Below are 206,195 nucleotides of genomic sequence, written 5' to 3' on the forward strand. Positions count from 1 at the left end.
ACCCCGTGCAGAAAAATACCGTGTCTGAAACTCCGGAAGGCTGGTCGGACAGCACTCCCTTGTAGAGAGCACTCTAAGGGCAAAGAGGACTCTAGCAGAGCCCTGGTCCGCAGGAGCCAGGTGGTGGGGAGGGCAGAGCAGTTCTGTAGCAACTGGGTATAACTGGGGTCAGGACCCAGGTCCTCACTACAGGATGAGGGAGATTTGGAAGGGAGGAAGAAGAAGAACTTCTGGAGTTTTCTATTAGTAGTATTATTATTACAAAATAACAACTCCTTAGCTCTGTCTGCTCTAGTGACTCCCAAGTGGCAGGAGCCCCCACTTAGCACTCTGGGTCCTGAAACAGCAGTCCCCAGTAAAAAGCACCAAGGCCCCTTGGAGACATGGTGACTCTGGGGCTGGGACAGGGAGTGTCAAGAGGAGCCTAGACACTAAAGGATTCGAAGATGATGGCGTTATGTCCAAGGTTCTGGCACAGAAGGGGCTTGAAGGGGCTCCAGCAACCTGACGATGGAAAGTTTGCACACAAAATAAATAGTGGAAGTAACATATTTAGCCCATTGGATGAAACATGAATCCATGAGTCAGTACTGGTACTTTTAAAAAAGAAGTTGTATATAAAATCAATGCACAGAAATCAGTGGCATTCCTATACACCAACAACAAGACAGAAGAAAGAGAAATTAAGGAGTTGATCCCATTTACAATTGCACCCAAAACCATAAGATACCTAGGAATAAATCTAACCAAAGAGGCAAAGAATCTGTACTCAGAAAACTATAAAATACTCATGAAAGAAATTGAGGAAGACACAAAGAAATGGAAAAACATTCCATGCTCATGGATTGGAAGAACAAATATTGTGAAGATTCAATGCTACCTAGAGCAATCTACACATTCAATGCAATCCCTATCAAAATACCATCCACTTTTTTCAAAGAAATGGAACAAATAACCCTAAAATTTGTATGGAACCAGAAAAGACCCCGAATAGCCAGAGGAATGTTGAAAAAGAAAAGCAAAGCTGGCGGCATCACAATTCCAGACTTCAAGCTCTATTACAAAGCTGTCATCATCAAGACAGTATGGTACTGGCACAAAAACAGACACATAGATCAATGGAACAGAATAGAGAGCCCAGAAATGGACCCTCAACTCTATGGTCAACTAATCTTTGACAAAGCAGGAAAGAATGTCCAATGGAAAAAAGACAGTCTCTTCAAAACAAATGGTGTTGGGAAAATTGGGCAGCCACATGCAGAAGAATGAAACTGGACCATTTCCTTACACCACACACAAAAATAGACTCCAAATGGTTGAAAGACCTAAATGTGAGACAGGAGTCCATCAAAATCCTAAAGGAGAACACAGGCAGCAACCTCTTTGACCTCAGCCGCAGCAACTTCTTCCTAGAAACATCGCCAAAGGCAAGGGAAGCAAGGGCAAACATGAACTATTGGGACTTCATCAAGATAAAAAGCTTTTGCACAGCAAAAGAAACACTCAACAAAACCAAAAGACAACCGACAGAATGGGAGAAGATATTTGCAAATGACATATCCGATAAAGGGCTAGTATCCAAAATCTATAAAGAACTTATCAAACTCAACACCCAAAGAACAAATGATCCAATCAAGAAATGGGCAGAAGACATGAACAGACATTTTTCCAAAGAAGACATCCAAATGGCCAACAGACACATGAAAAAGTGCTCAACATCACTCGGCATCAGGGAAATCCAAATCAAAACCTCAATGAGATACCACCTCACACCAGTCAGAATGGCTAAAATTAACAAGTCAGGAAATGACAGATGTTGTCAGGGATGCGGAGAAAGGGGAACCCTCCTAAACTGTTGGTGGGAATGCAGGCTGGTGCAACCACTCTGGAGAACAGTATGGAGGTTCCTCAAAAAGTTGAAAATAGAGCTACCATACGATTCAGCAATTGCACTACTGGGTATTTACCCCAAAGATACAAATGTAGGAATCCGAAGGGGTATGTGTACCCCAATGTTTATAGCAGCAATGTCCACAATAGCTAAACTGTGGAAAGAGCCAAGATGTCCATCGACGGATGACCAGATAAAGAAGATGTGGTATATATATACAATGGAATATTATGCAGCCATCAAAAGGAATGAAATCTTGCCATTTGCAACGACGTGGATGGAACTGGAGGGTGTTATGCTGAGCGAAATAAGTCAATCAGAGAAAGACATGTATCATATGACCTCACTGATATGAGGAATTCTTAATCTCAGGAAACAAACTGAGGGTTGCTCGAGTGGGGGGTGGGGTGGGAGGGATGGGGTGGCTGGGTGATAGACATTGGGGAGGGTATGTGCTATGGTGAACGCTGTGAATTGTGCAAGACTGTTGAATCTCAGATCTGTACCTCTGAAACAAAGAATACATTATATGTTTAAAAAAAAGGAAGAAGAAGAAGGTAGCAGGAGGGGAAGAATGAAGGGGGGGGAATTGGAGGGGGAGACAAACCATGAGAGACAATGGACTCTGAAAAACAAACTGAGGGTTCTAGAGGGAAGGGGGGTGGGAGGATGGGTTAGCCTGGTGATGGGTATTAAAGAGGGCATGTTCTGCATGGAGCACTGGGTGTTATGCACAAACAATGAATCATGGAACACTGCATCTAAAACTAATGATGTAATGTATGGGGATTAACATAACAATAAAAAATTAAAAAAAAAAGAAATTGTAAAAGAGAACATTTTTCTTCAAAGAAGAACACCAACTAATAAACGTACAAGGAATGACAAAACAAAAATCATCATTCTGCAAACATCCTGGTAATAATGGGTTTCAGGAAAGAATCCTCTCAATCAACGTGAAAACCATAGATGAACGATTTTTAAGGAACAAGAGGTGCAGGAATCTGGGGATGTCAATTTAGTGAAGTAATTGAACCTCACATCACCAAGAATGGGGTGGGTTGACCTCATGTGCTTCCTGGGTCATGCCTCTGAGAAGGGCTCAGGACCATCTCTGTAGCGCTCCCATCCAAAAACTCTAACCTGAATCCAAACAAGAGGAAACAATCGGACAAATCCAAATTGAGGGATTTCCTGCAAGCCAACTGGCCTGGATGCTTTGAAAATGTTCATATCAGCAAAAGCAGAAGCAAGTACAAGAGGCTGAGAACTGTTGTAGATTGAAGGAGACGTGACAGCTCACTGCCCCTTGCAACCCCGGATTAATTCTTTTTTTTTTTTTTTTAAAGATTTTATTTATTTATTTGAGAGAGAGAGAATGAGAGACAGAGAGCACGAGAGGGAAGAGGGCAGAGGGGGAAGCAGACCCCCCACTGAGCAGGGAGCCCAATGCGGGACTCGATCCCGGGACTCCAGGATCATGACCTGAGCCGAAGGCAGTCGCTTAACCAACTGAGCCACCCAGGCGCCCCCGGATTAATTCTTAATAAAAACAACCTATGGGGTGCCTGGGTGGCTCAGCCGGTTGAATGGCCGACTCTTGGTTTTGGCTCGGGTCATGATCTTGGGGTCCTGGGATGGAGCCCCATGCCGGGCTCCCTGCTCAGCGGGGAGTCTGCTTCTCCCCCGTCCCCTCCCAAATATATGGATATTCATTGTATTGTTCTTGAAATGTGTCTATAGTTTGAATTTTGCCCAAGTAAAAATGTTTTTAAAAACCAAACATGCTGCTCCTCTCTCTGAGCCTCAGTTTCCCCTCTATGACATGGGAGGGGTCCAATCGCCGGAGCCCTGACATGCTGAGTGGATGGTCAGATCCTTATCACCGGGGGACAGAAAGTAACAGAAAGTCTCTGCCCCAGAGATAGGGATCTCTTGGGCAAAGCAGTGGGGGTTCCTCCAAGAATTTTTATGGGCTGACATTTCTCGTCCAGTGATTATTTGTGAACCTGGATTTGAACAGGGACTGGCCGAGCTGATCACAAAGGCTCAGCCCAGAATCACCCACAAGAGGGAGAAGACCCCAGGCATGTTTGTCTTCTCCCAGACACTGCAGTTTCTCATGAAAAAAAACATAAAAAAGTCCTCTGGTCTCTTGTCTTGCCCAAATATGGCGAGAACATCTGGGGAAAAGAGTTAAAATAACAATCTGCTAAGGCCCCAAAACATTCTGGGAAAAAAGTCTTGGATTTATAAACAAGTCTCCACTTCAAAGATGCTGACTTTTGTTTGGCCAATTCTGAAGAAGGGAAAGTGTAGGAGAAGGAAGTCACTGTGGCACATTGACCTGGGAGACACCCAGGCTGGTGGGCGCGGAGGGAAACAGGAGACAGGGGGCCCCCGACACCGATCCCCTCCTGCTGCAGCCCAGCACCCCGGGTGTGCAGTCCAAAAACATTTTTGCCCAAAAATATATATTTTTTTAAAATTTTTCCCTTTTTGATCAAGCAAATTCCAGGGCACCAAGCTTCAGTCTGACTTCAGACCTGTTATATAACTCAGTGCATCAGACCGTCCCTGTGAACCCTGGCCCAGATGACAAGCTTGTCAAGAGGCCACCAAGCAGGAAGTTCTGTGATGTGAAAGGTTATGCAAACCCCAGTCCTGCACAGGCCTCCTTTGAATTTGAAACGTGAGGAATTTATGGGTTGGAAATTCTTGACCCAGAAATGTTTCTTCCAGTACCAGAGAGGCCTGAGATGGTTTCCACTCCTCTTTTCTTCGGGGGTCAGAGACGTTCACCCCAGCAGGTTCTGGCTTTTAGTGTTTGCTACATCCCAGAGGTCCTGAAAGCCAAGCTTTCCAAAGCGCTCAGACTCAGTCACTTTGACCCTAAACGAAATGAAACGCAAGCAAAGCACCCCAGGCCCCGGGCTTTGGGGGCTCACGGTCCACCCCCAGCTCCAGGTTGCTCCCAGCAGCCCCCACCTCTCCCCCTGGCTCCAGACACCTGTCCTGCAGAGCGTCCCCACCTTGGTGGTCCCGAAGGATCCTGCCCCTTTCCAAAGCCTTAGTCTCTTTTTCAGTAAATCTGGGATATCAAGGTGCCCCCTTGCCAAGCAGAGGCGTAAAGTACAGTCGAGGGGTGAACGTGCTCTGTGACCGGGGAGCTGGGCAGGGTTGGAGGTCAGAGACATCTCTCCCACCGCCTCGGGGCCGCCACCACCCCAGCGTGATCGGGCTTGTGCTGCCCTCAGCGGGCTGTCCCAGGCCCCCCTTTCCGGCCCCCCTCGTGCCGAATCCAACCTGATTCAACAGCTATGTCCTGAGTGCTTACTGTGTGCCGGGCACAGCCGTCCCCCAAGTGACCCAAGTCTGTCTCTTCCTTCCCAGTCCTACTACGCTGCCTGCGTCGTGTTAGTTTGCTAGGGCTGCAGACGCAAATGCCACAGTCTGGGGGCCCAAGCCCCAGAGACTTAGCTTCTCAGAGCTCTGGAGGCCGGAAGTCTGAGATCAAAGCGTGGGCAGGGCTGGTTCCCCCCGGAGCCCCGGTCCTGGGCGTGCAGACGGCTGTCCTCTCTTCCTGTCCTCACGTGGTCTTCCCTCTGTGTGGGTCTGTGTCCTGACCTCCTCTTCTTGTAAGGCCCCCAGCCAGACTGGGTTAGGGCTCATCCTAATGACCATATTTTACCTTAATTACCTCTTCTAAGCCCCCGTCTCCAAATACAGTCCTGTTCTGAGGTCCTGGGGTTGAGGACTTCAGCCTATGATTTGGGGGGAGGGGGACACAGTTGACTGGACAGATGGATGTGTCCAGTGACCCCCAGGTAGGAAATAGGGAAGCGGATTTTAAACTTAGGTAATGGGACCCCATGGGACCCCATGCGGCCCTGTCTCCCCTTGGGTCTGCTCTCTCACCTGTCACCTCTCCGGGGCCTCTCCACCCAGAAGTCACAGAGACATTTCTTTTTTTTTTTTTTTTAAGATTTTTTTTTTAAATTTATTTATTTGAGAGAGAGAGAATGAGAGACAGAGAGCATGAGAGGGAGGAGGGTCAGAGGGAGAAGCAGACTCCCCGCCGAGCAGGGAGCCCGATGTGGGACTTGATCCCGGGACTCCAGGATCATGACCCGAGCCGAAGGCAGTCGCTTAACCAACTGAGCCACCCAGGCACCCCCACAGAGACATTTCTAAAGTATAAATCTGGCTGTCACCTCCCTTGTGCAAAACCCCTCGGGGGCCCTGACTGTCCTTAGGACGCAGTCACGCTTCTGGCCCCAGCATCTGAGGCCCTGCATGGCCACTCATCTCCAGCCAACCTGTCCGCCTCCCCTCTTGCCCCTCATGCTTGGCACCAGCCCCATTGGACACTGGTGTGTCCCCAAGCTCCCCAAGCTCTCTCTTGCCCTTTGTGTTTCCGAAAACGCGGGCTTTCTGTTCTCCCTGACTTTGGTATCCACGACCAATGCTTTCTCAAGGCCCCTCCCCTGGACTGCTGCCCTGAAGCCCTTTCTGCACACTCTGGGCCCACTGCCTGGGGGGCCCGGGCGGTGTTCCTGCATGGAGGTCCCCTAGCCTGCAAGGCCCAGCCCCAATCCGTCCTCCTCCGGAAGTCTTCCTTCCATGGCTCTCCTGAGCATGACCTGTGGGACTTTGATGTCATCATGCCATTGGTATGTCTTGCTCCCCCAAGCCCCAGAAGAAGAGACCCTCCCCGGGGCCGTGATAGAGTCTTCTTCATCACAGTGACTCCTGTGCCCTGCCCAGGGCACATGCCCATCAGTGTTGAATGAACGAGCGAAAGAATTTTTAAATGAACATAAGTAGAAGAGAGGAGAGTCTTTCGAGGTGCCAAGCACGTCTTGGTTCATAGCGGACGCTCTCCAGGCAGGAGCTAGAGCATGGCACAGAGCCGGCTGCCATGAGCGTAGGCTGGAAGAGTGTTCACACTGTAGATACATGTTGCAGGATGGGCCACCAGGACTTGCTGATGATGGGACGTGGGGAGTAGATAAGGGGAAATCGAGGGTGGCCTACGGTCTGGCCTGGGGAACTGGAAGGATGGAGTTGCCCTTAACCGAGATGGGGAAGGCCGTGGGAAGAATGGGTCTGGAAGGGAGAGGAATCAAGATGTCAGTTTTAGAGCTTTTCATTCCCTTTTTCCCAGTGGGGGCCCTGGAGGCTAGGGGGAGTCCCCCAGACAGTAGGTGCCCTGGTCAAACTGCAGTGTTCTTACTGCTCCCGATGGCGTCCACTTTGGCATCCGTGAGGCTGGTTCAGGGCTTCGGGCTGCTGGAGAAGCACAAGCAGAAGCTTCTCCCCCCCACCCCCCACACCCCCCCGCAATACCTGAGGGTGGCATGAGGTGGGGGGACTGATCTACAACCTGAATTTACCGAATGTCCGCAAGTTCCTTAGGGCACAGGGGACTGAGGGCAGTAGGACCCGCTGAGTCCTGGGGAAGCTCTTAGAGCCCCAGAGTCAAGGCCAAGGGCTGTCCCTGAAGCAGAGGAGGGTCAGCCGGACGCTCAGGCCCCCACCCCCTTGCCCTGGGGGAAGGCGAGGCTCCTCTGGTTGAGCAGTGGCAAACTGGTTTGTCCATCTCTGGAATGAAGCCTGGCTTAGACATTAATCTCTCTTTATCTATGGGATTCGAGCCTGGCAGGCCTGGGGAGCCGTTCTTGCCCGGCCACAAAGATCTTGGTTGGCTCAGAATTGCTCTCCCTCTGCCACGTGGGTCAGTCCCCACTGGCTGCTCACCCTGAGCCGACCTGGGTGGGTCAGAGCTAGGAGGATGAGCCCAGGCCCTGGAGGGACGAGGGGGAGCACTTTATAGCTCCTAAGCATCTTCCCCTCCCTCACTCGTCTTCATCCCTGCAGCAGCTTGGGTAGGCCTTTGGTGTCCCCACCCCCACTTTACAGAGGAGAAAAGCAGACCCCCAGACCCAGGGGGGATGGCTGGGCACTGGGAGCCTGGACTCCAGGCCTCGGTCTGGTTTAACTGCCGCTCAACCCCTCCCCGACCCCATCCATCCCAGCCACTGCCCGGCCAGCAGGAAGGGGCTCCTGTGTGCATCCAGATCCACCGAGGCCTGGAGGGAAGAGCTGGGGACAGCCACGCAGCACAGTGCCAGGAGGCAGGCTCAGAAGGCCCTGTTCTTGCCCCCGTTTGTGCTCCTGCATCCCCGTGGAGATTCCATGTGGGGACCCTGGCCCCTTTCTGGGGCGTCTCTCAGCTCAGATACAGAACAGTTCCATCTTGGTGTTTTCTGACCCTGTCCTTTGCGTGCTGGAGCCTGCATTTGAACATTGAACACCTGCCTGCAGCCCCACATCTAAAATGACTTTTCCATGTCCCATCCCCACCCTAACTCAAGCCCCATGAGGGCACCTGAAAGGCCCGACAAACGAGTTCTCGTGGATCTATGAATGCCTCGGGCCTCCCTGCTCAGTTCCCTGGGGAGGCCCGGAGACATCCAGGTTAAACCCAAGGGACTTATCGTCAGCCCCTCAGGCTGCAACTTTGGGCAAGCAAAGTACTTGCTGCACAGCGTCCTCCTCTGGAAGTGGTCATAATCTCTCCCTCATGGGTCTGCTCTGACGATGAAGCAAAGGACTCAGTTGGGAGGATTCAGTGGGACAGTATATGTTGAATAAAGGGACCACAAGAGGAGCACAAGCAGAAGCTTGTCTAGCAAGGTCTTAGGAAATAGGGAGGAAATAGGGAAGCGTAGGAAAGTAGGAAATAGGGAAGCGGATTTTTGTCACTTTGACCCTAAACGAAATGAAACGCAAGCAAAGCACCCCAGGCCCCGGGCTTTGGGGGCTCACGGTCCACCCCCAGCTCCAGGTTGCTCCCAGCAGCCCCCACCTCTCCCCCTGGCTCCAGACACCAGAGTCAAGGCCAAGGGCTGTCAAGGTCTTCCTCCAGACAAATAACTCCACCTTGGGATTTAGGACATCGGGGTGGATGGGGGGGTCTTCCAGGGAGGGGCTGGTCTGCAACTGCTCCTCAAATCCATCCATGTCATTGAGCCTCCCCTTTCTCCAGAGCCATGTGCCCAACACTATAGTTGCTGGGCACGTGGCGATTCATAGTCCATCCACATTAAATAAAATAGCAAAGTCAGCTCCTCAAGTGCACTTGGCACATTGCGAGTGTCCGGTAACCAAGGACGTGGCTGGCGGCTGCCATACAGGACCTGGCAGGTCTAGAACATTTCCATCCCTGCAGAAGCTTCTGGTAGCGCTATTCTGGAGGCCGGGATGGCCGTGGGGCATCACACCAGGATTCCATTTATTGGTTAGAACGGGGACAGGCATAAGAGGTGGGACACAGGAGAACCTGGGACAATGGCTGCTTGCGGGATAAAGCGCCTCACTAAGTCCTTCCTTCAGATGATTATGCATTCAGCAAGTGCTTATCAAGGGCCTGCAACCGTGGGCTGGGAATGCAGTATCTCGACAATTGTGGGAGGAAACAGACCCTGCGCTCAGGATGCTTTATACTAGGAAAAGGAGACATTCATCAAATAATCACACAAAACACATTAAAAAAAAAAAAAAACCCACAACAGGCTAGGGAGAGGCTAGAATTGGGGCTGGAACTCCTTACAGGCTGGCAGGAGAGGTGCCCCGAGGGAGTGGCACCTCAGCTGGGCTCTAGGGGGTGAGGTCTGGCCAGGCAGAGGCTCCTGAGTCCGTGCAGGAGAGGATTGCACATAAGCATGAGAAATTTAAGACTGCACACTGGCAGGGGATGGGGTGGCCCCTCCTGCCACCTGTGGCCCCCCAGGCCTCAAGGGGCAAGAAGAGAGTCTGCTGGAAGGCAGGAGGCCCAGCTCCTGCCCGTGGCCTCCAAAAGAGTCAAACACACCTAGTAAAGGAGGGAGCTCTGAGCTCTGAGCTCACTCTCCTCCTGCCTTCCAGTCTCCAGCCAGGACCCCTACTGGCCGAACCCAAGGGAAGCCTGGGGGCAGGGAGCTAGTTGGTGCAGCCCACGGGGGTCAGAGGGCCCAGGGGAGGGTGGAAAGATGAAAAGGGCTCAGGAGGGGCACATGGAAGGAGCCTGGTCTTTGTCCCTTCCAGGCTAGATGGCTGGAGGCACCACGGGAAGTGACAAGCTAAGGGTCTCCTCCTCAGCTTTTGAGTTGAGCTGGCAAACCTTAGATTCTAACGTTTGACTCTAGCAAATGTGGATGCTTAGAAAAAATGATTTTTGTTATGGAAAATTTAAAACACACACAGAAGTAGAGCGAATAAACAATGAGTCATGGAACACGACATCAAAAACTAATGATGTAATGTATGGTGATTAACATAACATAATAAAATTAAATTAAATAAATAAAAAAAAAGAAGTAGAGCTAATAGGTTAGGTATTTAGTACTCAGCCTCACCAATGACAAGCACTTTGCTAATTTTGTTTCATCCGTCCTCCTGATTTAAAAATTTTTTTCATCGTGGAGAATTGAGCAATGGCACAATGAATCTCTAGTACCCATCCCCCAGAGTTGACAATTATGGACTCCTAATCAATCTTATTTGGTCTGTGTCACGTCCATTTGCCCATCCCTTGAGATTATTATGAAACAAATCCTAATTTACAGCTATTGAAGTTACAGAATACTGGATTATTCTAGGACCCTTGCCTTGAGCAGGAAAACGTCTTCAAACAAAAGTATTTTTTTTTTTTTACTGTTTTTTTTTTAAGACTTTATTTATTTGACAGAAAGAGACACAGCGAGAGAGGGAACACAAGCAGGGGAGCAGGAGAGGGAGAAGCAGGCTTCCCGCTGAGCAGGGAGCCCGATGCGGGGCTCGATCCCAGGACCCTGGGATCATGATCTGAGCCGAAGGCAGATGCTCAACGACTGAGCCACCCAGGCGCCCCCAAACAAATGTATTTTTTTTTAAGATTTTTTTATTTATTTATTCATGAGAGAGAGAGAGAGAGAGGCAGAGGGAGAAGCAGGCTCCCAAGGAGCAGGGAGCCCGATGCGGGACTCGATCCCAGGACCCTGAGATCATGACCTGAGCCGAAGGCAGACGCTTAACCATCTGAGCCACCCAGGCGCCCAACAAATGTATTTTTATTGATACATAATGGAATGAGGGATAAGACAGCATAAGCACATTCTAGTATGGTCACCTTCCTAGGACATTGTGGTAACTTTCTATCTTACGTATCGTGATGGGCATGGTTCTTCATAGAGTCAGTCTGCTTTAATCAAGCACAGTCAGTTTTCTTATTTTGATCTTCAAATTGTCAGAACTTTGGCCAGTGGGAGTTCCTTAAGCAAGCTCTTGTGTCCTCGTGACATGACCCCAATAATCCTTAACAGTCTTTCTTGCCCTGTGGCTCACTGTAGCGTTCCAGGTGCGGTGGGTGGCTCCTGGCCCACACATGGGGTTGTGGGGACATGACCATCATTAAGGGTTTGCTACTGTAGTTATCTGAAACCATGAGTTGGTGTCAACATTTCTAATGTAGTTCTAACATTCTTATATTATTCGATTCTGTAATTGTTCTTACGTTCTTGCCTGAAAATCTTGACACCTAACCCATTGAACATATATACTTAGTTGTTTTTTTGTTTGCAGTAAAGTAGTCCCAAAATAATTCTGCCAGTATAAAAACCAAAGGAAGGCAGGAAGGCAGGAAAGAAGGAAGGAAGGAAGAAGGAAAAAGTACCAAATCAAGTGCAAGATTTTCTAAGCAATTCCTTTTATGGGTAGCCTGCATCCCTTTGTAATGGTGAATTTTATGCATCAAGTTGGCTGGACCACACACAGTGGCCAGATATTTGGCTAAACATTATTCTAAAGATTTTTTTTTTCTTTAATTTAATTGACAGGGAGAGAGAGAGAGAGACAGCGTGAGAGGGAACACAAGCAGGGGGAGTGGGAGAGGAAGAAGCAGGCTTCCGGCTGAGCCGAGAGCCCGATGCTGGGCTCGATCCCAGAACCCTGGGATCATGACCTAAGCTGAAGGCAGTCGCTTAACCAACTGAGCCACCCAGGCGCCCCTGGTTAAACATTATTCTAGATGTTTCTGTGAAAGTGTTTTTTGGACGAGATTATCATTTAAATCAGTGGACTCCAAGTATAGCAGTTGTGGGTGGGGCTCACCCAATTAGTTGAAAGCTGAAATAGAACAAAAGACTGACCTCCCCTGAGCAAGAGGGAGTTCTGTCTCCAGCTGGCCCTTAGACTTGAACGGCAGTCTCTCCAGGTCTCCAGCCTGATGGAGATGCAAATTTGGGGCTTACCAAGCCTCTGCCATCACACGAACCAATTTATTAAAATTTCTCTCTCTCCTCCCCACCCCTCTGCTGTGGCCAGGTTTGTTTACAGGACCCTAATACACCTTCTAAGGATGTTCTATCCAGTGTCTTTGCTCCAGAGCAGAGGTTTTCAACAGGGGTCGATTATGCCCCCGGGGAAGACACATGGATTATGCCCCTGGGGAAGACACGCTGTTGGTTGTCACCACTGGAGTGATGAGGAGGGATGCTGTTGGCATCTAGTGGGTGAAGCCCAGAAATGTTTCTAAACATCCTACAATGCACAGGGCAACCGCACACACAAATGCATGGTCAAGGTCTGAGCTTGGAATAGCAAGGTGAACCTCAGCTGAAAGCACGGAACAGGATCACAAAAGTGGAAATAGAGTAGAATTGTGATTATAACTCTAGGAAAAACCAGTCCCAACAATGTACCATCGGAGAAAAGATAAAGTAGGTTAAGCTGGATAGGAGCATCCCAAAGATGTCTCCGTCCTAATCCACAGAACTCACCCATTTAAAGTGCACCATTTGGGGCACCAGGCTGGCTAAGTCGGTGGAGCATCTGACTCTTGATCTCAGGGTTGTGAGTTCGAGCCCCATGTTGGGTGTAGCGATTACTTAAAAATAAAATCTTTTTAAAAAATAAATAAACGAAATATAACGTGCACAGTTCGGTGGTCCTTATTTGCATGGTTGTACACCCCTCACCACTAGCAGATATTTTCATCGCACCAAAAAGAAGTCCCACACCCATTCGCAGGCACTCCCTCCCTGTTCCCGCTCTCCCTGGCAACCACTAGGCTAGTTCCCGTCTCTAGGGATTGGCCTATTCTGGGAGTTTCATATAATTGGCATCACACTTATGAGGCTTTTTGTGGCTGTCTTCTTCCACCGAGCACAGTGTTTTCAAGATTCATCCATGTCTTTCTCTTTTTTAAGATTTATTTATTTATTTGAGAGAGAGAGAGAGCACAGGAGTGGGGGGGAGGAACAGAGAGAGAGAGAATCTCTAGCAGACTCTGCACTGAGCACAGAGCCCGACGTGGGCCTTGATCTCACGACCCTGAGATCATGACCTGAACCGACACCAAGAGTTGGACGCTTAACTGACTGAGCCACCTGGGCGCCCCAGGTCATAGCATGTATCCTGCTCTGTTCCTTTTCACAGCCATATTCCACTGTATTTACAGCCCGAATTGTCCTTATCCATTTATCCACTGATGGGCATTTGGGTTGTTCTTGGGGCCATTATGAATCATTCTGCTGTGAACTTTCGTGCACACGTTCTTGTATGGACAGGTGCGCGTTTCTCTCGGGAAGACGCCTGGGGTAAAATTGGTACGACATGCGATCACTCTCTAGGCAGCCCTTTGAGGAGCTGCCGGACTGTTCTCCACAGCGGCTGCACCATTTTGCAATCTCACCAGCGGTGCCCGAGGGGTCCGCTCCCCCCACATCTCACCAATACTTGTTACCTGATGTCTGTCTTTTTTGTTATGGACACCCTAGTAGGTGTGAAACCGTATCTCACGCTGCAGAGGTTTTCAAAATGCAGTGATTGCATTGTTTGGTTTGGAATATTTCGATGGCTTCCTGTTGATCTCAGGAAAAAGTCCAGAATCCTCCCCTGACCCTCCAAGCCCGGCGTGCATGGGCCCTGCCCCCAGGGAGGTGGCTCCCGGGTGCCCCTCCCGCACCACCCTGGCTTCGGCGCCGCTCTCCTCTGCATCAGGCTGTTGCTGTCCTCTCTGCCCATGACAGCTCACCTGCTCCCGCCTGTCCCCTCCCTCTTTCCGTGGCCCACTCCTTCTAGGCTTTGACAACCTGAGTTGAAATGTCCCTCCTTCCCACAGAGGACCGGTTCCTGATCTTCATCCCATAGGTTCTCAGCATCTCAGGCTGCTGCTTTGCCGCCTTCAGAAAACTGCATTGTTCCTCTGCCTGTCTCCCCCCGCACCGCCCCCCCGCTAACCCCACCCCTGCCTGCCACGAAAACCATTTGTATGGGGCTCCCTATGTCCCCAGAGCCTGAGACGGTGCCTTAAATGAAGAAAGTACAGAGCTCTTAGCGCAGGGCCAGAGCTGATGTGAGTGCGAGCAGGAGATGCCTCCTAGGGTAAGATCCTCCCTGCTCGCCCGCTCAGACCCTGTAGCCGGGCCTCAGTTGGCCTGTTACCCGCTAACCCCAGCGGGCTGAGTGGGCGGCCAGGAAAGAGTCAGGGTCTCACGCATTCAGCGCTTGCTATGTGCTAGCCAGGTGCTGTCCAAAGAATTTTCTACCTCCTATCTGGTCCTGACCATATCCTTCGTGGCGGTTCTTATTATGCCCATTTTAAAGGGGGGTGTGTTCGATTTCCTGGGGCTGCTATAAAAAAAAAAAATCACCTCAAAAGGAGTGGCTTAAAACAACCAACATTTATTGTCTCGTGGTTCTGGGGCTGACGTCCGAGGTCATGGTGTGGGCAGGGCCGTGCTCCCTCTGGAGGCTCCAGGACGAATCTGTTCCTCACGGCTTTCAGGTTCGGATGGCTGCGGGCCCTGCTTGGCTGGTGGCCACATGGCTCCAGTCGCAGCTCTGTGGGTCGCATGGCCTCCTTCCCTGTCTCTGACCTCCCTCTGCTTCTCTCCTGTAAGGAGACATGTGGTTGCGTTTAGGGCTCACACCGATAACCCAGTATAAAGTCCTTCTTGAAATACCCTTAATTACTCACCTATGGCCTGGAAGGTACTATGCCCAGGTTCTGGGGTCAGAGGTGGCCATACCTTTTGGGAGGCCACCGTTCAGGGCACCACGGACCACAGTGTTGGGGTGGCAGAGCAGGGCCAGGAGCACCGCATGTGGCTCCCGAGCTCAGGTCTCTCTGTGGCCTGCTTACTCCCCGGGGGCAAGGGACCAAGCCCGCCCGTGGGACAGGGTGTCGTGGCCCGTCTGCCGAGACTGAAGCAGCGCGGGGGCAAGTGCAGCTGAGCTCAGAGGCCTGGAAACACTGCCTCTCAGAGCTGCAGGTGCCTGGATGGAGGACCCCAGAGGGCATCACTGCGGGCCCCCTGTGTGCCACGCTCTGCTGCGCTTTCCAGGACTGACCTGCTGAGGGTTATTCGAGGCATATTTGTTTCTTGTCTGTGGCCCTGTCTCAAAGGTAACCTCCGCAATGGCAGTCTTGGTGTCCCAGGAGCCTGGCCCACAGGTGTTTGGAGAGGCATGGAGAGAGTGGCTGACCCCCAGATCCTCTGGGGAAGTGGGTCCCACCATCCGGTCTTCATAGGTGGGGACTCTTCCCTGGGGAACGCTGAGGGGACAGGAGCCTGGCTTCTAATCCGGGAGGGGTGGAAATGGTAGCTCAGGCCCCTTCTGCTGGTCCCAGGCAGGCAGGCCGGGGGGAGGGGAGAGGGAGAACGCTGGTGCTCTCCCCAGCAGACAGAATGGAGCGGGGAAGCCCGGGGCCTGGTGCTCAACCAGAGTCCATCCCCAGCCCTCGTGCTCTGGGTGCCCCAGCCAGCTCGGGCTGCCACCACAGAGTACCACAGACTCGGGCGGCTAAAACAACAGACGTTCATTGTCTCACGGTTCTGGAGACCAGACATGCTGTCCACCACGGAGGACTGGGCTGACTCCACTCCTGGTGGGGGCTCTCTTCCTGGCATGCAGATGCCGGCTTTCTCTCCGTGTCCTTGAACTTGATCAGCCTTTCCTTCATGCCCACACGGAGAGAGCCCGCTCTCTGGAATCTCTTCTTACAAGGACACGAATCCTATGGGATCCTGGCCCGCCCTTATGCCCTCCTCTAACTGAATTACCTCCTTCTAGGACCCATCCCCCAATACAGCCACACTGGGGGGGCTAGGGATTTGGGATTTAGGGGCACACTCTTTCAGCAGACAAGCATGCCGTCCCTCCGAGATGCTGGGCACAGGGCTGGGTGGCTCAGGGGAGGACGCCGCAGCTCAGAGCTGGGGCCACGCAGCTGGTAGGTGGGTGAGCCGGGACTTGCATCCAAGGCTTCTGGAAGCCAACGCCCCTGTGCGTAGCCACTGCCCCCACTGCCCAGACTCATTCACTCATTCATTCATTGTCCATTCATTCCTTCCTTCTCTCAGCCCACACAGGAAACTCCCGCTTCCTTAAATCAGGGACACATGATGAAGAGTCCTCGCCCAGGAAAAGACAGGAACAACCCCCCTGTCCCCCCGGGGATCATTACTCTGCCAACCCCTGCCCTCCTCCAGGAGCTGTCAGCTAAGGGGACAGGTGTGTTCCCATGTGTGGTTGGGGTTACGAGAGAGGGGCATGAGGAGAGGGGTTCTAGGAGCCAAGGAGAGACTGCGCAAGCCTGCCAAGCCCTGGGGTGGGGCCAGCCTCTCCTTCCTCTCCCACCCCCCTGAGCAGGTGATGGCAGACCCTCTACTTAATTCACAGCAGTGCTCCTAACTAACCCTTCTGAGCATCTCCTCTGTGCTGGGCCTTCTCCCGAGTGTTAGGCAGGCACTGTCTCATTAATCTTCCTGAGAATGGAGGTCGGGGTGGGGGCTAGCTCTGATAACACCATCCCATTTTACAAATGAAGAAATTGAAGCACAGAGAAGTTCAGTAACTTACCTGAGGTCACACAGCTAGCCGGAGTTGGAGCTGGGGCTTGAACCCAGGCAGTATCCCTCCAGTTTGTGTCATGCATCACCTACATGGTGCCTGTGACCAGAGGCCAGCAGGGACCCTGGGGAGTGGGGGTCTGAGTGTTGTAGAGCATTCAGACCCAGCTTTCCAAAGCCGTCTTGCCCGACAGACATACTGCGTCTGCCAGGCTGGCCAATCCTGTACGGTCAAATCACAGAGTGACGCAGATCTTTACACAGATAACTCTCTAATTTATTAATTCTGAGGAGGTAATTTCCAAGCATCTGAGTCCTTTATTATTGCTCACAAATTAAAGAGGAGTGTCACAAACGATCCCCCACCCCAGTCGAATGCTCCTCTCAAGAAGGAGACGGCAGGCAGAGACGCATGGTAGCAAGGAGGGCGTCCTGGCGGAGGGACCAGCTAATGCAAAGGCCAGGGGTCGGGAGCTGGAATGCCACCTCCCCTTTAGAGGTGGGGAAACTGAGGCAGGGGTCAGCCTGCAGGCTAGAAGGGCACATCCTCTGGGGTTACAGACATGAGATGGGATGGGGGTGGGAGCCAGGGAGCCCATTCCTGAGCATCTGCAGCCACTAAGCAAGGCCTAAGCAAGGGAGGGGTGGGGGGCCAGGACTTCCACCACTGATGACCCAGCAAAGCTGCGTGGGGCTCCCAGTCCCAGATTTACTCACCTGAACCCTACTGCCAGAGGGGCCATTCTGGGGTGATGGGCAACCCAGGCCCAGCCCTGCCCGAGGGTTCACCATCCCCTCTCCTGGGAGACAGGAGCAGTGACTGACAGCGTGGACAGGGTCCCAAGGGTCTGTGCGAGCCTGGGGGAAAAGCCGGGCCCAGCCTGAGGCCCAGGAAGGCTTCCTGGAGGCGGTGGTACCTCAACTGGGTCTTTAAGGGGGAAGAGAGGCAATGAGGGGCACAGAGTGTGGTTTTGGTGCGGCAGGGACGCAGGCGGTGGGCGGGAGCCCCCAGAGCAGGACTTCCCTTGGGGAAAGCCACGCTCCTCCCCACTCCGCGGCCCAGTGGGCAGCGCTCTGGTGTCGGGCGCCCCCTGGCGGCGGCCCCCCGCTCGCGGTTGGGTCGGGGAGGCTTGCAGGTGGTTGCAGGCCCGGGCTTTGGTCTTCCGAGAGGGAGCTGCCGCTCGGCGGGGTCTAGCCTGGCCATCAGAAGGCCTTCTCTGGCTGCGGGCTGGAGGATAGGCTGGCCTGAGAGTGAAAGCAGGGAGCCCAGAGAAGGAAGCCATGCGGTGGCCCCCCCGGGGTGTGTGTCCCCTTCCCTCTGTCCCCCTGCCTTGGGCCTCTTCTCTCCCCTCGGCTGCCCCATCAACTCCCACAGGTCCCCCTGCCCAGGGGCCCCCCTCCACGTGCAGGGGGAAGGACCGTGTGTGGACATGTGTGTCCCAGCATCCCACCTCATTCCTCAGTGCTCATCAGAAGCAAATCCTCCACCATTCCTAAAGTCCAGGAGAAGTGCCTTTGAGCTTCCTGGAAACCAGAGCACAAAGGGAAATCGTCTGCTTATTTGATTCGTTCAGTGCCCAAGAACAGAGAGGAATCAAAGGTGAAAGGTTCCTCTAACAGTCCGAGATTTCGGGAGACCCCCAGATTTGGTGGAACCACAAGAGCACAGAACTCTGGGCAAATTCTGAGTCGCAGGATGGACCTGGTTTCTGGAACCTTCAAATCTCGTGTTTCCTAACTGATGTTGGTAATTAGCAGCTCCAGAGAGCGACAGGCTGAGAAGAGAAGCAAGCCCAGCTCCCCTTCAGAGGCGGGGCACTGAGGCAGCGGAGAGAGGGAGGGACGTGGCTAATGCCATGCGCGTCAATTCTGCAAATATTTACAATCAGCTGCACTGATTGAGGTACTGAGCTACAGGTGTGATAAAGCCCGGTCCCCTGCGTCCCTCAGCAAGAGGGGGGGAAGGGGCCTGTGGGCAGAGAGCTCCAGGCCAGGCACAGACTCAACAACCCAGTACAGAAATAATGTTACAAAGGAGTCCTAGCACAATTTCTGTGGCCCTCCTCACCCCTCACCCAGTCAGATGGTCCCCCATGACCCTCTGTAGAAAGGGACAGTGATCCTACCTCCGACGGTCTGGTGTCTGTCGTAAATTGACTGAGCTCTTACTCTTCTCAGGTTCAGCCCAAAGCCTGCTGCTTCATGTTCCTCTTAACCACCCCCTGGAAACTCCTGGATGCAGCCAGACTGAGAGGGGCTTTGTTGGGCCACCTGACAAGGGTCTGCCGGTGCAAATCTGTGTCGCCCCTGCTCAGAACCCAGCCCCAGCTCCCTTATCCCCGGGCCACAGACTCAGCGGCCTGGGGGGCCGAGAAGCTGATGCCTGAGTGCAGAGAAACCAGGGAAGTTGGGCCCAGGCAAACCGGAGAGCCAGTGCCGGGGCCAGAGGAGCCTGGGGCCCTCACTCTGCCATCTGCCTCTTGCCCACATGGAAAGCTGCATGCAGCCAGTCACATTTTTCTTTCTTTTTTTTAATTTGTAAAAAGATTTTATTGATTGGTTGATTGATTTAGAGAGTGCATGTGTAAGCAAGGGGAGGGACAGAGGGAGAGGGAGAGAGAATCTCAAGCAGACTCCACATTGAGCATGGAGCCGGACATGGGGCTTAATCTCACGACCCTGAGACCATGACCTAAGCCGGAACCAAGAGCTGGACGCTCAACTGACTGAGTCACCCAGGTACCCCAGCCTGTCACATTTTTCAATACAGATTTTTTAAAAAATTAAAATCCCCCCATTTTTAGGATGGGCAACTAATTTACAGATTTTCGAGGTATAACTGACGTATAATGAACCATACTTGTTTAATATGTACGATTTGGTGAGTTTTGACATATATATGAAGTTTGATATGTATGTCTATAGATCCTTGAATCCATCACTGTAATCAGGGTAATGATTTCCATCACCCCCAAAAGTTTCCTGGTGCCTCTTATGTAAGAGATTTGGTTGCATTTTTTAGAATTTCATATAAATGGAATTATATGATATGTTCTCTTTTTTTTGCCTCGCTTCTTTCACTCGGTATAATTATTTTGAGCTTCATCCACGCGGTTACATGTATTAATAGTTCATTCCTTTTTATTGCTGAGTGGTAATCCATTGTAAGGATGTACAACTTGTTCATCTGTTCACTTGTAGGGGACACTGGGGTGTGTTTCCACTTTTTCCCTCTTAGCTATTACCAGTGAAGCTACTGTGAATATTCCAGTACAAGTCTCTGGATGACTGTGTGCTGTCATTTCTCTTGGGGAGATCCTAGGAGGGGAATGGCTGGGTCACGTGGGAGGCGTATGCTTAACTTCTTTTTTTTTTTTTTAAGATTTTATTTATTTGACCCAGAGAGTGAGAGCACAGCAGAGGGAGAGGGAGAAGAAGACTTCCCGCTGAGCAGGGAGCCCGATGCGGGGCTCGATCCCAGGACCCTGGGATTATGACCTGAGCCGAAGGCAGACGATTCACCGACTGAGCCACCCGGGCGCCCCTTGAAAGGTTTATTTAAGAAAGAAAGTGGGTTTGGGGGAACACCTGGCCAGCTCAGTCAGTGGAGCATGCAACTCTTGATCTCAGGGTTGTGAGTTCAAGCCTCGTGTTGGGTGTAGAGATTACCTAAAAATGAAATCTTGAAAAAAGAAAAGATGTTGGGTTGTTTGTCTACTTAGTGTCTGGTTATAAGGGTTCTTCTTGCGTTCTTGATTACACATTTCCCATATATGCCCCCACGGGGGTGTAAATTGTTCCTGGAGGAGGGGAAAATGCATCCTCATTTTATGTGGAGGGCGTGGATGTACATACCGGACAGAAACAGACACCTGTGGGATTGAACATTCCTGGGGGCGATTAGGAGAGAAATGTCGAGAAAAGGGCTCCTTGGGATATGAAAAAAGCCTGGGAAACATGGTTTCAGATGTAGGTCCTTTGTTGGATATACGCTTCGCAAAGAGCAAAATGTTAAATTTGGATCAAGTCCAATGTATCAATCATGCCTTTTATAGCTTGTATTTCCGTATACAGCTTCCCCGGGCCACCGAGATTTTTCTCTTATGTGTTCTTGTAGAAGTTTCCTATTTTAATGATTCCTTTTAGGTCTACGGATCCATTTCATAGATGAAAAAATTAGTTTTTGTATGTACTGTGAGGTCAGAGTGAACACTGGTTTTTTTGTTTTTTGGGGTTTTGTTTTGTTTTTGTTTTGCATCTGGACATCTAATGATCCAACGCTGTCTGCTGAAACCCTGCCAGCCACTCGCCCGGCCTCTGGCCTCGTCATCAAAGCAGCCCCTCCCTTTAAGAGCAGCACCAGAGAGAAGGGAGGTGAGGTCTGGCTAGCCGCAGGCAGTAGGAGTCAGGAGAGGGCGAGGGGAGAGGGGTGAGGTGTCCTGGGGGCCATGCTGGGCTATTAGTGCCCTCTAATGACCACTGGGGCAGCAGTACTCCCACGGCTGGCCCTGTCCTTTTGGGGGCCATGTCCCTCTGTCATTGACTCCCTCTGGCAAGCAGGGGCTCCCAGGCTCCTGTGGGGTCGGCACAGGCCTCGCCCGCACCCTGGTTCACTCACTCATTCACTGACTCGGTGGCTGTGGACCAGGTGGGGGGGATATGATGGTGAGCAAACAGACACGTTCATGCTCAGGGGTCCCAGGCTGGTCGGGGAGTGAGAGAGCAGTCAAGAAATCACGCCCACGAGTGGGTCATCACGGACCGAGCTGCATGCTCTGAAGGACAGGAGTGGGTGCAGGGCAAACACGGGGTTCCAAGAGATCAGAGACAGGAGTGGGACCTGATTTCTGGGCCCTCCTTGGGGGAAAGACAGCTGAACTGGAAGAGAAGACACAGAGAAAATCCCAGAAGAAAGCACGGACATGAAGGTACAGCAGCTGGGAGAACATGGTCCTCTGAGAAGCAGAAAGGAGGCCAGCCGGCATTGGGGCAGGGGTGGGTGAGGGGACACGAGGTGAGGCGCCACCAGCTTCAGGCTGAGCGAGGGAAACCAGGAGGTGCTAAGTGGGGAAGTGACGAGTTCACACTGGACGTTGGAAGGATCACCTTGATCCTAGCTCAGAGCAGCTGGTGAAGAATGCTTGAGGGACCAGAAGAGAAATGTGAATGCGACTGGGGTTTAGAAAGGGTTCATTTTATTATGGGGGTGATGGTATTGTGGTGATGGAGAAAAACATCCATTTAAAAACTGGGATGCACATATTGAAGTATTTAGAAGTGAACACTCACCACGTCTGAAATTGACTTCAAAATATTCAGGAGAAAAGATAAATGAAGTAAATAAGGTAAGATATTAACAATTGTTCAAAGCTAGGTGATGGGTACCTGGAGTGTTTATGATACTGTTCACTCTGGTTGGGGATTTATTTGAAATATTTCATATTAAACTGAAAAAAAAAAGAATAACAAAGTAGGAAAGGTACAGTAATAGGTAGATGAATAGACAGGCAGACAGACAGATAGGAAAGATCACCCTGGTTGTCCAGCAGAGGCTGGGTTGGAGGGGCCAGGGGTCTAGGGCTGAGGAGACCCCATGGAGAGGCTGTCTATTGTAGGTGAATTCTAAAATGACCACCGGTGCCCTTGAGTGTGAGCGAGACCTATAGCTATGAGGGGATATCACTACCATACCCCGTTAAGTTAGATGGCAAAAGGGAATTTGGCAGGTGTAAATCAGGTCCCTAATCAGTTGAGTTAATCCAAAGGGAGATTATCCAGGGTGGGCCTGACCTAATCAGGTGAGCTTTTCAAAGAGGGAGTCTTAGAGACCGGGAGAGTCCGAGAGATGCACTCCTGTGGCCTTGAAGACACAGCTTCCATGAGTTGTATGGCTGCAGGGAAAGGACTTCTGCCCTCTCCTGCCCTCAGATGAGACCTCGGCTCCTGCCAGCACAGGGTTTCAGCCCGCCAGACTGAGCATGAACCCATTTGTGCTGGACCTGCACTTCTGGCCTACGGCCACCGTGAGATGTCGAGCCACCAAGTGTGTGGTGGCTTGTCACACGGCCACAGAAAACAGACACGTGGTAGCAGAGTTGACGCAGAAGAGCCAACAGTGTGGGTCAGCGCGGTGACAGTGGGGCTGCTGGGAAGCAGAGGGACCTGAACGTGCTCAGAAGAGAAATCACCCGATGGGTTAGAGACGAGAACGAGGGAGAGGGACGGCGGCAAAGCCCCCGGGGTTCCGGTTTGAGCGGCGGACGTGCAGAGCCCGCGGGAGGAGGTGGGGCAGGTGGTGGTGTCTTGGGCGTCGGGTGAACCCCGCTCTCCTCTGTGTGGTCTCCCCTCTTGCCATCAGAGTAGTCAGCTGGGCCCAGGGCGAGGTGACGCACACATGGGCAGTTGCCCGGATGCCATGGGGGCTGTGCGTGGGAGTCAGGAGGAGCACCCAGGACGGAGCCTGGAGGACCTGACTCTGAACGCCTGCAAGGGCTGGTCTGGGAAGGCAAGGGGGGTGTTCCAAAAGCTGGGGAGGAGAAAGGCTTAGGGTGAGGTGAGGGGCAGGGGGGTTCAGGCTGCACATCATACGGGCCCCCGAGGCCCTCCCACCGCGACGTCCTCACTGCCTTTGGCCTTGTTCTCCCTCCCACTGGCGGCGACACCCCCAGCCCAGGACCCCTAGCCCTTCCTCTGACCCCATGCCGCAGCCTCGCTGACTCCAATTCTCTACAGTCATCCTTATACACTCAAATCTGAGATCACGTCCCTTCTTGGAGGCCTTGGGGCTCGCTGGGCTCTCGGGACAGCTCTGGGAGGGCAGGGACCCACCCACCCACCAGGCTCCGTGTGCCTGTCGCTGACAAAGCTGCAGATACCACCATGGTCTGTGACATTTTTGTGGTCTGCAGTCATAATGAAGGGAGTGCTCGATTTGAGCCAGAAGTTAGCGAAAATAAAGATGTGATGTTTTGCCCACCCGAGTTCACAGCCCTCCCGAATGCTCTCTCCAGACCCCAGGATGAAGAGCTGGGCTCCATCCCACCGTGAGGCACGAATGAGCACACTTTGTGAGCAGAACAGCCTTGCCCAGAAGGAAGAAAACATTAGTAAACTGAGGCAGCAGACTCAGCAGGGCCATGACATGGAGCAGGGCGGATGGGGCCACAGCCAGCCCCCCGCAGGGCGAGCTGGGTCAGGGTCTGAGGGTCAGGGGGCACTCTGGACATCAGGCACGGCATGTGTGACCTCAGGGAGGTCCCACCTCTCTGGGCCTCGGTCCCCCATCCATGCAATGAGCCCTACCACATGCTCACGGCCGACAGCCGGCACCTCATTCCCATCTCTGGCAAAGAGGACCCTGACGGCCAGAGTGACACCAAAATTCATCCCTGGGTTAAGTAAGGGCTCATTCATAGTGTACTTCTGTTCTGGTCACGTCCCATAGATGATCAAGGGACAAAACTCCCTCTGAGTTGGCTTCAGCAGGAAGAGCAGTGTGTTGGTCCCTGGACCTGAAAGCCTGGGCATCACATTCCAAATCTCAGCCCGCTCTCCTCTGTGTGGTCTCCCCTCTTGCCATCAGAGTGGCTGCCAGCCCCTGCCCTCATAACACCCCCCCTCCCCCCTGCAAAGACAACCAAAGTCCCAGACTGCTCCAGCTGGACCAGCCCTGGACCAGTCCCCCTGCCGGAGAGCGGCTTTGCTCTGACAGGCCAGCGCTGGCTCAGAGTGCTCACCCCAGGTGGCCTGAAATGGGGACCAAGTGGGTCCCAGAGGAAAAATCCAGACCCACGGTTAGAAGATGGAATGCGTACTGTGCCTGCAAAGGTAGTGGGACCTCATTCCCCCCACCCCCTCCGAGACAGGTCTACCTGGAACCTGTGAAGGTAAGTGACCTTATTTGGAAAACATCTTTGCAGATATAACCAAGTTAAGGCTTTTGAGATGAGAGCATCCTGGGTTTAAGGTGGACCCAAGGCCACTGTCAAGTGTCCTTTTAGGAGAGAGGGAGTGGGGCATGTGAGCCACGGAGACAGAGAGGGGAGAGGCCATGTGACAACAGAGGCAGAGACTGGGATGTGGCCACAAGCCAAAGAGGAGCTTCAGACGCCGGGAGCAGGAGAGGCAGGAAGGGCCCCCTTTAGAGCCTCTGGGGGGATCCCAGCCCTGCCAACACCTCGATTTCTTATTTCTGGCTTCTAGAACCGTAGGGAATAAATTTCTGCTGTAAGCCACCCAGCCTATGGTCTTTCGCTACAGTGGGCACAATGAACTAACACACCCACCCTGGTTTCACTTATGAAACCCCATAAGCAGCGTCTAGGACCCCAAAGCTTGAGGTCCACCAGTGCTCCCAACACCTCCGTCAGGAAAGGACAGAAGTGGGTGAGAACAGCTGCTGGGTTCTACACATCCAGCAATGAGCCTCCGTCAAGTAGGGATTAATAAATACATCCATATGACCTAAGTGAGACCACAAAACACAAATACAATCACTGCATTCTTCTCCAGGCTCATGGGCTCAAATCCCAAGCTATGCTGCACCCGGGCCGTGTGACTAAACCACTTGGCGTCTCCGAGCCTCAGTTTACTGTCCTATAAAACGGGGATGCTGTCAGTACAAGCCTCCAGTTAAAGTGTGGACAAAACGGGCTGGATACAATGAGTTCAGCCCAATGCCGGGTGTTTACAAGGTGCTGTGTCCATTCTCCACTGCTCCCCACCCCCGCAGCAGACAGCTCTTTCATCCACTGAGCATTGCCTTTTTTTTTTTTTTTTTTTAAAGATTTTATTTATTTGAGAGAGAGAGCACAAGTACGGGGAGGAGCAGAGGGAGAAGGAGAAGTAGACTCGCCCCTGAGCTGGGAGCCCCATGCAGGGCTCGATCCCGGGACCCCAGGATCACGACCTGAGCCGAAGGCAGACGCTTAATGGACTCAGCCCCCCAGGAGCCCCTGAGCATCACCTTCCATGTGCAGGCCCCATGCTGGGCCTCAAGGGACAGAGCCATTTCCAGGCCTTTGGTGGCCTGAGGCACTCTTGCTTTTGGAGGCTCTGCCCACATCATCTCAAACATGAATGTACCTTTATCAAACGTATTTTTTTTCCAAGAAAAAAAAGTCTGAAAGGATTTTTATAATTTTGCTCTTGAATTTACTTGGTTGCCTGATTCTGCCTTTGGACTATGGACGAGTCACCTAACCTCTCTGTGCCCCAGTGGGCTCACCTGCGGAAGAGGGATGATGATGTCTCCGAATCACAGAATTCAATGTCAGCATTTGCAAAGTCAGAAAACAGTGCCCAGGGCGCCTGGGTGGCTCAGTTGGTTGGGCGACTGCCTTCGGCTCAGGTCATGATCCTGGAGTCCCGGGATCGAGTCCCGCATCGGGCTCCCTGCTCGGCAGGGAGTCTGCTTCTCCCTCTGACCCTCCTCCCTCTCATGCTCTCTGTCTCTCATTCTCTCTCTCTCAAATAAATAAATAAATAAAATCTAAAAAAAAAAAAGAAAAAGAAAACAGTGCCCAGCCCGTGGTAGGTCCTGCATCCGTGTTTGCTAAATAAGATAAAATATATCACTATCTTTCATTTCTGATTTCCCATCAACCACCTGGCATTCTCAGAGTCCTTGTGACCTGAGAAAAATCTAACCTACAAAGAGTTCTCAAATGTAGTGAAACTTTTATAAATATCACATCAAACATAAAGATGAGGGGCAGCCTGGGTGGCTCCGTCAGTTGAGCAACTGACTCTTGATTTCGGCTCAGGTCATGATCTCGAGGTCGTGAGATCAAGTCCCAGGTTGGGCTTTACTCTCAATGCGGAGTCTGATTGTCTCTCCACTCTCTCTCTCTCTAATAAATACATAAATAAAATCTTTAAAAAAATAAAGATGATACGATGTTATATCTTGTAGGTATTTAATGAAGCATCTCTTAATTTTAACTTTGCCATTTTACTGTTGTGTTTCGCAGTAATACACAATGTTGGTTGTTAGTATAATTTCTATTGGCCCAAGAGGGCAAAGGCTGTGTGTTCACGCACAGGAGCTCTGGGAGTAGGAAACTGGGGGAACCGGGAAAAGGAGGGTGGGCTCTCTAGCTCTCTGCCCTGGCTCACCCCACCTGTCCTTCCATAATGTTGGGGTTGGAAAGGCCCAAGGGGACATCTAGTTGAGCCTCCACAACTAGATGGGAAACCCAGGGCTCTGGAGCAGAAGGGACTAGGCAAGGTTCAAACTGTGTCGGTCCCAGGTCTCCCTCCTGATGATGACATTTCTTTCCCTATTTCGTCTCTGCCCACACTTAGCACAGCCCACCCCCTTGTCCCCTGGTAGCCCACAATTGTGCAATTGTATCCCAGAGCCTTGCAGAAGCAGGTCTTTTCCCTTCGAAGTTCATCAGCCTGCGTTCCTTCTCCAGTGGGCCTTCCTTCTTAAAACTAGAAAAGGGATGACTTGATGCCAGAGGGTGTGTGCCTGGCTGTCTCCTCATTCCTGAACCATCACAAGGGTTCAAATCCTGGCTCCGGGTCTCACGTGCTGGGTGATCGTGAGCATTACTCAGCCTCTCTAGGTTACACTTGTCTAACTTAACCCACAAAGACAAACTAGCTGCCTTCCAGGGCTCAGGACTGTACTTGTCCACATTCAGGAAGCTTCCGGCACAAAGAAGTTCCTCGAGAAATGTGAGCATGTTCCCCCACCCCCAGTCCCATCAGGCACGTCCTCTTTCAAACTCTGAGTCCTTTCTTCTCGCTACCGTGCCGGTGCCTAAAATAACTTTAAGGTTATCCCCTCCAGGGGAATTTGAGCAGGGATCTATTTTAAAAAAGTGGAGTGCTAACGGTGGAATATCTGACAACAGCGAGGATGAGAAAATATTTTGTGTGTGTTGGGTGGATGGTGGAAAGAGGGCTGGAGGAGGGGAGGAAGGAGACGGTGAACCTTTTAGGTGGTGCCCCGACCTTGGTAGCAGGTGAGAAAAGCCGAGAAAAAACCCAGTGTTGCAGGAGATGTTGCAATCTCGATCTGGGAGAGGTTGGGTTTAATTTTCCAGAGCAACAAAAGGCTGGGGACCAGGGATTGCAGCAAAGGAGAACCACGAGTCCTAAGGAGGGAGAAGTCAGGCCGGGAAACTCACATGACTGTGAGAAGTATTTCAACAGATTCTCTGCAGTGATCGAAGAGCCTGTGAACCTGCCCTTTGCCGTGCTTCTGCTTATCGAACCAAGGTGGGGCTGTGCCCACCTGACTCAGCCCCAGAGAACTGTCCTGTCTTCTCAAGGAGAAAAGATGAACAATTGGGAGTCCAGCTCTAGATTCATGGAACATTAAGGGCAGGAGGGAATATCTCAGCCATCACCCCAGGCCCATACACCATGACACAGACCGTCAGCTGGAGGAAAGACAGAAGCTTGGAGAAGAGAAGGTTGGTGGCCAGAGGCTCTCTCTATCGCTGCCAGGACTAACAAAATAAGTGCCCCCAAACCACATAAATGTATTATCTTATAGTTCCATAGAAGGACAACTGGGCTCTCACTTTGGGCTAAAATCGGCTCAGGTCATGATCCCGGGGTCCTGGGATCAAGCCCCGCGTCGGGCTCCCTGCTCAGCAGGAAGCCTGCTTCTCCTTCTCCCACTCCCCCTGCTTGTGTTCCCTCTCTCGCTCTCTCTCTATGTGTCAAATAAATAAATAAAATCTTTAAAAAAAAAACAGTTCTTAAAAAAAAAAAAAAGATTGAGCCTCCATGGATAATCCAGGAGGATCTCTCCTCCTCAAAGTCCATGTCCTTAATCCCATCTGCAAAGTCCATTTTGCTATGTAACATATATTTACAGCTTCCAGGGATTAGGGTTGGACATCATTGGGGGACATTATTCTGCCTACACACTTCCCCCTTCCTCAGTAGTCTCTCTAAAAGTGCAGTTCATTTATTTGCAGAAAAGAACTTTTTCATAGTCATAGGAAATATAGCTAAACCAAATTTTTTTTCAGGGATTTTAAATCTTTTATTCTTAATTCTATTTTATAATCTGAATGTTTATATACAGAAAAGTACACAACTCACAAAGTTACAGCTTGATTTTTGTACACTGACCATGTAGTTTGCACCCAAATCAAGAAACAGAATACGCCCTATGGCCCAGGCTCATGCCTCCTTCGAGTGCAAAATATGATTCAACACTTGTTGACATTAAAGAGTTCCCTAGGTTGGGCGCCTGGGTGGCTCAGTTGGTTTAAGCGTCCAACTCCTGATTTTGACTCGGGTCACAACCTCAGGGTCCTGGGATGGAGCCCCGAATCTCTGTGCTCAGCGGGGAGTCTGTTCCAGGATTCTCTCTCTCCCTCTGCCCCTCCCCCTGCACCCTCTCTCTTTCTCTCTCTCTAAAATAAATAAATAAATCTTTTAAAAAAAGTTCCCTATGAGGACAATACCAGGAGTATTACTGAAATAAAAAGCAGAGAGCCAAAGCGATGTTCATTATTTCCTTCAACAAACATTTTCTGTCACCTGTCCTGAGCTGGATCCAGGAAGAATAGCAAGAGTTGATTTCATGCTGGTCCCATGGCACAGAGTCTACCGAGGCGGCCGCATGCGGGGGTGGGTGGAGTTTACGAAGCAGATGAGAACACAAATGCATTGGCCAAGCCTAACCAGAAAGGCTTCCCCAGCAACAGCGGGCCTCCAAGGCGAGCATGGTGGAGAAGAGAGGATTTCAGGCACGGGGAACAGCATGAACAAAGGGGAGGCGGTGGGGGCAGGCAGGGGTTTTCGAGGGGTTTGGGGAGACAGAGAGGCATATGGCCATTGGACTTGCCAGTCTGTGAGCCCTCAGCAAGTCTCATTCCCGTTTCTGCAGCCCTAATCCCAGCTGTCCAGACTCAGAGGTGGAGGCCACAGCCCTCGGGCCAGTGACCTCATTGTACAGCTGGAGACACAGGCCCAGGGAAGAAGAGAGACATGCCCATGGCTTACTTCCTTACTTCCCTCACTCCACACTTCTTTACAGAGGACCCCCATTCCCACCCCCAACGCGGGGCACTGAGGGCACAGAGGGGCCAGACGCGGGCCCTGCCCAGAGGTGCTTGGGCCCAGGGGCACAAAACTAAAGCAGGGTCCTGAACACCCATTTCCTCCTCCAGGCTGTTCCCCAGCGCCACGGTCGCAGGCCTCCTTACTGCCTTGCCCAAGAGGCTTTCCTGCTTCCTATCAGGCCTCTCATCCATTCTGCCTCTGCTCATCCCACGCTCATTTCCAGGGTGTCCACCGTGTGCCCCGCGGCGTGCTAGGCGCCGGGAACACAGCCGTGAGCTGTGCAGGAATCGGAGGATACACAGCCTGCGCAGCCGTTCAGTGTGATGTGGGAGGAGGTGAGTGCTGTGCTGTGCGGAAAATAAGGCAGGGGAGGAGAGCAAGGGCGGGGGGTTTCTGGTAAGATGGTCGGAACAGGCCATTTGAGGAGGGGACACCGGGACCCGAGGGAAACCAGGGGACACGTTTTACAAGGATGGGGAGAAGAGCACAGTTGACCCTTGAACCAGATGGGGCTCAAGGGACGCCATCCCCACGCAGCTGAAAAGCCCCGTGTAACTTCTGACGCCCCCCCAAACTTAACTACTCATAGCCTGCTGTTGACTAGGAGCCTTTCCAATAACACAGTCGATAAACACACATTGGGTGTTGTGGTTGTGTATGTACCGTACATGTTTGTGTATGTATCGTACATGTTTGTGTATGTATCATATACTGTATTCTCACAATAACGTAAGCTAGGGGCGCCTGGGGAGCTCAGTCGAAGGTCATGATCCCAGGGTCCTGGGGCTCTGAGCCAAGCCAGGAGTCTGCTTGTCCCTCTCCCTCTGCCCCTCCCCCTGCTCATGCTCTCTCTCTCTCTCCCTCGCTAATAGATAAAATCTTAAAAAAAAGAAAATCATAAGGAAAACACATTTATAGTACTATACTGTATTTCTTGGGGAAAAAAATCTGCCTGTAAGACCCTCGCAGTTCACACCAGGGATATTGGGGGGTGTGGGGTGGGGCCTGGAGGCAGGACCTGCCCCGATGGGTCAGAGTTGAGACACCCCCACCCCCGCCACTGACTCTCCATTTCCACCTGCCCCAGAAGTGCTAACAGGCCTGGGTCCCGGGAAGGCCTCTGGCTGCTTCTTCCCCGGGTCTTCACCATCAGCAGAGGCCAGCACACCATGGGTTCCTGGCTGGACCTTGGCCTTCATCAGGATCACATGCCCAGCTGACCCCATATGTTCCTACTCCTCGATCCTCTCCTACCTAGTCAACACTCAGGGACACACCCCCATTGCACAGCTGAAGAAACTGAGGCTCAGAGCCCTTCTCAACACCCTGCCTGGCACTGGGCGAAGGACTCACCCTGGGTTCTGCGGAGGATGTTCCCGGCGGAAACCGGCCTTGGCAACTGGACTGGGAGGAGAGTGGCAACGTGGGGAGCAGGTGACAAAGTATTCTCGCGCGGGACGCAACAGGAGCAGGTGGTAGGAGGGCAGAGGGGGCGACAAATAGGCCCGGAAGGGGCGATGGGAGGGGCTCAGAATGCCAAACCGCTGCACGGTGTTTGGGGGCGGGGGCCGGTCTCGCGGACGGCCGCGGGGGTAGGGCCTGGAGGAGGTGGGCGCAGGGGCCAAGCGGCCAGGGAGGGTCAGAGGCACCGCGCGGAAGGTCGAGACCGGCTCGCGACAGCCGTTTGAGGAAGAGCGTGGCTGGCGTCCGAGGGGGGCGGGGCCAGAGCCGCCAGGTTTGGTGGGGGTGGGGAAGAGACCTTGCCCGCCGGGCTCCTGGCCGTGGCGGCCGAGGCGGGGCCTCGTCGGTCGGGGGCGGGGCCCGGCGGCTCGGGGCGGGCGGGAGGCGGAGCGCGCAGCTTCAGGGGCGGGGCCCGAGCAGCCGGGGGCGGGCCGGGGCGGTCCTGGGGTGAGTCGGGACGCGGTCGCGCGGCGGTGGGGGGCGGGGCCCGAGAGGCCGGGGCGGGGCCTGGAGGGCCGGGGCGGGGCCTGGAGGGCCGGGGCGGGGCGGGCGGTGGCCCGGAGGCGCGCGGGCGGCCGCGGCGGCGCGGAGCTGCGCTCCTTTCCCTGGGCTTGGCAGGCGGGTGGCGGCGGCGGCGGCGACGGCGGCGGCGACGCGTACAAAGGCGGATTGTGGCTTCACTGGTGCTCGCGGCGGGGGGCGCCGGGGCGGGGGCGGCGGGGCGCGCCGGGGGCCCCGGCGGGCGCGGCGCGGGCGATGAGCCGGGGCCCGGCATGGCCTCTGCGCGGCCGCCGGGCCGGGCCTGCGCCTCGGCGCCCGCGCCCGCGGGGCTCCGTGCCGGGCCGCCCGCCCGCCCCGCCGCCGCCGCCGCCTCCCCTGAGCCTGCGGGCGGCGCGGAGGCCGAGGAGCGGTCGCTGCAGCGCATGCTGCGCGCCATAGCCGAGGAGCGCGGCCGCCTCAGCCTGCGCCGTGAGGTCTGCGGCCTCGGTGAGTGGGGCGGGCCGGGGCCGCCAGCGCCGCGGGAGTGCGCGCCTCCGGGGTCTGCGCGGGTCTCCGTCACTGCGTGTGTCTCTGTCCCTGGACGCGTCTCTGTCTCTGTGTCCCGTCTCTGTGCCTGTCTCGGGCTCTGCGTGCGTCTCGGTCTCTCTGTGTTTCCGTCTCTGCGTGCGTCTCCGTCTCTGTGTGTTTCCGTCTCTGAGCGTGTCTCTGTGCGTGGGTCTGTCTCTCTATGTCTCTGTCTCTGCGTGTCGTGGCCTCCTCCATGCGCCCCCAGCTCACCACGTATAGGTTTTTCCTGCGTCCCTGTGTCTTGGTCTCTGATTTTGGCCCGAAGAGCGGCTCCGCACACTCATGTTCCTGGGTCTCTTCCTCTTTCCCGGGTCATTCCGTGTCTCCCTCTGTCTGTCCTTTCGAGTATGTCTGTTCACCCTTCTTCCTCTCCGGGGTTGTGGCAGGTCCCTGCCTTCTCTGGGAAGCCCTCCCCGGGGCTTCTGTGCCGCTGCAGGGAGTGTGGGCGTGGGATCTGGGGAGACCCGGAGCCCATCGCGGGGGTGGGGGCCAGGCCCCCTTGGGCTCTGGGCAGATTTCCCTGCAAGCGTGCCCTGGCCACGGTCCCCAGCTTCCCGAAGCCTTTGTCTTTCCGCACCTGTCCGCACTGCCTTGCCTCCTCCCCGTCAGCTCTAACTGGGGACCTGTTGGGCCTTGGCCCCCTGAACCCACCCACTTAGCACAGAGAGCAAGGCCTGCTGCCTCTGTGGGTGTGATCCTGCTCAGCCGGGGCCCTAAGTCCTACATGTGCTGTGGGGTGGGGTGGGGTAGGGTGGGGGTGCATGGTATTGTTTGGAAGAGCCCGGGACTGTTAGGTGTGGGTGGGGTCTCCCTTCTTGGCTGGGTGTGAGGTAATCGCTCCCGATGGATCCTGCCTAGACTGAAGCCGAGGAACCCCCTCCCCTGTAGTGTGAGTTTTTCATTTTCTCCATGGAAAGACCCCTCCCTTCTTCCTGCAGGAATGATTTCATACCACATTGTCAGCTCCCCCATCCCCAATCTGAGCTGGGGATTTCTGGGGGTGGGGTGTGGGGGTGACAGCGTTGTGAAGGAGGGAATGTCAGCTTTGGAGATTCTACCTGTCCCCTTGTGGTTCACCATCGGGGAGTCCCAAAGAGCCAACACATCCCCTCTAAGGTCACAGCAGCCCTAGGGTTCCAGGCCTCTCAGCAGGCCACGCCCTGGAGGCTAGTGAGGAGAGGAAATAACTTTGAATCCTCCTTTTTGTAGGAGGCAGGCTTACCTTAGCATAAGACCTGTCCCCTCAGGGAGCCGGACCCAGCCCAGCCTGTCCCAGGAATGACCTTTCCTCATGGGCAGGCATGGGAGTTGGGGGGGTGGGTTGTGCCTACCAAGTAGGATGGACCAGGAAGTGGGGTTCTCAGGTGTCTTTTCTGAAAAAAGGTGTCATGACTTAGTTTTGCACAGACGTTGAAGGATCCTCATTAGTTCATTCAGCAAAAGTTCACTGGGCACCTACTGTGTGCCAGGCCGTGTGCCAGCCTGGCAGGTGCACCTCCCACCTGGCACAGGATGTCTGAAATAGGAGGGGTCTGAGGGACCATCTGCTGCAGGCCCCTCAGCCCTGCTTGCTCAGAAGCTCCAGGCAGCCCCTCCCTACTTCCCCGTGAGCACGCTCCCACTGTCCTCAGACCTCTGAGCACCCTCTCTCCCCTGTTAGGCCCTGTCCCAAGAAGCCTGCAGGGCCACTCCTTAAGGACAGTAATAATTAATTCTAGCACCTGGCGTTTACAGAGAGCTTACTATGTGCAAGGACATTATGTCCACTCTGTCACTTTGATTCTGACTTCGCCAGAAAGGAATAGCATCTCCGTGTCACAGAGAAGGGGGAGACGTGCCTAGAGATGGTCAGTGAGGAAGTGGCACGACTGGCATTGACCCTTGGCCAGCCTGACCCCAGAGCCTGCCCCGCCCCTCCTCTGCCCCCCAAACGTCCCCAGCTAGGCCTCCCGGTGCCTGCTGCGCTGCGTCTGGGAAGAAGTGCCCCGTAGTTACCGGGTCTCGTGTCCTGGCACCCAGGCCTCCCTCCCACACAGGGTCTCCTGTCTTACCCCCGTCTTCCTGTCCCCCCGTCGCTTATCCCCCTGAACTCAGTCCCTGCAGTGCTCTGATGCACTGTGTTTTAGGCCTGCTGTTTTCCTGGACACAGGACACAGGACACCCTCCTCACCTGCCCCACACACGCCTACAGGTGTCCCTTCAAGCCTCAGCTGCAATGCTGCCACTTCCTAGAAACCCTTCCTCCACTTCCTGTCCCGCTGCCTGGGCTCTGTGTACCGGGCGCAGGTCTGCGGGTTGATAGGGCCGATTATGGCATTGGGACACAGGCCTTTATGACTGACCCCCCCAGGCGGCAAGTGAGCCCCTCAAGGGCATGGCCCAGGCCGTGTCTCCTCAGTGCCCAGCACAGGGCATGTGCAGAGCAGGTGCCCAGGAAACATTTAGCAGACAAATGAGAGAATTTCTGGACTAGTAAATTAAGGGTGAGGGTGTCTGCAGAGAGTGGAATTTCAGCCTCTTAGCAGGGCGCATTTTGTCCATCTTTCATTTATCAGGTGAGAAATATGTTCAGAGAGGGCCAAGCTTAATAGTGACCTAATGCCAAAGTACAGTTAGGACCCAGTGGTTGGCCTGCGCCCCCAGACGGGAACCCAGAACTTTTACATGGCCGGTAGATCACTCCCCCTTTCTTCCCCACTTTACAGCTGTGACAACCTGTTAGATTTAGGAATTTAAACCTCCCAGATTGTCGTTGTTGTGTAATTAAAGCTGAGATCATGCAGAAGCATGCCGTGTTCCCTGAGGTTGTTTTGAAAGTGTCAGGGAGCCTCTGGTGGCGACGCTTGACCCCAGACACACTGTTGTCACTTCGGAGTCACAGTGACTGTCTCAGATGGGGAGAGTGACTGGCCCCCCCACAAGGGATTGTCGCTCGGCCATCATGATGAAAGGCACCTCGTAGATGCAGACCCGACTGTTGCATCTTTCCTTCAGCAGCGCTTGTGCTGGAAGCATCTTTTGAGGGCCAAGTCGGGGCATCGGGCCTGACCCTGCCTTGTGGGAGGTCACAGCTAAGTAGGGGAGAGAAGCCAGGGGCACGGGTGACAGCCAAAGTAGAGATCCTGCTGGAAGCAGCTGCTCCGAGCAGGATTTGGGGGTTTTATCCACAGGCAACTGCTTGTGATTCCAGGGAACAGATGAACCAAGCTGGCTGGCTGAGCGAGCTTCTTTGGGGCTCCGGGTTCTCTGAGCTGAGAGGCGTCAGGAGGTTCAATGCCCAGATGTTGTGTGGTGGAGACATCTGGACCAAAAGTGGGTAGAGATAGCCTGACCCTTCCTCCTGGGGCTTGGGCTCTCTCCTGGGCCCGGGGTGTCAGCTCCAGCACGCTGGGGCAGGAAGGCTCCTTTTCAACAGCGGTGGCACGCCACTGATGTTCCCCGAGGCCACGTGGACTTGACCTGGCCCCGGGACCTGGTGTCCATCACGGACAGGCAGGGGCCCCTCATGCTGCTCGTCTTTGGGCCCTGCCTAGGCTGTGCACTTGGTAGAGCTGCTCCTGCCTGGTCTCTGGCCCCCTTTTGGGTGGCCGAGGGCATTCTCTCTCTGGTGGCAGGGCTGTGGGGCCAAAGAGTGTTTCATGTTCCCTGTTTTCTTTTATTCTTGAAATAGTCCTATAAGGTGGATATTGTTACACTCTTCTCTTTGTCCTGATGAGCAAAGAAAAGGCAGGTTTAGAGGTGAAGTAACATGTCCCCAGTCACCTGGCTGGGAAGTGGCAGAATCTGCCTAAGCCTAAGCTCTTAGCAGAGGTGGACCCCGCCCACACCTGTCCTCGGGGTTCCGGCAGCCTGGGCAACACAGGTGTGCACAGCTCCCAGGCAGGTGGATTGAGGAAGGGCCCAAGTTGAAGTATGAGAGGTTCCCTCAGGGGGCACGGAGGAGGGAGCCCCCATAGCTGATGGGGGGTGTCGTGCGGGGTGTGGCCTTTGAGAGGGGCCGTGGCAGGGCAGGACCTGCCTGGGTGGAGGAGGAGAGGGCAGCCCCGCCGGAAGGGAAGCTGTGTGGGAGTTGGGGCTGCAGCAGTGGCTGGGCCCTTGGTCTGGCCTCGGGGAGTGTGGAGGCTGCAGTGGGGTGGCCTGCCCCGGACCCGGCATACCCACTGTGTGCCAGGCGCCCGGCAGCTACAGCATGGCCTGTAGAAGGAGGTTCTGGTAGTAGCCCGTTTTGCAGATGAGGAAGGCAAAGCTTCAGAAAGCAAGCTGACTCACCCAAGGTCATGTAGCCGGAAGGTGGCAGGACTGGGGTCTGTGGAGCTCCAGCTGAGACCTGTCAGGTGCCCAGAGCCATCTTGCAGGAAGTTCATGGAATGAGCCAGAAGGTGTGAAGGGGGACACTGCCTTACAGTGAGCCTCTGCTCCTAGCTAAACACCCGCAGACGCCAGGCGCCCAGGGCCGGTCTGTGAATTGGGAAACGAACCGTGCAGCCTTGGCCCAGCCCGTCACCGTTTTGCTAGGTGCAGTGCGGCTGGGCATCCATGGTGGGTGGGGGATTTTGGTGGGAGATGAGGCTGGAGGGGAAGACCGGGGGCCTGAGCCTCTGCGCAGTGGGGATGACAGAGTCTGGAGGGCTGTGGGAATTGTATGAGGAGTGCCAGCTTCATGGGGCAGCATGAGGAGAGAACGAGCCATGGCAGGTAGGGACCCAGCCCAAGCCGCGACACAGAGTCAGACCCGATCCTCGCGGTTGCGCTTGTCATTAGGAAGGACGCAAAGCGCCTGGCCTGGTGCCCACACATGGAGTTGGGGCTGCACGCATGCTCTGGGGTGCGGCCCGCTGTGCACTCCCTGGGGAGGGTCTCCCGAGGCTCCCTGGGGCCCCCAGCCCTCCAACCCAACTAAGGGAGGCCGAGCTGGTCCTGGGCCCGTGCTGTGGGAGGAAGTGTGACCGTTTGCAGTGGTGGGGTGCCTCTTTCGGTTCCTGGACCTATTTTTAAGGCCTGTGGGTTCCGGCCTCTGGACGTTTCTGGGGCTGGAGCAGCCTGCAAGGCTGTGCTGTGGTTCTCTCCCGAGGCAGGGACTCTGCGTCCTTTGAGGGAAACCCGAGGACTTTGGACCTCACACTCTAAAGAGCCCTGGGGTCCCAGCTGCAGGGACGTCTCCGCCAGGCCAGAGTGTTCTGAGTGTGTGGCACCCCCGGGCCCGCACGCGAGGGCCATTCTGCCCCCACTGTGTCCCCTCCTCGCAGTGTCTGCCGGCCTTACGTAAGCTTGCCTCCTTCACTGAGCCGGGCAGGCCCCGGATACCGGCTGAGCCGGGAGGCCGTGGAGGAGAAGCCCCACGCGGGATCCTCGGGAAAAAACAGCCTCGGAATCCCCAAACAAATGTTTCCCCAATTAAAAAAATGTTCCATGCCACATTATAGAAACTGGAAAATTTAAGAGAATGGGAAAAGAATTACAGTTCCAATCACCCAGAGACAACCATTAACTTTGCAAAGTCTTGCTTTCCAATCTTTTTAAAGCCGTTTTAAAGAATTCTTGATGTTCTCTACATAAAGTTTCTTAGTCATGCTTTTTGACTTAAAATTTTACTAAAACATCTTCCATGTTGTTCAAACTCTAAACGTCATTTAAATGACTACGAGACAGTTGAGTGGATGTGCCATCATTTACTGAATGGGTCTTTTTTTTTTTTTTTTAAAGATTTTATTTATTTATTTGAGAGAGAGAGAGAGAATGAGAGACAGAGAGCATGAGAAGGAGGAAGGTCAGAGGGAGAAGCAGACTCCCTGCCGAGCAGGGAGCCTGATGCGGGACTCGATCCCAGGACTCCAGGATCATGACCTGAGCCGAAGGCAGTCGCTTAACCAACTGAGCCACCCAGGCGCCCCTGAATGGGTCTTATCTTGTGGGAAACTTAGCTTGGATCTAGTTCTTGGGCCGGGCTCCCGGTTTGGGCTCAGGCAGCAGAATGTCTTCTGGGTCACAGCCCACGCTGGAGGGGAGCCGGGATGGACAGGAAGGATCCGGAAGTCCACCAGCCTAACCCTGTGGCTTCACAGACAGCGGGGTGAGGCTCAGAGAGGACCCCGTCACAGGTGGGTCCCAAGGGCCAGAATGAATGCCTGATTTGACCCTCCCCGCCAGAGCCCCTGCATGGGGGCAGCTGGAGGCCCATCAGTGGCAGGGCCGGGGCGTATAGAGGCGGGAGAAGCTCAAGCACAGCCCTCCCGGGGCCCTGTTGGCCACAGACGGGGGCTGGGATGTTGCTGTTGGACCTGCAAATAAGGGGTTGGAGCTTTCAGAGTTGATCCCCCAGGGGTGAGGGCCGAGGTCAGGGGACGCCCAGCTTGGCGAGGAGCCTTTGCACTTGAGGGATGTCTGTTGGCAAAAGTAGAAAGAGGGGACTTCATTTTTAATTTTTGGTCTTGTAGGTGGAGTTGCGGTTACTTGTTTATCTTTTTTTTTTTTAAAGATTTATTTGAGAGAGAGAGAGAATGAGTGGTGTGGGGAGGAGCAGAGGGAGAGGGAAAAGCAGACACTCCACGGAACAGGGAGCCCGACATGGGGCTCAATCCCAGAACCCCGAGATCATGACCTGAGCCGAAGGCAGACGCTTAGTCGACTGAGCCACCCAGGTGCCCCCGGTTACTGTTTATCTTTAAGGCAAAACTCCTTTGCTTCTGGAGGTGCTTTGAATTTTGAAAAAGGCTTTTTATACTTGGGCAGGTTCTTAGGACAGAGGAAGTGAGGAAAGCAGAACATTCTGATGAAGAGCAGGCGTTACCTCGCTAAGTAGGGAGGACCCCCACCCCGGGTTTGCACTCCTCAGCACTCAGCCTGTCTGCTGGAGAGCCTCAGCCTCTTGGGTCTCTGCTTGGCGGTCCCTCTCCAGCTGTTTCCTGACCCCTTGAAAGAATGGGCACCCCCTGCCTTTCTCTTGACCACTGCTCTGCCGATTTCTGCCGCCAGTCCCTTGAGGCTGCACAGCCTGCTCTGTGTGTGGCTTCCCCCCCGCCGCCCCAGGCTCCCCTCCAGGGCCGCCGATGCCCTGTGGGCTCAGGGTGGACTGCTTCATGAGAGCAGCCCAGGGAGGGGGCCCAGGGGCAGTGCAGGGGGATGGGTCGGTGGACAGGTATCTGTGCCGTGACAAGGTGATCGTTTCTTGGGGGGTGTCCCTTGAGTGGGGCATTCCTCAGAGGGTCCTCCCTGGCAGAGACAGAGTGGGGAAGTGGGCAGAGAACATTCCAAATTTAATTTTCCCCCAATGCTGTGCTGCTTTAGGGAAATCCCTGCCGCTCTCTGGGTCTGTGTTCTTCTGGCGGGCAGGGTGCGGGTAGGATGACTGTCCCGCCTCCACCTAGGGCAGAGGCCAGCCTCTAGACCTAGAACATCAATCAGAGTGTCACGAGGCTGCCTGGGACGGGTGACAGGGCCCGGGGCCGAATCCAGGGGGCCTGTGGGGGTGAGCGTGTGAACGCCCTTCCCTTGGCTCTGGGTTTCCTCTTACGGGGGAAGGCAGGTTGACCTGGAGCGCCGTTCTCAGCCCGTGGGGTGGCGCATGTGTCCACCTGTGACAAGCAGGGCCGGTGACACCACGCCTCAGGGAGGTCACTGCCACCTGGGTGCTTTGGCTCAGGCGGACAGAAGTGAAACAGGAAGAGGCAGAAACAGGAAGAACCCCATATCCCACCCTCCACAAGGGGGAAGCGAGAACCCTGTCGTCCCAGCACCCTGAGCCTCCACAGCCTCCGAGCCTCAGCCCCGTTGGCAGGGCCTCCTTGGGCGATTCTGGATTCCTCCTGACCCAGGGCGGAGGGGAGCGGCCCCCCATGGCGGGGCTCTGAGCTCTGGCTGCGCTCGCTGCCGCAGGGTGCAGGGAAGTGGTGCTCTCCGGCCCAGCAGCCAGGTTCCTTGGGAGACCCGCAGCCTGTCTTACAGGCCCTGTGTTAAATGTGTCAGCAAAGCAGTGAGTCAGGAGTTTGAATAAGGCCACAGCCCACAGAAGGTGGGACATTGACTGGGGAGCTGCTCTTTTGGCCCCGAACTGCTCTGCAGGATCAAACCTGGATCGGTTTGCGGGGAGCGAGGTGGGGCGTTGAGTGACAGGGCTGTGAGGGCTTTGCAGGCCTTGGTGTTTGGGAGAGTCCAGAGGATTGCCTTTGGAAACTGGGCCGTGGACCACTCTGGCGGATGCCCCACCTCAAGAGAGCGACCTTGAGGTCAGGGTCGGGGTTTATTTCCCTCTGTGCCCCGGGGGCCTCCCACAGAGCGGCTCCCGGAGCAGGTGCAGATCGACCCTGGCCTGGATCCCAGCCCCACCTGCCGTCGTGGTCCTTCTGGGTAACCTGAGTCAGGGCTCGGTCTCCTCCCCTGGGAGGTGGGCTATTGGGGTGACCCCCGCTGTGACCTGAGGGTTGTAAATGTACTTCAAGGATTTCGCCACACTGCGCGCTTGACTGCGGGTGGGGGTGCAGGGAGGAGGAAAGCCCTTGGCGGTGGAGGCTTTGGATGAGTTTCAGAGCTGCCAGGCTGTCCTCTGAGCCAGCTGCAGAGCGGAGCTTTGTCATCCTCACACATTGATTTGTTCAACCCTTGCCGACCCGCTCTTGTGCGCCCTGGGTGCCAGGTCCCGCTGCCAGCAAGGTGTCCTGTCTTGGCAGGGAGGGATGCTCAGGTGTTTGGAACCAGCGTGGAGGCTGTGGCTGGGAAGGCAGCCCCGGGCAGGAGACTTGCAGGGTGACATCGGACTGGTGACTCAAGCCATGAGCCTCCAGTTCCTCATCAGCTGAATGAAAACGCAACTTTACCCCAAAGGGTGTTCCGGAAGGTGGAAAGAGGGGAGGTAGCATGAGGTGGGAGGGGTCAGGTGGCATGGGGGTCAGGGAAGGCGTGGCGTGGGGGTGGGGGTGGGGGAGGTGACAGCTGAGGTGACACAGGGGCGAGTCGGGCATGGGCATGGTGGAGACCTGTCAGTGGGGGGATGGCAGGCTGAGGATGCACAGGCGTTTGGTCCAGAAAGAAGGGTGGGGGACCATACTGCAGACTCTGGGGGGCTATCTGGACGACCTGGCTCATCTGGTGAAGGAGCCCAAACTTCAAGAAGACAGGGAACCGGGCAGGGGTGTTGGGCAACTCCTGACCCGGCCACCTTGCATCCCTGAGACCCCATGCTTCCCTTAGGCCGGAGCAGAGCCGTGGGCTTGCTCACGTGGGGACCCGTCTGACCAGTACTTCTCATCTAAGTGCCTCATTCCTGCAGCGGGGGCGCCCCCAGCAGCGTCTTTGTCTCTTGTGCCCCAAGGGAGGGTCTTGAGCCAGCTGAGCACTGAGAGGCACGAGTTGGTGAAAGGCCTATTGAGGGGACCACAGAGGCCTATTCATTGTGCCCTGGCTGCAGGGGTGCGGGGGAGTGTCCAGGGGCCGAGGGCTGCCTGGGACTCTCCCCAGAGAGGCCAGTTGACCGCCCCCCCACCTTTGGGAGGGGGCCAGGCGGAGCAGAGGCTGCTGCCGAGCCAGGCGTGCTCTCGGGAGGCACCTCCCCACAGCAGCGACCCCATCTCCACCCCTCCCCGCCAGAGCCTTCGGGGGCCCCCAGGCTTCTGAGGATGAACACAAAACCCCCAGCCCAGCGAGGAGGCCCTGTGATGTGGGGTCCTGTCCATCTGTGGCTCCCCCTGGGACCTTTCCCTGGCCCAGCCACAGCAGGGCCTTGAATGCTCTTCCCCTGCCTTCGCCCACTTCACCCGTCGGTTCGAACCCCAGATGGGGAGCCTCCCTAGTGCTTCTGACTCGCATAGACTCGGGACGTGGCAGCGCGCACAGGCTCGTGTGAGGCGTTGACACATCGTGCGTCCCCTGAAGCTCCAGGGGGCAGGGCCACACCCAGCCCCGAGCACCCGGCCCTCGGTCAGTGTTTGCTCCAAACCAGACCAGGTGTGGAGGGGGGGCGGGGGGTGCAAGTACCAGTGACCTTGGACAGCCCGCGTCCTCACTGGTAAATAAAGCTTGCTTCTCAGAGTGTTGACTCGGGAACGTGAGTATTTAGCACAGTGCCTGGCACAACTTTTAGTGTTATTTAAATTCACGAGGTATTTATAAATATGCCATAGAGTGTTTGGACAATGGGAAGAGTAATTCCAGCGCTCTGGACCCTAACCTCCACGGCATTTGCTTTCCTTCCTTCCGTCTCGGGCGTAGTTTTTACAGCAGTTTCTTTCACGGAGGCATTTCTGTACAGTTTTGTGGCCTGCTTTTTTCTGCTCTTTAAACTTTCTATCCTATGCATTTTTTCCAAGTAGCTGCACTGTTATTAAAAATATTTTTGTGGAGGGGCGCCTGGGTGGTTCAGTCGTTAAGCGTCTGCCTTCGGCTCAGGTCATGGTCCCAGGGTCCTGGGATCGAGCCCCGCATCGGGCTCCCTCCTCCGCAGGAAGCTGCTTCTCCCTCCCCCACTCCCCCTGCTTGTGTTCCCTCTCTCGCTGTGTCTCTCTCTGTCAAATAAAGCAATAAAGTCTTTAAAAAATATATATTTTTGTGGAAAAAAGATACATTTTTGTTACTTTCTGAATAGGTAAACGGGCTGCAGGGCATCAAATTCAAAGGGTATGAGAAGATTCATGGTGACAAAGTCTCCTTTCCCTGTGGCCTCTTGCGGGAGGCTGACACCATGCGGTGGTGGCGTGAAAATTGCTTGTTAACCTGGGCGCCCGCTCAGGGCCCAGCTCCCCGCAGGAGGCTTCGCGTTCCCCCCGCACCTTCAAACTCCCAGCACCCGGAGAGGTAGATTCCCTTCTAACTACCGTTCTGCAAGTGGGAAACAGGCCTCGAGGGGTTTGGGGCTTGCCTGGCACATGTTGGAACTGCCAGAGCCTGGATGGAACCCAGCGCCCACGCTCCTCCGCGTCCGCACTCCCCCGCCCGTGCTCAGTCCCGCCAGCTGTTGGCTTTAGTAGTGAGATCCTCTGGCGCCATTCTGCTCCTCCTTTGTCCCGATTCCTTTATCCTAGAGATCTTTCCTTCCTGGCACAGGTAGAGCTGTTCCGGTTCTTGCTTGACAACGACAGAGCAGCCCATTCTGCAAGTGATTTCTGATTCCTCTGCTTACTTCCCCATGCACGGGACCATTGCGGTATTTTGCAAACACTGCTGTCATAATTACACAATTTGGAAAAAACCCTCGGGGGTGGACTTGCCGGGTGGAAGGCGTGAGCATGTGTGGGTCCTGTTGCCTGCCATCTCCGTGGAGATTTTTATCAGCCAGACGCGACGTCCTGATTCTCTACATTCCCTTCCGTCCGGGAGTGTGGCCAGGTGTTCTAATTTTTACAAATCTGAGAGGTGAAAAGGAGAATTTGGTGGTTTTCAAAGAATATCCCTCTCATTGTGTGAAGTTGAGCCTATTTTCATGTTCAGAAAGCTGTTTGTATCTCCGTTTGCTTTCCGTTCTGTCTTATTTTATATGCATTACAGGAAGCTTACTATTTATTAGGGAAATTAGACCTCAGTTAAGACTTCCAGTAGTTTTTCTGGTGCGTTGTTTTTTTTCCTTTGTTTATGACGTGTGTGGGGCTTTTTCCCCATAGACATTTTTTATTTTTATGTAGTTTGATGAATCTTTTCCTTGAAAGCTTTGGTGTTCTACTTAGAAAGGCTTTTTCGTCTCTTGAGAGAATGAAAAAATTCTACCACAGTTTTTTTTTCCCTGTGATTTTACTTTTAACATTAAACATTTTGATCTTTTGGAATTTATTTTGGCATGAGCAAGGACCCAGCCTTATTCTTTTCTCCTCGCTAGCCAGTTGTCCCGAGGCCAGTGGCTGGAGGCTCGTCTTCATCCTGCTGATTTGAAGTGCCACCTCGATGCAAACGAAATCACAGTGTGTCTTCTGTTTCGGTACTTTCTGTACTCGTCCATGAATCTGTGTGTTTATGCGCAGTACCATCCTGGCTTCATCATTCACTGAGTTCATGTCACTTACTTGTTCCGTTGGCCAAAATTTATTGCTTTCTCTGGGCCAGACACTATTCTAGGACTTGAGTATACAGCACTGAACAAAATGATCAAAGTGGAAACGTAGTCATACCTTCATGGAGCTTACATTCTCAAGGGGGCATCTCTGTTAAAACGCAGATCAGTTCTAGTAGGACAGGCAAACCATGGCCCCAGGCCAATTCTGGCCGGCTGCCTGTTTTTGTAAAAAACTTGGGTTGGAACCCAGCCATGCTCATTTCTTTACGCATTGCTCGGGGTGATTTTGTAGTTGAGACAGGACCATATGGTCTGCAGAACCTAAAATATTTTCTGTCTGGACCTTTACAGAAGAAGTGTGTTGGCTCCTGTCCTAAGAAAAGGCTGAAAGCAAACAAAGCAAACAGGTAAAACAGAGATGATGTTATGTAGTGATGGGTGCAGGAAGTGGGATGGAATGCTTGGGGTGGGGTTTGCAATTTTAAATGGGGTGGTTTGGGAAGGCCTTGAGGAGAAGGTGGATACTTCTAAAGGGCTGGAGGCAGGTAAGGGGGGTTTTGAGCAGGGAAGTGACAAGAACTGACTGAAGCGTGAGGACCAGTTAGGAAGCTGTACCAGTAAGGCAGGTGGGAGATAGGTGTCTTGGCTCTGGGTGGAAGAGTGGTTTGTGGGACGTGGTTGGATTCCAGGTTTGTCTGAAGATAGAATCAATGAAACGATACAGAGATAACGTCACAGTTCTGCATGGGGGAAGAAAGCAATGGTAGAAATTAACCAATATGTACACTACCAAATCCGTCCAGGAAAATGACGGAAAAGTTTCTGTTGGAGTCAGCTTCTGGTTGGCGCTATGGGGTCAAGGGGCATTTCTCAGTTTTTTTTTTTGTTGTTGTTGTTGTTTCACGTTGGGTGAGTCTCGCTATTTCGTTTGCTAGGATTCTTTGGGTTACAGGTCCCTGCTCCCTCCGGTTCTGTTCTTCTTGCTGGCTGAGGCGAGAGGCATCCCACAGTTTTAGGGGTTTTAGGTCCGTAACAGCAAGGGGTGACAGGAGGGTTTAGCTTTCTGCTGTGGTTTTTTTTTTTTTTTTTAAGATTTTATTTATTTATTTGAGAGAGAGAGAATGAGAGACAGAGAGCATGAGAAGGAGGAGGGTCAGAGGGAGAAGCAGACTCCCTGCCGAGCAGGGAGCCCGATGCGGGACTCGATCCTGGGACTCCAGGATCATGACCTGAGCCACCCAGGCGCCCCTCTGCTGTGGTTTTTTAATACTGATAGGAGCCCTGGCCCCACATCATTCTTTCTGAATTGCCCTGGCTGTTCTCGCTTATTCCGAAACATTCTCTTGCCATTTTCTATTGGCTCATGTTAAATTATCAAATTAGTGGAGTTGCTCCTTCTGTGATTTGAATATTCCTAGCTAAGAAGTCGGCAAACCTTCAGTCATTCAAGTCTCTCTTCTTTTTTTTCTTTTTCTTTTTAAAGATTTTATTTATTTATTTATTTGACAGAGAGAGACACAGCGAGAGAGGGAACACAAGCAGGGGGAGCGGGAGAGGGAGAAGCAGGCTTCCTGCGGAGCAGGGAGCCCGATGTGGGGCTCGATCCCAGGACCCTGGGATCGTGACCTGAGCCGAAGGCAGACACCCAACGACTGAGCCACCCAGGCACCCCTCTTTTTTTTTTCTTTTTAAAAAATTCTGAACAGAATATTTCTTCCCATTATACCTTCTAACTGGAATATTGGTTTATCTCAAAGCTGTTGGTTTCTGGATGTACTGGTGACTTTGAACGTATGACTTGTGTTGTTTTCAGTTGAGTTTTGCATTTTGCAAGTCAGGTATAATGTCATCTGTAAGTAATGTTAATTTTACCTTATCTTCACAATTTCTGTTATTCTTAATATCTTCATTATCTAGCCGCAGTGTATCTAGTGCCCTTAGAACAATGTTAATCATAGTGAATTGTGATAATATTTAATATATATATATTTTTAAGATTTTTATTTATTTATTTGAGAGAGAGAATGAGAGAGAGAGAGCATGAGAGGGGGGAGGGTCAGAGGGAGAAGCAGACTCCCCGCTGAGCAGGGAGCCTGATGCGGGACTCGATCCCGGGACTCCAGGATCATGACCTGAGCCGAAGGCAGTCGCTTAACCAACTGAGCCACCCAGGTGCCCCTTGTGATAATATTTAACTTGTTTCTTTTTCTACTTGAGCTATAGATCATGTTTAAGGAAATACCCTTTATTCTTACTTTATGGAGAATTTTTTTTTTTTAATCAAGAAAAGGTATTGAATCTTACTGAATGTTCTCTCAGCATCGTGGAGATGATCATGTGTTATTTCTCTTTTGATCTGTAAATATATTGTGAGTATATGAATAGATTTCCTAATATTGGACCATTTTTGTATTCCTGAATTAAATCCTGCTTGGAAATGGGATATATTTTACTGGATTGCTGGGTTCTTTTTCATATTGTATTTAAGATTTTTATGTTTCTATCCATGAGTGAGATTAGAACTCACTCATACTTTCTTGTATGTGTGTGTGTATGCATGCTCTATTTTTGGAATCAACATTATGCCTCCTTGTTAAAAAGAATGTGCAAATTTCTTAGGCTCTAAAAATGTGTGAGTAGCATTGGAGCTGTTTCTTGAAGATCTGGTAGAATTGCCCTCTCAAAAACATCTTTTGGCCTACTACTCCAAAGTACCTTTTTTAGAAGTGGTTCTTGGACAGTTTTCTCTACTGTAATACAATGGTCTTCATTTTTAATAGCTATAAACTGGTTTGTTTATTTGTTTGTTTGTTTGTTTAAAGTAGGCTCCCATAATGGAGCCTACCATGGGGCTTGAACTCACAATGCTGAGATCGAGACCTGAGCTGAGATCAAGAGTAAGACGCCTAACCGACTGAGCCACCCCAGCACCCCCGTAAACTGTTTTAATTAAGGCATTATGTACCTTGCTTAATTGTGTGGTTTAATGGTCTTGAAGAAGACTGGGTTGGTTTCAAGGAATGCCTTCCAAAATCTAATTCATAATTTTTCAAAGGTCTGGTTAATGGAAAATAATTTGCTCGAGGCAGGGGAGGCAGCTGGATCCTCGTGGCCCCTTTGGAGCTGACAGATACCAGTTTTTCTGATAGAGTCCATCCTCATTATGTGTGGATTCTGTGTTTGCAAATTCATCTGCTTGCTAAAATTTACTTGTAGCCCCCAAATCAGTACTTACAGCACTTTTGAGGTTAATTACAGACATGCACAAAGTGGTGAAAAATTTGAGGAGCTCAGTGGGTGCACATTCCCCCCGAGGTCAAACAAGGTGACGCTTGGCCTCATATCAGCTCATGTGGTACACAAGTGTCCGTTTGGGGACTATTTAGTGCTTGTATTTTGCATTTTTGTGCACCGTGTTGGTGATTTTGCTGTTTAAAGTGGCCCCAGGCATAAGGCTGGAATCTGTCCCAGGCACGAGAGGGCTGCGACCAGCCCTTGTGGAGAAGATAACCAGTCTTAGACTCGTTCAGGCACAAGTTATAGTGCAAACCAACTCTATATGAAATCAGGTGTCACGAAACAAACACACATAAAACAAGATTATGTGCTGATTGGTTGGTGGAAGTGTGTCCAGAGGCTTTGCAGGAACCTCCCCCTGTATTCCCTTAGGAGCATGGGTGTGGTAGAGCTCATCCTATGTCTTTGGCTACTTTGCAGAACATAACTACCACGAATAATGAGAAAGGAGACCATTAGAATGCTGCTGTAGGACCCCAGGCCAGCAGGGAAGGTGGGCCCTCAGGCGTGGAGGTCCGTGGCGGGGCCCAGGTGAGCTGCTCAGCATCAGGGGCTGCCTCTGTCCCACAAGTCTGTCCACTGGATTCAAGGGTCCTGAAAACCTCCTGCCACGGCAGCCGGATGGCAAGGAGACGGTCAGAGGGAGTTGGGGAGGTTAGGGACCTCTCTGCCAGGGTGCCAACTGCCTGGGCTGTGACCTAGGGCATCTCTTGCTGGGCAGGCCTGGGGAAAGGCCACGTCGTGGACAGAGACACGCAGAGCAGCAGTGCAGGATGTCCCCACGAACCCACATGTGGATGGGACTCTACCGTTTACAAAGGACGTTCCTGTCGGCCTCTCACCCGGTCCTCACCATCGATTCTGGGAGGGTGGCAGGTTAGACCCATCTTATGGATGCAGTCACTGAGATTCAGAGAGGTTGCGTGGAGTGGCTGCCCGGCTCGTGCGGAGTTGAGTCAGGACCCGAACCCAGGTGTGTCTGACTGCAGATCCAGACGCTGCTCTGTGCCTCCAGGAGCCTGAATTCTCCCCCGGTCTCGCCCTCGCCCCTCACTTTGGACGTGGAGCATCTCTTTCATCAGCCTGATGACATGCATCGGACGTTGTGTGTTCACGGAAGAGGAGGTATCACTGGCCTATTACCAATACTGAGAGAGAAGGAGGAAAGGGAGGCTATTCCCGGTCAGGCTCAGCAGCCCCTATCATTGGCGTGTTTGCTGCTGGTTCCCACGTGGCCCAGGCAGCTGGGTCCGCGTGTCTGCGCGTGTCCGTGGCTGAAGCTCTGCTCTTCCCTGAGCATCGGATTGCACACAGCCCGTGGATCCGCCTGTGCTCTTCATAGGCATCCTTGAGGAGGGACGAAGACTTGGCTTAGCAGATGGATCGTAACTCACTAGATTGAATGTCAGCACAGAATGTTATTTTCCTTTTTCCCCTTCGTTATTATCGTTGGGGTTACATTACTGGCTCTCATGTAAAACCATAGGAAAGAGGTTTGTGCACACGCCTTTTATTTTTGTGTTTGTTTTTATTTCTCTTGCATAAAGTAGATTCATAGAAGTAGGAGAATGTCCGTTTACTTTTCACAAAGGCAAGAGTGGTTTGTTCTCCAGCAATATATGAGCATCCCAGGGCAGCATGCCCTTGCCAGCTTTGGCTCTTAACAACTTTTTATCATTATTAGAGCGTGATTCACGTAAGACAAAGTGGTCCATGTGGCCACTTGGATGAGTTTTGCTGGCTGTATGGACCTGTGAAACCACCAGCACGAGAAACAATGCGTGGGGACAACCACTGATCTGCTTTTTTTTTTTTTTTTAAGGTTTTATTTATTTATTTGAGAGAGCGAGAGAGCACAAGCAGGGGGAGTGGCAGAGGGCGAAGGAGAAGCAGGCTCCTCGCTGAGCAGGGAGCCAGACGCAGGGCTCGATCCGAGGACCCCGGGATCATGACCTGAGCCGAAGGCAGATGCTTAACCGACTGAGCCCCCCAGGCACCCCTGATCTGCTTTTTGTCACTGTGGGCAGAAGCCCTGTATGTAGCCTTCTGTGTCGGCCTTCAGCCGGCTCTGAGATCCACCCGTGGTGTCATGTGGTATCATGTGGCTCAGTAGTTTGGTTTTACTGCCAGTAACCCTCCACCGAGGGGCTGTGTCACGTGTCCACTCTCCTGGTTTCCAGTTTGGGGCTATTATGAATAAACCTTCTAGGAATATCTGTGTACCAGCGTTTACAGAGACACTTGCTTCGTTTCTCCCAGGTACGTCCCTAGGAGTGGCTGAATCACCGGCAAATAGATGTTTATAAGAAGCTGCCCATTTTCCGAAGTGGGATTTTTGTAAATACCAAATTTGCCCTTTCCCAAATGACAGCTTGTTGTTTGTAATGAATTTTTGATTACTTGAGAGATTCGTGCTTTCCCACATTTTTGTTAACCAGTTACATTTCCTTTTTGGTATGTTACCCATTTGTCTGTTAGGGTCGGTAGGCATTTCCTTTCATCACTTGCTGTGATCTGAGTTCTTTGTATATTACGGACACCTCTTACTTAACCTCGCCTTGCTCTCCCCCGATTTTCATGCTACCTTTCATTTCAGGGATGCTTCTCTTGGACAAGAGGGCAGTTTTAGATGTTGAGGAGGGCAGCTCTTGACCTTTGTGATTTCCCGGGTGTCGAGATGGTCTTGCGGGCCTGTTCCACCACGGTGATGCCCACGGCCCCTTCTGGCGCTTGTCCTGGCGGCTCTTTGCCTTGAATGCCTCTTCCGTCTTGCGATGGGCCTTCTTCACCTCACGTTAGAGGGAGGTGTGTTGGAATTTGACTGTCTTCCTGCTGGGCTGGTCATGCCGGAACTGAAATAGTAACGTTCATGAATTCTGTCTGTGCGGCATTCCACAGCGGGCGGCGAGTCTCTAAGCCCCTTGTTGTGTTCGGAGCTCCCTGGCGCTGGGTCTCCTAACTCGCAGGTGCTGGGCGCCCCGTGGCAGCAGGTGCTCTGGGAGGCTGGATGAGGGTCGGCCCAGGCTGGACACCCGCTCCTCTTCTCTCCCATTGAACCTTCTCAGCTCACGCGGTAGGCCCACCCGCCGCCCCATGCAGCTCCCCACGGTCTGACTGTGGAGTCATCGCTTCAGGCCCCGGAGAGCCCGGCGAGGGGGGCTTGCACGCAGAGGGCTTCTTTGGGAGATATTTCTTAAGTCAGGCCCTGTGACTGACAGAAGGTGGCCCAGGCTTCAGGTGGATGGCCCTGGTTGGGCCACCTCCCGACTGTGGGCCCCTGGGCAAGTTGCCCCCTCCCTGAGCCTGTTCAGTTGGGCTAAGCTGTTTATTTAGCCAGCATTTATGGAGTGCCTGCTGCATGCCCGGCACTTTGCTGGGCTCTGAGGTCTGGTGGTCCCAACTCCTGGGATGCTTTCCTGCTGCAGGGGACAGACAGCAAACTTGAAAACACCAGGGGTGATGAGGTTGTGACAGCAGTAAAACCAGATGATGTGACAGGGAGAACCCAGGGGGCACGTCTAGTATGGGGTCAGGAGAGGTTCCGTGAAGAGGTGACATTGCAGCTTAAGTGGGATGCAGTGAGGAGCTGCCTGGGCTGGGGTCCCAGGGCAGAGGAGTGGAGGCTGAGGAGCAGCAGGGACAAAGCGCCCGAGGGGGTGAGGGCTCAGGTCAGCGTGCCCTGGAGGCCGGTGACGGGGACGGAGTGGGGACGGGGCTGTCATGCAGCGTCGGTGGGAACTCTGGGTTTTATTCAGAATTCCATGGGAAGGCTCTAAGGCAGGCAGGGAAAGATGCTTAAATAAAGATCCCATGGCTGTGGTGTGGAGGGTGGGCTGTCGGGGCTGAGGTGGTGCTCGCTCGGGCCAGGGCTGGCAGTGAGGGTGGGGAGAAGGACTTGGCCTCCGGTTGCTGGGAGTTTGGTGGGGAGCGTTTGTGTGGTGGAACTGGCGTGGGCCTGGCACCAGCCTCCTGCGAGATCTGGTTTGGGTGTGGCCCAGATAGGGAGGGCGGCCTTGGAATAAATGCTGGCCGGCAGTGTGGTTCCGGCCCCTGGGGCCTGCAGACTGTCCTCTTGACCCGGGGTGGGTGAGCTGTGGAGAAGGTGTTCTCGGCGCTGTCAGACAGGGAAACGGACCCTTCGAGCGGCCCCCGCTGGGCGCGTAGGCTGATAGAGAGCACGCACGTGCATGTTTTGTGCCACATCCAGAACTTCCTCTTGAAACCAGACCCCTCATCCCCCAGCCTGGGAAGCCGTCCCACCCACGGCGCTCCCCGGGTCCACGGCGCTCCCGGGGTCCACGGCGCTCCCAGGGCGGGACAGCTGCTCGCCAGGCAGTGGCGGGGAGCATCCGGTTCCTTCATCTCGCCAGGTTGCTGAGCGTAGCGCGGAGCATCTTTCCGGAGCCGGAGTGTGGGGTCGGACAGGTCCGAGGGCCTCAGCAGTCTCTAACTCTGTGAACTTGAGAGCGTCCTTGAACCTCTTGAGGGCCGGTCTCTTCTGTGCTGGGGGCAGTGGTGACAGCTGAAGGTGATAACCTGCGTGGCGTCTGTGGCCCGGGGCCCACAGGAGGCTAGCGTGTCTCGAATCGCAGCTGATGCTCTGCTCATCATCACTGACGCTGACTGGGTGCCCGGCTACCGCGGGGCTACTACCAGGTGACTTCTGTTAGCACAACGAAAGGGATCACCTGCGGAAGACAGCACCCGGCCCTGAGGACAGACACTGGTGGCGACCCTCTGCGTCTCTGTGGCGGGTGGGGAGGTTTGAGCCGTGAGCCCTGCTCATCAAAGCAGAGATGCTTCTGGGGAGCTTCCCGGGACCCGCAGGGAGGGTGCCTTTGCTCACCTTTGCAGGGGATCTGTGGTGGTGTGACGTCCTGTTGTCAGAGCGTGGCAGGAACCTCTAAGCAGTGATGCAGGATGATGCAGATAGGGGGCTTGGTTCCGCCGGGGGCCGACAGGCAGGCCCACTGACCCGGACCTCTGATCGGAAGACCCCTTCTGTTTTCCTCCCCCGGGAGCCACACAGGGTGGGGCGGGGGTGTGGGCCACAGGCTGCGGGTGGTGGCCAGACAGGGGGCACGGGCTGGTTTGGAGTCTGGGTTCTTTGGTCGCTGTGTGGCTGAAATGAACAAAGCCTGGGCTTTCTGCAAGCGACCCCGTCTTCCAAAGCCTGATGGCTGAGCCCCCAGGAGGCGAGTCAGGGGACCTGGCGGGGCCGCTGAACTGCCTGTGATGGCGGGGAGGGGGCCCAGCACCGGCAGCCTCTCAGGTTCCCCATCTCTAAGGCTGGGGATTAGGTCCTTCTGCCACCAAAGTACGAGGACTAGGTCACAGTGGTAAAGTATTTTCTGGAGAAGAGAGGAAGAAACCAGCAACAATTTCATATTTTGATTATAAGAAATAGCTCCGTTGCATATCTCGAAACTGCGTCGGATCTGCCCAGATAGGGAGGAAGCCCACGTGGGTTGAGCCTGCTCTGTGCCAGGCCCGGGCTCTGTCTGTGCCGGTTCCCTGCCAGGTGTCGGGTGGTCGACATTCACTGAGGAACCTGGGGACCAGAGAGGCCAGACGGCCTGCCTGCCGTCCCTCAGCAAGCGGCGGAGCGGGAGCAGAAACCCGGGTCTTTCCCACCAGAGCCCGTGGGCTTTTTCTCCTCCTGCGGGAAGGATTACGACAGAGATTTACGGATCCTAAAGAAACAGTATCTGTAATAAAAAGAAGAGCCCTCCCCGCCCCCGCCAGCCGCCAAGGAAGATCAAGGGAGAACAGATCTGGCCGATGACAGGCTCCACTACACGCAGGGGTGAGGGAGGGGGTGGGTGCCTTCCCTGCTGTCTGCCGGCGGCCTAGGCTGGCTGGCATGGGCCGCGGTTCCTTTAAGTCCGGTTCTCCGTGGGAATTGCCGCAGCCTGGGGCGGGGGTGGGGGATGCTGGCCGAGGGTGGTGCCCGCCTCTGGAGCTCCCTGCAGAGCCATCTGCTCCCAGCCCAGCCAGCCAGTGACGCTGCCTCTCGCCTCCTGTTAGGGCTTTCCTGCCCCACCAAGCTGCTGATTCATCCACGCTGGAGTTGCCGGGCTGTGGGGCTGGGGCCCGGGGCTCTCGCTCAGGCTCTCTGGGCGGAGGCACTGGGCCTGCTGGGAGGTGTCCTTGAGCCCCTGTCCCCTGGCCAGGAGGGCATGGGGGGGGCGGTGAGGGAGCAGGGGGCTCTGGACATCACGGAGCCCCAGCAGACCTCTGACCAGAAATGTAGGTTGGGGTGGGGAGGAGGGGGAGACGGCCTGGCCAAGGTCACATGCAAGGACCAGGTTGACCCATCCTTTCTCACTCTTCTCCGGCCTCCCTCGGCAGGGTGTTTCAAGGATGACCGCATCGTCTTCTGGACTTGGATGTTCTCTACCTACTTCATGGAGAAATGGGCGCCGCGGCAGGACGACATGCTTTTCTATGTGCGCCGGAAGCTGGCGTACCCGGGCAGCGAGGGCAGCGTGGACGGGAGGAAGGTGAGCAGCCCCCTCCGGCCCCAGCCAAGCGTCCTTGTGGGGTCTGCCCTCAGCCGCCCAGGTGGGCTTCCCTGCAGACCTCAAGCAGGTCATCGGGGCAAACAGTGTTCACTGAGCACCTCCTGGGTGCCAGGAGCCGTGTGGAGACGGTCACAGGTGCCAGCTGGTGGGGGGGGCGTATACGTTACTACTGATCTTCACCAGGGCCCTGACAGGCAGTGATGACATCACTGTTGTCCCTTTGAGGAGACAGGTTCAGAGGCGAGGTGGTTTGGCCAGCATGCTATTAAGTAAATCAACGGAAGAGCAAAGCCTCGAGCCCAGAGTCCAGGGTCCTCCCTGGCCAGGGGCACGGAGATGATGAGGAGGCCCGGCAGTTCCGAGCCCCCACCATGCAGCAGGCACGGTGCTGAGCTCTTTCCTTCTCGAACCTGTTGTGTCCTCCCCGCAACTCAGCAGGGCAGGTGGGGAGACCAGGGTCTCAGGGATACAGTGACTGAGCTGAGGTGTTTCGTCCACTGAGTTTAGGTGTGTGGAGGAGTTAATAAAACAGCCTTTGCCTGTTCCCTTCTGTTTTTCAGAAACGCTACTAGTTTGTAAAATGTGTAAGCAACCTGTATGCCAAACAGGGGAATGCACTGTTTGCCTTTAATCACAAAAATGGGAGGGCTATGGAGGCAGGTATGGAACTCACAGCCACCTTGGCTCCAAGTCCAGTGCCCTCTGACCCCTGGGCCACGGCTTGTGAGCTTGCCTGTGTGTCAAGTGCATGGAGCCCTTTCCCTGCTGTGTGCCTGGAGCTGGTCACATACAGCCTAGGTGTCCTGCACATGGACAGGCCTGGTGCCTGCTCAAAGGAGACACAGGGACTTGCATGTTGGCAGCCAGAGAGCTGGTCTGCCGTGGGCTCAGGGTGAGTCTGGGGCTGTCACAGGACAGGGCTCGGTGTTGGACAGGTTGAGTCCTAGGCGCCTGTGGGCCATCCAGACGGTGATGTCCTCCAGTGGCGGATCTCCTGTGGGTTGAAACTCAGCAGAGAGGCCGGGGACAGAGGCAGAGGTCTAGGACCATTGGCTCCAAGATGGTACCTGGGGCCATGGGAATTTGTGGGAAGAGGAGGGAGACTTGGAGGTGTGACAGTCACAGAGGCCTAGGACAGAGGTCTGAGTTAGCCTGACCCTGGAGGGACCAGCAGGAGACTGAGCGGCTGGCCAGATGGAGTGCCAGGAGGAGAGGGCATGACCAGCGGGGACGCGGGACCTGAGGAGCCAAGTCCAGCAGGATGAGAAGGGGGATGGGCCGTTGGACCTGTGACCAGAGGCTGGGAAGGCGTGGGCAGAGCAGCCTCAGTGGTGGGCAGGGACCCAGGCTGTACTCAGTGTGGGCAGGGGGTGCCCTCTGGGAGGGATGAAGAGAGGGCCCCAGTGGGTAGAACTGGGGGTGGGGGGAGCAGGTATTGGTGGAGAGATCCATGAGCTGAGCACCTCGGGAGGCTGGCCCAGAGCTCCTCAGTCCCTGCTCACCATGCCCGCCCTGTCTAGGGGTGCAGCTGAGACACCAGCTTTTCCAGCTTTGTCTCCCCCGACTTGCCCTGTGACTCCGCGGCTCAGCCTGTCCTGGGAAGGGGGCTGGGCAGATGCTCAGTGAGGTTAAGGTCCTCTCATTGCGCACACCTGGGAGGCAAGATGTGTGGGATGGTGTGACCACATGAGTCTCCTGGCAGAGGGCGGTGAGCACCTAGGGAGCCTCACTGCCAGGGACGCCCACTGTGGGCATGCTGTCCTCTCTCAGCTTGGCCCTGGGGCATGGGCTTCTACCGCCAGGGCTCACCTGCAGAACTGGAATGGGGAGCTTTCTGCCCAAGGGCAAGCAGTGAGGGGGCAGCTGGGTGTGGCCTCTGCCCTGCAGCCTGCACCACTGGCCTGTGGCATCTGCTGCAGACTTTGGGTTTTGTTTGTTGGGGTTTTTTGGGGTTGTTTTGTTTGTTTGTTTGTTTGTTTGTTTGCAAAATCTTGATCTTCTCCCAAAGGCAGCCTGCTGAGACCAGAGGCTCTAATAAGGATCTGAGATAGCTGGACCTTGAATTTTGGTGCCAGGAGAGGCCCCAGCTCTGGTTAGGGATGATTTTCTTAGCTCAGCCCACCTGGAATTCTCCAGGAGGCAGGAGAAGGGAGAGGCCAGGTGAAGAGGTAGGAAGAAAAGTTCCCTGGATCCAGAACTGAGGAGTTTGGAGCAGGAGTCCTGGGACCATGTGCAAACTTCCTGGAAGGTTTGGGGGTGTTGAGGTCAGCCCGGGGAGCCTGAGTACACAGGGGCATGTGGCTGTCCAGCTGTTGACTTGCTAGAATGTTCCATCGAACACTGCAGTGAGCTGTAGGCAGATGCCCCTCCCCCCAGCACTGGGAGCCCAGGAATGACTCAGACCTGGCCCTGTCCTCAGGGAGCAGACAGCATCGTGAGTGATCACAGAGCGGTCAGTGCTGCAGTAGTGAGAGAACGGGGGACAGCCGGGAGCCCACACAGACAAAGCTGTGACATCGGGCCTCAGTGTTGTAGGACAGAGAGAGGGGTCCACGGCGGCCTAAGGACATTCCCACTGGAGGGACCAGCCTAGGAGGTGTTGGGGGGGGGGCACCAGGCACACACGTGACCCGACACCTACAAAAGGGGACCGTGTGGTGTCTGTAGTGTTTGGAGGGCAGGGGGTGGGCAGCGATGTGGGGAGACCCTGCAGGCCTGAAGGGTGCAGGGTGAGCAGGGAGGGACAAATGGGGAGACTGGACAGCCGTTCCCCAGCAGCCTCTCTGCCCCCACCACTCAAAAGAACAGAAAGCAAGGAGCGCCCCGGGCAGGCGCCTGCGCACCGCGGGCTCTCTGCGGCAAGCCGGGGCCGCCTCCCGCCCCCTCCCCAGCCTGCAGCTGAGCTGGTACCCAGTTGCCATAGCAACCTGCGGGCTTCCTGTGTTAGGCCGGTGGTGGTGGTGGGCGGATGGGTGGACGGCCACCTCCGGGCAGGTTGAACAGAAGCAGTGTGCGTGGGACAGGAGGCTGGGATCCCCATGCCCTGCTGCCACCGAGGGACCACCCCGGAGGCTCCCTTCTTAATTAGCTTGGGGCCACATAGCTGGAGACCGAGAAGCCAGGCTGGAGTCCACGTCTGTGTTAGCAGCTGCCCACGCGGTAGTCGGGCAGAAGGCGCCAGGACTCACCTGCGCCCTGCCCCCCCCAGCTGGCCGAGGCTGAGCCCGAGGTGGAGGTAGAGGTATACCGGCGTGACTCCAAGAAGCTGCCGGGCCTTGGAGACCCTGACATCGACTGGGAGGAGAGTGTCTGCCTGAACCTCATCCTGCAGAAGGTACAGGGGCGTGGTGGGGCCGGGGCTGCTGCGGGCGGCCGGGCGACCCCTGCACGCACGCTGTGCTGCGCGCTCTCTTCCAGCTGGACTACATGGTGACTTGTGCTGTGTGCACACGCGCTGATGGGGGGGACATCCACATCCATAAGAAGAAATCCCAGGTAAGCCCCCAGGCCCCCGACTGCTAGCTCAGCCCAGAAATGGCAGCCCTGTGGCTGCTCAGCGTTTGGGTGCGGGAGACGAGTCCTCCCCTCCCTCCTTCTCCCCCTCCTCCTCCACTCCTCCTCCTCCTCCTCCCCTCCCTCCTCCTCCTCCTCCTCCCCTCCCTCCTCCTCCTCCTCCTCCCGTCCCTCCTCCTCCTCCTCCTCCCCTCCCTCCTCCTCCTCCTCCCCTCCCTCCTCCTCCTCCTCCTCCCCTCCCTCCTCCTCCTCCTCCTCCTCCCCTCCCTCCTCCTCCTCCTCCTCCTCCTCCCCTCCTCCTCCTCCTCCTCCTCCCCTCCCTCCTCCTCCTCCTCCTCCTCCTCCCCTCCCTCCTCCTCCTCCTCCTCCCCTCCCTCCTCCTCCTCCTCCTCCTCCCCTCCCTCCTCCTCCTTCTCCCCTCCCTCCTCCTCCACCCCTCCCTCCTCCTCCTCCTCCTCTTCCACCCCTCCCTCCTCCTCCTCCTCCTCCTCCTCCTCCACCCCTCCCTCCTCCTCCTCCTCCTCCTCCTCCTCCTCCCCTCCCTCCTCCTCCTCCTCCTCCTCCTCCCCCCCTCCCTCCTCCTCCTCCTCCTCCTCCTCCCCCCCTCCCTCCTCCTCCTTGCTTCCCTGCCTGGAGGGGCAGGTCTGACTGGAAACCCGTCTAGCGCCTCGCAGAGTGGTTCCCTCTGGCTTTGGCCTGGCTCTGAGCCGTGTGACCACAGTGACCTGTCCCTTGAGTGGCTGTGGGCCTGGGTGCAGGGCAGGGCCTCGCCTCACTCAGTCCTTCAAATGCCCTTCCTTTCAGCAAGTGTTTGCGTCCCCCAGTAAACACCCCATGGACAGCAAGGGGGAAGAATCCAAGATCAGCTACCCCAACATCTTCTTCATGATCGACAGCTTCGAGGAGGTGAGCTGCTCGTGCCCAGCATGTCTCCCCAGGCCCCTCGTCAGGGCCGCGAGGGCAGTGGGGAGTGGGGCGATCCTGACTCCTGTCCCTGTGGCCCCCGCTCTTCCTGGCGCTGGACTGGGGCCAGTGGGGTTCACCTAGCTCCGAGCCTGTTTTCTCAGCTGTAAAATGAGCGTCATGATCACGTGGCCTACTTACCCGTCGGGGTCGAAGATCACACCAGCTCGTGAATGGGAGAATGCGTCATAAACTCCTACATAAAAGGGCTGCCCGGGCAGGAGGAGACATTAGGATGGCCATAAACCTCCAAACAAGTGCCTCCACGCCACGGGATGCTAGGGTGTCAGAGGGGGCGGGGCTGTGGGAGTTTCTGGGCCAAGCTTCTGTTTTCAGGCTGGGAAAACTGGGACTCATGGCAGAAAGTGACTCACGCGGGCCACACCAGGCACCCTGCCCCCGACCCTGCCCAGCTCCTGCCCAGCTGCTCCCCGCTGCCGCCGAGGTCCCCATAGCGGTGCTGGTACTCACCTAGAGGTGGTCAGGACCCCAGGGGAGACTCACGAAGACGGGCGCCTGTGTTTCAGGGTCTCTTCTCGATTGGTTGGTGCCTTGGAGAACTTTCGGCTCAGGGCACTAAGTGCCGTCTCCAGGCTGGCATGGCCCGTTCGTGGCAGAGCCAAGATTTGAACCTGAGTCCGTGTGACCTTGAAGTGGGGTCGGTGCACAGCCCCTGGAGCAGGGGTGTGGGCGGGAGGGCGGCAGGGGGTGGAGCCGGGGAGCCAGGCTGTGGGCTGCGTGGTGCGTAGCTGTCCTCCTTATGCCCCCTCTCAGGTGTTCAGCGACATGACGGTGGGGGAGGGAGAGATGGTCTGCGTGGAGCTGGTGGCCAGTGACAAAACCAACCTGTTCCAAGGGGTCATCTTTCAGGGCTCCATCCGCTATGAGGCACTCAAGAAGGTGTATGACAACCGAGTAAGTGGGAGGACAGGCCCTCCCCGGCCCCCCCCGGCCTTGCCCAGCTCCTCAGAGCAGCTGCGGCCCCCGGGCCCCTCTTAGGTGGCTCAGGGACTGCGTTCTGTTGTGTCCCTCCTCGCTCACCTGGACACACTGGATCGGAGCGACAGGTGGCCCCACCCCGCGTGCAAACACTCCCGAAATGGACCCTGGTGGTGGGGTGGGGGAGGAACCCAGGTGGACAGATGGCTCTCCTGCAGCTGGGCCTCCCCCACCGAGGCTGGCCTCTCCCAGGGGAGGGGTGGGGGGTGGTCTCGGACTCCCCGGGGCAGCTTGTGTTCCCAGGCTGGCGCTCGGCCTGCTGCGAGGCATGGATCATGGGGCGGTGGGAGGAGCGTCCGCCCGAGCCCCGAGTATTCCAGCAGTACCCTGCCTGCTGGGGGGGCCCTGGCCAGCGGGGTCCATCGCCCTGAGAGGAAAGCGGGCTGCCCTCAGGGGCCACTCTGTGAGGGGCAGCCATCCTCGCGACCCCGTGTTCCCAGGAAGAGGCCATCCCTACGGGGGCTGACTCAGGCCATCTCCCACCTGTCCGCAGGTGAGTGTGGCTGCCCGTATGGCACAGAAGATGTCGTTCGGCTTCTACAAGTACAACAACATGGAGTTTGTGCGCATGAAGGGGCCCCAGGGCAAGGGTCATGCGGAGATGGCAGTCAGCCGCGTGTCTATTGGTGACACGTCCCCCGGCGGGACCGAAGAGGATTCCAGCCCGGCTTCACCCATGCATGAGCGGGTAAGGGCTGCACAGCTCAGGGAGGGGCCTCTCGTCCCTCGGATCCGCTTCCCACCGCCTCCCTGATCCTTAAAGTCCCCCGGTGAGGTAGGTGTCATTATCCCCACCCTCTGGGGAGCAGGCTGAGGTTCAGAGAGGGCCGGGACTTGCCCAAGGTCACACAGCAGGTTAGGGCGTGGGCCAGGGCTTTTCCTGCTTCCCTGAGCTGCCGCTGCAGCTGGGCCCAGCTGAAGGGAAACCCAGGCTGGTCCCGGCACCTGCCTCAGAGGGCCTGCTGGCCGAGCCTGGGCACGCGACCTGGGGAGTGCCCTGGGGATGCTGACGAACCAGCCTCCCCTCCCGCCCTGTGAGGCTCGGGGAGAGAACACGGGGTCCCGGACCACCCAGCTCTTCCCTCTGCCCGGCCCCCTTGTTTACGAGGTGGTGTGCATCTTCGAGTATTGGGAGTCCCCACAGCAGCCCGGTGGGTAGACATGGGCGTTCCCGTCTGCAGACCGGGAAACTCAGGCTTGATGGATTGACTGGCGCCGCCCCAGGTCTCACGGCTCTCGTGTGACAGCACCGAGCCTCTGAGCCCTGCTCTTTCTAGGCCACCATCCTTCCCCAGGGGTGGGAAGCCGAGGTCAGTGGCAGCTTCATTCCCAGGACCCCCATTGGGGCCCAGGGCTCGGGCGGGAGAAAGTCTCGAGCCCGCAGGCTGCTCAGAGCAGTGGGGCTCGGAAGGGGACAAGAAGGTGTGGGTGCTGGGGGCAGGGAAGCGGCTTTGGCCAGCCCATCTGCAGGAACGGGCTTGGGGGTGAGACTGGGCTGGAGTCCAGGTGTTGCTGCTCAGGTGACCTGGGACAGATTTCGGCCTGTTTTCTCGTCCAGAAATGGGGAGCACTGGTGTTGGGAGGCTCAGCCAGCGGCTGGTGCGGGCGTGATCCGCTGGGGAAGAGGACTGAAGGACATAAAGCACGCTGTAGTGCTGACGTGCCCCAGACAAGGCAGCGTGTGTTTGCTAGACTTTTCATTCTGTAAGACTGTTAACCATGCATATCTTCAGGTGGTCAGTGTGTTTCTTCCTCCTCTTTATGTCCTTTCTCGTTTTGTTCCTTCTGCAATGAATGTGATTGAAAAGCAAAATAGAAACAGTCCGTGCGGCTTTTTTTTTTTTTTTTTTTTTTGCAAAGACATGGGTGAGCGTTCCAAGCAGGGGCCTCTCTCGTCTTTCAAGTAGCGGTTGTTGATACATTTCCGAGCTGATTTCTGAGAAACGGAGTCTAATTCTTCTCCCTGGTCCTAAACTGCCCACCGAGGCCCTGCAGAATGTATCTGTGGAAGTCCTCGTGAAGATGTGGCCTGGGCTCTGGGCTGGACCGGCCCGGGTGCTGCTTCCGGCCACGCGTTTGCTGACCGACTGCTGATATGTTACCAGACCTGCCTGAGCCTGGCTCTTCCCATCCACCAAATGGGAGTGATAATCTCTCCCTCCCAGGGTGGTAGTTGGGGGTGAAGGCCATGGTTCCTGGCTCAGGGGAGCAGGGAGACCCGGGGTCAAGGGAAGGGACCTGCCAGGGTCACACAGCTGCCAGTGGCTGGGCCTGACCTCCTGGGGGCTGCCTGGGCCCCTGCCACCTCTGTGCTTACTGTCGCGTGTCCCCCTTTTCTGGAGGGGTCATTTGTAACCAGCTCGTGACAAATGCAGACTCTGTGTGTATTGTGGTCTCTGGTGTTTTGTTTTTTTTCTCTATCTTTGGAAAACTTCCCTGGCTTATGGGAGGACCGTCTGGAGCCCAGCGGCCGCCAGGACTTTGATTGATGTCGGAAGCCGTGACGAGGAGGCTGACGGGGCTCCTGAAGTTTCAGTCCCAGCTCACCTTGTTCCTCAGATTCTTGTTTGCATGGGGAGGAGGGAGGAGATGGGCCAAGTTCCCTCTGCCTGGAACGCCCTTCCCCCCCTTCTTCACCTGGCGAACTCCTACTCGTCCTTCAAGACCCACCTCGAGCGGCGTCTCCTCCAGGAAGCCTTTCCTGATTTCCCAGGCTGTGGACTCCTGTTGCTCTGTGCTCCCCTGTATCCTGCTCTTCCTTTTCTCTGTCTCAGCAACCAGCCTTTAGTCTGTGGTTGTCACTTTCCGAGTCTGTCGCCCCTCAGCAGACTGTGAGCTCCTTGAGGGCAGGGAGCGGTGTTGTGTGCCTGTCTGTCCCCAGTGCTGCTCCCGCCTGACCCTGCGTGGCTGTGCGTGTTTGTGCAGAACGTTGTTGAGTGTGGTTACAAGACGAGGGGATGGAGGCCTGGGCCGCTTCGCCATTGCCCTTCACCAGAGGGTGCTGGGGCTGAGAAGGATGGGAGGGCATCTTAGCCAAGGGGAAGAAATTGGGGTGAGGAGCATGGCCTTAGGAGGCAGAAGACCTGGGCCGAATCCTGGTTTTGCCCCCATCCTGCTGGGTGACCTTGGGCAGGTCAAGGTCGCTGTCCCACCTTATTTCCTCATTGGTCCAACGGGCTTCATACCAGTTCCCATCCCGTGGATTGGTTGGGACGCGTCCATGGATGCGTGTACCGTGGCAGGGGCTTGAGTGGCGTCAGCAGTCTTACTTCGGCCGGCCAGGGTTCGGGGCCCGCAGAGGGCACCCGGCTCCCCCTTGGGCGGAGCTGAGGCCCTTCTGCCCTCCCTGAGCTGGAGCCGGCTCCGAGCACCCGCTCAGCCCCAGGGAGGCCGGCCCTCCGGCGGGTGGCATCAGGGCCCAGGCGGTATAGACAGGCTGCTCTGGTGACTATGGCTCTTTGTCCCCAGGTGACCTCCTTCAGCACGCCCCCCACCCCGGAGCGGAACAACCGGCCCGCATTCTTCTCCCCATCCCTCAAGAGGAAGGTGCCCCGGAACCGGATCGCTGAGATGAAGAAGTCTCACTCGGCCAATGACAGCGAGGAGTTCTTCCGCGAGGACAACGGCGGGGGTGAGCATGCTGCTTATGACCCCGGGCCCTCTGGGTTCATCCTCGCATTCACGTCCGGGGGGCCAGCAGGTGTCAGGGTCCCCTCAGGGCTGGGGATGGAGCTGTGGATGGACAGACAGAAATCCCCGCCTCGAGGAGCTTCTGATCCGGGTCAGAACAGGAGGCAGGACAGGAGGCTTGCAGACCTTTCCCGAGTTGATGGTCTGACTGCTCCACACAGAGGGTTCGAGAAACCCTTGCCTAGTGTGAGGTGAGCTCTCCAGTTCATTCCCGCCTTTCGTGCCTTCAGGTTTGGCTGGTCCTCAGTGCCCTCCCTCCAGAACCTGCGCAGGGGCGTCCCTCAGGCTCTCCGCGGGGCTCACCCACTCTCTGTCTGGCGGCCTCCTGGGCGTCTCTGCCTGGAGCCGGCGGGGGGCCCAGGCTAACCCCCGCTTGCCCTGCAGTCCCTCCTGGCAGACCCGCAGCTTCTCACTGCCCTGTGGCCAGCGAGCTGGGGTGGGGGGCAGGGCAGGGGCACCCTCATCTAAGCAGCAGGAAGCCCTTGGAAGGTTTAAGCAAGCTAGTGACAAAGTCAGATTCGCATACTGAAATACCGCTCAGCGGTCCCTGTGGAGAAGGACTATAGGAGGGCAGGCTGGCTGTCAGAGACAAGGTGTGAGCACCCTGCGTGTGTGCTGGGGGGCTGAAGGGATGGCCGACAGCATGGGGGGGTGGTGCTGGCGGGAGCTGGGACTGTGGCCTTGAACAGAAGAGACACCAGCCCTTATTCTGAGCGCCAGGGCCCAGAGACGGACGGGCCTGGCCTTGACCTGCTCTTGTGTGTGCTTGGGCAAGTGCCTTCCCCCCCTCAGCTCCTTTCCAGATCAGTAGAAAAGGGCTGATAACCACCCAGCCTGCCTCTCTGGGTGACCCAGAAGAATGGGTCCTGGTGATGGGTCCTCCCAGCCTCGCCCTGGGCCCTGCAGGCTGGTGGTGCTCAGTTCCAGTGACAGACGGGGCCACGGGGAAGCGGAGAAGTAACACGATGTGGCGACAAGCCAGACCCCACGGAAGAGCCTCTCTAGGGCAGCTGGAGGGGTCAGGGACAGCTGGAGGGGAGGGGAGGGGAGGGCTGGCTAGGCAGGGGGGAGTTGGGGGTGGTCACAGGCCAGGGCCTGGCAGCTCTGGGGCAGGTATGGGGCGTGGAGGGGCTGGTGGCAAAGGGCCCAGGCTGAGGCAGAGGTGGTTCCTGGGGTGGGAGGTGCTCTCCTAGTCCTCCCTGACGCGGCCTTCTCCCCTCTAGCGGATCTGCACAATGCCACCAACCTGCGGTCTCGGTCCCTGTCTGGCACGGGGCGGTCTCTGGTCGGGTCCTGGCTGAAGCTGAACAGAGCGGATGGAAATTTCCTTCTCTATGCACACTTGACCTACGTCACTTTGCCGTTGCATCGGATTTTAACAGGTAACGCAGGCTGACGTAGAAAACAGCATCACGTTTCATGGGGGTGTCGGTAACCCTGTCCCTCGTTTCAAGTCCGGAGCCCGTCAGTGGGTGTCTGTGTTGGGTTCTTGGCCTCTCTGGGAAAGCCACGGCCCCTCCTGTCCCCCCTTGAGTGGCTGCAGGGCCCCGGGGGGGTGGGTTACTGGTTGGGGGAGCGGTGGGGTGGAGCTCTCGGGGCCCCTCCTGACCAGGGCCCGCGCGGCGGTGCTGGGCGACGGCTCCCGAGTTGGGCCAGCCCACGTCGGAGCCCCACTTCCACTTGGCTCGTTGGGTTGTGCAGCCGGCCCACGACCATCCCCCATCTGTAAATCGGAATCACAGTGGTGGTGCACTTTGGTGGGGGCGCGGGAGGAGATGCACGCAAGCACTTAGCCCGGACTGCCCGCGTAAACGGCGCCGTCGGGGGCCGGAGCGCCCGGGGCCTTCACTTCCTTGTCTCGCCCGCCCCCCTCCCGCCGCCCTAGACATCCTGGAAGTGCGGCAGAAGCCCATCCTGATGACCTAGCCGTGTGCAGAGCCTGCGCAGAGCCCCCCAGCCCTGCCCAGCCCTGGGGGTGCTGCCAAGTGCCTAGCTGTCCACCACCACCGGGGTCTTCTGTGACAACCCAGCGCCGTCGCCGGAGCCAGGCGGGGCCGCTCGACTCCTGGGGCCAGGGCCGACTCCACGAACACCAGCCCAAACTGAAGTGCCTCTTCCTCCTCCCCTGCTGGCTCTGCTCCTGCCCCTGCGCCCGCCGCCCCCCCCGCCCATCTCTGGCACGCCCTCTGCACCCCCAGAGGACCAGAGATGCCAAGAGGCTGTAAGAGAGAGCAGAGGAGCAGCCAGGGTCCAGAGTGTGTCCAGACCCGCCAACCCGACGTCCACACTCAGACCGCAGGTGGAGAGACCACCCGGCTGGGGGCACGCAGAGCGTCAGCGTGTCGACGCCTTCCTAAGGAGAACTGGCTCAAGGTTTCGTGCTGCTGTGCCCATGAACTTCAGTGTCCGAGTTAGTCCCGACTTGTCCGCCCTCCCTTGTTTACCGCTTGGTTACAAATGGGTTGCCTCGGGGAGAGGGGGCACACAGCTGAGGGGTTTGCCCTGGGCTGGGAATGCCTCACCCACGCCCGGTTCCAGAAAGGCCTCGAGCTGAGCAGACAGGCCCCGATCCTGCCAGAATGGCCTTTGCTTCCAGCCAAAGAGCACCACCAACACACACACCTCCACCCTGGAGATAACCCGCTCTGCGCCTCGGCTGGCGTGACCCACAGAAAATTTGGGCTCCGAGGGCGGGTGGGACGGCTTGGTAGTCAGACAGGAGAAGAGGGCTGGGGGGGTGGGGTTGGCTTCCTCCCAGGAAGGTTCTAGGTATAACCTCCATCCTCGGGGGGGCCAGGGAGGGGATAGGGTGTTTCCTGGAGCTTGCTTGCTTTGACTGAGTGCGCTGGTCCCATTTCTCAGACCAGCTCACTGAGGCAAAGAGGATTTGGGTTTGTGTGAGCGGCCATGCGGCTCCGGGCTCACCCGCGGCCTTGTTCGGGCTGGAGGGATTCCCACCTGTGATGGATGACACGTTGTGCTCTTCTCAAAACCACGAGCCTTCTCGAGTGGAAGCGGTTCCCTGCCCCATTGGGAATAAACCGTCAGCTGGGTCTCTGTTGCTATGTTGTTTTGTTTGAAGTCCCCAGGAATATTTGAGGGTTTGCTGTCGTGCACGGAGACCCTCTCTGCAAGGAGAGAAGGGGTTGGAGGGGTTTGTTCTCCCATCTGTTTTATTCTGTGCGCTCCAAGGGTTTGCGCTGGGCTCCGGGAACAGGGGCTACTTTGGGGCTTTCTCTAGATTTTGTATGCTGTTATTAAAGCAAGCTATTGCATTTCATTCTGCCTCAGTTGGCCCACCTGTAAAATGGGGCTGATACCACCTACCTCATGAAGTGTCCAGGGTTCCGGTGCACGACTGGGTCAGGCAGCCTTTCTGCAGAGCTCGGGTTGGTGGGGGGCTCTTGGGAGGCTTTCCCCGCCATCACCTGTGTGGTGGGGCTGGGCTGGAACGTTCTCGCCTTCTCTGGCAGTGCCCAGCTCACGCTTGGCTGAATCCCAGCTGTCTGCACAATTTCACGTTCCAGAGCAGTGTTTCAGGACAGCACAGAGTCAGGCCTCGCCGCCAAGCCCTGGAGCGGAGCCTCTGCTCCCTGAGCGCGGCCCCATGTTCCAAGAGTGTTCTCCAGGGGAGCCAGACGCCGCCTCCAAGTTTGTGTCCAGGGTGGCTAAAACACAGCTTTTTCTTCAGGAATGCTTTCTCCCTGGTCATCCGGGGTCTGAAGACTCTGGAACTCAGGTCCTGGGAGAAGTACGGTCCCGATGTATCTTCCACGGAAGGAGGAGGTAGTCGAGCAGATGCAGGAGGACGGCGGCCCTCCCTCTGTTCTCAGAGGTTGAGGAGCACGAGAGGGTGCCCCCGCCGGAACCAAGCCCCGGGGCTCAGCCACGGCTGCTGGCGGGGCCGCGGGCACGTCCGACGCCGCCTCGGTGACGCGACAAACTGCGGGCACAGGGCGCCCGAGGGCCGGCTGCCGTGATGTGCGCGAGTGCTTTGCCGTGCGCCACAGCGCTGTTCCAGGTCGTCCATGACGCCTCGTCGTACCACGTGCGAACAGCGTGCACCACGGCTTGGCTGTTCCCGGTGCCACCGAGGCCGCACTCGGCCCCCGCAGGCTCGGCCAGCGGCCCACCCACGCGTCCGCGACACTGCTGCCCTGGGACAGACGGACGTGTGTGGTGGCCTCCACCCTGCGCCGTCTTTCCCTCTTCCAGAGGTTACTTCTGAGACTGAATTTTTAAGCACGCTTTTTTGAGAGGCACTTGGTCACTAGGCAGTAAGCTGTCACCCTGAGGTTCATTATTTTCAAAGTGACAAAGGACATCGGTAACAGAGTAATAGAATAACAAGGGACAGGGCCAAGCCCAGCGCCCCAGTGTCCCGGCGTGTCCGGCTGTCACTTCTCGTAAGGCCGTCTTTAACTTTTCTGGAAACACGCCTGTCTCTCGTGTACTGCAGGGAAGACCGAAGCGCGCGCACATTTCTTCAGTGGGAACTGGAATCAAAGTACGGTTTTTCTGTGAAGACCCCGCGGTGTCCCTTTTTAGGACATGAATAAGAAAGCTCTCTTTTTCTGAGAAATGTCACGGTCCTAGCGTCTGATGGGCGGCATGTCGCCTCTAGTCCACCTTCCAGCGCCTGCAGGCTGAGGGGGGCATTCGGTCTCGCACGCTGAGGTCTTCCAGGAACTTCCAGTTGCTTGGAGAGACAGCCGAGGCTCAGTAGCTCAGGAGAATATTCTCAAGTGACAGGGAAGTAGTCCACAGAGAACAAAATCTTCCCCAGCCCAGTGAGCTTGGAGATGGCTGGGCGTTCTGACGAGTCCCGTTCCCGCTCACATTTGGACTTTTCAGGGACCGTGCCCAGATGATCCGGTCAGGTTTCTGCTCCCCACGGAGCAGTGCTAGTTAACGACACAGAGGCACCTGCCCGGTGGGATTGCTCTTTTAAAGAGTCTGGCTAGAAGCAAACCAGGAGCTGGTGTTGCTGTTTTAATCACCGTCTAGTCAGTAGACTTGCAAAGTGTGGTAAAAACTCTTTTTTTCCCATTAAAAGACATTCCCGAAGGCAGGCCCTGTGCAGCTGTTAAATCCTAGTGACTGGACTCGAAGGACGCTTCTGACGCCGTCCCAACAGGGAGGCCCGAAATCGCTGGCCACGACCCTCTAAAGATGTCAGGCGTTAGGGAGCTGCCGACGGTTTCATGAGCCTCGAGCGGTCCCACCGCGGCACACGACTGAGCTGGAACATGGTTTTCTATCCGGCCTCAAACACCGAGCGTCCGTGGGTGTGACGCTGATTCTCCCTGTTCGGGCTTCTTCTCGTCTTTGTCTCAGAAAGCAGATTTCTCTTAAAACACATCAGCACCCTGACCGGACACGGGTTCCGGGAGAGCAGCAGGCCCATGCCGGCCTCCTGCGGGAGGCGTTGCCCTCCAGGCTCCCGTGGCCACGGTGCCCCCCGGCCCTCGGGGGGGCTGAGCCCTGGGAGGCGGGTGGGGGGCGCACGCGGGGCTGCTCTCCTCTCCTCTGTTCCTTTCCACCGGCTGTCATGGCGCGGACACAGTCCTTGGTGGGACAAGGAATCCTCCGGCCCTTTCTCTGAGCCTCTGTCTCGAGTGGTCTGGAGAACTCCTTGGACGCCCACCCGCAGAAGCCAAGTCACCCGGACCCCGAGTGGCCCGGCCGGCGGTGGATCCCCCGCAGCGGAGAGAGTTTGTGTTTACAGTTTTCTACCATCCCCAAGACAAGCAGGCACCTTGATCTTGGCGGCGCCGGGGCCTTGAGCGCCGGACACCAGAGGTCACAGTGGCGCTCCAGCCGCCCCCCCCCCCCAGCATCTTGCAAGCCCGGGCGGGTTAGGTGTACATAGTGAGCACGTAGGTGTACATTTGCTCGCGGTTCCCGAGCAAACTCTCCACGTGAGAATCAAAACCTGCAAAGAAAACCTGTTGCGATTTTTCACGACTTTGAGGCTTAACTAAAACGATTTCTACAAAATATATTTTGGCAAAAACACCATGGTGGCATAATCGAACACGTTAGGGTCTGTCTCATGGTCAGTGGCATTTCCATAAACATGAGCCGCTTCTGGGTTCACTGTCTTCCACGTACAGAAATCATTTCTGAGCAGCATTTGGTTGGCTGTGAGCTGTGCTTTTTGCATTTCTGTTGAAAGTTGATTTGCATGTTGGATATTAAATTTATTTTTCCTCAGTGCTTTCCTCTGATGAATCTGTACTTAATTGTTTTTTTTCTTTAATGGGTATTTCAGATCAAATACAGATGTTACAGCAATGCATAAACTTAAGTGATTGAACCTTAATTTGCCCCCAAAGATTTCTTCTTCGACCGTTTTTGGAGCTTTCACATGAGTTCCTTTCTAGAAATGCTGGAGATGGACAGAAAGCACCCCGGGCCCTGGCTCGGGCCATGCTGAGTCAGCCATGGGGTCGGGGCGCCCGCAGCCAGGTTTTGGTCCGAGGCAACATTTGCAAAATCCAATCACAAGAGACGCGTTTCGGGTTTAGCTCCCAGTCCCCATAAAGTAGTATGAGCCCTCCCGTCACACTGTCAGATGTCCCAAGCTTTTTCTGGAGAACCTCTAAAAAAGGCCTTGTGGCAATGGGAAAATGCCCAGGATCAGAGTCAGGAGTCCCGAGGTCAAGTGCAAACAGAGCAGGCTCCTGACAGGCTGCCTGGTCTGCGGGAAGATGGTTTCTGGGCCCTGGTTGTCTGTTGCCTTGAGACTCTAGTTAATCCAGTTGATGTCTAGCGCGCTTGCACGTTTCTCGAGCTGACTCCACCTCCCAGGGGCTGATGGAGGCTCGGCGGTGGGCTCACTCGTCCCGAGAGCAAACGAACTCTAAAGTTGTATCTCAGGTGATGGGCACGCGTCAGGCCTCCACCACGGCAGGAAGTTACAGGAAGTGAACACATAGAAGGGAGGGTCTGAGAGGAACACACAGGCAAAGCTAGAAATAGTGCGAACTGTCACATCGAGGACATCTCTCTCCATCCGTTGCATTGGAAACAGCCGAACCAGAATTTCCTGAAGCAACATCACCAAGGGCAGATTGCGTGAGTGGTTATCAAGCAGGCCGTCTGGTAGGTAAAATGAAGACAATGTCTTTGTTGCCATCCAGGTCAAACCCCCTTCCCGTTGAAGGAGGAGTCCCCTTTAAAACAGTCGCCTGAAAAATACCTAACAGCTAATGTGGAGAAAGCTGTGCAAGAACCCCCTCCTATGAGCTGCCTACTCCTGAAGGCTAATGCTGCTATTTCGGTCCTTCTGTTCCGTCCTAGATGAACTTTTAGGAACTACGGTCATGCCCTAGCTTTAGAAAATCATGTTGACTGGAAGAGAAAACCTTTGGGAGTTTCCTGTCGGGAGGAGGGGGAAATGTAAACTAAATTAATCCATACGCTATCCTAGTTCATTGTGTATTTACCTGTTGAATGGATAAGCCTGCTGTGCTTTGGGCTTGATTGTTAAGAGGGCAGGAAGAACAGCTGGAAAACTTACGTGAGAAGGGGAAATGTTTGTTTTGGGGGATGATAAAAAAAAACAAGAGGTCCTTTCTTTTGCTCGCGGCTTCATCGCGTCATCGCGTCCCTCCTGACTTGGCCTTTACATAAGCCAACAGGTTTAACAAGGTATTGCTTTCCCTATGTGTGGACTAAGGGTCTTTCATCTTGGAATCTGACTTTAATAAAACAATTAGATTGCTCAGTTTGAGAGAACCATGGTTTTTAGTGACTTTTCATGATTATGTTTTGAATAAACAATTTTGTTCTCAAGATTTTAGACCATTCCGGAAGCCGGTCAAGTTTAGTCCTTTAACGGGCACGTACACACACCGTCGAGCGGGGCGCTGGTGACAGCCCGCGTGGGTCTGCGGCTCCCCGGGCACGTGGGACCCGGGCCTGGGTTTTCGCGGCCGTACCCCCCTTCCTGGGGGCAGGTTGAGGTGAGACCCCTGTGTACAGAGGCTGACACGGTCCCCGGCAACACTGAGTCCCTGCCGTTCCCCTCCTGGAATGTGCCCCCAGGGCATCACCACAAAGCACCGAGGCGGCCTGTGGGGGGTGGGGCGGTTCTCAGACTTGAGCGTGTGTCAGAACCCTCTGTTGAAACCCACACGGCCAGTGATGACCGTGTTCTGGAATCAGTGGTGATGGTTGCCCAGTTCTGGGACTATACTAACAACAACTGAAGCTTTCACTTTAAGAGTGTGTGGATTTCTCAATAAAAACAAAACCAAAACCACGCTATTCCCACCCCCCGCCCCAGTCTGCATTTCTAACAAGTTCCAAGGTGTGGCCAGTGGTTGCCAGCTCCATGCTTGGAGAACCCATCCGTCAGCGGCCCATCGCCGAGTACTTACGACAGGGCTGGTGCGTTTTCGGGACAAACACCCTCTTGTGTCACTGAGTTCCCACTGGATGTTACTGGTTCCGGAATACTACTTCGATGAGTAAGTCCGTCTTCACAGTACCTTGCGGGGACACACCTCTGAAGTTACTCAGCACTTGACTCCAAAATCGTATCATAATCCTATTACAGTTTAATCTGTTCATGCTGTAATAGTGATTTTCTGGATCACTGAAAATTTAAAGCTCTAGAATAACAATGTATTTTTTCTTGATCATCTTGATCTTTAGTTTTAAAACGTCCTTAGGAGGGTTCAGATTTTTGACTGAGACAGACCTGGACACAGATCCCAAACCCACGTTATGTATTTGTAAGAAACACACTAACCTGGCCCAGGGCCGTGCTTTGGAAAACGCACCATGGAGCCCCTTTGGGAGGTTTGCCCCGAGGGCCAAATGAGCACCAGATGCAGAGCGCCTGGCGCAGTGCTCCCCATGGTGGCCCGTGACACATCTACCATTCCAATTCAGATTTGTAAGGACGTAAATCCCACAGGACAGACTCTCGAATGGCTCGGAGGAGGCCACACGCATACGCGAGGGGCGGAGAGGAAGCAGATCCTCCGCTGCCTGGGGGTTTCTGCACGGTCCTTCCCCCGGCCCACATGACTTGTATCGACGCCAGGAACATCACCGAGGAACATAAAAGTGTCAAACACTGATTTTGTTTACTTTCCATTTATTCACATTTCATGGATTACACTTCCTCAAAAACTAATACAAACTGAGATTACATTGTCTGACAATTCAAGTATTTGTCTTAGAAAACCATTTCCTATGCAAAATAGAAAGCAAACAACTTATCTGATTGCTAAGAAGTCTTAACAACTGTTACGATCGATCGCATCTGCATCAAGCAGAGTCCGGAGTCCTAACCATGACTGCCTCTGGCCAAGAAGTCCTGGTGCTCAGAGCGGGACTGGACGGCTCCTCGCGGTCCCCTGCTGGCACCGTGGGACACGCCAGTTTCAACCAGATTCTCTTCCAGAATGAGAACCAATACCCAGGGGTTTGGGAGTGAGCCATTGGGTCTGCAAAGCCCTCAAAATACACCGTGCTTGCATTCTGACTTCAGAAATCAAAGAAGAACTGACAGTTGCTCAAAAGACGTGTTTAACTTTTAAAATGAAACCAAAAAGGCTTTCTCAGTGATAACTTGTTCTGCACTTGGACAGTAAGATGGGTTTTTTTTTTCTTCTCCCCTAGAACAGGTAGATTCTTTTTGGCATGCAGCATATCAAAAATATGATTTAGAACTGAAATTATAAAACTATAATCCTTTTCAAGAAAATCAATGCGTAAATGGTCAGACTTGTTCTTCCCTGGAAAACACAATCTAAACTGCTTTAAAAATTGGACACACATTTCCAGCCTGTAATTCTAAAAACAAAGACAGCACAACGCTCATTTTTTTGCTTACTGGGGAACTCTCAAAAGAAGGACACACACCAGTTTAAAAAAGGCCACTGGGACACTCAGTATTTGTCAAGATGCAACACAACTGATTAAACGGATTAAAGGTTAAAAACAACTCCCTTCAGGCCACACAGATGATATACGTCATAGATCCTCCAACTAAATACAAAAACTTCAGTCTACGTTAAACATTTAAAAGCCTAATTTCTAATATTTTTGTTAAAAATAAATCTAACTAAACCTATGGGGCGGAATTTAGCTACTAATACAGCAGGGGAGAGAAGGCCGGCCCTCTGGGGGCCAAAGGGGCCTCTTCCCCCAAGTAACATACAAATATTTAGGTTTTACAGGAAAATCCACACACACTCAGGCTCTTTTGTATGAATACGTAATTAAAGTAGAGACCAGCAAGTTCCTAAAGGGGAAGCGACATGAAGGAAATACCGCGTTGGGAGTTCCGGCACACGCATCACACCTGTCCCTGTAATTGTCACTTTAACAGTGAGTCTTAGCAGCAACAATTTGCTGGGAATGTCAGGAAAAGAGAAAGCCACATACACCCACTAATGCAAAAAGATTATGAACTCTTTTCCCGGGGGGGGCGGGGGTGAAAGGTGACCCAATCCTGATGCTGTTCGGCCATGTGTGGCAAACGTCCCACTGGCCACGCAGAGGCTACTACCAGTGTGGCGCCCCCTGAAAGTGCCCGAGTGGCCTCGCGGCTCCTGGGGACCACGGGTGGGCCACCCGGGACAGAAGTCTGTGCCCTGCACTTCCTCGTCCTCCTAGCAGCTGGATAAACCTCACTCAAGGCCGGCTGGGCCACGGCCACTGTGATAGGATCGACCACCACATACTAGAAATCACCTGTAACAAACACTCCAGAGTATTCTTGATTCTAAAACGAAAATGCAAAAGTAACTGCCACTCCCTCCCCAGCTTTCCCACCGTGAGAGCCTGACCTCAGCCCACAAGTGTACGCACACCTCTGTGCATTTCCTCAGAGTCACACACTCGGCCAGATTCTCTCACGAAGCGCAAGAATCTCACGGTACATCGTTGGCCAACTTCCGCACCTCAGGCATTGGAGTTAACCTGTTGGATCATAAAATGGTTTCCCTGCCCCCTTTATAAATCTCTAAAAATTATAGCTTGTTTTAAAAAAAGTAACTGCACTATCTACAATTATTTTCTACGTCAGAAGACATTACATACTGAAGATCAGAACATACAAGTGTGAGCCCTCAGGCACGGACCCTGAGCCTTGAAACAAGATCATATGGTACCAGCATTAAATGATTAATGAGGAATGAAAGTGGCGATTTAAACATTAAAATCTGTATCTAATTCATGTGCCCAGAATCTTCCAAGAACACTAGGATCCGTTACCTGACTGCTGTGAAGAAGTGACACAGCTCTGCTCCTGCATAACCATGGCTCCCTTCCAAATGGACATACTGAGTAGCTTACTTGTAAAAAAGTGGAAACTTCAGGTATCAAATGTAGAATATACTTCTGTCTAAAGTTAAAGGCAACATTTACACACACAATTTCAATTCCATTACCTTATTGCATGTTTCCTGGCTAATCACATGGCTCATGTGTAGTAAGAGCTCCTAGGACTTTAAGCAGTAAGTAGCTCTTAGATCCATAGGGTTCATCATGGCACAAATAGCTAAGAAGTATTCTTTCTTTTGTACTATGCTCTAACTTTGACTTAACTTTCATTTCTACAGGCGTTTGTTGTCCGTGGTCTATAAACTCTAAGCTACCAAATTTGTGCTTTTAGACCGCATTCCAGGCAATCCCCCTCTATTCTCTTTGTCTGCAGAGGAACAGAGAAGTAACAGCACCTCAAGAGTGAAACTACAAAACCAAAGAACAAACTACTTGTTTCCTTTTAAAATGAAAAAGCAGTTCCTCAATCAGGTAAAGAAGCCCACAGGGTTAAAAGGCCAATGTCTGCAAATAAAAAGCTAAAGCCTCTCATGCTGGGCGGGAACATTTGGTACTGGAGGTTCAGCTTTAGAATAACAATATGAGAAAGCACAGGAAAAATACCTCCATCACGGCGTGGTAGCATGATTCATTTGGAAAGAGTGCTGTTCTCCCAAATCAGTCAAGCCCACCAGAGAACGCTACAGGCGAGCTTCCTCCTGGACGCGGGGGCTGCCGGGAAGCCTCCCCAGCAGTGGCAGCAGACCCCAAAACCCGTGGATCGGAACAGCCTTTGGGAAGTCTAATCGATACCCTGATTTCAGCCTATTAAGAAACCACTTGTGGTCAGTTTAATAAATGAACATTAAAAATCTTCCAAAAAAATTTCATTCAAATATATTTTACACATCAGACAGTTCTTAAGAAGGGAGAATACAGGTTCTTGACACTTAACGTTTAAAGGTTTTATTGGCCATATTAATCTTCCTCACAAAGTTTTAAGTTATCTCTAAATTCTTAGAATGTCGAAGTAAGAAGAGAAGAAAAACTGACTAAGTCTAAGGGGTGGTGGGGAGCAGCAACTTGGCAGCAATCCCTTAGTCCAAGTGTGTTCAGGCATCCTTTTTCTCCAGTAAAATTTTGTGCAACTCATCCGCGTCCTCGCCTGTTTTTACCCGGATTAACATGGTGACTGGGATGGTGGCATTCTTCTCATCAACAGGTGGATTTGGAACACAGACGATCAGGACGTTGTTCTTCCCCGTTCGGCTACACGGCATGTTGGGTGGAATCAGGACATTCAGCAGTATGTTGCCTGCATTTCAACAAAGGAAAAAGGACATCAAAACCACACAGACCACACCGGAGGTCCATGAGACTGCAGCTTTCATGTGCTAAATGTGAAATACAAGCTCTCCTGTAGCGAATGGATCTAAAACTGGGAGCTTCGGGAAGGTCGGGGAAAAGGGCCCGGGTCCCCTCATGCAGACGCCAGCATGGTGTCCCTCAGAGAGGGCCGCGAGGCCCTGTCACAGCGGCCAGGCCTTCTGAGAGGTGTCCGTGCTCACACCAGACGAAGAGTGCGTCAGCACGACCTGGAGCCTTCACCAGGTCATTCCAACAAGGCAGGGCGGTTAGCAAAGACACCTCTCTGTGGCTCACCGGGTAAGAGCGCTAGGACGGTGATGGCGTCACCCACGAGTCAAGCCCACAGGGAAGAAAAAGCCGAAGGTTCTGCAACCCAGCCCGGCAGGGCCTAGCGGTACCCACCACTTCCTCATAGACCAGCCCTGGCCCCCCGCCCGGGCTCCTCCAGGCACCGGCCGCCTCCTTCCGGTGGGTTGTTCTAAGGGTGGGGCTGGGGCAAAGGGCAGCCGGCAAGGTGTTTATGGTTATTTCCTACATAAAGCAGATTCCTTTAAATGGTTAATCGCCCTTCTGTGTTTATTAAGCCATCCAATTTACCTATAGCTTCTTAGTCACATTTCTAACACAAAGTGAAACGAAAACCATCTTGGTTACTTCTTTGAACACATCTACGTTTTCTTGCACTCTGTTATGCTGGTACTCAACTCAGCCTATAAATAATCAGGAAATACAGGATGCATTTGATCTGATTGACTGCTGTTCTGTCCCCCCAAAACACATGGCTCTACTTGAAAATCTCAATGACTGGAACCAGCAAGGTGAAGGGCTTTTATGCACTATGTGGTCAGCATGATCTTGTGCCACCTGAAAAACAAGATACCCACCTAAATTGGTGTCTGCCCGCACTAACAGCTGCGTCTTCTGATTGGCTGTAGGTTTTAAATGCAAAGTACCCACACCTTTCTCTTTAAATTCATTGTCTTTCTTGTAAAACAGTTTACACCTATAGAGAAAAAGAAGCAAGGCCATCAGATACTCAAGAGACAAGTTTTCTTTTTTTTTTTAAAGATTTTCTTTATTTATTTGACAGAGAGAGACACAGCGAGAGGGAACACAAGCAGGGGGAGTGGGAGAGGGAGAAGCAGGCTTCCCGCGGAGCAGGGAGCCCGATGCGGGGCTCGATCCCAGGACCCTGGGATCATGACCTGAGCCAAAGGCAGACGCTTAACGACTGAGCCACCCAGGCGCCCCAAGAGACAAGTTTTCTAACAACCGCTGTTCACACTTGTGTGGAAAGACAAGGATGAACCTTTGGTTCAAACTAGGTCTGGGTACAAACCCAAATAAGAAAATCTGGTTAGATATTCTAGGACCCTTCCCTATTTTTCCCAATTATTAAAATAGTGGGTCATGTGCAACTTGAAAAAAACCACTTTCTGAAGCTACCTATTCTCAGTTCAGTCAAAACCACAGTAAACACTCCACACCTCTGATGTGCTCCTTTGGCCCTGAGTTCAAGAGGCCGATCTGGTCCTTTCGGGACAGGAACAAATACAGGACCCTCTGGCCCCCATCTCTCTTGCCCTTCTTCCTATTTATTTTTTAATTTTCTTCAGGACTCCTTCAATTTTTGATCTACCAAAATGCTGAAATTTTGGAAATCACTTTTTTTTTTTTAATCCATTTGAGAGAGATCAAGCGAGCACAAGCAGGGTAAGAGTGAGAGTGAGCAGGAGACTCCCCACCGAGTCGGGAGCCCGCCGTGGGGCTCGATCCCAGGACCCCGGGATCATGACCTGAGCTGAAGGCAGACGCTCAACCAACTGAGCCACCCAGGCGCCCCGGAAAACACTCTTAAGCAAGACCTAACTGACAATAATGTAGTCAAGCGTCTTCCCAGCCTGCTCTGTCATAATCTCCTTAGGTCATGAAGACACAAATCAAAACCACTTCCTGCTCCTTCAATTTATTCCGATTAGGAAAAAATCCTTCATAGGTCATCTGCATAATTAAATTTAAAAACAAGCAAAAGGCATTGTTGGATTCTTTTTTTAAAAAAAATATTTTGTTTATTTATTTGAAAGAGCAAGAGAGGGGACACGAAGGGGGAGTGGGAGAGGGAGAAGCACGCTTCTCGCAGAGCAGGAAGCCCGATGCGGGGCTCGATCCCAGGACCCTGGGATCATGACCTGAGCCGAAGGCAGAAGCTTAACGACTGAGCCACCCAGGTGCCCGCATTGTTGGGTTCTTAAAAGTGCTCAGAAATAACAACACTTGGGAATTCCACAGGATATGATGATTGTTACAAACACTGACTCCGTGTGAAATTTCTGTATTTAAAAAAACACACCTAGGGAAAGTTCTAAAATGGTACAACTGACTTTTCTGTAAACATGTTTGTTAAAAAGTACTAATTTCATTTCATTGGGATGAGATAATTCAAAATTTCTCCTTGGCTTTCTTCTGAAAGCAACAGCTCTCATATAAAAACAAAAGTGAACCAAAAAACAAAACTGTTCTCATCACTGGGGAGGAAATAAAGGGCTGGTTACTATGCAGAACGTTTTGGCTGAGAAAACCCACAAGGGCCAACCAGGTCTCCAGGAGGGGATGACACCTCCCGATTAAGAGCAGAAGTAAAAACAAAAGGTGAAATCAGTGAGGAGGTGACTTTCTTTGTGCAGGGGGGTGGAGCAGGGGGAGAGGAGAGAGATGGGGGTGGGACGGTCAAAGAAAAGCCTGTCTCTAAAGCACTTCAGAAGAAAGAAAATACTAGAAAAGAGTAGGAAATGCCCAGCAGGAAATTTCTAGAACCTGTTTTCAAATGAACAGGTCAAGAATTCTCCCTTGTTCCCATCCGAAGAGCAGGCCCAGCCTGACCCCAGGAGGGGATGCTCAGCAAATCCTGTGGGGCTGAGGTCGCCCCAGAGGCCACCTTCCACATCTCTGAAGACATGCTCACCACATGGGTTCCCGGGACTCTTACTTACTTTTTGGAGTAAAAAGCATCTTCTTCTTTTACTTCAGTAACTACTACTTTGGGCGGCTCGTCATTCTCTTCTTCATCTCCGCCTTTTATAAAAACAACACTAACTCAGTAAAATTCAAATCAAGAGCTTAAAAATGTCACAAAAGAAGTTATCCATCCCCTAACACCTCAACCTAAAAATTCCCTGTAAGCTGACGCAGAAATCGAAAGCACACATCTAACTGGGGGAGATTCACTGGATTTTAATCATTTTGTGAAAAATTAGGATAATTTTTAATGGGAACATGCTTCTCTCTTCTAAATGTTAATTTGTAGAAAGCCCTAGAATGAAAAATTGTCGATGCTTATGATTCGGTGCACCAATTTTAACAGAAAAATAAACACCCACACAGACTCAAGATCACCCACTGGAAAAGGAAAATCTCAGACAGGCTTCTAAACACCTTCATCCCCAGATCTCCTGTGACACTGTGTGTGTCATGCTGAGGAATAATCAGTCTCCGCGATGGCCAAAGAAGAGGAGGACAATAAAGCTGGTTACAGGGCAGGCTGTCAGAGAAACCACCCCGAAGCGTGAGCAAGCTGCTTCTGCGAGGCCCCGTGTCTGGAGGCTCAGGCACCAGGCGCCCTCCCAGCCCCAGCCCCAGCCCCAGGGGAGATCTAGGACACGATGGTGCAAACAGTGATCCTCTGGAGAAAGATGGTCTCAGGACACACACTAAATTAAACAGCAACTCTCAGAAAAACAATTCTGGTGCCCCAACAAGTCAAAGTGACCAGATTTAAATTCCCAAGAAGGCAGCCGTGAGCAAGGCTCTCCAGGGCGGGCCCAGGCAGCAAGACTCAAACAAGCTCACGGGCTCTCTCTCGCAGGGAGAGGTGCAGCGGCCACCAGACAAGCAGGGGGGGCTCTGCCGCTGGGCATCTGGCATCGTGCGGGGACCGAGCCTCACTCATGTCCCTCCCACAGGCAGCCTCGCCGTTCCTGGGACCGCTCTAGGAGCAGGACCACTCTCCATCGGTCGCATTTAGGGCAGAGAAATAAAAAGGGAGATCTTTAGCCTATGCTTTGCTCTGGAGGGCCCTTGCCTGAGGATGGACTCGAAGGAACGGAAGTTACCCTCCCAGGAGAAAACAGCCGGTTTCTTTCGTTCTCAAGTACTGAGAAGTGAACACCTCCTTCGAGACGTACTTTTTAACTGCTCACAAATAAGTGTCTTCACACAATGTGTTCACAACCACAATGGGATGAGGAGAGACTAGGCCATTAACCCCTCTTTTCAAAGAGCTAAGAACAGGTAGTGAAGGGCCTGTGACTCAGGCCCAGTTTGGGGCACTGACGCCACCCAAGGTGGATGCTTCTGGAAAGGTGGCTGCCGTCTAGACACATTGAGGGAAACCCCCGCCAATTTGTTCCTGGGGCTATGCAAAGTCTACCTTCTTTATTCACAGTAGAGTACTATTTTGCCATGAGACTTCACCTATCATTAAATCTCCCAAATACAAGACATGCCACGGACATTGATGAGCAATTCTTTCAGTAAGACACAATTCTCAAGCACTGTTAATTTACTGAATTTTTTTATGTGCGTTTAATACTTTTCAAAGTCACTGTGCCTGATATGGTTATATTCTTTTTATTTTTATATTCTCAATCCTTACAGTAGCCCTGCAAAATAGGTCTTACTCCACTTTACAAAGAGGGAAACAACAGACTCAAAAGCAGCCGATCAACTGTGTCCGAGATCATACCCGGGAAACGACGTGAGTCACAGCGTGAACCCAGATCCACCTGATTCACAAATCTACGTTCGTGCCGCTAAACCCGAAACTCAGATCCAAGACAGACTTAGGAGGATAAACTTTATTATTACCTTTGTATTCACTACTGCCGCCTTCAGCCTGTACCTCCAACATTTTCATGGAAAATGGTGAAGACACCGGTTTATTCTGGGTAAGCTCTTTGCCAAATAAACTGGAGTTTCCAGAAGAAAACGAAAATGCAGTCAGGGGGCCGGAGTTTAAAGAGCCCAAGACAGAACTGTCGATCTTCTTGCCGAAGTTAAACGAGGCCCCCGCGGCTCCTCCGGGCGGGTCCGGCGGCTTCTCAGCAGTGTCCTCCACCTTGTTGCCCGCAAACGCCAATGTCGAGTCTCGCTGCAGTTCTGCTGCCCCGAACGGGGAAGGCGACTGGGTCGCAAGCGGCATTTTCTTGGCTTCACTCTCAGAGCGCCTGCTGCCGCTGCCCCCGAGCTGCTGTTCGATACCAGTGAGGTGTTTCTCGTAGTCCTTAAAGATGGGCGTCAGGTCGCACAGGGGGTTCGTGTTCACGTGCTTCGCGATCCAATCCCGGACGGAACAGTTTAAGGCAGCCAGCTGCTTGTGATAGACGTCCCGGGGGCAGGCCGCGCTAGAGGTCAGGCCGGAGGAGGAGGGCTGCTGACTGTCACCATTCGTTTTGGGAGTTAAGATCTTTTTATCGACCAAGGAGGTAGGACCATTTGCGGCAATAGATCCTACAGGGAATTAAAAGTTTGAAGAGTTTACTGAGAAGCTGATTTGATAATATCACCTGGATTTTTATGCTGTCTTCATACTTTCTGCTTTTATTGTATCCTGTATTTTTGTGACAGTTCAAGAAGTATGTGCACATCTAATATTTAGGAACCGGTGATCACAAAAATCAAACTTTATACAAGAACACGGTCTATGATGTGCTTGCATTAAAAATAATCTTTTCTTTGAAAAGGAGGCCCGCTTCCCCCAGAACTGTCCCAATAGTTAGTATAAAACTTAATCCCCAAGGTTGTAGGGATGAACATATATTAATGCAGTTAAAATCTTAACAGAAAGTGCTGGCTTAATCACACTACACATTCTGCCTCATTAAAACAAAACAGTGTACATTCAGAACAGCTAAGTACAATCCAACCAGCCAGGATCACTTCCCGAAAACCGAAGACTGGAGCCCATGAATCCATTCTCTGCTGCTAATCCCAACAGTTCTTGACCAATTCTCTCAAAACAGGATCAGGCAGTCACCACACCCCGGGTGACATAAATCTAGAGTGGAGGACCGTAAGTTCCTAGTAGGTGTGGGCCACACGGAAAGTCCCTTGTACACAGAGAACGAATGAGCACATGGGAAGGCAGGTCTTTACGGAGGGTCCACTAAGAGCTTCCTCTTCTCCTTTGACCCCATAGGTCAGTTCTCAGGGTCATTCTCATTTCACAGTTGAAGATTTGGAGGCTCAGAGGCTAATAAGGAACTTTACCAGGGTTGCAGAGCCAGTGACTGGCGGAGCTGAGAACCTGGGTCTATTTTGCCTCAAAAGCCTGTGCTCTACTCACTTACTCTGCAAAGAGCCAACATCTCCCTAACTTCCATCCCTTTCAGTATTACCCTGTTTCTGCTCATGGAGTCCCAGGACCCAGGATCAAGTACAAGGAAAACATCTTTGCAATGTTATTTTTCAGATCATCTGTACACAGATGTGAGCGGGGGGAGGAGAACCTACTCACCAAAGGCTGCCTTGCTCTCCGCTGCTGTCCTGGCGCTGGAGAAGGGAGGGGCGCTGCTTATGTCGCTTCCGTTAGACAGTCCTTCCAAAGGCTTCCCTCCAGCACCATTACCAAATCCAGAAAACCCTCCTCCTCCAGAAGGTACAACCAAACCTTTAAAACCTTTAAAGGCCCCTCCACTATCCGACTGAAACATAAAGAAAGAGCACACATTAGAGGACTCGGTTTCATAACCAGGTAAGCAAGTGCGTGCCAATACCACGTTGGCTGAGTAGCATCAGAAGCTTACGGGACCAGCACTGGAGGAAAAGGAGAAGCAGGTGCAGAGACGGGACATGAGACCGACTTTATTCACAGCGACAGCTCTGCAGTCCGAAGCTGCCTTCCTGATACAGCCATGAAGAAAGCCATTTACAGTGCAACTTGTTTTTAAAAATATATTTAAGATAAAGAAGGCAAAAAAGACTAATGCACTAAACTTGTGTACACAGCCTCAGAATTATAACTAAAAACACACACTCTAAAACGGCTAAATCCCAAAGGAGGCCTCTTTCTTGTACTACTCAATCAAAGACCATTAGCCTAAGGAAGCTGTAGAAACATCAAGTCAGGCTGACTGATGAAAGTATCTTACCCATTTTCCTATGACTTCCTAAAGCACTTCTGTAGCTTTTGGCTTCTAGAAACGTGAGCAGCTGACTCTCAAATCTTAGACCTTCCCTTGGTTGAGAAATCCAGAGGCAACATTTTTATTCTCAATTTCCTCGCTATTTCCATCAGCAAGGCCTTTCTAGTAGACCTTTCCCACCGTCGCTGGCTTCCTCATATCTCCAACCTGCGATGCTCTGGAAATATCCAGCACTCCTTATGAGCTTCTAAACCTGCTCTCTGCTCCTGGAAACTTTTGGAGAAACGTTCCTCAGTTTACGTTGCTCTGCTAAAGATACCTCTTTTTTTTTCCATTCAAAACCCGTGGTTACACCACAATGGGCGTGATCTGCTTCCTGGATCCAAGGGAGGCTCTAGGAAATATTCTCAGAAACACATCATGGAATACATGTTTCCCAACATCTGAGGGAGTGCACAAACCTTACGTTTTCACACAAATGAATTATAATCATGATCTCACAAAAATATTACTTAAACTAGAAACTTTGTTTTCTGAATGGGTTGGTTAGCCTAATATTGCAGTTTTCAAAAAACACAAACATTTCAATCACATCCACAGGAATTTCAGATGGTTACTGACCATGGATACAATTATGGCAACAAAATTCGGCAAAAAAAGGCAAACTCTTAACTTGTATGAATTTTAATGCGTGTAATAAAAATAGCTTAGGCCCTGACACCCTCATTTGATTTCTGATGATTCAATATCCCAAATACACCAAAGCGACAGCCACCATCTATGACAATACTCCACGGACATAGTGGAAAGCTCCAAGTGGCTCCTCAGAGCCTGGTATTCTGCATGAGATTTAAAAGCCACAGGACATTTATAGTGATTTTAGAAACTGTTAACAGCAAATTGGCTCTAGAATCATCATGAAAATTCAACAACCAGTTTAAAAAAGAAAAAAAGGAATACGAGTCACTCAGAAAAAGGGCAGAAGTGAATGAGGAGCTGCCCATTTGGGCCCCACGGAACTGACACGTCCCTGGGCCCACCAGTCTCCCTCACTCATTTTTTTCCGTGGCACTTAGAGAAAAACAAAACTACACACTCGGTGTGTCTTTTCCATCATTAGGATGTATGTTTCACAAAGCATGGATACTTTACTTACTCCTATCTGTTTTTACCCACCAATATTATCTCCAGCGCTTAGCAGGTCTGTTGAGTAAATGGACAAACCCACGACAGGTGACCCTTGAACAACATGGGGTCAGCAGTACCAACCTCCCCCCACCCCCGCCCCCCCGGAATATAAACGGACGCAGGCAATTCAAACCCATGTGGTTCAACAGTCACCTGCATACGGGAAAAGCCACATTTCAGCATTTAAGCAGACAACGTAACATTTATTATACAAGTTCTAAAAGTTATAGCTGAAATGATATGTGGATTTCAACTATCTATATTCATTTCCTTTAACAGCCAGAGGGCTCCCCCACCCCCCTTCCCTTGTGCCAAGTCTGGATTGTGGTCTACACGGTTACACGGTTTCATTCTTCTGAGGCGGGGCCATCCCTCTTCCAGCCGGTCTTCCTTCCTTCGGCTTCTCAGTCTACATCATGAGCTGCCACTCTCAGCTAGACCCCGGTTTCAACCTCCTGCATGCCTCTCAGAGCTGCACCCGGCTGTCACCCCTCCTCCTGTACCAGGTAACCACCCATATATGTAGTGGTCTCCTACAGAACCTCACTTGAATGTACCCCAAGCCCTTAAAATACACTCCCCCAAGTAAACCAATTACTTCCTCCCTAATTAAGTTGTCCTTCCCCCGCTGTTATCTTCTCCATGAGAGCCATCAAACTTCACTAGGCTCAATACCTACATCCAACTCGTCACCAGTCTTTACGAATGAAATTAGACCAGAGGAGACTTGGAATAACAAAACTGAACAGAGCCACCACAAAAGGTGCAGCTGAGTAGGGTCCTTCCAGCTGCCACCCAGGATGTACAAACCAGACTCTCCAGCCTGACAAGAGACGCCCAGGCCACCAAGTCAGCATGCAGGTGTCTGGAATGTATTTGAGGGCTGAGGATCGTACTGGGGCAGCATTGTTAAATGTGGAGTGATGGTTGAATGGAACCACATGATTTCAATTCAAGAGTTACAACCCATCTTTTAATCCTTGTGAACACAGGAAGGAAACATTATAACATACTGTATTAGGAAGAAAATCTGCATGTGAAATGCTTGTTACAGCTAAAGGACCTCCCCCCCCCCCCCCCCCAACACACACTCCTCAATGCCAGGGAGCATTTCCCTTCCTTACTCCACCGGCTACCCACTCCTCTTCTTCTTGCCGCTCGGCTGAAATTTGTCCAGATCTACACTTTATTTCTACAACTGGGTAAGGTGCACATCTCATACTTATTGTTTTCTAACTCCCATGGTCCACCTCAAGGATTTTCACAAGTAGAGTAAACATTTTAAAAAGCATTTATCGATCTGACTGCTCCCAGGGGTAGAAATGCTCTGCAATTAGAAATCAAATTAGTGTTTAATACCAAAAGTGGTAAGAAAACACTCACTTCAAATCCAACATTTCTACGCTTTGCTTTCTTTATGGCTCTATTCTTCAAGACTTCCTCACTGGCCACTGAGAATGTTCCCACCTGCAGGTGTACAAATTAAACAGCAGTAAGATGAGGCCCCAAAGGAGAAGAAATGCTAAACAAAAAAGCCTGACCAAACTTATCTTAGTATCTGCTGGTTTTAAAGTACTGTTAATACTAGTAACAAATTATGGAGACGGCACATAACAGTAAAGTTTACGTCTATTATCTATCTTACGAATCCCAAAGCTACTTAGGTGAATCAGAAATCTTCCAGATCTACAAAAACGCAGGCTCTGAATCACAGTCCAGAGGAGTACACACAGGAAAGTTCTGACAAGACTAAGACCGTCAAAAGTTTGGTACAGGGGTGCCTGGGTGGCTCAGTCGTTTGAGCCTCCGACTCTTGATTTCGGCTCAGGGTCGTGAGATCAAGCCCTGCGTTGGGCTCTGTGCTCAGCATGGAGTCTGCTTGATATTGTTTCTCTCCCTCTGCACCCCCCCCCCACTCTAAAAGTAAATAAATAAAATGTTAAAAAAAAGAAGTTTTGTAGAAAACTATTCAGGACCAGTTCTTCAAATTTCAAATACATTCAAAGATATGAATAAAACTTAGGATAAAAAACCCAGTTTTAAGAAGCAAAATCTATTCTTCAAAAGCCAAAAGTTACCTTAAAGATCATTAACAGTTGGTAACAGAGCCAGTTCTAAAACCCAGATGCCCAAATCTAGGATCCTCCTACTACAGTTTTCAAAAAGAGTTTATTTTTATCACATACGCATATGATTTTTGAGAAACCTTGCCCATTTGCCCATCATCCCAGAGACCACTGGCACAGCTGGGCCTCTAAGTGACCCTGTTGAAAAACTACTGCTCTTCCCAGTAGCTAAAAGTACTATGCCCACAATCAGGAATTTGGTGAAGATCTCTGGCTTTATTTCAACCCTGCTTTTACCCTGTAGGGCTGGCATAAAATACTTTCTGTAAGAAGCTGTCTCTGTAGTTATTTCAGATAATGTTAAACTTAAAAGATCTCTACACTTAAGAGAAGGGATCATCTGGATACCTGTCTCGAATTCAATGTAAGGTCCTTTCAGACTCATTAAAATTTAACTAAATGGAAGTCCTTTCATTCCTGAAATATGTTAATGTCAAAGCAAATCATTATACAGTCATCATAAATCATACTAGGCACAGAATGTAACACTGTGCATCAGACCAGGAAAAAACTTAGTTACCGAAGAGTTGGTTAAAAAGCACCAAGTCAGTTAGAAATGTTAAAAACCCTGTCAAAATATTAATATACTTGTGATTTTGGTTTCCCTAAACATATTAATACATATATTTGTAAAGGAAAAAAAGTTCATACTACAAGAGATTCAGAAAGAAGGAAGATGGTTTAAGAATAAGCTTGGAAACACACTTTTGCAGATTTCTTCCTTTTTTTTTTTTAAACTTAGCACCATTCTATTAACTCGAAAGGCTAACTTGGTTACGGATTTCCTTAGTGAACCGGCCAGGGAGCGTCAAACTGCTGATGAGGCACTAAAAACACAGCTGTGTTCTACTCTTTGTAAGAGAAAAATTAAAATATTTCCTCAGGGAAGACCCATTTTTATTTTGTTAGGAAAGAAACTAGGCCAATCTAAATTCTAATTCCAATGAACTTACATTTTTAGTTTTAAAAGTTACTATTTTCTGTTCAGGCTGTTCTTTAAAAGACCTTTTAATTTTTTTTTTTCTTTAAAGATTTTATTCATTTATTTGAGAGAGAGAGACTGAGAGAGAGAGCACATGAGAGGGGGGAGGGTTGGGAGGGTCAGAGGGAGAAGCAGACTCCCTGCCGAGCAGGGAGCCCGATGCGGGACTCGATCCAGGGACTCCAGGATCATGACCTGAGCCGAAGGCAGTCGCTTAACCAACTGAGCCACCCAGGCGCCCAAAAGACCTTTTAATTTTACTACAAAATCTTCCTGAGGAACCCCAAAATGAATTTAAATTTAAATTTATTTTTTTTAAAGATTTTATTTATTTATTTGACAGAGAGAGACACAGCGAGAGAGGGAACACAAGCAGGGGGAGCGGGAGGAGGAGAAGCAGGCTTCCCGCGGAGCAGGGAGCCCGATGTGGGGCTCGATCCCAGGACCCTGGGATCATGACCTGAGCCAAAGGCAGACGCTTAACCACTGAGCCACCCAGGAGCCCTGAATTTAAATTTAGAAGCAGCAGGAAATCATTCTTGAGGAAAGATCTTACCTCTTCTGCTTCGTCTTCTTGATCCCAATTCCTATCTGTCAATTCCTTCTCAGCAATTCTTTTGGCCATATTTTCAAACCTAAGTTAAAAGTAAAAAGAAGTGAAAAGTGGTTTCCTAGACAAAGATATAAGAACTTACAGAGAATTTTTTTTAAAGATTATTTATCTGAGAGAGAGAGAGCGTGCACACAAGCAGGAGGGGCAGAGGAAGAGGAAGAGAGAATCACAAGCAAGCATGAAGCCCAATGAGGGGCTTGATCCCATGACCCTGAGATCATGACCTGAGATGAAACCAAGAGTCCGATGGATTAACTTACCACCCAGGCGCCCCAAGAATTTACAAAGAATTTTTAAAGAATTTTTACAAAGAATGCAAAGAATTTTTCCGAAGAATTTTAAAAATTCACCCTAGCATGAAATGAGGTAAAAAACACAAACATTCCTGATACCAGTGGGAACTGCCTTCCTGAGAACTTCATAGCAGTGTTCTCAGGCTCTCAGTGTTACATATGCAATAAAGGGTTAGGAAGGAGGCAGTGCAGGTGTTCTAAGAACATTGGCACTCTCTCTGAACAGCGCTAAACCCGCTCCATCTGAAAAAAACTAAAATAAACCATTGACTTTTTAAAATCTGAAATCTTAAGTACTGTGTATGTAATCAACAAGTGCTTAATTTATTCTATGCAAATTATAATTACAGTCTTGCTACAGGCAAAACATTTTAAATACTTAAAATTCTCTTAAAGATGATCCAGTAAAGAAGTTCATCTTTAGATAAGAACGTTAATAAGGCCCTGGAAATACTTTCCCAGCACGAGTACTCTTCTTTAGGCTACAGTTGATAGAAATAAATTTCCCAAGACTGAACACTTAATTACCCCAAGTTGTATACTGCTAAGCTAGAGTATCATTTAAAAGTTCAAAATGTAATTAATATAGATGTGTTAACACTCAAAATTTATATAGGACCTTCAAGAATAAGCCATCACTCAGGGCGCCTGGGTGGCTCAGCTGGTTGAGCGACTGCCTTCGGCTCAGGTCATGATCCTGGAGTCCCTGGATCGAGTCCCGCATCGGGCTCCCTGCTCGGCAGGGAGTCTGCTTCTCCCTCTGACCCTCCCCCCTCTCATGTGCTCTCTGTCTCTCTCATTCTCTCTGTCTCAAATAAATAAATAAAATCTTTAAAAAAAAAAAAAGAATAAGCCATCACGCAATTCCTCTAAAGCCACCGTGTCGGAGGGAGGAGGAGACGGGGACTGACTGTGGATACAAGCACCTAGCCAGAGAGGGTGCTGGTACCCATCCCTTACAATTTGCAATGTTTTCTGATCCTAATATATATTCTTTGCTATAAACAACAAAATTAGCACAACAACCAATAGAGACTCCACTGTAAGTGCCGTGCTGGCTGTTCTCTAACTCACCAGTTAAATGGACCAAAAACCCTCCATTTCCTCCGCTGCCCATCTTGCCCTAGGCAAGTGCCCAGTTCCTTCAGGGTTCCTGAAACCTGTCTAGAACCTGATGAGAACCTGATGGTCTCTGCCCACTCTCACTTGTCTCAACACCAAAGACCACTATAGTTGGTTCCTTGAATTTTGTGGTCATTAAGATACACTTTCACACATTACCCATTTCCCTTTAGTACCTATAAAATAAAATTCAAATGTTGACATTCCAAAGTCCTTCAAAATCTGACCCCTGTAGAGTAACTACATAGGTGATTTTCAGCTTGTAATAATACCCTAATAACACCTGAACTTTTACTTAGAAGTACGTACGGGCTTTTTTCCCGGAGTGTAAAATAAATGGTTTTAAAGTCCAAAATGCTAATACATAAAATAGAACACTCAGCCATTACCTGCAAATCCCCCTTTTTAAGGTCTCCGCCTCAAATACCTGGTCAAGTTTTGCCATTAATCTTGGTCATTCAAACAAAAGCAAACAAGGTACTTTCTGATATATTTCCTTAGTAACCTTGAACTGTTCAGAGGTCCCACCGGGGAAATCTTTCCCTGGTCAGTAACTAACACCTCCACCAGGGGGCAGAAGAGCCGAGAAGTTGAAAGAGTCATTTTTGCTAGGAACTATTAGTAAATTATTAAGGCAAAAAAGGGTGGAGCTGAACGTGCAAACAGTGCAGGGAAAATGTAACATCTAACTCAGGCCCACAAGTAAAGAGATAAGCAGCAGAGTAAAGCAACCAAAACTAATGTAGCTGCTTCCCCAGTCTACTGTATTTATCCAACTGGTGACCTAACCACAGGGCAGGGCTGTCCCTTTTGTTTACTGCCCCCTCCAAGTGCCCCAAACCTGCCCTGTCACAGCAGGTAGTCCAGCAGTCGCTGAGCGGTGATCTGGGGCGCTACTTGTTTTAGAAAATACTACAGAACTCTCAGTTTTGCCATTTTCTTGCTAGACCTCTGGCAAGTTATTTAATTGCCGTGACTCACTTTCTTCATCTGTAGAAGAGGAAAGTGTTGTGAAAATTAAGGAAGATAAAGAAAAAACTTAGTTCAGAACAGTGCCTGGAACATAAGAAGGGCTTAATAAATATTATTAAAGAAACAAGTTTTGCTAGAAGCAAAGGCTACGAAATACTATTTTTCCTCAAAATTGTAAAAAGTATAGGGTGGGAGATGAGAATTCAATTATGAGCCAGGCCTTAAAATATATTCAGCAAATCCATATTTTATTTCAAAGCATGATGCTCCAGACAATTTTCTTTTGTGTGTGTGTGTGCATGTGTGTGTGTGTGCGCGCGCGCGCGCGCAAGAAGAGGAGAAAAAAAAATCTCGGTAAATTACTCCGAACAAGGCCCAGCACCTAAAGAGTCTTAAATCCTGTCTACTATTAAGAATTTAGGGGTGGGACACCTGGGTGGCTCAGTTGGTTGGGCGTTCGGCTCAGGTCCTGATCCCAGGGGCCTGGGATCTAGTCCCGCATCAGGCTCCTTGCTCAGCAGGGAGCCTGCTTCTCCCTTTCTCTCTGCCTGCAGTTCTCCCTGCTTGTGCTCTCTCTCTCTGACAAATAAATAAATAAAATCTTTAAAAGAAAAAAAAATAATTTAGGGGTGCCTGGCTAGCTGAGTGGGTGGAGCATGCGGCCCTCCATCTCGGGCTTGTGAGTTCGAGCCCCTACGGTGGGTGTCCAGACTACTTAAAAATACTTAAAAAAAAGAAAAAAGAAAAAAATGTGGGGCTTGTGGTTAAAAGGGCACCCGATTTTAAAACGATTCCTAGGTATGAAATACTGACAGGAAACTGAGTTTTCACGATTGGAGAAATTGTGCCTGCTAAGAGTTATGTGGTCTCTGCCACCAGGTGCTGCCTCGTCCTCAGGGTTGAACCCCAGTCAACATCAGTTTACCCTAAGATGAAAATAGATGTGACCATACTTGACAGAAAACAAGAGGAGAACAAGGGGGCGGACCCCGGGGACTGGAACGCCAGGGGAAAACGAAGTCTCAAAATTTCTTCTTCGCGGAACAGAGGAAAGGGGTGATCAACAGCCCCGGGTTGCAATACGAGCAGTGTAGGGAGCAGTGGAGACCGCCAAGGAGAAAGAAGTACCGAGAGGAAGCGCTAGGAAGCAAACCGAGGCGCCAAGCCGGAATGGCCCCTGCCCAATCCTGCCTCCGCCTCCGCGGGGGCCGCGGGGGGCCCGCAGCCGGGCGCGCCTTACCCAAATTGGGCGCCGCAGCCACGACAGGTCGGCCCAGCGCCCGGCTTCACAAACAGCACCCGACCACGCGCCGCTGCGGTCATCCCGCCCCACCCTCCCCACTGACCCCCAACAGCCCGCGGCCCGGGCTCCTCACCTCCCTCCTCCAGCCCAGGGTCCTCCTTCCAGGTCCGAGTCCCGCACCCGGACTCCGGCTTCCTCCTCCCCAGGCCCGGGCCGCTCATCCCGGCTCCTCCAGCCCAGGGTACCCCCCCTTCCAGGTCCGAGTCCCGCACCCTGACCCCGGCTCCTCCAGCCCAGGGTCCCCCCTTCCAGGTTCGAGTCCCGCACCCGGACTCCGGCTTCCTCCTCCCCAGGCCCGGGCCGCTCATCCCGGCTCCTCCAGCCCAGGGTCCCCCCTTCCAGGTTCGAGTCCCGCACCCGGACTCCGGCTTCCTCCTCCCCAGGCCCGGGCCGCTCATCCCGGCTCCTCCAGCCCAGGGTCCCCCCTTCCAGGTTCGAGTCCCGCACCCGGACTCCGGCTTCCTCCTCCCCAGGCCCGGGCCGCTCATCCCGGCTCCTCCAGCCCAGGGTACCCCCCTTCCAGGTTCGAGTCCCGCACCCGGACTCCGGCTTCCTCCTCCCCAGGCCCGGGCCGCTCATCCCGGCTCCTCCAGCCCAGGGTCCCCCCTTCCAGGTTCGAGTCCCGCACCCGGACTCCGGCTTCCTCCTCCCCAGGCCCGGGCCGCTCATCCCGGCTCCTCCAGCCCAGGGTACCCCCCTTCCAGGTTCGAGTCCCGCACCCGTCTCCGGCTTCCTCCTCCCCAGGCCCGGGCCGCTCATCCCGGCTCCTCCAGCCCAGGGTACCCCCCTTCCAGGTTCGAGTCCCGCACCCGTCTCCGGCTTCCTCCTCCCCAGGCCCGGGCCGCCATCCCGGCTCCTCCAGCCCAGAGTCCCCCCTTCCAGGTTCGAGTCCCGCACCCGGACTCCGGCTTCCTCCTCCCCAGGCCCGGGCCGCCATCCCGGCTCCTCCAGCCCAGGGTACCCCCCCCATCCAGGCTCGAGTCGCGCACCCTGACCCCGGCTCCTCCAGCCCAGGCTCCCCCTTTCAGGCCCAGGTACCGTACCCTGCCCGACCCCGGGTTCCTCCTCCCCAAGCCTGGGCCCCGCAGCCGGGCTCCCCCTTCCAGGCCCAATCGCGTGCCGGGACCCGGCGCCCCTCCCCGGGATCGGCCCCTTCTCCTGCCACGCTGCCCGCCCGCCTCTCACCTCCCGGGCGCCCGCCGCGGCACTCGGGGGGCTGTGGGTGCGGCGGAAGCCGGGGGAGCGACCGCGAGCAGGTGCGATGTTGCAGCCGCGGGCCTCGGGTGTGAAGCGGCCGCTGCTCGCTGGGCTGAGCGCGCCTGGTCGCTTCCGCTGCGCCGAGATTCTCGAGGAACTTGGTGGTCAGCAGGCCTTGGGTCTCCAACACCATGTCCTCCAGGGGCCTCGCCTCTCTGCGTTCGGCAGTGACGGAGAGCAGCGGGCTCAACCAGAGACCGCCGGAGGAACAGCGCCGAAAGCGCTCCAAGCCGCCATTTTATAACTCCAATCTACGCTCCCCCCCCCCCACCAACTCTGTAAAAAGGGAGGAAAGAAACGCCCGCGTCCAGCTACTGCGCAAGCGCGCCGGAGCCTTGGCGAGCAGTACCTCCCTCCGCGGGCGGTGGAGCGTCACGTAGCGCAGGCGCATGGCTGCCTGGAAACCGTCGCCGGGAAGAGCGCGCCCGTCACGCGCATGCGCGCGCATGCGTGCACTCGCGCGCGCGCGGGCCTCCGCAGGGAAGCCGGCGCCCGCGGCGGGAGTTTGCGCGCGGTGGTCACGTGTCGGCGGCCGGGCGCGTGCGAGGAGACGGTGCGGCGCGGGTCGCTGGTGCTGGGCGAAGCGGGTGTGCGAAGCGTTAGTGACGGCACGCTCGGCCAGTGAGCGTGGCCGGGGCTACGTGCGAGGCACTGGGAAGAGACCGGCGGTGGTCGGGAAACGTGAGTGACATGGGATGCTCGGCGTCGCCAACCTGTCCCCAAGAGCTGCCCCCTCCCCCCGCGCGACCCTGCCCCGATGGCCCACGACGTGCCCGGCCGCCGAGGGCAGGGCGGCCTGGGACTGCGGAGCGCCGAGGACGGGCCTCAGTCGTGCAGGTGGACAGACGGACCCACCGGACGTCCCGCTTGTAGTTGCTTTGCGCAGTGGGCGCGGTAGAGGCGGAGGAGCGTGTTCAGAACGGCGCCTCTAGTTGGGATCCACGAAGAGGAGGTCCGCAGACGCGCCGTCCAGCGCGGAACTGATGCGTGTGTTCTCGTGCCTTCGTTGGAGAACCGCAGCGTAGCGCCGCGGGTGCGAGGGGTTAGGGCTTCGTGCCGGGCAGTGAGCGGCCCCGCCGCACGGCGCGATGCGGCGGTGGGCCCCTGCCCGGGCCCAGCGGTGCGCGAGACCGTCAGCCGCGGGGCTGAGGGAATCGGGCCCAGGAGGAGCTGCTGAGGAAGCTTGCTTCGGGAGAGGAACGTTGTTAGAGCAATGGGGTGGGGGGAGGGGGTCGTGGACATCGAGGATCTGAAAATCTCAGCAAGGTTTGTGCATCCATGCGTGTGGAAAACCAGTGTGCATGTAATCTCACGTGTGTAGGAGCCGTCCCGAAAAGCCCATCCTTGGACCACTGTGCTGAGGACCCAGCTGCACGTGTAAGGGTTAAAAACAGGTGGCGCCCGCGTCGGACATTTAAAATAAAGCCGGGTGTATTGCCTGCTGTGATGGGGACGTCCCCCAAGACAAGAATCCAGAACGTAGGTGTGGCCAGGTGTTTGTTTGCTTTGTTTCCCTGAGGATAGACAGGAAAAGGAGTATCCAGCCAGGGAACTGGCTGAGTAGTTGTCTGTCTTTCGCATTGTCCTTGTGAAGGGGATGGAATAATGCGAACTCTGTGTATGTAGCCAGGAACCATGTGTTATTGCATGGTCTTTAATGGCATGCTCTTTTTTTTTTTTCCTTCTTTAAAGATTTTATTTATTTATTTGAGAGAGAGAGAGAGAAACAGCATGAGAGGGGATAGGATCAGAGGGAGAAGCAGGCTCCCGCCGAGCTGGGAGCCCGATGCGGGACTGGATCCCAGGACTCCGGGATCATGACCTGAGCCGAAGGCAGTCACTCAACCAACTGAGCCACCCAGGCGCCCTAATGGCATGCTCTTTAGTGGTTTTGTTTTTATCAGTAAAAAGAGAACTTAGAGGACAAGCCCTTCTGGATGATGTGTGACTTGTCACAGCCATCCATCTGGTTAGTGCCAGAGCCTGGGTCTCGCTTCCAGCCCAGGGTCCCTTCCCACAACCAGTGGATGCCTACTGTTGGGGACTCCGCAGCTGTTTGGTGCCGAGCCCCAGGTGGCCACTCTTCCATCTGCCCCAGGTCAGCTTTCCATACTTCACAGTGACTGTTGTGAACTCTCATCACTTAAACCTTTCCAGCCACCTTCCTTCCTGTTCTCCCTCCCAACCCCCAGTCTCACCTCTGGCTTCACCATCCATAGTACGTTATAGGCACCCAACTCATTACCAGAAGAACGAACCCTTCTTTTTCTTCACTGAGAGAGAGAAATATTATCCCAGACTTTTCCTGAGCTCCCTTCTGACCAATAGCTTGTGAATCCCCATATTTGGTTCTCTCTGTGTGAAGCTCATTCATTCCAAAATGTTTCTAGTGCCTTCTTATAAATTGAGCGGTAATTTTTCTTTTTAACACCAAAGTATAAATTCCAGATTACTTGCTATATAATATTTAGGTTGTTAACCATGTAAGGGGCACGGATAGGTAAGTCATGGTAGCCTTTCACGTATATGCAGTTGACCCTTGAACAACACAGGCTTGAACTGTGTGAGTCCACTTATATGTGGATTTTTTCAATACATGCAGTATAGTATTGTAAATGTATTTTCCTGATGATTTTGTTAACCTTTTCTCTAGCTCACTTTATTGTAAAAGTACAGTGTATAGTGCATATAACATACAAGATATGTTCATTGTTTATTTTTTCAGTAAGACTTCTAATTAACAGTAGGCTATTAGTAGTTAAGTTTTCGGGGAGTCAAAAGTTATACTTGGAATTTTGGCTGGTGGGGTGGGCAGTGCCGGTGACCCTAACTCCCATGTTGTTCAAGGGTCAACTGTATTTATCATTGAAATGTGGCTAGTTAAAATCACAACTTCTGTTCTTGCAATAATACAACATTTATCTTGTGAGGCTAAGCGAAGTAGTACATTTACTTCTTATTTACATATTATAGCATGAGGTGATTGATGCCTTTCTAATACAAATAAAAGATTTATGTGTATAATAGCTCTGTAGCTGACTTGCACGTTATATGGTGGAATTCAGTGCTAACTGAAATGATAGTTTTAAACTGTCTATAACTCAGGAGAATAGAGGCAGTTTGCATACTGAGCTCTCTTCCTCCACTGAATGTGGCTGTGTATTTAGTGAAGCTCTTTGTAAAATTTACGAAATAGTTCTCCAAAGGTGTGAGACAGTATTTCTGAAATTGACCTTTCAAAAATCCCTTTCACTTTGCTTAACCTCCGAGGATTTTTATGGTTGCCCAAGCTGGATCATTTTCTTCCTTATGTTCAGCAAATCAATACCCAGAGACGCTGGTTTACCTACTTTACCTAATTCAGGATGAGTTCACGGCGATGTCATCTTGCCCTTTTCCCGCTAGAGTTCCACCCGCTGACTGGAACCACCATTGGGTCAGCTTTGCCACTGTGATCAAGTCATGAATGTCTTGGATAATTCAAGCCTAGTTGAACCTGGTGAAGAAAATTGCAAGATAAGATCTGTCGAATTCCAGCTGCATCCGGGCCTTTGGTTCAGGTAGGCTTGAACTTTGAGATTGGCATCATTCTCTATTAGGATTCCCAGAAAGCACGGAACCATGGGAAGCCTACAGGAGCACTTGCTCCTAATGTTAAGGAATTAGAACAGGAGAGATTGTACCGTCAGCCCTGCAGTGGGACTGCAGGCATGGAATCGGACTGCCAGAGTTCCCAACTCGTAGAAGCCGCCACCTCCTTTGTATCTGGAGTGACCTCTTTAAGTCTAGAAATACACTTGGCGCTTTTCTCTTTATTGTGGGTCATCTGTTGAGGAGAATCTGTGCCCTGTCCTAGAGTATCTTTTATCTAAAGAAAAAAGATTGGCACAAAAGGGTAGATACCAGGCAGTGCTGAAAAGAATGTCACACGCTGCTTTTGTCATCCTGTTCTCCAGTTCTCCATGTGGGTCCCTTGCAGTATTGATATAATGACATCCACAGTCATGAGAAGGTAGGTACTACAGGCAGCAGAATGAAGAATTTCGGGTCATTATCACCAGACCACAGAGCATGGAATTCTTAAATTGTTGTGCCCCAAAACTCAAGAGGTCTTGGGAAGATACACATTTCCCCAGACTAGTCTGAGATCCGGAAATCCAGGCCACGATGTGTCTACAACAGGCACCCCCCCAAGAGTCTCGTTTCCTCCCATGCTGCTTCCCACCTGAGCTTGAACCTAGGGGAAAGTCCTCCTCCTTTAGTTGTTGGGAAGGCAGAGGTTATCCAAACTGAGAGAGGAAAAGGGGATGAATGAAATAATATAATAGGGCGATGAAGCACATAAGCTCTGGAATTAATTGGAGTTTGATTCTTGAACATGCCACTTGCCAGCTGGATGGCCTTGGACAAGCTATTGAACTCTTTGAGCTCAGTTTCCTCATCTGTAAATTGAAGGTAAAAATAGCACCTTCATAAGGTGGTAGGATTAAATGAGAGCACGAGTGTACAGCACACAGAAAGGGCTTAATAAATGGGTCATTGTTATTAAGACGATAGCCCCTGTTTTTAAATTCCCTGGAGCTTTTGCCCCTCCCCACCACAAACACTATGAAAGGTTTTACATTATTTTTTCTAATGGGATTCTTGTTTTAAAAGATTTTAGTTATGAAATGATAATTCAGTTTGCCTTTACTAATCACAAGCATAACTAACGTTCAGAGGTTTTGGCTTCCACACCGTAACTAATATAATTGCACCAAGTTCTTATAGTTCCAGCTAAAAGTGAAGAACTGTGATGTTTTAGCTGGAGTAGTTTTATTGTTAGATTTATGATTTCCATAGGCTTTTCAAACACTGCCCAAGTGTCAGGGACTCCCTATTCCCCTTTACAGATTCCAGATTAGACCTTTGTCAATATCAACACATTTGGCTTCATAACAAAAAAATTAATTATTAAACTGAGATTTAGCTGGATTCTCTCAACACTGAGCAGTGCCTGACCTATTTTGTCCTAGAGATTCCACTGCATTGGGCACTCCCAACATTTCACATCTTATGTTTTTGTATTTTTCATGTCTCAGACATCAGTGCAAAAGGATTAAAACAAACTGCTGAATTTTCTAGAGTTCTTATTTGTTTTCTCTTGAGGCTTTACAGTCACTGAGAAAACAGTAGCAGTATAAAGTATGTTTAAAAACCTGCTCAAAATACTGTGAATTATATGAAGTAGCATATTGTATTGTTTTTCTGGGAATGAAATTAGCTGACAATTAAATAATGAAAGAAAACATCGGGAGATGTCGCGGCCCAATGGTGGCAGAGGCAAAAATTGTTGTGAGTTCCGAAGCAAGAGATCCCCGTGGGCAGAAGCCATCAAGGGCACGTTCACAGCATTGAGGCTGAGTGGCCACAGTGGATTTTGTGTGAGTGGAAAGGGGGCAGGGCTGGCGATGGAACGGTGAAGTAATTAAGGTGTATGGGTCTTCGAGACGAAGCTGGTGAGACTGCACAAGAGCAGATCCACCATATCTTTGAAGAGATCCAACTTGTTCTTCCATTCCCCTCCACGTCTAAAGGATTTACTGTGTGCAGGTGCTTTTCCAGATGCTGGGAGGATAGTGTCTGGCCTGCCTTTGTGGACTCTTAGGAATAATGTAATGCAAACACGGTATTTGTGAGATTTGTCCTAAACCAGCCCATAGTCTTCCTGCAGCTGGTGACACTGCTCCTCCACGTCCACCTGCTTGCTGCTTTACCCTTGGATCCCTTATCTGCTTTTGTGTCTGGCCCTCTCTTACTCTAGCCTCCTTTCTGCCTGTCTACCCCTTACCTGCCGCTCCTGCCACATACTTTTTCTCCAGGTCTGTGGCTTTAGGGGACTCTTTTGGTCAGGAAGAAGAGAGGGACAGGTGCACATGCGTTTAGCAATGTACAAATGCCCATACGCGGTGTAACTGCCATGTGATCTTAGGTTGTGTTACTTGGAGTATAATCTTTGAAACAGCGGAGGTGGTCTCTTCCTACTCTGAGTAGGCTTGGGGAGAGGCAGCATAGAGGGTAGAGGTTAAGAACGCAGGGCTCTGGAGACAGGCTGCCTACAGTTTAATAGCAGCTTTCATTTCATAGTTCTGGCCTTGAGCAGGTACTTAATTTCCATGTCTGTTTCCTCATTTCCAGAATGGGGAATAATTATGGTAATCTGTCTAATGGGGTGGTTGAGCTTACCTTGAAGTTACATGATTGTAGTGCTGAGAGTAGAGCCTGGCGCATGAGCACTCAATAAAAGTTCTTACAAGTGTCAGTTCTGGGAAGCCTTCTCCAAAGAATCGCAGGGACACAATGCAGCAGACTTAGAGGATGTGACTGAAAGGGCAAGGGTACAGACCCTGCAATCTCAGTGAAGGTTGAAGGGCTCAAGGAGGCTCAGACAGAAAAGAGAAGAGAAAACTCAAGAGGATAGACAGATTTTTTCACAGATTCGAGGCAAGCCTCATCATGTGTTTATTCTGTGCCAGTCTGTATGACTCCACAGTGAGGGACTTTGAAATGGTCCTGGAGGAAGTGAAGGAGGCAGTGGGATAGAGTTGAGAGGGTAGAGTTCCATGATCACACCAGAGTCTGAATCCAGTTCTAGTCTCACCATGTGCGACCTGCAGCTGTACTCACACCCTTTGAAGCTCAGTTTATTTATCTGTAAAATGGAAATATTTTGATTGAAAGAGGTGACAGGGATGGTTCATGGTGGGGCATGACATGGAGAACAAAGGCAAAAGAAAAAGAATTAAACTTCCTTACAACTTACAGCCCACTGACAAGTCCTTGAGACAGGCAGAGTGACCTTCCTCTAGGAACTTAGCTGCCTCAATGTTAATACTTCGCTAAGGGCAAAAGGCAACTTTACCTTAACCCAACCTCCCAACCTCCAGGATCCTGTAAGTCTACTTTAACATAAAATTTCCTTTGGAATCTTCCTTTATCTTTATCCCCCCGAAGATACATGTTAGCAATCATCCCCCAAGCATGTGACCCACCGATAAACATCTGAAGGGTCTCATGACTAAGGTTTTACTAGACAGTAGTAAATGACCTTTTCCTAACAACAGTTAGCCCCTCAAGGTCCTGGAAACCTTGCTTCCAAATTCCTTAGAGACTTACACTATCCCTAACCCCCTCCCAACTTGGAAGCAGATGATTAGCCACTCCTCAGGACCCCAGTGCAGCTCCCCCTGCCCACGGGTCCTGTCCTTGTGTGCTTTAATAAAACCACCTTTTTGCACCAAAGACATCTCAAGAATTTTTTCTTTACTGTTTGCTCCCGAACGCCAGCATTTTCACATCAGGGCAGAAGGCTACCACCAGTGTCCCAAGATCTGGCCCTCAACTTGGCAGGTGTAAACTTGTGTTAGTAACTTGCCCATGGATGGTTTTGGTGACAGACTAACATGAATATATCTCTTTCAGTGCTGTAGTAGGTTGAATGGTGGCCCTCAAAAGATGTGCCTGGGTCCTCTTTTCCAAATAGAGTAACAGTTACAAGTTCCTGGGATTAAAACTTACTATCTTTGGGTGGCCATTGTTCAACCTACTACGATGGACCCAGGAGACAGAACATGTCCCCCTACTAGGTATTTGTTTCTTTCTCATTTGTGTTTATATTTCTAATACATCCTGTGGATTAATATTCAAAAATGCAAAAGGAGATAGAGAATAATGTGCTATTTTTTGATCTCAGAAGGGGTTGTGTGGATATTTTTCCTTTCTGATAATTCATTTAGCTGTACCCTTATCATTTGTAAATTTTCTCTGTATATCTAACTTTGATTTAAAAATTTTACTACTGTTATAAAATGTACATTATCACTAAATGAACCTTGATTTTAAAAATCAAATTAGCTGGGTGCCTGGGTGGCTCAGTTGGTTAAGCGACTGCCTTTGGCTCAGGTCATGATCCCGGAGTCCTGGGTTGGAGTTCCCGCATCAGGCTCCCGACTCAGCGGGAGCCTGCTTCTCCCTCTGACCCTATTCCCTCTCATGCTGTTTCTCTCTCTCTCTCTCTCTCTCTCAAATAAATAAAATCTTAAAAAAAAAAACCAAATTAGCATATTATTTTTTACAAATAAGGATAGACTTGTAAAAAATTTTTTTACCTGCTGAAAACCATACATCTTTCCATCCCTGAATTTTCTCTTATTTCCTCACCTGAATGTGTCCCCCACTTCTTTTCTTACTCCAAATTCTGCTTTATCTGTCAAAGCCCATCTCACCTTCTCCTGCCTTTCCTGAGTGTCCCAGTTGTTGTTTTTTTTTTAAAGATTTATTTATTTATTTGAGAGAGAGAGAAAGAGCCTGGGGGGGGGGGAGGAGGTAGAGATTAGAGGGAGAGAGAGAATCTCAAGGGGACTCCCCACTGAGCACAGAGCCCAATGCAGGGCTTGGGGATTGATTCCACAACCCCGAGATCATGACCTGAGCGGAAATCAAGGGTCATATGCCCAACCAATTGAGCCACTCAGCCTCCTGCCCCTCGAGTGCCCCAGCTTTTGGTCCGCCCCTGCTCAGAATCCCACAGCACTATCAACACCATACTCCATGGCATCTTTATCTGTGGTGTGTTGGAATTTAAAGTGAGAGTGTGTATGGGGGGTGGGGAGGTAAGAACATATGAATGTAGAGTGTTCCATGTACATTTAAGATCCTAGACCAGTGGTTTCCAACTTGTGGTCTTGTGCTCTCCAGAGGTCTTAAAGATGTGATAATGGGTTTAATCCATTTAAGACAATCAGGGGCATTGCTGAGGTTGTAAAATGAGTGAGACAGGGTCCCTGTTGGCAGGGATTCAGAATCTAGAGGGGGATGCAGTCACATAACCACAGAATTGCAATACTCTATACTAAGTGCTATGACGGAGACATACTCCGGGCATCTGTGTGTGCAGAAGCACACACTTCAGCACTCCTTACACTCCAGAAAGTCTGTCTCTAGCCACACATGCACACCCCACAACAAGTCTTCATAGGTTAACGTAAATGTCGAATTTCCCTCTTGCTTGAGATGTTATTAACTCAGTATGGTAGTTCTCAATGTGGCCTGCTGCTCAGATCTGACGGACTCACTGTCTTTGATTTTTATAAATGAAGAATTTATAAGTTAGTAAGCATAGGTTGGCAAATGAAATCTTTCAAAACCTGGGAGTCCACTTGGGGGAAAGTGAACAAATGGCATAAAAGGAATCGGTCCTCTAGCAGGCGATGTCCTAAACTCACTTGTGTTCTTCCTGTGCTACTTGTTTGTTCTGGACTGATGTGTCTCCCCCCCCCCCCCCCCGACCATTCATGTATTGAAATAGTAACCCCCATAACTCAAAATGCGGCCACATTTGGACATAGCATCTTTAAAGAGGTAATTAAATTAAAATGAGGTCATGAGGGTGGGCCCTAATCCAATATGAACGCCATCTTTACAAGAAGAGATTTGGTCACAGATGCATATACAGAGGGATGACCATGTGAGGACACAGGGAGAAGGCAGCCATCTGCAAGCTACAGAGCGAGGCCTCAGAGGAAACCAACCTTGCTGACACCTTGATTTCAAATTTCTCGCCTCTAGAGTGAGAAAATAAATTTCTGTTAAGATACCCAGTCTGTAGTATTTTATTCTGACAGTCCTAGTAAATGAATATGTTGATTGATACCTTCTTATATTGAAAGGTAGGTTCTTTGGTCTTGGCACTCGGGGACCTTCACATCTTGTCCCCAGTGCATCTGTTCAGTCTCCTCTCCCAATGCTCCCTGCCATGCCTTCTGCACCCTCTGGCCTCTCTGTTCAACAGCTACATCTGCCTTTTAAAATCTCAGTCCTTGCTGGAGGTTCTTCCTGGATTACCGTTTCTTCTCCTGATTAGACCTCTTTGAAAACCTTGCTCAGATGTGTGCTTTGTGGAGCCTTTCGGAACTCCCAGGCTGAATTAGAAGCACTGATCACGTTGTATTCTCATGAGATGCCCCTTCTTGCTAGATGATGTGCTCCTGAAGCCTAGGGCTCTGATTCATCTGCCTCTCTCTAGAGACAAACATGGTATAGGAGTCTGCCATAACAAAATGGGTGGGGTAGCTTAAACAGCAGACATTTATTTTCTCACTGTTTTAGAGGTGGAAAGTCCCAAATCAAGCTCTAGCAGGGTCCGTTCCTGGCCAGTAGACGGCTGCCTTCTCACTGAGTCTTCATGGTCTTTCCTCTGTGGGTGGTGTGTGCTGATGGAGAGTAATAAAAAAAAATAAAATTAAAAAAAAAAACATCAAATAAGATATCAAAGGTAGAAGCACTTTTGGAATGGTGGATTAAGAACCTCCAAAAATCAACTAACCTTCCATAAAAAAAACACACCAAAGTACATGAAACAAAAAGTGACAGAATTGGAGAGAGAAATAGACAATTCGACAATAATAGTTACAGACTTCAGTATCCCACTGTCAATAATGAACAGAACACCTTGGCAGAAGATCCCCAAGGAAACAGATGACTTAAACAACACTCTAAGCCAGCTTAGCTGGCATCTTTAGACCACTTCACCCAACAACAACAGAATACACATTCTTCTCATAGCGCATGGCACATTGTGCACGACAGACCATAGGTTAGGTCATAAAGCCTCCTAAAGTTAAAACAATTGAAATCATACAAAGTATGTTCTCAAACCACAGTGGAATGAGATGAAAGATCAATAAAGGAAGGAAATTATGGGGAATTTAAAAATATGGAATTTAAACAGCATACTCATAAATAATGAATAGTCAAAGAAAGTCACCAGAGAAACTAGGAAATACATAGAGATGAAAGAAAATGAAACCAATATACCAGAACTTAAGAAAAGCAGCAAATGCCACGAATAGAACAAAGTTTATATTAGAAAGAAGATCTTAAATCAATGAACAAAACTTCTACTCTAAGAAATAAAAAAAAGTGGGAATAAATGAAATAGAGAAAAGAAATATAATAAGGTCAGGAAAACCAAAAATGGATTTTTTTAAAGGTTTTATTTATTTGTCAGAGACAGACTGAACACAAGCACGGGGAACAGCAGAGGAGAGGGAGAAGCAGAATCCCCGCTGAGCAGGAAGCCCAATGTGGGACTCGATCCCAGGACCCAGGGATCATGACCTGAGCCGAAGGCAGATGCTTAACCGACTGAGCCACCCAGGCGTCCCCAAAAATTGATTTTTTGAAAAGATAAAATTAACAAAATTTCAGCTACACTGACCAAGAAGAAAAGAGAGAACACTCAAACTGTTAAATCAGAAATGAAAGAGGAAACATCACAACGGACTTAAAGCAATAAAAAGGACTCTAAGGAATATTATGAATAAGTATATGCTAAGAAATTCTATAACCGAGATGAAATGGACAAATGTTTAGGTATATAAATGTTTATAATTATTCTCTTGTTTTAAACCTTTTATTAATATATAATGTCCTTCTTTGTCTTTTGTATGCTTTTTTGATTTAAAGTCTCTTCTCTCTGATATTAGCAGAGCTATCCTTGCTTTCTTCTGGTTACTATTTGCATGGAATATCTTTTCCCACCCTCTCATTTTCAGTTCATTTGTGTGTTTGGATCTAAAGTGTGTCTCATAGACAGCATATAGTTGGATCATGCATTTTTATTCATTGTGCCAAACTCAGTCTTCTGATATTTATTTATTTAATTTACAGTTAATTACTGATAAGAACTTTGGTCATTTTACTATTTCTTTTCTGTACATCTTATAGCTTTTTTATCCCTCATTTCCATTACTACTTTCTTTTGTGTTTAGTTGATTTTTTTGTAGTGAAATGTTTAAATTCCTTTCTCATTTCCTTTTGTGTATATTCTAGGGCTATTTTTTTTTTTGTGGTTACTATGGAGATTACATTTCACATCCTAAAGTTATAACACTCTAATTTGAATTTATACCAGCTTAACTTCAATAACATACAAAAGCTCTGCTTTTTTTTAAGATTATTTATTTATTTGAAAGAAAGAGTGCGAGTGAGAGAACAGAAGCGGCGGGGGAGCAGCAGAGGGAGAGGGAGAAGCAGACTCCCCGCTGAGCAGGGAGCCTGATGCGGGGCTTGATCCCAGGACCCTGGGATCATGACCTGAGCCGAAAGCAGCTGCATAACCGACTGCGCCACCCAGGGCCCCAAAAGCTCTCCTTCTTTACAGCTCTGTCCTCTCCCCTTTTCGTTGTTGATGTCCCTCAAATTATATCTTTATGCATTGTATGCCCAAACATAAATTAATAATTCTTGTAAATGCATTAATCTCTTAAATTATGTAGAAAAAAATTTGGAGTTATAAACCAAAGTTACAATAATCTTTAGCTTTTATTTATTTATTTTAAAGATTTTATTTATTTATTTGACAGGGAGACACAGCGAGAGAGGGAACACAGGGGGAGTGGGAGAGGGAGAAGCAGGCTTTCCCATGGAGCAGGGATCCCAATGTGGGCCTCGATCCCAGGACCCTGGGATCATGACCTGAGCCAAAGGTAGACGCTTAACGACTGAGCCACCCAGGTGCCCCCAATAATAATTAGCTTTTAGACTGATAATTCTTTTAATGTATGTCTCTTAAATCATGGAGAAAACAAAAAAATGCATTTATAAACCACTGCTACAGTACTAGCTTTTAAACAATTGCCCATTATTTACATTTATTGAGATACTTATTTCTCCGTACAGCTTTGAGTTACTGTCTGGTGTCCTTTTACTTCACCTCTCAGGACTCTCTTGAGCATTTCTTGCAGGGCAGGTCTAGTGGTAATGAACTCCATCAAATTTTATTTATCTGGGAATGTCTTACTTTCTCACTTTTGAAGGATATAGGATTCTTGGTTGACAGGGTTATTTTTATTTTCATTTAGCATTTTGAATATATTGGCCCCCTGTCTTATGGCCTCCAAAATTTCTGATAAGAAATCTGCTGATAATCTTATTGAGGATCCCGTGTATATAATTATTTGCTTCTCTCTTACTACTTTTAAGATTTGCTCTTTGTCTTTCACAAGTTTAATTATATTGTGTTGGTATGGGTGTCTTTGAATTCATCTTACTTGGACTTCATTGAGCTTCTTGAATGTTTATATTCATGTCTTTCATCAGGTTTAGGAAGTTTTCAGCCATTATTTCTTAAATATTCTCTCTGTCCCTTTCTCCTATTGTGGGACTCCCACAATATGTATGTTGGGGACCTTGATGGTGTCCTACAGGTCTGTTAGGCTCTGCTCATTTTTTTTTCAATCTCTTTTTCTTTCTATTCCTGAGATTTGATCATTTCCTCTGTCCTAGCTTCAAGTTCAGGGATGCTTTCTTCTGCTTGCTCAAATCTCTTTGAATCTTTGTAGTGAATTTTCCATTTCATAGATTTTTTTTTAAGATTTTATTTTTAAGTGATCTCTACACCAAACATGGGGCTGAAACTCACAACTCCAAGATCAAGAGTTGAATGCTCCGCTGACTGAGGCAGCCAGGTGCCCCATGAATTTTCCACTTCAGTTATCATACTTTTCAGTTCCAGAATTTCTTTTTTGTTTCTTTTTAGGGTTACTGTTCCTTTATTCATATTTCCATTTTGTTCCTACATCATTTTCTTGACTTTCTTTACATCTTCCTTCAGTTCTTTGAACAGCTTAAAGACTGTTGTTTTAAAGTCTTTGTCTAGTAGATCTACTATCTGGTCTTTTTCAGGGATAGTTTCTGTTTTGTTTTTTCCCTTTGAATGGGCCATACTTTCCTGCTTCTTTGCATGCCTTGTAGTTTTTGTGTTTTTGAAAACTGGACGTTTGAATCTAATAATGTGGTAATGCTGGAAATCAAATTTTCCCTCTTTCCCAGTGTTTGCGGTGTTTTTTGTTATTATTTTTTTATTTGTAGGTTGTCTCAGTGCTGAAGATCAACCTGAGGTGTAAACTTAAGGTCTTCTTGGGTCTTTTCCAAGCCTTTCGCTGGGCATGCATGGATCACTTGCTAGTTTTTCCCTTATATGCAAGTGTTTTTGAATGTCCTGGTCTTTAATGTCTGCCTCCCAATAGGGGAGAAAAGAATACAATAAAGGTGGGGGAGGAGAAAGGGGCACTGGCCCTTTAGATCCCCAGATGTCACTTCAGCCTGAGGGGGAGGGGCTTGCAACAATGGGGGGAGGGGCAACAGCAGTGGTTGCTTACTTCTGTCTGCACCTCTGATCAGAAGCAGCAGTCAGTGACCAGAGCTCTGATCACCAGTATTTGGATTTGGAAAATAGGGTCCTTTTTGCCCTCCCTAGCTCTCACCAGCTGTGTGCAAGCTGCTGCAGGAACCAACTATCTCAAGCCTCATTTATTAAATCTTTTTCTTTTTGTAATACCAGCTTGCTATGTATTGTGTTTCATATATGCACGAGTCTGTTTCAGCTCTCTCTATTCTGATTCACAATGTTATCTCATACCAGTAACTTAGTTATAACGACTCCATAGTAAGTCTTGATAACTAGCAAAGTAAGTCTCCCTGCATTATTCAAAGCATTCTTGGTTATACTTGGCCCTTTGCACTTACACATACATTTTGGAATCAGTTTACAAGTTCTTCAAAAAGCCCTATTGAGATTTTTGTGTGAGATTGCATTTAATATTAACATTTAATATTAGTTTGAGGAGAATTCCCATCTCTAAAATACAGGTTTCCTCATCCATTTGATGCTCAAAAAGTTTTATGATTTTACACATCTTTTGTTTGATTTGCTCCTAGATACCTTAAATACTTTGTAACTATTATAAAATGGTACCTCTTTAGAAATTAGTTTCCAGCTATTTGTTGTGGGCATATAGACAATTAACTTTTGGATAATAATCTTATATCCTGCAATCTTATTGAACTCTCTTCTAGCAATGGCTTGTGCTTGATCCTCTTTGATTTTCAGTTTGGGAGCCTCTGCAGATAATGACTGTTTTGTTTCTTCATTTCCAGCATACTGTGTGTGTGTGTGTGTGTGTGTGTGTGTGTGAGTGAATGTCAGTGTTTTGTCTTTAACAGCAATGGTCAAGATGGGGTGGAGTAGAACAGTGGAGGGGAAGTGTAAAAATATTATTACTCAGTCCTAAGTTATAGTTTCTGAGTTCTTCTTTGACTCATGAAGTATTTTGAAATTAATTTTCAAAAATTGTAACTCTATAGACATTTTTTTGCTTAGTTTTTGTTACTGATTTCTATTTTTATGATAATGAGTTCAGGAATTTGTGTTTATTATATTGATTTTTTTGGATTTGTTGAGTCTTCCATTATAGCTTAGTATATGATCAGTATTCATAAATGTTCAAGATGTCCTTGGAAAGATGGTGTATTCTCCCACTTTGTGGATTTGTCAATCTCTCCTTATAATTCTGTCAGTTGGGGGTTTATATGTTTTGAGATTATGTTGTTAGGTTCAAAACAGGTTCAGAAATTTTGTACCTTTGTGAGAAAATGTTCCTTTTATCATTGCCTCTTACCTCTAATGATACTTTCTGTCTTTTAGTTTTTTCTGATACTAAAATAACTGCACCAGCTTTCTTTTGGATAATACTTGCCTAGTAAACCATTTTCCCTTCCCTCTAGTCTCAATCTGAAAGATTCTTCAGCTTTGATATGTTTCTTATAAATATCATATAGGTGCATTTTTCTTTTTCTTTTTTCTTTTTTAAGATTTTATTTATTTGAGAGAAAGAGAGAGAGAAGGAGAGACAGTGAGAGAGTACAAGCAGGGAGGAGAGGGAGAAGCGGACTCCCCATTGAGCAAGGAGCCTGATGTAGGGCTTGATCCCAGGACCCTGGGATCATGACCTGAGCTGAAAGCAGACGCTTAACAGACTGAGCCACCCAGGTGCCCCCAGATGCATTTTTCTTGTTTCTGCCTCGTCTGTGATCTTGTCTTCCAGTGGTAACTTTACTCCGTGTGCAGTTATAGTGACTGTAGATAAGTGTTCATTTCTGCCAGCTACTTTTGTACTTTCTGCTTTTTGTGTTTTTTATTTATTTGATTTTAAAAATCTCCTTTTTTAAAAAAAGACTTTATTTATTTGAGAGAGCGAGAGACAACACAATCGGTGGGGAGGGGCAGAGGCAAGAGGGAGAAGCAGACTCCCTGCCAAGCAGAGAATCCAACATGGGACTGGATCCCAGGAGCCCGGAATCATGACCTGAGTTGAAAGCAGATGCTTAACCGACTGAGCCACCCAGGCACCCAAAAAACTCTTCTTATCTTTGGTTGGATTGATTGAGTTTTCATCCCTTCCTCCACTTCCCACCGCACATTAAAGGTGTGCGGTTTTGTTCTCTTTCCATACTTAACATTCATTTTGACTTATCTGAAATTAACTACTATCTGTCCTTTAGTCTTGAATAATACCAAAACCTTAAAATGCTTTAATCCAAACACCCCTCTTATCTTTATTCCATTGTTGTCCTTTATTTTACTTCCATCTTATTTTTGTAGTCTTTAAATCACTTCCTAGTGCTCTTGTTTTGTTTTGTTTTTAGAGAGAGAGCGCGAGCACAAGCAGGGGGAGGGGCAGAAGGAGAAGGAGAGAGTCTTAAGCAGGCTCCACGCTCAGCAGAGCCTGACATGGGGCTCGACCTCATGACCCCGAGACCATGACCTGAGCCGAAATCAAGAGTCTGATGCCCAAGCAACCAAGCCACCCAGGCGCCCCTGTGTGCTATTGTTTTTAAATAGTGCTGATTTAGATTTGCCACATAGTTACCAATTACTTTGCCCAACAGTTTTTCTTACATTTCTCTCTTCCAAATGTTTTCTTTCTGAAATAAATCCTGTAGTATTTCTTTCAGTGAAAATCTTTATAGCGGTATTTTTTTAGTCTCTTAAAAAAAGAACATAAAACCGTCTTCTCTTCATCGTTATATTGACATTTAGCTGGAAAGGGAATTCTAGATGGACCTTTATTTTCTCTCAGCAGAAAAATCCAGTTGTAAACTTTATCATAGAGACTATGCCGTGCCACAGCCAGTTAGTTAGTAAAGGATCTGAGCTCGAATCCAGGCCCATGTGGCACCAGAGCCTAGTTCTTAGCCAAATCCTTTGTATTTGGAGTCACCAAATGCCAAATCATTTGAACAATAAAACTCTATCTACATCATGACAACACACAGGCAAATTTTAAAATATCTGATCCAGCTCAGCAACTGCTTTTAGGCACTTCCCATATGCTAGGCAATGTGGGGGTGTGAAAGGATGTGGTTCTTCAGTGGAGAGAAGTCCATCCCATTAGGGAAGCAGGAGGTGTTCAGTAGCATTTATTCTGTTGTGCTCTAGCATCCTGGCCAGTGTTCGGGGCCTCCTGATACTTGGAAGTAGAAAACACATAAGGCTGTCTCTCTTTTCTTATCCCTGTTGGAAACTCTTGATAGTGAGTGAAGCAAAGATGTCAGTATTCATGGTAGAGAAGAGGTTGTACAAGCCAAGACTGCCTTCATGTTGATAAAAAATGCCTTATTCGACTTGTAATCATAAACACTACTATAGTAAAAGACGTACACTTTCTTTCCTTTTTGTCTCCTTGCTTGCATGATCAGCATCAGTTAAAATGAAGTAGCTCCCTAGATAGTCAAGGAGAAAAGAGAGAGAGAAAACCAACACACCACAGCCTAGACAACTCCATCCAGCACCTCTGGGCTGAGATCAAGGTTTGGTGCCCCCCCACCAACCCCGCCAATTACCTTAGCCCCCATCCCGACCCCAGCTTTGCTGGAGTGAGGGTTCACCCCCAACCTTAAAAAGGTAGAGAGGGCTACCTCTCCCTTTCCATCATCACAAACAGTGCTGACTAACACAGCAGTGTGTCCTTGCTGACTGATACCTGATCCAAGCCTCAGCTTTTCAAACTGCAGCTCATCAAACTGAGATACACCCTTGCTGGATCTGCTCTCTGGTGCCTCTCTCTAATCATCTTCTCTTTAAAGGGAAAAAAAATGTCTGCCTCCAGAATTACCATTGAGGGGTTTTGCTTGTTCTAGAAGCTGACTTGACGCTCCCTTCTCAGGCATGCTCCGTGTGGCCTGATGGACACAGCGCACATACCGGTTGGCCAATGCGGAGCCGCTGAGCGTCTGTCTGCTGGGTGTTCTGGCAGTAACACTGGAGAACCTGGGCCTGCAGATCAGCCCAGACAGGATGAAACTCACACTGGTTCAACCTTGCTTCCGCTTCCCCAGCAGCTTTCCGATATTGTTCAGTAGTGACTTTGTGGAATTCCGAGCTGCTCTCTGTAGAATGCATCCTGCTTCTTTATCGCTCCAGCTTTCTCTTCCAGCTGCTTAGCGGGTGCTTTGCCTTGGCTCATGCCTCTTCCCTTGATCCCCTCTCTGTCGAGGAATAGTTCTGGTTAACTGCTCATTGGCACAGCGCTCCCTCGGTCCAGCTCTTTGCCTTGCCTTCAGTCGTTTCTGAATTTCAGGGTCTTTCCTGACTTGCTCCAATGGCAGCCCTTCAGCTACTCTTCTTTTCACTTCTTTTCACTTCTTTGTCAGAAACTGAGGCACCAGAAGCACCAGAATACTGCTGAGACTTTGAACCGGATGGGGAGCTGTCCCTCATACAATCAATCACATTTTCCAAAAACCGGATGCCCTTCACCACGGTGATGTTCTCATTCTCATCTGCCTCAAAGGTGACCCGCGGGTGCTGGCAGTCCCACCCATGGCTCCTGCTTCTGTCCCCGCAGAGACCTAGCTTGCACCCATGAGCACTTCAGGCCCCCTGTGCACACACACGCACACGCGCCTGGAAGCGCCCGGACTCTTCCCTTGTACAGCGGGAGTGAGGCCACGACCCCCCATGAGCCATCGGTGTCCTTGTATATTGATTGCCCTTAGTATTACATATGCGGACTGGGTGGGGAGCATCCAGAACACAAGCCAGAGACAAGGGTGTGCACATATCTTCATAGTTTATTTTGAAAGTGAGTGATTCCAGAGACGGGGAGAGTGCAGCAGGAAAGGAGGAGAGCCAGTACAAGTGTGCACTCTCAAGTTGATCACTGGGTCTCTGTGTTACTCAGTTGTTCTCCAGAGAAGCAAGCAGAATGAAGAGATTGATTTTAAATAATTGGCTTATGATTATGGAAGCTAGGAAGTCCAAAATCTGTGTGGGCTGTCAGGCTCGAGACTCAGGAGAGCTGATGGTACAGATGAAGTCCAAAGACAGTCTGCTGGAGAATTCCTTCTTGCTCCAGGAGGTCAGTCTTTGTTCTGTGCGGACCTTCAACTGATTGGATGAGGCCCACCCACATTATGGGCGACATTCTTCTTTACTTAAAGTTCACTGTTTTAATGTTAATCTCATCCAAAATACTCTCCAAGTTGACACGTAAAACTAACCATCACAGGCTCGACCCCCTGGTACCTCCCAGCAGCGTGTAGAGTGGACCTCAGATAGTACAACTCTGGACAGAGGGAGCACTCGCTTGCTGGTGCTCCACATCCTTTGGCCCAGACTTGTCCTATGGGATGTGAACTCTCATTTCCTGGTTGAGGATGCATGAATGCCGGGCAGGTTCTCAGTTTCTCCACCTTCTGCTAGAGACTTTTAGACTTACTGTTTTTCCCACTCATAGGAAAAAGCATTTACCTTTTCGTCACCCCCCAGGAATCATCACTGTCTTCTCTATGTCTTAATGCCCATTCTCTGTCCATGGCTGTCACCGTGTCCTGCAGGCCTTTTGACCACACTGTCCTGCGATCCCTGTTGAATTCCCCACCTGCCACAAAGCCTCTGCGGGCAAGGACCTGCCCTGTTGTTCCTGTTTCCTCGGTTCCTTGGTTCTTATTAATAGCTTAATAAGTGTGGCCGGAACAGATGGAACAGGTTTTTCTTTTTGACTCTACCAGTGTTTTATCACCACTGGGGTCGTTCTCACTGGGCATTTAATACTCTGTGGTTGTGCCTTGGCCCAGCCTTGTAACCCCTGTGGCCCCATTTTCTCACACATGACATGAGAGAAATGTTATTACTCAAAGGCTTGTCGCTGGATGGAATGAAGCATCAGGTGCAAAAGCACTTGTTACCTGTAAAGCAAAGCACAGGCTCAGGCTGCCAAGGGCGCCACATGGTCCCCCAAATCTGTTCTCCGCATCATCTGCAGGAATCAACATGCCATGGGGTTTGTTGACACTTCCCATCTCCTTTGTTGCTGGTGGCCACATGCTGGGACGTGTGCAGACACTAGTACAACTTCTAGATTGTTCCTGACCTAGAAGATGAGCCCTGGCCCTGGAATGGGGCTCCTTGCCCTTCTTGAAAGCTGCAGTGCGAGTGTGCTCACCACCTACCTTTTACCCTAGGAGGAAGACCACGCGCTTGGGGTCAGCACTGCAATGAGCCGGAAAGGGGCTGGGTCATAATCCTGGACCTTGGGACTGTTAGGTGCCCACGAAATAAGTAAGCCACCGTATTTTAGAGTCTGTTTCAGCAGCCGGGACTTTGTGCTGTTATTATAAGTACAGTGTCAGCAGGAGCCTCAGCTATCCAATGCCTCCCTACCTATGACACTAAACTCATGTTGGAGAAGAATCCTGTGGCCTTTTTTCTTAATGAGGACATTAAGTTGGAGGGCCAGGAGAAATTGAGGTCTGTATTATACCAGGTAGGTGGACTGGCTTTGTTTTAACCACATTCATGTGAATAATTCCAGACAAAAGCACTGATTTCATATCAAACCATGTGCTTTGTGAAGCCTTGGGCAGAGGAGATGGAGCCGATATAATGAAATTTTTGCTTTCCTTACTGGGGCCTTGGCCAGATCTTTCTGGGACACAGCATTTATTAACCAGAGTCTACCTATAAGATGGAGCTGAAGAAATTTTCCCTGAGAGGAAAAAGCCCAGTGCTCTTAGTTGGACCGAGCTAAGCTCAATTCCAGTGTTATTATTGCTTAGCAGTGAAGTTATTTCATCTTCCTGAGTCCCTGATTATTATTATTATTATTTTATTGTTTTCTATCTGTTAAATGAAGACACTGCTGTCTACCTCCCAAGTATTCCCAGGTCACCTGTCATTGAGATCAAAGGGTCTAGCATATGCCTGGGCATTTCGTACACTTCACAGATACTAATTTCTGTCTTTCATCTTCCTTGCTCAGAAAAAAATTGGGGAAGCCTTTATTGAAAAATTTTTCTTGGGCGTCTGGGTGGCTCAGTTCGTTAAGCAACTGCCTTCGGCTCAGGTCATGATCCTGGAGTCCTGGGATCGAGTCCTGCATCAGGCTCCCTGCTCAGCAGGGAGTCTCCTGTTCCCTCTGACCCTCCCCCCTCTCATGTTCTCTCTATCTCATTCTCTCTCTCTCAAATAAAATCTTTAAAAAGAAAAATTTTTTTTCTTAAATTGCCTTATAATCCCACTTTCTCAGAGAGTACTTGAGGCTCTCTTCCAAAGGGATGTAATTTCTAAATAAAGGTTACAAAATGCTTTTGCAGTCCTTTTAGGACACGTTATTTCTGATCCTGAGATGTGTGTGTCAGGAGGATGGGGGTAGATTTAATTCATTATGAAAGAGGTGCTAAAAGATGCACCGTCTGGGAGAACTGGGCACTGGAAGGGAGATCTGGGCCCCTGGGGCAGTTCCAGAGTCAGAGGTCTCTCCCATGGAATCTCTTTCCCACCTCTTCTCGTCGTCGCCTGCATGCCCAGCTCCCATCCGACAGTAACGGAGAGTACGGTTCCTTCCTGTCTGCTTTGCACAGAGCAGGCACGTTGCAGGCTGACAGCAGCAAACTCTGAGAACCACCTGTTGTGCACAGGGACTGCTGCCTTCGCTCATTTAGCACCTGACTTGGGTGTTCTCCAGTCCTTGCCAACCCCCCCCCCCCAACAAGTCTCGTATAAGCATTGCTTGAACCCCGGGGAACTAATTCCTTCAAATCTGGCCTGGTACCTGGCATCTGATCAATCAGCATTCGATGTATTTGACCCCAGTCTCGTGACCTGGGTCAATTCATTTTATGTCCCCAGACTTCCTTCCATTGCCTTCTCTGCCACGGGAGGGACTTTGAATGAGACACTCTCTCCAAGGTGCCTTTCAGCTCTAAAGTTTTCATACTCAATATGTGATGTCACTTTCCAGTAGCTTCTACTCTCCAGCTACTCATTCCATCCCCCCATCCCAGCCCAAAGACAACTAGCAGCATGGCCTAGGGTTTGGGGATACAGATCTAGTCTTTTTTGTTTGTTTTTAAAGATTTTATTTATTTATTTGATAGAGAGAGCACAAGTAGACAGAGCAACAGGCAGAGGGAGAGGGAGAAGCAGGCTCTCCACTGAGCAAGGAGCCCGATGTGGGGCTCGATCCCAGGACCCTAGGATCATTACCTGAGCTGAAGGCAGACGCTTAACCCACTGAGCCGCCCAGGTGCCCCGATATAGATCTAGTCTTACCAGAAACTGAGATTACTCCCATTTCTTTCCTTTCTTTTACATCCAAGACTATAATCATGATTCTTAGCATTTGACTCCTCCTTGATGTACTGGAGGTCCCCAAGACTACTCTCAGGGTCAAAATTTGCTTGAAGGAGTCATAGAACTCAAAAAAGCGCCTATCCTCATGGTCACAGTTTGTTACCATGAAAGGATACAGATTAAAATTGGCAAAGGTGGAGTGCCTGGGTGGCTCGGTTGGGCGGCCAACTCTTGATTTCCGCCCAGGTCATGACCTTGGGGTCCAGGGATCCAGCCCCATGTTGGGCTCTGCACTCAGTAGGGAGTCAGCTTAAGGATTCTCTTCTCTTTCTCTCCCTCTCCCACTGCCCCTCACCCACTCTCTAAAATAAATAAATCTTAAAAAAAACAAAATTAGTAAAGGTAATAGGTGTAGCAGACGGTCCAGAGAGACCAGGCGGGGAGCTTCCAATTGTCCTCTCCCAGTGGAGTCCTGTGGACAGCGCCTCATTCCCCCAGCAAGGATGGTGGAGGGAAGTGGGTGGATTTGATAGACATTTAATCTGATTTGAGGAGGTAGAATTGGTAGAATGTGAGGGTTGCAGAACAGGAAAGTTAAGGATGACCCCCAGTTTTCTGCTTATGTTAAAGGGAACATCGGAGGTGGCTTGAGTCTGGGGAGGGGATGGAGACAGTGAGTTCAGTTTTGAATATACTTGTGTGAGGTCCCTGTGGTACATCCATGTGGGTCTGCAGTTCAAAGAGGAGGTTGGAACTAGGAGTCATAGGTGTCCAAGGAGTAAATGAAGCCCTGGAGGGGATGAATTGCCTAGGGGTGGAATTCAGGGAGAGAAGGCACATTCTTGAGAAGCTCTGATGGCACTAAGAATCCTTGGTAAGCCAGCCAGGGAGGCTGAGAACCGCCAACCTGGGATGCAGGCAGAAAGCTAGGAGAAGGTGTCTAGTGTTCTAAGGAAGGGCACGGTTAGGGATCTTGAATGTGCAGAAGGATTACCTTAGATGAAAATTATACAGCATCAGTTGGATCTAGCAAAATAATTGGTCCCGGGTGACACTAAAAAAACAAAACAAAACAAAAAACATTTTGGAAAAGGTAAGGTTGACTGTAGCGCTTTGCAATGGATTGAGAGATGAGGAGTAGAGAAGCTGCCGAAAGCTAGAGCTAGTGTAGACAACTTTACAGAGGTTTGGCCGAGAACAGATGGGTAGAGATTAGGAAACAGCTGGAGGGCAGCACCATGCAGGAGTGGGGTTTTGTTTTGTTTTTCTTTGTTCTTAAAAGCAGAGGAGCCCTGAGCATCAGGGAAGAATCTAAGGAGAGGCTGAAGATAAAGAAGGGAGAGTGTGAATAGAATGCAGTTCTTGAGAAGGTGGGGGCTGGACCCCAGGGCACCAGGGGATGCTTACCCCAGGAGAGCAGGAGGGAGGGAGAAGGATGCTCGCAGGTGCAGGAAGAATAAGTAGTACCACTCCCTTCCTCAGTGCCATGGGAGGGAGCCACGGGAGCCACTTTCTGTTAGTTCAACACCCCAAACTCTTGCTGATGATTGACTTGTGCCAGACGCTGTACTATGAGCTGTGATGCAAGTGGGAGTGGATCTCAGGCTCTCGTGGAGTCAGAGAGGAGTCGGGAGACAAACCACCACGACCAGAGCTAACCTTTGTGGAGCACGGACTCGGGGCCAGGCAGTCGTAGCATTTCGTCCCCGCAGGAACCCCAGGGAGTGGGCAGCTGTGTCCTTCTATTTTAACTGATGGGGGGATGGAGGTGCAGAGACATTGAATTACTGTCCGAGGCTAAAAGAAACGGTGGGTCTGGAATGCAAGTCCAGGAAAATCACTCTGCAGGCGATGCTCCCCATGTCAACATCACGCGTGAGCTCCAGCTCATAAACCACGTCTCGGGAAAATGACTGGCCAAGTCACCACTTTTCTGGGGCAATCCTGGTTTAGTGTCATCCTCATTTTTTCAACGAGGGCGGTTCACTCGCTTTCCTCCTGGCATCCCTTCCGCTGGCATGCTCCTGCTTACCCTTTATAATCCAGCCTGTTAACCCTCTGCCTCCGCTGCAAAGCTGGTCTCTCTGTTTTAATCCTTCTTGGTTTTTAGTTATAGTTATTTTCTGCATCCCAAACTGGGCCACAAAGGATTTGTTTTAATTTAGGAATCTGTGTGGGATATCTTAACAAAAGGCTCATAGAGAAGATGGTATGAGATTTTAATCCTCAGCCTGAACTTCTCCCCTAAACTCCAGTGTGTGCACAGCATCGGTATTTGGATGCCGAACAGGTGTCTCAGACTTCCAAGCTCAAAGCCCCAGAGCCTGATATCCACCGTTGACTTGACCCCCTTTGTCTGCTGCCCGCTGCAGCCCTCCACTCTCAGCTAATGGTATCTCTGTAGTGCCCTAGGTATCTCCATAATGGTAACACTACTCAGCTGATTACTGCCTCATATTTTATGGAGAACACAGATACAATTAAATGAAGACCACTTCATCCCCCCCCCCCCCCCCAAAGCTGCAAGTCTCTCAGCATCCTTTGCCATGGTTGACCACTCTGTCCTTGAAATACTTAATCCTGGGGGCACCTGGCTGGCTCAGTTTGGAAAAGCATGTGACTCTTGATCTCACATAAGTTTGAGCCCCACGTTGGGTGTAAAGATTACTTAAATAGATGAAACTTAAAAAAAAAAGGAATACTCACGTCCATAGTCTACTGTGATACCCAGGGAATTTGTCTTGATTGCCATCTGCCTCCGAGTCTGCCCCTTCTCAACTTCGACCAGATCTCCCAGTGTTGGCGTTCTCCAAGGCTCTCTAGTCTGCTCTTTCCTCTTTTCCTGTCTACACTGTCCAGGGCTTCTCATGTATTCTTGAAACTCCAACTTTGACTTGAAATGCATCTTCTGTCCTGACCTTTCTCATGAACTCCAGACTCTTATGTCCAATGAACGCATCTCAAATGAAATTCCACCCAAGCTCTCTCTCAAAAAAAGTTAAAATTTAAAAAAATTAAGTAACACACGGTATAATATTATACCTCTGAACAAATTTAGTTCAAGATGCTTTTGAAACTAGTTTATCTTTTCTTGAATCACTTGTGGGTTGTAAAATATAGTTTGTCTCATAAGGTCTCAATGTTACATTGTTTAAAAAGAAAACATTTTATCATGACAAAGATTCTTTTAATCAGCCTCCTGAAACTTCTCCTAAGCCCACCTGTTTGTGCACTTTTTTGTAAAGCCTGGTTTTAAGTAAGTACCCTGCTAAGTCGGTTTAACCGGAGTCCCCCACCCTCCACATCTGATCACCCTCGATATCTGCTCAGGTTCCTCATCCTCTACCACCCCCCAGGTGAGGTCTGGTCACCCTCACCTGTCTTTAGCAAAGAACTCTGTCAGGTTGGTTTAGCTCAACACCTCCCCCCCCCGACAACCACTGTCTCTGCCACCCCTGATATTCCCTCTCTGTAATTTTCCATCCACTGACCCCCACCTGCTCCCTGGCTAGAAACCCCCACCTGCCCATGCCGTATTCCAAGCTGAGCCCAGGCTCTCTCCAGCATGGCAAAATCTCATAGCAGTGGACCCCACTCATGAATACAGTGTGCCTTACTATCTTTAACAATTGTTACTGAATATTTGTTTCTTTAACAATCTTTGCAAGTTGAATGTATGGCAGTCTTCAATATAGAAAGAAATGTATTTGACTCTCATAAGCCATTTTTCTTTCCTTTGTGACCAGAGCAGGCATTTAGATTTTATTGCAGAATGTTTTCCCCATTCACACCACCACCAAATTTCCCTCCTTTTTTCTTTATTTTCCATTGCTTTCCCACCTAAGCCAATCAAAGCTCACACTTGCTGCCAGGAAAATCCAATCACCTCTCCCTCCTTTAAAGCCAGACCCTGTCAGCTGAGTGTTGGTCCACAGGTCAGCTACAGGCTGCAGGAGGGCAAAAAGCACCAGGAATGGAAGGTGGGAAAGTCATCCATCATGGGCTTCTTGAATCTCACATGAAGAGCCCTGAGGAGTCTGTTCCTGAGCATCCCTCTCCCTGCCCCACACCACAGCCCCTGCTCCTTCCACTGAAGACTGAAGACAGCCAAGCTCCCGACTTTGCTGTCTTCTAGATAAAGGAAAGAATAGCCTCACACACCTCCTCTACAGGGTTCTGGGAAATTATTAACCAGCCCTCATTTTAAGTTCAGCTTGGACTTGGGGCACCTGGGTGGCTCAGTCGGTTAAGCATCTGACTCTTGGTTTCGGCTTGGGTCATGATCTCAGGGTCATGGGATCAAGCTCTGAGTTGGGCTCTGTGCTCAGCAGGGAGTCTGCTTGTCCCTCTGCCCCTTCCCCCACTCGTGCTCTCTCTCACTCAAATAAAAAATAAATAAATGAAATTAGCTCGGACTCAGGTTGGCTGTTGTGGGATTCTCCCCTCCCTCTTGACCTGCCTAAAATCCCTCCTGCTGGGAGGAATCAGGACAGAATCGGTCACATGGTCTTGAGGAGGAGGAGGATGATAACTAGGTCACATTACACAACCCTCCCCATCTCTCCATGTTTGCTCCTTCAATCCCCCCAACAGCCTAAAAGAGTAAGGAGACTGAGGCCCGAGAGCCTGAGCAGTTTGCCCCATCACAAAGCTGCTGAGCGTCTGAGGCCGAGTCTGAGCCTCCGCTGGCTTCCAGAGCCCTCACTCTGACCCACACAATCTCGCTTTCTGGGGCTTGGCCCCAGCGTAGCCCTGAATCTTTGTTTCATGGAGGCCAGAACCAAAGTCCTTGCATACCGCTCTCCCCCTCTGGGGAAGAGAAGAATCACTTTAGGCCATCCGAGCATTGGCACATTTGCATCTTCTTCAAGGAGTTCTCCTTGTCATGGTCCAGTGATTTTTACATGATATGTCCACAATACCTACCCACCACACCCTTTGATCAGTAACACAATGTATATAAATCAGCAAATACAACGTATTAGAATATAACATAAATGGACACATGTATGTAAATTGATGAAGGCAATGACTAAGGGACCCTAAGTGGACACTCACTGGTTCCTGAGGATTGATTCTCTAGTTTCTACACTCCCTCGTGGAAATTTTGAGAGCGAGCGAGTCAACACAAAGCCATTGTATTTCAGGTACTTTCACACTGGCTCAGTGCTTCCAAGAACTTTCTTGGAACTTCTTACACCTCTTGTCACTCTGTTGAATTGTAGTTATCTACCTGCTGATTTCATTTCCCCCTCCCCCATACTCTAAGTGTCCGGAGGGTGGACTTGAGCTCTGATTCATCTGTCTATCCTCCTTCCACCCACTAGAGCCCACCCTTCCCCAGACGGTGTCCAGTGCCATACCTTACCCATTATCGGGCTCAGGACATATTTGATGGATGAATGAATGAACTGTCCCCTCACTAAGACACTCCCTGATGGAAGAGACATGTATACACACACACAGGCTTGTCTCCATGGCCTAAATGAAGATCACTCAGGATTTCTGTATTGAACCTTCATTATATCAAGAAGGGCTAGAACAAGAAGGCAAAGCAGTTACTCTCAGTAAAGTCCCAATGAGACTAGTGAAGTGGTATGAATATTTGAAAGAAGACACCGAATTCCAACAAGGATGGTCTAGCTCCCAACACCTTCACCACGATCACTCTCACTGAGTCACCACAGGGTTCCGGAGCCTTAGTGACCCCGAGATTGTAGAGGGCCCCGCCTCCCTCCCTCCCCCATCTCTGATTACTGGTAGGTTGCTGTTCCAAGGCCTCAGCTCTGAATGACATGAGGCTCATGATCATGATCTACAAGTTCCCACTCGGGGCTGATGAGTGTCATTTCTGCAGGAAGGAAATACATCTCAATGAAAGTAGTAACGATTTCTTAAGTAGCTTTATTGAAATCAGGTCTCGATCCTGGATATGTGGGGGAGGGCTAGGGTCTCTACCCTCATGTTTATAGTCTCCTTGGGAAATTTAAAAAGTGACAGTAGGAGGCAGCCAGCAGTGTGAATTTAGCATGATGGAAAGCAACGGCTTGAGCTGTGTGCTGCATAGAATGCAATAAACCTGTAAGCGACAGGTTTCAGAATTCTGAGAACAGAGAGGTGCCTCTGGGCTGCGCCTGCTTGGAACGCTTCCCCCAGAAGAGGATGGTCCCGTATGGCCCTGGGACCAGAGAGTGGCGGCATGCCCAAGCCGTTGGTCAGCAGGTGGACCTCCCTTAAGCTCGACAACCAGACGGCACAATTATGGTGGGACTCAATGAATGGGATGATTTCTGCTTTCCCTCCCCCAAGTTGATTTCTTTCTACTTCTTACCATTACTTGATGAGTCTGTGTATGAATTAATAGCTGTTCCTTCGTTCTTAGTAGCACTGCTTGCTGCTGAGAATTATGACAGAGCTAAAAACGAATGATTGCCAAGATGCACTAATTGTGTCTCCAGGGAAGTGCCCAAGATACTCAGATTTTCCTCTCTCTTCCTTCTTGTTGCTTTCCCCTAGTGAGTAAGTTTGCGCTAATCACTTTTGAAGGAAGCACGTTACGCTGTAATTCCAGCACATTGGGGTTTGTCAGCGTAAGAGCTAAGAGTCAGATTGGATCTGTTGGCCGAGTGGTCGGCAGCTGTTGAAATGAGCTATGCCAAGACCCGGCTGGTTTTGTCTCACGTGCCAGGAAGGGAGATGCTGACTGTGCATCAGCACAGGGGTAAAATAAGTCAGGTGGCAGGATTGGTATGCGATTTCCAACTCTTGATCCAGGGCTTTGGCTCTTTCAGCCCAAAAGGAAGAGGAGAGGGTGAGGTGGTAGAAACAGCCCATATACCAACAAACGCTCAGAGGGCATCCTCTGTAGGACGTGGTTGGCTCACTTGCATAGCAGGACCTCACTGCATCAGAATCTTTGGGCTTCATACCTTATGAGTGTCCACATCTAGCATTTGGGGTTGATAGTTAAGGATTAAAGACCTCGGGTGGAACTGAAGTGGGTCAGATTTCTCATATTTTCATTCGGATTTTCACTAAATAGAATTAGACTGATTTGTTGCGGTTTGTGGCCAACACAGTTGGCTCCCTCTCCTTCCCTCAGCCCTCATCTCTACACGTTGAGAGCTGCTTACCACAAGCACCGGGGACCCTTGTCCTGAGGATTTTTTTCTGACTCCGGGACCATATGGGTCTGGGACATGGGGCAAACCAAGCCAGAAGTGTAGGAGAGTTAATGCTCCAGAAGCAGCCCTCGCCTGATGTTGGATGGCGAAGAGGTAGGAAAGCATAGCTGGGTTGGGCTCCAGGTACCCAATGGGTACCTGGCTAGATAACACTCTGTACTGGTCCTTCCCTTCCCTGCCTCACATCCCAGCCCATCCCATCGGAGTTCCCAGGGATCAATCACCTTCTATTACAGGTCAAATTATGCCCCACCCCTCAAAGATATGTTGAAGTCCTGAATCTCGATCCTTGATTTGGATATAGGGTCTTCGCAGATGTAATCAAGTCAAGATGAGGTCATACTGAATTAGGGTGTCCTCTTAAGAAGAAGGGAAGAGACGCAGAGAGACACACAGGGAGAAGGTCCTGGGAAGGTGAAAGGAGAGATTGGAGTGATTTATCTAGAAGCCAAGAATCAGCAAAGATCGCCAGAAACCACTAGAAGTGAAGAGGAAGACATGGAGCAGATTCTCACCCAGAGCCTTCGGAGAGAGCACAGCCCTGCTGACAACTTGATTTCAGACTTTAACCTCCAGAACCTAGGGAGAATACATTTCTTCATTTCTTTTGTTAAAAGCCACAGCCCTGGGAAGCTAATACAGCTCCCAAATAAACTATGGGCACTTGGATCCCTATTTCAGGGTCTGCTTCTCAGGGTCACTAAGCTAAGATAAGGAATACAGGAAAGGATGGATTATTGAGCACTGACTCTTAAATATCTTAATGAACAAGGCATGCCCTTGAATAGAAAGAGGCTCTTCTCATTAACAGACAAAAAGAAACTGAATCCTATTTCCATGAGTGGAACAAATGTGAGAAAAATCACATATAGTGTTTGTGGGAGAAAGGTGTGTGGTATAAATAAGAGAAAGGTGGGAACCAATGTGATGAATGGTTTCCTTTCTGTCCAGAGGGGCCAAATACACATCAGTGATTCTCTGCTGTTTGCATTTCTTTGCAACCATGCAGTTGGGTGGTCAGTGGAAACCGCGGCACCCAGATTCTCCTCTCTCATGTTTCTTGCAGGATAATCCAGGGTGGCTGTAACTGCAGAGCATATCGCTGACATTGAAATTTCGAGAGCGACACTAAGATGCAGTAGATCGTGAAAGTCTCATGTTAGATCTCACTCTGCAGAATTTATAAGGACAGTTTCGGGGACTACTTGCATGGCTCTTGGCCCCTCAACCCATGAAAGCGTGAAGAAGGAGATCCAAGAAGGAAGAGGGAGGAAGGGGGAGGATGGCTGGGACTTTCTTGGGAGAGAGCTGCCACCATCCTACGACCCCATGCGGAGAGCACCATGTGCACCCTGCCGTGAGAGAGACACTGTCCTGGAGCTACTTTGAGATCCAAAGAGAGAAGACCACCCCCAGTGCTGGCGAGGATGTGGAGCGACACCATCTCTCATTCATTGCTGGTGGGAACGCAGAACGCTGCAGCCTCTGGAGGAGACAGCCGGGTGGTTTCTGACAAAGCTAAGGGTACTTTTCCCATGAGATCCAGTGATCAGTACTTACACAAAGGTGTTGAGAACTCTGTCTACACAAAAATCTGCTCACGGATGTTTACAGCAGCTTTATTCATGGTCACCAACACTGGGAAGCAGCCAAGACGTTCTTCAGGGAATGGATAAATAAACTGTGCATCCAGACAATGGAATGCAGGGTTCCCCCGCTCTCTGAAAGGAGGGCATTCTGATGAAAACTTGTGGAAGCCAAAATGGGCTAAAGCAATGAGCTGATTATCACTAATTCAGATGGAAAAAAATTTGAGCATTCCCAGATCCCAAAAATAACCTTTCTTAGGCATTCCTGATAACTTAGGACACATCTGGCCAACAAATGCACAAAATAACTCAAGATACAGCACCGATGCTCACAGTTCAAAGCTCTGGCAGCTTGAGGTTGAGATGCTGAGTGTGGTCCTGGGGCAGGAGCTTGGGGGCCCCATTCCTGCTGCTCAGGGCATGCACTGTCTCAATAAACAAACACCAAACCCTATTTTCCCTTCTTCTTCTCCTTCTTCTTCCTCTCCTTGTCCTCCCCTCCCCCTCCTCTTCCTCCTCCTCCTTGTTCTTCTCCTCCTCCTCCTCTTCCTCCTCCTCCTCCTCCTCCTTCTTCTTGGTAAAAGTGACAGTCGTCTTCAACTTTCTTTCAGTTAGCAAAAACAGGTACTAATATAGGCCTTTCATAAAAGCAACGTGGTGTAACGCAAACTTCCAAAAAGTGGAGGACGCCTGTATTATTCAGTGCTAAAAGACATGAGCTATGAAGCCATGTGAAGACACAGAGGCACCAGAATTCTAATTCTGTGGCATTCTGGAAAAGGCACACTGTGGGGACCCTAAAGAGATCCGTGGTTGCCAAAGGTTGGAGGAGTGGGGGTGAATAGGCAGAGCACAGTGGATTTTTTGGGCAGTGAGACCACTCTGTATAATCCTGTAAGGGTGGATACGTGTCATTATACTCTTGTCCAAACCCATAGAATGTACAAGACCAAGACCGAACCCTCATGTCACCTGTGGACTTTGGGTGATAATGACGTGTCAGTGTAGGTTCATTAATTGTAAGTAATGTGCCATTCGGGGACAGGATGGTGATAATGGGGGAGGCTGTGAGTGGGAAAGCTCTGTACTTTCTGTTCAACTTTACTGTGAGCCTAAAACTACTTTAAAAAAAAAAAAAAGTCTATTTAGAAGGTGTTGTCTGTGTGGCAGGCATGGAGCGAGGCTGTGCAGACAGGCCAAGGAGCGCAGGGAGCATGGTCCACAGATAGCCTCCGAGTGTCGGTATCTCAGAGACCCACCTTGCCAAGGTCACGCCCTTTCCAGGGCAGCCCACATTCGGTGACCCAGTGAGCTGGGCACAAAGGCCTGATAACAGTAGATAGTGGAGGCCCCAGTGCTCCTCACTCGAGTCTAACTGGCCTCGGTTATTGGGCCTACATGGTACTATGTCTTCTGTCCAGTCCTATTCCTGCCCCTCCTTGCTTTCACAGGGTGGATCCTTTTTTTTTTTTTAAGATTTATTTATGTCTCCTAGATAGAAAGAGAACACATGTGGGAGGGGCAGAAGGAGAGGGAGAGAGAATCTGAAGCAGACTCTGTGCTGAGCGCGGAGCCTGATGTGGGGCTCAGTCCCAGGACCCTGAGATCATGACCTGAGCTGAAGGCAGATGCTTAACCGATTGAGCCACGCAGGTGCCCCTCACAATGTGGATCCTTAAGAAACATCTGGCACCCCAAATCCCGTCTCAGCATCTGCTTCTAGAGAACCCACGCTGGATGCCATTCTTCATGATCCATCCTGGATTCGACCTCTCCCATCAAGCAGGCCCAGCCCACTATATTCACAATCTACTTCATGATGCAGCTAGCTACTTATGCCAAGAGTTTATTTGATAGGGCGCCTGGGTGGCTCAGATGGTTAAGTGTCTGCCTTCGGCTCAGGTCATGATCCTGGAGTCCCTGGATCGAGTCCCGCATCGGGCTCCCTGCTCAGCGGGGAGCCTGCTTCTCCCTCTCCCTCTGCCTCTCTCCCTGCTCATGCTCTCTCTCTCTCTCTCTATCTCTGTGTCTCAAATGAATAAAAAAAAAAAAAAATCTTTAAAAAAAGAAAAAAGAGTTTATTTGATAAAGGATCCCCACTGCCCTATTTAGGCTTCTTGCCGTTTTATTAAGGAGCAATATTTCTCTTACATTTTTCAGGAGAATTATTTACCTTTTTTATTTTAAAAGTGTTTGAAATTCTTAAAATATATGGAAGAATACCAACGATAACAAAAGAGATGCTGTTGGTTCACGACCCTTTCGGGAGCTTCCCGGGTGGAATCTGAAGATGGCCCCCTGTACCCAGAGGGCCGGGGGAGACAGAAGAAAGACCCAGGCCACACCAGGTTGGCAGGTGACAGTTTTCATGAGCAAAGGGATCTTATATCTGAGGCTGGACTTGAGCGGAAGCAAGATGAGTCGATCCCCGCCGGCCAGATCTTAAAAGTTTATATAGAAAGAGACCTTAACTGGGTTGAGTCATGCATACTGTGCAGGTGTTCTCAACACCATATCACTTCCTCAAGGTTGTGTCATTGGAGCAGCCTCTGAGAGGGGGAAGGTCAAGCAGAACCCCCATTCCAAGGACAGGGGAAGGTATGTGATCACCTGGGTTCGGCTCACGGGTCAACTGGCAGTCACATCTTCTCAATGACCTTTCCCAATAGACACCCACATAATCAGCACTCAGTGTAGATCTTTTGTCCTGTTTCCAGTCTCTCTGCTGAATTTTTAAGGACATAAACCATTAGTGATATAACTAATGTTCTCCCCCAACCCCTTCCTTCTTCTGCCCACAATATACTTCCATGCATGTTTTGGTCGCTCTCCTGCACATGAAGGTGTCATAAACATGACATGCCATTGATTCTGTGTTTTAAGTTGTGCAAAAATGGTATTATACTGATTCCATTGTTCTGGAACTTGCTTTTGTCACTCAGCTTGCTCAGAGGACTGGCCATGTGGATCCGTGCAGATGTGGTTCATTTGTTTAAATCGCTATCTAGAATCCCATCACATGGTGGACGACCCCTCAGAGACTTGGGTCTTTTTTCACGCAAATGTGAAAATAGTGCTGCAGTGAATGTCCTTTTCGTGTCTCCTTGGGAGCATGGGCACGTTTCTCTCTGGTGGAATCGCAAGGTTGAAGGGCACACAGCCCTCCAGCGATGTTAGCGATGCCCCAGCGCATTGAACCAGTCTCGCGCCTACACCAAAGGGTAGCCCACATTCTCTGGTGTTTTCAGACTTTGTTGTTACTCTGGTGTCACACCTTTGCAGATCCCTTGATTATTAGTGGGGTTGAGCATCCCTTATATTTATGGCCATTTAAGTTTCCTCTTCTGGGGACTGCTTTTTCATATTCTTTGCTCATTTTCTACTGAGTTGCTGGGTTTCTTTCTTTTTTTCTGTCTTTCTTTCTGTCTTTCTTTCTTTCTTTCTTTCTTTCTTTCTTTCTTTCTTTCTTTCTTTCTTTCTTTCTTTCTTACTTTTCTTTCTTTCTTTCATCTCTTGCATTTTAATGCAACTTTTCATGTATGTTTCGTCTCCCTGCCTGGATGTTGAGTTTAAGAGAGCAAGACTAAGCCTTCAGCATCAATCATGCCATAGGTGCTCAGTGGCTACTTAAGGATTGGGTTGGACTTTTTAGATTGAGACACAAAAGACTGAAGGTTACCAGCCAGGCTGGTATTTTCAACCTGTCCAATAATTGGTTGGGTTTCCTGTATTGTGGAGCTGTTGACTTCCATAGTGCTTGGCTGCAGGATGGAACCAGCCAGACCACAAGCCAAACAGCTGTATTCAGGAAGGCCTCAGACAGGTCACCTGTGCCCGTCAAGTTATTAAACAGGGAGCGGTCTGGACCAGTTCATTTCCACAGTGGCAGTCTGAGGGCAGGGTCCGTCTTCCTCACTCAGTGAGCTGCAGGGCTTCTGGCTCCAGGATGAGTTGTGGAACTTCCAGAGTATCTCTTTGGAAGTATCTCGGTGGGACCAGCACCAAGGGGGTACCTAGCACCAAGTACCCAGGAAGTACCTGTATCCACCCAGGGACTGAAGTCAGTATGCTGGACACAGTATGGCTTGAGCGTATATACCATCGAGCAGAATCTTTGGCATAGGATACCGGAGCTGGAGGAACTCTCTGAAGCTGGCGAGCATAACCATCTCATTAGGTAGATGCTACCTTTGGCCCAGAAGGACTAAATACTTGGTCAAAACCCACAGTGCAGGTTAATGAGAGGATTGTGTGCATGCACGCATGTGTGTGTGTCTATGTGATCAAACCATACCACAAAATATGTTGAGAGAATTTTTGAACAGTATCCGATATAAAATTTTTTTTTTCAAGAATTTGATACAATGATGAAATGTCATCAACAGCCATGCAATGTCCAGCAACAATCCATTAATGTTCTGCTCTGTGCCTGGTACTGCTCCGGGTGCTGTGGGTGCAGTGGGGGCCAAGCTGGAGAGGATGCCGGCCTTTGTAGGGTGTCCATTCCAGTTGGGGGAGAGCCCCAGTCAACTGGTAAATAAATAAATAAACGAACAAGCTTATGTCAGACAGTGATAGGTGCTGTAAAGATAACAAGACGTGATCAGTGTTCAGGTTTTTCGTTCCCTGAACAAATATTTATTGAGCTCCAGCTGTATCCCAGACACTGCACTGGGCCCTGGGAAATGGTGGGAACAAGACAGAAGAGGTTCCTGAACCCAGAGATTTGATTGTGGTTGGGAGAAATGCTGTGATACGTGAAGAGACATAAAACTCCAGATGACTAGCTGCTATGAAGGAAGGAAGCAGATGATAAGATGGAGCAACAGAGGGGGAGGCTTGGGAGAGGGGCAACTTGAGAGTGCTTCCAGAAGCAAGTGCAAAGGCCCTGAGGTGGGAAAGGGCATGGTCAGTGAAAAGCAAGGAAGCGAGGAGGCCAATGTGGCTGTGATCTGGTGAGCCAGGAAGGGAGGTGAGAGGGGAGCTGGAAGCTGGGGAGGAGCCGTATCACCTCCCGCCAGTGTGATGGAGGAGGGAAAAGCAACGGGCACATCGGTCCTTGGGCTGGCTCCTCTCCTTTTTCCCTTTTGCTGGCTGGTGGCACATGAGAACATTTAGTCTCTTTGCTGGTTGGGTGTGTGATCCCTGGAGCCCCCTGCCTTACCATAAAAGGATTTTCAAAGGCAGTTTCTGAGTGTTCGATGGTCTTCCAGATCGACCACGGTTTGAGTCCTGAGCGATGGTTCTGGCATATACTCAGCCCATCTATGAAACGCACGCTATTTATTCCACGGCGCTGAGTGGGTCCCAGGGGGCTATTTTCCTCCATTGTGTAAATCCGTGCTTAGAGAAGTTTAGCACACAGATTATGCACTCAGCCAGCTGAAATGATTCTCTGTTGCTATTACAGTCAACGGTGAAAATCACACACACCACTTTGTAAAGTAAATGATTTTTTTCACCTGATAGATCATAATAGCTCTCCAGAGTTGTTAAGGTCTAAACAGTCCATTGAGAGCTTGTAGAGGTAGGGGGAGGGGCTAGGGGTGGAAGGGGTGGGTCGGGGAGAGAAGGAGTCTCATCATGCCATTCCTTCCAGAAATGTGGAACGACAAATATGGGCGCCCACTTTTCCTGGAACTCCAGTCTGCACGTAATGGGCTCATAAATATCACTGAGTATTTTTCTGTATTTCCAACACAAGCTTCTGTGTGGCTGACACCCAACCCCTACCCTTTTTTGGTCAGCCCTTTGTAATGTGTGTAAGGAGCAGAGGGAGGACCATATAAGTGTTTATGGTATCATAAGCACACAACCATGCGCCACTCTGCTCTGAGATCTAAGTCAAGACCCACATCTTGAGGAAATACACCCACTCCCCCGATGCTCCCCTTTAGAGAGTCCTGATGATGGTGACAGCCATTACCCACTGAGCACTCTCTGTGGGCCACACACCACCCTGTTCTAACTCCTTTATCTGTGTCAAACAGTCTAACACAAAGATGTGCCAAGCCAGTTGATGTCATTCCTGTTATTTAGATCAGGAAACCAAAGTAGGACAGGCTAAGTGACCCACCCCAATCCCACGAGTAGTCACATGGTAGGTGCTGGAGACTCACTGAATGAATGCATGAACAAATGGGTGGGACAGAGTTAGAAGTCTTGAGTGTTGGCATGAAGCCATTCCATGCCATCCTCCTCTTGCCCCCCTCACCTGCAGCAGCATGGGGACAGGTGGGTGCTTCCAGGCATGAGACTCAGCCACTTGCTTACAGCAGACCAGAGAGTCCACAAGGGACTGACTTCCTCAAGGAGTGACTTACAGGCCACCCATATCGGAACATTGGGAGGAGCCCAGGAATCTGCATTTTGACAAATTCTGTAGGTGATTCTTAAGCAGAAGATGGAGTGTGTGTCTATTAAGATGAGAGAAAATAAAAGTGGAGATACTGTTCTGGTGAAGACATTTTTGGATAGTTTTCCAATAATGTTCCCCCTCCTTTATATTGTGATAAAATATACATAATGCAAATTTTAACATTGTAACCATTTTTTCCCTAAGAAAATGTATGCAGCTTATTTTTTACCAATAACAGAATTACATGGTGATATCATATGGATGCACTCTTGATATGAATATGATTTTGAGATTCTTAAGATCTCTATTAACAGGGTTCTTCCATTTTTTATGTCCTTTTTTTGTTACTTAAAATTTTTATTGAAGTAGAATGAACATACAGTGTGATATTCATTTCAGGTGTACAATATAGTGATTCAACAATTCTACGCAATACTCAGTGCTCATCACAATAAGTGTACTCTTTTTTTTTTTTTAATTTTATTTATTTGACATAGAGACAGAGAGAGAGGGAACACAAGCAGGGGGAGTAGGAGAGGGATAAGCAGGCTTCCCGCAGAGCAGGGAGCCCGATGCGGGGCTCGATCCCAGGACTTCTGGGATCATGACCTGAGCTGAAGGCAGACGCTTAACCGCCTGAGCCACCCAGGCGCCCCACAATAAGTGTACTCTTAATCCCCTTTATCTATATCACGCATCCCCCCGCCTCACCTCCGCTATGTTTTAGGCATTTTTAAGTGTACAATTCAGTGGCATTGACATTCCCGTTGCTGTATAACCGTCACCACCATCCATCTCCAGAAACTTTTTCATCTTCCCAAACAGAAACCCTGTCCCCGGGACACAACTTCCCATCTCCCCTCTCCCAGCCCTGTCTGGTCTCCTCTCTGTCTCTCTGAATTTGCCAGATAGGGACCTCATGTAAGTGTAGTCATACCAAATCTGTCCTTTTGTATCTGGCTTATTTCACTTAGCATATGTCTTCAGAGTTCCTCCACGTTGTAGCATGTCAGGATTTTATTTCTTTTTCGGGCTGAATAATATTTCATTGTAGACCTAGACCATATGTTGTGTATGCATTCATTTGCTGGTGGACAGCTGGGATCTTTCCACCTTTTGATTATTGTGAACAATGCTGCTGTGAACCTGGGTTATAAATATCTGTTTGAATCCCCCCCTTCAGTTCTTTTGGGGATATACCAAGGACTGGAATGGCTGGATCAAATGACAACTTTATTACATTTGTTTTGGCATGTAGACATTTATAAAGATCACTGTTCTCAACAAATCGGAACCAATACCTCCTTTTAATAATATTTTTTAAAGGAGGTTAGAAAACACATAACACAAAAATTACCATCTTTCAATGACATTTCAATAAAAATAATAAAATAAAAAATTACCATCTTAACCATTTTAAGTGCATAGCCCAATAGTGTTAAATATATTCACGTTGTGAAACAGATCTCCAGAACTTTTCATCAGGTAGAACTGAAACTCTATATACATTCAACAACAACTCCCCTTTTCCTCCCCCCCAGCCCCTGGGAACCACCACCCTACTTTCTGTTTCTATGAATTTGACTACTTTAGATACCTTATGTAAGTGGGATCAGTCAATTAAAAAATATTTTGTCATGCCTCTATAGTATGCTGAAATGAAATTCACAGATACCACTTTCTCATAACACAATTCGGAAGGGGAAAAAAGTGTAATGCCCTAACTATAATATGAGGGAGAAATGAAAGTGATTGATAATAAAATGCATATTCCAGCCTATAAATACTTCGGTTTGACTCCACCAAAAGATTTAATGGAGCAGCAGAAGCTCACGCCCACACAGTGTTTGGAGAACTGTCAGGAATGGGACAGCTATGGATGTGAACCGTTCCAGGCAGGTGACAGCGATGGGTGCCACAGGCTGGCTGTAGGCAGTGGCAGGATCTTTCGAAATGGTCAACATGTGGTAAAGTTCCAGCAAGGACACAGAAACAGTCTTCCCTCCAATGCTTAGTGGCTTGTAACTAAGATGTAAAAACCTCCATGTGCATATGTGAACGTTTAGTCTCAGATAATTATAAACACTTTCCCCCACCTGCATTAATGCCTGCCAGGACATTTGAAAAAATGTATGAGACGTGGGACCATTCTTTTTTGTGTGAGATTGTCCTTTTGCATTGAAGGACGTCTAACAAACCTGGTCCCAGCCATAAAAGGCCTGAGGTAACCCCATCAAAGTGGTAACAAGAACACATGTCATGTTTCCAAAATGCCCTTCAAGGGGCAGTATACAGGAAGAAACACAAAACAAATGTGCACCTTCATAAATCATAGCAACAAGAAAACCCAATATCCTTTTAACCACCACACAGGTCAAAAAACAGAACCTTGCCAACGCTCCCAGAAAACCGTGTGCCCATCCCAGTCCCCTCCCTTCCCCTCTGGGGGCTAGGGGTAGGTTAGCCTGCCTTTTTTTTTTTTTTTTTTAAGATTTTATTTATTTATTTATTTGACAGAGAGAGACACAGCGAGAGAGGGAACACAAGCAGGGGGAGTGGGAGAGGGCGAAGCAGGCTTCCCGCCGAGCAGGGAGCCCGACGTGGGGCTCGATCCCAGGACCCTGGGATCATGACCTGAGCCGAAGGCAGACGCTTAACCGACTGAGCCACCCAGGCGCCCCTAGCCTGACTTTTATCATAATCGCTTTCTCATATTTCTTGATCATTTCATCATACGAGGGTGCATCCCTGAACACCACAGTTTGTTTGCTTTTGCCTAGCTAATTTTTAAATATGTTTTCCAGTTCTTTAAATTGACAAGCTTCCCCTACCTGCTTTTCTTTTTTTTTTTTTTTAAGGTTTTTCTTTTTCCTTTACAATTTATCTGCTAAGCACTGAGGCTGTTTGACCTGTGGAGTGTCCTGATGCCTAGATTGTGTGAAATGCCTCCTTGTGGTGCTGTCCGGCGTGTTCCTCTGTCTGCTGTTTGCTGCACAGCCACACCAGACACCTGGTGTCCCTCCTCTGGGCAGGACTCTTGGTGCTGTTGTCTTTTGTCTGCTTGCTTGTTTGCTTGCTTCCTTCCTCCTCTCCCTCCCTTCCTTCCTTCCTTCCTCCTCTCCCTCCCTCCATCCTCCCTCCTTTCCTTCTTTCTTGCTTGCTTTTCCATGCATCTCTTTTCTCCCCCACCAAGAATCTTGGTTCTCAACAACACAGGGATGACACAGAACATCTGACTCCAATCCCCATCTGTCAAGGTCTAACCCACTCGTCAAGGTCAGTGACCTCCATGTTGCCACATCTAATGGTCAGTTGCCAGGTCCTCATCAACTTGACCCAACAGCAGCATTTGACTCAAAGCAACCACTCTCTCTGTGAAACTTATTCATCTCTTGGCTTCTAGGACACCCCACTCTCCTGCTCTCCTTCTCTTCCCTGGTGTCCTCCTTTATGGATTCCTCTCCATCTCTGCAACCTCTGGATGCCAGCTCATTCCTCGGCATCCATGCTCATTCCCTGTGTGATCTCATCGTGACTTCATTTGCCAGCCCATCACAGCCTGGACTTCTCCCCAAGCACCTGACTCCTGTGTCTCCTCCACATCCCCCATGGACATCATGTAGCCATCTCAGACTCAGTCTGTCCAAAGGGTATTTTTCTCTGTCTTCCCATCTCAGTAAATGGATGGCCCCAACCTTCTAGATACTTAGGACAAAAGCCAAATATGTGGGAGTCACCCTTGACTCATCTCTTCCTCTCACCCACACACAAGCCATCAGGAAATCCTTTCTCTTCTGACACAGATCCAAAATCAGAGCTGTCCTCATTGGCCCTTTTATCTGCCTCCTTCTTCACGCTCTCATTGTCTCCTGCCTGGATTTCGAAGACAGCCTGCCACCTGGTCTTTCTGCTCCACCTGCCCTCCCTAGTCTGCTCCCCCACAGCAGCCCAATGATCCTGCTACATCCCAAGACCCTCCTTTGCCCAAACTCCCCCACCCCATGGCTCCCATCTCATCTGTGGGGAAAGCCAGCATCCTCACAATGGTGAGGAAGGCCCTGGGTGATCTAACCCTGGGGCCTGCTCTCTGCCCCACTGCTCCCCCACCCCCACTCCAGCCCTTTGCCTCGACTCGCTTCCCCTGACGCCATGTACTCCTTCACTGTCTTCAGGGTCCTTTTTCAAATGTTACTGTGTCAGAACAGCCTTCCCTTCCCTCCCTAATAGGATAACAGCCCCTAGCCCTGGCCTCACTTTATTTTTCTAAAGCAGCATCCTCATTTCTCACTCTGGTTTATTTAGTGGTTGTTATTGGACTGTAGGCTCTACCATGGTGGGCCGTTGTATCTGTCTGGTTTTGATACTGGATCTCCAGTGTCTAGAACAACCCTTGGCCTGTGGTCATGTCACTATGTGCTGATGAATGAGTACATGAATGGGTGAAGAGCCAATGACTATCCTGTTCAGGGGAGTGATGCTCAACTCAGCTGACTGAGCACTTTGGCTCTTACACCTAACCCTCTCTCTCTCTCTCTCTCATTGTGGCAAAATATACATGACATAAAACCCCCCTTTTTAATCATTTCAAGTGTATAGTTCAGAGATGTTAAGTATATTCACAGTGTTGTGCAACCATCGGTCTCCAGAACTTTTCCATCTTCCCAAACTGAAACTCTGTCCCCATGACATGGGAAGTCCCCATCCCCCTCCGCCAGCCCCTAACAACCACCAGTCTACTCTCTTTCTCCATGAATTCTTCTCCTCTATGTACCATATAAATGGAATCACGCAGTATTTTTGTGTGTGGGTGTCTGGCTTATTTCACTGAGCATAATGTCCTCAGGGTTCATCCATGTTGTAACCTGTGTCCGAATCTCCTTTTAATGTGGAATCACATTTCCCTGTGCGTACATACACTCTGTGTACATTTCACATTTTGTTTATCCATTCATCCATTGGTGGACTTCGGGTTATTTCCACCTTTAGGCTATTATGAATAGAGCTACGATGAACACGCGCGTACAAATATCTGTTTGAGTTTCTGCTTCTGGTTCTTTGGGGCTTACATCTCCAGAAGCGGGATTGCTGGGTCATACGGTAACTCTGTGTTTAATTTTTTTTGAGGAGCTGCCACACCTCACTTTTTGCTTTCTCAGGAAAATGTGTTAATGTAATTCCCAGCTCTCCTCAAGTCTCATCTCCTGGGTGACAATTCTGTGGCCACCTGCATCCATGGAGCGTCTGGCCCGAGGGCTTCCCTCTGTGTCCAGTGGACTCCTGGCCCAGGTCCATGGTGGACACTCTAGTTGGCGTTGAACCCATCAGTTTCGTCCTTCCCCGCTACCTCTCGGTGCCACTAGATGGCGCGGGAGAGTAGTTCAGTTTTGTTTCCTGGGAGAAAGCCCTCTTTTGTTCCTCCTGCCAGGGTGGGGGTGGGCCTTGGGGGGGGGGATTGCCCTTCAGAGCTCCATATCTGGGATCACACTGCTTTGAAACTTGTCGTTTCTGAGTTTCTAATGTCTTTAGTTGGGGAAGCCCACACCATCCTTCTTAAAGGGGGTAATGGTGTTGGGAAGACATTGGCACATCGGAAAAAACATCAGATGGGGTGTCAGAAAATCCTACTCTGTGTGACCTGAACGCCTCATCTAGGCTCCCCTGACACCCCATCTGATGTTTCCCTGTCTGTAAAATCAAAGGGTTGGATTGACCAGTGGTTCTCAGTTCTGGGAGGCTATGAAGACCCGCTGGGGAGAGAACACAGCAATGCTGGTTGAATCAGAACCTCCAGGCGCTTTGTCAAAGCTCCTCAGGTGATTCTAATGCGGGAGGCGGAGAACCCCTGGGTTAGGTGGGCCGAGACCCCTCCCAGCTGGAAGGGGCTCTTACCACCTGAGACACCAGCTGTTCTCCAAACATTAGGGGACAGGGGTACATCAACCCCCTCCCCAGGGAGTTTGTCAGAAGACACCTGCTATGCAAGGACCCCCCTCCCAAGCTTCGAATGAGTGGGACAGGGTGCGCCGACTCTAAGCCCTTTGAAACAGTCCTCCCCAGCACCGCAGGACGCTGCCGGGCACTCATGAGATGCTCAAGGAATGTTTGGCTAAATAGTCTCATTTAATTAAGGAAAGCTTCCAGAAGAAAGTGATCCCAGAGCTGAGCCTCGAAGGCCAACCAGGAGTTAGGACAAAGAAGGGTGAAGAGCTTTCTCCCCGGGCAGCTGGAACAGTGTGTGGTCTTGTTGTGGGATCATGGAGCGCAAGGGTCAAGAAAGAGAGAATTCTTGAGATGTTGTGTGATGCAACTTAGTGAGTTTATTTGAGTAGCATGGGGACAGGAGCCCTGGGCAGAAAGAGCTGCTGTTTTGCTGTGTGAAGCTGGTGGTTACTGCTTAGTCATGCTCAAGGGGCAGGGGAGGCTCAGGGAGTATTAGATCATAAATGTCTTCTTTGAACTTCTACTTGTGAAACTAGTTTCATGAGATTTCTCTGGCGCTTGTCATCCAGTTCAATACTGGCTGTCGGTGAGATGGATAGGCAGTCACAAGACCCTATAAGAATGTAGCAGTCAGGGCGTCTTTGATGGTTATCACAGCTACGCAGGCTCTAGGTCAGCCCCCCGAGCTACTAAAGGTAAGCCTGCTTCTCTCCCTCCGGTGTCTCAGCGATGTGGGGCTGTGAGGGCTGGCTGAGACCTCTAGGGTGGCTCACCCCTTCTCCAGCGGGGCCCTGCAGGACGGGACAGGGAGCAAGGTGGACGCGTCCCCTGGTGGGGAAGCTGTAGCTGCTGCAACTGAGATGTCTGAGCTTTGCTCTGTGTGTTCTGGAAAACCCGGACAGGGCTTAAAGAAGGGGGGGAGTGTTGGAGGAGACATGCATTTCTGGTGGGTGATAGATGGAGCTGTGAGGGTGGGGCCAGAAGAAGGGGGGGCAGGAAGAGGGAGCCCTGCTGGGAGGTGAGCGCACTCACCTGGGCCCAGAGCGCTGAGAGTGATGGAGGAGGGAGCGTGTGGATGCATTTGGGAGCCAGGAAGGAGAAGGAGGAGGCGGGAAGGACTGGTGAGGGCACAGGGCCTTGCTGGCCATCGTGAGGGCTCAGCTCTCACCAAGTGCCTCTGGGAACTGTTGTGAGGTTTGAATCAGGTCCCAATCTGGTGTGGAACCACTCTGACTCAGGTGTAGAGATGAGGGGGAGGGAGAAAGCAGGGCGGTCATCAGGAGGAAATTCAAACAGTCCCGTGGTCTCTGGGTCTGGAGGTGGTGGTGGAGAAGGGGAGGAGAGGTCAGTCTGGACACTTGGCAAAGACAGAGCCACCGGCATTGCTGATGGATTGGATGTGGGAACGAGAGAGGAATCATGAGGACTCCAAGCTTTGTACCTGGCCCAGCACCTGGAAGGCCGAACTGTCCCTTGCAGGACTTTGGAGACTGGAGAGGGTTGGTGGAGAGTTTGGGGTGGGGGTGCCTGCTGGGCCATCAAGGGGATGGAGCTGCCAGACAAGCAGGAGCCAGGGCTGGAGGGTAGTCTGAGAGTCACCGTGCGTGATGGAATTTAACGTCGAGGGACATCAGCACACCTGTTGGCTTGGGCAGTGGAAGGCACTGGGGACCTGGGCCACTGCAGCCTCAGAGGGCTGGGGGCGCTTAAACAGCAGACATTTATTTCTGGAGGCTGGAAGCCTGAGGTCAGGGGGACAGCATGGTGGGGTCCTGGCGAGAGCCCTCTTCTGGCTTACAGACGGCCCCCTTCTTGCCGTGTCCTCACAGGGAGGGTGGGGTGGGGAAATTGGGAAGTGGAGACAGAGATAGAGCCAGCTCTCTGGTGTCTCATAAAGACACTAATCCTATCAGGTTAGGGCCCCAGCCTTATGACCTCATTTTAACCTGAATTACTCCCTTCGAAGCCCCATCTTCCAATACAGCCACACTGGCGGTTAGGGCTTCAGGATACAGATTTGAGGAGATACAAGCATTCCATAACACCATCTTCCATGGTGGGGGCAAGGCCCCCCATCTTCCAGCCCAAAGGACCAATCCCCACCGGTAGAGTGCAGAGCACCCCGAGGACTCTCCTGCCCCCCCACTTCTGGAACAACCTCCTCCCTACTCTGCCCACCCATTTTCCAGGCCCAGCCCAGACGCTCACCCTCGTGAATGAACTCTCTCTTTCTTTTGAAAAACTGTGTTGACGCCAAACTCGTCATATTGTATACATCGAATATGTACAGTTTTTAGCAGATCAGTTAGACCTCACGAAAGCTGTTTAACGAACTCTATTGCCATCTTTTGTTTGCTTTTCGTCCTATGCTCTTGCAGCTTTATAAACTTTCCTATAGTCACATTATTGAGGTGTGATTTATATGCAGTAAGCCGCATCCATTTAAACGATAGAATTTGATGAGTTGTGACGTGTTTCTGTTTGTGAGAATTGCCACAGCAGCGAAGATGCAGACCACTGTCGTCACCCCAGATTTCCTGGGTACCCCCTTCCCCGTCCTCTCTGCCCCCTACTTCACCAGGGCCTCTGTCTCCCAACAGATGCTGGTTTGCATTTTGTAGGGTTGCATACAAAAGGACCTGGGGCATAAACTCTTGTGTCCGGCCTCTGGCACTCAGCATAAGGACTTGGAGATTCCCGTCTTTGTGTGTGTCCGTAATTAATTTCTTTTTAGTTTCTGCATATTATTCCAGGGCATGATAAACTGTCTTCTTATCATCCATGTCCCCTTTGTTGGACACTTGGGTTTTCAGCTTGGGGCGATCTTGAATAAAGCTGCTATGAGCATTTGTGCGCAAGTCTTTGTACGGGCAGAAGCTTTCGTTTCTCTCGAGTTTGTGCCCAGAAGTGAAATTCCTGGGTTGTATGGTAGGTGTGTGTCTCACTTCCCCAGATACTGTGGTTTCCTGTCTGGTTGTACCATGTGCACTCCCCCGAGTAGTTAGAACTCACACTTCCAATGCGTGAGTGATTCAGGTCAGCTCTATTCTCGCCACCTCCTGGTTCCCGGTTTTACACTTAGATAAACAATTTAGCCATTCTCTTGTGTGTAGAGGTGTCTCATGGTGGTTTTAGACTGCGTTTCCATGATGACTACTGATATTGACCATCTCTTCATGTGTTCATTCCTGTAGGTTCTCTTGCGAAGTTGTGAGCACATTGCTGATCCCGTTAGCTGGATATATCTCTTCCTTCAATCCCCATGATGGGGGTATGAATAAAATGGTCTTCCTTATTTTATTGTGATTTATCCATCACCAGGTTAGAAATTTCTCAGAGGTAGGAACGGGTTCTTTCTCCCCTGCGCACGCCCTGCTTGCTTTGCCCAGCACAGCGGGGCCCGGTAGGAATTCAGAGAAATTGTTTAACTCCGTGGAAAGACTCCAGCTCCCAGCTGATCCTGCTCCAGAAGAGTGAAGCCCTCTGTGGGAAGAAGGGCTCGCTCTAAACTCCTTGTAATGAGCAGACAAATTAAGAAGATCTCCTTCTTTCCACGGAGATGAGCATGTAAATTAATGAAAGCCATTCTGAACTCCCCACTTCTCAGCAAAGATTAGGCAAGAAAAGAATAAGATATCAGAAGACAAACGGGTATAAAGATCTGGAAGGGACTAAGGGCTGCTCATTGTTCTTGGTGTCTCGAAGTCTAATAAGCTGTGGTTATATTAACATGGCAGTCCTGGGGTGTTGACACCATAATAGTGCCCTGGCTACAAATTGAGTTTCATGATTAATTTCTAAAAACATTTCTAATGATGCTAACCCAGTTACCGTAACACTGCTATTACCCAGCATCATGAGAAAATGCTGCTTTTGCTATAAATTAATTTTCCAAATAACTGAAAAACACTCCTTTGCAGGCTAAAACCATTCTTCCACTTTAACTTTTTAGATGAACACTATTCTAAAGCAGAAGATATGCTTTCTTTCATTCTTTGTTGAAAAACTCTAATGGGGCATGTGGGTGGCTCAGTCGGTGAAGCATCTGCCTTCAGCTCAGGTCATGGTCTCAGGGACCTGGGATCGAGTCCCGCATCGGGCTGCCTGATCAGCGGGGAGTCTGCTACTCTCTCTGTCCCTCCCCCTCCCTGGCTCATGTGCTTGCGGGCTCTCTTTCTCTCTCTCTCATAAATAAATACAATCTTTAAAACAAACTGATAAAATATACATATCATTGCATTGACCACTTTAACCATTGTAAGTGTAATTCAGTATGTTCACACTGCTGTATAACCACCACCACTGTTCATTTCCAGAACTTTTTGTCTTCCTAAATCGAACTGTTTTCCCCATCCAACACTAACTCTCTGTTCCTTCCTCCCTCAGCCCCCGGCGCCCAGGGTCTACTTTTTGTCTCTCAATCTGAAGACTCTAGGGACCTCATAGGGTGGAAGCATGAAGTGTTTGTCCTTTCGTGGCTGGCTTATTTCCCCTCACATCATGTCCTCAAGGCTCTCCCATGTTGTAGATTGTACCAAAATGCCCTTCCTTTTTAAGGCTGAATCAAACACCATCGTATGAGTGGACCAGTTGTGTTTGCCCACTCATCTGTCGATGGACAATTGGGTTGCTTCCACCTTTTGGCTATTGGGAATCAGGCTGCCATGAACATGGGTGTGCACATATCGGCTTGAGTTCCTGCTCTCAGTTCTTTTGGGTGCAGCCCCAGAAGTAGGATTGCTGGGTCATACGGTAATTCTGTGTTTAATTTTTTGAGACACTGCCATAATGTTTCTCGTAGCAGCTACACCGTTTATCATTCCCGCACTTTCTTTCACTCCTAAACAGGGGGTCCTAGGTTGGATTCCACTGCTGGATGATTCTGGTCATTGTCCTGGAGTCCTAGTCTCCAACCTCCCTTGAGGCGAGGCTGGTTGGATTCTCTGCCTGAGGGTCCGGGGCTGCTGGAATCCGTGTGTGGGAATCTGATTCCCAAGGATTTTTTTTAACAATAGGGCCCCTGGGTTTTATGGTGGTTGATGCAATTTGCAAATCAAAAAAACATGAAAATTAGGAGGAATCTTAGAAACACATCTGATCTAATACACTTCCCCTTCTGTTGATAAGGGAACTGAGGTCAGAGCAGCTAAGCCAGCTGGCGGGATGGGGGTGCCACGTGCCACGGATGTCTTCCTCATTCTCCCAGCACTCCAGTCTCCATCATGAGCTGGCTCCGAGCAGCCCCTCTCCTTACAGAATGTTGTGTGGGCTAGACCCTGCTTCAGCCCCACTCCCCGGCCTCCCCTTTCCAGTGTCCTTGAACGCTGATCTCTGTGGATGGCATCACACCAGGCTTCCTTTTCTCTCTGGCTTCTCCCGGGGTTGGGTCAATGGGAGATGCTGGGATGAGAGGGGGGATCTGGGCATTTAGTCCCCTGCTCCTTCCTTGTTAGCATTGCCAGGTAAACGCAGGATGCCCAGTTAACTTTGAATTTTAGATAAACAATAAATTATTATTTATTTATTCATTTGAGAGAGAGAGAGGGCGTGAGTGCACACACAAGTAGGGGAGGGGGCAGAGGGAGAGGAAGAGAGAGAATCTCAAGCAAACTCCCCGCCGAGTGCGGAGCCCCACGATCTCAGGACCCTGACATCATGACTTGAGCTGAAATCAAGAGTTGGACACTTAATCCGACTGAGTCACCCAGGTGCCCCAACAATGAATATTTTTTATTAGCATAAGTATATCCCATGCAGTATTTAAGACATTCTTGTAAAAAAAAAAAAATTCTTTTATCTGAAATTCAAATTTATCTGGGCCTGTGTTTTTATTTGCTAAGTCTGATGAGGCTCTGAGCCCCTGTGGGTGTGTGGAGGGTGAGCCTGACTGCTCTCCTCTGCTGGAGGCCCCAGCCCCCCTGGATTCCGGTTGGGGCTCCCTGCATTCCCGTCAGGGTGGCGGCCCCAGGCACCTCTCTGGCCCCCCCTTGGTTTTCTAGCCCCATTGGTTTTCACGTGAGTCTCTCTAGATTCTTCCACCCACCCTCCTGAGGGATGGGCCCTGACCAGAACTCGGTAGGTGAAGAGAGCTGCGTGCGCCGTCTTGGTCCCAGGTCTTGCAGAGGACCAGGAGGCTCGGTCCGTATTCTGAGCGCACGGCCGCAGCCCAGGTAAATGGGGCTCTCAGAAATCTCACCCTTTTATTTTTTTAAAAGATTTATTTATTTATTTATTTGACACAGAGAGAGACACAGAGAGGAGGGAACACAAGCAGGGGGAGCGGGAGAGGGAGAAGCAGGCTCCTGCCTGAGCAGGGAGCCCGATGCGGGGCTCGATCCCAGGACCCTGGGATCATGACCTGAGCCAAAGGCAGACGCTTAACGACTGAGCCACCCAGGTGCCCCAAATCTCACCCTTTTAGAAGTGAGTGCAGTCCGAACCCGTAGGCACTTCATGTGCCTTCTTTTCCCTGCTGGCGGGCAGCTGGGCGGGGCAAGCACCTGCTGGCCTCATTCCCTTCTGGATGCCGGTGTCCGCTCAACTCAGGAAGTAAAGGAATGAGTAGATGTTGCCGAATGCCCTAGTAGCCGATCTGCTGCAGACGTTCCAAGTGGAACTGGTGTGCAAGGTGTGCACTAGGAGGCTTCACAGGCTGGGGCAGGGGGTCTTGCCAGATTCAGCGAATAAAAACACAGAATGCTCGGGTGCCTGGGTGGCTCAGTTGGTTAAGCGACTGCCTTCGGCTCAGGTCATGATCCCGGAGTCCCGGGATCGAGTCCCACATCGGGCTCCCTGCTCGGCGGGGAGTCTGCTTCTCCCTCTGACCCTACCCCCTCTTGCGCTCTCTCTCTCACTCTCTCTCTCAAATAAATAAATAAAATCTTAAAAAAAAAAAAACACAGAATGCTCAGTTCCATTTAAATTTCAGATAAACAGCAAATGCTTCTTTAGTATAATTATGTCCAATACAACATTGGAGACATATTTATCCCACGCAGAATTTGTTGTTTAGATGATGTAAAACGCTAACCGGGCATCCTGTATTTTGCCTGCCAGGCCAGGAAAGGGGTACCTCTGATTTTTAACCCTTTGATGCCTTCTTAGGTGAGGTGCCCCATGAGGCGCCCCAGGACAGGCGCCCTCAGTTTCATTGTTTCTGAATGCAGAAGCCAGGGCCCGAGGAATGAAGCATCCGTCCAGCATCACTGGGGGGTTTACACTCAGCTCTGTCTCTGTCCAACTTCCCTATCGGGGGCTTTGTCTCCAACCTTTCCTGCTGCCTTTGTGGAGGGGACAGTTGCAGTGACAGCCAGGGTGTGGTCCAGTCTGGTAGTTGCTGGGGGTGGGATGCGGCTGGCGCCCACCTGGGGCTGTGGCCACGGGGCCGGGAGATGGCCTCTCATCCCTTAGCAAATCAGCCTGCTCTCTGTGCTCTGTGGGGGCAACCTCAACCCATACTGAAAAACTCAGTTCCCATGGTGACCAAGCCTCAGCCACACACACAAACACACACACACACACACACACATGCACTTCATGGAGCAATACTTACTCTCATTATGAATGACTTGCTCCGATACTTTCTAGTCTACTCTGTTCTGTTCTGTGTCTGCTCCATCTCCGCCTCCTCCTTCCCCTGTGTATTTCCTCCTCCTCCTTGCTGATTGTGACCCACACAAGGATTTCACACACTCTGCGGGAGCACCTCCAAGCTGGGCGGTTGATGCCATGGAGGACAGTCACCTCGACCCTCACATCCAGCCCGCGGCTGAGCCCCCAGGAGGCCCCACAGGAGCACCCACATGCTCATTCCCCTGTGCTCTCGTCCCTGCCCCCGGGCGGTCCTGTGCTCAGCCTTGAGCCATGCTCTGGGCTCCCAGCGCAGCCAGTCCTGCCCATGCAAATAGCTGGAAGTCAGGCTGAAGACAGCAAGAACCCAAAAACCCATATACCCTGAGTCGTCTGGGTGCTGAGCACAGAGAAGTCACTCCAATTGGGGATCTAGGGGTGGTTTCATGGAGGAGGAGACTGGAGGGTAAGGAGTTTTGGGAAGTGGAGAGATTAGGCCAGGGGAGGGACGTCCAGGTAGACGGAGTGATGTGGAAAGGGTAGGAAAGGTCTGGTGGGTTTGGGAATGGCGAGCAGCCTTGTAGGGCTGGATCCCAGGGTGGCACAGGAGTGATTTAAAAGTCATAAAATAACTCAGATGAATGGATGCCTACTGTGTGCATTACCATTAGCTCATGCCAGCCTCCCACGACCCCATGAGCCTCGCACCTTCAACATGAAAGGGCAGTCCAGTGGCTTGCTCTATGTGGGGGCACCAGCACTCAGGCCAGGACATCTGGCTCCCAAATCTGGACCACTAAGCCAGCCTCCTGGCTGGGAGAGCTGAGGCCGCAGGGGAGGCAGGCCAGCTGCAGGAACAGGAGGGCAGGGGTTCTGTTGTCGTTGTTCATGGATGTGTTTCATGCAGTTCGACCTTGGCACAGAGGAGGTGCTCAACAAAAATGTGTTGAACACAGGAGAGAGTCAGGAGGACCCACTGCCATCAGAATCCCATCCTTTAGCCGAGGCAGCAATGAACAGAAAGGTGCCACCGTAGGCTGAATAAGGCTCCACATCCCAGTCCCCAGAAGGGGGGCTTTTTGGATAAAGAGTCTTTGCAGTTGTGACTTTCCTGGATTATCCGTGGGTCCTCACAGCTGTGAGAACGTGCTGTCACGAGAGGGCCCCACAGTGGTGTCGCAGAAGAAGCACCAACCCTGAGTCGGAAGCCAGGGGCCCTCTGCCCATTTGCTATATGACCTCAGTCAAGGGAGTCACTTCTAGCCCACTCCTTCGTATCTAAAACACTGTGTGTCCCGAGGGGGGCGGAAAGGGGCAGGTGACTGAGAAATTCTTTCCTGTCTCTGTGTCACAGTCGTTGTGAGGATCAAATGGGACAATTCACACGGAAATACAGGATTATACAGTACATGTTTATATAATATGTCTTAGATAAAATATAGGATTTATAAGATTATTACAATGTCAAGAATAATTACTTTATTTTGGAGCATGAAGATGTTTCTGTCCCTCTGTCCATCACAAGCATTGGCCCCTCTTCCCGACTTCGGGGACAAGCGGAGGTCCCCTGTTTTCCAGAAGACAATAGACAGCCCTAGATCAAGGTGGATTTGGCCCCCGGAAGGAGTGGGATCTGGCAGAGTCTGTAATGGGGGAAGGAGCCACTGAGATGTCCTTCCTGTTCCCTCCCCTTGCTTTTCCTCTGGGCACCTGTATCTTCTCTCCTACCCGCTGTCAACAAAGCCTGGTCATGGAACACCATCTTCTTGGCTCCTGACTCTTGGGTCAGAGTCTGCTGGCAGAATGAAAAGTCTGACATCTGAGGCATCCCACTGATGCAGGGTCGTCAGGCATGACGAAAGAATTCTCCAGACGTTTCACAGTGCAAAAAGGTGCTTTTATGAAAGCACGGGGACAGGACCCTCGGGCAGGGCGAGCCGCTCTTGCTATTGTGAGGACTGACTGACTGGATACTTCTTAGTTAGTGGGGGTTAGGGGTAACATAAGTCTGTGAGGAATTTGTGTGTGTTGAAAGTGAGGTTCACAGGCCCTTGGGGGGCTGGCTATTGTCAAGATAAGGTTCCCCTTTATTATCTAGTAAAACATTAGTCACAAGACCCTCCAGGAATGTCGTGTTCAGCACATCTCAGATGTGGATCGGTGGGCCCATGTGTCAGATGATTTATTCTCAGTCATGTTTTTCCTGCCTTTGTTCTCCTCGACGACCTGTGGGGAGGGTGGGCTCCGTGACCTCCTGAGTCCCATTCAGCTCATGATCCCGGGCGCTGTTTGGGGCAGAAACCCCTCTGTTTCTGTATGGCCTGAGTGATCCTCCTGCCACCCCATCCCCATGCCACCCTTCATAGCGCACTCCCAGCACCCCCACAGGCGTTTGCAGTTGGGTAATCTGGGTCATGTGACCCACATCGGTGCTCCTGCTGCCGTCGACATCTGCTGCGCAATCAGAGGAGACACGAGCCTCTTTCCAAAGTCCAAGCGTGGAGGAGATGGGCATGGTTAGCACATCACCCCTCTTGCCCTCACCAAGCTCAGACCCTAAAGCCCCCTTTTGGGGAGTTGTGCCAACATCATGTATCCAAGGATGAAAGCCCCCATGGAGGGTGGAGGGTGGGGTACCCCTTCCCTTGGGGAGCAATGGAGGGCTGTCGGCTTTTTGGAAAGCTCACCCACCAGCTTCTAGCCTGACAGGACACTTTGGGAGAGGCTCCAGGGGCCAATCCCTAGGGCAGACCCAGCCCCCACAACCCCCCCCCAGGAGGCAGGGAGACCGAGCTGCTTCAGTCAGTGGGTCCCCAGACAGCCGATGCCCCCACTTGCTCATCAGCAGAGCTCAGGAGCATCTGCTCTGTCCGCCCAGTTTGGGTTTTAGGGACACAAAGCTGAATCAGACCTGCCCCTGCTCAGGAGGCATAGCCCAGCCGAGAAGACAGACTTACAGACATTGATGGTCAGGGCCTGACATGGAGCACTGGGCCTGTGGATTAGCAAACTCTTGATGGAAAAGAGATGCCCGAGCTGATCTTGAGGTACATGTAGGACCCGGGCAGGGGGGAAGAAATCTCCTGCCTACTCAGTCGTATGAACGAACTGTCTTCCTCTCTGTCTCAAACCCGTGAGGATGATGGAATGCATGGCTCCTGACTCTTCTGGATCTGCCCACAGCTGCCTCAACACAGAGGACAAGGTGGTTGCCCAGGGGGCAGCTGAGAGTCTGCAGAGATGTTCGGCAACGTTACTCAGAGAGAATCATGACTTTTGGTCATATTCAGGGCATGGGTTGGAGAGTCTGGTTCAACTTGTCCCTAGGCAGGAAGAGGATACTCTGATGCCTCCCCCTGCCATGGCCCAGCTCTCTGAGAACATTGAGTGGAAGAGAAATCACAACTGTAGAGAGAACAGTGCTGGCCTGGAGGGTACTTACCCAGACATGTAGAGCCGGGTCCTAAGCATGGATACGGGTCCCTTGGGTTAAGGTAAGAATGCTGCCTGTAGCAGTGAGCAGCAGACAGAACCATGGGGAAGGTGAGCTGAGCTGTGCTCCATAGACTGGGCTCTGCCTGCAATCATGAACAAAGACTTAGAACTTTCCAAGCTGACACATCTTGATTACAAAACAAGAAGTGAATGTTCTAGTATGCGAACACACTAGACACAATGAGAGAGAGAGAGAGAGAGTGTGTGTGTGTGTGTGTGTGTGTGTGTAGGGGCACTAAAGAGCATCAAGCTTGGGACAGAATAATGAAGGCTCATTGGTTCTTCAGCAAGACTATTATTCATGGCTCGTTGGGAATAAATGTTTGCAGTTTTCAGAGTTTGGATTCATTCACTCTGAAAAAACTTTCGTCATCTCACAAATATGTGGAAGGAGTTAAAGACTTTAACTCCTTCCACGTATTATTTTCTACATATGGCGGGCTGGGATTATAGTGCAGAGAGGGGTAAACCAAGCAAGCAACACTGACTTCCTCTAGTATGTTTTTTCGGTGACAGAGGGTCTGTCTGGCTGCAGCATGTCAGTGCACTGGACTTTGGACTGCCTGTTTTGCTCTGATCTCTGGTATAGCAGAGATAGCAGATAGGTTTTTTAAGGCCATCTCCTGATCTCATACTCATTACTCAGCTTCAAATAATCTTAATCCCTATAATTGGATTAAGGCAAACTGGGATTTCCAGAGGCCCTAGGGGCCTACCAGAAGCCAAAGTAAATCCTCCCTGTAAGAATATGTCATTTTAGCCCTCAAATTATTTCTATAATTCTTCATAGAATGATTGAGTCTGACACTCATCCAAAATATCAAAGCACACGAGGAAATAAGACATCATCAAAACCCAAGAGAAACAATAAATAATAGAAACAGACTCACAAGGCCTCCAGCTAATGGAATGAATAGATGTAGACTCTTTAAATAGCCATGTTCAAAGACAAAAAAGAATGAGTTAAGTTATGGCAAATCCCTAGAAACTACAAAAAAAAAAAGAACCAAATTGAAATTCGATGTCTGAAAAATACAATACCCCAAATTAAAAACGGAAGGGTTTCACAGCGAATGGACATTGCTAAAAGGAGCCTCAGTGAATCAAAAATAGGTCCTAAGAAAATATCCAGAATAAAGAATTAAGAGTTACAAGAATGGAATCCACAGATACAAAAGAAAGGGTAGGAGGCCCAGGAGAGGTGCTGAGAAAGTCTGACATACGTACACAATCAGGGCCCCAGGAAGAGAAGAGAGAATTTGAACTGAATGCCATCAAAATGTTTTGAACTGAATCCTTTGGAAGGAATGATACTGAAGACAAATGATCTCAAGCTGGGTGTTACAGAGTAGACTATCCTAGAGGGAAATTTATAACCCCCACTGCATCTCTTAGAAACAAAGAAAGGCTGAAAATCAATGAGCTCAGCTATGCTCTCCAGAAATTGAAAAAAAGAGCAAATTAATCTGCCCTCCCCTAATAGAAGGAAGGAAAAAATAAAGATGAGAGCAGAAAGTAATAAAGTAGAAGGTAAATGCATATTAGTGATGATCAACAAAACCAAGAGTGAGTCTTGGAGAAGACCAGGAAATGGTGGCTGGTGATGCTGAAACAGGAAAAAAGAGAAAAGGCACAAATTCCTAGTGTAAAGAAGAAAGAGGGGGTCATAGAGGGTATTGTAAGCAAAATGCAATATTTTAATATTAATGTTAATATTTAGAAGGAAGTGAAAAATCCCTTGGAAATGTACAACTTAACCAAATTGACAGAAGAAGAAATAGAAAATCTAAAAATCTTATAAATAATTTGTAAGTAAAGTTCTCTCGCTTTTTTAAAGATGTTATTTATTGGAGAGAGGGAGAGAGAGCATGAGCAGGGGGAGAGGCAGAGGGAGAGGGACAAACAGACTCCCCGCTGAGCTCAGAGCCCGACATGGGGCTTGATCCCAGGACCCAGGACCCTGAGATCATGACCTGAGCCAAAGTCCAATGCTTAACCGACTGAGCCACGCAGGCGCCCCTGTGAGTAAAGTCCTCTTCATAAAGACAATATTGTGCCCAGAGAGCTTTACCAGTAAATTCTACCAACCATACAAGAAGAAATAATGCAAGCACTTCACAAGTGTCTTTCTGCGTGCATCTTGCCCATTTTAACCATTCAACAGTGGTTAAAGTTCACATTTTTTAGCTTCAGATACAAAGCTCATGGTTTGACTCCTGCCCACTTCTCTTATCCCGTCCCCACCCTTCCCATATATGCTGTCTTCTCTCCCCAGCCTAGCAAAACGATTCACGTCTCCCTGAACTCCCCATGCTGTTTCCTGCCTCTGGACCCTCATGTTCACTTATTTAGCATGGTCACAGGGGCCTGCTCTGTGCTAAACTCTCTGGATCCAAGGTGACCATCCTGGAGGGAGCTGCTGGTCCCCTTGCCTGGGATGCTTTTCACCCTCTTTCACCTAGCTCCTGACTTGTCTTCCGTCAGCTCAAGTTCCTTTAGTGTCCTTAGGCTCTGTGTAGACCCTGTGTTCACAGGTCTGTCTCTGCTGCACCGTGTTACCCACAAGCCACCAGTGCCTGAGTGTTCTCAATGTCGACGGCAATGCCTCGTACACAGTAGGAATGCACTTGCTGACCGAATGAGAAGGAAGCAAACATATAGTATCGATGCTTGCAGGGATCCAGTGGATCCTCTAGACCAGCTCTCCGGCTGGGAAAGGAAGTGCCAGAGTTAGGGACTGGTCCAAGGTCACCAGTGAGTTAGAGGCAAAGACAAGTAGAACGGAACGCAGGGCTGCCCCATCTACACAGCATTGTCTCTCCACCTGCTCGTTGATGTGACTTTTCTCGCCACAGGCTTGCTTTGTGCTGACTCAAACTTTGCGCCTGATCCAAACTTTACCTCTCAGCCTCCACACCCAGCACCTGCGTCCCATCAGGAAGTGTCCAGTGGTGTGCTCAGGAGTGCATCCCCAGACACACTGCCTGAGCGGGAGTCCACCCTGCGTGTGTGAGCATGTTTGTACGCATGCGTGTGTGTATGTGTTCAAGGAAACCAGATCACTCAAGGGTCCCACAAAACCATTGGTGGCAGGAAGATGGGGTTTTAGAATAAATTAAAAGGAAATAATCCATCAGCAATGACTAGCAGAGTCAAGAGGTAAATCCTTTATGGTTTGTTTCAATGAAGGTGATTTTAATTAGCAGCCATAGATTTCTCCGGAACCGGACATTAGTTTTATTGATTGGGACCCAAGTTGTCCAGGGCAAGGCATTTTGATGCAAACTAGAAGAGAAAAAATCACCGTGTAGATTATTTCTGAAAGCATGAATTTCACATATTTCTTCTAGGAACGGGTGAGTGTGTGTGTGCATGTGGTTGGCACTAGAACTAAAGAGATGACCGTCTCAGTAGAGAGCAGTAGGGATATCATTTGCATCCTGGAGGGCTCCTTCTAGTCCGGTTGTTGCTTTGTTTCCACTTTTATTGTTGAGTGAGGAGCTTTTGTTAACTTAGTAGAGGGATCACCTGGTTCGCAGGGGCAAACCTAGGAAAACACCAGCCGAGCGGAAGTCCCTACCAGAGCTGGAGGCAGAACTTCACAGGCTCCGGAAATGCAAACACTCCAGCCCACTGCCAGCCAGGGTGTCTCAGGAACCCAGTAGAGGAGCGTGCAGACAAACTGTGCGAACTGACTGCAGGAATGGAGACAAAATTCCAACTATCAGGCTTGCAGACTTGCTAATTAGCCCTCTCCCCTCGCCAGAGTTGGCCCTCAGCCTGAATTGTGGGGGGAAAAGTTTTGTCTACTGTCACTAAATTTCAGGCAAGAACAGGGTTGACCCTCTACCCCTGCACGGTCCCGTGGAAAGGTCGTTTGAGCCCTGTCGGCCATCTAAAACTGTGTGGTAGCCAAATCAAAAAAGAAAAATAATCAGGTCGAATTCATTGTAATCTTTATCTTATTTAACGCCACACATCCAAAATATTATCCGTTCAACGTGTCATCTGCGTAGAAATTGCTAATGAGGTATTTTGCATTCTCTTCGTCATACTGGTTGAGTCCTGCAATACCTCAGTGACAGAGGTGACAAAGGCATCGAGGAACAAGCTGTTACTAGGTAGAAAGCGGGAACAGGGAGGCTACAGTCCTTTTAAACAGTCACCTCCCACCCTTCGTGACCAGGCCACTCACAGACTCCTAAGGCCACGCCCAGCTCCGACTCCGGGTGCACTTGTCCCTAGACAGCGAGTGTGACAAGTGTGACGAGGCTCGTGGGGAGCTCAGAGGCGCGGCTGGGTGAACGGTCCCGCGGGCCCCGCTCAGACCTCTGTGAACCGATGTCCCTGAATTCCTGTCTTGTTTGCTCATCAATATTTATCGAGCTGCTGCTGGAAAGCACCACATGAGTCACACGCCGTCCATCAGCTGTCCTTCCTGCGTCTGCTTTCCTTACGGGGAGCTTGGAACCTCTCTGCCCTGTCTCTTTCCCTGTCGTGCTGATGCTAAGAGAGTTCCAGTCCTTGGCGTCACTCTGCATCGTAGACCGTGCTTGCAACTATTTCCAAGAAAGGGACCTTCAGAGGTTGCTGTTACGTCCTGGGCAAGTTCCCTTCAGCCTCTGAAAGGTCTGATTCCAACTGGTTGTCTTACTCAGGAAGTCGTGGCCTTGGGTAACATGGTGTGCACTGAAACCTTTATTTCTGAGTCGCGTCAGCATTTGGCTGGTTTCTCGGCCCCTCTTCCGACCCATCTTCCAGATGGACTCTCTCCGTTGCAGATGCTCCTTAAGGCTCATGGGAGCCTCTCTCTTCTGCTCCAAGGAAGAGGGTTGGAGAAAGAAAAACAGAGATGACGCTCTGGAGCGGGTTCCCCGGGGGGCCATTGTGCCTCTCGGGCCCTGGAGGCCTGTCTGGAGACGTTCCTGGTATCACGGCAGGGATGGGGCAGGGAACACTCTTCCTCCTGCCGTGCTCCCCACGGCTCCACCACAGAGAACGGCGCCAAGGGGAGAAGGCCCGCTCTGGGGGCCCACTCCGGGTTGAATCCCAGCTCTGGCCCTTACTCGATTTGGAATAGCAGGCAATGTGTCCAACCTCTGTGCCTCAGTTCTCCTTGTTTGTAAAATGGGGACAATGATAATACAATCCTCACAGGGTTCACTTGAGGATGGAAAAGAGTAAATATATATAAAACAATAGAACATGCCTGGCACAGAGTAATTGCTTTTAAATACCAATTAGTATGTCTCGGGCAAATGAACAGTGTCTCCTTAGAGACAGACTCTGCTCTAGGTGGGGAAGGGGACACAGATAGTGAACCACACAGACTCCCGGGACTGAGGGTCCCACTCGAGACGGCAGGTCATCCCCCTTGGTTGTTCCTCCTAGAGATGGGCCCTGTCTGGGTCTCTTCATGTGCCCTGGCCCAAAGGCCCCCAAACCCTGCCCTTGCCTGCTCCCCGACCAGTCTGTCCCCGAGCTCTGTGACAACTTGGTGACCTCTGCCTCTCCCCATCCTTCCCTCCTGCTGTTCATGCCTTAGTGTAAGGTCCTCGTGATCTGTAAGCACCCCATCAAGTCTGGCTTAGCCCAGTCCAACAGCCCTCTCAGCTGGACTCCTGGCCACGCCTCTGCCACTCCATGTTCTAGAAGGAATGTTCTTAACTGCACAGTCTCCTTGTCCACAGGGAAAACAGCCCCGTGCTCATCTGCAAGGTACAGGCAGCCCTCCCAGCTTGGCCCCTTGGCCCGTCCTGTCCTGAGCTGGGGCTGCACTTAGGGATGCAGGACCAACACTCGAGGATATTCTCAGGGGAGTAGAGTGTCTCCGTCAGGCTAGCCCTGGCGGGTTCCTGGGAGTAGCAGGGTTCCTACAGGCTCAGAACAGGCACACGTTCTCTTGGTCAAAGCCATCCCATGTCCTGCCTAGATCATCCCAGGGAGAGGCTGCAAAGGATGCATCCCTTGGTGAAGGAGCAGCAACATCCCACGGCAAAGGGTGTGGGTGCAGGCAGGGCGGAGGGGCCCCCCAGAGCAAACTGAGTAGCGAACTGCTTCTTTCTCCAAGGCTTTGCAAAGCCATCACTAAGAATTATAGAGGGAAATACCGTAGGGCCTATGAGTCAACTCATAGAACAAAGGATGAGCATCCTTTCTGGGAAGAAGTGTTCGTAGCCGCTGCTGATTCCCGACCCAGGGGGAGAAGGGCTTGCATGACCTGGGAGGTGGGCATAGGCTTCTGCTGCCCCCCCTTAAAACATGCACAGTCAAGTGCCATCACACCCTTCCGATGCGCTAGTGGGCTGGGAAGGTAGATTGCTGCCAATGTGACTAATAATTTCTAAATTCTCTATGTGACAAGTGTAGGGAATGTAGAGCAAGACATAGCTTCCGAACTTTTTAAAAAGCCTTGCTCTGGTGATTGCTATTGATCTTCTCAGCTTGCTTTAACAGCTTTGTGTGCCAGGCAGGGCTGGGCTCTTTATAAACATTATTTCATTTACTCCTACACAATCTAGTGAGATGGGCCTTATTTATTGCTTATTTACTCCGAGGCTCAGAGAGGTTAGGGGACTTGTCCAAAGGCACACAGGTAGAATGTGGTAAGCCTGGATTGGAACTCACGTCCGCTCCAAAGCTTTTAGATCCTTTGATCTCCATGTGATTCCCCGGCCAACAGGGAGCTGGAAAGAATGCGTCTGTTTGCTCAGAATAGATCAAGTCAGTGAGTCATTTAATAGAATTGGGTGCCTACCAGTCCAATTGTAGGTGCTGGAGAAAACAAGCTCTCGGGACAGGACGTACCTTCAGGAAGTCACAGTTCTACTTGCAGGGAAGAAAAGAAATACTCGGACAAACAAGACAAGTGCAGATGCTGATCTACACCATACAGGAAAGGAAACTAGGTCTTGGGACAGAGCGCTCCTGGCATGGTTGAGCAGGCTGGGAAGACTTCTCTGAGAAGTGTTGTGTGAGAGGGTCTGAGGTTGACCTTGAGGCAGCAAGTCAGCCGGAGCACCGGTGTTGCCAGTGGGAGAAGGTATGCAAAGCAGGGCCAGGCACTCCCTGTTTCCCTACTGCCTCCTGGCTGCTCCCTCTTGGGGGTTTGCCGGCTCCCAGTCTTGCCCTATCCTTGCTTTTCCCATCATTGTAAATGATGCTACCATCCATCCAGGACCACAAGCCAAAACCAGGCATCATCCTGGATTCCTTCTTCTCCCTTGACTCTGAAATCGAATCAATTGCGTCCTGTAGGCTCTACCTCCACCCCATTCCTGACTCCGTCCCCTTCTCTACCCAACACCCTGCCACCATCTTTGTCCAAACTACCCCCATCTCTTGCCTGGGCCAGGCCTGTGTCCCGGGCTCAAGGCATGCCCTCGAAAGGTCCTCTTTGAAGCATAAATGTGATCTTATCACTCCTGCTTGAAACCTTCCAGTTCTTTCCTTCTAACTTAGGATAAAATCCAAACTCCCAATCATGCCCATGAAGCCTCAGTCCCTGCTCCTGGAACTCACCCCACTCCACTGTCCTCCAGGAAGGTGCTTCCAAGTCCACATGTCTGTCATCTGTCTGGCCCTCAAACAGGCCACGTTGCCCCCTCCCTTGGGCCTTTGCTCTTGCTGGGCCCTCCCCCTTTCATGCCCTTGCTCTAGGTCCTCCCTCTGGTCACTCAGCTCCCCACTAATGCTGTTCCCAGAGGCTCCCAGCTAAAGCTGTCCCCAGGTGCACACACACTCTCTCTCTCACCTCTTTGATCCTCTCCCCCAAACCTCACCAGGTGGTGCTGGTTGGCTTGCCATAGGTACCCCCAGCTCCCCATTAAACTCTAAGTTCCAGGAGAGCGGGCCCCCAGCTAATGCTGTTCCCTGCCACATCCTGGCATTTATAGGCACGCCAGGATTACTCATTAAAAGGAGAAGTAAAGAACCTCAGTTTTCTCACCTGTAGGAGGACTGGTGTGTGTCATAAACAGTAAAGCTCCATCCCGACGTATATCGATGTGACTGAATGACCTGCCACGTGTGAGGTTGCTCGATCCTGGAAGAGAGGTGCTCGGGGTGGTGTAGCTCATGGCTGAGATTCTGAGCCCGCAATTCGGGGGCTGAACCTTGGCCTCCCCCTCACAAGCAGTTAACCTGGGCTCGCCATGTAATAGCACTAAACCTCAGTTTCCCAGCTAAAAAGTAGGGACAGCAGTTCCCACCTTAGACGGTCCTGATGGGGATTAGATGTGAGAATGCGTGTAAATGCTTTGCATCGCCCTTAACACATAGTAAAATCTCCATTCAGGACAGCTTTATTATTTCATTGTTATCACAATGAGGAGGAGGGTGACCGTCAGGGTCTGGAAAGGGTGGCAAGTTAAAGATGCCTTCAGACAGGAGGCGGCATGTGACCTTGGCCTTGGACAATTTGATGGCTCTGGAGGATATTTACAATCAGAAAGATGGGCAGTGAAATTATGGAAAGAGCCCAGGTGTCCACCGACCGATAAACGGATAAAGAAGATGCGGTATGTGTGTATATATATATATATATATACACACACACACAATGGGATATTATGCAGCCATCAAAAAATGAAATCTTGCCATTTGCAATGATGTGGATGGAACTAGAGGGTATTATGCTAAACGAAATAAGTCAATCAGAGAAAGACAGTTATCATGTGATCTCACTGATACATAGAATTTGAGAAACAAGGCAGAGGATCCTAGGGGAAGAGAGGAAAAAATGAAACAAGACAAAACCAGATAGGGAGACAAACCGTAAGAGACTCTTAATCTCAGGAAACAAACTGAAGGTTGCTGGAGTCGAGGGGGGTCGGAGGGAAGGGGTGTCTGGCTGATGGACATTGGGGAGGGTATGTGCTATGGTGAGAGCGCTGTGAATTGTGTAAGACTGATGAATCACAGACCTGTACCCATGAAATAAATAATACATTATATGTTAATAAAAATAATTAAATTTAAAAAAAACTAAAAAAGAAATTAAAGATGGGAAGTGATGTTGCTGTCATTTGTCACGTGCCCACCACCTGCTAATGAGATGCAGGGAGGTATTATCACCATTTCACAGATAAACAGAGACTTGGAGCGCTGAAGGGATTTGTCCAGTGGTAGGACGAAGACCAGTCCAGAGCTCATGCGCTTTCCGTGCATGAACATTTTCCGTTTGGTGGTTTGCCTGCCCTCCAGCCTGGAAGCTCTCAGAAGACAAGGATGAGCACTCGTCATTGTCTGCATGCCAAGCACGAACAAGCACTCAACACCTACGTGTTAGGCTCACCTGGGCATGAATCCTACCTTGACCTGCTTCTTAGCACAAGCCACTCATTTCTCTGAGGCTCTGTTAGGCCCTAAGCCTAAGGCTAAGCCTAAGCCTAACCCTAGCGTATCTCCCAGATGGGCTTGAGAATAAGGTCAGATAATGACCATGAGGACAACTGGTACAGCACCTGGTTTGTGTGCATGGATGTGTGTACACGGAGAGGGACAGAGAGAGAGAGAGGAGAGGGAGGGGAGGAGAGAGAGAGACACTTCCAGCTGGAAACAGGGAATGATTCCAAGCCGGGAGCAACGTGTGCAAAGCCAGGCCGGTGTGGACGAGCAGAAGGTGTACGTGGAGCCAAGGTGGCTGGGGCATCATATCAGGCAGGGAGGGAGTGGAAGATGAGGTTGGAAAGACGGGCAAAGTTTGGACTGTGGAGAGCCAGGCGCACAGTTTGGACCTCACTCTGTTGGCAAGAGGAGCCATCCAGGTTTTTAAAAATGAGGTATAACATACGTACTGGGAGGTACGTAGAATGCACTACTCCTTAATCTAGAGGTTGATGGATTTTTACATGCGAGTACACCCTTCTTTTTTTAAAGATTTTATTTATTTATTTGAGAGAGAGAGTGGGGTGGGGCGGGGAGCAGAGGGAGAGGGACAAGCAGATTTCTTGCCGAGCGTGGAGCCCGATATGGGGCTGGATCCCCCGACCCTGTGATCATGACCTGAGCCGAAATCAAGAGTCGGACGCTTAACCGACTGAGCCACCCAGGCGCCACTGAGTACACCCTTCTAATCACCATCAGCATAAGATCGAGAACATTTCCAGGGCCCAGAGAGATGGTTCATCCCCCTCCTGGTCACCACCCTTCCCACAAAGGCGCCGCTGTTCTGACCCGTCACCGTGGATCAGTTTGACCTGTTTGTATTTTCTGTAAATGGACTCGTGCAGCCTTTCAAGTTGGCTTCTTTCGCTCAGCATAATGCCTGTGAGATTCATCCAGGGTCTTGCCTGGAGCAGCAGATCATGCTGTTGTACTCCCGTGTAGCGTTCCCCTGTATGCACGTACCACATTCTGTTTGTCCATCATCCTGTGGGTGTGCATTTCGGCTGCTTCCTGTTTTGGCTCTTGTGAGTAAAGTGCCACCAACATACCTATATCTGGGGACATGCGCGCCTGCTTCTCCTGAGCATGAACTAAGAGTGGGACTGCGGGTCCCGGGGAGGCATATGTTTGGCTTTAGGGGACACTTCCAAATGGTTCTCCGAGGTGCTGAGCCCTTTACACTCACCCCAGCGTGTGTGAGAGTTCTAGGGGTGACAGCAGGAGTCCCGGGAGCCGATCTGGGGACATGCTCTGGACCAGGTAGAAGTGGAGAGAGGCAGTGGTGGCCCGCGTCGGGGACAGGCTTGAGGGTGATGCCACGAGATCCGCTGACAGCCTCACTGGGAACTGTGTTTGCAGGATGCCCGAGACCTGTGGATGCTTCTCCCACCACAGTTCGGGCCCCACTGCCTGGATGTGGCAGATGCCCCAGGCCCCCCTGGGAGATTCTGCTTCCATAGCTGGGGAGCGCGGTGGGGAGGGGGGACACCCTGGAGTAAGAGTTGGGTGCAGCACCCGAGGCGGTTATGGAGCACAGCTGTGGGGCTGGGACACCTGTTAGACCCGCTTGCCAGCCCCACCCATCCCCGCTCTGTGCCCGTGGAGAACTGGGAGGTGGGGATGGGTTAGAGCCCCTGGGGTCCCTAGGTTCGATATGCAGTGGCGGTATGGCCTGTGGGATGGCCCTCCATAAGCTGGACTCTGGCCAGGGCCTCGGCCACCCGGTCTCAGCCTTCCTTATTGGTCCTCCCTCGGCCCAGCTTCTGCCTGTACCATCCGCCTCCCGGTCCTGCCCCATCCCCAGGCCCCAGTCCCATTTTGGATTACTGCTCCTAGTTTTCACAGGAGGAAACCGAGGCTAGAGGCGCAGCATACCTTGCCCAAACATAGCCTGTTGGTCCATGGCAGGACTGGGGGACAGGAGCCTCAAAGCGGGAGCCCCTTGAGGTCAGGGCTGGGTGGGGCTTTTGTGTCTCAGATTCACCTGTGCAGGACTCCCTCCCAGGTTCCTGCAACGATGCCAGCGGGCAGCTTCTCCCGGCAGCTCCACCACGCTCTGTCCCCAGCAGGAAACGACATCGCGGCAATTGTTAATGCCCACTCATGTGCAGAAAACAAATTAAATGCCGCCATCAGGCTCTCATGCAAGCTGGAGCCAAGTAAAGAGCAGTGTGACAAGTGGGAGCTGAGCCGGTTTCAAGATGGCTATTGGGGAGAGAAGGTGGTGTGACAGAAAGCTCACCTGGGGCCAGTGTGAGCATCTCGCCCTGGGACAGGGATGATGTTACAAGGAGGGTTGTTCTCCAGGACTCTCGGCTGGACTCAGCTCCACTGAGAAGATCCCCAGGTCTTATAGATCCAACACCCTCATCTCTCCATCCCAGGTGGCTGGACTCCAAACCCACGTGACTTTCTGCGACATCATAGAAAGGAAAAGAGAGGAGATGATGCTCTTAGGTGACCTGTGGAAGCCCATTCCCAACTGTGAACTCATTCTTCGTCATCAGTGTCCCATCATCCATCCTCCCATCCCACACGCTGTCCCATTGTCCATCCTCCCATCCCACACACTGTCCCATCATCCATCCTCCCATCTCACATGCTGTCCTATCGTCCATCCTCCCATCCCATGAGCTGTCCCATCGTCCATCCTCCTTGTCCCACACAGTGTCCCGTGGTCCATCCTCCTGTCCCACAGTGTCCTGTCTTCCCATCCCACACAGTGTCTGTGGCCTGTCCTGTGGGTTGGTGGGTGTACCTGGGTCCCAGATCAGACACCAGAGTCTGCTCTGGCTCCTTTTCTTGTGTTCTGGGGTCACTGGGAGGATTCCACATCTGCTGCTTGGTCTACATGGAGAAACCCACATGGGCTTTAAAGAAGCCCACATGGACCATTCTCCTTTCCTGTGTGTCCTTCACTCCAAGTCATTAGTTTTACAGTCTAGCAGATATGAGGAGCAGCCCTGTGTGGGTTCTAGAATGAGGCAGTCCTGCCCAGGCCCTGGCTCCTCCCCTCCCAGCTGGACCCTTTGGCAAACTCCTCAGTTTCTCTGAGCCTCCCTTCTCTCCCTCAACTCTGGTGTGAAGGGGAACTTAATCACTGTTCCCTCGGAGGGTTATCTGAGTAGGGAACGATGAGCCTGCCCCGGGGTTTCTACTCCTGCCCAGTGCTCCTGAAATGTTAGCGTCAATTCTGGGCAGATCCCAAGCTTTCTCTCTTTGGCCTTTGCTAACCTTGTTCCCTAAAACTGGAATTGCTGTACCCCATCCTCTCAACTCCAATCCTCCCAAACCCTCTGCTTCTGACCTCTTGTCCCCACCCCAGGCTCTGACAGTCTTAGGCATTTGTTCTCGGCCCCCGCCAGGGTCAGTCAGCGCTCCCCAGGTACTCTCCCTCCCTACGCCCGTCAACCTGTGATAAGGTATTTCTCTTCCATCCATTCATTCCCTCATTCATTCGTTCTCTTGCTCCCCCATTGTTAACGCCATCCCCACCAATCAGCAAGCATGCTCGGTGTTCAGTCTTTGCTCTCCAGGGAAATGAGTATTGCCACTTTTGAGCTCGAAGCTTCCGTGTGTTCTGTACCCCATTCTCTTTCTCACTTTTCCACCAACCCCGGTGATTCTTTACATCCACCCACGTTGCTACGAATACACCACATCTGACTTTCTTCTAGATGCCAAGTCACCCCCCAAAGTGCGCGTCTGCCCATATCGCCCTCCCAGCCTTGGGGGGCCACTTCCAGGCAGATAAGCGTCGTGGATCTGTGTGACAATTCTCAGAGGACAGATGTCCTCAGGGGCAACTGCTGCATCTCAGGCTGGTGGTGCGGTAACCTGATGGGCAGGAGTGGAACCCTTCCTGGGGGCTGGCTGGTCCAGCAGATGGGGAGGCCTCTGCATCCGTCCCTCCCAGCCCTGGCATTATCCGATTTCTGCTGGTCTCAAGGTGTAAAGTGAACCCTTTTTGTTATTTTAACTTGTGGTTTTTGGACTGCAAATGCTTTCAAGTGTCTTTTCCTCTGCTTGGGGATGTCTTGGGCTTCCTCGTTTCTAAATTCACGCTGGTTTTCTATAAGGTTGATGTCTTTTGTGGAGCTACACATTTTCTCAATGGATTAAATTCTTACTTTGATTTTGTCATTTTAAAAATATGCTGACATCTGTGCCTTGTTTTCAGTCTCAAACTTTTGGCACGGTGTTAATCTTACTGCTGAAATATATTGAAGTCAACATATACTGAGTGTCTATTAGTCAGATGTTGTTCTATGTGCTTGTGGAGAAATTCAATCCTCCAGAAGATAGGTATTATTACTATTACTAATTCTATTACTATCATTACGCCCCCTGCTTCCAGATGTAGCAGCGAGGCACAGAGTGGCCTGTTCTTTGACAAGGTCAGTAGGGTGAGAAAAATCGTGCCCCGCTCCCAAGGATATCCACACCCTGGTCCCTGCAGCCCATGAAGGAGTTGGCTTACGAGGCAAAAGGGACTTGACAGGTATGATTCAGTTAAGGCTCTTAAATGAAGGAGGAGACCATCCTGCGCTATCTCGGTGGACCCAATGCAATCACAAGGGTCCTTATGAGGGAGGAGGGAAAGAGGAGGGTTGGAGCCAGAGAAGGAGATGTGGTGGGAGAGAGAATGGAAGACCAGAGGGTGGAAGATCCCATACGGCTGGCTTTAAGAAAAGGAGGGGGCTATGAGCAAGGAATGCAGGAGGCTTCTTGTAAACACTGGAAAAGGCCAGGGAAAAGACTCTCCCTGGAGCCCCCAGAAGGAGCACAGCACTGCTAACCCCTTGATGGTAGACTTGTGACCTTCAGAGCCTCCAAGTCTGTGGTAGCTTGTTACAGAGGTGACAGGAATCTCATGTAGCTACGCGACCGTGCGGGGCCCAACAGACGTAGTGCGGGGAGCTGGCCTGAGCTCATGGTGTCAGCGGGGGAAATGGCCCTGAGTGAGCAGTGAGTGTTCACAGGTCTCTCTTGGCTGCTGGACTCCGAGCCCTGGCCGGCACACCTGGGTGCCTCATCTCCGTCCCCTCCGCCTCATGCCCAGTGATGCTTGCTGACTGCCGGAAGGTGTGGACTGCTTGGCTAGGGCAGGTACTCTCAGCCCGGGCTGGGCCCGAGACCCGTAGAAGGTGCCCTGGGCTCCAGCCCTCCAGGAGTGATTCAGGGGCCTGGGGACAAGATGCAGTGCTTGAGAACCATTCACTTGGGAAGGCCACGGATCCAAGGCCTCCGTAAGTTTCTACCGTGAGGTCTCAGATTTTCCAATGGCTCCGTGGAAGATAAGGTATATTTTACCAAAAATAATTTTGAAGTCACCCTTTAGTTGAAGTGTATCTATTCCACACATTGAGGGTTTCTGCAAGGTCATGTGCGTGGGACCATCCATTCATTCACTCGTTTTGTGCCTACTGTGCAGCAGGCATCCAGACCTCTGGCTGTGGGCTGGCAGTGCTGAATCTGTCCTCCTGGGGCTTACTGTCTAGAAGGGAGATGGTCAACGCCAGGTACAAACTGACAAGGCAACGAACGGGGCAAGCACACAGTGTTCTGTGCAGAAGGAAAACCCAATTTCCTTTTGGGGGCTCAGGGAGAGTCTGTTGGAGTGGTTGGCATTCAAGTTATCCAGTGTCTGTGCTGTGCCAGGCACATAGTAGGGCCTCAAAGACCGTCTGTAAAACAAAACAGGCTGGGGGCCTGTAGGCCGTCAGGTGGCAATGTGTCCACCGTAGGCTGGCGCACGGTGGATCAGCCCTGGGGCCCTAGAGCCAGAGGACTGTGCGTGAGGCTTTGAATCTCATCTCAACCACTTACTAACTTGCGGCCTTGCTAAGTGTCTTTACCACTCAGCCTCATGTCCTCACCCACAAAATGGGGACGGTCACAGGGCCCACCAGGGCCACAGGACCTTTGTCAGGGATGACTATGGTGTGAGTAATTGGTGGGTGGCACTTCATTCCCCAAGGTGGGAAGAGTGGGAGGAGAGCAGAACCGATGGGGAAAACATGAAGAGCTTGGTTCTGGGCGGTTCTGGAGACAAGGCACATAGAAAAGAATGAAAAGACAATGAGAGGCTGGGGAAACTCTACAGCTTCCAGGATCCATGGCTTAGGGTATTAGTCCTCAGCCCCCACAAGTGTATGGGACAGGGTGGGAGGGGAGGACAGGATGCCACCCCTTATTTAGGGGTGGGGCTGTGACATGTTAAGAAGAGGAGCACCTAATTAAAACTGTGTCTTGATGTGGCCAGAAAAAAGGAGCAGGGTTATCCATTCACAAGAACACTTGGGAGGGAGGCAGGGACAGCTGTGTGTTTGGGACAGTCTTGTACTTTGTTGAGGGTACAGATCCCTTGGGACTGTGGAAGCCTCCAGAACTGTCTGGTTGGAAATTGGTCTGATGTCCTAGAGCAGAGGCTTCCTTCCCTGAGGTCCTGCAGAGGTGGTGCAGTCGGCTCTTTGGGAACCAGGCAGCTGCCCGGTTTCACCCCTCAGCCCCCCGCTTGCCCCAAGAGGACCCAGTGATCCCCCCAGTGGAGGGGTGGCTTTTCTTCTTTCTCCTCTTCTGCCACTCAAGGAGACCCGAAAGCCCTACGCTGTGAGATGCCACCAAGAAGAACCTTTGGCACCTGCCGCCAACAGTCCCTGCATTTCCGCCAAAGGGCCCTTCCCGGGTGTGGGGGTGGGAGTGCATGGTCAGAGGTCTCTGGGCCAGGGGGTTCCAGGAGCAAACTTGATTGATCCATTCATCTGTCAGTGGAGGTTCACACTCCCCCTCCCTCCCCCCCCACACTGCCCCCGCTCTGCACTGCTGCTTCCTTTCTCCTTCCCCTCCTGCTGTGCCTCCCTGCCCCTCCCCCTCTCTGTGTCCCCTCCTCCCTTTCCTTCTCTTCTCCCATCGACATCATCCCTTGGCTCCCCACCTGCTGGGCCATGAAGCACCAACATGGCAGGCGCCCCACCGGCTGCAGCAACACCAGGGTGTACGCTGTCCTCAAGGGGCTGACAGTCTAGGGGGGAATACAGACTAGGAGGGCCCTCAGAGGGGGCAGGCAGGAGTCGCCGGGGAAAATGAAAGACTGCTTGAACTGCTGTGGCCAGGAGGGTAAAGAAGAGTTGGACCGAGTGATGGGGTGGGAGACGGGCAGAGGGACGCTGCGGGTTGGGTGGGAGAGAGCAGCACCCAGGCATCGGGGAGCTGGGAGGCAGGGGGGGCAAAGCAGGGAGGTAAGGATGCGGCCTCCTCCTGAACCCATGGAGCAGCACTAACAGGGTGTAACAGCGGTGGAAACACCATCACATTGGCCTTTTGGAAAGAGGGGAGACAAATGCGGGGAGGGGTGGAGAGATGGCTGTGGAGAGCACCCTCGGAGGCCGGAGCTGACAGGGCAGGATTTAAAGAGGTGCCAGCTGGCAGCGTCATGAAGATGCAGGGATGGCATTAACTACTGTGCAGGGTCTGAGGGGTGAGAGGAATGGGCCGTGGAGGAGATAGACAGGAGCTCTTGTTTGCACCAGGCGGTGGATCCTGACTGCTTCCACTTGGTTTCTGGTACCCATGCTCGAGCCATGGGAAGAGCATTCTCAGGCTAGCCACTGGTCTCAGGAGGAGGAGTGACACATATGGTGCCAACCTGAATTCCATGGCCAAGATCAGCAGAGCCTCCTAGCTGAGTGCAGCCTGGATCGGCAGAACTTAGATAACCTATAGTTCATAAACGACTGTTGTTTCAGGCCACTAAGTTCTAGGGTGGTTTGTTATAGTGTTCTTTTGTGGCAATAGCTAACTGGTATCCTATCTATATGTGTATTTAAAAATCTGGAAGTCTGGGTGGTTGAATTTGGAATAATTTCTTCTTTATGTTATCCCTATTTATTTTAATGAGCATGCCTTAACTTTTATAATAAAAAAATGAACAGATTCACACTTTGGAATAATCTGGAGATAGCCTGGAAAAGAGATTCGTTGGGGAGGGACTGGAGGTCTGGAGGAACGAGGAATCCGAAGGTCTGGAGGAATGAGGGATCCATTCAGGAGGTTCCTGCAAGTTTTAGCAGGAACGCTGAAATCCTGAGCCCGGGCAGGACTGCCCCCTTCATGACTGCACCCCACGCCTGTGTACCCCCTCCACACCCTTCCTTTTGAAAGCCTAGTTTCCAAAGTGAGCAGTCTCACTGAAAAGAGATAATAAACCACATCCAGAAACTGATGACAGTTAGTGGCTTTTATCAGGAAACATCTTCAATTTAACAGGGACACGGAGCTATTCTCCAAAGATGGAAGCTTGGGGACTGGGAAGCTGGAAGATGTTTTTGGTCTGGGAGAGAAAGTGCTTTCTTACTCATTCTCACCCTATTGCACAGATTGAGGCTCCTACCTTCCCTACTACCCACACTGTACCCATGAGCTTCTGATGCTCCTCCAGCCATTAAAGAGCCCAGCACAAGGCACTCGGCTCTGGCACCAACTAGGTGGGGAGGGAGGGAAGGACATTGTAAGTCAGTACACACTGGGACGAGATTGCAGAAGTCACAACACACCTAAGCTTTTTGTGTCTGGAGCAAGGATATGAGATATAACATAACATAACATAACATAACATAACATAACATAACATAACAACATAACATAACATAACATAACATAACATAACATAACAACATAACATAACATAACATAACATAACATAACATAACATAACATAACATAACACAACACAACATAACATAACATAAAACATAACATAACATAATGTAATATGGTATAATACAATACACCAGGGCAAGAGGAACATGAGAGATCAAGATCCCAGAGAGAAGGGGACTCATGTTCTATAACTCTTTCCCTCGAGACATTTGCTGATTCCTAAGAAGTGTGAAGCAAGCAGCTGAGAAGCCAACAGAGAGTGACGGCTAACAGAACTATCAGCGTTCTCACGGAACTGGGGAGACAAAAAAAAAAATCAAGGCGACTAAGGCAACCAGGACTTGAGGGTCCAAGGTTCAGGAAAGAAAAGAGGCAAAGAGACACACAGCAGCTGCACCCCTCAAGCGATTTGCTAATTTGTAAGCCACCTGTGCTCAGGAGGATGAGAAACTGAGCAAAAAGTGGCTGCCAAGAGCCTGAGAAGGTAAGCAGATATTTTAGCAGTTTCTCAGTGCTGGAAGACAAGAATCGGTGTTCATAACCCACCAGGGAAGAGCGGTCTGATAAGCAACTGAGAATCTACTGGGAACCAACCCTACAGGGTTCTGCCCAAGGGAAAGAGTAAACTTGAAATAGACCAAGCCTTACAAAAACTGAAATACAGCCTTGAATCAGCTCCATCCCTAGGGAAAGAGTAAACTTGAAATAGACCAAGCCTTACAAAAACTGAAATACAGCCTTGAATCAGCTCCATCCCTATCTAAGCACCTGCCAAAATCTAAAGCAAATTCTGTCTGGAGGAAGATGAACATTATCCAGAGTCCTTGAACTTTTTACACACTGTCTGGCATTCAGTAAGAAATCACCAGGTCCACCAAGAAACAAAAGCAGAAGAAAAAAATGACAGTAGAAACAGACCCACAGATGATTAGAAACTAGAGTCGTCAGACCTGAAAACCACTATAAAAGTTATTCAAATTTCAAGAATAGAGGTGACAGTGGAGAATCTTTTTTTAAAATTTTTTTGAAAGATTTTATTTATTTGACAGAGTGAGAGACAGCCAGAGAGGGAACACAAGCAGGGGGAGCTGGAGAGGGAGAAGCAGGCTTCCCTCTGAGCAGGGAGCCCAACGCGGGGCTCAATCCCAGGACCCTGGGATCATGACCTGAGCCAAAGGCAGACGCTTAATGGCTGAGCCACCCAGACACCCCAGACAGTGGAGAATCTTTAACAGAGAACAGGAATTTATAAAAATGGATCAAATGAAAATTCTAGAGTTGAGAAACTCAATATGTAAAATTAAGAACTCAGTAGATGGGTTTAGTAGCTAATTGTTGGTAGCTGAAGATTAATGAGCTGGAAGACACCTTTGCATAAAATATCCAGAGAGAGAAAAGAGAATGGAAAACATAAGAGAAGAGTGCATGAGACACCTGGGAGGTGGTGAAGGTTGTAACATGTGGGATTAGAGTCCCACCAGAAGTCAGACAAAGCGACATCATGTGCCACCCAATGCCATGCATCAGAGGGGATGCTGGTGCCCTGCTCTCTGACTCTCAGTCCCCAGTACTGGAGAAAACAGACATCTGTGGGTTCAGCCCCCCAGTCTGTGGTATTTTGTTAGAGAAGCCTGAGCTAAGACACTCGTATTGAAAGGAAAACAGATGGTCCTTTTTTCCCTTGGGGAATTGCCTTTTGGAAGAGTTGCTTCCTGTATTCCAGCCACACTGGCCTGTGGGATTCTCCAACATCCCAAGCTCTTCCCTCTGCCTAGGAACAACTCCCCCAACCACGTGCATGGATCCTTCCTTCCTCTTTCGGGCCCCTGCTCAGGTGTCCCAAGACTGCTCATGACCACTTAAAACATCTGCCTTCCCTGTCACCTTGAACACCTTTCCTGCCGTATTTTTCTTCAAAGCACACTTCTCCCCTGACACATCCTGTATTTGTTTGTGATTAGCTCTCCTTGCAGGAATGAATTTCTATGACTGAGCAATCTGTTGTGTTCCTTGTTCTATCCCCAGTAGAGGCTTGATATATATTTGTTGAATGAATGAATGAATGAATGAATGGCACATTGGATGGCAGAGCAAAGGATGGGAAAGAGCCTGAGTCCTTGATGGCACCACGGAGCTGTGAATCTATCGGTCCTGGAGGTCGTTCAGCTCATTCCGTCATTGGGGGATCCCATTTGAGGTGGGAGTCTTTGTTACCGCCCCCCACTCCTTTTTCTTCCTTGAACACCCTACACTCACACTCAGCTTGCTGACCGCCTGCTTGGAGTGTGGGCTTTCCAACTCTCCTTGCAGTGGACACCTGCTGACCATTCTGACAGTTCCAAGTGGCCCTGCCTCCCTGACCACAACCTCTAAGGTAGCTCCCTCCCCACTGACCTGCTTATTCCCTCAGAACACATGCTATTATCTGAAATCCGTGCACTCATCTGCTTACTCGGCTGCTCTGTGTCCTCTGCCAGCCCCCATGCTCTCTAGAATGTGGTGAAACCCCATCAAACCTCTTCCCAGCAATTCCTCAGAGCCTAGAGGGGCTCCCGGCACACAGTCGATGCTCAGTAAATGTCGGTAAACACGTGGATCTCTGTTTTATAGAAAAGCAGACAAGCCCAGCGTGATTAAATGACATATCCCAAGTCACACTGTTAATATCGGGTTTAGCACCTGATGCCAGGACTTCCTTCATGGAACCTAACTGCTTCCCCAAAAAGACAAGAAAAAAAAAAGAGCAGGGAGAAAGAGGGTGAGGGAGCTCATAAGCTCCCGAAATTTAAAAAAAAAAAAAAAAATTGCGCAAATGTTTGGTTTGCTTGGTGCTGAGAAATGAATTGTAAAACTGTGTCCATTATATAAATTTCTTTCATAGTGATTTATGCTGAGGATTATGGAAATTTGCAGTACTGGGGTTGGAAGTTACCTTAAGATGCATCTAGTATAATCAGCAACTGGATGCTTTAATCTCTTCCCCAGCAGGCTGTGCGGGGAGGCATTCCTTGCTTTGAATCTGCCCTAGCGAGAAGATCAAGGCTGTTAAATTGTATCCAAAATAAAAATCAATACCTTAGAGTAGGAGCCTGAGGGGCCTCTCACAAGTTTTAGGCACAAACCTCAGGGTTTGGGTTCTGAGCATCTATTTTGAATATTCAGGGTCTGGTCTTTGCTATTTCCGGTTCTAGAGAATGTTCCAGAAGAGTGAGCGAGCTGATAATGGATCTCTGAAGAGGCCAGGTGTCTCTATGGGGTTGGCTTTGTCACTGAGCCCGGGTTTGTCTTTCTTCACATTGGGAAGAGTTGTTACGGCCCCCATCCTCACCGGGCCCTAGAGAAGGGACAATTGTCACTCTCTTCAGCCGGTCCTAGAGTCAGCCTGCCGTCGCGTCAGGAATAACTGGCACCAGGCAGTGGGAAGGCTTTCGCTGGCTTATGAGCTGCCCACAGTGACTAAGAAGCATGAAAATAGCAGCCGAAAATGTCACACCCACCTCCCACCTCTCCAAGAAAAAAACGAACCATTGGCCCAGGGGGATGCAGTCTGTGAGCAGAATGAAGAAGCAACAGTTTATTTGCGGCCAGAGGAGAGGCTTCTGGAATGAATGTGGCTGGTGACTATGTTTGTTGTCCGCCGACAAACAGGTCCCTCGCTGGATCTCCGTGAAGGGAGCCCCATCATTTCCACTTGGCGGGGGCTGGCACAAGTTACTGGCAGGTCACCCTATAAATAAAATACGCCACGCACAACCCATCAGCCTTCGGGCCCTCATTTCTCCAGAGAATATGATTCCTGCCTTCCATCGCAGATGTGAAATTTTGTAAGGAGTAAAGTGTCCATCAGTTTCCACCCATTTGCCGGGACAGCACCCCCTCCCCCGCCCGATCATGGACTGTTCTGTCTTTCTTGAGGTCCTTTCTGATGAAGGGGAATGGGGGGCCACCCTGTCACTCAGGGGGGCACTGAGCAGCTGTCCTTTGGTCCCTACCCCGCAATGGGAACTTACTGGCACTTGGTCTCTTGGGTCTGACTGCAGCATCACTTACTATCCTCATGGAGACCAAAGCACCTCCTCCTGCCAACCACAGCCAGGGTGCTCCTCAGGATAGGGCATCCTGACCAGCACCGATCTTAGTCAGAAAGGGTCAAGTACTGAGAAGTTGTAACTAAGGGATTCAGAGCAGAAAGAAGGTTAGCTGCTGTTTGCTCCACCGGCAGGGAAGGCAGACAGAGATCCTTATTTCCCCCCACCCTGCCCCCCACCCCGTGCAGAGATGAGACAGCTGAGCCCCGCGTGGTCACCCCGACTGCACCCTGCAGCCTAACTTCCCTCCTGGGGAAAACAGGAAGATTTGGGCTGGGCCCCAAACACTGCCTAGTAAACGGGGTTGTCATAAGGTTCTGGTCATTAGTAATAAGCCTTTCAAACCAGTCCTAGGAATCCATAGGAATGATCCAGAAGGAGGCAGAGGTTGTCTGGAGAGAAAATACAGCTCTTAACTAGATAGACAGGAGGGGACAGGAGTGGGGGTGGTGGAAATGGATACACACAGAACGGGAGTTAAGGACACTGGTGATGCTCTCTGGTCAGAGTGAGGACCTTGAGGCTGATGATGGCTAGTATTTACTTAGCTCTTAGTGTGTGTCAGGCATGCTCCAGGTGCCTTCCGGGGTTCACTCAGTTAGTCTGATTAATGACGACCCCATGATCTCTGTATCTGCTCTGATCCCCCTTCTGTCGACCAGGAAGCTGAAGCTCAGGGATCATTTCTGCTAGTAAGTGGCTGAGTCGTAGTAGAATGTGTGTGTGTGTGTGCGTGCACATGACAGAGAGCCTGTCACCATTTCTGATTTCCATCATTTCTTGATTTCCGTTTCTTGATTTCCTTCCCCTCTAAAACTGCAGTCTCCACAATGTAATTGATGGAAAAATGAATTTATTTCTTTTGGATTTACGGGTTTGATCAATAAAGGACTCCGGATCTTCTTAGGTTCTTTTGACTTTCATATTGCTGTACTCTTTGCTTCAGAGTTATAGGATTCATAAAACAAACAAACAAACAAACAAACAAAAACACCAAATCCAGCCCTAGAGATTCAGGATCTGATTTGGCAGTGACTTGGGAGAGCATCTTGCCCAGTGCCTCCCTCACTTGCAGCTTGGGGAAGCTGGGGAGGCCAACAGGAAGGAGGGGAGGTGGCAAGGCCAGCCTGTGGCCCAGCCAGAGCTAGACCCCCCGGCAGCTCTTCTGTGACCTCCCCGGGGGACCCCCCACTACCCCTCTCGCACTCCTCACCACTGACCCGCCCCTCCTGTGTAGAAACTGCTGTCTGGTCCATTGCTGATGATGCCTAAATTTATCCTAAATCCATCCCTGTCACTCAGACCTTTCCATGAATTCATGCTAGAGACCCTCATGAGGTCATCCCCTGGGCTCCAGCCCCACACAAACAGTGACTTCCCACCCAAAAGTGTCCCCTCATCCTGTGGCTCCCATGTGACCTGATTGCCCTTGATGGACACCCCAGCGTCACACTCCACACTTCTCTCTCCCCCCTTCTTCCCCTCCTCTGCCCTCCCACCACGTCCTCCATCCAGCGGCATCTGCTTCTCCGTGGTTCTCTCAAGTCCATCCACCTCTCCAAGCTGGGAGAGTTCCTCAAGCCTCACTATACATGTCCCCACCTTCGTGAAGCACTCCCCAGCCCACCCTTCCCACCAGGCTGGGGTTTCAGGCTCATCCTCTGGGCTGTCTCTGTCCCTGCACCTGGTCGGGGTCCTGGGGATGACGTGAGATACAGAGAGAGATTTGTAGAACATTTGACTCCCCCCCCACCCCATGCCACCCCCCCCAGGACTTGGCACCCATGTGGATAGGGGAGAGGGGGAGGCGGGGGCCACTCGGGTGCGGGTCTCTGACTCTGAGAACCAGGTGGGCAGGTGGCACCGCCATTCTTGGGTGCAGGACTCTTTCATAAGGACAAATTCCATCTGGACACCTGGATTTTGAAGGTCTGGGAGCACTCCAGTGTGAGATTTTCTGTTGACTGTTGGCATAGCATTCAGGTGCTTTCAAATCGTAGATTCAGAAGTCTCTGGTGATGTTAGACTTACAGAACCAGGAGATGATAGAACTTTATACGCAGTCGATGATAAAATCTTCATGTAATTCCAAAGAGCTCTAAATATACTCAAAACAACATGGATGAATCTCCCAGAAATTATGTCAAGTGAAAAAAACCAGGCGCAAACGAGTCTGGACTGTATTGTGTCATTGATGTAAAGTTCCCAGAACAGGCAAAGTAATCTCTTTTTTTTAAGTAAGCTCCACGCCCAGCGTGGAACCCAACACAGGGCTTGATCTCACGACCCTGAGATCATGACCTGAGCCGAGATCAAGAGTGGGAGGCTTAACCGCCTGAGCCACCCAGGTGCCCCCAGCAAACTAATCTTTAGGGATAGAAATCAGAGCAGTGGTTGCCTCTGCAGGAGTGGTGGGGTGAGGGGATTGAAGAAGCAGGAGGGAATCTTCTGGAGTGCCAGGAATGTTCTAGATCTTTATTGATCACATGGGTACATACACCTGTCAAAACTCAGAGACCTGTTCTCTTACGGTCTGTGTCTTTCACTGCATGTTGATAACTTGTATTTAAAAGATAAAGAAGAACAGCTCCAAGGACCCCCTCCCCTCTGTGTAAACATGTCCCATGAAGGGGAACCCAGTGCCTGCTTCGTAAGACACAGCCTGGGGACAGCAGGAGGACCCCGCTGGTATGTTCCCAAGGGGGCCTGGCCGGCTTCTCCTTTGCTGCCACCACCCGTCCAGTCTTCCAGGGGCCGGTGACCCAGGGCTACAGGGCGGCCGAAGGACTAACACTGTGATGGACAGGTGACCGGGGCTCGGGGTGGGGGGAGTGAAGCTCCCATGTAGGACTCTCGCTGTCAACAGCTTGCAGTATTTATAGGTTGCTGATGTCTTCCATGTGGTGATTCATCCCTTCTACTTAAATCTGTCAGTATCTTTAGAACACAAAGCAGGGCATTAAAAAACGCTCTGCAAATGGGGAGAGAAGGTGGGCTGACAGGCCTGGTGTTTACAACCCAGACCAGGAACCAGCAATTCAGAGTCCTGGAGTTTCTAAGTTGGAAGTTCAGGGACTGCTGAGCTTCCCCCACAAAACACACACACAGCCGTGCACACACACACACACTCACACACACACGCTGACCTCTATTCTTGCTCTGGAGGGACCACACACACGATAAGGCGTATTTGGTGGCTCTCTTCAGCAATCACAGACTTTTTCTTTGGAGGGTAGGTGTGGTTTGGGGAACAACCAAAAACATGTAGAGGAGAAAAGCCTCAGCGTGTAAAGCAGTGTCCACAGTGTGACAGCAGACGGACACACCCGAGATGACCCCCCCTCCCCCCGCCGCAGGCCTTGTCTGTGTAATTCCCTCTCCTTGGGTGTCGCAGGCCCTGTGTCTTGCTTCTCACCAACAGAACGTGGCAGTGGTGACAGGAGTCCCTCCTGCGATCAGGTGACGTCATTTGGCGTTTACATGTTTACAGCAGACTCCGTTTTAGCGGATGGCAGCAAGAGACCCCGACTTTGAGGGATAGGGACGTGCAGGGGGCCTGTGTTCAGAACTGCAGGGGCCTCTGGGAGCTCAGAGCGGCCCCCCAGCTGACACCCAGCAAGGAGGCCAATCCCTAGTCCTGTAAGGGCAAAGCACCAAAGGAGCCTGGAAGGGGACGTCGGGCTCCCATGAGACCCCAGCCCAGTGGACAGGCTGATAGAGGCCGGTGAGCTCTGAGCAGAGGGCAGCTGGGCCTTGGGAGCTGTGAGACGAAGTCGGGTGTTATTACTGCTGAGTTTGTGGGGATTCGCTACACAGGAAGAGAAAGCTGGTGTGAGTGCTTTGCCACGTTATACCAGGGGGAACTGGGCCTCCTCTCCGAGTCTGTATGCATGGAGACTCCTGGAGGACACACAGGGAGCTAGTAAGAGGGTCCTGCCCTGAGCGTGGGCTGGCGATAGCCGGGCCTGTCTCTGTACCTCTCCTCGCTCTGCGGTTTCGCAACATATAAATGTTGAACCCTACTCGGAAGGTGAGTAGCTGGTAACAGTGGCGGCTAACAGTTACTGAGGACTATTTCAGGCACCATGGATGAAACAACTCGGTTAACCCTTACCGCCCCCCCCCCCGGGAGGTGGGGCTGCTATCCCTTGCATTGGACAGACAGGGAAACTGAGGCCCATACACTTCCATACTCAGTGTGCTTGGGCTCACGGACCCCTCCCCCGCCAGAGCTGGGATGCGGACGAACACGCTGGGCTCCGGGCCTGAGCCCTTCCCTGCTCGGCCCCCTTCGGCCGGGTCTCACAGGGCAGCGAAGCGGGAGGTGCCCAGAAAGCCGCTCTTGCTGCCGGGAGGGCAGGAGCCACTGCGGACGCTGGGGACGTGTGGTGGCGGGAGCCTCACCTGGCACGCCGTGAGTGCTGGCTAAACCCCCCATCAGAGCCCGACAGGCTCCAAACGTTATAACCTGCAGTTAACGCCCAACAGTCAGACCCGGGAGGAGGCTCCTTTACGTTCTGGACACTTCCTTGCGTTGACCTTTGTAATTGACATTCTATGCCTTAGCACCTACTCCTGTCCCTTCTCTCATTTCTGAGTCTCCTTTGATTAAAAAAAATGTTCTTTAAAAAGGACTTTACGTATCCCATGAAGATGGAGACGTTTCTAACCTTGTTATTTTACATATAGGAGTTGGGTTTCGTCGGCAGGTTCTTGAGTTTCTATATGTCATTATATTATTTTTGGAAGGCCATATGCAAGGATTGTCTCATAGGAACCATTTCTGATCTCAGGGTGTTTTTCTTTAGTTAATAGAAACCACGGTTTATAAATCAGGCATATGAAGATGGCATTTCCCTCAGCTTCCAGGGTGATGCCATGATAAAATCCACAGCTTAGGTCTTTATGCTTTTTCTTTTCTTTTTTTGGTCTGCTTTTCCTGAGGAGACAGCTCTCCAAACAACCTCTTCAGGAGATGGGAGACCTGTGTTCCTGCTAGCAGTACTCTCGTGCCCAGATGCCCCTGCAGAAATTTCCGTTGTTTTATGTGTCTCCCAACAGCGAAGTATCCTTCTTACATCGTCCCCGCCCCCACCTGTGTGGTTTTCATTTTATTCCTCTTCTCTCTCCCTTCCCCTTCCTCTAGTGGGGTGTCTCGAATAATGCTTATAAGGGTGGCAGAGCAGAGGGGTCCACACCAAAATTTCACTCCTGGGTTTGCCACTCTCTCGTTAGCTGTGTGTCCTTGGGTAGTTACTAAACCTCTCTGATGCTTAGGTTCCTCACTAGCAATGGGATCACCTCTACACCTGCATAGCATTGTTGTGATAGATGAAATCTTTTTTTTTGAAGATTTTATTTATTGGGGCACCTGGGTGGCTCAGTTGTTAAGCGTCTGCCTTTGGCTCAGGTCATGATCCTAGGGTCCTGGGATTGAGCCCCGCACTGGGCTCCCTGCTCGGAGGGAAGCCTGCTTCTCCCTCTCCCACTCCCCCTGCTTGTGTTCCCTCTCTCCATGTGTCTCTCTCTGTCAAATAAATAAATAAATAAATAAATAAATAAATAAATAAATAAATAAATAAATAAATGATTTTATTTATTTGAGAGAGAGACAGTGAGTGTGCAAGCAGGTGGAGGGGAGGGAGAGGCAGAGGAGAGAGAGACTCTGCTCTGAGCATGGAGCCTGAAGCAGGGCTCGATCCCACCACACTGAGATCATGACCTGAGCCAAAATCAAGAGTCAGATGCTTAACCGACAGAGCCACCCAGGCGCCCCTGGGATAGACGAAAGTCTTTACACAAGGCGGCCACTATGACGATTGTTGTGAGTAGTCCTGAATCAGCCCTTGGCACAGTGAGACTAGACTTCGGGGGAGCCTCCTCCATTGGATTGTCAGCGTGCTCAGTATGTCACCATGAGTCATTCTATGCAACCTGAACAGGTGTCTCAGGCCAGGCGCACACCAGCCCTGAGGTTGAACCCTTGTAGGCCTGGATAGCCCGGAATCCTTCCTTCTAGGGTGATATCTGTGCGTCTACCAATGGCTAGGGTCCGCTGAAGAAAATCCCAGGTGTTCAAACCATTACAAGTTTCCTGTGACTGGCTGCAAAGGTGAAGGCTGAAAGGGTTTGCAGAGAAAATATCGCTGGTCCTTTCCCATCTTGCTTATGTGTTTAAGGTACGGTGGAAAATTGAGGACGAGCTGGGAAATGTGTAAGTGCACACGCAGATCCCCTCACGTGCTCCACATGTAACTCTGAGGGACTTCAGGCAAAGAGGCCGGGAACAAGTCAATATGGCTGCTACTCCAGGCTCTTGGCCGGGTGATGGCTTCGCCCGTGCGTGCATGGGTAGACTACGTGGCTTTCCTGGCTCACAGGGACGGCCTTCTTGCCACAGCCCTGACACCCAGGAATGGTCCCTGGGCCTGGAAGTGTGTTCTGTGACCTGCCTCCCTGACCATGGTGGGCTGGTCCACAGGGTGACCACTCACCCCAGTTACCTGCCTTCTCTCTAGGGCTAGGAGGATTACGTGGTCACCACTGTCCCTCCCTTCCCAGTCCCCCATGGATACAGGAAGGTGGGGGCTGGCCACCGAGCTGTGATGTCTGACCCGGGCCTTAAAAGCAGGTAGGGGTTGTCTGGGCAGAAGAAGGGGAGGGTAAAAGGAATGAGCACCATGGAGCACTGGGGAGAAAGCGCAGAGACCTGGGAAAGCCAGGAGGCATATTCGGGGGCCAAGAGGTTGGAGAGGTGCCAAAAGCCAGACTCAACTTAGGGCCCCTGCTGGTGGGCTCAGCATAGGGTGGGGTCTGACATCCCCCGAGACCAGCAGCATCTCATCCAGCCACTGACCAATGCCCTTTGCACCCTGAGCAACGGAGCAGCTCGAGTGGACCACAGGCCTGGATTCGGAAGGCCCCCCGCCTCGCACCGCGCACCTGCCTCTCCAGCATCCAGAAAGTTGCAGTCAGCTCTGTGTCTCCCTGCCTTTTACACTGAATGTGCGTCCTTTGCTCTCCCTTTGTATCTCTCTGTTGGGGAGCCGGCAAAGCAGAGGCCCCTGGGGTGTTTTTATTTCCTGGAAGCTGAGAAAACTAACGTGTGCGATGTACTTTAGTGGGTAATCTTCAGAAAACCCATAAGTGTGTTATTTAAAAACCAGTTTCATTTCCTTTTAAACATGGCAAAGTCACTGGTCTGAATTCAAGGACTCCAGCATCTGAGGTTTGGTGTGGCACACGGGTCACAGGGAAAGAAAGGAAGGGAAAGGCAAAATGCTGTTTGGGTATTGAGACCCACAGGGAGACACCTGGTGGGTAGGGGGGAGCTCTGAGGGATTCCAGGGTCAGTTTCAAGTTAAGGAACCATTTCTGATTTTACCCTTCGAGCAAAGCCTCCCACTAGACCAGAGCCGTGTGGTCGGGAATACAGGCTCCAGAGTTCCCTGGGAATTACTGCAGGAGCCCCATCTACACATTCCCAATCCAGTAAATGCTCCCCGGGCCTCCTCTAATGCTTACTTCACGGTGGGGAGGGGCCAGGATGGAGTCTGGGTCACAGCCAGGCGCAGAGAGTGATTTGGACTTGCAGGATCTTTGAATCCTAGACTCAGAAGTCAGAGCCCGTCCTGTCTCACGCCCACTTGAAAGCCAGCCCCCTGCAGGGCCTTAGGTGCTTGCAAGACTTGGAACCAGCTTTATCCCTCCCCAGGGACACTCTGAGCACACTTCTCTCCCAGTGCACCTGGCAGTCCACCACCCTGACCGTGAGAGTCCAGGATCTCCCTTTCCTGGGATCCCAGCGCCTCCCACTGCACACCCCACAGCCTCAATGTCTTCTGTGCTGAGCTCCCAAACCCTAAACCTCACTCTCGATTGCCTATGGGTCTTTTCCTCCTTTTGCTCAGAACTACTCTCCCCATCTTCTCATATTTCAAATCTCAATTTTAAATGACACTTCCATGGGGAGCCCCTCCGTGATCCCTGGAAGATAGTGAGCCCCTGCGCCACCCCCGGCCAGGGTTACGGAGCCTGGCCTCCAGCGGTCCACACTGGCCACAGTTGGTGTGGCCAACTGAGCCACAGGTGGGCGATGACAAGGAGGCACGGGGCGTACCCGAGTGCTGAGAAGGATGGGCAGCCCCTTCCTGGAGGCCTCGAAGGTGGCCCGAGGAGGTGGACATGGGGGCTGGTGCCTGAAGAGTGGCTCTGAGTCAACCAAACAGGAGAGAAGGAGGATGTTAGAGGCAGAGGGCACAGGGCGAGCAGATAGTAAGCAAGGGTCTCTCGATTTAGGGGCTGACTTCAGGGTGCTTGGTGGGGAGCAGAGGGAGATGACAAAGGGCTGGGTGGGTCTGATGGGACCAGGGTTCATTCAATAAGCCGTTATGGAGAGCCTTTGACACACCAACTCCTGTCCGGGTTAGCCTCGAATCCCGAGGGTGCGGGTGGGTGCAGAGGGCAGACAGCATCCCTGGGGCCCCCCTGCAGAGTGATGCACATCGGGGGAGGGGAGACAGGCCGGCTGGTGCAGGGTGCTGGGGACACCTCCCAGGAGGCTGGAGGATGAGCTGGCGCCCAGAAACCTGGAAACGGTCCTACTAGAGACAGGATGGGCTGCATGTGGGGGCTGGGGAGGAGCCAGGGTCCTGGCCACCCGGGGCTTTGCCTTAAAAAAACAGGCCAGGATGGTCTGGGGAGGGGCAGTTTGGAGGGAGTGCACCAGGACTGTGATGTGAGCCCGAGGTGCCTGCTGGGGAGGGCTGGCCAGAGGAGGTGGTCGATGGCTGTGCATGGAGCTTAGGGACAGTTCGGGGCTGCTGGGTGTTAGAGCCACGGGGAGGCCACAGGCTGGCCAGGCTGGCAGAGAGGAGAGGCTCAGGCCGGGCTGGCAGAGGGAGCCCCACCCATGGAGCCAAGCAGGGGGGCCAGGGAGGCTGGGGCCCCAGAGCCGGGAGAGGAATGGGGACCAGGGCCTCAGCGGCCCTGAAACACCCTCTTTGTCTTCCATGATGTCACGGTTCCTGGATCTTCCCCACCTTTCCCTCAATACATTCCTGGACAGGAAGGGTTTTTTTGTGGGGTGGGTGGACACCCATACATACGAGGGGACAGCAGTAATAACTAATTGTCTGCTCCTGGCACTGTCCTAGCTGCTTTCCCCCACTGACAGCCTCCCAGAGGCAGGCGGTGCAAATATGCTCATTGGGCCATTTTACAGATGACAAAACCGAGTCATCGAGAAGCTGGGGGGCTATCCCGAAGCCACATAGCAGGCCTTGGTGGAGGCAGGACCAGAACACAGAGGCAAGGTCTCCTGAGTCCAGATCTGTTTCCCCCACACAGTGCTCGGCCGAGGTCCAGAATGAACAAGCCCCTGCTGAGAAGAGGCCGGGGTGGGGGGTGCACGCGGGGCCGCACCAGCTCGTGCTGGGAGCGCACCGCCGGAGCTCCGAGCCCGTCATCTCAGGGTTGCAGGCCACAGGTGACACGCGGGCTTGCCACCTGTGCACCTTGTGGACAGAGGTTTTCACGGCGCCTGAGACCCGTGTCTGTCCTGCAGGGAGGAGACTCCGAACATGGGAACCTTGGGAGGAAGGCGCTGGCTCAGCCTGGACGTTCACACCTCGGGGGAGAGCAGTATCTTTGCTTGGGGTCTTTTCCCGCTTACAGTTTCCCCGCGATCCTAACCTGCAGGAAGCCTCTAGGCTGTTTTCCCCTTGCACTGGAACCCGCCCCTGCACACCCAGAAACTCGTTCGTTCCGCGTGAAGAAAAATGGCACCTAATTAAGATTTGATGTGCTTTTGCCGTTCTTTGAAACTTATTTCCCTCTGCAGGTTAATAATCTCGATCAATCACCCCTTTCAGGGCAAATAATTCGCTCTGGGAGACAGTGGCAGTTTGAATTGTACCTGATTTACCTTAAATGGCTTTGAACTTTTAAAACATCCCCCTTTAACTGTGGAGTTGAAACAGCTCAGAATCCTTATAATGATTGTAATTACAGCTGCGGTTTAGTTAGTGCCAGTGACGTTCTGGACTTTTCACATCCATCCTGTCTGCTTCCCAGAAAACGTCTGCAAGCCAGGAATTATGAGAGAGAGAGAGAGATCTTCATTAGGGAAATATATCTCAGAGAGATTAAATAACTTACTCAAGTTCACCCAGCCGGCCAGATCTGACCTAAGATTTGAATCAGGCCTGTCTGCCTATGCTTCCTTCACTGCCCACAGAGGCTCTGATTCAAGGATATGGGAGCCAGGGAAGATTTAATCTTGTCCCCCACCCCTCTGGCTTTGTGGGTGAGCATACCCGCCCTCCAAGGGGAGATGGGGACAGTTGCAGAGTTCTAGGAAGGGAAGTGAGGGTTCATTTCCCTCCCAAGCTGTGCAGGATGACTGAGGGGATAGGAATGTCTGTGCTTGGAGGGTGGAGGCAGAGAGGAGGGAGGCTGGGGTCAGGCTAGACCCAGATGGACTAGAGACCCATGTGCAGGGGGTGCCAAGGAAAAGGAGCGTGCCTGGAAGGGGACAGGTTGCTGGCAGGCTCAGAGCAGCAGAAAGAGCAGGCTGGCGGGGGCCACCAGGTACTGTCCCAACAGCTTCTGCCCCATACCACGCCCCTTCCAGGTTCCTGCTGGTTTCACTTGCCTTGATGTTACAGGTGCTTGTAGCCCGGGGGTGAGCGTGAGCTTGGGGAATTTGAGGGACTGCTAGGGTCCGGTGTGGCTGGAGTGACTGGTGAGGCCAGCAGGGGAGGGCGCGAGCTCACAGAAGTTCTCCATCCTGGGGCTGATGAGTCTGAGCTGGGGAGGCATATGTGCAAATCTGTGGCCTCGTGCTGAATGAGCTGATGGAGGCAAAGGCTAGGGGCAGCGGGGCCAAAGGAGTTACTGAGGTGAGAGAAGTATTGCAGATAGCAACTGACACCTGAAGAGCCATTTTGGAGTGGGACCTGGGGACAGATCGTCCGTGGGGGTGAGAGCCAGCTCAGGGATGATCCCAGCCTTCTGACCAGCGTGGGTGCTAGGCCGTTCACCCAGGTCCAGATGCAGGAGGAGGAGGGGGCTTGGGGAGAAGCAGGGAATTCTGTTTGCTTCACCTGGGGGTGGTCCCCGCAGACTGATACCTAGAGAGTTCCGGAGAGTTCTCTGCCATAGAGATACGGTAGCAAATGGTCATTTCCCTCCCCCAGTTCAGGCAAAATCCTAACAGCCAAGCATCATAACACTGAGAGCAGTATTAAAAAGATTAAATAAATAGGGGCACCTGGGTGGTTCAGTCCGTTGATCCTGGTTTTGGCTCAGGTCATGATGTCAGGGTTGTGAGGTCGAGCCCCACGTCCAGCTCTGCACTCAGCTTGGAGTCTACTTGAGATTCTCTCTCTCTCTCTCTCTCTCCCTCTGCCCCTCCCCTCCACTCACACACGCTCTCTTCCAAATAAATAAGTAAATAAATAAATAAATAAATAAAATCTTAAATAAATAAATAAAAAGATTAAATATATCAATATATTTAAAATATGTATAGTTTAAGATATTTATTTAGAAGTATTTATATTTAACATATCATATATTTTATATTAATACATATTACAAGTATATAAATATTAATATTAAAAATTAAAATTTAAAACAATATATTTAAAAAAACAAAAACAATATATATTTTTAAAGATTTTATTTATTTATTTGAGAGAGAGAGAACACACAAGTGGGGGGAAGGGCAGAAGCAGAGGGAGAAGCTAACTCCCCGCTGAGCAGAGAGCCTGACGAAAGGCTCGATCCCAGGACCCTGGGATCATGACCCAAGCCAAAGGCAGACGCTTAACGACTGAACCACCCAGGTGTCCCTAAAACAATATTTTTAAAAAACCTCTGGACGCAATTTGGTTCCTTTGCCCTGAGTCTTGGATTGGCACTACTCTGCCTAATCTGACGCTATTTGTTTAATCCTAGGCCTGCTTTATTACCTGTTATTATTTTTTTTACTTGAACATTGCTGACACACAATGTTGCAAGAGTGTGAGGTGTACAGCATCTGGCAAGTCTAGACGTCACATGATGCTGGCCCCGAGCGCAGCTCCCATCCGTCACCGTGCATCTCTATCACGATGCCATCAGTTCTACTCCTTCTACTGTGCCTTTCCCCTCCGTGACTTAGTCATTCCATCGCTGGAAGCCTGGACCAGGCTCCCTTCCCCCGTTCTGCGCATCGCCCCTCCCGGTTCACTTCAACTCGCTTGTCTTGTCCTCACTCCATGCTGGGGGCCTCGTCCCGCTTTGACTCACTCAGAGCAGATGGGGACCCACTTCCTCCAGCTGATGGAAGTTTCCTCTGTCCTTCCACTTAGCGTGCTTGCCCGTTGATGCTAATTGACGCAAGATACTTTGTATCTTTGGAAAGTAGGTGAGCTCCTGGTGGTGAGCTCCCCAGCTCTTCTCCTGTCACCTTTGGACTTTCATTCCAGGTTGCCCTGGACCAGGTCACCCCCACCCCACCCCACCCCCACTGCACCGCAACTGACACCCAGCCAGGGCTGTGCTTTACCCTTGGCTCTTCCCTCCGCAGCCTGGCCACCTGCAGGGGGTTGAATGGTGGCCCCCCAAAAGATATGCCCACATCCTAACCCCTGGAACCTGTGAATGTGACCTTATTTGGAAAGGGTCTTTGCAGATGTAACTAAGTTAATGATCTTGAGATGAGATTAGCTGAGGGGGCCCTAGATGCAGTGACAGAGAGCCCTTAGAAGGGACACAGAGGAGAGACAAAGCAGGGGTGAAGGGGGGAGGAGGTGTGGTGGCAGAGGCAGAGACTGAGCACTGGCAGCCACCGGAGGCGGGAAGAGACAAGGAAGGACCCCACTCCCACCCCCCAGAGCCTTCAGAGGGAGCGCCACCCTGCCCACGCGGGACTGGGGTGCCCCGGCCAGACGCACAGCCGGCATGGTCAGTCCCAGGCATTAGGAAATGTGGAGGGGAATGCTAAGAAATGCAGGGCCCCCTGAGGCAGGGGCCCCACTTGCCCGAAGGCTCTGAGGGCGGTACTGACTTTGGCCTCCATTCCCTCACCTGTCAGCTGGGAATAATAATACCCACCAGGCTGTGTCACTGTGCAGGGCAGCTAAGGTTCTGCAAGCCAAAGAAGCCCACCAATGCTCAGGCACGCTCTCAACAGGAGGTGTTCTTACAGAGTTTGAACCACCGTACTCAAGCAGTACTCAAATAAAAATAATAATAACAAGTAATAAATCAGGCCTAGGATTAAACAAATAGCATCAGATTAGGCAGAGTACTGCCAATACAAGACTCCGTAAGAACACCTCCTGTTGAGAGGTGTTTTTGTTTTGTCTCTCCTCTGTGTCCCTTCTAAGGGCTCTCTGTCACTGCATCTAGGGCGCCCTCAGCTAATCTCATCTCGAGATCATTAACTTAGTTACATCTGCAAAGACCCTTTCCAAATAAGGTCACATTCACAGGTTCCGGGGGTTAGGATGTGGGCATATCTTTTGGGGGGCCACCATTCAACCCCCTGCAGGTGGCCAGGCTGCGGAGGGAAGAGCCAAGGGTAAAGCGCAGCCCTGGCTGGGTGTCAGTTGCGGTGCAGTGGGGGGGGAGGGGGTGACCTGGTCCAGGACAACCTGGAATGAAAGTCCAAAGGTGACAGAAGAGCTGGGGAGCTCACCACCAGGAGCTCACCTACTTTCCAAAGATACAAAGTATCTTGCATCAATTAGCAAAGGAAACTCCGTGACGGAGGTTCGGTTTGTACACACAAAGGGATGTGAACATCGATTCTGGAAAATCACTGGGACAACACAGAGTAAAAAAAAAAAAAAAAAAAAAGCCACTCAATGGCTCTTCTGATACGCATGGACACGTAGTAGAAAGTGGAAAAATAAAAATCTCTTTCCTAGAATCCTAAAATTGTCTTTCTTTGGTTTTGCTGGGGATTGCACCAAATTTCCTCGAAGCTCTTTCCTGGAGTTTTCATGGCAGGATGGGGGTGGCTTTGTTCACTGCTGGAGGAAAGTGATGGGGGACAACGTGAGCCCTCAGGAGCCCGGAGCCCGGGACAGAGCCAGCAAGGAGGCTATCAGCACCGTTTCTGCAAGTGGTGGTCTCTCAGCCCTCCTGGGGGGCTTGGGACCACCTGATTGCCATTGTCTGTGATGGCAATTGCCAGAGGAGAGCAGGATCACTGAAGCACATGAGGGACACCCCGGGGCTCAGCCCAGCTGGTGTGGACAAAGGGGCAGCACCCCCTTGCTGAGTAAGTCCCTCACCCACCTCGCCGCCCCCTCCAGGCTTGCCCTTCTGATAGGAGTCAAGTGGGACCCTCGGAAGCAGGCTTCGGGGGTGCTGCCAGGGGCCTGTTTCCTGGGCTCACCCGCCTTGTCCATGCCTGGGCTCGCCCACCCGCTCACTAGTTGGAAAAGATCTAGATGCTTGGAGCATGCAGGCTGCATGGGAACCTGGCAGGGAGTTTCCAAGTGCCCTGCCCTCTTGGGATGGGACACCCCACTCCCACCCAAGCCCCTTTGAGCCCACGTCTGGGGTCAACCAGTTGTGTGGGCAGAGGGGGGCTCTTTGGAAGAAGCAGGACAGAGTGGCCCTGGGCCCCATGTCCCTTTGGATCCCAGCCCCAGAGTTCATCCTGGCCCTAGGCTGGCAAAAGGTCTAAGGATTCTGGGAGGGACTGGTCAAGCCATTCTCCCTCTAGGGGAGCGCGGGCCATAGAGTCACAAATCTCCCAGGGCAGGGTGCTCTGTCCCCGCCTGAACTTCCGTGGAGTCTTAGAGCAGACCCCCCCTCGCCCCCCCGCAGCTGCTCCCTGTGCTTCCAAGGCTTCCATCCTTCCTCCATTCCTGTCCCGTGGGGGCAGACAGGCCAGGTTCCATGCTGAAGTCCCCTGTCCTTGCTGAGGGCACCAACTCTGGGACCCTGGCTGGAAAATCTCATCGACCTTTAGAGGGAGCTCCCAGTGCTGGGGCACACCCCGTCAGCACCTTGGAGGGTCCCAGAGAGGGCTCCCCCGCCCCTTGTTTGCCCTGGTCTGTGAAGGCAGGCACAGGCCAGAATGAGCAGGGAAGGAGGACCCTGTTGTCCCTGTGACATGCTGCCCCACCACTAACAGCCCCCTAACTCTGTGCCTTTATCGGGAGCCATCACCACCTCCAACCCCTCCACCGCCTGCGGTCAGGGGAGCTGGATGCGAAGAGAGTTGGGGGCCCCGAGACACTGGACGCAGTGCAAGCCATCCAGAGCGAATCCAGCTCAGAGGAGCAAGGGGACACCAGCGGAAGGGACCAGAGCCCCCAGTGATGTGGGGAGGAGTCCAAACAGGCTCAGAGTTGTGCAGGAAGGAAGGTGGGGTGAGGAGGGTGAGAAAGAGAGTCCCCCGAGTCCGCCCGTGCTCACGCTTACATGCTCTGTCCGCTCCTTCTTTTGCTCCTTCACCCTGTGCTCAAGGACCCCCGAGCCCCCCCCGCCCCGGCGCCAGGCCCTGTGTCAAGGATGCTGCCCTGTGCAGGAGCCCTCTGGGTGGTGGGGCTACAGGTAACGGTGTGAGTGCGTGACTCTGAGGTGGGCCGTGGAGGGGACGACCAATGCCACGCCCGGAACAGTGACATTCAAGCCGTGTTTTGGAGGATGGACTGAGAGCCATCACCAATCTCCCCCAAGTGCTTGGGTCCCCTCGGACCTCTCTCTCACCCCAATGCCAACGACATTCATCATCTGCTCCACGATCCAGCGCCGAGAGCCGCAGAATCCTGCCATGGGCCGCCTCCCAGCCAAGCCAGGACTCCCCTCTGCGGGGCCCTGCGGCATTGCTTGCTACGAGTCCCCGGGCCCCAGTGGAGGGCTTGCTCAGTGAATGTGCCCCCTGAGGAGTTGGCTCCTCATCTGGGGCTCAGAACAGCCTGCACTTGGCTTAACGCTCTGCTGTCACTGCCTTGACATCCTTCATCATTTTTGAACAAGGGGCCTGCATTTTCATTTTGCCCCGAGCCTGCAACGTATGTATCCCGTTCTGGCCCGGCCGTAACCCCTTACCTCCAATAGAGACACCTACAGATGCACTTCAGAGTTCTCAGACATAATTTTAGTTAATATTTCATTGTATTTTCTGGCCCAGCCGCTCACTGGCGTTATGACTGCCCCTGGGAATAAAGTTTCTGGCAACAAAGAATGTCCTTGTAAGATGTTCTTTTTATTAAGAGAGGCGATATTGTCAATGAAGAGTCAAACATGGGCACCGGATGAATTTGGGAGTGATTATTCCCACTAAGAGGAGGCTCTCATTTTTAGGAAATGATTCCTTATGGCATTCCTTTAAATAGCCTGCTTCCCCAATGCATTTTTTTTTTAAAGATTTTATTTATTTATTTGACAGAGAGATAGACAGAAGAGCACAAGCAGAGGGAGTGGCAGAGGGAGAGGGAGAAGCAGGCTCTGCACTGAGCAGGAAGCCCGATGCGGGACTCGATCCCAGGACCCTGAGATCATGACCTGAGCCGAAGGCAGACGCTTAACCATCTGAGCCACCCAGGCGCCCTTCCCCAATGCATTTTTAATTTGCTTCAACATATTAGAAATTATTTACATGCTGTCTTCTCGGGTCTATCCCCTCAGCCCCCGCGTGCCAAGCCCCCACCTGGAGGGATTGCACGCTGGAAATGTGGGCCCTCCCAGAGGAGTGTCACCTGGGGAGGGGTCACCCGCCTTGCCGTGAGCAAGAGGGGCAGTGGGGATGGAGCCGAGGGAGTGGGGGATGTTTTCCCCCAGCAGGCCGATGGAGCCTGCCCAGCAGGAAGCCGTATGAGTGGGAGCTCCAGGGACAGATGGGGACCCCGGGAGGAGGTCGTGTTGTGTGGCCTGGGTTGCCAGAGGGATGTGTCAGGAGAAGCTGTATTGGTGGCAGGGAGCAAGGGCCTTTGTGCTCATCTGAGGGGCAAGGCCATCCGGGCTGTGGGGGGCAAGGGAGTGTCACCCCCTAGCCAGGGTCCAGGCAGATCATCGGCTGCAGCCAGAAGACAGATCAGGACCCCCCAGCCTGGGGTTGCTGGCCGGCTGTGATGACCTGGAGAGCAGTGTGTGACCCATCTGGGGCAGAGGTGCTGGGCGTCAGGGACGGGGACCACTCTGAGAATCATCTCCGAGGCGGCCCCAGACAGGTGACCGAGGCCCAGAACTCGGGGGCGAGGCAGGTGGAGTTGAGGACAACCAACCGTTTCCTAACTCGGGCCAAAGCTGGAGCAAAGGGATGAGCGTGGGCGTGAAGGCATGACACAGCAATCCCGTGGGGACACGAGGGCCTGGCACAGGGCAGCGTCTCAGGGCTTATTCTGCTGGGAGTTCCTGGTGTGGGGGAGGGAGAGAAGGGAAGTCAGGAGAGGAGGGAAACCAGTCAAGGGACTCGGGCCGACCCTGGTCCAGTGTGACCTCATCTGGACTTGCTTGCAGCTGCAAAGCCTGCTTTAAAAAAAAAAAAAAGATTTTATTTATTTATTTGAGAGAGAGCATGAGAGAGGGGAGGGCCAGAGGGAGAAGCAGACTCCCTGCCGAGCAGGGAGCCCGACGCGGGACTCGATCCCGGGACTCCAGGATCATGACCTGAGCCGAAGGCAGTCGCTTAACCAACTGAGCCACCCAGGTGCCCGCAAAGCCTGCTTTTAAATAAGTGCCATTCTCAGGCTCTGGGTGCCCGGGCAGGTTTGAGGGACACAGGTCCACCCAGTGTGGGGGTTAAACCCCGGAGGCAGGGGCCTTGATCTGTCCTTCTTTGAAGCTGCTCTGCAAGAAAGACCCGCTGATGACCGAACCCCAGAGGGTCCTGGGGTCAGGACCTGTGGAAGCGAAGGAAGACCACACGTGCTGCCCCTTCCATTCATATCCCAGGATTGGGGCAAGAGGGAGAGGCGTCACAGATCCAGATGGGCCTTGGCCAGAGACCGCTCTTGAGGAGAAACTGTGTCCCCAGTGTCACAGAGAACCTCATTTTAGGGCCACAAGCAGGAGGAACACTTCAGTTGGTCAGGACAGTGTGCATTTTATTTCTGGTGGGTGATGCTCTTTCCTCCAACCAGAGTTCTGTGTGACCAGAGCTGCCCAGATGCCGGGGGACAAGCAGCGACTTCTCTTCACCTGGGTCAGCAGAACCATGTCTGGGTCATCAGAGACTCTGAAGGGCCAGAGCATCGTTACCTTCCATAGTCCTGGGGAACACTTATGGTGGGTGCTGTTTCTTCTCTTTTCCACTCAAAAATGCTGACTCTGTGTCCACACTGGGCCTGCGAGTGTGTCCCTTCCTTGTCTGCTCCCAAGCTCCATTTCCCCATTTAGCCAGAGGAGAGAAATCAGTATTGGCCTGTGGGGGTAGGGTGGGGACAGCATGTGGGTTGGGGGAAATAAGGTCCGATCTGGGAAAGCGAGGCAGCCATGGCCATGGCCAAAGGAAGGGGTGATGGCGCATCTCTGCCAGTGGCCAGGACCCCCCTCATTTTACAGGTGAGGAGCCTGAGCTGGGGCCAAGGCAAGGAGGGTCTCTAATGTCACTCAGCAAGGTGGGTGCAGGTACCAGAGAGAGCCCCTATGTCCCCAGCCACATCCCAGGGTGGACAGTGTGCGTGGCCTGGAGGCAGCAGAAGCCAGACGTGGTTCCACCCCACACCTCTTCCCTGCTGGGGCCTTGGTAAATGCACAGCGTTTTCACTTGGGGGGGGGTAGGCACCCCTCATGTCACTCCACGTGAGAACCAAGCTACAAGGCTCCTGGGATCGCGCTTTCCAGACCCACACCTGCACGGGCCTCCCGCTGGGGCCGGCTCACGGTCTGGTCCACCTGGACGGAACACGGGGACCCGCCGCTTCGTCCGCTAGAAGCCACCGAACTAGAGAGGACAGGAAGAGCAGATGCAGACGTCTGTTCCCAAGGGAGACGGGTCTCCCTGGCAGACTGGAGCATTCTCTTCTGCTTTCACTCCGTGCCAGGTCACAGAGACCCAGGAGGAGCCGCCAGCGAGTGGCTGGTATGACGAGGCCCCCGTGGCCAACGAGGAAAACAACATCTAAGTGCTGCCCAAGATCAAGGCTGTATTGGAAGGCCTGGAGCAGGGGCCGGTGTGCACCTGTCCGAAGCGTTCTTTGGGGCAGCCTCAGACCCGACTTGGGTACACTGAGACCACGGAAGGACCTGGTGGCTTGATGTGTCAGGACCATTCGGGGAATTTGCAGACTGTGGGCAGGAGAACCAGCTTTCCAGAGCAAATACCTTTTCTTCTGTGGGCTGAGCAGAAAGAACACTGGAAGGTGCCCGTCCCTGTTCCTGTGTGATCCTGGGCAGGTGGGGGACCCCGCTCCCCAGGCGCCAAGTGAGAACCACAAAGCCTGCTCAGGAGAGAGGGTTGGTGAGGATAAAGGCCTTCCTAACGCCAGGGAACACAGAGTGGTTTTTAGGTCAGGGATTCAGGGACGCCCGGCCCACTGCTGCTCATTGCTGTCCTCCTGCCCACAGCCCCGGCCCCTCCCTCAGCTCACCTGCAGAGAGCACCAGCATCCCGGGGTCTCGGCGCCCTTAGCAGGAAGAGGGGAAAGAAAATTCCTGACCCCCCCACCTCACAGAGGTACTGAGCCCTTCTGGAGAAAGGAAGCTGTTGCTGTCTCAGGGCCTCTTGCATCCAGGCACTTATTGCAACGCCCACTACGGTTTATGGGTGGGAGGGGCAGGAATGGTCATCCTCTTCGCAGGTGGAGGTGGTCAGCTGGCCAGGTCCAGGGGACGGTCCAGTCTCAGTGCAACTCAAAGGATGTCTGCCACCTTGTGTGTGCCCTCCCCGCCCTCGCTCCCCCCACCCCTGCCTCCTTGCCCTGCTGCCCTCCCTCCCTGGCCTCTTTCCTTCCCCGTTCCACGCGTGTATTTGGAATTATACCGTGCCGACCTATGAAGGGAGTCAAGGTGGCCTTTAACAAAATGAATATAACATAACTGCTAAACCGGAAGGAAGAAGTCAGGTGTCCCCGGGAGGGGGCTGGTGAGCGGTTCTGCCTTCTCCTGTGAAGGACCTCAAGAGGCATGGCTAGTAGTCTCTGGGCGCAGGCTGTGTCTACACCCGGGAAGCCAGGTCCCAGGGCGGATCTGCCGAAGGGGCTGCACGGGGTCAATTTCCGGGGCTGGGAGACTCTCAGGCACCCGGGCCACCCTTCTATTTCCACATGGGGAAGCTGAGTCCCACGGGCAGGCGGCGACATTGAGAGAGCATGATTTCTTGGGGTGGGGGGTGGCGTCCACGGGGGTCTGCCCTGGTGCCAACCACAGTGTTACGTGTCCACGGCTGTTGGCGGGGACGAGCTCTCTCGGCCACTCTCCGGGCTGGAGTTCCGATCGCATCCACGCTCCGCTTCCCACCGGCATCCAGGTAGCCTCAGACGTCGGCAAACCACACCTAACTCATATCTCAGTGGGGAGTCGCGGTTTTCCTGTAAAATACAACGCTTCCTCTGTCTCCTCCTTGGGTTTGTTTCGTGAACTAAATGAGAAGGGTTGTTGGAGCAGGTTTTAAAGTGTGGAGGTGCCCCCGGGGGAGAAGGCACCACCAGGAGCACCTGCCTTGAGGTCTGGCTGCCCCTTCCCTGTGGATCAGGTACGGGTGGGAACACCTTGAAGATTGGGGGCTGCTTTGCAGACCTTCGACCCCGGGATTCGTCTTGCGCCCTTGGGCCTCTCCGCGTGAGCCCGTGAGCGCGAGCACCACCTGCCGCCTCCCGGCGCCGGCGCTCCCCTCGGATAAGTGCGGAACACACGGACTTCCACGTCGCGGGTCTCTTCTCTTGTCTGGATGCGCGTGGTCACGTGTCCAGTATCATACGGAGAATCTTAAGCACAAGAAAGGACTTTAAATAACTTAAGAACGACCAAACATCTCTGCTCTCATTTCTTTTAATAAACAAAAGTTCCTCCCTCTCTGCTAAATATAACGTAGCCTATATCCACTCCTGTTCATCTTGAGTCCGGCCCAAAAAAACAATCCTGTAATATGATGAAATGTTGCATCTTGCACTCTGGGCTACTCCTCAAATTTTGAGCACAAACCTCAGAGTTTGGCTCTGCTGTGGATAAACGCCCGCGAGGTAGGACCCAAGCACCAGGAGAGCCCCTCCTCCTGAAAAAGACCTGCCTCACCCCCGCCTGTGGCGGGGACCCAGGTGTCCTCAAAGTTCTCGGAACCATTTTTTCTTTATCTGAGATGAACTTGGAAGTCTCTTTTGGCTTTGAGAGTTTATTGGATTAAATTGGCAGGATCTGTCTCCACGTGTAGAGTCAGGAGGTTGTGTGCGTGCGTGTGCGTGCGTGCACGCACCTGCTGTACCAGGGGACCGGGAGCGGAGTCCCTGTTGCTCCGGACACAGTGGATGGTTCCCTTGGGCTTGGAGGCAGGACGCTTCAGGCAGGGGACTCAGAGAGCAGGGAGCCGACAGAGAGGGCAGGCTCCACACTCCCCGCCATGCTTCTCCCCAGAGAGCTCCCTGCGGTCAAGTCCGGACCAGCATTTATCGAATGCCTGCTGTATACCTGGGACACCTGCTTAGTACACCTGCCCGAACGACTTGACGAGCCCCCGTGGAAGGCCACGGAGCAGAGAAGGTCTGGCGTGGGCGCGGTGTGGCTGGGGCCTGGGGTAGATCACTCCAGCCGAATGTGGCTCACACGTCCAGGTGGCCCGGTGACGCAGTTTGGGTCCGTCACCCTTGGTCACCCCCACAAGGGAAAATAAACTGCTTATATTCCGTGGGCCTCATGTTCTTCTCAGGTATATTTTTACCCCTCAGCCTCTATTTATAACTGCCAGGTGCTAGTTCTGCGCCCAGAGCTGCAAACATGCCCACCCCTAGTGCCCCTCCACCCTCCTCTCGCCCCAGCCCCTCCTACAGGGTTGAGAGGGTCCTCAGCAGCGGGGACCTGGGCTGAGCTCCTGACAGACGTGGGCGGGATGCCATCCTTGACGCCTGGGAGCTTTCTGTGCTGGGACAGACAGACAGACATGCACCCAGATGACGACGGGGGCACAAGGCAGGGAAAGCAAACCCAACTGCTGTGGAGCTCAGAGAAGGGGAGGGGGAAGCCTGGTTACTCCTGGGACGGCCAGTCCAACAAGCATTGAATGGGGGGCCAGGGCTGTAAGAGAGGCCGCCGAGGGTGGCCTGCTGCCTGGCACTGGGAGGGTGGTTCCAGCATTGGGGGGGGGCGGGGCCCAGGAAGCTACCCCTGGGTGGGGGGGCCTGGAAGGGCTTCTCTCATATCGGAGAAGTCAGAACACCCTTGGAGGAGTCCTCTGACCGCCTGTGCTCTGTGCCTCAGTTTCCCTATCCAAAATTGGGTGGAGCCATCAGCTTGGGCTGCCCCAGCAAAGTATCACAGATGGGGGCTCAAACAACAGCACTTTATCTTCTCTCAGTTCTAGAGGCCAGAGGTCCCCTCAGTGTGGATTTCTGGCAAGGTCTCTCTTCCTGGCTGTAGACAACACCTTCTCACTGTGTCCTCACGTGACCTTTCCTCTGTGTGTGCAGGGAGATAGAGGGGAGAGAGAGGGAGGGAAGGAGGGGAAGAGAGAGGAGGAGGGAGAGAAGGAGGGGGGAGGGGAGAGGGAAGGAGGGAGGAAGGGAGCGAGTGAGCGCTCTCTGGCGTCTCTCTCTCTCCTTATGAGGGCACCAGTCCTGTGGTATCAGGGCCCCAGACTCATGACCTCATTTGACCTTAATGACCTCCTTAAAGGCCCCCTCCAGTTACAGCCACATCCGGGGTTAGGGTTTCTACCCGTGAACGGGGTGGAGGACACAAACACGCAGCCACAGCTCGGGGTCAGGCAATCTTTTGCTCACAGTATCACCGGGATGATGATATGACTCACTTCAGCAAATGCTTGTCCCAACACAGGGACACAGATAATAAATAATCAATAATCCTTCTAACTGTTATTACAAAAAAATTCAACATTGCAGAAACTGAAATATCCAGAGACAGGACTATGGAGACCTCAGGTTAGTGAAAGCGTTTTGTAAATTGTAAAAGAGCAGGTACAAACAAGGCCTGGGCTATAGGTAGGAGAGGAGTATATTTAAATAGGCGTTTGCAATGAATCATGGAACACTACATCTAAAACTACTGATGTAATGTATGGGGATTAACATAAGAATAAATAGGCGTTTGCGCACAGAGAATCGAAGGTTTGGGTGGATGGAAGCAGGAAGCAGGTATCCACCAGGCTGCACTTGAGAACCACCCGCAGACCCCAGGGCCCAGGCCAGATGCCCAGGGGTTCTGCTCTAACTGTGGTAGGAGCTGTCCCAGCAGCCCTACTCTATCCCCACTCTATCCTGGATCTGGGTCTCACCACCTCCTGCCCCAGCCAAGACCAGTCCTCTCTTTCTTAGACCATTTGGCCACCCATCTTGGCCCCCTGCTTCCACCCCACCCTCTCTGCCTAGTCTGAGGGTGGTGTCCCCAACACAGCCTCTGTCACCTGCAGAATCAAACCCAGGCTTGATGAATTTTAGGCTTGGTGACCTCTCTGACCTAATCCCCTACCTCCCTCCTATCCTACTCACTCATTCACCTCCTGGGACACCGGCCTCCCTGCGGTTTCTGCCCCAGGGCCTTTGCACAGGCTTTCCCTCCAACTGTACTGCCCTGCCCCCATTCTTTACCTGGCTGCCCTCCTCCCATCATCTAGGCCTCTGCTCCCATGTCAGCTCTTCAAAGAGCCTCTGACCTGCAAAGCAGAAATGGCCGCTGCTGTCATCTCCCCCCGCACCGCCCCCCCACCCCATCCCAGCTGTGTTCTCCTGCATAGAGCTGGCTGTGGACTGAAATGCATTCCCCCCAAATTTGTATGTCAAAGCCCTACCGCCCGGTGTGACTGTATCTGGAGATGGGGCTTTTAGGAGGTAAGTCAGTCTAAATGCAGTCATGAGGGTGGGCTCCTAATCGCGTAGGGTTGGTGGCCTTCTAAGAGGAACAAGGAGAGTCTCCCTCCCTCCGTGCACACACACTCAGGAATGTGAGGACCCAGTGGGAAGGTGGCCCTCTGCAAACCTGGGAGGAGGCTCTCACCGCGAACCGCATTTTCTGGCACTTTGATCTCGAGCTGCCCAGCCTCCACTGGGAACTGAGAGAAGTGAATGTCCGTGTGTATGCGCCCCGGTCTGTGGCATTCTGTTATGGCAGCCCGAGCTCAGCACTCTCTCACCTGCTCGGGGCACCTGCTTCCACGTTCATTGTCTCTTATCCCAGACATAAGTTCTTCTTATGTCAGGAGACTTGCTTCTCCTGGCTCAGCTCATGGGAGGCACTGAACATATATATATATATATATTTGGATCAAAAAATCAGTCGATCGATCAGTCAGTCAAGTATATAGATATCATACCTGTCCATCAAGGCTAGGAGGAATGGGGGAGCAATGACCTGCAGCTTCATAGAAGGGGGCTTTGAGTCAGACCATGAACCCTGCAAACAGCCCTCCCCTGCCCCCCGCCCACAGTGATCTGGAGTGGAGAGTGGAGCTGAGCATTCCCAGGGGGGAAAGAGCCCATCCCGGGGATGGCTAGGAGGCCCGCACTGGGGTGGAGGGGCTGGGCCCGTGCCCAGGGGCTGGTGGGGACCAACTGGGGAGGGTCTGGACGGAGTAGCCCGAGGCAGCAAGGAGCTACTGGGAGCTCCCGGCAGCACTGAGGGCCCAGTGGCCAGGCTGGGCTTCTGCCGGCTCTTCTCTATGGTGGAGGTCACGGACGCCAGCATGACAATCCCCACAGGGGACTTCATCAGCCTACCTGGGCCCTCACAACAGGAAACCTCGCCCAGCGGCTATTCATTCCAACTTCTTGCTAAATTGGTTGATTATGAGACATTATTCATTTTGCAACTCAAATGGTGAAGCCTCTGGCCTCGAACTGATCCCCTCAGCAACCCTGGATGTGAACGCTCAGTGCATATTTTTTTTTTTAAGATTTTATTTATTTATTTGATAGAGAGAGAATGAGAGACAGAGAGCACGAGAGGGAGGAGGGCAGAGGGAGAAGCAGACTCCCTGCTGAGCAGGGAGCCCGATGCGGGGCTCGATCCCGGGACTCCAGGATCACGACCTGAGCCGAAGGCAGTCGCTTAACCAACTGAGCCACCCAGGCGCCCACGCTCAGTGCATATTGCAGAGCTCCCATTTCGCTCTTGTTTACTATGAAACTCTTTTTGGGAGGAAGTTGCGGGGGACACCATGGGTTCCTGGAACACAGGCACCAGCTAACCTCCCCCCCCCCCCCGCCGCCGCCGCCCTGCCCACGGGATCTGAGATAAAGGTCGGCGGGGCTGGCTCCTTCTGGAACCTCCGAGGGAGAATCCATCCATCCCATGCCCCTATCCTAGCGTTTGGTGTTGCTGCCAATCCCTGGCGTTCCCTCCAGTCTCCACCTTGTCTCTACATGACCTTCCCGCCATGTGTGTCTACATTGCCCTCTTTCCTAAAGACTCCAGACCCTAATCCAATCCCCCCTCACTTCACTTGGTCACACCTGCAAAGACCCTACTTTCAAATAAGGTCATAAGCACAGGACCCAGGGGTTAGGACATGAGGGTATCTGGGGGACACAGCTCTACCCACCAAGTGCCAGGAACATAGGTGTAAAGACATCATTCTCCCAACAGCCCCCTGAGGTAAGTACTGTTATTCCCTCCCCCGCCCCACTGTGAAGTGAGGGAGACTGAGGCCCCTCAGGTGGGGGCCCTGAAGTCTGTGCTTGGACTGCTCCAGGTAAACCTGAGGTCATGTGTGGAAATCACTTGCCTTACAGACCCCTTCCTTCTGCATCACGTTTCCTATGACCCGACATCAGGAAGCCTCAGTTGGCCAGAACTGAATTAATTCGGACGTGTTGGCTCTTCTCCTTTTGGTACGAATTTTTGCTCACTTGAACGAGCTTCTGATTTTGAAAGCCGGGGATGATTAAGTTTTAAAATATTCTATCTGAAACCTCCGTCTTTGTTTTCAGCCAGAGATACCCTGATGAAGGCTCGTGGTCTTGCCTCATCACACATCTCCCTTACAAGAGAAATCGGTGCAGGAACGTCTGGTGGCCCTGCCCAGCGGTGCATGTTGACTTCTGGGCAGACACGCTGGTTCAGGCAGAGGCGTCAGGACACACTGGACATTCAGAACCACGGAGGGCCCTTCTCTGGGGCTGGTTCTCATGCACGCAGGACCCTTTCCCTATGATGTGCAAGGGAGATTAGGATCCAGGGCTCCATCCTACACAGGCCCAGGTTTGTTGCTTCTTGAGCTGGTCAAGGTCAATCCCGCAGCCCCTAGGGTCTGGTGGACATGGGGGAAGTTGGATTAAGGACGCTGAGGTGAGGAGCTATTTGGCATATTTCCGCATTCTCCCTGTCTCTGGTTCTGGATCCATCCTCTTAGCTTTGCGAGCCGGGGTGGGCCGAGGGCACAACCTTCATATCCACAAACAACGAAGCATCCACAAGATTTTGCAACATGAAGCTTTTCTAGTGCATGGTTTCCAATGGGAAATTTAACGACAAACCACAAGTTTACACAGATTTCCAATTTTTAACATATTTATTTATTTATTTATTTATTTATTTATTTATGATTTTATTTATTTATTTGGCAGAGAGAGACACAGCGAGAGAGGGAACACAAGCAGAGGGAGCGGGAGAGGGAGAAGCAGGCTTCCCACCGAGCAGGGAGCCCGATGCGGGGCTCGATCCCAGGACCCTGGGATCATGACCTGAGCTGAAGGCAGACGCTTAACAACTGAACCACCCAGGCGCCCCTTTTAACTATTTATTTAGCACCAAGCTGGATCCACTGGGACACAGGCACACAAATAAATACCCACACACGCACACTCACACCTGCAAGTGTACAAACTGCATCTTGCACTGGCCTTACCTAAGACGAGTGGCGGCCAAGCCAGTGGTTAGCTGGATGGAACCCCCCCGACTCGGTGCCTGTTTGTGACGGCACGACTCACAGAAATCACAGTCACCACGACGTCGGTGATCGCCCGCCCCGATGTGGGCACTGGGCTGGTACTGGCGGTGGGCAGAGGGGGTGATGCACAACGCCCCTGACCCTCGGCGTGCCCTGTATGCTCCACGGTTTACTGTCACTTTAGCGTGGATAGAAAGATCCTAGGGTTCAAGGTAACCATCTATTTTTCTTTTTTTCTTTCTTTTTGCACTTTTAGGAGATGTGATATATCAGCAGCTATCCCTGAGGGGGAGTATCCTCGGATAAACAACGGTTTTGAAATTCTCTGACCGCTGTCAGGCAGATCTCCAGAACTTCCAAGTTCACACATTTTCACGAATCGTTACCTTTCTCATTCCTCCCTGATTTACAAACCTCGACTCATCTTCTAATTCCCCCAATAAATGAGTAATTATTGCAATTAACACTGGTTCAGGGCACCTCTCATGGTTTTAATAATTGTCTTCATTGCATTGTTATAAATGTTAGTAATAACTCTCCTTAACTCCTTAGCTACCATTCTTGCTGGTGACTGCCGCGTGGCCATTGAAAGATTTTTACCTATGTCCTCCCCAGCAGGTGATAAACTGGAGCTAGAAGCCCGTATTTCAGCCTCCCGGGCTGTGTTGTCCACCGGTCGCAGCAGTCAGCACACTGCCCAGGGTTTGCCGTGCATCCTTCGCAAGCCCAGCATAGCTGCAATGAAGCGGGTAGCTCACCGGCTTGCACTGGGGCAGTTTCGGTCGGAAACAAGGACTCACCAGCCATGCTTCCTTAGACTCGATGTATGTTGGCCTCAAGTTTCCACATCTGTACAATGGGACTAATAATACCTCCCTCATAGCATCTTGGTGAAGGATCAAGATGATTCTTCATGAATCATTTCATGAATGATTGAGGGCTTCATTTGATGAAAGCCCTCAGCATAATGCCTGGCATTTAAATACGCACGCTTTCAATAAACTTGCCTATTATGATTATTATAACTTACAGCGTCTCCTGTGGTAGCTGACACATGATGCGTGCCTCATAAGTGTTCTTTAATTTGGAATCTGCACGCTCAGATGTGAAGCAGGGAGCTGGTGGTGGGGGGACAGGAAGCAGGACGCTGTTCTGTTCTGCTGTTTTGGCATTCGGCTAACTAAAACGGGGAGAGAATAAAAGAGTTTTGTTTCGTTTTTTTTTTTTTTTTTTTTTTGAAAGTCCTTGAAAGTTTTCCATGAACTATGGGGAAAAAATATGCTGACTATGTGCATGAATAATTGAACTCGACTTTCTGTGTTTCCAAACACAGGCCACGGAAGCAAGAACTGGCAGGGGCTGAGAACAATGGAGCCCCAAGGTTGCGGCTGGCTGGCGGGCGGCTTAAACAAGAGCAAGTCTGGAGTCCGAACCCCAGGTGTTAGCCATGCTGTGCATTCTCTGCAGGCTCCAGGGTGGAATCTGCTCAGCCTCTCTCAGCTTCTGGGGTTGCTGGCCGTCCTAGCTGTCCCCTGCATCTGTCACCACGTGGTCGTGTGTCTCTGTCCCATTTGCTCCACTCTGGAACCCCGACCCACCCAGGTGACCGGATGAAGGCAGAGCTCAAACAGGCCGGGTCGCAGGAGGCCGTGGGTGGGGCCCCCAACCTTTGCATTCAGGGACTCTTCTGCTCTTGGACTTGAACTTCACTGGGATGCAATTTTTTTTTTTTTTTTTTTTTTAAGAAAACAAAGCTGTGTAGAGGATTTACCACCATGTCATCAGGTGGGTCGGCTGTGTTCTGTGACTCTTGAGAGAACAGTGCCACCCATCCCCAGTTGCTCTGTCACCTGCCCCGCTGTCGGGGGATGCCCACTCGGGTGCAGCCAGGCACGTGAGCTGGGCTTTGCTGAGGTGAAGGGGCTCCCAGGCTGGCCTCGCCATGTCTCTCCAGGGCCGCATCTGTAGCTGTGGCTGAAGAGCTGTAGGACGCTTTTTAATAATTATTTTAAAAATAATAATAATAGCAATAGTAAAGACACCAGACATTGGACTCGGGGCCCCACCCTCTTCCAGAATGACCTCATCTTAGCTTGGGCACATCTTCAAAGACCCTATTTCCATATCAAGCCCACATTCTGGGGTTCTGGGAAAGATGTGAATTTTGTGAGGACCTATCCAACCCCATACAGGGAGGAAAATGACCACAAACCTCACTTCCCCCTGCCTGCCTACCCCTGCACTGGAACTTGGCCCTTTATGGGTCACAGCACATCCCCTAGACAAGCCTGGGGGAGGGCAGGGCCTTAACACCCCAGCTTCACCATCTCCCCAACCTCCCCTCCCCCACCCCTGCAATCCCACTCCATCGCCCAGTCGCCCAGGCCAGAAACCGGACGCTGCCCTGGACACCCTCCTCTCCCTGTTCTCCCACCCCACCCGCCCAGCTGTGTCACCCTCACCCATCCTACGCCATGGGTCGCACTGCTTCCTTCTGTCTTGGATACTGTCCTGTTCCAGCGACCAGGGGCGGGGACCACCCCTTCATCGAGACAGCCCATGACTGGCAGGTCCTGGCCCCAGACCTTCAAGGCCCGTCTTCTTGGCCTCTCATGCCAGGTGCTCTGCCAGGTGGCTGACTCCCAGGTGCGCCATCTGCACTTTGGGGGCCAGCTGAGCCCCGTACAAGCAGTCTCCTGTCGCCAAGAACCAGGCACTCCATTGACTCATTTTATGTCTGCACTGGCACGTGGGGCACACTTTGCAACTGTCTCCGGGATGGGTGGCCCCCCACTGTATCGGGGGAGAAATGGACACTCAGGGTAAACAGCTGCCTGCACGCCATTCAGCCAGGGTGACAGCCAGGCTTCAGAAACCACTTCCCACCGGAGTCCACTGGCTGTCCCGCTCCTTTTACCTCTCAGAAAAGACAAGTGCAGGGCCCCCGAAGGACATCATGGGAGCACCATCATCAGCCCCTGGAGAGGCCCAAGTCCGGGGCAGATTCAGGGCAGCATGGCAGGGACAGCTGAGAGCCACCAAGCTCATCCCTTGGCGCTCTGGACCAAGCTTGCAGCTGTCTGATGGCCCTAGCCATCAGCATCTGCCGAGGCCATAGCCCCTCCCAGAGCGGCCTCTCAGCCTGCCCCCGTTGGTGTGGGGCAACCTCATTACCCACTTGGTTTCACAGGCCCGACAGGCAGAAACATTTCGGAGCCTCTTGTCTCAGGGCTCGTGTCTACTCGGCTTCACCTCGCAGCTCCTCACCACACCTGCCTCTCCTGCTCTTACCACCAGAGCAAGGCCAGGTCTAGACCGCTGCCCACCCCACCCCGCGTCTGAATCCCACAAACAACAGCGCAGTTGGAGCCTTTCCCCACTTCCCCGTGCCTGCCGACTGTCCTAACTGCTTTGGGCCTCTGTCTCCATTGCTGGCGTAGCTCTAATCCTCTCTTGCGGGGCAGATGCTGCCATGCCCTGTCCCATTCCTCGCACTCTCCTGCCTTCCGTCCATGCACCCCGAAGCTTCTACTGTGATCATCTGCAACTCTGCAGCCTCAGGAGCAGGTGTGAGGAGAATGTCCCCCAGGAGCAGTCCTTGATCAATGATGGGCAGGGAGTTGGGGGAGAGCTACCCCAGCTCTCTCCCCTTGAGTAGGACGAGTCAGAGGTGAGGTCCACATGCTTTCCCAGTTAGAGCCCTGTGGCCCACCCTGGTGACCTGCTCCTTAACTCACTTTGTTTGGGCTTCCTTCCTTTCCCTGGGCCACTTCCCATACTTGCAGGTGCTTCCTGGGATCACCTCCCTGGATCACTGCCCAGCTAAACTCTTCCATTCAAATCCTACTCAGGACCAGCTTCTGGCTTAGATCCAAGCTAAGCCACCACCTCTCTCCTCTCCCGGCACGCCCGTGCCCAAGCCCACCTGTGCATTCACGCCTCGGCATCTAAATCCTCACTGACATCCACCAACTAGGTGACTTGCAAGTAACCTGCCTTGAGCCTCAGTTTCAACCAGGAAAAGTGGAGGTGACGGCAGTACCCTGCCTCCTCCCCCGAGTGTCACAGGGGCCAGGGGAATGATGACATGTGAAGCCTGCCAGCGAGAATGGGGACTCCGTCCTGCGTGCTTTCCAGTCCCTATTTGTACCTCTCACCAGCATCTGTTCTGGGCCCACCTGTGAGGTGGTGGGCAGGAACCTGTTACCCCCATCAGACTGGGAGACCCTAGCAGGATCCCATGTCCCCATAGCCTCCAGCATGATGGCCGAAAGAAACATTGTAGGACCCACACATGATGCCTAGGAATGAAATCCCATTTTTCCTCACTCTGTTCCCCAATAATTACTCCCCCAGATGCACTTTGGCTTTGTCCGTGGAGAGAAGAACCAGGCTCGGGGACAGATAATGAAACATAACTTTTGCGATGACTCTACAGAGAGGTCCCAGGGTCAGAGTCACTGCTTGGCCAGAAGCCTGGAAGTAAAAACATCACCAAGTGTGAGAAAGAAAATCAGAGAAGCAATTCCACTCTTGTGACTTCTTGAGCCTTCCAGGCGTAAAGGTGAGGGAGAAATAAGGCTTAGCCCACAGTATGTTCCAGAGGAATTTTACTTCTCCTTCTAAAGGGCATCCTACATATATGTGCAACACATTGACTCATTCTCAGAAGAGAATTGAACCTCTGACTTAGAGTCTATGATGTGGGTGTAAAAGTACTAATTAGGATGGTTCTGCTAATAATAGAAGCTTTGGGACAGAAACATTTCCGGTGGTGCCGGGGCTTGGCTCCTGTGGGGGACTACCTTTGTCTCTGCGGCTCCTGCCGTGGGGGGCCAGGCGGTCCGGCTGCACCTGGGAACCTCCTGTCCCTCCCTGGCTGTTTTCTCACTTGATGTCCACATCAACCACTTTCACCAGGAGGAGCCCAAACTCCCAGAGGTGAAGCCAGGAGCCCACGGGCACCTGCCAAGCCTCCAGCCCACAGTTTCTGACTCCAAGGATGATCAGGTACCTGTGTCCCCACTCCCTCCTTCCCCCCAGAGAAGCTTCTACTAGGAGGTGGTGAGGGTGGTTCCCCGAGGCTGTCAGCTTGGTGGCCACACCTCCCAGAAGAAAGGCTGAAGATTTCAAATGCTGGGCTCCCCCGTTCCCCTGATCTGCCGCTGCCACTCCCAACCCTGGGGCCCAGAGAGCTTTCCTTTGGCAGGTGCTCCTCTGGAATCGAGAGCTGCCATTTTGGGATCCGGCAGACCCAGATTCAAATGTAGGGCTCCCCCCTGATTTACAGGCTTGGTGACTCTGGGCTGTTGATTCCCATGGCTGCACCTCGGTTCTCTCCTCTGTAAACGGGGCAGGACGTTAACACTTCCCGGGGACTATTATGAAATCATCAGTCAAAGAGCGTGTGTGGCTATGCTTAGTGCTGCCCCTTGGAAGTTCTCTGCAAGGGCTAATTCTCGTCTCCTCCCCTGTCCAGCAGCCACCTCGCCAGTTCTGACCCTCTCTCTCAGCCCAGTCCACATCTCTGTTCCCCGTTTTAGGGCTGATCGCATGGAGGGGTGGAGACGTTCATGGGGGCTGAGGCAGAGGATCGGAGCTGGAGGTCGGCTGTACCCCATAGGCCTAGCCAGCAGGCCCGGGCACTGTAGTCAGACACGCTGCCAAGATGCTAGGTCTTATGTGATGTGCCCTTACCGTAAAAGGAAAAAAAGGAAACATTTAAAAAGTCTTAAATAAAAAGGGCAGCAGGAAACGTTTAGAGAGGATGGATAAGTTCATGGCCTTGACTGTGGTGATGGTCTCATCACTTACCTCCCGGCTCACCAAGTCGTGCACCTTGAGGATACACAGCTTTCTGGGGATCAGCCATGCCTCAGTAACGTGGTTTCTCTGGGTTTTGAATTCTGCCTTTGAAAACTGTACTGTTGTTTGCAGGGGAGCTAAGAAAATGTATTGGGAAATAGAAAAACAACTCCCCCAAATGGCTTTTAGACCCCAAACTTGTAATGGCACCAGGATGAAGACCCAGCTAGCAGGGGAGGTGGCCAGAGCGGTGGAACCGTCCTGGGTTTGGAATCAGACAGCTCCGAGTTTGAATCCTCACCCCAGCCCACACTGGCCAAGATCTGGGACGACTTTTTAGCTTCCCGGGGCTTCCCTTTCAAACATCGAGCAATTACATCTGCCATGCAGGGGGGCAGGGCACAAGATTGACGTAAATGATGATATGGCGAAACAGTCCAGTTAGCCTGCGGTAGGCACATACAGTGATGGGTGACCCGTCCATGCTGGCTCCTTCCTCATCCTCTACCTTTCCAAATACCCAAGGAGCCTCAGCTTTGAGCAAGACCCACAGAACCTTCCCCAGCCTGGAAAGGGGCACCACCCTGCCCTGGGGGGATTCATTCAGCCTCCAGAACAGTCCTGTTCGTGTTGGAAGGGATTTTGGATGGCAGAAACAAGCTAGTCTTCAGTTCATTGTCAACATATAATCCATTAACATGGTGACTTGTCTTTCAGCTCTAGCTGACTTAGCAATAGGTATATAGCTTAGAAATGCCCTGTAAAGCAATGTAACCTTTGAGACTTCTGGGAATAACTATATTTGAAAAAAAAAAAGTCAAACTGTAGGGGTGCCTGGCTGGCTCAGTTGGTAGAGCATGTGACTCTTGATCTTGGGGTCATGGGTTCCAGCCTTGCGTTGGGAGTAGAGATTACTTTAAAATAAAATCTTTTTTAAAAAAAGATTTATTTATTTGAGAGAGTGAGAGCGAGCAGGGGAGGGGGAGAGGGAGGGGGAGAGGAAAATCTCAAGCAGAACCTGATGACGTAGGGTTCAATCTGAGGACTCTGAGATCATGACCTGAGCCGAGACCAAGAGTCGGACGCTTAACCAACTGAGACATCCAGGTGCCCCATATAAAATCTTTTTAAAAAATTGCCAAACTATAGTCAACTGATGTGTAGCTGATATAAATGAAGAGAGCCAGGAGCCTGGAGTTCCAGTCCCAGCTGCCTCCTGAGCTCAAGTAAAAGCTTTCACTGAGTACAGGGAGGACTCTCATGGGTCAGAGACGGCAAGTGTCGCCCAGGGACCTTGGGAGCGGTCGGCCAAAGGAGGGCCAGCCAAGGCCTCCCCCCGTGGCCTCAGTTCCACCTCTCCTTCTCTGGCTGGTAGAGGGTTCCCAGAGCACATGGATGGGCATCCTGTCTCTTCCATTTATAAATCAGGTGAAATGCATGGCTCCTGAAGAGAGGATAGGGAGGTGGCTTGGGGAGTAAAGGAGCAGAGTCCATCCCAAATTAGCAAAACGTCCAAGCAAAGCACAGCCATAGTCCCTGTGCATGCCTGCTACGTGGGACTAGATATGCAAATCAGCAGCAATGACTAAGAACTCACAGGAGCGCAGGGACGGGCACAGGGTCCATGCTTAATAAATGCATAGGGAGTGAATGGAAACTCAGTGTTCCACACTCCTCCATATGCAGTTGGCCATCTCAGAAAGAAATCTCCTGATAAACTGTTGTGTTGGACTGTGTTCCCAATATTCCTATGTTGGAGTCCTAACCCCAGTACCTCAGCATGGGACTTTATTTGGAAATAGGGTTTTCAGAGAAGTCACCAAGTTAAAATGATGTCATGAGGGTGGCCCCTAATCCAACATGACTGGTGCCCTTATAAACGGGGGAACTTTGGACACAGGGGCACATCCACAGGGAGCCTATCATTTGGAAATGGAGGCAGAGGTTGGGGTGATGCTAAAGATGCCAGCAAACCCCCAGAAGCTGAAAGAAGCCTGGAACAGAGTGTCCCCCACAGCCTCGGAAGGAATGGACCCTGCCGCCCCCCTGCTCTTGGCTTCCAGCCTCCAGTCTTGAGAGAACGGGTCTCTGTGGATTGAGCCCCCCCAGTGCGCAGCGCTTTGTAACAGCCTCAGAATGAATACACAGGGGCCGTGCAGGTGAGCAGATGCTGTCTGGTGCCGGGAGGGGGCGAGAGCATTGGGGGGGGGTCCAAGGTATGGAGTCTGTGCCGTGATGGGCACACACCCTGGGCTCCTGGTGACGCTGAGTGTGTCCCGTGGGCGTCTCCTTGCCTCAGTTTACCCCCTGGTAGCAGGACAGCAATAATTCCTGTCCTCCCAGGCCTGGGAACGGCTGTGTAGTTGGAATCAGTTAAAGACGCAGTGGGGCCAGGGCCAGGGTGGTGATGAAGGGAAATCAATGAGTTCTCATTGGCCGACTGTGTGCACAATCCCTTACGTGCAGTTCTGAAATCCAAAACATGCTCGGTGTTACGCTGATAAGTTTGGTGCTCACCCCTGCTTGGCAGCAAACCCTGATGTGAGCTGACAGGAGGTCATTGGGTGGTTCTCGTTTCCCTTCTGGTGTGTATTTGCACATTTGGCAGTGGAAATATGGAGGCGTGTGATTACTGGGTGATGCACTGGTCCACTGCAGATGTCTGAAAATGCTTGGCACACACATCCTATGACTTCTAAAACCTGAGAGGTTCTGGGTCACTGTGGATCGGAACATACCCGACCCTGTGCTCCCCTCTTCTCCCCGGGAGACGCAGGAGTGAGGGTCTGGGAAAGGCCCGTGTGCCCACAGGACTGTGGGGCAGTGGGACGGGGACCTGAGCCTGTCTGCTCATTGCAAGGGAGGCTTGGCTGGGTGTGGGTTTCCTGGGCTGCTGTAATGAGGTACCACACACTGGGGGCTTAAAGGAACAGGAATGTATCCTCTCACAGCCCAGAAGCCGGAAGTCCTAAATCCAGATGTCGATAGGTCTGGTCCTTCGAAGGAGGAGAATCCTTCCCAGGCCTCCTCTCCCCCAGCTTCTGGTGGCTCTGACAATCCTTGGCGTTTCTTGACTTAGGGACTCCAATCTCTGTCTCTGTCATCACATAGCATTGTCCCCATGTGTTTCTGGGTCCCTCCTCTCCTCTTCTGAGAAGGACATCAGTCATATTGGAGGTAGACCCCACCCTGATCCAGTATGATCTCAACTTAACTAATTACCTGAAGTGTGTGTGATACGGGACATCAGAGGAGAGGGTGACTCCAGGATCAGTGGAGGGTGCTGCTGCCCATGGGGCCGGTGAGCTTAGAGCGGGGCTTGGCCAGTGGAGGTGCCCAGCGACATTCCAGGAGATGCTCAGGGACAGCAGGCTCCAGGCTTGAGCCTGTCCGTGTTTGGCAGATGTCTCCCAGATACACTGTGCAGGCTCCGAGCTGGTGCGCAAGCCACTGGACAGGGCCTGGCCACCCATTTGCAGGAAGCAGAGTAACAGTCTGTGACGCTGAGGTTGTCCTGTGGCTCAGCCCCGCTGGAACCTGAGTGCCCTGCACCAGTGCCCCAGGCTTTGACCCTGACCTCCGGCCACTGCTCTAGATAATGGGGCACCATGCCGGGTGAGACCGAGTGGAGTCCTGGGAAGACAGCAGGCGCTGGAGCCATGAGAATTGGGGGGGGGGGGTGAATTCTGCCCCCATCCCTATAGCGGGCTGACCATACAATTAGT

General features: G+C 51.4%; 2 protein-coding genes, 2 long non-coding RNA genes and 1 pseudogene across 18 annotated transcripts; 2 read left to right on the plus strand and 3 right to left on the minus strand.

Moving 5' to 3' along the window:
* Window positions 1-32,088: 32,088 nt before the first annotated feature.
* Window positions 32,089-69,504, plus strand: KIAA0930 (KIAA0930 ortholog). 3 transcript variants are annotated; one of them, XM_045872348.3, is made up of 10 exons: window positions 32,089-32,250; window positions 53,951-54,102; window positions 57,332-57,457; window positions 57,541-57,618; window positions 58,441-58,542; window positions 59,374-59,514; window positions 60,092-60,286; window positions 63,067-63,229; window positions 64,512-64,670; window positions 65,174-69,504. In XM_045872348.3, exons 1-10 carry the CDS (start codon window positions 32,187-32,189, stop codon window positions 65,212-65,214), a joined length of 1,221 nt encoding a protein of 406 aa, XP_045728304.1. In that variant the 5' UTR covers window positions 32,089-32,186; the 3' UTR covers window positions 65,215-69,504. The 3 variants fall into 3 exon arrangements, with proteins under 3 accessions (XP_045728304.1, XP_045728305.1, XP_045728303.1); XM_045872349.3 differs by lacking the exon at window positions 32,089-32,250 and adding an exon at window positions 53,366-53,405; XM_045872347.3 differs by lacking the exon at window positions 32,089-32,250 and adding an exon at window positions 53,515-53,848.
* On the minus strand, window positions 49,091-59,375 carry LOC135364375 (uncharacterized). Its single transcript, XR_010411278.1, has 3 exons — window positions 58,741-59,375; window positions 52,446-52,950; window positions 49,091-52,344 (listed from the first exon to the last, which is right to left on the minus strand). It is a non-coding gene; the product is annotated as an uncharacterized LOC135364375 (long non-coding RNA).
* Window positions 69,505-72,955: 3,451 nt separating the features above from the next.
* NUP50 (nucleoporin 50) lies at window positions 72,956-93,171 on the minus strand. 2 transcript variants are annotated; one of them, XM_045872350.3, is made up of 8 exons: window positions 92,866-93,170; window positions 87,934-88,012; window positions 85,653-85,736; window positions 82,454-82,640; window positions 80,806-81,447; window positions 78,933-79,014; window positions 76,827-76,945; window positions 72,956-75,889 (listed from the first exon to the last, which is right to left on the minus strand). In XM_045872350.3, exons 2-8 carry the CDS (start codon window positions 88,000-88,002, stop codon window positions 75,687-75,689), a joined length of 1,386 nt encoding a protein of 461 aa, XP_045728306.1. In that variant the 5' UTR covers window positions 88,003-88,012; window positions 92,866-93,170; the 3' UTR covers window positions 72,956-75,686. The 2 variants fall into 2 exon arrangements, with proteins under 2 accessions (XP_045728306.1, XP_045728307.1); XM_045872351.3 differs by lacking the exon at window positions 85,653-85,736 and having other exon boundaries at window positions 92,866-93,171.
* A 182-nt stretch (window positions 93,172-93,353) lies between these two features.
* Window positions 93,354-182,044, plus strand: LOC123843159 (uncharacterized). Of its 12 annotated transcripts, none has more exons than XR_010411283.1 (3): window positions 93,354-96,497; window positions 165,782-167,773; window positions 168,768-182,044. It is a non-coding gene; the product is annotated as an uncharacterized LOC123843159 (long non-coding RNA). The 12 variants fall into 12 exon arrangements; XR_010411285.1 differs by having other exon boundaries at window positions 165,782-166,060; window positions 167,602-182,044; XR_010411287.1 differs by having other exon boundaries at window positions 165,782-166,060; window positions 167,605-182,044.
* LOC123844991 (MICOS complex subunit MIC19-like) lies at window positions 110,899-111,642 on the minus strand (annotated as a pseudogene).
* Window positions 182,045-206,195: the final 24,151 nt, after the last annotated feature.

Source organism: Mirounga angustirostris, unplaced genomic scaffold (assembly GCF_029215605.1).
Source record: "Mirounga angustirostris isolate CCGP_5_RB_7025 unplaced genomic scaffold, mMirAng1.0.hap1 SCAF_5, whole genome shotgun sequence".
NCBI lineage: Eukaryota > Metazoa > Chordata > Mammalia > Carnivora > Phocidae > Mirounga > Mirounga angustirostris.

What these genes read in the sequence shown, in the direction of transcription:
- KIAA0930 (XM_045872347.3), top strand. Translation starts at nt 53,530, where the DNA reads ATGCTGGCCGAGGGTGGTGCCCGCCTCTGGAGCTCCCTGCAGAGCCAT. An exon ending in GCAGACCTCTGACCAGAAAT is followed by an intron (nt 53,849 to 53,950) that starts GTAGGTTGGGGT and finishes CTCCCTCGGCAG; the next exon opens with GGTGTTTCAAGGATGACCGC. An exon ending in AGAAGGTGTATGACAACCGA is followed by an intron (nt 59,515 to 60,091) that starts GTAAGTGGGAGG and finishes ACCTGTCCGCAG; the next exon opens with GTGAGTGTGGCTGCCCGTAT.
- NUP50 (XM_045872350.3), bottom strand. Translation starts at nt 88,002, where the DNA reads ATGGCCAAAAGAATTGCTGAGAAGGAATTGACAGATAGGAATTGGGAT. An exon ending in AAGAAGACGAAGCAGAAGAG is followed by an intron (nt 85,737 to 87,933) that starts GTAAGATCTTTC and finishes GTACACCTGCAG; the next exon opens with GTGGGAACATTCTCAGTGGC. An exon ending in GGAGAGCAAGGCAGCCTTTG is followed by an intron (nt 81,448 to 82,453) that starts GTGAGTAGGTTC and finishes AATTCCCTGTAG; the next exon opens with GATCTATTGCCGCAAATGGT.